Source organism: Trachurus japonicus, chromosome 18 (assembly GCF_045865225.1).
Source record: "Trachurus japonicus isolate A0001 chromosome 18, Traja_1.0".
Classification (NCBI taxonomy): Eukaryota; Metazoa; Chordata; class Actinopteri; order Carangiformes; family Carangidae; genus Trachurus; species Trachurus japonicus.
In genome coordinates, this window is record NC_140924.1 from 6787670 (window position 1) to 7037751 (window position 250082).

The 250082-nt window shown below is 40.9% G+C and overlaps 14 protein-coding genes, 1 long non-coding RNA gene and 1 pseudogene across 16 annotated transcripts in view; 8 read left to right on the forward strand and 8 right to left on the reverse strand.

Moving 5' to 3' along the window:
- The first annotated feature begins 3636 nt into the window (after positions 1-3636).
- Positions 3637-24978, forward strand: cysltr3 (cysteinyl leukotriene receptor 3). Its single transcript, XM_085759221.1, has 5 exons — positions 3637-3713; positions 19453-19645; positions 21867-22034; positions 23062-23229; positions 24474-24978. The coding sequence occupies exons 1-5, from the start codon at positions 3707-3709 to the stop codon at positions 24976-24978; spliced, it is 1041 nt and encodes a 346-aa protein (XP_085615347.1). The 5' UTR covers positions 3637-3706.
- Positions 24979-35265: 10287 nt separating this feature from the next.
- On the forward strand, positions 35266-38624 carry LOC146968552 (ladderlectin-like). Its single transcript, XM_085759478.1, has 6 exons — positions 35266-35398; positions 35507-35539; positions 36830-36939; positions 37032-37166; positions 37247-37352; positions 38299-38624. The coding sequence occupies exons 1-6, from the start codon at positions 35308-35310 to the stop codon at positions 38379-38381; spliced, it is 558 nt and encodes a 185-aa protein (XP_085615604.1). The 5' UTR covers positions 35266-35307; the 3' UTR covers positions 38382-38624.
- Positions 38625-39977: 1353 nt separating this feature from the next.
- Positions 39978-47926, reverse strand: LOC146968553 (butyrophilin subfamily 1 member A1-like). Its single transcript, XM_085759261.1, has 3 exons — positions 47918-47926; positions 40499-40889; positions 39978-40300 (listed from the first exon to the last, which is right to left on the reverse strand). The coding sequence occupies exons 1-3, from the start codon at positions 47924-47926 to the stop codon at positions 39978-39980; spliced, it is 723 nt and encodes a 240-aa protein (XP_085615387.1).
- A 5631-nt stretch (positions 47927-53557) lies between these two features.
- On the forward strand, positions 53558-55525 carry LOC146968554 (ladderlectin-like). The gene is made up of 6 exons (XM_085759479.1): positions 53558-53636; positions 53745-53777; positions 54476-54588; positions 54672-54806; positions 54887-54998; positions 55225-55525. Exons 1-6 carry the CDS (start codon positions 53576-53578, stop codon positions 55293-55295), a joined length of 525 nt encoding a protein of 174 aa, XP_085615605.1. The 5' UTR covers positions 53558-53575; the 3' UTR covers positions 55296-55525.
- Positions 55526-74875: 19350 nt separating this feature from the next.
- On the forward strand, positions 74876-77140 carry LOC146968555 (ladderlectin-like). The gene is made up of 6 exons (XM_085759476.1): positions 74876-75022; positions 75132-75167; positions 76047-76162; positions 76255-76389; positions 76464-76575; positions 76811-77140. Exons 1-6 carry the CDS (start codon positions 74932-74934, stop codon positions 76879-76881), a joined length of 561 nt encoding a protein of 186 aa, XP_085615602.1. The 5' UTR covers positions 74876-74931; the 3' UTR covers positions 76882-77140.
- A 2610-nt stretch (positions 77141-79750) lies between these two features.
- Positions 79751-85873, reverse strand: LOC146968556 (uncharacterized). The gene is made up of 3 exons (XR_015034233.1): positions 85832-85873; positions 85282-85401; positions 79751-80074 (listed from the first exon to the last, which is right to left on the reverse strand). It is a non-coding gene; the product is annotated as an uncharacterized LOC146968556 (long non-coding RNA).
- A 3021-nt stretch (positions 85874-88894) lies between these two features.
- LOC146968557 (cleavage and polyadenylation specificity factor subunit 3-like) lies at positions 88895-119030 on the reverse strand. The gene is made up of 15 exons (XM_085759262.1): positions 119017-119030; positions 118630-118807; positions 112753-112842; positions 112466-112616; positions 110622-110797; positions 108814-108972; positions 107661-107807; positions 106484-106636; positions 106269-106377; positions 104177-104275; positions 102799-102893; positions 102185-102272; positions 102016-102082; positions 101721-101817; positions 88895-88960 (listed from the first exon to the last, which is right to left on the reverse strand). Exons 1-15 carry the CDS (start codon positions 119028-119030, stop codon positions 88895-88897), a joined length of 1689 nt encoding a protein of 562 aa, XP_085615388.1.
- Positions 119031-119166: 136 nt separating this feature from the next.
- On the forward strand, positions 119167-125110 carry LOC146968558 (disintegrin and metalloproteinase domain-containing protein 17-like). The gene is made up of 5 exons (XM_085759263.1): positions 119167-119317; positions 119418-119548; positions 123138-123305; positions 123618-123674; positions 124637-125110. The coding sequence occupies exons 1-5, from the start codon at positions 119167-119169 to the stop codon at positions 125108-125110; spliced, it is 981 nt and encodes a 326-aa protein (XP_085615389.1).
- A 5180-nt stretch (positions 125111-130290) lies between these two features.
- On the reverse strand, positions 130291-154500 carry LOC146968559 (cleavage and polyadenylation specificity factor subunit 3-like). Its single transcript, XM_085759264.1, has 15 exons — positions 154487-154500; positions 154082-154259; positions 149029-149118; positions 148737-148887; positions 147027-147202; positions 145243-145401; positions 144079-144225; positions 142837-142989; positions 142613-142721; positions 133792-133890; positions 132545-132639; positions 131913-132000; positions 131720-131786; positions 131424-131520; positions 130291-130440 (listed from the first exon to the last, which is right to left on the reverse strand). The coding sequence occupies exons 1-15, from the start codon at positions 154498-154500 to the stop codon at positions 130291-130293; spliced, it is 1773 nt and encodes a 590-aa protein (XP_085615390.1).
- A 136-nt stretch (positions 154501-154636) lies between these two features.
- LOC146968560 (disintegrin and metalloproteinase domain-containing protein 17-like) lies at positions 154637-159854 on the forward strand. Its single transcript, XM_085759265.1, has 6 exons — positions 154637-154787; positions 154885-155015; positions 156312-156479; positions 156792-156848; positions 159379-159458; positions 159561-159854. The coding sequence occupies exons 1-6, from the start codon at positions 154637-154639 to the stop codon at positions 159841-159843; spliced, it is 870 nt and encodes a 289-aa protein (XP_085615391.1). The 3' UTR covers positions 159844-159854.
- A 3648-nt stretch (positions 159855-163502) lies between these two features.
- Positions 163503-183877, reverse strand: LOC146968561 (cleavage and polyadenylation specificity factor subunit 3-like). Its single transcript, XM_085759266.1, has 12 exons — positions 183667-183877; positions 179044-179219; positions 177273-177431; positions 176114-176260; positions 174874-175026; positions 174664-174772; positions 172894-172992; positions 171545-171639; positions 170908-170999; positions 170731-170784; positions 170435-170531; positions 163503-163710 (listed from the first exon to the last, which is right to left on the reverse strand). The coding sequence occupies exons 1-12, from the start codon at positions 183875-183877 to the stop codon at positions 163558-163560; spliced, it is 1545 nt and encodes a 514-aa protein (XP_085615392.1). The 3' UTR covers positions 163503-163557.
- Positions 183878-185444: 1567 nt separating this feature from the next.
- LOC146968562 (uncharacterized) lies at positions 185445-188847 on the reverse strand. Its single transcript, XM_085759599.1, has 9 exons — positions 188754-188847; positions 188428-188562; positions 188124-188299; positions 187740-187876; positions 187302-187395; positions 186761-187090; positions 186461-186635; positions 186091-186230; positions 185445-185768 (listed from the first exon to the last, which is right to left on the reverse strand). The coding sequence occupies exons 1-9, from the start codon at positions 188845-188847 to the stop codon at positions 185445-185447; spliced, it is 1605 nt and encodes a 534-aa protein (XP_085615725.1).
- Positions 188848-189966: 1119 nt separating this feature from the next.
- LOC146968563 (disintegrin and metalloproteinase domain-containing protein 17-like) lies at positions 189967-193947 on the forward strand. Its single transcript, XM_085759268.1, has 6 exons — positions 189967-190117; positions 190215-190345; positions 191077-191244; positions 191557-191613; positions 193467-193546; positions 193649-193947. The coding sequence occupies exons 1-6, from the start codon at positions 189967-189969 to the stop codon at positions 193929-193931; spliced, it is 870 nt and encodes a 289-aa protein (XP_085615394.1). The 3' UTR covers positions 193932-193947.
- A 3690-nt stretch (positions 193948-197637) lies between these two features.
- On the reverse strand, positions 197638-217049 carry LOC146968564 (cleavage and polyadenylation specificity factor subunit 3-like). Its single transcript, XM_085759269.1, has 13 exons — positions 216952-217049; positions 216666-216816; positions 214037-214212; positions 212874-213032; positions 209433-209579; positions 208243-208395; positions 208002-208110; positions 205835-205933; positions 201612-201706; positions 200984-201071; positions 200818-200884; positions 200524-200620; positions 197638-197845 (listed from the first exon to the last, which is right to left on the reverse strand). The coding sequence occupies exons 1-13, from the start codon at positions 216994-216996 to the stop codon at positions 197693-197695; spliced, it is 1539 nt and encodes a 512-aa protein (XP_085615395.1). The 5' UTR covers positions 216997-217049; the 3' UTR covers positions 197638-197692.
- Positions 217050-240159: 23110 nt separating this feature from the next.
- LOC146968565 (disintegrin and metalloproteinase domain-containing protein 17-like) lies at positions 240160-243255 on the forward strand (annotated as a pseudogene). The gene is made up of 6 exons (XR_015034221.1): positions 240160-240310; positions 240408-240538; positions 241291-241457; positions 241770-241826; positions 242791-242870; positions 242973-243255. The product of XR_015034221.1 is annotated as a disintegrin and metalloproteinase domain-containing protein 17-like (transcript).
- A 4661-nt stretch (positions 243256-247916) lies between these two features.
- Positions 247917-250082, reverse strand: part of LOC146968566 (cleavage and polyadenylation specificity factor subunit 3-like) — a 10374-nt gene continuing 8208 nt past the window's right edge. The window contains exon 5 of the mRNA XM_085759270.1: positions 247917-248069. Within this exon, the coding sequence (XP_085615396.1) occupies positions 247917-248069 (153 nt within the window). The remainder of the gene's footprint in view (positions 248070-250082) is intronic.

Below are 250082 nucleotides of genomic sequence, written 5' to 3' on the forward strand. Positions count from 1 at the left end.
AATGCGTGCATCCACCACGACACGGTTTGCGTGGCCATCTCACGGAATTTGGACTCATTGGCTTTCAGTGGAGACTGTTTCCGTGCTTCTTTCACGTAATTTAACACATTACGTGAAAGGAGCACGGAATCTGGTACTAGGTGTTCGTGGTCATTTCACGCATTTCTGTGAGATCAGGTTGCTCTGAGTGCAGCCAGATCAGAGCAGATGAGGCTCCTGTTGGTAACTTGCTGGAATATCCATAATACTTAGTTTAAAATCACCAAGAAATACTCACACCTCACACAGAAGTCCTCTCATCTCTCACTTAGAGGTTTGAGTTTGAAATATTTAATACATTTTGTAAATCTTGCGTTTTTTAAGCTGCACTCTCTCCACTCCCGAGACCTTCCAGCTGTTGTTACAGTGAGGCCACATGATGGCGCTCTTGAATACCAATTCAACCTCTTTATTTCTAAAAGCTAATTCCCTCTTTGTCTCCTCAAAATAGAATTTTCTTTCTTTCTTTATTATTGTAATTAAACAACAAAAGTGAACAGCTTTTTAAAAAATTTGTGGAAACTCTTCCCTGTTACTTTCAACTTTCAACAAATGATTGTTGGTGTATTTGCTGAAGCCATTTTTGTTTTCATGTTTGGATGTTTTATTTTGGTATAGTAAGGTGGCGTGTGGTGCATGGAAATTGTTACGAAGAGGAAGAGCAAAACACTTGGCATGTGTACTGCTGCTAACCAAGTGGAAACATACAGTTTTTGACCGTCGTCGCATTGTGGCCAACATTTGTTTGTTTTTTTGTTTTGTACATACAAGTTTTTGGTCGAGTATAAGTGTGTGGAGAGCTCGGCGAAGACAATATTCCAAATATTCCAATATTCAACCAAACCTGAAGATTGTAATAAATGTTTTGTAACTGCATGAACGTCTGCTGAGCCTCTATCTCTCATTCAATGGACCCACCACACAAAGGACAACAATACCAGTATAGCAGCCCCTCAGTGGTTTATACTTAACACTTGAGGACATGGAATTAACATAAAAACTAAAATGTATTTAATGCAGATTATTTCAATAAGTGTAATGAGCCAATGTTTTTCCAGAGAAGACATCAAACTTGACTTTGACTTCCTGCCTAAACGCTCTGGGCGACACGTCCTTAGATAAAGAACAGGGACTAGAAACTAGAAATGAAATTTTGACTAGAAATAAGACAAATAGTCTTGGTAAGATTTTGAGTTTTTGCGGTGAACTTGATGACGAAGGTCAATGGACAAAGGTCATATTGACCTTACAAGTACAAATGTCCCCTTGGACTTCGAGGACAAACTGGAGACTTCACACAATTTGACACTAATGTTTGATATTTCATCTGGTTCTGGATAAACAGGGGTGGACTCTGTCGTTGAGTCTGTCGTGGCGCTGGCAGTCGGTAATTTTAATTTTTCACTTGTGCATTATACTTGTATGAAATGTTATTTGGTTCAGTAAATACAGAGTAAAGGTGCTCACTCTCTCCTGTGTTTGTCTTTGCCTCTTTAATTGTCCAATAAATCTTGCAGATGATGCAAAAGCAAAAAAATATTACAAGGCCAAGGACGACAGTGTCTACGTTAAGTGATGGTGTTAAGCAGCAAACCAAACATCATGGTGGACGTCTGGATGAGAAGCAGAGAGATTCATCTCACCTTCGTGTTTTCCTGTGAAGGCTGTGAAGCTTTTACCACCGTTTGATTCTGTAGAGTCAATTGTTTCTTTCTCTGTTGTGAAAAATAAAAAGTTGGAGCAATGAAACAAGTTTCTCACTCTTTTACTTCCACACAAAAAATACTATCAGGTTTTTATCAATGTATAATCTGCATGACATTCAACTATTTGTGATCATAAAGCCAACCATGCAAGTTTGGAGAAACTGAGCCTTAAAACCAGCCGTCAGGACTTCCTGTCACGTTGTGACAACTTTGTCACAACAAAGCAGTCACACCAAGCTCCGCCCACCACTTGGTTCCCTCTAGATCACTGGAATAAGAGAGTAACGACACACATTGGTCCAATGGAAGCGCCTCCTGATGGCGGAATATGGGAATTGCAAAAGCGCCCAAGAACTGACATTTCTGCATTGTTGGTGAATGAGCAAGTGCGGTATTTTCAATAATTTAAGGACATTTCTAGATCACCCACGTTAATAGCATCATTGAGGATCCTTTACAGATAAACATTAACACATAGGCGAGTAAAAAAAACCTAAAAAACCCAAACAGTTTATAATAAACAAATTATAAATGTAATTTGATATGACCAAGACACCTAAAAACAAAAACACGGACGTTTTCATCAATTTACTAGCAAGTGGGCAACACACAAACATTGGAGTGAATGCGTTTTCTGGGCGCTTTTGCAATACCCATATCCTGCCACTCGGGGTGCAAAATGCTTACCACGGGAGTCAATGGTGGTGTCCTTACTGGAGCGGCCCTGCTCCATCCGGCGGTCCTGCTCCACCTGGCGGCCCTGCTCCATCCGGCGGTCCTGCTCCATCCGGCGGTCCTGCTCCATCCAGAGGTCCTGCTCCATCCAGAGGTCCTGCTCCATCCAGAGTTCCTGCTCCATCCGGCGGTCGCTCCATCCGGCGGTCGCTCCATCCGGCGGTCCTGCTCCATCCGGAGGTCCTGCTCCATGCGGCAGTCCTGCTCCATCCGGTGGCCCTGCTCCATCCGGTGGCCCTGCTCCATCCGGCGGTCCTGCTCCATCTTTCTTTCTTTTTTGTGTCATTGTCTTGTGAGCTACTGGACTAATTTGAATTTCTCTCCTAGGGATGAATAAAGTATTCTCTACTCTACTCTACTCTACTCTTTTCCAGTGCTCTAGTTCCCTCCATCCAACACTTGCAGGATTTGGTTTCTCTGAATTTTTATTCTGAAATCTATTGGTTTCTATTGCATGACCCCCCAAAAAATGCAAAGTTTTATCAGCAACTGTTGATCAGCTTTCTTCCAATCAGCTAATCAATAATCAGTTCAGTTCAAGTTTATTTATATAGCACGTTTAAAAGCAAGCATTGTTGACCAAAGTGCTGTACAAGTCATATAAGACACATAATATCAAACACATTCAGACTCCAGATCCATACGCATGCACAAATAAACAGTTCCACAGCGTACATAGCTGAGTTTCCCATAATAACCCACGTTGAAGGCCAGCGAGAAAAAGTAGGTCTTGAGCAAAGACTTGAATTGCACGACATTTTCAGCAGATTTTATGTGAAGACATGCAGCTCTCATGACCTTGTTTTGAGTGAGCCCCAATCATAAGTTTAGTTGTAGGTATTCTACATTTATGTGGTTTGCTCCTTAGGTTTCTCTTCTTTGTCTGACTTGTGAAGACACGACATGGTGTCATCATGTTACTATGAGGGTACTGCAGTGCAAATAAACTCAGTGTTAAGGGAAGGTGTGTGAGTCAGTTGTCTCATCAGATGGATCATGGAGTCGTTGAGTGTGTGTTGGCTCTCTGCCTGGTGAAGTGAGTGTGTGTTTGTGTGTGTGTGTCCTCGTCCTTCCGTGGAATTCATGCGGCGATCAAACACTCCCACTAACACTAACACTCGCACTAGCAGGACGATTTGAATACAGAGGAGAGACAAGAGCTGGACTGAACTAAAAGAGACAGAGGGATGAACAGACGTCTGCTGGAGAGATGAAGCTGTGACAGGATGAACGGTAAGAGACAACTTTCTAAACACACACAGACAGGACGATTTAAAGAGTCGACTCACATGAAGGTCCTGGTAAAGTCTTGAAATTCTGAGTTTTAGAAATGTTCTGGTGACTGAAAGAACCATGTAATACTGAGTGTTTACTAGTAACTTAACCAGTTGTATTAACTTTAGCTAAAGTAATTAACTTGGCAGCCCTCTTAGGTTGACGTACGGATAGGGTTAGTCTTGTATGAAACAATGTGAGAGACGATGATAAATGAAAAGATTTTTTTAATTTGAACAAATGAGAAAATGCTTTTAAAGCTTAAGATTAATTAAGCATAATAATATGGCAAAGACAAGGAAGATAACTGGAACTGGACAAACTATCAAGAAAACAACAAAAACCTACCAAATAAGGAAGAGAACAGCGAATAACAACAAAAGACTAAAACAATTAAGACAAGGGAAACAACCACAAAAACTTAATATTGACGAAAAAAAACAACTACTGTACAAGAAAACTCAAACTAACAAGAAAATGGCTCACACCCACAACAAATACGAAGAAAATAACTGACTAAGTACAAATGATCAAACAACCTCAAAATGAAAACAAGGTGAAAAATAACTGAAAGGAGATAAAACAGTTCGGAAGTTGAACCAGCTGCTTTTATTGACCCTAAGTGAGATTTATGACCTTTAATCTGTTATTTTTAGTGTCATTGTTGTTTACTGATGAAGCCGGCGTCCCTCTCTGTGCTGTTAGATGTGTCCAACTGAGGCCAAACGTTAGAGTAAACTGTCCTCCGAGATTAACAACAATATGGGCGAGAGCCAGTTGCCGAGGTCAAAGCTCACAGCCGTCAGAGTTTGTATACGTCAGGAGGAATTTATGTGGGAACTTCACCAAAACATTGTTCACAGTCAAATTCGAGAGGAGATGAAAACTTCTATCTGGTGTTAGCTCAGCGGCTGTTAGCTTAGCATGGAGACTGTAAATGACTGAGCAGCTGACTGGTTTATTGAATCCAACAAATCCATCAAAAACTGAACAAATCCAATGTAATCTTGTGTTTAAAGAATGTACTGCCTATTATATTGTATACTATGATCCCTCACTGGCTTCCCACCAAGAATGCGGATCATCATGGCAAGACGAACCCCTCGCCGGTTATCTAACCTTATTTAAGCTGCACCGGGCAGAACAAACTTTGTGTTTGCAGGAAGTTTGGTAAATGTTTGAATGTTTGGCTTGTTGGTTTTCTCCTAAATTGTCTTTTATTTGACAGCAAAGCCATACATGGAAGTGCAGCAGCTGTGTCCGTAGACAAGACATCGTGTTTACACTGAAAAGCTGCCTGAACCTAGGTGGTGTTGTCTAAAAAACCCTGACAACGGAGCAAAAAGCAGAAGTCAATGTAGCAGCAAGTTATGCTAAGTAGATTTTATCACCACAACAGCATCCAACAGCCTGGAGGGTACAGTCTTTGAACTTCTCAGATCTGTGACTCAAATCAAAATAAAGGCTGAAATCCTAGATGGATGTGGTCCAACCCATGACAACTCCACTCACAGATCGTGTCCCCAGGTAGTGTCTAGTTTCGGCTCGCTAATGTTATTATCAAGTTTGGTGGTTAAGTTTTGACTATATGAATGAATGAATGAATTTAAATTTATTTACGTGTTGTGCACCAATTAAGGCGCCCAGCCTATAAGGGCTTACAAGACACATTATCATCATATTTAGACACCAAACAAAATCATCAGAGCACAGACAAAACCAAACAAAACCAAAAACCACATGGAATACACATAAATAATTCACTTTTTCTTTTTGACCAGGCACCTTTTATGAAAGTAGCTATAGTAAAGACTTATTTTCTGAAGAACCATTCCAACTTTACCTCATCATCAACCCAAAACAACTCAGGTTTCACATTTTGCATTTTCTGAAACAAAAACTGCCTGGCTTCGTCATATAACGGACAATGAAACACAAAATACAGTTCATCCTCGATTACATTTAGATTACATAATGTGCATAGTATTTCATCCTCAGGTACTGAGTTAAACCTACCAACTTCTATTGCCAGAAGGAGAGTCCCAGCCCTCAAGTGGGCACATAAAGATCTCTTGGATCTATCCAATGGCAAAGTCACATAGGGTTCTGAACAATATACATTTTTCAATTGGCAATAGCAGGTTCTGAGCTTTGGTTTAAACCAGATATCATTAGCCCTTTTTTCTTTATACTCAAGAAATAACTTATGTTTCACAAAATTAACATTTCAACGCAAACCATTAGTGAAAATATGTTGTTGATCAGCCTCACTAAAAATAGCTTTCATGTCACGATACCAAGGATAGACTATATTTTGGTTGTTTTTTGTGATATTAATTGAATCTCTTCAGTTCTGGGTTGGGGACAGCCTCTTCCTGGTCCTTGTAGCTCCACATCTGGCTGTTGTCCTTGTTGATGTAGCATTTGAAGGTCATTTGAAGGTTTTATGCTGTTTTTTTTTTTACCTTGTTACTTGATGTTAACATGCTGATCAATAACCACATGACTTCATTTGCTCTCCATGCTAAATATGGATCATACATACATTACACACGACACTAAAGGGACCACAATGGAAATAAGCTGTCGGCTTTTTGTGTTTTTATCCCTTTGGCAGCAGTTGTGTCGATGTATGTTTTCATTTTTAAACATATTTGTCTGTTGTCAATAAATATCTCAATCAATCAATCATTAGCAAGCTATTTTTAGCTCATATGTCATACTTCAGTTGGATCGTAACTGATGGTTACTAGGTGTGACTATTTTGTAAAAACACCTGTCTACGTCAGAGTTGGTGTGTGTGTGGTGCAACTTGTTTTTATCCCTCCATCAAATTCAAAAGAGGAACTAAGCAGGATTTTTTCCCGTGGCTATGCTACATGTTTATCTTAATTTTACCTTAATTAAAAAGCTCCAGAGTAATTGTGAACCATGCAACATCAGTGTAGTAGCCTACTCTCTCCACGCACCGCGACACAAACGCACTCTTTAACCCACAATCTTTTGTTTATGATGGTTAAGACTACACAGATATACACGTTGTAACATTGTTTGTAACGTTATCCACCGCTCCATGGGTTGATTTCGTTAAAAAACAAATGCACACGGCCAGGCGGAGGGTTAGCAAAACAGAGGGAAAGCGACCGGACTTGCACAGTTCCTCTTTAAATATTAAAAAAGTTTATGTTAAAAACATTGGTACAAGAGAAACACCATGAAACATCTGTGTAAACCTCATTAATCATTTATTACTGAATAACAATCACCTGCAATTAGTAGACAAACAAAGAAACAAAGTGGAAGACACCCCTTTGAAGGATTCAGCTTGACATATGTGAATTATTTACAGACAATAGGAAACTGACAATATAAAACACAAATTTAACGCCTACGTACGTGTGTGTGTGGTTGGTTTTGCAAAAACAATAATGAATGAATGGTTGAGTATAATACACTATTTATAAGAGCAATGGCATGAGGAAAGAAAGTGCTGCTGCTGGTATGTAGGTGTTTGCAGGGAGTGCCAGAAAGTTGAAGGGTGAGTTCAGGTTACAGTGAATTTGCGATGCCTTTCACTGCCAACTTCCTGGTTTTCTTTTTTAAGGCTACAGGTGCAGTGAAGAAAGGTTGAGGGCGTCGTTATGTCCCACTGCTTCACATAAATGTGCAGTTTCATGATGTGATACTAAGAAAGCCCTTCTCTGTGCGCTCTCCAATGAACACACTCCCTTCTCTTTATCTGTCCATTGCATCAGCATTTCAAATAAACACACACAGGGCCTCTCATAATAATTTACATGTCTCTAGATAGATAGGAGGACTGTTGAACAGTTTATTCAAATTCGCAGCCCAGGAAACAAAAGGGCCGTTTCTAACCCGGCGACCCGATGAGGTTTATGTAACGAACCCAGTTTTTGTTTACAACAGGCCGACTGGTTTCGCCTGGTTTACATACCGGCCACAGTAGTACGTTTACATGCAGAGCTTGATCGAGCTATGCTCAAAATTCGATTTTGGCGTCTAATCTGATTTCTGTCCTTGTCCCAGTTTACATGCAACTGAGAAAACCGAATAACTGACGGGGTCCGCCCCCTCATGCGGCGTCACCCGTTGTTTCAGCGGGTTAATACGCCCCCCTGTCCTGTTGACTTTTCTGTCACCTCGTAAAAAACTGAATATAAACAACTTAGTGCATAATAATAAATTCTCAACTGCAGTTCCCGACCAGACGCGTCAGTCTGGGCCGAATTCACGCTGACAATAGGATACAGGCTTCCTTTTTCATCTCTCTCTCTTTTATTTATTTAAAATAAAACACTCTTGCTGGTCACTCTGTGTGAAATGCATTGAATCTGCGCTACTTTGCCGTGTGCAGGCGGCTTTTCTTCTCCACTTCTCTACTGTTGTGGAGCATGCGCACATGCATTGTCCAGTTATACTCCGACTAAGGTGTATATGTTACGCCCCTGTAAAGGGGAATAATAATGAATACACACAGACACGGTGTATCGTCAGTCACGTCCAGTGTAATAATGTATTTTCAATAGTTCACAACCTTCTTCACAGCATTGTACATTGTTAATAAACCAAAACTGTTTAAGCACCTGTTCTGTCAATATATAGTTCAGTAAAAGAAATAAAGCATTGCGTTGGAAATATAAAATATATCTCTACAGTGTATTAAATCAGAATTGACTAACTGTATTTTCAATACACAGCAACTCGTGTGATAATATTCACTCACTTTTACATCTGCTTCTGTACAAATATAAACGAAAGTATCTCACATTTTATCATGTGGAATATTCACAACCAAACCTACATTCTGCAAAATGGAAGTTACTATCATTCATTCACTCATAAACAGAAAAGAATAACGGTGCAACACGTTTATCATTAACATATTCACATTAAATGTCTGACGTTGTAAATAAACAACATAACTGTACCTCTGAACCAACGTCGTCTACACGGCACGACGTAGCTAGCAAGAAACTACGGTGGAATTAGCATTGACATAAACGAAACTAAATAGTTCTCAAAAGTGACTTCAAACTCCGTTTATATACTCTCTACTCATATTTCGTGACACATAAAACATTTAAACACATGTTACAGCTGCTTTTGTTTACGTTTCTTACCTGTAAAGGGGAATAATAATGAATACACACAGACACGGTGTATCGTCAGTCACGTCCAGTGTAATAATGGACGAGCGAAACACCGTCCTTCCCCCCTACCGTTTCAGCTCAGGCAAAAGCAATCGAACCCCGAACACCCGAGGTGCTTTTAGGATTAGCTTTCAGAAACACAACTTATAAGATGAAACACTTGAGAAACAACATAAATAATATTAAGAGAGCTTTTCTAAAATAAAATAGATAATTACTTGTGTTTTACACCCTTTTAACTTGTCACTCTAACTTGTCACTCTATGCTCGCCTGTCTCACAGACCAAAACAGTAGATAATGGATCACTCGATCAACATATCATCTGGAATTTAACCTTAATCCACTTTTCTTAAACCTTCATCATTACTGATTTAATCATGTACTTTAATGAATTAAATCATTATAATACCATTCTTCCCTTTTACTGTTTTTAGTAAAACCATGTGAGTTTTTGAACCCTTGTTTTAGTTTTAACAGCATATTTAAACCATTACACACTCCCCCTCAATAAAAATGTCGTCCTCGACATGAACGATTAAGGCAGGTGCATATACAATCAAAATATTCTCACAGTTCTTATGTAGGCACTTGACCGCCCAAAAGTCCTTGAGTGTGATGTGTGGCAGATCAAGCTGCTTCAACAGTCCATCATGTGTGTGTTGGTATATATTGTCACTCTGCTTTCACAAAAGTCCATGAGCGTATGAGATGTGTATATGTGTGGTGACACTCCGCTTTCACAAAAGTCCATGAGTGTATGAGGTGTGTGTGTATGTTGGCACTCAGCTTTCTCAAAAGTCCATGAGTGTATGTGATGTGTGCATGTAAGACAGTCCATAAAATGTCTGTAGTTACCCATGTAACGACACAGGCTGGTATGTGGGATACTGTACAGAATCTGGCCACATGGTCCTTGGTTGGTGGATTCTGTAGTGCTGCATGGGGTTAAACCCATATGTGGATCTGGCTGGAGGTCCCACACTGTAGCAAACTGGATTACCAAACTCATTATAGGTGAATAGCTTTGGTGGTCGCCTTTCTCTCCTTGGCCGCTCTTGTACTTGTTCACTCTCACTGTGATTGTCACGTGGTGGAGGCGACAGAGGTGGCGATGCAGGGTTGTCTCCAAGAATTTCCGGTTCCTCTGGAGCCTCATCTCTGTCCAGCAACTCAATCTCACCTGGATCCTCTTCCAGCTGTGTCAGTCTTTGTTGTTGTTCTCCTTGCTTGTGATGTGCTCTTGCCGGTTCAGAGTCTGCTGCCTGGCCAACATATTCCTCTTGATTACCTGCCTGTGGTCGTGCATCCTGGAGAGGCTGTTGAGGTAGGTAATAGAGCCAGTCATCCTCTGAATCCTCATCACTGTCATCCTCTTGCTGAGTCTGAATACTGATTTTTCCTTCATCTGTCTGTTTCAGGCTTTTCCTCCGTGATCTGGCAACTTTTAGGGGAACTTCCAAAGGCAGATGGTCACACGGAAGTAAGAGATTGCGATGTAATATCCTGCTATCTCGCCCCTTTCCTTGTTCCGGTACAACTTCATAAACTGGAGCATCTTTGTTTACTCGGCGAACGACCTTGTGAATGATTTCTTCCCAATGACTGCGTAGTTTGCCAGTCCCTCCTCTTGGGGTCAAGTTTCTAACAAGGACGCGGTCTCCTGGTTCCAGCTCTGAGCTCCTTACTTTGCGATCATGGTTTCTTTTTCCTCGTTCAGCTGATTTTCTTGCACTGTTCTTTGTTATTTCATAGGCTTCCTGCATCCCTTCACGCCACTTTCGCATGTACTCTCTGTGGTCAGGTGTACCTGTTTCTGGTGTCAGACGGAAGAGGATGTCGACAGGCAGTCTTGGAGTCCTCCCAAAAAGGAGATAAAAGGGAGAAAAGCCTGTGACTTCACACTTTGTACAGTTGTATGCAAAAATCAACTTGTTCAATGAGTCCTTCCAGTTCGATTTCTCTCTCTCTGTCAGTGTTCTGAGCATCTGTATGAGTGTTCGGTTGAAACGCTCTACTTGGCCGTTTCCTTCAGGGTGGTATGGCGTTGTTCGTGAGCCTAGCACTCCAGAAGTCTGCTTCAGTTGTGAGAGGAGCTGGTTTTGAAATTCACCTCCCTGATCATGATGGATGCGCTGAGGAAAGCCAAACTTTAATGCATAATCATTGAAAAGCTTGTCCGCTACTGTTTTTGCCGACTTAGAGGTGGTGGCATAAGCTTGGGCGAATCTTGAGAAATGATCAATGATAACCAATACATATTCATAACCACCTGAACACTTATCAAGATGCAAAAAGTCAATGGAGACTAATTCAAAGGGCTGGGTTGTGACAATGTTGGTTAGTGGTGCTCTAATCTCTCGGCTGGGTTTCTTTTGTTTCAAACACGAACAGCTTCGAGCCACATAATGTTCAATGTCCTGCTGCATATGAGGCCAAAAGAAGCGCTCTCTTACCAATGAAGTGGTGCGGTCGACTCCTTGGTGCCCCATGTCATCATGTAGTTCTTTCAAAACAGTTGTCTTGTACTTTTCTGGCAGAACAAGCTGTGTTCGTGTGGCTGTTTTTCGACGCAGGATGCCATCATCATCTAAGGTGAGTTTTTCCCATTCACGCATCAGTCTTTTACTTTGTGCACTGAATGATTTTAACTGTTTGTTATCAGGTCTTGTATTTAACTGACGACACTCAATCACTGGGCCGATATTTTTATCTTCCTTCTGAGCTTGACAAATCTCTGCAGGCAAGAGAGGCTGATGTTTTGACTTTGTGATGTCATTTGACTGAGCAGACAGAGCCATGGACCACACTGAACTTGGACTTGGGTCCTCAACTGACTGTACTACTGCTTGTACTGACCGAGATGACAATTCCTCAGTGCAGTCTTTCAACATGGTGTCGATGTCTACTGGCATCCTCGAAAGACTGTCGGCATCGACATTTTCCTTTCCTGGCCGGTATCGTATGGTGAGGTGGAAATCCGCTAATTCAGCAACCCATCTGCATCCAGTTGCGTTTAGCTTTGCTGTGGACAAAACATAAGTGAGCGGATTATTATCCGTATACACTGTGCATGATGAGCCGATCAAATAGTCCCTGAATTTTTCACACACGGCCCATTTTAGGGCCAGGAACTCCAGTTTTCCGGAATGTAGATGGTAATTCTTCTCGGATACTGTGAGAGTCCGGGATGCGTATGCAATTACTCGCATTTTTCCTTCCTGTTGCTGGTATAAGACGGCCCCCAGGCCCAGGTTGGACGCGTCTGTGTGTAAAACAAAGGGTTTACTGAAATCAGGAAAAGCAAGTATTGGCGGCTCCACGAGATGATCCAAAAGTTCCTCAAGCAAGTGTTGATGTTTTCCTGTCCATACAATGGGCTGGTTGGAGGACGCTCCACTGTGTCTCCTTTTCATCTGTCTCATTTTTGTTTTATGTTTGTCAGTCTTTTGTGCATCAGCAGGGGCTCTCAAGAGGTCGTACAGAGGGGCTGCTATTTGAGAAAAATTACGAATGTACTGACGATAATAACTGAGGAGACCCATGATGGCTCGTAATTCTCCCACTGTGGTTGGCTGCTTGTCTTTTAAAGCTCTGACAGCTATGGTGTCAGCAGGGTCAATTTTACTTCCCTCTGATGAAACAACACGCCCAAGATAGCGAACCTCTCGACGAAACATCTCACATTTGGCCGGCTTCAACTTTATGCCATATTCTCTTAATCTTCTCAGCACAGTTCTGACATTTTCAACATGACTTTCAAACGACTGACTGAACACAAGAATATCATCGAGGTATGGAATACAAATCTGATCTCGAATCCCTTCCAGACACTCTTCCATGCACCGCTGGAAGGCAGCCGGCGCATTCATCAAGCCGAAGGGGATTCGGATCCATTCGTACAAACCCCAGGGGGTCACGAAAGCAGTGAGGGGGCGGCTCTCTTCTGCCATGAAGCCCTGATGGTAGGCTTTCCCCTGATCTAAAAGCGAAAACCATGAGTGCCCCCCTAAGCCGTCCATAATGTCCTGCACGCGTGGAATGGGCTGACGGTCTGGTACAGTCTTGTGGTTTAACTCACGGTAATCTATACACAAGCGTAAGCTTCCATCCTTTTTACGAACGCACACAACGGGGGATGCATAAGGTGAGTTTGATTTGCGCACCCAACCTTGTGTGATGAGGTCATGTAAGTAGCTCTTCATCTCCTGGTAAAGTGGTTTTGGCACAGAGATGTAAGTTTTAGCCACAGGCTCAGTGTCTTTCAGTGAGATGGAAAGCCGCAAATTCTCAATACAGCCAATGTCATCATCAGAATTAGAGAAAGAACCTGACTCTTCTCTTAACATTTGTTTAACAATTTCTTTTTCAGATGAACTGAGATGGTTCACATCGACTGGGGGATCCCACTCACCACAACAGGTTTGTTCATTTCTTACTGTCACATTACTCACTGTTACTGGAGGAGAGGCGCAGGATCGCTCGAAGATGGTCGGTGGATAAACTGCTTGAACTTGCTGCACTGTCCCAATAACAGTTCTGCCGGTGAGCACGACGTCATGGTCTGTTGGGTTTTGCACATCCACAATTATGAATGGTTTTGCCCCTTTTTCCAGTGTCACAAGAGTATCGGTGAATTCAAGTCCCTCTGGCCACTGTGGGTCAACACTAGGCTCAAACATCAGTGTTGTCTCAACTTGTGAAGGTGCTGTCAAAACACGGCAGTCTACTTTTACAGATGTGTGTTTGGGGACATGTACTCGCTCTCTGGTCATCTTGACAACATATTCATGTGATCGCTGCTCAGCTGTAACTTGCTCCACAAAAACTTCAGCATGATCCATCTCAAAGCCAGGAAAAGCTGCTTGGACAGTTTTAATTAGCTGCTGTTTATCAGTGGCGTTACTCTGCTGTAGCTCAGTATCAACAATCAGTCCAATAACATTTGAGCCAATAATAGGTCGTGCAAGACCGTCACCTTTAATCACCAGGGTGGGAACGACGACCTCTGTTGTGGGGACTCCTTCTGCAGCTAATCTGAATGTCACCTCTATCCATCCGACGTATGGCATGTCTTCACCATTAGCAGCAACAAGATTTAAAGTGTCATTAGCATCAATGATCTCAGAAATGTCTCTCAGTGTTACATGTGATAAATGTTCTGTTTTCCAGCGTTCACTCACCACAGTCACTTGTGATCCAGAGTCCCACAAAGCTCTAACCTGCTGGTCTTGGATATGGCAGTCAATGAGGTATTTATTTCCAACTAGAGGAGCAACTTTAATGTGTTTTCTTTTTCGTGTTGTGGCTCTGACTGTTTTACATGAGGTTGTTGAACATTTATTTCTGTGGGCCATCCAGTGTTCATGTTGACATGCTTTGGAACAGTATAACACACCTTTACATGCTGAACATTGCCTCAGCCTCACGTTTCTTCCATGTGCACCACAGTGTACGCAAAGTTGGGGCGCTGTTGATGATGTGGTCACTCCCTGCCCCGCTGGGGTAACCCTGGCCCGTTTAAAGCACTCCCTCTGAAATTACCTGATCTGCCCATTCTGCAGCCGGCGGCGAAATGTTCATTACTGCCGCATCTGAAGCAGTGTCTGCAGTCTTCTTGATTCTCCTGCTCGCAAGCATAACATCTCCTTCTACGACGTGGTGGAGGTGTGGGGAGAGGGCGTTGGCTGGCGAACCTTTGGTTGAGCTGAGGATAACCATGTTGTGCTGCAGGGGCAGGAGCAGCCCAGTGTCTCTGTGGCAGGCCATGGTGGACTGGTGCGAGCTGATGAGGAGTGCAATCTGGTGGGAAAGCTGGATCCGGGTGCTGCCTCGGTGGATAAGACGGCTGCTGCATTGACTCTTTGATGGAAGCCACTTCAGCTTTAAGGTCCTTTAAGAGAGACATGCTAGCTTTCATTTCCTGCAGTTCTGAAAGAATATCAATTTGATTCTTACTGTGACTCGGCTGACTTGTTTTCTCCTTTTTTTCTGCAGGGCTGTGGTCAGACTGAGCAGAGTGAACGGCTACAGGTCGCTGTGGTGTTGTCATTTTCCTCTTGTCTTGCCTTTCACTTTCATAAGCACATGCTGTATTCAGTTTTTCAAACAGGAGTTCATCAGAAACAGTAGCTTGTTCAAGATATGGCTGTAGATCTCGTTTGATGTTATCATTCTGCAAGCCAGTCATCACTGAGTGAAGAAACATGTTCTGTACTAGCACTGGATCATATCTTAGTCCTGACTCTGACTCTTGTGAGGCGAACAGAATCTTCTGCCTTAGATCTAGAGCACGGATGAGAAAGTTTTGAGGTGTCTCTTTTGTGCCCTGAACTTCTGATGACAACTGTTTGTATAATTCTGTGGCGCTCTTTTCTTGGTAATGACAACGGAGAATCCTCCTAAGTGTTGGTAGTCTGAGGTCACTTTTCCCCTCTAAGTAACTGCGTAACTGCATTCCTGGAACAATGGCCCTTATGACGGCATCAACAATCTCAGTCTCAGGAAAGCCCTTTAGGAGGCCATGCTCAAACTGTCGTGCTAGGCTGGAAAATGTGAGGCGATCTTTTTGTCCTGGTTCTCCGATCTGTCCTGAAATTTTAAACTCTTTGTGCCAGGGGGGAGGAGCCTGACCTGGACCTGCACCTGAGACTGGCGCAGTGTGGATGACTGCGGTGACCTGAGACTTGTGTTCACTTCCGCTATAACTACTCCCTGTAAAAGGCAGTGGCTCTAACTGTGGAGGTCTGCTTTCTTGTGGTGTAGTGACCTGTGTCTTGTCTTGTCCATCTTTATTTTCATCTGTTTTTGCTTGAAGCTTAGCTAAGTGCTCAGTCAAAGCTACTTCAGCATGGAGCTCAGTTACCTTGTCTTTTGCGAAGAGAAGCTCTGATATTCCCATATCTTCGAGTTCTTGTAATTCTTCTCTTTGCAGGTGATTACTTATCAATGTGATTAATGATGCTCTGTTCTTTCCTGCTACATGCTCTGATTTTTCTCCAGCAATACCAAGGAAGTCACATACTTTCTTTAAATTGTCTGCTGGCAGTGTACACAAAAGTTCAAGTATTTCCAACTGCAATGTCTCTAGCTCAATTGACTCCATTTTCCTTGCGGCAGCAACTCGATGCTCTGTAGCAGTAGTAATTTGCGTGCTAAACATCAGCAATAGCGCTCCTGGTGCTTGAAGTTCACCTCAGATTGCTTGTGCTCTTGTTGTAGACGTTAAACCACCACCGTACAAGCCAATGGATGCTGCTGGCCTGGGTAAGTTGAAGGGGACTGAATGAGAGCTGGCGACGTCCGTGGCTGGCAGAAGTCGTACCTCGTCTCACCCAATCCCAGCGGTGCCTCCAGAAAATGTTACGCCCCTGTAAAGGGGAATAATAATGAATACACACAGACACGGTGTATCGTCAGTCACGTCCAGTGTAATAATGTATTTTCAATAGTTCACAACCTTCTTCACAGCATTGTACATTGTTAATAAACCAAAACTGTTTAAGCACCTGTTCTGTCAATATATAGTTCAGTAAAAGAAATAAAGCATTGCGTTGGAAATATAAAATATATCTCTACAGTGTATTAAATCAGAATTGACTAACTGTATTTTCAATACACAGCAACTCGTGTGATAATATTCACTCACTTTTACATCTGCTTCTGTACAAATATAAACGAAAGTATCTCACATTTTATCATGTGGAATATTCACAACCAAACCTACATTCTGCAAAATGGAAGTTACTATCATTCATTCACTCATAAACAGAAAAGAATAACGGTGCAACACGTTTATCATTAACATATTCACATTAAATGTCTGACGTTGTAAATAAACAACATAACTGTACCTCTGAACCAACGTCGTCTACACGGCACGACGTAGCTAGCAAGAAACTACGGTGGAATTAGCATTGACATAAACGAAACTAAATAGTTCTCAAAAGTGACTTCAAACTCCGTTTATATACTCTCTACTCATATTTCGTGACACATAAAACATTTAAACACATGTTACAGCTGCTTTTGTTTACGTTTCTTACCTGTAAAGGGGAATAATAATGAATACACACAGACACGGTGTATCGTCAGTCACGTCCAGTGTAATAATGGACGAGCGAAACACCGTCCTTCCCCCCTACCGTTTCAGCTCAGGCAAAAGCAATCGAACCCCGAACACCCGAGGTGCTTTTAGGATTAGCTTTCAGAAACACAACTTATAAGATGAAACACTTGAGAAACAACATAAATAATATTAAGAGAGCTTTTCTAAAATAAAATAGATAATTACTTGTGTTTTACACCCTTTTAACTTGTCACTCTAACTTGTCACTCTATGCTCGCCTGTCTCACAGACCAAAACAGTAGATAATGGATCACTCGATCAACATATCATCTGGAATTTAACCTTAATCCACTTTTCTTAAACCTTCATCATTACTGATTTAATCATGTACTTTAATGAATTAAATCATTATAATACCATTCTTCCCTTTTACTGTTTTTAGTAAAACCATGTGAGTTTTTGAACCCTTGTTTTAGTTTTAACAGCATATTTAAACCATTACATATACATGACGGAGAAAATCGAATTCCAATCGCATTATCTGGGTGTCTTAATCGGAGTTCTCCAACTCCGATTTCAGTCGGACTAAGGTGTTTACATGCACTTCAGTTGTCCAGTTATAGTCGGATTAAGGCAATAATTAGGTTTTTTCAAGTGTCACGTAAATGTACTGACTGTTGAATATTAAACTATTGTATTCCAGCCTCTCGTATGTTTAGGTTTCCTGTGTGTGTACATCCATGGGTACACACTGCAAAAACTCAATATCTTACCAAGAATATTTGTCTTATTTGTAGTCAAAATGTCATTTCTAGTCAAAACAAATCTCATTATACCTAAAATATGTATATTTATACAAATACATACATAGTTATACATTAAAAAGTAGCTTGTTTTTAGACACTTTTTACTTATTTCAAGTCTATTTTCATTTGAAATAAGTAGAAAAATCTGATAGTGGAGCAAGTTTTTCTTTCTTATTACAAGCACAAAAAACTTACTTTCACTGGCAGATTTTTCTACTTATTTCAAGTGAATATTTGTTTGAAACAAGTGAAAATTATCTAAAAACAAGTGGATTTTTAGGTGATGAGTCTTATTTTAAGTGGAAAGAGATTAGTTTTGACTAGAAATGAGACATTTTGACAAGAAATAAGGCAAATATTCTTGGAAAGATTTTGAGTTTTTGCAGTGTAGTCAGACTGAAGCTGGACAATGCATGTGCGCATGCTCCACAACAGTAGAGACGGCACAGAGTGGAGAAGAGAAGCCACCCAAACCCGGCAAAGTAAAGAAAAAAACCCAACGTCAGTGCCGATTCAATGCATTTCACACAGCGCGACCAGCAAGAGTGTTTTATTTTAAAAGAGAGACAGAGAGAGAGGAAAAAAGGAAGCCCGTATCCTATTCTCAGTGCGAATCCGGCCCAGACTGGCGCATCTGGTCGGGAACTGCAGTTGAGAATTTATTATTATTAAGCTTATAAGTTGTTTATATTCAGTTTTTTACGAGGTGACAGAAAAGTCAACAGGACGGGGCGGCGTATTAACCCGCTGAAACAACGGGTGACGCTGCATGAGGGGCGGACCCCGTCAGTTATTCGATTTTCTCAGTTGCATGTAAACTGGGACAAGGACAGAAGTCAGATTGGACGCCAAAATCGAATTTTGAGCATAGCTCGATTAAGCTCTGCATATAAACGTAGCCTACTGTGTGATTATGTGCTTATGGGTGAATAAAAAAGGGCAGCAGTGCATTGTTGTGTTTCTAAACAGGCCATGTCACTCATGTCAAACTGGAAAACCAGTCAACTACTTATTAAAATACTTTAAACGCCCCGCATTTGCTCTGGATTTGTTATGGGTTTATATCTTATATCATTAAAGCAGAAGTAAGTGATATATTTGTGTTAATCTAAGTCTTAAATAGTTATATCTTCCGACAGCAATCACTTACATAGAGTGTTTGGTCTGAAACACGGGTCTGTCAGTCCCTCTGCTCTGCTCTGAGCCGAGGAGAAAACATTTATCGTATCCTACAGTTTTTATCCAATGAGGAGAGAGAACGGCATGCAGGGCTGTGTGTGCAGCCAAGGGACGCCGTGAATGTGGTGACGTAGGGACGAGGACTGTTATGGTGCGTTCAAGGAAACTCGTATTTTTCCGACCGTGAAGTGGTGCCAGTTCGATCTGGTACGAGTTCACGGGTCAGAAGTTACGAGTGGCCGTTATAGTGACTTTCACCGGTAAAACAGGTCGGAAAAACACGAGTGGGTTGCCTGGAACGCTACTAAGTCGTAAGTTGTGACTTGAAGCTGTAATTTACGATTTCAAAAGCCTGCCTGGAACGCAGCATTAGCCAAAACGACCGGATCGCTTACTTCTGCTTTAACTTGTTTGTTGTGAATATACTGTGTATCCAGGGTTAATACTGTTTGTATTGTGTGTGTGTGTTTTGCAGAGCGCCTGCTAACCACTCCCAACGCCAGTAGCAACAACACCTCTGTGACAACTGAGCTGCTGGCGACGTGTTTCCACAACGACGATGCCTTCAAGTACCGCGCGTACACGTTCACCTACCTGCTGGTGTTCCCGGTGGCGTTCGTCTGCAACATCGGAGCGTTGGCCGTTTTCTTCCTGCAGAGCAGCCGCAGGTCAGAACAACCACCAACCAAACAGCCAGACAACATAGAAACATGTCTCTTCTGCCCAGTGTGTCATTAGTATAGGGAACTATTCATTAGTTAAAGGGATAGTTCAAAATTCTAATTTCCCTCATGTGGACTAAGGGCTGGGAGAAGTTTCAGAGTCCTCCGTGGTTTCTCTGAGTTACAGGGGGTCTCGGCGTAGCAGTGCATGTCCATATGATGGTTGCAAATGGATACCAACTGTCTTTGTAACAAAAAGACACACCAAATGTTTTTGTGTGAACTGCGGGACTGCAGATAGAAATTAGCCTTAGAGCTAAATCTGGTGTATTTACATATTGTATGTTCATGAATACGCAGAATACTACAAAGGAGTATTAGGGCCATCCAAAGAAAAAGAAAAAAAAAAAGGCAGGCAAAAAATAGAAAAATCCGGCACAAGAAAAAAAAAAAACAGACAAAAGAAACGGGTAAAAAAAAACCCAAAAAATAACGGGTTAAAAATAAAAAGCTGGGTAAAAAAAAAAGAAAGACGCCGGGTAAAGAAAAAAAAACCACAATCCCAGAATATTAAGACTGCAATGTGTAATACCACATACAAATCCATTACATATATTATTTCAATAGCAGCATGTCAATACAATACAACATCATATATGTCACATTACATTTTGTTAGAAGCTGTCTCTCCAGTTTTGACATCAACCCTATTGTTTTGCTTTGTATGTCTCTAGCCAGCCCACAACCCGACTTTTGATGCACTTGTTGTAGCATCAGTCAGTTCTGATGAAGTAGCTCTAACATTTATTATAACTTCTTCTATTGTAAATGCAAAAAAAGCAGCTGTAAATGCTGATGTTAACGAAACTAACAAGACAAACAACCCCTTGAAAAGCTAAACTTGGGCTGCTGCTTATTTTGCCATTGCTGGTTCATTTGCCTACCACACTGTAAACAAATCAAGCACACCGCTGACTTACCTTCTATGCAAACGTGGATAAACAACATGATCAACCCTCAGTGAAGACTGTGTGTGTCCTCAGCTCTATGTATCAGCAATGTGCAGTGCAGTTTTTAAAAGGATAGTTCAACATTTTGGCAATTTCTCCTATCACTATAACCCCTATAGTCAGGTTCATTACCTTTAATTATCGGTGCATGTTGTTTTGAGATCGGCAGGGCAGAGACGTGAGCTGCTCAGTGAACACAATGGAGGTTGTGCACGTTCACCACGCTATGAAATAATCATGTAACATTACGAGTGGAGTTAGTAGTGGTGCAAGTAGTTGTAGTAGTATTGTATTGTATTTGGTTTTTATTAAACATGGTGTCTTGCACCATACTGTAGGTGCCCAGCCCTCATGGGCTACAAGACACACCAAACACAAAACAAACACCGGCACACACAAGAGGAAAAGGAATACATGCTCGTTCGCATGCATGCTCACACGTCTACATATTTTCATACAGTGCATATCCACACATGCGCACACATACACACACACGCATTCATGCATGCATGCTCGCACGCATGCATGCATGAATGCCCACATCCACACATACTGTACATATGCAAACAGAGCAAAAACGGTTGTATTGTATTATAAGTAGTATTTGCTTCATATGTCGTAATGTTATTATTATTATTATTATAACCTTTATTTAACCAGGTTTGTCCCATTGAGATCCAAGATCTCTTTTGCAAGAGAGACCTGGCCAAGAATGACAGCAGAGTTTCAACACATTAATAAAAACATAAAACAAACAAACAAAACAAAAAAACAAAATTGAATTTTTAAAAAATTAGTTAAAATAATTTACAAGATTAGTCAAACATTTGCACTCAATTAAAACATTTGCACTCCTGAAGCCTAGATGTGACTGTTTATCTCATGGTGTAATAGTGTAGTGAATGTGCAGGCGACAACTTGTCCTCCAGAGCGTTTTGGAGTTGTTGGATTGTGTATTTGATGAGTTTGATGAGGGACAGGGGACCTGCACCGTTCACCTCCATTGTGTTCACTGAGCAGCTCACGTCTCTGCTCCGCCGATCTCAAATGACGAACCTACTGCTATGACTGCTATAGGGATTATGGCAAAATGTTGAACTATCCCTTTACTGTAACTGGCCTGTCAGACTGTCCTCGCTCAGTTTTTGCCCACAGCACCATCTGGTGGACGTGAGAGGGAGCTGCAGCTCTGACTCTGTCCTGGTTTCCCCTCTCAGGAACTCTCCGTCCTGCGTGGTCATGATGAACCTCGCCATCTCCGACGGCGGCTTCTCGCTCACGCTGCCGCTGCGACTGGCCTACTACTTCAGGGGCGGAGTGTGGGACTTCCCTGATTGGCTGTGCCGCCTGTGCGTCTTCGGCTTCTACGTCAACCTGTACACCAGGTAACACACACACACACACACACTGGTTTAAAGGGATAGTTCAACATTTTGGCAAATACGCCAATTGCCGTAATCCCTGTAGTTTTAGGAGTAGATTCATTATCTTTAATTGTCAGTGCTGTTTTTAGATCGGTAGGGCAGAGACGTGAGCTGCACGGTACTTTCGTATTTCCCTAATCAAACTCATCAAATACACAATCCAACAACTCCAAAACGCTCCGGTGGACAAGTTGTGACCTGCACATTCACCACGCTATGAGATAATAACGTATTATTATGTAACATTACAACACGAGAAGTAGAAGAAATGTAGTTCTGGCTGCATTTGCCTCTAAAACAACTCTGTCTCGTAATGTTACATGACAACTTCACTGCAAAAACTCAAAATCTTACCAAGAATATTTGTCTTAGTTCTAGTCAAAATGTAATTTCTAGTCAGAACAAATCTCATTATACTAAAAATAAGACTCCTCACATTAAAAAGTAGCTTGTTTCTAGACACTTTTTGCTTCTTTCAAGCATATTTTCACTTGAAATAAGTAGAAAAATCTGATAGTAGAGCAAGTTTTACTTTCTCATTACAAACACAAAAAACTTTCTTTCACTGGCAGATTTTTCTACTTATTTCAAGTGAAGATTTTTTTGAAATTATCTAAAAAGAAGTAAATATTAAGGTGATGAGTCTTATTTTAAGTGGAAAGAGATTCATTTAGACTAGAAAAGAGACATTTTGACAAGAAATAAGACAAATATTCTTGGAAAGATTTTGAGTTTTTGCAGTGTTGTCCACCAGAGCGTTGTGGAGTTGTTGGATTGTGTATTTGATGAGTTTGATGAGGGAAACCAAGAAATCTAAGTTCTAAAAATAGCTTGCACCGACAATTAAAGGTAACGAACCTACTGCTATGACTATAGGGATTATGGCAATGGGCCAATTTGACAAAATGTTGTACTATCAAAATGGCGTCATTGTCCCCACAATGTCTGTAATACAGGAACACACACTCTGCTGCTCTTCCTCCTGCAGCATCCTCTTCCTCACTCTACTGAGCGTGCTCCGTTGGTTCGCCGTGGTCAAGCCCCTCCGACACCGCTCTGTGGCCACGCCCACTCGGACCTTTCTGGTCTGCCTGGGAGTCTGGGTGTTTGTGGGCGTGTCCTCCGTTCCCTTCCTGTCCAACGGGGTGATAAACCGGTGAGACACCAAAGACGAAAAAATGAAAACTTAGTGTTTGTGTGTGAACTTTTTTACTTTTGAGCTGAACGTTGATCGTATAGGTTTAGTTTAGGAGAACAGCATTTGCACAGAAGGTTTTTTATAAATGTATGGTTGCTCAACATGGAATACACTACCGCTGATCATAAGGGAAAACTCATTCACATATGTAGCATTTAAAAAACAGCTGAAAACATGCATGGCTTACTGATAACCAGCTCTGTGAACACTAAGGGCAGTTCTCTTATTTTAGATTGCTAAAAATAGTATGCACTTTACTCCATGCACTTTAAAAACCAGCACTTTATTGCAGATGCACACAAAAAAAAAGCACTTTATAACAGATGCACTTTAATGAATCTTAACAGCGCTGTACGACACCTTTCTCAATTAAATGCACTTTAATTTTACTACTACTCCTTGCTCCTTCTGACTGAAGCTACTGTGTGATATATTGTATATATTGTGATATACGGTATTTGTACCATGTTGTGCTTTGTTCTTGTTCTCGTCCTTGTCTAATGTTGTTTTTGTGTGAACTGCGGGACTGCAGATGGAAATTAGCCTTAGAGCTAAATATGGTGTATTTACATATTGTATGTTCATGAATACGCAGAATACTACGAAGGATATTAGGGCCACCCAAAGAAAAAAAAAAAGTCAGTCAAAAAAATCAAAAATCAGGCACAAGAAAAAAAAAAAAAACAGACAAAAAAAAAGTTAGGAAAAAACAAAACAAAAGCCAGGCCAAAAAAAATAAAATATGCAAAAAAAAAAAAAGTCAGGCAAAAAAAAGAAAAATCCGGCACAAGAAAAAAAAACAGACAAAAAAAAGGTAGGATAAAAAAAAAACCCAGGCCAAAAAAAAAAAAAAAATGGGTAAAAAAAAAAAAAGTGGGTAAAGGTAAAAAAAACGGGTAAAAACAAACCAAAAAAAAGGGTAAAAAAAAAAAAAGGAAGGTAAGTAAAAAAAAAAAAGGTTGTTTTTTTTACCAGACTTTTTTTCCTCCCGGATTTTATTTTTTTGGCTGGCCCTAACACTCTTTTTTTTTTTTACCTTGCTTTTTTTCTTTACCCAGCTTTTTTTTTTTTACCCAGTTTTTTTTTTTTTTGCCTAATTTTTTTTTTTTTTTGGCCTGGCTTTTTTCTTTTGGATGGCCCTAATACTCCTTCATACATTACAAAAAAACCCAAATAAATACATTTCTCTCCCTCCCTCTCAGGGCGGGGTCTCCGCGGTGCTTCGAGCCGTCCGGCTTCTCCTCCTGGGGCCGGATCCTGATCCTGAACTACGTGGGCGTCTCGGTGGGCTTCCTGCTCCCCTTCCTCACCATCATCGCCTGCTACAGCAAGATCATCCAACACCTGACGACGCGCTCCAGCCTCCACTGCAGCGGCGGCCCGTCCGGCTGCGCGCGCCGCCGCAACCGGCAGCGGTCGGTGTACCTGGTCGCCATGGTGACGCTGACCTTCCTGCTCTGCTTCCTGCCCTACCACCTGATCCGCTCGCTGCACCTGCACGCCATCTGCGGCCGCTGGAGCTGCGCGGCCGTGGTGCGGCTGCAGCGGGCGGTGGTGGTGACGCTGTGTCTGGCGGCGTCGAACAGCGTGGTCAACCCGCTGCTGTACTACTACTCCACCCGGACGTTCAGAGACAAGATGCGGGACGCCCACTCCTCGCTGCTGTCCAGCCGGCCGGGCTCGCTCCGGAGGAGGAACACCACCTGAAGAGAAGAAGAACCAGCAGACTAGCTTCAACTCTCTATTTATTTATTTCAATTACGAATATTTATCTCATTCATCGGAATACAATAACGGTGTGGTCTCTCAAGCTGAATAATGAAAAAAAATATTGGGTAACACTTTACAATAAGGTTCCCTTCATTAACGTTAGTTAGTACATTATGTAAGGGATAATGCCCGACGAGGTGTCCATTATCAGAAATTAATGGACGACGCGGAGGCGTGAACCGTCCGACGCGAAGCGGAGGACGGTTGCTTCCGCGAAGTCCATTAATCTCTGATAATCGGACACCTCGAAGGGCATTATCCCGCTTATACCATGGTCACTTACGAGATAAATACATATTAAATAGGGCTGTCAAACGATTAATTTTTCTAATCGCGATTAATCGCATTTTTTCCATAGTTAACTCGCGATTAATCTCTATTAAAAATATTATATATGGCGCTTTGGACTTTCAACCCTCCAAAGTGTTATAATCTCTATACAAACAACTTTTAGACCAGACCTAGCAGGCCTAGTACCTAATCATAACACATGATGCATGAAACTCACACAGAATTGAAACGAATTGCATCCAGTGGAAATTGCCCTTTACTTTGCTACGCCTCTGCCTGGCCATGTGCATTTGTTGACAACAGAAGCCGTCAAAAAATCAATACATCGCCACGTGCATTTGTTGACAACCGACTCCGTCAAAAAAATCAATACATGGCCATGTGCATTTGTTGACAACAAAGCCGTCAAAAAATCAATGGATGGAGCTGTGGATATATGTTAGACTGTGTATATTTGTGTAGCAACCAACTTGAAGGTGCCTTACCGCCACCTACTGGACTGGAGGTCCCACACTCCAGTCCTCCAGTCCAGCAGTCAGAGGACAAAATGGGCCACGATTAACCGCGATTAAAAAATTTAATCGCGTTAATTTTTTTAATTAATCTAATCGCGATTAACGCGTTAACTCTGACAGCCCTAATATTAAATCAATTACTTGTAATTGAATGTTGTTTTTATGGTTAAAATGTTGTTTTTACCGTTAAAATCATACGTCTTTAAGCGGCTGAGCCGAGCGGACTATTTAATAAACTCGTCGGCGATAAAAGAGAAAAAAAGAGGGACCCGCTGTGACCGCAGCGTACAGCCAGTGACTCTGCCACAGCCTGGTAGTTGATCAGTGAAGGGAGGTGAGGTGACGGCTTAAATGTTACGTGACACAAAGTTTTTCAGAGGTCCAGTGCACTTCTTACCGCTGGTGTGTTTACAGACTCCAGTGCCGTGATGCGCTGAAAAAAAGTTGTTTTGGTCTGAGTGTCCGTTGCTGTGGTTACCAACAAGCGTTTGAGCCAGCGCAGTAATATTTAGAACGTAATCAGGCTATTTTACCGGAACATCTTTATGGGTGTCCATTATCACTTTTTAATGGACACCCAGCAGCCAATCAGAATCGAGGATTCACCCAGACCATGGTATAATGCTTAATAATGTACTAACTAATGTTAATTAAGGGACCCTTATTGTAAAGTGTTACCAAATATTGTACGCACATTGAGAATGGACAAGAGATCGTTAACGTTGGATCCAGGGTTGTTGAAAAGTGTCCAGGCTTCATTGAAGGGTCCAGTTTAAAGGAGAATTCCTGTCATTTTTGACCCCTAAATCGTTGTCCTGATGGTCGTCCAGTGTTGGTTGGAGCAAAAAACGCGACTAAAATTGATGCAGGCAAACCAGAGTTACACCATGGCTAGACGGCGCTAGCGCTAGCGACAACGCTAAACTATGGGGGCAATTCTTTCAATCACAACAAACACTCAAAAAACAATCAAATATCTATGGTACATGATTCGAATCCTTACTGTGCGTTCACACCAAAAGCTTCCAAATTGTCAAAAACGCCGGAAGTCAATTCATTTTCAATGAGAGCCCGGCGACACTGAGCGTCCAAAGCGTCAACAGGCGTCGCCGCGCTTCCAAAGCGTCACCAGATGAGAAGTTGAGCCAGGTTTAACTTTAGGGTAATTAGCTATGACGCGGTTAAGCGGCAACCGGCGGCAGCCTGTCAGAATAGAGATGTCCGTCGGCTGCCTTTTTTTCTCTTTTTTTTGTATTTCGGCTCCCCAATGACCAGCGCGATCGAACTTTGATGTCAGTCACGTGACGAGCGGCCAAAGCGGCTGAAAATATTTGCCGTTTTGGGAGCTGTCTTGTCTGACGCCCACCCTCGAGCGTTTTTGACGCTTTGGAAGCTTTTGGTGTGAACGCACAGTTATGACACACCACTGAACTCATAAACTGTACAGTATAAACAGTATAAACTTTGTGTTTTTGCATGTAGTCACTCACCTCAGATAGCCGAACTCTGAAACATCCTGGAAAGACATTACTAACCGATCGCAGAGCGCCTGCTCTCCCCGCCACAGAAACAAACACTTTGTCCTTGTTGTGATGACCATAGATATTTGATTGTTCTTTGAGTGTTTGTTGTGGTTGAAAAATTTGCCCTCATACTTTAGTGTTGTTGCTATCGCAGGCGCCGTCTAGCCATGGTGTAACTCCGGTTTGCCTGCTTCAATTTTAGTCGCGTTTTTTGCTCCAACGAACACTAGGTGACCATCAGGACGATTTAGGGGTCAAAAATGACCGGAATTCTCCTTTAAGGCTGGAACATGTGCTCTGTCTCAAATCAGATGCTTCAGTCAGTTAGTACGTTGGGTAACCACGATTTACAACAATTTCAAACCCAGCTCTTGTGACCTCACAGGAAATGACATTCGCAAAAGTGTAACCACGGTTGTTGACAACCTGTTGGCTGATTTGACGTCAAATCGAACGGGGACAGCGTTGTGGAGTTGTTGGATTGTGTATTTGATGAGTTTGATGAGGGAAACCAAGAAATCCCATGAGCCTCTGTAGCGTAGCTCTGAGAGCAGCCATTCTAAAAACAGCTTTCACCGACAATTAAAGGTAACGAACCTACTGCTGTGACTATAGGGATTATGGTCGAGTCTAAAAAGAGATTCTACTTTATTCTCAGTCAAACCAAACAGTTGCCATGTTCCTGACATGTTCCTTCAGCACCTTAAACACACACACTGTAGTTTTCAATGCTCAATACTCTACAGCAGGGGTATTCAATTAAAATTCATTGAGGTCCAGTTACTAAACTTTCATCCAAGTGAAAGGTCCGAACCTTATAAAGTCCAAATGGTGTCTATATATAAGCTATAGCCTACCCCTATGTCAAATAAATAAAATCAACGAAGTGCATTTTCATATCTATTGTCAATTTTCAACACAGGAAACATTTAACATGGTGCACTTGTATAGTAAACAACTAGCTTTAAATTATTTTATTTTTTTTACCATGAATAAAAGTAGCCCCCAGGCAAATTAATTTAAGGCCTGTTATTTCAATTAAAGAGAACAAAACAGAATAAATAAGGGGGTTTCCCTGTTTGTTTGTTTGTTTGTTTGTTTGTTTGTTTGTTTGTTTGTTTGGTGCTTTTTTTTTCTTTCTTTTTTTGAGGCCAAGGTGTCAAAAGCATCTTGATAGCTGCACTGTCATTGCATTGTCCCCTTCTATTAAATATGGAGGGAGGCTGAAAATCACAGGATATGTCTGTTCTGTTCTGGTCAGTAGTCCTGAAATAGGTGTTTCTCTTCTACAACACACATTCTACATGTCTGAAGCGACGTCTTCCCGCATACGGGCTTCCTTCTCCTTTCAAACGGGGCAGAGCTCCACGTGAAAAAGTTTACAGACCGAGGGAGAACCGGGGGTCTGACACAACACCGGCGGAGAAACAGGAAACAAGCACGTGCACCGAATACGCACCACTACGGCGTCGCTCTCGGTTGTGAGCGCACATGAAAGTAATGGGCTTGTGCGCGCAACAAGAGACCCATCTGAACGGCCCGCACGCGCGCGCACGCACACACACACGCCTAACCAAGGCGGCGACGGCGGCCACAAACGCCCGGTGGCTCGCCTTTGACTTCAGCATCAACTTTTTTAAAATTTTGGAGCAAGACAAGCTGTCATCAGTCCGTCTCCTTTCTCTTTCCCTCTCTGACGCGCTGGTCGCGCAGGGTAAACAAACGATCTGATTGGCTCAATTGAGTGAAGCTGCAGTATTGACTGGAGCCCGCTGTCCCGTCGGAAAAAAATGCTCCAGGAAAATGTTAACTTATTAGAGATTGGTCTCGGGTCCGGATCAAACCATCACTCGGTCCGGGTCCGGACCGAGGTCCGCCATTTGATGATGCCTGCTCTACAGGAAGTGGATTCATCTGAAAACAGTCCATTTGAAGGGTTAAGGTCACCCTCTTTTCACGAGAACTGTGCGCGTGTGCTTGTAAATTTTAGTTTTTCTGGTGAAGAAAGTTTGTTTACGTGTATCCGTCAACATGTTCTTAGAAGTTCAGTCATCGTGGAAACATTTGTGTATAAAGATCCCACAGGGAGCATCGTCTATTCCCTCCTCTCTCTCTCCCAATGCACAATTTTTTTGGGGTTTTCGTAATTTGCTCTGGTCGCTTTCCTCTGGTCCCTCACATGTCCTGGAGGATGAATACATGGGAAACCGCTGACCTTAGAGTTGGACAAATTCAAAGTAACTGAGCACATACATGAAGCGCAGCAAAAGTGTAACCACGGTTTTCGACAACCTGTTGGCTGATTTGACGTCAAATCGAACCTACTGGCAATGAAGCCGTCATCAGCACCGTTTAAAGACCAGTTGTTGGCTCCATCACCTTCAGCTACGAAGCCAAGATGGCGAACGCTGAAAATAGCCCTTTGTGTTCGGCCTTTATAGCGTGTTGCCATGTGAACGGACTGATGGAAGTACCTGAACTGAAACACAGCACCGAAGCAGCTTGTTTCAGTTTGCTATAGAGCAAGAATGGGCAACCGATTCCACGAAGGGCCGGTGTGGCTACGGAGGCTAATGGGATTTCTTGGTTTCCCTCATCAAACTCATCAAATACACAATCCAACAACTCCACAACGCTCTGGTGGACCTGTTGTTGTGACCTGCACATTCACCACGCTATGAGATAATAACACAACGTTACCAGACAGAGTTGTTTTAGAGGGAAATACAGAGACTGCTTGATGAAAAACTGTCCCTGAATGCAATGCACATCAGCGGTTTTGCATGAATTTCCCTCTAAAACAACTCTGTCTGGTAACGTTGTGTTATTATCTCATAGTGTGGTGAATGTGCAGGTCACAACTTGTCCACCAGAGCGTTGTGGAGTTGTTGGATTGTGTATTTGATGAGTTTGATGAGGGAAACCAAGAAATGAGCTCTGAGCAGCTCACAGCTCTGCTCCGCCGTTCTAAAAATAGCTTGCACCGACAATTAATGGTAACGAACCTACTGCTATGACTATAGGGATTATGGCAATGGGCCAATTTGCCAAAATGTTGAACTATCTCTTTAACGTAGGTGATTGGTCAAACTGTGTGCTCTTCGTTGGAACAGAAATCTGCAGCCACATGGCCCTGGTACTCTACTCTACAGGAAGTGGATTCATCTGAAAACAGTCCATTTGAAGGGTTAAGGTCACCCTCTTTTCACGAGAACTGTGCGCGTGTGCTTGTAAATTTTAGTTTTTCTGGTGAAGAAAGTTTGTTTACGTGTATCCGTCAACATGTTCTTAGAAGTTCAGTCATCGTGGAAACATTTGTGTATAAAGATCCCACAGGGAGCATCGTCTATTCCCTCCTCTCTCTCTCCCAATGCACAATTTCTTTTGGGTTTTCGTAATTTGCTCTGGTCGCTTTCCTCTGGTCCCTCACATGTCCTGGAGGATGAATACATGGGAAACTGTTGACCTTAGAGTTGGACAAATTCAAAGTAACTGAGCACATAGGCTACATGAAGCGCAGCTTTTAAATATACGGTATCTATTTTTTTATGTTCTCGCTTGTTCTCACATCTGAAAACATGTTTTATTTTTGTATGTTTTCCCTTTATCAGTGTGTTGTGAAGTGTGTAAAGTAAAACAAAACAATAAACAGTTATAGAAATTAAAAAATTATAATACAATTCTGTTCTGTCTGGATATAAATCACTTTGTCATTTTTTCGATAAGCAGAAGTCATAAGTTGAAGTTATGATTCAGCATCTTTTTCAACTTCTCTTTTGTTTAACTTGCTTGTCACTTGAACGTATTAGTTCTCATCTTTTTGTATTCATCCATTTGGAGAAAAACAATACAATCAAATTGACTTTTATACATTTAATCTCAATAGTCTCAATAGTATCTGGAGCTTTGTCAGCGTTTCTTAACAGCAATAATTTGGGGCAATTCAAATTGAGTAAAAAAAATAAAAATATAAACTAATCTACATTTCAAAGTATATCAGGGTTGGTGCATGCTGGGTAATTGTGAAACTTGGGCAACAGTGAGTAGGCTACAACTAGAAAAAGCTGGTGCAACATTTTCACACCTCTGAGTTTGGCATCAAACTGAACTCGTTCTTGTGAGAAACATTGAACGATTTCATCTGCAAGTCATGTTGGGGAAGAAAAAGCTTTTCTTGTTTTTCTTGAAATCTATTTTTTGTCCTAGTGTATTTTTCAATTACAGTTGTGCTCATAGGATTACATACCTGGGCAGATTTTGCTAAATGTGTGCCATTCTTTAAGGAAAACATGAGTGCTCGGGCAAAACACATTTCTCATATTTTTTTAATGAGATTCAAACTAAACTGAGAGACATCCCGAAATAACACAATCGTTTGAAAAAATTGATCATCAGAGAGTCTGAACGTGGGTTGGTAGCAACAGAAACCTAGAATATTCCACTATTTGAACACTGCTGATTGACTTTGTCATGGAAATTCTTAGCTGTTTGCTGTTGGTGAATAATGAAGTAGAGACCTTCTGCCGGCCGACATGTTTTTATTTCCTTGCAAAGAAAGGTCAATCTTCACCTGAGCGGTGATGGTAAAGAAAGACAAAGACAATAGAGTACAGAAGCGGAAGCAGGAAGTAACGGGCCCCATGGGACCTCAACTCCGAAAAAGTCTCCATGTAAGTGAACGGGAGTCAAAGTTGTATTTCGTGATCCATTTGAATTGTGCCATGAGAAAAAAATATGACCTCTACCTGTTTAAAACATCACGTTTCATGCAGAGAAATCAGCAGTTTGTCGTAAAACGGCAACGGAAGAATGTATTTTGTGTAAAGACCGCTCTAGGACTACGTATCTGGTGTCCCACAAAAAATACGTCACCAACTGACACAGGAAAGGGCGGCATTTGGTGTGTGACGTCATCTACGCGACTTGTAGTCTTTCTACGGATTCTTCGGAATTTTTTCAATAGTTTTACGACAAACTGCTGATTTCTCGGGATGAAACGTGATGTTTTAAACAGGTAGAGGTCATATTTTTTTCTAATGGCACAATTCAATCGGATCAAGAAATAAAACTTGGACTCTCGTTCATTTACATGGAGACTTTTTCGGAGTTGAGGTCCCATGGGGCCGTTACTTCCTGCTTCCGCTTCGGCACTCTATGGGGAGACCTAAACATTTATACCTGAGGAACGCCCCCTCAGGTATATTCCACACCCCTTTGTCTGCTGCAGGGGCCGGTCCTATACTCAGACAGTGTTTTCAACACTCTTTTGTCTGTTGCAGGTATTGGCACCGACCCCAGAGGGTGTATTTCACACCTGGGGCATCCTGCAGGGTGAAGGTCTAGACATTTAAAATACACAAATGGGTAACAAACAAAAGGAGTTCTGATACATTGGGGGGAAAGCAGGGTGGGGGACGTCTCAAGTGATTAAAACAAAGGAATATTCAAATTTACCATTACAACTTTCTCACATCTTTAGATATCTTTTTTTTAATATCCTTTTCCTGTTTTATAAAGTTGAACAACTTTCTCCCTCAGGTCTTTTGACAGTTCTTTTGCTCAAAATCCAGCCAAGTCAGAACAGAAATGGATGAAATATGCACATGTTTGTCAAGAACTTTGGATCTCACAGACTTTTTATACACAGACACCAAATTACAAGCAAACAAGTCACAGGTGTGGACAGTTACCCTTAGCCTGTATGATCAGGCCAAAACGTTGAGGGTGTGTAAACCTTTGATCAGGGCCATTTGGGTGGTTGCACTTATCATTATGATTTAAAAAGACAATTGTATGATGATAAATGGCTTCGTCCAACCACAAACTCTGTAAATATACAAACGTAAATACATTTGCTGACGATTAATTCAGAATTTCTTTGCTCATTTCCTCATAAGGTTTTGCAGAGTATTGTATACATCAGTGCAGCTAAACATTCGACGGTTTTGCAACTTCCTAACTGAGCACGATTAAAATAGCATCTGATGCAAAGCAGAAAAATGTGGTTTGAATGAAACATTTCCATTTATGGAAACTGGACTGGTTCTTGAGACTGTCCTTATATAAAACTCACACACCCAAATTGGAAAGATTCCAAGCTTTTGAAAGATGTGAACGTAAATCCATTGAAAAGGACAATCCAAAGCTGAGATAAGACTTGCCGAAATGTAATAATTAGTGTATTAGTGTATTATCTCTCATGATGAATTTCTGTTATCTGTGTCTAAGTTTATTATATTTCATATCTATTATTATTTTTTCACATATTTGTCTTTAAACGCTCAGAATTTTGGACTGTATTGTATATGGTATGAATGTGTACTCAGAGACCTTGGGATGGATATATATTTATTTACCATATGTCTACATTATGTAAAACTACATATTTATTTTTTCTTAGAATACAGTAGACATCTAAATCAAGATATAAAGTCGAATTTGTCCTATCTGAAATGTTTTTCATTGTGGCTTGTAACAAACAACACACCGTTTATTGTTGTATATTTTGACTTAACACACTGACTTTTTTCTTCAATTCTTTCAACATTTTTGTGTAATTTAAATCCATTAACCTGTTTTTACGATCTGTTTGTTTCCTTGTTGTAATAAGTGTGTTTTCATTTCCTTTGTTCTTTCTGTTAAGCACTGATAACAAAATGTGTGAAAATGATGAAGATGTAAAGATGAATAAATTACTATGTAGTAAGAGGAAGTAATGATTGTGAAATGTCAAGCTACATAATACATAGGCTACACACATGCTGTACATATAAACATTATAATTTATTAACTCTTTCGCGACCACACTAATTCCTCAGCACAACCGCTCGGGACCACAGGTTTTTGGCTATTTGTTTACCTTTTTCTCACGTCGAACCGAACTCTGTACATCACCTAGAAACAAATGGTATTCACGTGGTTGAAGAGTGACTTTCCAACGTGCTCCTCGAAAAAACGGCAAGTTTTTCCGCCGTTTCGTTCGTGAGCACGAAGGAGAAGAAGAGAGCTGGGTTTCTCCAAAAACGGAGCTCCCGCTCTAGTTTCAGAGAAAAATGCACTTTTGTGTCAAGTGGCAATCGGCTCATTTTACCGGTACTCTGCAGTGTGGCGTCTCCCAAATCATTTCTACGGCTCAATAAATATATTTGTAGGCAAATCTGGGGGTGTGGCAGCCTGGAGAGCAGCGGTGCAGCGGTGTGGGTCTCTGGCTGCAGCGGAGCAGCTCCGTGCCACTCCTGTGTGACTGGCCGGCGGTGAGTGCTTCGGGGCGGGGGCGGCCGGTCACAGCACCCGCTGCACCGTGAAAACAGCAGAGATAACGGGCTTTCAGATCTGAGTCTCCAAACCAGAAACGTTTGTAACAGCACCGGAAAAAGTCGGCAGATTTGTCGCCAGTCGCTATTGTAAAAAAAAAAAGTCGCCAAGAGGGTTTGGAAAGTCGCCAGATTTAGCGAGAAAGTCGCAACACTGTAGCCGACAGCCGCACAGCGCTGCACGCTGTCCCCAGAGCAGCATTCAAGGAGACCGATTACTCAAACAAAACCAAGATCACACAGTCTATAAAAAACATTATGTTTTGATTGTAGTTTAAAACAGTTTCACATATCAGAGGACTACCATATTCACACACAGGGTACCTGAGAGTGTCTATTATCGTAATCTGTAATAAAACGGTTTTGACGAGGTAACTCGTCGATGGTCGCGAACGTTCGGCAGGCTGTGACGAGTTTACTCATCAATGGTCGCGAAAGAGTTAAAAAAAAAAAAAAAAAAAGCTGTTTTGTTTGTTCTGTTTATAAGTTCCCAAATATTAGTGATGAGAACAAACCTAAAAGTTTGTGAGAAACTTCTTTGAGATTGTGACCATACTTTATCTCGCCTAGTGTCTGTCATTGGTTCCTCATTCTGTGAGATGATGAGATTAGTAAATAGTATTTATGAGCTACACCGTCTCTCGTTATCCAGACATGAAGATGCTGACTGTGTGTCTTCTTGTCTGTGCCATGATGGCACTGACTACAGCTGTGGGTAAGTCGTTCTGAGCATTGCATCAAAAAGACAAAGATGATGTTTCTGTATTTGTCTGTGATGAAACAAATGAAAAAATAAAATAACTTGTGTTTGAAATCTTCCCAGCTCTTCCACAGGAAATCGCCAAAAGCGATCAAGGTCAGTGGGCATTCTTTTAGATTTTGATGAAAATGTGATGTTACTGAAAAAGCAAAAACTGGCAAACTCTGTTAATCAAGTTGTCTTTTCTACATTTTGGTTTTAAAAAAAGGTTTCAATGTTATACTTGAATGATGATGAATCTTAATACAGTAATTACATTTTTGCGTATTGGTTTCTATAGTATGTATGGAAGAGGATTGAGTTATGACTTTAAACCCAGAATTCTGACTTTTTTTTTTTTAAGTCAGAATTCTGAGTTTAAAGTCATAACGCACTTTTTTTTTTTTTTTTTTACCTAATCCTCTTCAGTACTACAGGAAGTCTAGAAAAGCATCTTTCCACGTCTTTTATCCCTTGTGCCATTAGGTTTTTAAACCTGCACCATTTTATTCACCTTTCTGAATTATTTATTTATTTCTATCTATGATTTTGTGTTTTCTTGATGACTGCTCCCTTAAATTAACTTCTTGCTTATTTAATTATTTATCCATTTTTTGCATTATATGATCATGTATGCTGTTTCTGTACTGGGATTTGACTTTGAACTAATTAATGAATGTGTTGAACAAATGAATATTGTATATAGTAATGGTAGATGCAAAAGTTAATTACCCTCTGGGATAAATAAATATATGTATTGTATTGTATTCTACTCTAGTCCAAATAAGAATAAGAGAGTAACGACACGCATTGGTCCAATGGAAGCGCCTCCTGATGGCGGAATATGGGTATTGCAAAAGTGCCCAAGAACTGACAACTCTGCATTGTTGGTGAATGAGCAAGTGCGGTATTTTCAATAATTTAAGGACATTTATAGATCACCCACATTAATAGCATCATCGTGGACCCCTTACAGATAAACATGAACACATAGGTGAGTAAAAAAACAAAAAACAAACAAAAAAAGTTTTCTACATGAATGTTTCAATCTATATTTTATAATAAACAAATTATAAGTGTAATTTGATATGACCAAGACACTAAAAACAAAAACACGGCCGTTTTCATCAATTTACAAGCAAGTGGGCAACACATATTGGAGTGAATGAGTTTTCTGGGCGCTTTTGCAATACCCACATCCTGCCACTCAGGGCGCAAAACCCTTACCACGGGAGTCAATGGTGGTGTCGTTACTCTCTTATTCCAGTGCTCTAGTCCAAAATAACCTGCAGGGTTACTCATCTACATACGTTAACCCTTAATGATGTGTGTGTTTTTTTCAATCATTAAAGGGAAGAAAATCTTAAAATATAACTTGAAACTCAACTGTAATTGATTCGTCCTCAGTGGAGAGACACCTGGTCAAGAGGTCCATCTCTTGTTCTGGTGGTTGGTCTCTGTTCAATGGTCGCTGTTTCCGCTACATTCCAAAACGCTTGTCTTGGGCTAAAGCTGAGGTAATTGTGGTTATTCCGTTTGTTTCAATTTGACAGTTAGATTAACGAGTGTCTAGTTTTACACTCTCACTGTGTGACTTTCTACATTGTAGAGAAACTGTGAGTCCATGGGTGCAACCCTGGCGTCGGTGCACAGCGCCGAAGAATACCATCAGCTGCAGATGCTGATCATGAGCTCTTCTCATGAGCAAAAAGAAACATGGATCGGAGGCTCTGACGCACAAGAGGTATTTCATTCATTAATGTACAAAAATTAGTTGTTGAAAAACTTTGTCTAAAACACATAATCTCTTTAACTGCTGTCTAGGAGAAGGTTTGGTTGTGGAGTGATGGAAGTTCGTTCCACTATTCAAGCTGGTGCGAAGGAGAACCTAACAACCACAGACAGGATTGTTTGCAAATTAATTATTCAGGTAATTCAATACACTAATTCAGTTTTTATTGTGTATGAGTGGTCTAAATGACTAAAATGTGAACATTTTTTAGAAATGGATCTAATGTCAATTTGATATTGATACCAATTGACCCATGGCTAAGCCACGCCCCCAAACGCGATGAGCTAATCACAGTGCGCATAGCTAGCCCATACTCTCGGACATTCTCTGCTTCCACGTCCATTGAAATGCATTGAAGTTAGTCAGTTTTCATCCATTTTTATATGTTTTTTCTTAACATTTTAAATTTAAAATGGTCAAACGGTGTGCATGGGGTACATGCAACTCCGACACTAGGTATCCCGAGAGGCTGGGCGACGGGGTGGATTTTTTTAACCTTTTCCCAAGCCACATCTCAACCGAGAGAAGTGTCTGCTCTGGATAAAGTTATGCAGTAGACCACAACACCAACTAAACGTGGATAAAATTAACAAGGATGTCTACATCTGTTCTAAGTTAAGTCAACAACGTATTTGAGGCAACATATTGTCAGAGATGTTTAGATGTTAGCCAGTATCACAACTAAGCATAAAGCCCGCTAGCTTAATGCTAACGTATAATGTAAAACTCCTTAGACAGGCTAACAGAAGTTAGCCCGTCGCTATCGGCGTTTCGCGGCAACCGACAGCCATAGCAGTAAAGCTAAGTGAAGTTTTGGGGACTTCGAGATGATATTTAAACTTTCTGTCTCCAAAAATCATCAGTTGCCTCCTGTGAAATGTCTCCTACTGTGACGGCTGCCATAGCAACTGTCACCGAATGTTGACTGTTTGTCCGAGTGAGTGGAGGGGGCGGGGCTTAGCCAGAGGTCAATTGTCTCTGAACAGTGAGATACAGAACCAAACCCATTGTTTCTCGTCTTCTTCTAGTTTCCTGTGATGGTTTGTGCAGCACTGACTGACTCGTGTGTGTTTGTTGTTAACAGGTGAGAAGTGCTGGGATGATGTGCAGTGTAACAGACGTCTCCCGTTCATCTGCGTCAAGAAAACCAATGGATTCCTGTACTGAGTCCCCGTCATTATCCTCAATGACCTGAAGTCTCTATGATCTATTTCACATCTTTATTTCTGCTTTATCGCTGTAACGCTACTTAAGGAAGGAAGCGACAAGTGACATAAACAGGAGGTGGATGGGCTCTGCCCGTAATAAACCGAAGGTGTTATGGAAAGAAAAGCTTTAAGCACAACTTTACTCTGCACAGTGAACTATTCTTTCTTGTCTGAAAATTAAAAGTGTGAAGCATTGAAACAATCTGACTCTGACTGTTTGTTTGGGAAGTTTTTGGAGTTGTTGATATTTAACACCTCAATATATAATAATAGAAGGTACAAAACTTTGGTTAGCAATTCTCAAATCAATGTTAAGATTAAGATTAACTTTATTTGTCCTTGACAGGAAATTTGTCTTGGGTGCGGGTGCTAACACAGCTACCTCCTAAAAACACGTCATACTTCATACAAATACGCATATTCACATTCACATTCACATTATGCAATTTAGGGTGCACATAGTGTACACATACACATAAAAAAGTGCACATAGTATACACATACACATTGTGTTAATGACACAGACACTAAAAATGATACATTAAACTAAAAAGAAACTACTTGATCTTCCTCATCTTCCTCAATGTCAAAAACTCTTTGAGGATAATAAGTTTCTGCAAGACTATTTTTAGGTATGATGTAAGAGGCGGTTCAGTTTTGGTCACTGAACATTAAACAGGTCATTTTAATAATAAAGAGGAGCTGCTGTGACGTGTATTTTCAAAATATGTGCACTTGAAGTACAGCCATGTCACCAGTAGGTGGCAATAGACAGCAGTGAATATTATTATGTATTGTGTGTAATTGCAACTGGGAGGCCATATGTACTCTTATTCATTCATCTATGTATTACTTATTTATTTTCCTCATAATCATGTTAAATTTTTTTCTCTGTGCTTGTGACCGTGTTGTTGCTAAATGAATTGTCCTTTAGGGATAAACAAAGTTGTTTGGCTTGACCATCATCCAGCTTTAACAACTGGTGTTCTTGTGGCTGTGCACTATTCCTAACTCTAAATTTCATTTTATTGTTATTTCATGAATTATATTACACATAAAAAGTTTTACTTTATTTCTAAACTCATAATATTTAATAATAACTATTAACATCCTGTGAGATTATATTTACAATCAGATTGTTAATCAGATTGTAGTGGAAATAAAATGGATCAGACAATATACGGTAATAATGTTTTTACATTTATTTACACAATAAAATATACATTAATTTATTTACATAATAAAACAGAGAAGACGTAACTATTTGGTGATGAAATGACCAGATCAGATTCAGGGGCACATGACCCTGATGTTTTTCAAATCTCCATATTTAGTGGTTCATTTGTGAGGTCAGACATGTCTGTTGGATTTTCTTCATCATGTGTGCGTCTATGTCGACGGCAACATGAGATGATCACAATAGAAACAGCAGGGAGGAGCACCATCATAGACCCAAATATCGGATAAGGGATTTCAGGTTTGACCTCGGTGAGATCACCTGAAACGATGGAGCACAGAGCAGCTCAGTGTTTATATAGAAACGTGTCTCAGGACATTAACAGAACCAGTGGAGAAGGTTGTGAAGATTTCTACCTGTGATGTGAATCTGAGTGTCTCTGGTCTGGTTGATGAGCTTCTGTTGGACTCTACAGGTGAAGTTGTTGGTCTTGTGTCTCTTCTCCACAGTCACTCTGCTGCTGACAGTATAGAGGACATCAGGACCTCTGACTGTCTCTGTCGGTCCAGCAGAGAGCAGCTTTCCCTCAGCGTCCAGCCACAGCAGCTCAGGCTCTGGAAACCAGCCTTTAGACTCACACTGTAACAACAATGAGCCCCTGTTACTGGCAGCAACCTGTATGACAGGTGAGGAGACTGAACCTGAGGACAAGAGGAGAAAAGTCTCTTTTAAATATTGAGGTGTTAGTTAGATTAGATTAGATTAGATTAGATTATACTTTATAATCAGATCACTCTGAAATTTGTCTTGCGTCCCATGACGTCCAAAGTTTCACATAAATAATACAAAATACAAAAAACATAGTTCAACTCAGTAACTCAACACAGAGTCATACTCACCAACAATGAGATGGACAGAAGCTTCTCCCTGCATTGAGTCAATATAACATCTGTATTTTCCTTCATCAGACAGTTTCACATTGAAGATTTTCAACGAGACGTTTCCTCGTTCCAGTTCATCAACAAACACTCGAGTTCGATTTTTATAAGACTGATTTTGAATCCAATACTTCCATCCCTCTTTGTGAATATGGATGTATTTTGGGTCCAAACCAGGTTTGATCCACATCACTGTCTTGCCAGAGGCACTGATGGGAGGTTCAAGGCGACATGGTAGAATGACATCATCACCAGCCAAAGCTGTGATTGGTTGATGTGAACAAACCAACTTTGACTGAGCTGCAGGTGAAAGAAGAAACACAGTAACAAAAGTGTTAAGTGTAAAGTGCTTCTAGATAATATAATGTATATGATGATTTGGTGCTATACAAATAAAACAAAATTGAACAAATTCTCAAATTCATAAAACTACAGAGCAAAAAAAACCTGTATAATAGTGTTTTTAGTTTATACCTAAAAATGTTTTAGATTGATAGTGTCAGAGAATAAAATCCAATGATAGCTATAAAAGTCCGTGTGTCAGAGATGTATCATACCTCCAAATGACTGCAGAAAAAGAAGATGGACAACACGGAGAGGGAAAATGACGCAAGTAGAATCCATCATTGATGTACATGTCTGAATTCAGCTTCCTGTGTTTCTGGAAACATAAATAAAAAGTTGTAAAATGGAAGCAGAGACTCACTCAAGTTGTGGTTATAAAAATAAACACAGAAGCCTTTAGGTTTAGACTGACTAGATGTTTATTTTGAAATCAATGGTGGAACAACCAAACAACTGCGTGTGTCTCTTAAGAGAAATTACAACATCAACCTAAATGTCTGAGTTGGTGCTTAACTTTATTTTTCTTAAATAAGATGCTTCTCAAAGACCCGACCAGTTATTTTCTATTGTGTTAAAAAAAGGTTCACATGATGTGTTGCTACTGAAATTTAAGTAAAACCGAAATTAACCATTTAGTCAGTTGACAAATGAGACACATAATGTACAGAACTATTGCTTTGAAAACGATTGAAAATATGTTAGAAATCATTTCAATACATAACATAAAAGAATAGTGCTTAAAAATAAGATTGATAAAAACCTGATTGGACAGAGCAGCGTGCTGATCCTCACACTGACTGGGTGTGACTCAAATCTGTACTATACAGTACGTATATTTGAGGAAGTGAAATGAGGATGTGACTGTGCCATTTGTCTGGACAGTGAGAGAAAAAGTAAAAGAGAGACAAACTACAGTAACATGCATGTAGCAGCAGCATGTATTTATTAAATTATTTAAAAAAAAGAAAGAAAAATATAGATTTGCACTGGTAAATGCCCCCCAAAATTTAATGTGAATGGAGCTGTTAACGCTTTGATCTTTACAGATTTTCTTGTGTCCTAAAGAAACATTTACCAGTGTGTGAACTTTCTTTTCCTTTTCCCTTAGAATTGAAAACAAATTGGGTAACTACAGATTAAGAACTGAAACACACCCAGTCAGCTTCACCACAGTTAGGAATGATGTGATCAAGTTGGCACTTATTGGAAATAAGTTTGGGGGAAGGACGTCGCATGATGCCTGTGGTCAGACTTGATCTCTGAGATTCTGTATGAAATGTTTTTGTCCGTGTCTGCCAGTGTCTCTGTCATGAGGCCAAAACATGTGGATTATTTATACACCCAGATGTTATCAAGCAACATATCATGTATCTGGAGTGCTTGTTTCCACATGTGAGAGTGTCAGTGTGTGTGTTTTGTCTTGACCACTAAATGCTAATGTGGCAGATGTGCTGACTAAACATTAGTTGGAGTTCAGAAGAGCTCACACATGAGGTCTGAGGTCAGGATTCAGCTGATGAAGATAATAAAGATCATAAAAACACAAAACTCCCAGAGACCAATGATGAAACAACAGATACTGGTGTGAAGACAATCAGACACTAGAAAAACGACAATGTAAAAGAAGAACAACTTTATGTCTAAAAAAACAAAACTTCACAAGATGTAAAACATGGTATTCAAGAGGATTATACAGTAGAACAAAAAGGAGTGATTAAAAATGTTTTTATCAAAATGGAGGAAAGAGGAAAAGGAACCGCTGCTTTAAACAATGTTTAAAACACAAACAAACAAACTTAACAACTTAAGGACACAAAATAGCTCATGACATCATGTTCAAATCAGAATAACTAAAAAACAAATAAGTCTTATATCCAAACAAGGATTCTTCAGGAGTCATGAAATTACACAATGCACAGTCAGCACTACTTATAGGAGGAGTGATGAGTCAGCAGCTGTAAACAAAACGGCAGAATCAAAGATGGCGTCCAGGAGCAACTATATATAATGTGGGGCAGATGAACAAAGGGCCCAGTTACTATGGTTTCCATGGGGAGAAGAGAAGCTGCTTCACAGAGTCCAGTTGTTTCTGTCTGATAAACCTCAGTCATCCAGGTTCTGTGGCTTCAGTGCTGTTGTGGGGATCAACTTCTATTTTCTCCTTTAGTGATTTGATTTGATTTGATTTGATTTGATCAACTTTATTAATCCCAGAGGGCAATTCTGTTCGGCAGTCCACCAAGAACAATACAAGCTCATCCACAACAACACAACAACACAACAACACAAACTCAACAATACAGACTCATCCTCCACATTCATACCTACATACTGTACATACGCACAGGTGCCAGTTTGTGTTTACAATGTCAGTGGAAGCAAAAGATGTCCACCTTTGTCTCCCGTTTGGCCTTCCAGCGTGTAAAAAAAAAAAAAAAAATCAAAAATCAAAATAAATAATCAATAAATCAATAAATCAAAAAAAATAAAAAATATTATTAGAGCAGATTGATGTTAACCTCAGGTGTAGCTGGAGTTGGAGTTGAAGTTGGTTCTGTCCGGCCTTTTCTTAGACCTCGGCCTAAAGAAACAAAAACAAACAGTAGATCTGTCAGAACCACCTGTTTTTCTGCTCTTTGACCAGGTCAGATTCAGATTCAGATTCAGAGTCACATGAGGACACATCACCTTCACCACCTCAGTCTAACACTGTGCAGACATCCAACTCTAGCCACGTTTATGTGCATCTGATTATAATCATTCTGATCAGAAATTCCAACGTCAATGTTCACATAGACGCTAAATAACGTGAAAAGATTAAAACATGCGTGTACATGCATCAAACAGTCAGATGAATTGAAAAAAGTAGAAAAAGCAGCTTTTTTAAAAATCTAAATGGACCTGTATCGTGTGCTGCAAACATTCCTGTTGTTTCTGGTTTTCTCGGTAATGAAGCTGCAGCTACAGCAGTTTCTCCTTCTTCCTTCCACCGGCATTAACCACCATCTTGATTGGGAAGAAATTTCTTCCTAAATGTGCCCGCTCAGGTTTAAATGATGCAGTCTCCTCTTTTATTCTAATTATTTGTGTCAATGCCTACTGCCACCATGTGTTAAAAAAGGAAATTGCTATGACTCAGTCAGAGGAGGTGAAACTTTTGTCAGAACAAACATTCACTGTGACGAACTCAGAAAACACTTTGTAGCTGTCACTCAAGATTTCACACAGCAGTTATGACCAAATGTCACTCAAATGGTAATATATACATATATATATTTGATATAAGCCTCTAGTTAGCCTCTAGGGTGTACTGTAACTTAGTTTGAGTGGTGGAGGTATTGGAGGAGATTCTTGTTGAACTAAATATGGAAAAAAAAGAGAAAAAATGATTCTACAGCCATTGAACTTTTTTGTGAAGGTATGTTAGGCAAATAAAAGTAGCAGATATGGCTATTTAGAAAAAAACGTAGGTAAATGAAGACGAGAAAATTGTTACTTACTGGATCTTCTACAGTAAATTATGATGCCGGTGATGATGGCGATGACAATGACGCTGCCGATGCCAATGCCAATTATCTTGGGTGTTGTAAGCGTTTCCCCTGAAAGAAATTATATAAATTTTTCTTCAGCTTAGACTTCTAAGATAATACTCATCCATTTTCCACAACCACTTTTCCTGCTCAGTGGCTAAAATTCAAACTCACAGACAATTTGATGAATTCTTAATGTAATCCTTATTTTCAATGGAAACCAGCACAACAAATGGATCATTAACCATATTTCTCCTCAATCTACAATGATCAAAGTAAATAATAACTAGATAAAGTAGCATTTGATGGAAATACGTGTGAATGCTGAAAGCAGCTGAACGCTGTTGCAGAATTAGCAAATAGTGCAAGCAGTGATCACCATACAAATGTTTGACCGAGGTAGGAATCAAAGCCCTGCGAGCTAACCACTAGGCTACAGACAGAGACAGTATGTGAGGGGCAAAGAAAACCTTTAATAAGAGGATCACTGGCTTCTGCTTAAAGCAGAAGTAAGTGATATATTTGTGTTAATATAAGTCTTAAATAGTTATATCTTCCGACAGCAATCACTTACATAGAGTGTTTGGTCTGAAACACGGGTCTGTCAGTCCCTCTGCTCTGCTCTGAGCCGAAGAGAAAACATTTATCGTATCCTACAGTTTTTATCCAATGAGGAGAGAGAACGGCATGCAGGGCTGTGTGTGCAGCCAAGGGACGCCGTGAATGTGACGACGTAGGGACGAGGGCTGTTATGGTGCGTTCAAGGAAACTCGTATTTTTCCGACCGTGAAGTGGTACCAGTTCGATCTGGTACGAGTTCACCGGTCGGAAGTTACGAGTGGCCGTTATAGTGACTTTCACCGGTAAAACAGGTCGGAAAAACACGAGTGGGTTGCCTGAAACGCTACAAAGTCGTAAGTTGTGACTTGAAGCTGTAATTTACGATTTCAAAAGCCTGCCTGGAACGCAGCATTAGCGAAAACAACCGGACCACTTACTTCTGCTTTAAAAAAAAAGTAGGTGAATTAAAACAAATTAAAAAGCACTTAACAGCAAGTTATAAAGTTGAGCTCCTTCTCCTGCTACTGTGAAAAAAATGCATTGGGCTGAATGAGAGCAGAGAGCTCCCTGGCTGCATTTAAAAAATATTTTAAATTATTATCTAAGTCTCTTTGCATTTTTGACCAGAATTTTAGCCAGAAGACAAGTGTGGCTACAAAACTGGAGAAAATAATGTGTCTAGAGTTTAATTTGTGGCCGTGCTGACAGTTTAGCCAGAAAAACTCTAGAATGCTTTTTTGCCTCTCTCCACTCTGGCTGACGATGTCACCACTCTAGCTCTGCTCGTTAGACGCAACACACACCCATTATAAAGCTGAATTTTGTCAAAAAACGTAATGATTTTAAAACTGCCAAATATCAGAAACTGTTGAAGATATCAATAAGCTGAGTCATAGAGGAACACTTAAAAAGTTTGTCTACAGCTTAGAATTTGAATGGAGTCTCTAGCAGAAAGTATGGTGAAGCTTTAGTGGCTGAAAGAAGAAAGAAGATTTGAAGAGTTTGAAGACTGTTCCAATGCATTCTCTATGGGGGGGAAAAAAATCAGAAAAAGTTAAATATTTGAAAAAGTATAAAAAGTATGAAAAATTTGAATACATCCGATAAAGTCCAGAAAAAGCTGCACGTTTTGATATATGAATTGTTGAAATAGCACAAAGTATGAAGGACTAGAAGAAGACCGTAAAAAGGCGGAAGAAAATGGCCGAACAGAAGAACAATAGCTTTCAGCATTCACACTAATAAAAGACAAAAACAGGACTAACACACATCTCAACAAGCTGATGGAGCCTGACATTTGCTTTTATTTGCTGGTTTGGGTCAATTAACCTGAAGAACCGCAACAGACTTCAGGGCATAGTCAGAGTGTGCAGTAAAATTGTTGGTATTCCACTAAAAGACATTTCCTTGCTGTACAAAACTAGGGCCCTAAATAAAGCAAAACTTGTCCTGGCTGACCCTATAGCCATCCCTTGGCACCTGAATTTAAACTGCTCCCATCCAGACGCAGATTTCATGTGCCAAGATGCAGGACCAACAGATTAAAAAAACCCTGGGTTCCAGTGGCCATTGGCCTTCTTAACAATTGACAGCACTGTGGTCACTTTAACTCCTGTTTCATCCAGGATGGCATTGTTGCACTTTATTGGTTGTTTTATTTTATTAACGATTGCTAATTGTTGTCCTGTGTGTGTATTTTATTGTTATTTTTATTATTAGCTTATGTCATCGTCATCGTTGTGTCACTGTTGTGCTTTTTGTTTTTATTGTTGTTTTACTGTTGTTTTATGCTGCTGGCTGCACTACAAATTGCCCCCCGGGGACAATAAAGATCTCTTGACTTGACTTGACTTGAACACTGATCACATCAAAGTTAAATCTGCACGTAGATGACATTATGGTGTGTATGGGCTGGGGTGAGGTGGTTGGGGGGTATACATAAAAAAATGTTGCAATATGTTTTAAAACAATGACAAACATGAGAAATACCGGTGAAAATGAAGAGGTATTTACATGAAGATTTACTTACAAGGATCAGTTTGGTTGGAGTTATTCCCTCGATCTGTTGAAAAGTGTAAAATAATGAGCATTTTGTGCTTATGTACCTAATGATTTTTAACATTTTACAGTAATAATATTTTACAGTTCTCTCCTGTGTGAAAGGTTAAGATGTACTCACCAACAGAGAGGTAAACAGAGAGGTGAATACTGTCCTCTGTATACTGCTTAGACACAAAAACTTCACAAGTGTAGTTTCCTTGATCCTTTTCTGTCACATTGGTCAGCTTCAGTGAAACGTTTCCTTTGTCTAGTTCAGTGTCAGACATAAATGTTCTGTTTTTGTAGTTCTCATCTTGACCCTGCAGATTATGCCCTTCACCTTTATAAATATGCACTGTGGTTTTGTTGAATTTCCACTCCACTCTTGCTGGTTTCGTATTGTGTGGATGTTGAAGAGAGCAGGAGAAGATCACATCATCACCAACTGCTGCGTGAACCGGTCCTTCACATTTCAACACTGGTTTTTCTGAAGAAACAAACATTACATTTAATATGTTGTAACACCACTGAACACGTTACTGATTTAAAGTACAAGGTCTGGTCCTAACTGAGGGATTCATTTGAATTCGGACACAATCTTCAGTCAAATCTAATCCAAATGTGTGTGTGTGAGAGAGAGAAAGGCCCGAGGCCCCGAGATTAAAACCACTAAGTACTGGCTGAACCACTGTGACAACTGGTTAAACTCAAAAAGAACTTCTCAACAAACTAGTTGGGCAACGTGATTGTGTAGTGTTTAAAGAAGATGTTAGATAGAGGTAAACCATGACACTAATAAATGCCTTCAAACATAAAAAAGCAACAATACTTAAAAAGAGTATAATAGTTTGACTTTGTTTAAAAGGAGAAGCTGATGAAAGATCAGAAAAGGACATTGACCTACCTGAGGCATCAGGCACTGGCGCAGATATAAACACAACAACGATCGACAACAAAAAGAAGCTCCTCATTTCCACTGAATAGAGATTTAACAATCCACCACGGCTCAGAGAAACCAGATGAGACACAGTCGACTGGGGTTCTTTAACACGCTATTACAAGTAGCCTACAGTAGATAACAAGGGCAACTGGAAATGACTTTCTCTTTCTCCTCGCTCCACTCCACTCCTACTGTATCACCTGTGACGCTTTGATTATTGCAACATAATTAAAAACCCAGTTAGCACTGATACTGTATCACCCAGTGTAACAGACTTTAAAAGGACTTTTCCATTACCACTAAGGCGCCACTTCAGATTTCACTTCAGATTTCTTCCTGTTTACATTTATGACCATCTATCATCAGACTTTATCAGAGACATTTTATCTGGCTCAGTCACCTGGTTAAATGCTACAGTGTGAACTCTAATCTCAGATAGACAGATACAGACAGATACTTTGATCCCAAGATGGGAAATTACAATGCAGCAGCAGCATTACACACAGTGACAATAACAACACAATTAAATAAAATGAACAACCTATACATAATAAATAGCAATATAAAATGCAATATAAAAAATGTGTAGACAACAAATAAGCAGCATTGATTGTAGTGCAAAACAATCTGCATCTTACTTTTATCCTTCATTCACATTTAACCCAATTATAACACTGGATAATGCAGACAAAACATTCCACCTGCTTGTTTTTTTAAATTATTATTAGCCTATTATTTAGATTAAACTTTTCTTGAAATGTCTTCTTTTTAAAGGATACAGATTTAAAAATAGATGAAACCAAACAATCAAAAAATGACAAAGGGCTGATAAAATAAAAAATTAGGGCCGGGACTTTATCGCGTTAATTACGATTAATTAATTACACGAAAATTAACGCGTTAAAAAAAATTAACGCATTTTAATCGCACTTATTAATTTTTTCTTTTTTATTTTTTTTTCAATTTTTTTTTTCTTTTTTTTTTTCTCTCACGTGTGTCTACGTGCGGTGCGCCTGCACGCGAGAGAGGCGGCAGTTTGAGAGGCTGACTGGCAGAGATGAGAGCTGGTGAAACGCTAGCATGGTTATTTAAAACACCATCTCTGATCTCTGCCTGCACATAGATACACAGACACGGGCGCACGCTAAATGCGCTATATAGCGCTAATTGCTCAGCTGTAGTGCTATATCTATGACCTGTCACTGTCACAGGTGCAGCTCATCTCATTATGATAGGACTTCACCCTCAGAGCTCTGTCTTCAGACCGTCCTGACCTGTCCCTGAACATCACACAGAGACAACATGGAGCTGCTGTGTGATTGGTTACTGAGTTTTATTAATGTTTACATCAGGCTGTGTTCAACAAATCAGTTTATGCTACTGTGATTTAAAGCAGAAGTAAGTGATATATTTGTGTTAATATAAGTCTTAAATAGTTATATCTTCCGACAGCAATCACTTACATAGAGTGTTTGGTCTGAAACACGGGTCTGTCAGTCACTCTGCTCTGCTCTGAGCCGAAGAGAAAACATTTATTGTATCCTACAGTTTTTATCCAATGAGGAGAGAGAACGGCATGCAGGGCTGTGTGTGCAGCCAAGGAACGCCGTGAATGTGGCGACGTAGGGACGAGGACTGTTATGGTGCGTTCAAGGAAACTCGTATTTTTCCGACCTGTGAAGTGGTACCAGTTCGATCTGGTACGAGTTCACCGGTCGGAAGTTACGAGTGGCCGTTATAGTGACTTTCACCGGTAAAACAGGTCGGAAAAACACGAGTGGGTTGCCTGAAACGCTACAAAGTCGTAAGTTGTGACTTGAAGCTGTAATTTACGATTTCAAAAGCCTGCCTGGAACGCAGCATTAGCCAAAACGACCGGACCACTTACTTCTGCTTTAAGTAGCCTAGTTAAATACTACAGTAATCATCATAGTGTATTGGAAGGAAAGACCATTTAATCTGTATGTATCAAATATCGATTAATGAATTAATGGATAATTTGCATCCCTAGTCTGTTGGTCTTGGTTAAGTACCTTGAATGCTTAAGCTTATGTATTCAGTCATTCAATGATATACTAAAATCCATGTGAAAAAAAAATGCTTCTCACTGTTCTCAGGTCAAATATTTATATGCGATTAAAATGCGATTAATTGCGATTAATTAATTACAAAGCCTCTAATTAATTCGATTAATTTTTTTAATCGAGTCCCGGCCCTATAAAAAATGTATCCACTTTGATTCGCAGACACTTAAATTATGACTTCTTTTGTTGTTCTGTATTGTTTTTAACAAAGTAATGTTGTAAACTAAGGTTGCCTGTCACTGTTTGCTAACACATCCACCGTCTATACACGCCAAGGTGCGTTCACTGTTCATACCTGAATAAACAGTGATGAACAACTTCCAAACACATAATACCCCGTGTAACAGTGTTTACATATTTTAAAATTATTCTTAATAACCCCGAAAACTGAGGGTTACACAAAGCAAAACTGTATGGTGGCCTCAAACTTTAAGGTTCAACACACTGCTGCTAAGGAAACGCATAGAAACACTGCAAAAACTCAAAATCTTACCAAGAACATCTCATTTCTAGTCAAAACAAATCTCATTCTACTTAAAATAAGACTCATCACATAAAAAGTAGCTTGTTTTTAGACACTTTTTACTTCTTTCAAGCAGATTTTCACTAGAAATAATCTGATAATGGGGCAAGTTTTTCTTTCTTATTACAAGCACAAAAAACTTGCTTTCACTGGCAGATTTTTCTACTTATTTCAAGTGAAAATTTGTTTGAAACAAGTGAAAATTATCTAAAAACAAGTTAATTTTTAGGTGATGGGTCTAATTTTAAGTGAAAAGAGATGAGTTTTGACTAGAAATGAGACATTCTGACAAGAAATAAGACAACTATTTTTGGAAAGATTTTGGGTTTTTGCAGTGAAGACACAAATGCACAACCAATTATGAAAACTACTTAGTCATATTAAACCAAACAAAATCGCTTTATTCTCAAACCTCACTACTCACTCACGTAGATGTGAGTTTGTGTGTTGTGTTTATGAAGTTGTCTTCTGAATTTATAACTTATGTGTGGCCTTTGTGTGAGTCAGTTGTTGTGTGTTGAGCTTTATGGGCCATTGTAAAATCGTCATTATTTGTACTGGCCAATCATTTACAAGATTTTGATAATGCAGGGTGTAAGTACAACTTTAATCCACCAGGGGGCCCTGGAGGAACTGCAAATAATAAGTGCAGTGCATATTGAGTAAAACTGACTCCTCCTCGGGCTAATTGGTGTCATGTGGACGAGAACTGTGAGTGAGTGTGGTTGTAAATTTTAGTTTTTTAGTGCAGAGTGTTTCGTTTACATGTTTGTGTATCCATCAACATGTTCTTGGAAGTTCAGTCAAGTTCAGAAAACCATTGACCTCAGTGGAAATTCACAGTAACTGGGCACATAAAGCTCAACTTTTAAATATAAAAAAACAAAAAAACTTTCTATTTTGTTCTAACCTCTGAAAACACGTTTTATTTTTCAATGTTTTCCCTTCATCAGTGACTTTGCATAAAAAAAAAACAAGTGTGATGTGAAGTATGAGAAGAAAAACAAAACAATAAACAATTACAGAGATTAAAAAAAGATAATACAATTCTGTACTGTCTCAGTTCGAGCACTTGTATCTGTACAGGGTTTAGAGCGTCACAAGTTGTAGAAAATCCTTAATGATGATTCAGCAGGACGGATATGAAGATGAGTCTCACGCAACATCTTTTTTAACTCCTATTTGATTAACTTGCTTGTCACTTGACAGTATTAATTCTCATATTTATTTTCATCCATTTGGAGAAAAACTACGCTATCAAATTAATTTATCAACTTTTCGTCTAAATAGTGTAACTGGGTCTCTGTCAGCGTTTCTAAACACCGATCATTTTTAGCAATTTAAGTTGGGGGGAAAAATAAAAAATAAAAATAATCTACATTTCAGTGTGTATCAGAGTTAGTGGTTATGCAGGGTTATTGTGAAACGCAAGCAACTGAATACTGTACATACAGTAAAAGCTGGTGCAACATTTTCACTACTCTGAGTTTGGCCTCACACTGAACTGGTACTTTTGTGAACATGTTGTATCTGCAAGTCATGTCCGGGATGAAGAAAGCTTTCCTGTTTTTCTTGAACTGTTTTTTGTCCTTGTGTGTTTCTCAATAATTTTCAAAGCATCTTTACCGACACATGATGTCCAAACTAAAGTGACTACATTTTAAAGAAATATAGTATCTGCTGATGTAGTATTGGGCACATTGGTGCATCTAAACATTCAACAGTTTTACAACTTACTAACTGAGCATGATTAAAATGGCATCTGGTGCAAAGCACAAAAATGTGGTTTGAATGAAACATTTGCATTTATGGAAACTGACTGTCCTTAGGATAAAAACATACATACATAGAGGTCCAGCAAGACCCCAGCAACTAAATTTTTGACAAATTAGAGGCCTGGAACTGGTACTTTGTTTATGCAGGGGAAGAGGGTATAAATGTGGGCAAAAATGGATCCATGCAACTCAAGACTCCTAGAGATAATCACAGAGATAAAAAGGGTATCAATTTTCACTTAGTATGTTATAAATAACCCCCTTTTTATGTGCTATTCTCACCACTTTTTTTCAGGGACTCTATTTTCTATTGAAGGGGTTAAAAGTCTGAAATTAATTAAATCAAAGGTTTGGTTCAATAGAGGAGAAGTCGATAAGAAGATTCATGCAAAAAAAGAAAAAGAAAAACTGGGAAAAAATGTAAAATATGCCTTTTTTAAGGCATCAAACACATTGGACACTGTTGTCCAATGTGGTACTTGTTCCAGTTTGGTTCTCCGAGTCACGTGGACAAAACTACAAACCCCAGGAAATCAATGTTGCTACTTATCAACGATATATCCAAGACTGATCTAATCCCTCCAGACCAAATGCAATTTGCATTCAGTTTGTTGGAAATAAATAACCACCTTTTCATGTGCTTTATTCACCACTTTTCCAGGGACTCTATTTTCTGGCATTGAAGGGTTAAAAGTCTGAAATTTATTAAATCAATGGTTTGGATCAATAGAGGAGAAGTGGATTAGAAGATTCATGCAAAAAAAACAACAACAAAAAAACAACAACAACTGGAAATAAATTGTAAAAATATGCCTTTCTTATGGAATCAAACACATTGGACATTTTTGTGGTATATGTCCCCGAAAAAAAACCTTAAGGTGCAAAGATTAAGCACTGATAACAAAATGTGTAAAAATGAGATAGCTATGTACTAAGAGGAAGTACAGTAATGATTGTGAAATTCCAAGCTATACAAGCCACACACACACACACATACACAACAAACTTAATTTATTATACTTTTTTTTAGATAAATATATAAAGTGGTTTTGTTTCTTCTGTAGATAAGTTCCCAAACATTAGTGTAATTAACAAAACTAAAAGTTTGTCAGTAACTTCTTTGAGGTTGTGACTATACTTTATCTCGCCTTGTGTCTGTCGTTGGTTCCTCATTCTGTGAGATGATGAGATTATTAAATAGTATTTAAGACGCCGCTACACCGTCTCTCGTTATCCCAACATGAAGATGCTGACTGGGCGTCTTCTTGTCTGTGCCATGATGGCACTGACTACAGCTGTGGGTAAGTCGTTCTGAGCATTGCACCAAAAAGACAAAGATGATGTTTCTATATTGGTTTGTGATCAAACAAATGAAAAAATAAAATAACTTGTGTTTGAAATCTTCCCAGCTCTTCCACAGGAAATCGCCAAAAGCGATCAAGGTCAGTGGGTATTCTTTCAGATTTTAATGAAAATGTGATGTTACTGAAAAAGCAAAAACTGGCAAACTCTGTTAATCAAGTTGTCTTTTCTACATTTTGGTTTTTAAAAAAGGTTTCAATGTTATACTCTTATACTACAATGATGAATCTTAATATAGTAGGCTATTTAAATTTTTGTGTATTGGTTTCTACAGGAAGTCTAGCAGGACAAAACGCCTTTCCAAGTCTTTTATCCCTTGTGCCATTAGGTTTTTAAACCTACTGTAGACAGCAACCATTTTAATCACCTTTGTGAATGATTTATTTATTTTTTATCTATGATTTCGAGTTTGCTTGATGACTGCTCCCGTAAATTAACTTATTGCTTATTTAACTATTTATTATTATTTTTTGCATTATATGATCATTTATGCTGTTTCTGTACTGGGATTTGACTTTTGTCTTGACTTAATGAAATGTCTTGAACGAATGAATATTGTATGTAATAATGGTAGCTGCAAAAGTGAATTGCCGTCTGGGATAAATAAAGTTGTATTCTATTCTATTCTAGTCCCAAATAATCTGCAGGTTTATACAGGGATTAGACAGGATTTTCATCTACATATGTTAACCCTTGATCATGTGTTTTGTTCAATCATTAAAGGGAAGAGAAACTTGAAACATAACTTGAAACTCAACTGTAATTGATTCGTCCTCAGTGGAGAGCCACCTGGTCAAGAGATGGTCCAGCTCTTGTTCTGGTGGTTGGTTTTCGGTCAATGGTCGCTGTTTCCGCTACGTTCCAAAACCTTTGTCTTGGGCTCAAGCTGAGGTAATTGTGGTTATTCCGTTCAGTTTTACAGTCAGATTAACGAGTGTCTAGTTTTATACTCTGTGTGATTTTCTTCATTGTAGAGAAACTGTGAGTCCATGGGTGGAAACCTGGCGTCGGTGCACAGCGCCTGGGAATACCATCAGCTGCAGTTGCTGGTCTTTGCCGCTGCTCATGAGCACAAAGAAACATGGATCGGAGGCTCTGACGCACAAGAAGTATTTCATTCATTAATGTACAAAAATCAGTTGTTTCAATAATTTGTCTAAAACTCATAATCTCTTTAACTGCTGTCTAGGACAATGTTTGGTTGTGGAGTGATGGAAGTTCTTTCCACTATTCAAGCTGGTGCGAAGGAGAACCTAACAACCACAGGGAAAAGCAGGATTGTTTGCAAATTAATTTTTCAGGTAATTCAACACAATATTTCAGTTTTTATTGTGTATGAGTGGTTAAAATGACAGACTAAAATGTGAAAAAATATAGAAATTGATCTATTTAATATTGATACCAATTGTCTCGGGACAGTTGAAATGGTGTGATACAAAACAAACCCATTGTTTCTAGTCTCATTGGACAGTTTCCTGTGATGGTTTGTGCAGCACTGACTGACTCTTGTGTGTTTGTTGTTAATAGGTCGGAAGTGCTGGGATGATTTGCAATGTAACAGACGTCTCCCGTCCATCTGCGTCAAGAGAAACAAATGATTCCTGCACCGAGTCCCCGACAGAATCTATTTCACATCTTTATTTCTGCTTTATCGCTGTAACGCTATAGGAAGGAAGCGACAAGTGACATAAACAGGAGGTGGATGGGCTCTGCCTGTAATAAACCGAAGGTGTTACGGAAAGAAAAGCTTTAAGCACAACTTTACTCTGCACAGTGAACTATTCTTTCTTGTCTGATGAACAATTAAAAGTGTGAAGCATTGCAACAATCTGACTCAGACTGTATATTAATGCAAGGTACAAAACGTCTCAAGTCAATGTTAATGACAGACACTGAAAATAATACATTGAACTAATAATTAACTAATTAATTTTCTTAATTTCATCTTCGAGTTTTCCACTATCATAAACTCTTTTTGAGTTTCTGCAAAACCAGTTTTCAACTTCTAGGTATGAGGCAAGAGACGGTTCAGTTTTTGGTCACCAAACTACTTCGAAAGACAAATATATCTGGGAACAGGTCCTTTTAAAAAGAGGAGCTGCTGTGACGTGTATGGTGAGGTGTATTTTAAAAATATGTGTACTTGCAGTACAGCCATGTCACCACTAGGTGGGAATAGACAGTAGTAAATATATTATTGTAGTATGAAGGGACTCGGGGAAAAGCCAAAAGCATTTTCCATTTCTAACTCTGATAAAGTTACATGTCTCCAGTGGATCAGTGTTTAGTGATGATGTCATCTGTCATGTGAGTCAAGTTCTTCCTGTAGCTTTTCTTTCCCTTCACAGTGATTGGTTGGTTTACTAGGCTGAAAATACAAATAAAAAAACACAATAATTACTACTGGAAACTATAAAAAATAGTTTGACATGTGTAAAAACTAAGACTAAACTACTGGAAGGTCTCAGGAGTGGAGAGAGTGCAGCTTAAAAAACGCAAGATTTACAAAATGTATTAAATATTTCAAACTCAAAACTCTAAGTGAGAGAGGAGAGGACTTCTGTGTGAGGTGTGAGTATTTCTTTGTGATTTTAAACTAAGTATTATGGATATTCCAGCAAGTTACCAACAGGAGCCTCATCTGCTCTGATCTGGCTGCACTCAGAGACTCACAGTTCAAATACTGTAAGTCTCTCTGCTGTGTTGATCACATGACATGAGAGAGGAAAAGTTTATCTACATTTGTGGAGAAAATTGTATGTGCAGTGGTGGTATTTGCTATGGGGAATGTGGACAAGCACCACAAATAATAATAATAAAAAAACTGTATTATATTACTAGGCTATTCAGTGTATTGGACTTACATTTTAGTTGTATTTTAATGTAAATTCAGGGGCACTTATTGTAGTTCAAAATTTCCAAATTTGTCAGAAATGCTCATATGCTTTGTAAGGTTATGAATCAAAAACTATTGAAGATATGAATATGTTGAGTAAATGTTCAACAGTTAAATTTTTTGTGAACATTTAAGAAGTTGGATGAAGTCTGTAGCTGAAAGTATGTAGAAGTAGTTTAAGTTGAAAGCTGTTGAAGATTTTTAGAGTTTGCCTGCTCTCATTCATTTCCTATGAGAGAAACATTGCAGAAAAAGTTGAATAGTTTAAGTATAAAGAAACAACAAAAAACAGAAAAAACATAAACCGTAGCAATAATGTCCAGAAAAGAGCTGCACATTTTTGATACTCAATGACTTAGTTTCATGTTTCTTTGTCACAAAAAGAGTGAGAAACCAACAACTTGTTTCATTGCTTCAACATATTTATTTTTCACACAAGACAGAAAGAAACGATTGACTCTACAGAATCAAACGGTGCTAAAAGCTTCACAGCCATAGAGAGGAAACACAAAGGTGAGATGGATCACTCTGCTTCTCATCCAGACGTCCACCATGATGTCTGGTTTGCTGCTTAACACACTGCACACTTAGCGAGGGCACTGTCGTCCTTGGCCTTGTAATATTTCTCTGCTTTTGCATCATCAACATAATCTGCAGGACAATTAAAGACAAAAAGACAAACACAGGAGAGAGTGAGCACCTTTACTCTGCATTTACTGAACCAAATAACATTTCATACAAGTATACCGGTAATGCACAAGTGAAAATGTTAAATTACCGGCTGCCAGCGCCACGACAGGCTCAGCGACAGAGTCCACCCCTGTTTATCCAGAACCAGATGAAATATCAAACATTAGTGTCAAATTGTGTGAAGTCTCCAGTTTGTCCTCAAAGTCCAAGGGGACATTTGTACTTGTAAGTTCAATACGACCTTCGTCCATTGACCTTCGTCATCAAGTTCATCAATAAGTCTCTTACTGAACAACTGACCGACAGTATCTATATAACATGTAGCGGTACTCACACTTGTCGACCTTGGCAGCCTTCTCATCAGCAGCACCTGGACAGAGACAGAGAACAACAACCGCTGTGTTTGAATCTGAGCCGGACAGAAACACTTTGACAGCAAAAATATAAACGTAGAAAATTAAAATTACCGACTGCCAGAGCCACGACAGGCTCAGCGACAGAGTCCACCCCTGTTTATCCAGAACCAGATGAAATATCAAACATTAGTGTCAAATTGTGTGAAGTCTCTAGTTTGTCCTCGAAGTCCAAGGGGACATTTGTACCAAATGTGAAGAAGGACGAAACCGTGACTTGTCAATACGACCTTTGTCCATTGACCTTCGTCATCAAGTTCACTGCAAAAACTCAAAATCTTACCAAGACTATTTGTCTTATTTCTAACCAAAATTTCATTTCTAGTCAAAACAAATCTCATTCTACTTAAAATAAGACTCATCACATTAAAAAGTAGCTTGTTTTTAGACACTTTTTACGTCTTTCAAGCATATTTTCACTTGAAATAAGTAGAATCTGACAGTGGAGCAAATTTTTCATCCTTATTACGAGCACAAAAAACCTGCTTTCAATGGCAGATTATTCTACTTATTTCAAGTGAAAATGTGTTTGAAACACGTGAAAATGATCTAAAACAAGTTAATTTTTAGGTGATGAGTCTTATTTTAAGTGGAAAGAGATTAGTTTTGACTAGAAATGAGACATTTTGACAAGAAATAAGACAAATATTCTTGCAAAGATTTTGTGTTTTTGCAGTGTTCATCAATAAGTCTCTACTGAACAACTGACCGACAGAAAAGTGAAAACAGTATCTATATAACATGTAGCGGTACTCACACTTGTCGACCTTGGCAGCCTTCTCATCAGCAGCAGCTGGACAGAGACAGAGAACAACAACCGCTGTGTTTGAATCTGAGCCGGACAGAAACACAACAACCGTAGAAAACGTCAGAAATACTCACCAGCAGCAGATTGAGTCAGAGCCACCAGGGCCAAGACCAGCACAGACAGAGCCAGAGTCTTCATGTTGGAGGGTACAGATGTTCTACAGATGTTCACCACAGTAACTAAACAAAAACCTTGAGGACAGACAAAGAGACAGACGGGTCAGTCAGACGTCTACTGATGAACAGGTGAAAACGACTCGAGAACAAACCTGCTGCAGGATCAGCTTCAGTCGTTGGATGTGGATCTGCTGAACCAGGACCAGCTCTTAAATACTCTGAGTGACGCGGTGCACGGTGACAGAAAGTCAAACATTGTGTCTCCAAATATTAAAAATCTGCTTCATCATACGATTCGTTGAATAATGTCCCTGTTCTTTATCTAAGGACATGTCGCCCAGAGCGTTTAGGCAGGAAGTCAAAGTCATATTTGATGTCCTCTCTAGAAAAACATTGGCTCATTACACTTATTGAAATAAACTTTATCGGACACATTTCTGTTTTTATGTTAATTCCATGTCCTCAAGTGTGAAGTATAAACCACTGAGGGGCTGCTATACTGGTATTGTTGTCCTTTGAATGAGAGGTAGAGGCTCAGCAGACGTTCATGCAGTTACAAGACATCAGAGATGGACAGAGTACTCGATCCCAGTACTTGAGTAGGAGTACAATACTACTGGTCAAAATTTACTCCGTTACAAGTAAAAGTAGCTCAGTCGACATGCTACTCGAGTAAGAGTAAAAAAGTACATGCTTTTAAAGGTACTTTAAGTAAAAGTAAGAGTAAATTTCTTATTTTTCACATCAATGAATGACTCTAATTGTTTCTAAATGAATTTAAGGAGCTTTTAACTCTTGTTAGTGAGAATGAACTCTTTGAAAGCAGCTGCACTGATGTGCTGCTTTTAGGGGTTCGGGTTTCCTTCTCTGACAAACACAGCTTGTGTTCAAGTATTATTCAAGTAGTATTTTAGAAAAAAAAATAAAAATAAAGAGCAGACCTGAAAGTAACGAGTACTTTTCAGCCTTCCTAGAAATTACTCGAGTAAAAGTAAAAAATATTTGTCTTGGAAATGTATTCAAGTAAGAGTAATAAGTACCAAAGAAATCTAATACTCAAGTAAAGTACAAATCCTCTGGATATGTACTTAAGTACAGTACTCAAGTAAATTTACTCCGTTACTGTCCACCACTGCAAAACATTTATTACAATCTTCAGGTTTGGTTGAATATTGGAATATTTGGAATATTGTCTTCACCAATCTATAACCACACTTACACTCGACCAAAAACTTGTATGTACAAAACAAAAAAACAAACAAATGTTGGCCACAATGCGACGACGGTCAAAAACTGTGCACTTTAACCTGACAAGTCATTAGCTCTTCCTCTTTGTAACAGTTTCCATGCACTACACGCCACCTTACATTACCAAAATAAAACATCCATATAAACATGAAAACAAAAATGGCTTTAACAAATACACCAACAATCATTTGTTGAAAGTTGAAAGTAACCGGGAAAAGTTTCCACAAATTTCTAAAAGCTGTTCACTTTTGTTGTTTAATTACAATAAGAAAGAAAGAAAGAAAATTCTATTTTGAGGAGACAAAGAGGGAATCAGCTTTTAGAAATAAAGAGGTTGAATTGGTATTCAAGAGCGCCATCATGTGGCCTCACTGTAACAACAGCTGGAAGGTCTCGGGAGTGGAGAGAGCAAGATTTACAAAATGTATTAAATATTTCAAACTCAAAACTCTAAGTGAGAGAGGAGAGGACTTCTGTGTGAGGTGTGAGTATTTCTTTGTGATTTTAAACTAAGTATTATGGATATTCCAGCAAGTTACCAACAGGAGCCTCATCTGCTCTGATCTGGCTGCACTCAGAGACTCACAGTTCAAATACTGTAAGTCTCTCTGCTGTGTTGATCACATGACATGAGAGAGGAAAAGTTTATCTACATTTGTGGAGAAAATTGTGTGTGCAGTGGTGATATTTGCTATGGGGAATGTGGACAAGCACCACAAATAATAATAATAAAAAAACTGTATTATATTACTAGGCTATTCAGTGTATTGGACTTACATTTTAGTTGTATTTTAATGTAAATTCAGGGACACTTATTGTAAAGTTCCAAATTTGTCAGAAATGCTCATGTGCTTTGAAATGTTATGAATCAAAAACTGTTGAAGATATGAATATGTTGAGTAAATGTTCAACAGTTACATTTTTTGTGAACATTTAAGAAGTTGGATGAAGTCTGTAGCTGAAAGTATGTAGAAGTAGTTCAAGTTGAAAGCTGTTGAAGATTTTTAGAGTTTGCCTGCTCTCATTCATTTCCTATGAGAGAAAAATTGCAGAAAAAGTTGAATAGTTTAAGTATAAAGAGTATGAAAAACATAAACCGTAGCAATAAAGTCCAGAAAAAGCTGCACATTTTTTACATTGAAGGAGTTATCTTGAAATAATCAACAGTGTGGGAACAGCTCAATGACTGAGCTTGTTTCATGTTTCTTTGTCACAAAAAGAGTGAGAAACCAACAACTTGTTTCATTGCTTCAACGTATTTATTTTTCACACAAGACAGAAAGAAACGATTGACTCTACAGAATCAAACGGTGCTAAGAGCTTCACAGCCATAGAGAGGAAACACAAAGGTGAGATGGATCACTCTGCTTCTCATCCAGACGTCCACCATGATGTCTGGTTTGCTGGTTAACACCATCACTTAATGTAGGCACTGTCGTCCTTGGCCTTGTAATATTTATCTGCTTTTGCGTCATCAACATAATCTGCAGGACAATTAAAGACACAATGACAAACACAGGAGAGAGTGAGCACCTTTACTCTGTATTTACTGAACCAAATAACATTTCATACAAGTATAATGCACAAGTGAAAATGTTAAATTACCGGCTGCCAGCGCCACGACAGACTCAGCGACAGAGTCCACCCCTGTTTATCCAGAACCAGATGAAATATCAAACATTAGTGTCAAATTGTGTGAAGTCTCTAGTTTGTCCTCGAAGTCCAAGGGGACATTTGTACCAAATGTGAAGAAGGACGAAACCGTGACTTGTCAATACGACCTTTGTCCATTGACCTTCGTCATCAAGTTCACTGCAAAAACTCAAAATCTTACCAAGACTATTTGTCTTATTTCTAGCCAAAATTTCATTTCTAGTCAAAACAAATCTCATTCTACTTAAAATAAGACTCATCACATTAAAAAGTAGCTTGTTTTTAGACACTTTTTACTTCTTTCAAACAAATTTTCACTTGAAATAAGTAGAAAAATCTGACAGTGGAGCAAATTTTTCATCCTTATTACGAGCACAAAAAACCTGCTTTCAATGGCAGATTTTTCTACTTATTTCAAGTGAAAATTTGTTTGAAACACGTGAAAATGATCTAAAACAAGTTAATTTTTAGGTGATGAGTCTTATTTTAAGTGGAAAGAGATTAGTTTTGACTAGAAATGAGACATTTTGACAAGAAATAAGACAAATATTCTTGCAAAGATTTTGTGTTTTTGCAGTGTTCATCAATAAGTCTCTTACTGAACAACTGACCGACAGAAAAGTGAAAACAGTATCTATATAACATGTAGCGGTACTCACACTTGTCGACCTTGGCAGCCTTCTCATCAGCAGCAGCTGGACAGAGACAGAGAACAACAACCGCTGTGTTTGAATCTGAGCCGGACAGAAACACAACAACCGTAGAAAACGTCAGAAATACTCACCAGCAGCAGATTGAGTCAGAGCCACCAGGGCCAAGACCAGCACAGACAGAGCCAGAGTCTTCATGTTGGAGGGTACAGATGTTCTACAGATGTTCACCACAGTAACAAAACAAAAACCTTGAGGACAGACAAAGAGACAGACAGGTCAGTCAGACGTCTACCGATGAACAGGTGAAAACGACTCGAGAACAAACCTGCTGCAGGATCAGCTTCAGTCGTTGGATGTGGATCTGCTGAACCAGGACCAGCTCTTAAATACTCTGAGTGACGCGGTGCACGGTGACAGAAAGTCAAACATTGTGTCTCCAACTATTAAAAATCTGAAATAATAATGCCCCTGGTGTTTATCGAAGGACATGTCGCCCAGAGCGTTTAGGCAGGAAGTCAAAGTCAAGTTTGATGTCCTCTCTAGAAAAACATTGGCTCATTACACTTATTGAAATAAACGTTATCGGACACATTTCTGTTTTTATGTTAATTCCATGTCCTCAAGTGTGAAGTATAAACCACTGAGGGGCTGCTATACTGGTATTGTTGTCCATTGAATGAGAGATAGAGGCTCAGCAGACGTTCATGCAGTTACAAGACATCAGAGATGGACAGAGTACTCGATCCCAGTACTTGAGTAGGAGTACAATACTACTGGTCAAAATTTACTCCGTTACAAGTAAAGTAGCTCAGTCGACATGCTACTCGAGTAAGAGTAAAAAAGTACATGCTTTTAAAGGTACTTTAAGTAAAAGTAAGAGTACATTTCTTATTTTTCACATCAATGAATGACTCTAATTGTTTCTAAATGAATGTAAGGAGCTTTTAACTCTTGTTTCTGAGAATGAACTCTTTGAAAGCAGCTGCACTGATGTGCTGCTTTTAGGGGTTAGGGTTTCCTTCTCTGACAAACACAGCTTGTGTTCAAGTATTATTCAAGTAGTATTTTAGAAAAAAAAAAGAGCAGACCTGAAAGTAACAAGTACTTTTCAGCCTTCCTAGAAATTAACTCAAGTAAAAGTAAAAATATTTGTCTTGGAAATGTATTCAAGTAAGAGAAATAAGTACCAAAGAAATCTAATACTCAAGTAAAGTACAAATCCTCTGGATATGTACTTAAGTACAGTACTCAAGTAAATTTACTCCGTTACTGTCCACCACTGCAAAACATTTATTACAATCTTCAGGTTTGGTTGAATATTGGAATATTTGGAATATTGTCTTCACCAATCTATAACCACACTTACACTCGACCAAAAACTTGTATGTACAAAACAAAAAAACAAACAAATGTTGGCCACAATGCGACGACGGCCAAAAACTGTGCACTTTAACCTGACAAGTCATTAGCTCTTCCTCTTTGTAACAGTTTCCATGCACCACACGCCACCTTACATTACCAAAATAAAACATCCATATAAACATGAAAACAAAAATGGCTTTAACAAATACACCAACAATCATTTGTTGAAAGTTGAAAGTAACCGGGAAAAGTTTCCACAAATTTCTAAAAGCTGTTAACTTTTGTTGTTTAACTACAATAATAAAGAAAGAAAGAAAATTCTATTTTGAGGAGACAAAGAGGGAATTAGCTTTTAGAAATAAAGAGGTTGAATTGGTATTCAAGAGCGCCATCATGTGGCCTCACTGTAACAACAGCTGGAAGGTCTCGGGAGTGGAGAGAGTGCAGCTTAAAAAACGCAAGATTTACAAAATGTATTAAATATTTCAAACTCAAAACTCTAAGTGAGAGAGGAGAGGACTTCTGTGTGAGGTGTGAGTATTTCTTGGTGATTTTAAACTAAGTATTATGGATATTCTAGCAAGTTACCAACAGGAGCCTCATCTGCTCTGCTCTGGCTGCACTCAGAGACTCACAGTTCAAATACTGTAAGTCTCTCTGCTGTGTTGATCACATGACGCGAGAGAGCAAAAGTTTATCTACATTTGTGGAGAAAATCGTGTGTGCAGTGGTGGTATTTGCTATGGGGAATGTGGACAAGCACCACAAATAATAATTTAAAAAAAAAACACACAAAAAAGTGCATACGACGTGAATTGGTTTACGTCTTGACTCTGGTGACTCTGGTCTTAATGTAATGATGCTTCTTCTTGTGTTGTGCATTCTGAAAGTTTCATAAATTTTACACATAATGGATTGTTTATTTTTAATTAGATAACTGATGCATGTTCAGTCCAAATAAAATGCATTGTTATTATTATATTACTAGGCTATTCAGTGTATTGGACTTACATTTTAGTTGTATTTTAATGTAAATTCAGGGACACTTATTGTAAAGTTCCAAATTTCCAAATTTGTCAGAAATGCTCATGTGCTTTGAAAGGTTATGAATCAAAAACTGTTGAAGATATGAATATGTTGAGTAAATGTTCAACAGTTAAATTTTTTGTGAACATTTAAGAAGTTGGATGAAGTCTGTAGCTGAAAGTATGTAGAAGTAGTTTAAGTTGGAAGATTTTTAGAGTTTGCCTGCTCTCATTCATTTCCTATGAGAGAAACATTGCAGAAAAAGTTGAATAGTTTAAGTATAAAGAGTAAAACATGAACCGTAGCAATAAAGTCCAGAAAAAGCTGCACATTTTTGATATTGAAGGAGTTCTACTGAAATAATCAACAGTGTGGGAACAGCTCAATGACTGAGCTCGTTTCATGTTTCTTTGTCACAAAAAGAGTGAGAAACCAACAACTTGTTTCATTGCTTCAACGTATTTATTTTTCACACAAGACAGAAAGAAACGATTGACTCTACAGAATCAAACGGTGCTAAAAGCTTCACAGCCATAGAGAGGAAACACAAAGGTGAGATGGATCACTCTGCTTCTCATCCAGACGTCCACCATGATGTTTGGTTTGCTGGTTAACACACTGCACACTTAGCGATGGCACTGTCGTCCTTGGCCTTGTAATATTTCTCTGCTTTTGCATCATCAACATAATCTGCAGGACAATTAAAGACAAAAAGACAAACACAGGAGAGAGTGAGCACCTTTACTCTGTATTTACTGAACCAAATAACATTTCATACAAGTATACCGGTAATGCACAAGTGAAAATGTTAAATTACCGGCTGCCAGCGCCACGACAGGCTCAGCGACAGAGTCCACATCTGTTTATCCACAACCAGATGAAATATCAACCATTAGTGTCAAATTGTGTGAAGTCTCCAGTTTGTCCTAAAAGTCCAAGGGGACATTTGTACTTGTAAGGTCAATACGACCTTCGTCCATTGACCTTCGTCATCAAGTTCATCACTAAGTCGCTTACTGAACAACTGACCGACAGTATCTATATAACATGTAGTGGTACTCACACTTGTCGACCTTGGCAGCCTTCTCATCAGCAGCACCTGGACAGAGACAGAGAACAACAACCGCTGTGTTTGAATCTGAGCCGGACAGAAACACTTTGACAGCAAAAATATAAACGTAGAAAATTAAAATTACCGACTGCCAGCGCCACGACAGGCTCAGCGACAGAGTCCACCCCTGTTTATCCAGAACCAGATGAAATATCAAACATTAGTGTCAAATTGTGTGAAGTCTCTAGTTTGTCCTCGAAGTCCAAGGGGACATTTGTACCAAATGTGAAGAAGGACGAAACCGTGACTTGTCAATACGACCTTTGTCCATTGACCTTCGTCATCAAGTTCACTGCAAAAACTCAAAATCTTACCAAGACTATTTGTCTTATTTCTAGCCACAATTTCATTTCTAGTCAAAACAAATCTCATTATACTTAAAATAAGACTCATCACATTAAAAAGTAGCTTGTTTTTAGACAGCTTTTACGTCTTTCAAGCATATTTTCACTTGAAATAAGTAGAAAAATCTGACAGTGGAGCAAATTTTTCATCCTTATTACGAGCACAAAAAACCTGCTTTCACTGGCAGATTTTTCTACTTATTTCAAGTGAAAATTTGTTTGAAACACGTGAAAATGATCTAAAACAAGTAAATTTTTAGGTGATGAGTCTTATTTTAAGTGGAAAGAGATTTGTTTTGACTAGAAATGAGACATTTTGACAAGAAATAAGACAAATATTCTTGCAAAGATTTTGTGTTTTTGCAGTGTTCATCAATAAGTCTCTTACTGAACAACTGACCGACAGAAAAGTGAAAACAGTATCTATATAACATGTAGCGGTACTCACACTTGTCGACCTTGGCAGCCTTCTCATCAGCAGCACCTGGACAGAGACAGAGAACAACAACCGCTGTGTTTGAATCTGAGCCGGACAGAAACACAACAACCGTAGAAAACGTCAGAAATACTCACCAGCAGCAGATTGAGTCAGAGCCACCAGGGCCAAGACCAGCACAGACAGAGCCAGAGTCTTCATGTTGGAGGGTACAGATGTTCTACAGATGTTCACCACAGTAACTAAACAAAAACCTTGAGGACAGACAAAGAGACAGACGGGTCAGTCAGACGTCTACCGATGAACAGGTGAAAACGATTCGAGAACAAACCTGCTGCAGGATCAGCTTCAGTCGTTGGATGTGGATCTGCTGAACCAGGACCAGCTCTTAAATACTCTGAGTGACGCGGTGCACGGTGACAGAAAGTCAAACATCGTGTCTCCAACTATTAAAAATCTGAAATAATAATGCCCCTGGTGTTTATCGAAGGACGTGTCGCCCAGAGCGTTTAGGCAGGAAGTCAAAGTCATGTTTGATGTCCTCTCTAGGAAAACATTGGCTCATTACACTTATTGAAATAAACTTTATCGGACACATTTCTGTTTTTATGTTAATTCCATGTCCTCAAGTGTGAAGTATAAACCACTGAGGGGCTGCTATACTGGTATTGTTGTCCATTGAATGAGAGGTAGAGGCTCAGCAGACGTTCATGCAGTTACAAGACATCAGAGATGGACAGAGTACTCGATCCCAGTACTTGAGTAGGAGTACAATACTACTGGTCAAAATTTACTCCGTTACAAGTAAAAGTAGCTCAGTCGACATGCTACTCGAGTAAGAGTAAAAAAGTACATGCTTTTAAAGGTACTTTAAGTAAAAGTAAGAGTAAATTTCTTATTTTTCACATCAATGAATGACTCTAATTGTTTCTAAATGAATGTAAGGAGCTTTTAACTCTTGTTTCTGAGAATGAACTCTTTGAAAGCAGCTGCACTGATGTGCTGCTTTTAGGGGTTAGGGTTTCCTTCTCTGACAAACACAGCTTGTGTTCAAGTATTATTCAAGTAGTATTTTAGAAAAAAAAATAAAAATAAAGAGCAGACCTGAAAGTAACGAGTACTTTTCAGCCTTCCTAGAAATTACTCGAGTAAAAGTAAAAAATATTTGTCTTGGAAATGTATGTAAGAGTAATAAGTACCAAAGAAATCTAATACTCAAGTAAAGTACAAATCCTCTGGATATGTACTTAAGTACAGTACTCAAGCAAATTTACTCCGTTACTGTCCACCACTGCAAAACATTTATTACAATCTTCAGGTTTGGTTGAATATTGGAATATTTGGAATATTGTCTTCACCAATCTATAACCACACTTAGACTCGACCAAAAACTTGTATGTACAAAACAAAAAAACAAACAAATGTTGGCCACAATGCGACGACGGTCAAAAACTGTGCACTTTAACCTGACAAGATATTAGCTCTTCCTCTTTGTAACAGTTTCCATGCACCACACGCCACCTTACATTACCAAAATAAAACATCCATATAAACATGAAAACAAAAATGGCTTCAGCAAATACACCAACAATCATTTGTTGAAAGTTGAAAGTAACAGGGAAGAGTTTCCACAAATTTCTAAAAGCTGTTAACTTTTGTTGTTTAATTACAATAAGAAAGAAAGAAAGAAAATTATATTTTGAGGAGACAAAGAGGGAATTAGCTTTTAGAAATAAAGAGGTTGAATTGGTATTCAAGAGCGCCATCATGTGGCCTCACTGTAACAACAGCTGGAAGGTCTCGGGAGTGGAGAGAGTGCAGCTTAAAAAACGCAAGATTTACAAAATGTATTAAATATTTCAAACTCAAAACTCTAAGTGAGAGAGGAGAGGACTTCTGTGTGAGGTGTGAGTATTTCTTTGTGATTTTAAACTAAGTATTATGGATATTCTAGCAAGTTACCAACAGGAGCCTCATCTGCTCTGATCTGGCTGCACTCAGAGACTCACAGTTCAAATACTGTAAGTCTCTCTGCTGTGTTGATCACATGATATGAGAGAGGAAAAGTTTATCTACATTTGTGGAGAAAATCGTGTGTGCAGTGGTGATATTTGCTATAGGGAATGTGGACAAGCACCACAAATAATAATAATAATAAAAACAGTGTTATATTACTAGTCTATTCAGTGTATTGGACTTACATTTTAGTTGTATTTTAATGTAAATTCAGGGGCACTTATTGTAGTTCAAAATTTCCAAATTTGTCAGAAATGCTCATGTGCTTTGAAAGGTTATGAATCAAAAACGATTGAAGATATGAATATGTTGAAGAGAAGTCCAACAGTTAAATTTTTTGTGAACATTTAAGAAGTTGGATGAAGTCTGTAGCTGAAAGTATGTAGAAGTAGTTTAAGTTGAAAGCTGTTGAAGATTTTTAGAGTTTGCCTGCTCTCATTCATTTCCTATGAGAGAAAAATTGCAGAAAAAGTTGAATAGTTTAAGTATAAAGAGTATGAAAAACATGAACCGTAGAAATAATGTCCAGAAAAAGCTGCACATTTTTGATATTGAAGGAGTTCTACTGAAATAATCAACAGTGTGGGAACAGCTCAATGACTGAGCTCGTGTCATGTTTCTTTGTCACAAAAAGAGTGAGAAACCAACAACTTGTTTCATTGCTTCAACATATTTATTTTTCACACAAGACAGAAAGAAACGATTGACTCTACAGAATCAAACGGTGCTAAAAGCTTCACAGCCATAGAGAGGAAACACAAAGGTGAGATGGATCACTCTGCTTCTCATCCAGACGTCCACCATGATGTTTGGTTTGCTGCTTAACACCATCACTTAACGTAGGCACTGTCGTCCTTGGCCTTGTAATATTTATCTGCTTTTGCATCATCAACATAATCTGCAGGACAATTAAAGACACAATGACAAACACAGGAGAGAGTGAGCACCTTTACTCTGTATTTACTGAACCAAATAACATTTCATACAAGTATAATGCACAAGTGAAAATGTTAAATTACCGGCTGCCAGCGCCACGACAGACTCAGCGACAGAGTCCACCCCTGTTTATCCAGAACCAGATGAAATATCAAACATTAGTGTCAAATTGTGTGAAGTCTCCAGTTTGTCCTCAAGTCCAAGGGGACATTTGTACTTGTAAGGTCAATACGACCTTTGTCCATTCACCTTCGTCATCAAGTTCATCATTAAGTCTCTTACTGAACAACTGACCGACAGTATCTATATAACATGTAGCGGTACTCACACTTGTCGACCTTGGCAGCCTTCTCATCAGCAGCACCTGGACAGAGACAGAGAACAACAACCGCTGTGTTTGAATCTGAGCCGGACAGAAACACTTTGACAGCAAAAATATAAACGTAGAAAATTAAAATTACCGACTGCCAGCGCCACGACAGGCTCAGCGACAGAGTCCACCCCTGTTTATCCAGAACCAGATGAAATATCAAACATTAGTGTCAAATTGTGTGAAGTCTCCAGTTTGTCCTCGAAGTCCAAGGGGACATTTGTACCAAATGTGAAGAAGGACGAAACCGTGACTTGTCAATACGACCTTTGTCCATTGACCTTCGTCATCAAGTTCACTGCAAAAACTCAAAATCTTACCAAGACTATTTGTCTTATTTCTAGTCAAAATTTCATTTCTAGTCAAAACAAATCTCATTCTACTTAAAGGTGTACAGAAATGGCCGTTTGTCCCGTTTGTCGCGCCGAGTTGTCACGAGCTGCAACACGAGTTTACCCGAGTAAGGAAAATGAATTTGATTGGTCGTTATCGAGCGGGCGGGATATTCAAAGTTTGGGGCGAGCCCGAGCTCCGTGTGTGTGTGCGTGTCTCAGACGTTTGAATGACGGATGACGGATCCAATATCAGTGGCTAGTGAATCGTGTACAGGCTGACGTATAATCCGTGCGCCTGCAAAATACGGAAAAAAAAAACTACACTAAAATACACACTTTCATCACGGATTTACTCAAAAATAGAATTTTGCACAAAGTTTGGCCTACATCGTCTGATAGATGAGTTATTACACTAATTTTATGACCCAGAGTGGGCTCAAATTCAATTTTCTTTTCTGTACACCTTTAAAATAAGACTCATCACATTAAAAAGTAGCTTGTTTTTAGACAGTTTTTACTTCTTTCAAGCAGATTTTCACTTGAAATAAGTAGAAAAATCTGACAGTGGAGCAAATTTTTCATCCTTATTACGAGCACAAAAAACCTGCTTTTAATGGCAGATTTTTCTACTTATTTCAAGTGAAAATTTGTTTGAAACACGTGAAAATGATCTAAAACAAGTTAATTTTTAGGTGATGAGTCTTATTTTAAGTGGAAAGAGATTAGTTTTGACTAGAAATGAAACATTTTGACAAGAAATAAGACAAATATTCTTGCAAAGATTTTGTGTTTTTGCAGTGTTCATCAATAAGTCTCTGACTGAACAACTGACCGACAGAAAAGTGAAAACAGTATCTATATAACATGTAGCGGTACTCACACTTGTCGACCTTGGCAGCCTTCTCATCAGCAGCACCTGGACAGAGACAGAGAACAACAACCGCTGTGTTTGAATCTGAGCCGGACAGAAACACAACAACCGTAGAAAACGTCAGAAATACTCACCAGCAGCAGATTGAGTCAGAGCCACCAGGGCCAAGACCAGCACAGACAGAGCCAGAGTCTTCATGTTGGAGGGTACAGATGTTCTACAGATGTTCACCACAGTAACAAAAGAAAAACCTTGAGGACAGACAAAGAGACAGACGGGTCAGTCAGACGTCTACTGATGAACAGGTGAAAACGACTCGAGAACAAACCTGCTGCAGGATCAGCTTCAGTCGTTGGATGTGGATCTGCTGAACCAGGACCAGCTCTTAAATACTCTGAGTGACGCGGTGCACGGTGACAGAAAGTCAAACATTGTGTCTCCAACTATTAAAAATCAGCTTCATCATATCTACGATTCGTTGAATAATGTCCCTGTTCTTTATCTAAGGACGTGTCGCCCAGAGCGTTTAGGCAGGAAGTCAAAGTCATATTTGATGTCTTCTCTAGAAAAACATTGGCTCATTACACTTATTGAAATAAACTTTATCGGACACATTTCTGTTTTTATGTTAATTCCATGTCCTCAAGTGTGAAGTATAAACCACTGAGGGGCTGCTATACTGGTATTGTTGTCCTTTGTGTGGTGGCTCCATTGAATGAGAGATAGAGGCTCAGCAGACGTTCATGCAGTTACAAAACATTTATTACAATCTTCAGGTTTGGTTGAATATTGGAATATTTGGAATATTGTCTTCGCCGATCTATAACCACACTTACACTCGACCAAAAACTTGTATGTACAAAACAAAAAAACAAACAAATGTTGGCCACAATGCGACGACGGTCAAAAACTGTGCACTTCCACTTGGTTAGCAGCAGTACACCTGACAAGATATTAGCTCTTCCTCTTCTTAAACATTTCCAAGCACCACACGCCACCTTACATTACCAAAATAAAACATCCATATGAACATGAAAACAAAAATGGCTTCAACAAATACACCAACAATCATTGTTGAAAGTTGAAAGTAACAGGGAAGAGTTTCCACAAATTTCTAAAAGCTGTTAACTTTTGTTGTTTAATTACAATAAGAAAGAAAGAAAATTATATTTTGAGGAGACAAAGAGGGAATTAGCTTTTAGAAATAAAGAGGTTGAATTGGTATTCAAGAGCGCACGTTTGAGTCGCCATCTGACGCTGTTTGTGGAAAAAAATTGCGGCTTTGAGGGATGTAAACAGCCTAAACAGCGGAACTTACATCCACTCCCATTCATCGTTGCCGTGGCGATGCGGGGACAGACACAACTACCGCAAAACAGGAGCGATTAAACTGAAAATCTTCAGATTCCTTCTTTTAGATCTAAAATGATAGGAAAATACACCCCCGAGTTGATGCAGGATGCCCCAGGTGTGAAATACACCCTCTGGGGTCGGTGCCAATACCTGCAACAGAACGTTGAAAACACTGTCTGAGTGTAGGACCGGCCCCTGCAGCAGACAAAGGGGTGTGGCATACCTGAGGGGGCGTTCCTCAGGTATAAGTGTTTTGGTCTCCCCATTGTCTTTTTCTTTTCTTTACCATCACCGCTCGGGTTAGAACTGACCTTTCCTTGCAAGGAAATAAAAACTTGTCGGCCGGCAGTAGTCTCTATTTCATTATTCACCAACAGCAAACAGCTAAAAATGTCCAGAACATGTGCAAAGTAAAACAAAACAATAAACAGTTATATTGATTAAAAAAATATAATACAATTCTGTTCTGTCTGGATATACAATTCATTTTGTCATTTTTTCGATAAGCTCTTGTACCTTTATGGGGTTTAGAGCAGAAGTCATAAATTGAAGTTATGATTCAGCAGGACGGATGTCAAAATGATCCACATGCAACATCTTTTTCAACTTCATCTGCATCTATTTGTATTCATCCATTTGGAGAGAAACAATGTTATCAAATTGATTTTTATACATTTAATCTCAATAGTGTTTGAGGAACTGAGTATCTGGTGGTTTGTCAGCGTGTCTTAACAGCAATAATTTTGGGCATTTCAATGCGTATCAGGGTTAGTGGTTATGCTGAGTTATTGTTAAACGTGAGTAATAGTGAGTACAACCAAAAAAAAGCTGGTGCAACATTTTCACACCTCTGAGTTTAGCCTCAAACTGAACTCGAACTTGTGAGAAAAATCTAACGATTTTATCTGCAGGTCATGTTGGGGAAGAAAAAGCTTTTCTGTTTTTCTTGAATTATTATTTTTTGTCCTAGTGTATTTTTAATTACAGTTGTGCTCATACTGTAGGATTACATACCTGGGCAGATTTTGCAAAATGTGTGCCAAAACACATTTCTCATATTTTTAATGGGATTCAAACTAAACTGAGAGACATCCCGAAATAACACAATCATTTGAAAAAAAAAGATAATCAGAGAGTCTGAACGTGGGTTGGTATCAACAGAAACCCTTAATATCCACTTTCATTTATTTGAACACTGCGGATTGACTTTCCCACATCTTTAGACATCTTTTTATATCCTTTTCCTGTTTTATAAAGTTGAACAACCTTCTCCTTCAGGTCTTTTGACAGTTCTTTTGCTCAAAATCCTTTTTATACACAGACACCAAATTACAAGCAAAGAAGTCAGAGGTGTGGACAGTTTCTTTAAACCTGTTTGTCAATTTGTGTGTATATCATCAGGCCAAAACTTTCAGGGCCATTTGGGTGGTTGCACTTATCATTATTATTTAAAAAGACACAATTGTATGATGATAAATGGCTTCGTCCAACCAGTAATTCTGTAAATACAAATGTAAATACATTTGCTGACGTTTAATTCAGAATTTCTTTTCCTCATAAGGTTTTGCAGAGTGTTGTGTACATCAGTGCAGCTAAACATTCGACTCGCAACTTCCTAACTGAGTACGATTAAAATAGCATCTGATGCAAAGCAGAAAAATGTGGTTTGAATGAAACATTTCCATTTATGGAAACTGGACTGGTTCTTGAGACTGTCCTTAGACCCACACACCCAAATTTAAAAGAATTCAAGCTTTTGAAAGATAAGAATGTGAACATAAATCCATTGAAAAGGACAATCCAAAGCTGAGATAATGTAATAATTTGTGTATGTTATTATCTCGCATGATGAGATTCTATGTTATCTGTGTGTAAGTTTATTATATTTCATATCTATTATTCATTTTTCACATATTTGTTTTTAAACGCTCAGAATTTTGGACTGTATTGTATATGGTATGAATGTGTACTCAGAGACATTGGGAAGTTTATATGTTTAGTTAGCATATGTCTACAATATGTAAAACTACACATTTATTTTTTCTTAGAATATAGTAGACATGTGAATCAAGATATGAAGTCGAATTTGTCGTATATCAGAAATGTTTTTCATTGAGGATTGTAACAAACAACTAACACACATGTTTATTGTTGTACATTTTGACTTAACACACTGACTTTTTTCCTTCAATTCTTTCAACATCTTTGTGTAACTTAAATCCATTAACCTGTTTTTATGATCTGTTTGTTTCCTTGTTGTAATAATTGCTTTTTCATTCACTTTGTTCTTTCTGTTAAGCACTGATAACAAAATGTGTGAAAATGATATAAAGATGTCTAAATTACTATGTAGTAAAAGAAAGTAATGATTGTGAAATTTCAAGATACATAATACAAGCCACATACACACGTATGTACAAACATTACAATTTTTTTCTACATAAATATAGGAAGTGGTTTTGTTTGTTCTGTTTTTAAGTTCCCATACATACATTAGTGATGTGAACGAACCTAAAGGTTTGTAAGAAACTTCTTTGGCCTTGTGTCTGTAGTTGGTTCCTCATTCTGTGAGATGATGAGATAAGTAAATAGTATTTATGAGCTACACCGTCTCTCATTATCCAAACATGAAGATGCTGACTGGGCGTCTTCTTGTTTGTGCCATGATGGCACTGACTACAGCTGTGGGTAAGTAGTTCTGAGCATTGCATCAAAAAAATCAAAGATGATGTTTCTGTATTTATCTGTGATGAAACAAATTAAAAAATAAAATAACATTCATTTTGAAATGTTCCAGCTCTACCAGAGGAAATCGCTAAAAGCGATCAAGCAGGTCAGTGGATATTCTTTTAGATTTTAAAGAAAATGTGATGTTATTGAAAAAGCAAAAACTGGTAAGTTGTTTTTTCTAATTAGGTTTTAAAAAGGTTTTTAATGTTATACTCAAAGCTGAATCTTAATAATTACATTTAACCACCAGAATGTGCATATTGGTTTCTACAGGAAGTCTGGGCAGACCAAAACGCCTTTCCAAGTCTTTTATCCCCTGTGCCATTATAAATAAATATGTGTTGTATTCTATTCTACTCTAGTCCAAAATAACCTGCATGGTTACTCAGAGATCAGACTGGATTTTTGTCTACATGTTAACCCTTGATTATGTGTTTTTTTTTTCAATCATTAAAGGGGAAAAAAGCCTTAAAGCCCCAGTATGTAACTTATTTGGCTTTTTATTAGCAAAAATCAAATATTGCTTTCATAAATACGTATATTAAACTATAGTCGAATCACAGCCGCATACAAACGAAAGCTTTCTGGTACCTTAGAATGAGTTGTTACAAGTCGTTACAAATATACAAGGGGGGCGCACGGAACCTTGGCTGCCATGTTGAATCGCCACCGTCGGCAAACCAACCGGGTGTCATTTTACTCCACGAGAGTAAGACGGTAAAACAATACCAGACATCACCATGACAACATATTGTCATGCCTGTATTGTTTTGCCTCGTGCTGGCGGACCACTTGTTTACATAGAAGCTTGTTTATCCTGTTACATGCAGGGTCTGTTGTCTGTCTGACATCTGCCCGAGTTCACGTGAATGCGGCATCAAGAATACGTTCAGATATGCAACCGCACCGCTAAATGGGGGGAATTCCTACATACTGGGGCTTTAAAATATAACTTGAAACTCACCTGTAATTGATTCGTCCTCAGTGGAGAGCCACCTGGTCAAGAGATGGACCATGTCTTGTTCTGGTGGTTGGTCTCTGGTCAATGGTCGCTGTTTCCGCTACGTTCCAAGACCCTTGTCTTGGGCTAAAGCCGAGGTAATTGTGGTTATTCTGTTTGTGTTGACTTGACTGTCAGATTAACGCGTGTCCAGTTTTACACTCTCTCAGTGTGACTTTCTTCATTGTAGAGAAACTGTAGGTCCATGGGTGCAAACCTGGCGTCGGTGCACAGCGCCCAGGAATACCATAGGCTGCGGTGGCTGGTCATAAGGGCTGCTCGTTATTCAAGAGAAACATGGATCGGAGGCTCTGATGCACATCAGGTATTTTATTCATTAATGTACAAAAATGTGTTGGTGAAATAATTTGTCTAAAACTCATAATCTCTGCTGTGTAGGAAAAGGTTTGGTTGTGGAGTGATGGAAGTCCGTTCTACTATTCAAACTGGTGCCGAGGACAACCGAACAACTTCGGGGGAAGGCAGCATTGTTTGCAAATGAATTTTTCAGGTAAATCAATAGACTATTTCAGTTTCAGTTTTTATTGTGTATGAGTGGTTTAAATGACAGACGGAAATGTGAAAAAATTTAGAAATTGATCTAATGTCAATTTAATATTGATACTGTCTCGGGAGAGTTGAAATGGTGCGATACAAAACAAACCCATTGTTTCTAGTCTCACTGAACAGTTTCTTGTGATGCTTTGTGCAGCACTGACTGACTCCTGTGTGTTTGTTGTTAACAGTTAACAAGTGCTGGAATGATATGCAGTGTTACTCACGTCTCCCGTCCATCTGCGTCAAGAGAAACAAATGATTCCTGCACCGAGTCCCCGTCATTATGATCAATAACCCGAAGTCTCTATGATCTATTTCACATCTTTATTTCTGCTTTATCGCTGTAACGCTACTTAAGGAAGGAAGCGACAAGTGACATAAACAGGAGGTGGATGGGCTCTGCCTGTAATAAACCGAAGGTGTTACGGAAAGAAAAGCTTTAAGCACAACTTTACTCTGCACAGTGAACTATTCTTTCTTGTCTGATGAACAATTAAACGTGTGAAGCATTGCAACAATCTGACTCAGACTGTTTTTTTGGGTGTGAAGTTGCTGATCTTACTAACTCAGCCACAGCATAATTTCTCTGTACTGGATCAGGCCAAAGGACTTCATCCTGAACTAGCTTACAGTATATGTGCACTCACATCATTGGACACAAGTGTTATCAATTTTGAGTTGTTGTGTTCAACCGGTGAAACTTGTGCTTTACGTGTGTTTGACTTTTGCCACCTGTGCTCAGCATTATGCAACACAGGTGCATCACAATGAAAATGTGTTGGTAAGATGTGTCTAAACAGGTGAAAAGTGCTGATGGTTTTGCCAAAAGAGTGACTGATTCAATCAGTGGGTTCAGGCAAATGAGAATTTGGTTCAGACAACAGGGTTTAGTGTTTTAGCAATTGAGAAAAACTGTAAATACTGTGTACAGTATATTAAAGCAGATATCAGTGGAATGTTTTTGTTAATATAAGTCCTAAATAGTCCTATTTTCTGTCAGCAATCACTTACATGAAGTATTTCAGCCTAAACACGAGTCTCTCCGTCACTCTGCTCTGCTGTAACCCGAGGAGAAAATTTTCCTTGTGGGATACAAGTGTTATCCAATGAGGGGAGAGAACGGCATGAAGGGCTGTGTGTGCAGCCAAGGGATGCGCGTGAATGTGGTGACGTAGCACGAGGACCAATTGATGCCTGACAAGGGCGGGGGCTGCTAACTCATGGTGCGTTCAAGGAAACTCGTACTTTGTGTTTTTCCTTCCTGTGAAGTCATACCGGTTCGATCTGGTACGAGTTCACGGGTCGGAAGTTACGAGTGGCCGTTATAGGGAACTTTCACAGACAACAGGACGGTAAAAACACGAGCTACGGGTTACCTGGAACGCTACCAAGTCGTAGTTGTGACTTGAAGCTGTAACTTACGGTTTCAAAAGCCTGCCTTGAACACAGCATTGGCCGAAACGGCCGTGCCGATGATATCTGCTTTAATGCAAGGTACAAAACGTTTCAAGTCAATGTTAATGACAGACACTGAAAATAATACATTGAACTAATAATTAACTAATTCGTTTTCATAATTTCATCTTCGAGTTTTCCACTGTCATAAACTCTTTTTGAGTTTCTGCAAAACCATTTTTCAACTTCTAGGTAGAGACGGTTCAGTTTTTGGTCACCAAACTACTTCTAAAGACAAATATGTCTGGGAACAGGTCCTTTTAATAATAAAGAGGAGCTGCTGTGACGTGTATGGTGAGGTGCATTTTAAAAATATGTGTACTTGCAGTACAGCCATGTCACCACTAGGTGGCAATAAACAGTAGTAAATATATTATTGTAGTATGAAGGGACTCAGGGAAAAGCCAAAAGCAATTTCCATTTCTAACTTTGATAAAGTTACATGTCTCCAGTGGATCAGTGTTTAGTGATGATGTCATCTGTCATGTGAGTCAAGTTCTTCCTGTAGCTTTTCTTTCCCTTCACAGTGATTGGTTGGTTTACTAGGCTGAAAATACAAATAAACAAACACGAATTAAGAAACAAGGCAGCATTTCTTCCTGCAGCCCCTTGTGGATTAGGGTTAGTATTACAAAACATGAAAGTGAGGAATACAAGAAGAAAAAGTGTTGATTTTGCATTGAACTTCAGCTTTAACTTGTATTCTTGTGGCTGTACACTTAACGCCTAACTCTACATTTGACTTACTTATCTATTTTATTTGTATTTCACTGTTCTGTTTCCTATTTAAAGTTTTCAAATTATTAATTACTATGAACATATAATTTATCTGATTGTAAAGAAAAAGAAAATGGAACAGGCCATATAATGATGTGTTTACATTTATTCACACAATAAATGATGCATAATTTATTTACATGATCAAATCAAGAATACATTATTTGGTGATGAAATGTCCAGATCAGCTCATTGATGCTCTACTGTACAAATATTCATATTTGGTGGTTGATTCGTGAGTTAAGACATTTCCATTGTGTTTTCTTCATAAGTTGTCCTTCTCTTCCTTTTATGTTGACGCCAGCACCACAGCAATGTGCCAAACAAAATAAAAGCAGCAACCACGATGAGAGGCCCAATAAACATATCAGGACTTCCATGTGGGTCCTGGATGAGAGGAACTGAAATGAGAGAACAGCATAGTTTTCAGTTGTTTATTTATATACACATTTATATTAATTTGTCTCTAGACAGTAACAGAACCAGTGGAGAAGGTTGTGAAGATTTCTACCTGTGATGTGAATCTGAGTGTCTCTGGTCTGGTTGATGAGCTTCTGTTGGACTCTACAGGTGAAGTTGTTGGTCTTGTGTCTCTTCTCCACAGTCACTCTGCTGCTGACAGTGTAGAGGACATCAGGACCTCTGACTGTCTCTGTCGGTCCAGCAGAGAGCAGCTTTCCCTCAGCGTCCAGCCACAGCAGCTCAGGCTCTGGATACCAGCCTTTAGACTCACAATGTAACTCCCATGAGCCCCTGTTACTGGCAACAATCTGTATGACGGGTGAGGCGACTGAACCTGGGGACAAGAGGAGAAAAGTCTCTTTTAAATATTGAGGTGTTAGTAAGTTCAACTCAGTAACTCAACACAGAGTTGTACTCACCAACAATGAGATGGACAGAAGCTTCTCCCTGCACTGACTCAAGGTGACATATATATTTTCCTTCATCTGACACTTTAACTCTGTAAATTTTCAACGAGACGTTTCCTCGTTCAAGTTCTTCCACAAACACTCGAGTTCGATTTTTATAAGATGGATTTTGAATCCAAAACTTCAGTCCTTCTTTGTGAATATGGATCCACTTTGGGTCCAAACCAGGTTTGATCCACATCACTGTCCTGCCAGAGGCACTGATGGGAGGTTCAAGGCGACATGGTAGAACGACATCATCACCAACGAAGGCTATGATTGGTTGATGTGAACAAACCAGCTTTGACTGAGCTGCAGGTGAAAGAACAAACAAAGTAACATGGTTACATCAGTTTTTAAATTCGAAAGTGACATCCTCTCTACATTGAAGATCAGGCTTTAAATCGTCCTCCTTGATGAGCCTGATAATTAGGGCTCCATTAGATCAATCCCTTCGTTATGTTGCTTTAGTTCGCACGGTTGGTTTCTCAAAGTCCTGCAGCAAGTGGATACCTAAAGATTCATACATTTACAACTTAAAGAGGAACTATGCAAGTGTGGTCGCTTTTCCGCTGTTTTGCTAACCCTCCTCCTGGCCATGTGCATTTGTTTACAGCAAAAGTTGTGGTCAGCCGCTGCTCTTGGTGCGAGTATAGGGTCCAGGTTTCAGTGCCATATGGGAGTGTGCTGATGACACATGCTATGTACACTTGTACCTTTGTGTGGATGGTGAGCTATGGAGTTATTTTTGTCTCATAAATGCTTGTAAACGCACAGAGGGTGGTCTACAAATGTTCGTTGGTTTGCACACGTGTTTTGCTATCCACAAATACAAATGTCTAATTTGTAACTTGTATTTTGGTTTTTACAAATAAATGTGTATTTGTAAACATATTGGGTATTTGTAAATGTATAATTTTCCATTTGTAAAAACAAAAAAGCCATTTGTAAAACTGAAAATTCTGTTTGTGAAGTGTGTTGTAAAAGTTGTAAAACATTTATTTATTTATTGATGTAGCAGTGGTGACTGTACATAGCCCATCATAGACGAAATAGTTTTGTTTGTTGATATAGCCTACAGACTACACCACTGAATGAGACAACATTTATCTCCTAAAAATAATTAATCGGGCCGGCGGTAAACCTCTAAAAAACTGCCGGTAGATTCATGGGCTCTTTTTCTCCCCTGGGAGGACGACGCAGATTTGCCGACCGACCACCACAGCAGCCCGGCTGTTGCTTTTGTGATGATCCGCTCATCCAGAGGCAGCAACCGGGTTGGGGCTTGGTTTCTCCCCTGGAATGATGCCGTGGCTTAAAGGGATAGTTCACCCTAGAATGATATTTCGCTCATTATCTACTCACCCTCATGTTGACTAAGGGCTGGAAGAAGTTTCAGATTCCTCCGTGGCTTCTCTGAGTTACAGGGGGTCTCGGCATAGCAGTGCATGTCCATATAACGGTTGCAAAGGGACACCGGAGCTCTTCGTAAAAAAACACACACAAAAAAACATCCAAATACCTCCATGATGCTCGTATGTAATGTCCGTCTTGTGCTGAAGCCCCAAATTGCGTAATTGTCCCGAAAAAAATTAAATAAGTCTATATTTTAAGCTTGTTTGTAGCGGAAGCTTCTCGAAGCTCCTCTTCCTGGTCCGTCCAAATCTCGCGTGATTCGCAGTAACCGCACTGCGCATGCTGACGCCGGCGCAAATCACGCGAGATTTGGAGGAATCTGAAACTTCTTCCAGCCCTTAGTCAACATGAGGGTGAGTAGATAATGAGCGAAATATCATTCTAGGGTGAACTATCCCTTTAACCGGCCAACCACCACAGCAGCCCCGGCTGCTTCCTCTGTGGTGATCTGCTCATCCAGAGGCAACAACCGGTTTACTAAAGTGCTTGTTTTCTCCCCCGAGAAGACGCCGTGACTTCGCCGGCCGGCCGACCACCACAGCAGCCCGGCTGTAGCCTCTGTGATAGACCGCTCGTCCGGTGGTAGCCTACCGCGAACGGCGGAGCAAACTTCAGGCGCCGCATATTGGGGCTCTAAACAGTTTATCGCACGAAAAAATATGAAAACTTAATAAAGTGATGCATTAACAGTGGAAATTAAAATAATTTCTCGAGATAAGCCAGTAGCAGTCTTCTTCGTTTGTTTTAATTCAGCTACTCGCCAACACTGCCCCTACTGGTGAGGAGAGCGGCCCTTTGTGAATCAGCAGCTGTGTGTTTGTGGATCTGTGTGGATCTCGACAGGAATGTCTCAGAAATACGTCATTGAGGAAAGAGATGCGTGTGTGTGATTGGTGATCCACAAATGCAGAGTCACACTTCACAAACAGAATTTTCGGTTTTACAAATGGCTTTTTTGTTTTACAAATAGAAAATTATACATTTACAAATACACAATATATTTACAAATACACATTTATTTGTAAAAACCAAAATACAAGTTACAAATTAGACATTTGTATTTGTGGATAGCAAAACACATGTGCAAACCAAGGAACATTTGTAGATCACCCTCTGTGCATTTACAAGTACCGTATTGACCCGAATATAAGACGACCCCGAATATAAGACGACCCCCCTTTTTCAAGACCTGTCTTTGGAAAAATACCTTTTTCAGACAAAATCAAAGAAAAAATTAATCTTTTTAAAATCATGTTTTCAGTATCTGTGAAATAACGTTCTGGTAGATTGTAGCGCCCACTGATCTCTCTGAATGTGTGTAGGTGTGTGTCCATCTCTCTTGCGCTCTGTAAACACAAAAAGGCACACGCATCAATTGCGGTGTTTTATTTTGAAAATTGTTTTGATTTTGAAAGTTGAGCGGATTCTCTCGTGTTTCTTTGTTTGACCTGCCCGGCTTGATGCAATCGCTCGCAGCTCGCGCACAAAATAGACCAGACACCGAAACGATCACTGCAGGACGTCTGGTGTGTGAACGACACAATCGTTTAACATGAACCCCGAAAGGAAACTGGCTCAGCTTCTCGGCGCTTTGCAGCTATTCGGCGCTTCCGCGTCCGGTGTGTCCCTGTCCCCGGTGACAACGTGGCTGTAGCCGCTGTGATATGACGACCCCGCCCCCGGAGGAACTGCGAAGGAGTCAGCTGTGATTAAAAGGACCTAAACCGAGTCGAGTTGAGCTGTAACTGTGTGGCAGCGCTCTGCTGTGTGGCGAAGGGGCAACACACACACACACACTTGGCGCACACACGCGCAATCATCCTCTCAGATGCAGCTGCATCTCACTAGTGTGTGTGAGTGTGAGAGGAAGAAAAGCCCTGACTTGCTTGGACAGACGTTGTTTGGTGTCACCCGCTGATTTGCATATATAAATATCTAGACCCCGAATATAAGACGACCCGTCTTTTTCAGACTTTTTTTGACGGAAAAAATATTGTCTTATATTCGGGTCAATACGGTATTTATGAGACAAAAATAACTCCATAGTGAGCTTCCCATTGTCCCATACTTGCGCTGTGAGCTTTCCGAATGCAGAGGCAGCTTTTCCGATGTGGCTGCTGAGTTCAGCGTTGAGTGACAGGTCGTCAGTGACGGTGGATCCAAGATGGGTGAAAGAGTTTATCAGTCCCTCCAGGATTTCGCAGGTTTTTTTTTGTGATTGTTGCGGCCTAAAATGCCTGACTTTGCAGCCACATTTTGAAAAGAATTGTGGTGCATGTTGCAATGTTTTAAGCGCTTTTGTTGCAATTAAATTGCGGGAGACAGCTAAAGTTGCAAAAAGAAAAAAGGTGCTGTTTTGTTCTGAATCATTAAAAATCAAAGGAAAATTGAAAATTTTGAAATGTCACAAAATAATGTGAGGTTCTGTTATACCAGCAATTTTCCACTTGTTAAGAAAGGCACAGGAAAATTACATAGAGTTGAAAGTTGTATTACTTTTAATTAAAATGTCTGTTTAAAAATCGTGGTAAAAGAACTGTTTTAAAATGCCATTAAAACAGTCCAGTCTTTGAATAAAAAGGGGAGGGTGGCTACTCAAGTCCAGGGCCTTAGGATGGGGGAAGGGGCACCTGGCTGCCGGCTGCTCCGCTCCGGCCCTACAGTGGCGCACTCACTGGATTCCCCCTCGGCGAGTGCTGCGGTGTTGACACACAGGCTCGGGTGGTCAACCAGGACAACTCACACACTCAACACGTTCAACTCAGCTTGTGTTCCTTTACTTATCACTTTGTGCGCGTTGTATCAAGTTTCTTGCCGTCAGCCCAGCCACGCTGTTCCTCCGTGGACTCACTTTCAACCACCGCTCCGTCCAGACTCGCACTCTCTGCTGTGTAACTCACGGAAAGAACCGACAATTGGTCCAATTTGCGGAAAAGTTGCGGTGATTGTACAAAATTGCAAGATCGCAAAACATTCGCGGGGATTGGCTGAATTTGCGTTAATTGTTGCGATCGCAACATCGCGAATTCCTGGAGGGACTGGTTTATGGCTTCCAGTGTGAAACTGTTGATGGTGATGGAGAGGGAGGTTTCAGTGTCCTGCCCCATTGTCTTGGTTTTGCTTAGACTGATGGTCAAGCTGAAGTCCTTGCAGGCTTGGGTGAACTGGTCCATGAGGGTTTGCAGATGCTCCTGGTAGTGTGCTACCACTGCTGTGTCGTCAGCAAACAGCATGGCCTGGATGATGTGTGGCCTGACGTTTGTTTTGGCTTTCAGACGGGCGAGGTTGAATAGGTCAGTTCTTGTGTGCAGGTATACTCCCTCCGTTGATGTTCCTATCCATTCAACCAGCGGGAAGAGACCACTCCTGCTCACACGGTCAAAAGCTTTTGTCAGGTCTATGAATGGCATGTAGAGTGGTTTTCTCTGCTCTGTGCACTTCTCCTGCAGTTGTCTCATGTCAATGGTAGATCTCCCTGCTCTGAACTCTGCCTGTGATTCCGGGTAGATCCTCTCTACAAGAATCTGGAGTGTGTTCAATGTAACTCTGGTGCTTAGAAGAGAGATACCACGGTAGTTGTTACAGTCACTTCTGTCTCAATCAATAGAGCGGTGGATAACGTTATATATCATATACGATGTTACGATGTGTATATTTGTGTTGTTTAATCTGTCATCAACAAGAGATTACGGAATACGGGTGGCGGGCGCGCTTGTGTCGTGGTGCCGCAGAGACGAGAGTTGGGACATGGGGTCGGAGGCTCTGATCTTGCAAGGTTAGTTTTCAACCAAGAGACGCTAGGTAAAAGGCAGAGAGCCTCTATTCTCCCTCGTAACAAATTAAGACATTTATTAAACCATCACAATTACTCGAAAGCTGTTCAATGAAAGTAAAAATGTAGCATAGTTAAGCTACAAATCCTGCATAGTTCCTCTTTAATGCCAGAGAATATAAAAACAGAAGTTGTAAATTCCCTGTTTTAATGAAGCTCCAACCTAAAATCATTCACACTTCACTGAAGGCGTTAAATATGTTGCAGTTTTTTCTGAGTTTGGTTTAGAAGCTGTTTACTTAGTACTGTGCATGTAAAGGATGTAGATTACCTCCAAATAACTGTAGTAGAAGAACATGGACAAGATTGAGGGGGAGAATGATGCAAGTGGAGTCCATCACTGATCATTAAGAGCCCATCATTGATTGTCTGAATTCAGCTTCCTGTGTTTCTGAAAACAAAACAAAAAAAGTTGTAAAAGATTTTTTCGAGTTGAATATAAATACATATAAAGGGCCTTCATGTGTATAAACTGAGGTCAGTGGTGAAACAAGAAGACAAATCACAAAATGATGTAAATGATGAAAATAGTGTCTCCTGAGAGAAATTACAACATTTACCTGAGTCTCTGAGTTGGTTTAAGTTTTACTTTTTAACAAAATGCTTCTTAAACACCTGATTAGTTTATTTTTTATACTGTAAAAAAAAGTTCACAATAGATGTGTTGCCACTGAAATGTAATTCAAAACTGAATTAATCATTTAATCAGTAGATAGATTAGACATTATGTACAGAGCACTGAACTATAGCTTTTAAAATGATTCAACATATAAATGATTTTATAAGTTGCACCCCAAAAATGCGAATATGCCAATACGAACCTTATTGGACAGAGCGCCGAGTTCATCCTCACTCTGACTGAATAAAAAATCAGAACTACTACTTTTTATGCAGATTTAAGGAAGTGAACTGAGGAAGTTGGTTTGACCACTGCTCACCCCCAGAATCTTTTGCAGTATGATGGTAACCCCCCACTTCACCCCCCATCCCCCCTCGTCTCCATCTGAACAGGTGAGAATAAAGCTTACTTAATAAAGCTGACTCCACACAGGCAAATCTGCTGGGTTTAATGGTGTGAGCCCCAAAAAGAACTGAAAACAACTCTTATGGGCTAAATTCGCCATACCTGCCAAAATCTCTTACTTCAGCAACATACAACACACTTCCTTATTATGTGGAAAAGCTGGCAAATGTTAAACTGCGTGAACGATACATTCTGAATTTTAGGGAGGGACATCACATAGTGTCTAAGTTGAGATCGACCTCCTGACGTCTTTTGTCTCGCTGTCTGTCATGTGAGGCCAAAACAAGTGGCTTATTGTTATAGAGCAATGTATCTGGAGTGCTTGTTTTCACCTGTGAGAGTGTGTCTGTGTTTTGTCTTGACTACTCAAAGTTTATATAGCAGATCGATTGCTCACACATGAAGTCTGAGGTCCAAGGTTCAGCTGATCAAGATAATGAGGATCATAAAAACACCAGGGCTCTTAAGTCTCATGTACCGAGTGTGAGAAAGATGCATTTTAAAAGGTTCACACTCTTACAAATGACATTTCTCACACTGAAAAGTGATTAAACTCAGAGCACATAAATTGGTAATCTATGAATGGATAATGCAAAGGCTGACTGCTCTGCTCAGTCCATCCACACACTGTCTTGAATTAACGACCTGTCAGCCAATCGGAAAATAGTGTTCCTTGTTGCCGGGTAAAGTCTTACAAGAGATTTCCTCAGTGCTGCAGCACACATTCTACGAATGCGCACAAATGCGTGCACAGCTAGCAAATGGTGATGGACTGACCTTAAAAATTATCACACACACACACACACACACACACACACACACTTCAAAAATCCTTTCCCTTCCCTTTATCAAAAATCTTTATCAAAATTATTTTTGAACAATTTTTAAAATCTGTAAAAAAACAAACAAACAACAGAACTGAGGAAATGAATGATGCAAAAAATCTAATTGAAATCCAAATGATTAAAAAAATAAAGTGTTCTATCAAAACAAGTAATCTTCATGAGTCATGAAATTAAGAAGTGCACAGTCAGCACTAGTTATGATCATGTGTAGAGGAGGAGTCACGAGTCAGTAGTTGTACATGATCCAGAAGCGACCACATTTAATGTGGGGAAGGTGAACAAACTGGGCCCAGTTACTATGGTTTCCATGGGGAGAAGAGAAGCTGCTTTACAGAGTCCAGTTGTTTCTGTCCTGGTCTGATAAACCTCAGTGGTTCAGGTTCTGTGGCTTCAGTACTGTTGAGGGGATCATCTTCTATTTTCTCCTTGCACAGTGAGCTGGTTGATGTTAACGCTGCTTCTGGAGTTGGAGTCCGTTCTGTCCGGCCTTTTCTTAGACGAGGGGCCTAAAAAATAAACGAACAGTAAATCTGTCAGAACTACCCCAGGTAACTCCTGGGTATTTTTTGCCCTTCAACCAGATCAGATTCAGATTCAGGGCCACATGAGGACTGATCACCTCCACCACCTCAGTCTAGCACTGTGCAGACATCCAACAGTGACACCATGTGTTAGAAAGATGAATTTCCTTAAACTGTATCAGTACACCCTGAGGAAGACCTGTGTGAGGTCGAAACGTCGGTCCATTTTTAATAAATTATATATATTTTTTCTACATCAAGGCTATGAGTTGAGCGACTGCTTTTTTCTTCCTTCACTTAAACTGTATCTCATATTTTAAATCAAGGGTCTGGACTAGCCATTCAAGGGCCCGTTTCGTCTGCTGTGGGGGGGGGGTGGCATGTCCGTGCAGCGATGTGCAGCGGTGCGCCGCGGACACGCACGGGGGGGAAAAAAAAGAAAGAAAAAGAAACGAAACCGAATGCGCGCCGCCACGTCCACTCGGACCACGGCCACTCGGACGAACAGGTCCGCTCATGCCGAATGTCAACAGCGGCAGGAGACCCAGCGCAACTTGGCGTATCTGCCTCCAGCGAGTCACCATAGACTGTAAAAAGAAGCGAGTGACTGAGTCACGTCACCGGGCTCATACGCGCAGGCAGGCCAGGGTTGTCTTACTGCATACGACACATTTAGCTTTGCCTTTGAAGTATTTATGGCTGGAGAAGACGGAGGACACTGTGTGCAGCCAAATATTGTTGAATGATCACCTTCCTGGCATCTTTGCGAGCTAAACTGTTGGAGCATGTTGCCACTCGATCCGAGCTGCACCTTGCTATGCACGTCACGTGACCTGACAAGAACGAGGCTGATCAATGCGCGACACTTTTCGATACGAAATATTTATTGATCAGTTTTAAAATCAACCTTATAGACTGTTATTACTAAATGTTATCATTAAAAAAAAAAGAATTCCATGACTTTTCCAAAACTTTTGGGGTGAATTTATGTTTCCAAGACTTTTCCAGGCCTGGAAAATGACATTTTCAAATTCCATGACTTTTCCAGGTTTTTCAAAACGTATGAACCCTGTGAAAGGCTGTTTTCATATGGAACCATATTCCTCTAGCTGACTGCCTAACCTATGCCAACTGACTCACTCAACTCTAGTCTTCATGCAGGCCAGTGGTGGGATAAATTAAGCACATAGCCCAGTAACCTGGTTGACTCTTAGCCAGCCGAGCCAAAAGCCACCTAGACAGTTATAGAGTGCACTGGAAGGTTTGCAAAAGAAAAAAGAAAGAAAACAAAAACAAAAGGGTTAGTAAGACACAGCTAGTGCCCCTCCCTACATGTACTGAACAGGAGCATGGGTTCCAAATGTTGGCACAGCTTTCACCAACCAGAAAAACCAACCTCTCGTGCTAGCCATCTACAGAATCAGATAAACAAAGACCATAACCATTGTGAAACTCTCTTTTATACTTTGCCCGGTTTCCCAGCACCATCTCTCCCTAGAACACAAAGGGAAACATCCCGGACAGGCCCTCGCTTGTTTCTGCCTGGCTGAAGGCAAACAACTAGAAAGGGAGGAAACACACAACTCAGTCTTCAATGTAATTATTTATTTGACGCAAATAAACACTGGAGCACAACTCCGACACCTTTACTCCAAACAAGTAAATATAATGTTCATAGTCTGAAAAATCTATTGAATGTTAGAACGTTAGAGTGAGGATTAGTTAGGTTGGCATCTTCTTGTCAACAGGGCTGCTCTGCATGAACAACTGTTACAACGGGAACTGGTACGAACCTAAACCAGCCAGGTTTCTAATTCAGTACATGCCTCGTCCAAGCTTTGAGCAGAGTCTATCGGGAGCCTCTGCTTAGAAATGTTCATCTGTTAAAGAACTCCATCGTGACAAAAGAAACAGTGCACAGCAACAGTTTTAATAAACAATCTGCTGCTGGATCACAGTCTCATCTACTACAAAAGTGTTTCTATGTGCAAGATTCACATCATAAATATGGAAGCCCAACTTTGTAAGTAAAAAACAAAACACTTCACCAGCTGGTGCATTGTAGGATTTATACTTGGCCAATACCGCTCCGATGCAGTCTTATCGTAAGTGTGGGTTAAGTGCAAATCAAGCGCGCTGCACTTTTGGTTGTTGGAGAAATGGAACACACTAAGCCCATAAAAGCCCATGAACGCACCCCAAATGCCCAAGTGTGTAAGTGTGATCGAGTGTGCATATTGGGACAGGGCCTGAGACAAAGGAGGAAGAGGAGGAGCAGGAGGGGTCGTCAAAGAGAGGAGGAGAAACTGTTGTCAGAACAAACATTCACTCTGACTCAAGGTGAAGCTGTGTATGTTTACAAAGGTCACGATGAATTCAGAAAACACTTTGCGGCTCTCACTTAAGACGTCACACAGCAATTAAGACCAAATGTCACTCAAATGGTTCATGTATATAAACACATGTGGTTAACAGGCTGTAACCTGTAATTAGTTGAAGTGGCAGAGGAATACAGTCTTTACACTGACATTACAGAAGTGACAGTTATAATAATAATAATAATAATAATTTTTTTTATTTATAACACGCTTTTACAGGTGCTCAAAGACGCGTCAGTTCTCTTATCTGGTTCCAAAATCTATAATCTATACTAATTATAGGTTCTCATTACTCACCATTATCCATTAGCATGCACTGCATCTGCCACATGCTGTTCATCTCCCTCTGCAGAGAGGGGCTGCATCTCATGACCCCTCTCTTCTTGGGAACCGGCAGAATGACCTGATGAGGCTCGAGTCTGTGACTGCCGCCTACAGATCCCTCTAGTTAAGCTTTCTGTGAAGACATTAAGTAGCTGATTTTAGGTGAGCTCAGGTAGCCTACATGTGGGCTACACGTAGGACAGAAATTTAGAAACTTGTGACTTTAAATGAGGAAAAAGAGAAGAGAAAATTGTAACTTACCTCTGTATCTCACAATGAGGACAATGAGGACAATGATGCCAATGAAGCCAACAACACTACCAGCAATGACGCCACTGTTTGTCCCTGTAAAGGAAAAAGATTTTTTTTTCTCTACATTAGCTCCAAACAGACTCATCCATTTTCAACACCCACTTCTTCTGCTCAGTGTCTAAAATTCAAACTCACAGACAATTAGATGAATTCTGAATGCAATCCTCATTTTCACTGGAAACTAGTACAGCAAGCAACGACGGTTGTTGGGTAAATTAAAAATTACAAAATGTGATAAAATAATGACAAACAAGACAAACAAGAGAATTACTGGTGAAAATTAAAGGAGGTAGAAGTAAATTAATTAGTTAAAAATATTTACTTACAATCATCACTTCCTGTGCGGCTGGAGTTATCTGTTGAAAATGCGTGTAACATATTGATAGTGCATTTTGTGTTCATGTTCTTAATGACCTTTAACATATTACAATTACAATATTTAATAAAAGGTAGGTTTCTCCTGTCTGATGGATTAAGATGTACGGTACTCACCAACAGAGAGGCGAACATGGAGGCGAATACTGTCATTTGTATACAGCGTGGAGACAAAAACCTCACAAGTGTAATTTCCTTCATCCTCTTTTCTCACATTGGTCAACTTCAGTGAAATGTTTCCTTTGTCTAGTTCAGTCTCAAATATAAATGTTCTAGTTCTGTAGTTCTCATCTTGACCATCATAATTGTCCCTTCTACTTTTATAGCGGTGCACTAGGGCATCACCACGTTTCCACTCCACTTTTGCTGGTCTTCTATTGAATGGAGGTTCCAGGGAACACGGGAAAATGACATCATCACCGACTGCTGCTTGAACCGGTCCTTCACATTTCACCTCTGGTTCTTCTGAAGAAACAAACATTACATTTAATATGTTGTAACACCACTGAACACGTTATTGATTTAAACTATAAGGTCTGGTCCTAAATGAGGAAGTCATTTTAAAAGTATTTTACTAGGACACAAACAGTGCTATGGAATGTGTGTGTGAGAGACAGAAAGGCCCGAGGCCACAAGTTCAATACCACTCACTACTGGCTGAACCAGTCAACTGGTTTCATCTAGATGAACAACTTCTCATCAAACTAGCTGAGCAACATGATTGCAGAGCCTTTAAAGCAGAGCGTTATAGTTTGATAGTGCGTAAAACTTTATCAACAGTAATACTTTGACTATGAGGAAAACCAGCCGGAAAGATCTTTAACAGATAATTGACTTACCTGAAACATCAGCCACCACCACAGACAGAAACAGCAGAACGATCAACAGCAACAAGAAGAAGTTCATCTCCGCTGAATAAAGATTAACAATCCACCGACCGCAGCTCAGAGAAACTGGATGAGGCACCGCCGTCTGGTTTTCTTAACTCGTTCTCTCACTCTCTCTCACTCTCACCTCGACACTTTCTCTTTCGATTTGCCCCACCCCACCCATGTAAACCTATTGCAACATATTTCAAGAAAAAAAAAAATCTAAAAAACAGTAGGGGCAACAGTCCTGATTCAGCATTGATACTGTGACTAACAGACAGGACTTTTCCATTACTACATTCATTCATGACTGTCTATTACCGGACTTTATCAGAGACAACCTGGTTAAACATTAACTGGCTCAGAGTGAGTGAACTCTACTCTCAAAGCCCAACTTGATTTTTATCTAGTTTTAACTTTTCCTGGATAAAACCTTTCCACTTGCTTGTATTTTGTTTAAAATTTCCTCAAAATGTCTTCTTTTAAACGTTACACAATTAAAAAAAAAAAAAAAATGAAACTGAAAAATCAAAAATTGGCAGAAGGCTAGTAAATTATCCATGTTGATTAGCTGACCCATGAATTTGACTTCTCTATACTATTGTTCTCAACAAAATAATGTTGAGCAGTGTAAAATCTTTAATCTGTGTTCACTATGTTGAATTAAACAAAACAGTTTTTACAGAACATTGGGTTTTTTTCTTTCCCTATTTTCATGTCACACACATGAAGCACACACAGATATCATCATCTTATGTTCACAACCAGTTTAACATTAACTGGCCTACAAATAGTCATTTGTTATTTAGGCTACATTTCCAAAGGAGCCATGAAGAGATCTGTCATTACCATGGTAGCAACAGTAGTGCTAGCTTAACCGACGCCGCTAACCGCTAACATCTCGCTCGTAAAATTAACGTCAGGGTCACGCGTGTAAAAATGTCTCAACTCACCGAGTAGCGGAGAAACCCGACGTTTGCTCCGTCGAGCCGACACTGAAGATGCTTGTCTTTGTTTTCTAACACATCCACAGTCGGAGCACGTTTTCCCTCCATTTCACGACGTCTCCTTCTTCCGGTCTTGTGTGCACTTCACGGCCCGCTCCGGAAACAGCAACTTCTTACCATTACACTCCAAAAGGCTGTATCATATGACACCAGTGGTAAAATTATCCCTTTTAACCTGAATAAACAGTGATGAACAACGGAGTTAACACTTCAAAACACATTATATCCTGTGTATCACACGATTCTTAGTAACCCTGAATACTGAGAGGGTTACACAAAGCAAAACAGTATGGTGGCCCTATAAAGCAAGCCTGGGCAAACTAAGGCCCGTGGGCCAGATGTTGCCCAGTGGCTTTTTAATCTGGCCCGTCAAATACTGGTACAAAATCGTCCAAATAATAACAAAGACTGCAAACTTTGATGTACTGGCCCAAAAAGTTTTCTTTTACTTATATGTATAGGCCTAATGACTTTTACATGCCATTTCTATTAGTTCACACAAACACTTTCCATCCAGCTGATACTGGCCCGTCCATCAAACTTTAAAACTCATTGTGGCCTCTGGGCCAAACAATTCAACAAACAGTTTTCCCACCCCTGCCTAAAGGTTCCACACACACAACACCTTAAACATATAGCCTACAAAGACACAAATTAACTACAAATTTCAAACTACATGGGCATGAGCAAAAGTATTTGCAGGGACAATGAAAGTGATGAACCAAGCTAAAGACTAAAGCTGAGGGAACACTCAGTATTAATAAGTGAACCTTAAAGGCCCCATGGCATGAAAAATGTGATTTTGGTTATTTTTTCGTGCTTGGGGAGGTCTCTGGGCCACGTATCTACTGCCCCATGCATCAAACTGGTCATAAACGGAGAAACACACAGCGCCCATTTGTAGGAACATTCTCTTTACAGTTTTTTACGATTGAATAAACACTAAAATCTAAAGTTTTGCCCAATTATCAAAACCTTACACTCAAGGAGCAAAACTTGGCCCCAGATTTGCACCACTGTAAGCACAATGAGTCCGTTCACACTTTGTGCAAAACAATACACACCGTGATTTGAAACACTAACACACACGTCTATGCATTAGACACAGAAGTATATCAAGATGTCACTTCCTTGCAATTCTAAAGCACTGACTGTCAAATTACCACACCTATGAGCCAGTTGATTGAACACTGCCATCAGGTGTGCAAACACAAGATTGCTTAATTGTAGACACACCAATCAGGTTTAAGCACTATAAAAATGCAGCAGGTGAGTTCACCAAGCTTAACCAAAATGGAAGGAAGAGGAAGAGGAAGAGTGAGGATGAGAGGGGGAATCGGAGAAGGAGGAGAAGAAGGAGGCAGAGGCCGTGCCAGAGGCCGTGGCCGAGGAAGAGGAAGAGGAAGACCTCAAGCAGGAGTAGGTGAAGCTCAAAGGAGAAGCACATTGTGCAGACATTGTGTTTACAGTTGTGCAAATCCGAGCGATGTTTTGCAAATTCACTGTGTGCTTCACCCATACTACTCTATGCACTTAGAAGCAGAATTAGCCGAAAGTGTTTAAGGTTTTCAACAGCAGAGTGTAACTGGTGCAAACAGAGTTAAGTCATATGCAACGTGTGTGTTTCATATGGTAAAAAAATATGGTTTTGATAAGTTAGTGTATAGTTTTTACAAGAGTGGTTCATTTTGCAAAGGAGTTAAGGTGTTTTGCTAATTGGGTATGTGGTTGTGCTATTCGTGTGTTGGGTTTTGCTAAACAAAACAAAACAATCAAAATTGTGTTTATTCAATCGTAAAAAACTGTAAGACGAGCAGATAGCACTTCCTCCTTTCTGTGATGTCACACACAAGGTAACTCCGCCCACCGTGACCAGTTGTTTTTTTTCAATTTGTATGAATGCAGCTTAGGTTTCAGTTACTTGCCTGCGATTGGCCCGACCACATGCCACTCAAAAACAGTCAGCCAATCAGAGGAGAGGTTCTCATTCTCTCTTGTGATTGGCCAAATGACCTGTGCCTGCTAGAGCTCCAGAAAGAGGCAACAGAAAGGGGCAGTAGAAACGATATTAAGCAGATCACAGGTACTCAAAACCAATGATACATCTTGTTAGGGATATCAGCAGGTAAATAAACCCAGAGAAAAGTGCACAGCATGGGGCCTTTAAATTCTTAATGTAAATTTATGACTTGTGTTTATTTATGACTTGTGTTAATTTGTGTTCATGTGATATTAGGGAGCTAGAGATGTTTTCATTGTATGCACTGAAACTTGAAGGGAAAAAAAAGACGTAATGACAACGGCCACTGGAGGGTGCTCTTTACCTGCAGATATGCTTGATGAGTTTGTCCATGTGGAATCAATGTTTACTTCGGTGTAAATTTTTAAAGTTGTTTTAAAAAAGGCAAAACTTTGAACTCTTCTGTTTAAGTCAGTCTGGTACATGATCAAACCCTGCAATCATTGATCTTTAAAATCAATGGTGTAACAACACAGGCAGGTGTCTGTCTCCTAAGAGAAATCACAACATTGCGTCCTTACCTTTTTAACAAAATGCTTCTTAAAGAACTGATCAGTTCATTTTTATATTAGTTAAAAAAGATTCACATCATGTGTTGCCACTGAAATTTGACAGACATGTTACAGACACGTATCACACACATCAAAACCAGTAGAAATATTAACACATTTTTTCTTGAATTAATAGGATTTAATTTAAATTTAATTCACATCATGTCACCTCATGTCAACAAAGCAGCTGTAAACAAGATTGCTGAATCAAAGATGGCTTCCAGGAGCGACTACATAAAATGTGGGGCAGGTGCACGAAGGAGTGTCCTTTTGAAATGTTGGAGAGTCCTATGCTGAACTCAGTTGCGTTATGACAGGTAAGGTAGACTAGACACCGTTCTAACACCAGGTCCATGGGGAGAAGAGGGGAGATGTCTAATGAAAAGCTACTTTTGATTAGGCTCTGTGCTGGTTGATGTTTACTCTGCTTCTTGACTCCACTGCTGGTAAACCCAGATGGAGGACCTGCTGGTGCTTCATAGGTCCTTTGGTAGGTTCTTGTGTTGCTACCAAAGTTCAGTCCAGTGCAGGTATCCACCTCACAAATGCCTCATGGAGGTTGGAGAGCAGCAGATACTGTTGAGAAGCAAAGAGTTGGGAGAGGACTTCACGGGTCCTGGGGCATGTAGCTGGAGATTTGTCAGTGGACGGCTGATCTTCTGCTCTGTGCAGCCTTTTCTTAAACATGTGACCAAAAAAACAAAACAACAGTAAATCTGTCAGGCCCACACGACGTAGCTCCTGAATGTTTTCTGCTCTTTGAGCAGGTTGGATTCAGATTCAGGGCCACATGAGGACACATACAGTCTTCCTGCACTTCTGCCCACAATGAATTTCCCTCTGGGACAATAAAGTATATCTTATCTTATCTTACCTTACATCACCTCCACCTAGAGTTGCACGATACCCACGGTAGCCACGGTACCCCGCAGTGCCAAAACGTAACGGTTCCTACTATACTACAAATTCTACACGACGGTACTACCGTGGATTACTACTACCGGTGCCAGTTTCCGCTACATAGCGGCCGCCTCTCCTCTCCTCTCGGCTTCTCACTGCACGCACTCCCTTGTAAACAAAACCCACATGCACCCACTGCAACCCAACTACACAGCTGCTGAATGATTGGCTGTTTGCCTGTTACTGGTGATGTCCGGGGATATGATAGGCTGTTTCCGCACGCTGGGTCCGCCCATCTGTTATCTGATTGGCTGTTCGTGTGTTCATGCCGGCAAGAACGGACTCCATGAAGACAGCTGAGACAGCGCTTCGATAGAAACTCGCTTCAAAACAAACAACAAGCTAAAGTTCTGTCTCGCCCAGACGCGCGCACGGCTTCACAAACACGAGACAACACACTGACCACGGCAGAAGCACCGGGCGCGAGCGGCGAGTCTGCTGCGGCGTCGTCGTCAGTGGCACTTAATTCATTTAGCTCTGTTTATTTTCTCATTGGCTAATATCAGGCTATATGCTCCGTGTACAGGCTGAGGAATAAAGAGTTAAAGGATGCCCAAGTATAAATCACCTAGAAAATGCATAAAAATATAGTTTTCACAGGGAATCAGTTCCTGTTCGTTGTATTTTGTCCTGTCCTCTATGGTTTATTATGAAGAAGCATTATTGTCAAATAGATTTTTTTTAAAAGACAGTGGATTTGTTTTTATCGTAAGTTGATTATTTATATTTGTTAAACATAAATAATCAAGAGACTGAATGGTTATTTATTTTCCACCATATAAATTCTAACTTCATTTATTTGTTTTTTATTGCTTATTTAAAAATATTTGTGTCAGTCTAATTCCTACTTCACTAGTATTATGTTTATCATGCACCAAACAACATTATAAGTAATTAATAAGTATTTATAACTTGTACAAATACATTGCAGTTCATAAAAATAATAATAATAAAAAAAGGTTGCATTATCGTGATATTACCCGGAACCGTGATACTTTGTCTGGTATAGTACCGTGGTTACTCATTTTGGTATCGTGACAACTCTACCTCCACCACCTCAGTCTAACACTGTGCAGAAATCCTACACTGACACCCCGTGTTAGAAACACATAACTCTAAAGATGATTTTCCTAAAACTAACATAACATAAAAAAGAATATACACTCATCACCTCAATTAAAACAATTGCACATTTTCATTCAGGAAATTGTTGTGACTCAGTCAGATATGACGACCCCTCCCCACTTCTCCTCCTCTGCATCTGCTCTTCTGGAAAACTACAGACCAAAATGATCAGACAATTTCCCCTGACCTTACAAAAGCATCTGTGTTTTTTTTCTACTCGCTGCCACAATAATTGCTCTACGGAACACAAATAAAGCCAAACCTGAACCTGAACCTGAACCTGAACCTGAACCTGAACAGCTTCCACCAACCAGCAGCTGAGTAAACCAACCGCTCGTGGCGGCCATCCACAGAATCAGATAAACAAAGACCAAAACCGTTGTGAAACCCTCTTTTATACTTTGCCCGGTTTCCCAGCTCTATGTCTCCCTAGAACACAAAGGGAAATATCCCAGACAAGCCTCCACTTGTTGCTGCCTGGATGAAGGCAGACAACTAGAAAGGGAGGCAACACACAACTATAGTCTTCAACATAATTATTTATTTAACTGAAATTAACCAAAAATACTCCCAAACATGTGAAATGCATAAAAAAGAAGCAGTAGTGTCTTCAAAGTATGCGTGTGTGAACATGTTGTGGATGTTAGATAATAATCAGCAAAACAAACAAAAGGCATTGGCTGCGCTGGCAGATGCAGGCCTGGTTGAGAGAGTGAGCAGCCAGTCAGACAGGCAGGCCTCGTGTGCCTGCTGGAGGCCACGCACCGTTGGCAACGAGTAGCCAAGAGCAGAGTGAAACACCTGCCGAGGAGGAGGAGGAGGAGGAGGAGGAGGAGGAGGGGTCATCAAACAGAGGAGGAGACACTGTTGTCAGGCTGTAACCTGTAATTTGTTTGAATGGCGGAGGGATACAGTCTTTACACTGACATAAACAGAAGTGACAGTTCTCTTACCTGGTTCCAAAATCTATAATCTATACTAATTATATGTTATCATTACTCACCATTAGCCATTAGCATCTGCACCATGCTGTTCACCTCCTTCTGGAACAGGGAGGGGGGGCATCTCATACGCCCCCTGTTCTCTGGAATTGAACAGCCCACCAATCCATCCAATTAACCTGGAAGTTCCTGTGAAGACTGTGAAGTAGCTGATTTTAGGTGAGCTCAGGTGGCCTACATATGGGCTACATGTAGGACAGAAACTTAGAAACACATGCCTTTAAATTAAGAAAAAGAAGGTTCTGACTTACTGTTGCAAACTCCAAAGTGAATGATGACACAGATGAAGATAGTGGAGACAAAGATGCCACCAACAATGGCCCCTGAAAATGAAAAATACTTTTTTCTCTACATTGGGCTCCAAACAGACTTCTTTTTCAACACCCACCTCTCCCACTCAGTATCTAAAATTCAAACTCACAGATAATTAGATGAATTCTGAATGTAATCCTAATTTTCCTATCCACAATTATCAAAGTGACAACAAGAGAAATACTGGTTAAAATGAACAGAGGTAAAAGTAAATGAAGATGAAAATAATTACTTACAAGGATTAGTTTCCGTTTGGCTGGAGTTCTTCTTTGGAGGATCTGTTGAAAGTATACAGTTTGTGTATTGTCATTGTGTGTTTATGTTCCTAATGACTTTTAACATATTACAATAATAATATTTTATAAAAGGTAGGTTTCTCCTTTCTGATGGATTAAGATGTATGGTACTCACCAACAGAGAGGCGAACACGGAGGTGAATACTGTCATTTGAAAATTGCTTGGGCACCCAGCAGGTGTAATTTCCTTCATCCTCTTTTCTCACACTGGTCAGCTTCAGTGAAATGTTTCCTTTGTCTAGTTCAGCCCTAAACATAGATGTTCTAGTTCTGTAGTTCTCATCTTGATTATCATTATTGTCCGCTCCACTTCTATAGCCGTGCACTAGGGCATCACCACGTTTCCACTCCACCACAGGGTTCCTACACATTTGAAATCTCCAAATTCCATACTTTTTCCAGACCCTAATTTCCAGACTTCTCGGTAGGGCTGACCTCCAAAAGTCGACTATTCGACGATTCGATTCGGAGGGGTCTGATTCGACTATGAACCTCGTAGTCGAATCTAACCAAGACCATACCATTCTGACTATATGGGGGTGCCCACGGCTGCTGAGCATAAATTGTTAGCCTACATAGAATGTCTTTTTTCGTTATAAAAAGACTATTTTGATACAAAAGCTGCACACTTTCTGTTAATAAAGAGTTCAAAATGATGTGTGCGTTTAAACGGTAGTCTTAGCTTCTTACTACGTATTAATAAATCACCCACTGCAGTTGCACAATCAAATGAGCGGAGGTTTTTTTTTTTTTTTTTTTTCTCAAATGAGCGGAGGTGAGCAGTAGGACCGTCAAAGTCACGGTACTCAGAGGTCACTGCAGAACACTCACGGAGTGGCAAAAAGACGAAGAGGCAGAGCCGCCAAAGTTTAAAATCAAGGAAGTCTGACAGTCTAACTTTGTCAGCATTTATCATGCATGACCTGACAGAACAGCAAAACATTGTGAGGATACATCTGACTTTGACCGAGTTACATTCAAGAACCTGCTTTCAATCACGGAAAATAAATTAACTCCAGCGGTGATTTTTTTTTCGATGGATCAGCTGTGTTTACCGTTTCAAGTGTCAATAGTTCTGATGGTTAGACAGATGAATTAGTCCCTAACACATCCTAAAGTTTGACATGTCAGAGTTTTTCAGAAGAGGAACTTGTTTTTTTTCCGACTTCCGAGTTGTAATGAACGCACCATAGTTGTGCATTATATAAACAAATCATGCAATTAATCATTTGTTTTCATTATTCTGAATGTGTATGCCATTATGTTACCAAATTATTTCCAGGAGATTGTAGCTATAGGTAGCACATACAAAAATAATTAACCCAGATAACTTTTATAATAAGACCAAACCCAGATAAGTATTAAGTATTAAGCCAGATCATTTCCATACAATAATTTCCATTTTCCATACTTTTCCAGACCTGGAAATGTATAAAATCAAATTCCATACTTTCCCATACTTTCCATACTTGCGTAGGAACCCTGTAAATACCATTATGATGAACCAGACGTTAAAGGGATAGTTCAACATTTTGGCAAATTCTCCTATCACCATAATTCCCTTGGTCGACCAATAGTCGTCATTAGTCGACTCATCATGTCACGACTTCCTGTATCTGGCCCTTCAAATTAAAAGCCCTATAGCCTTTATATATAGTTCAGTTATATTGATTTTGACTTAATTTTGACAAGACAGGGCTCCAAATGTTTTTTTTTTTTTTCCTGCGACCAATCGACCATTGAAATTTTGGTTGGCTAATGATTTTTTTGGTCAACCATAGAGCACTGGAAAAGCGAGTAACGACACGCATTGGTCCAATGGAAGCGCCTCCTGATGGCGGAATATGGGTTTTGCAAAAGCGCCCAAGAACTGACAACTGCATTGTTGGTGAATGAGCAAGTGTGGTATTTTCAATAATTTAAGGACATTTATAGATCACCCACATTAATAGCATCATTGAGGATCCTTTACAGATAAATATTAACACATAGGCGAGTAAAAATAAAAAAAAATAGTTGTCTACATTAATGTTTCAATCTACATTTTGTAATAAAGGCAAGGCAAGGCAAGGCAAGGCAATTTTATTTGTATAGCCCGTTTTTACAAACAGTTTGTCTCAAAGGGCTTTACATGGCATCGTAACAACATCCTCTGTCCTTAGACCCTCACATCAACTGAGGAAAAACTCCATGGAAACCCTTTTAACAGGGAAAAATCGGAGAAACCTCAGGGTGAGCAACAGAGGAGGGATCCCTCACCCAGGACGGACAAATAAACAAATTACAAGTGTAATTTGATATGACCAAGACACCTAAAAACAAAAACACGGCCGTTTTCATCAATCTACAAGCAAGTGGGCAACACACATAGCTACATTGGAGTGAATGAGTTTTCTGGGCGCTTTTGCAATACCCATATCCTGCCACTCGGGGCGCAAAACCCTTACCACGGGAGTCAATGGTGGTGTCGTTAATCTCTTTTCCAGTGCTCTAGTCAACCAGTGCTTGGTCGACTATTTGGGGGCAGCCCTATTAAATTCTGTGCAAAAAGATGTTGAAATAGTTTTCAATAAAGTAGTGAATTTAAAAGTACATGGGTTCTGTTTTGTTTTTGTTTTTTTAATCGTGGTATCGAATTAGTATCGAGAATCGTGGAAATTCACAGATATTGATTATCGACTACTGAAATTCTGGTATCGTGACAACCCTATACTGTAGGCGAATTTGCCAAAATATTGAACTATCCCTTTAATGTTCGTGTATAGAATAGATGTCAGAAGCTGGACTCACTCTGGTCTCTGGGTCGATGCACGCCGTGACTCCGTCCACCGTCACACTCAGGCTTTTACTGTCTTTGAAATTCACGCAGTCGTCCCCGAACATGTCGCTGAAACAGAAAAAAAACATTTTACCAGGTGAAAACAGAAAATCTTTAATCTCTACCTTCATTTAAAAGTTTTATTCTCTTATATTTGGATCAATTAGGTTTAATTTTAACTTAAAAAGTGTCAGATTCTACAGTTTTGTCCGATATTTTAACCATTAAAACCATTTTCGAGGTGTAGCTACAGGTGTTCAGACTCACTGCAGCATCAGCTCCAGTCGCTCGACGAACAGCTCCATGTCGAACGTTTCCTTCCTGCCCTCGTGGACTGAAACAAACAAACAAACAAACAAACAAACAAACAAGCGTCAGTAAAGTTTCTGTTCATCAGTGAAATTAAAATAAATTCCCTCGTGATGCGTTCACTGACATTTCTGGGCGGTGGGGTTGGACTGGACCTCCAGGATCACCGTGGTGACGGCGTCTGCGTACATGTCGTTGAGCGGGTTGGCGACCCACTGAGACGAGAACATTTTCATTATTATCATTATTGATTTATATTGCTGCATCAATTAGTTCATAGAGTTTTTTTACTTCAATTGTCTGTTGTTTTTACATTTTTCTCTTTGAGTTTATTGGTGTTGAGATTTTTGAAGTGTTTGAAAAAGTGTGATAAAAATAAAAAATTGTCATAATTATTGTATATATCTGTGTAATGAATGTATTAACTGGCTAATAATGTATCTGTAACCAGGTCTGAGTGAGATCTGTGTCTAAAAACATAAATAAAATTATAAAATATACAAAATAGTTTGAAATAAACATGTAGAACAAATACTGAGCATTAATAAAACCTGACTGCAGCTACATAACCATGTCATAAACTGTATATTTAATGTTTATAAACTGGTTTAAATAAAAACGGACGTGTTCGTGTGCTCAGAGTTAATAAAGTTTTGATAAACAGGTGAGTTTTAGCCACTTCAGGCGACATGTGGTGGATGATGAGTGTAAAAAGTGTCGTGTTGCGTTCGAGTGTCCGACCTCCAGTACGACCATCCCGGCCTCGTGAACCAGCGTGATGCTCTTAAAGATCTTCACCGTGATTTTCTCCGTCCCCTCGACCTGCTCCACGTCGCCTGAAACACACACACACACACACACACACACACACACACACACACACACACACACACACACACACACACACACACACACACACAGAGGAAACAGGAAGTTACAGCTTCTACTGCAGCATAGATATATATATACTGACTAGATGCCGCGTTCCTAGGCAACTCTATTGAGTGGAATGCGTTAACGCGGCGGCCATCTTGGTCAGGGGGAAGCCGTGTCTACTTACTGCACTAGTCAACAGAGGCAGACGTCTATCAACCATTAAAATCGCCATAACTCACCAAATATTCAACCGATTTTCAAGCCGTTTGGTTTATTATAAATGTCAGACATATTTATGATACAACAACAACAAAAAATCTTTATAATTTTTTTTTAATGTATTAAACATACACTTACATACTCAGACACAGACCCACATGCATAAATACACTGAAATGTGTTCTACAAGGGTCTGACTGCTGGTCAGACGTATATTATGTCTATGGTCAGAGACCCCGGACCAAGATGGCGGCCGTGTTGACGTACGCTGAGAAGCAGAACGCGGCATCTAGTCAGTATATACTATGGCCCAATTCCAAGCCGACCCCTCACGGACTCACTGACTTAGAGGCGCGTTCACGGGAAGTCCGTGAGTGTGTGAGGGCTGTTCCACTGTCAGATCATCAAGTCAGTGAGTCAGTGAATGAGCCCTTACTGCCCCCTTACCCTAGGGGTAGGGGAATTACCCACAGTTCATAGCGTTGTGAAGTCAAACACATGAGATGCCGTCGGAACGCAAGTGTTAAAAAAAAAAAAGTAAATTACCACACGTAGTCAGAGAGAGCTCCGCCGCTCTCTTTATTGTTAATGGACAGGAGCAACAACCAAAAAAAAGAAAGAAAGAAAAAAGAAAAGAAGAAGTTTACTGTCAGTATTAACGTGCAGTTTGTGATTATTGATGATGATTTGATCAGATCTGATCCGGGAACATTTTGTTTTGAGTCCGTCCACCTCACACACCTTGTGCGCGTTGAAAGTACGTAAATTATCGGTCCAAGACCGGAGTCAACAACATGTTGTTGTCAAGGTAACGTGTGGTGAGAGTGGGTAAGTGCTGTTCCATTCATATTTACAGCATCTGGACCCTCACAGACTCTCACACTCTGTCACTTACAGCTGACGTCACTTTAGTCAGTGAGGGTTCAGGGCTTTAGGGGGCGGATTGGAATTGGGGGTATATCTATGCTACTGCAGGAGGAGGAGGAGGAGGAGTTAGAGGACGAAGGGGGCGGAGCCAACTCACCCGCGAGGCTGCGCAGCTGCGTGACGAGCAGAGAGATCGGTCCAGTGAACGGGATCGCCTGAGTCTGCTTCACCGTTCCCATGGCGAGGTCGGTGTAGTCTGAGGAGGAGGAGGAGGAGGAGGAGGAGGAGGAGAGGAAGAGGAGGAGGAAGAGGAGGAGGAGGAGGAGGAGGAGGAAGAGGAGGAGGAGGAGAGGAGGAGGAGAGGAGGAGGAGGAGGAGGAGGAGGAGGAAGGGGGAGGAAGGAGAGGAGGAGGAGGAGGAAGAGGAAAATGTGGAAGAAGAGGAGAAGGAGGAGTCTGTTAGTCACTCCATCATTTATGTCTCTACTTTCTTCACGTCTTCATGTTCATGTCTTTCTCTTTCTTTACTTTTTTGTCACTTCTCTCTCTTCTTTGCTTCTGTAGCCTTTTGTCTTTCTTTCTATTTCTTCTCTCTTTCTGTCCGTCTTTTTTCTTCCTACTATCTTTTTCTTGTTTTGCCTTTTTTGTTTGTTTGTTTCTCTTTATTTCTTTGTTTCTTTCCTTTTGATTATTTCTTCCTTGATCTTCCTTTCTTTCTACCTTCATTGTCTTTATTATTATTTTGATTATTTTTTTCTTCTTTTCATTGTCTTTCTTTCCTCCTCTTTCTCTCTTTTTCTTTATTTCCTTCCCTCTCTTTTTCTTAAGTATTTCTAAGTATTTCTTCTTTCCTTTTTCTTCCTACTATCTTTTTCTTTCTTTGCCCTTTTTGTTTCTTTTCTTTCTCTCTATTTTCTTTCCTTTTGATTATTTCTTTCTTGATCTTCCTTTTTTCCTGTTTCTTTTCTTTCTCTCTTTCTTTATCTTCCCTCTTTCTTTTTTCTTCGTTTCTTTCCTTCTGATTATTATTTTCTTGGTCTTCCTTTCTTGCATTTTCTTTCAATCTTTCATTAGTTGGGTTTCCATCCACCTTTTCTTATGCGCATTTTGTGAAAATGCGCATAAATACTTGAATGGAAACGCCAGAAATTCGAATAAAGGCAGTAAATGCGCATAAAAGTTTATACGCTTGGAGGGGGTGGATTTGTCAGCGTATCGAATAAAGGAAATGCGAGTTTTTGTGATGGAAACAGATTATGCGAATTGAGGCAGAGTTTGTGGGTGAAGCTGCTGGACTTCACCCAGCGACGCCCCGGTCTCCCAGCTCTCCTCTCTGCACCGCAACACAAACGCGCTCCGTAACCCATAATCTTTTGTTTATGACGGTTAAGACTACACAAACACGCCGTAACATCGTTATGTAACTTATTTATTTTTCACCGGCTTCGTATGTAAACAGATGCACATGGAGGAGAGGAGCATAACCAAAACAGCGGAAAAGCGAGCGGACTGTCACAGTTCCTACTGTCTTTCTGTGTAAATATCTCATGTTACAACATGAAAACCTGCAGCTTATATTCAAGTGCGGCCTATATATGTATTTTCTTTTAAAATGTAGCTGGTGCGGATTATACAGGTGCGTCTATAGTCCGGAAAGTACGTAAATTGTCCATGATGTTGAGTGTCATCTGAGTGTCAACTGTTGGATACATTCACGCTCTCTTATGACGTAATCTCACGGTGCACTCCTCCTAATCGCAAAACACTAATGAATGGAAACGGGCATAAATTCGCTTTGCTTTTTGCGCATTTTCACAAAATCCTCTTTTAAATTCGATACGACTTGGATGGAAACCCAGCTATTGTCTTTCTTTCCACCTCTTTCTCTCTTTTTCTTTCTTTCCTTCACTCTTTCTTTATTTCCTTCACTCTTTCTTTCTTTCCTTCCTTACTTCTTTCTTTCTTTCTTTCTTTCTTTCTTTCTTTCTTTCTTTCTTTCTTTCTTTCTTTCTTTCTATCAACCAACCAACCAACCAATCAGTCCAGATGTTGAGGTTTACTTTCTGTGACAGAAGCAGCTTGAAACATTTGTTGACAGATCAAAAACATTAAACATTCATCAATTATAGTAAGTGTTTGACCACACACACACACACACACACACACACACACACACACACAGTCTCACAGACACACACAGTCTCACAGACACACACAGACACACACACACACACACACACACAGACTGACTGGAGAGGTCGGACGGCGTCAGGATGTGGTAACTGAAGTTTCTCTTCACCAGGATCCCGGAGACTCTCTGACCCTGAGAGCACTTCTCATCCGCCAGCACGCCCATCACCTGCAGCACAGCACAGCGGAGCAGAGCAAAGCATGCTGGGAGTTAACAACACGGCCCACACCAATACAACAACACAACAACAACACACACACACACACACACACACCTTGGCCAGTTTCTCTCCTCTGAAGTTCAGCGTCACGGCTTCAGTGTTTCGCGGGTTGTGGACTTCGATGTGAACCTCGTCGTTGTCTTCGTACTCTCGGATCAGAGCCGCCTTCAGCCGGGCCATCTCGTTCTGCTCGCCGTGCACCAGGATCTGCACACGCACACACACACACACACACACACACACACACACACACACACACACACACACACACAGACACACACAAACTGCATTAAGGTGGGACACTACAGGTGAATAGGGTAGAAATTTAAACTAACAGACATCACCATGAAACTTCCCAAGTTTATCACTCACATTAAGACAAATATTTTTTGTATTACAAGTTTTGTCAAGTTTTATGTTTAAATATGTAAATGAGGCAATATCTAATGAAATATGCGCTAATTTGCATACATTTCCAGAACCGAAATCTGAACAATGGATAAAGAACCTTTCAAAATTCTTGTTTTATTCTGTTGACATATTAGAGTCAGAAGTTTTTACAGAGGAGGATTTTGGATATGTCTTTTTATCACTCTGTAAATGAGAAAATACTGTCACCAGCCCTAAAAACTCAAATTTCTCCATGTTTTTAGGAATAAAATGTTGTATAAATCAGGCTGTGGATGATATATTAACAATCCCCTCTGGAAAAACCTTCAGAATATAGACAGGAATAAAACTGGAAGGTTAGGTGTCTTTAAGTGCTGCTGAAGTGGAGATTTCGGGTCCAGAGTCTGAGGAAAAACTCATTTTGAGAAAACGGCCTTTAAAGATTTGTACTGTAAAATTCCATAGATCATTAATGTGAATCGCACTTTTACGATTGGTTGCGGATACGGAGGAAACGACAATTTTTGGATCCACATAATTGTTCAGGAGAGAGAGGGAGCTTTACAGTGATACCTGACATAACTTTTGGTGAATTTAGGAGAAATCTACTGATGAAAGAGACAAAATGAAGTAAAATAAAAAACCTTAATGTGGATTTTCTACCATTTCTTTCCACTTTTCTGAGAGAAAAATATCCCAAAATCTCAAAATTGATCAGTGCATGAAAAAACTGTGTTTTTGCCTGTTAGTGTGTCGCATTAAACCCAAAGGTTTGTGGATTTAATTAAATAGTGTGGATTTAAATAGTGTGTGTGTGTGTGTGTGTGTGTGATGTTTTTACCACGTGCGGCGGTTTGAGCGCCCGGATGAACTCGCTGGTCTGCTGGTAGTCGGTGTGAGCGGAGAAGGAGATGTAGTCGACCGACATCTTGAGAGGAAGCTTCTGTCCCGACATGGTGGCGATCTCATCAGGCTCCGTCATGATGTGCTGCAACACACACACACACACACACACACACACACACACACACACACACACACACAGTATATTAAATAACCTGTGTGAAAAGTTTCATCATTTAAAATAATATAAAAATATTATTAAAAGTTCATTAAATCCCAGCGGCACTTGAACGCAACACGACACACTCTTCTGATCGGTCCTATGTCGTTAACACAGGAGTCTGTCACAGATTCAGATTCTTGTTACGTAGCCACATTAAACTCAACATTATCAATAAAACTGACCGGACTGATCCAATACTGGGAATATCTATCGATGCCGATCAATAATATAATTTAAATAAGAGTCTTATTTTATTCAGATACACACACTGTAAAAGATCTTGTTTCAGCAATTACACTGTTCTCAGTCAGAGTTATTTGTGTTGTTGTTCTTGCCATCGCAGTTATTATCTCCAAACTGTAAGATACCGATTAAAGGAGAAGTTATGAATAAAGAAAGATGCATTTGGGGCAGACAAACTAATTTTACAGCTGTTATTGTCTATTTTTATTTATTGCTGTGATTGTTTATTTTATTTCACTCTCTCTGCTAACATTTCCATATTTCGCACATTCTGTGACAAACTGTAAACTGTTTTCTTGTCTGTAACAACATCTATTGCACGTCTGTCCGTCCTGGGTGAGGGATCCCTCCTCTGTTGCTCACCCTGAGGTTTCTCCGACTTTTCCCTGTTAAAAGGGTTTTCCATGGAGTTTTTCCTCAGTTGATGTGAGGGTCTAAGGACAGAGGATGTTGTTACGATGCCATGTAAAGCCCTTTGAGACAAACTGTTTGTAAAAACGGGCTATACAAATAAAATTGCCTTGCCTTGCCTTGCCTCTCACTCTCTGTTGTTCTTAACTTGTCTCCAAAAGTGAACACAGACCTGACATTTCTAAAAACCAGTGGAGGAAACGTTTCACTTCCTATGATAATAAACAAAAAAAACTGCAGAAGGGACCCGAGGTGTCGCAGGTTCGATTCCCACCTTGGCGAGCGTCCCCTCCACGCAGTAGCCGGCGATGATGACGCCGTTCCTCTTGTCCGTGCACCAGCTCTCAAACAGCTCCCGGGACAAACCGCTCTGCATCATGCCGGGCGACGCCATCACCACGCTGGGCCCGATGTCGTCGAAGTGGTCCATGCTCTGACACACACACACACACACACACACACACACACACACACACACACACACACACACACACACACACACACACACACACACGTCAGAAAACAAACGACAACGACAATGGAAACAGGCAATAGCATACATAGGCCCAATCCCATTTCACCCCTTGGCCCTACCACTTACCCCTACCCCTCCGTTTTGCGCGTTCACGTGTTGGGGTAGGGGTGTCCCAATCCCCGTTAGGACAGAGGGGTAGGGGGAAGTGGTAGGCTACATACCCCTCCAAACGGAGATTTTTCAGAGGCACACTCCAAACGGAGGGGTATGAAAATTTCCCATAATGCATCTTGCGGCAGCCGGCAGCGGTGGCTGTAAAACGAAAAGCTGTTTTATTTCTCACTGTAGCGCTGTTATTATGTCACTTTATTAAGTTTTAATATTTTTTCTTGCGAGAAAGTAACTGTTTAGGTCCCAAATGTGCAGTTAGTTTACCCAAATGACGGCGGGTTAGAAGTTTGCTCCGACGATTTTTCGGAGAAGTGAAGCTCCAGGAGGAGCGGCTCCTCACAGAGGCAGCAGCCGGTCTGCAGCGCTGCTCCGCCGGCCAAATTACGTCCTCGTCCCGGTCCCGCCGGGAGAGAAGGCGGTTGTTAATTAACTTATCCGCGGGTTTTTAGAGGTTTACCACCAGCATGTTAAATTCTTTTCAGCATTTAAATGTTGGTCTCATTGATGAAATCTGACAATTGTGGCAGTAGCACTAGTTTATTTGGATGAAAAGTTATGCTTCATGTATCAGACAGAGGAGCAGGCAGCTGCCTCTGGGCTCTGTGTAAATAAATGTTTTACAATGAACCGATCAGTCTGCATTAAGTTTTATCTTATTTTATTAAGTTATATGGAACACGCTATTTGATTTCTGGCAAAAGCTCGCCGCATCAGTTTACGTAAAAGCCAGTGAGACTACGTGATGACGTATGTGATTGTTGAAGGGGTGTCCCAATTCGGAGGGGTTGACTTTCTACCCCTACCCCTTGTAGCTCCGTTTCAAGGGGCGAGGGGCAAGGGGTAGGGGTAAAAAAGAGAAATGGGATTGGGCCATAGGGTTGCAAAATATCGGGTATCGGGTAATATCGGAAACTTTCTATGGGAATAAACAGGAATAAATCCGAAATTTACAAAATTGAAGGTTGGCCCTTAATAAGCAATTAGTAATATTTTACTCAATATTCATGTTTTTGTTGTTCAGTAAAATAGCTGATTGTTCATACAAGAATTAGAACTTGATAAAGTTCTACTCACAAATAAATCCGTTGAAATGTCATGTTTTTTAATTGTATTGTTATTTTGCATGGATGTCTGCTTATGACGAAACAAAATATTTACATTTATGTTTGGATATGATACAGTTTGTTTAAATTACCCCAGATTTCCAGTTAATCCCCATAAATTCCCATAATTTCCCATAATTCCCATGGATATTTTCCAATTTGGAATAAAAAACTGGAAATTTTCCGCCCCTTTGCAACCCTAAACATACACAATGTATACACTGACAATACACTGACCAAAACAGACAAAACGGAAAACAAAGGACAGAACAAACCTGACGACACAATAAAACAGGACAGAAAAGTAAAAACAAAAACAAAAACAAAACAAACCTTCAGGTTGCTGATGTGCTTGAAGACGAAGGGGTTGTTGATGTTGATGGCCTTGCGGATCTTGTCGTTCATGGCATTGATGTAGGTCTGGTACACGGCCATGCACTTCCTGGCCAGAGACGAAGCGTAGAAGATCGGGATGTCGTGGAGCTCCGGGTGGTTCTGCCAGTACTCGTCTGGTCCACACACACACACACACACAAATAAAGTTAAAGGGATAGTTCACCCTAGAATGATATTTCGCTCATTATCTACTCACCCTCATGTTGACTAAGGGCTGGAAGAATTTTCAGAGTCCACCGTCCCTTCTCTGAGTTACAGGGGGTCTTGGCGTAGCAGTGCATTTCAATGCCACGGTAGCAAAGGGACACCAGAGCTCTTCGTAAAAAAACACACACAAAAAAACATCCAAATACCTCCATGATGCTCGTATGTAATGTCCGTCTTGTGCTGAAGCCCCAAATTGCGTAATTGTCCCGAAAAAAATTAAATAAGTCTATATTTTAAGCTTGTTTGTAGCGGAAGCTTCTCGAAGCTCCTCTTCCTGGTCCGTCCAAATCTCGCGTGATTCGCAGTAACCGCACTGACGCCGGCGCAAATCACGCGAGATTTGGACGGACCAGGAAGAGGAGCTTCGAGAAGCTTCCGCTACAAACAAGCTTAAAATATAGACTTATTTAATTTTTTTCGGGACAATTACGCAATTTGGGGCTTCAGCACAAGACGGACATTACATACGAGCATCATGGAGGTATTTGGATGTTTTTTTGTGTGTGTTTTTTTACGAAGAGCTCTGGTGTCCCTTTGCAACCGTTGCATTGAAATGCACTGCTACGCCGAGACCCCCTGTAACTCAGAGAAGGGACGGTGGACTCTGAAAATTCTTCCAGCCCTTAGTCCACATGAGGGTGAGTAGATAATGAGCGAAATATCATTCTAGGGTGAACTATCCCTTTAACGAACCTACTGCTATGACTATAGGGATTATGGCAATGGACCAATTTGCCAAAATGTTGAACTATCCCTTTAAGGTAAAAATCTTGCATAGTTCCTCTTTAAAGGTATAGTATGTAGGAATTCCCCCCATCTAGCGGTGCGGTTGCATATCTGAACGTATTCTTGATGTTGCATTCACCTGAAATCGGGCAGACGTCAGACAGACAACAGACGCTGCATGTATCAGGATAAACAAGCGTCTATGTAAACAAGTGGTCCGCCAGCACGAGGCAAAACAATACAGCCGTGACAATATGTTGTCATGGTGATGTCGTATTGTTTACCCGACCCACGTTTTACCGGCTTTCTCTCGTCGAGTAAAATGACATCCGGTTGGTTTGCCGACGGCCGTCTGCCTGACTGCACCTGAATGCAACACCAGTGCCTCCATCCTTCCTCACACTACACAGTGGTGACAGTTTTAACAGGCCGAGCCCACAGCTCCGCTGAGTTTCCGTGGTTACCTACGGTCACGATGCAACATGGCCGCCTCGGTTCGGTGCGTCGCCCACTCATGTATTTGTAACGACTTGTAACAACTCATTCTAAGGTACGAGAAAGCTTTCATTTGTATGCGGGTGTGATTCGACTTCAGTGAAATACGTATTTATGAAAGACATATTTGATTTTTGCTACTAAAAAGCCAAATAAGTTACACACTGGGGCTTTAACGAGTGTGTATGGTGAATGAAAATGTTTCTGTGTGATCCATAGACAGAAACACGTCCCTTAGTTTAATCTTGTAAATAAAACTTGAAGCCTGAATTCATTTTTCCCTCAGCTGAAGGGAAAGCGCCACTCTTAGGTCGCCGTGTGTCGTCATGGCGCCGTTGTTGCCGTGGTCTCACCGAGGATGAGCAGCAGCTCCTGCGCTCGGCCCAGAGCGAACACGGGGATCAGACATCGACCTTCTCTGTTGACGATGTCGTGGACCGTGTTGCAGAACCGAGCCTCTCGCTCCTCCCGCTTCTCGTGGATGTGAGTCCCGTAGGTCGACTCCTGACACACACACACACACACACAACAAACACACACACACACACACACACACACAACAAACACACACAGGTTCAATGTTAAGTGTCTGTGCTCTGTGTTTAAATAAAGTTTGAACGGTTTGAATGCTTCCACTCACGGTGATGAGGATGTCTGGTTTGACGCTGGGGATCTCCGCCGCCATCAAGTGTCTGTCCTCCTGACGGGAGAAGTCTCCTGTGTACAACAACTACACACACACACACACACACACACACACACACACATATACAGGGATGCAAACGGGTCAGGACCAAAAAAGAGAGGTATTGTCTGGCGGGGGGGGGGGGGGGGGGCTCACCATTAACAATATCACAGAAAAGTCAATTTCCAGTAGTTCAACCCCAACCAAGTATTGAGTGCATATAGATGGACAGTTTTCAGAAGGCCAACATTTCTATATTAAAAATGCTTTAAAAAAATAAAAACCATTGCAATATTTCAATTTTGGAGATACTGATTTTTAGGTCTTCACTGAATGTTAGTCATAATTATTACTATTAAAATAAACTGAAGAAATAAAGACATGGGATTTAACATCCCATTCAGTGTGTAATGGACATATAGGCCTATATAATGTGTTAGTTTCACTTTAATTGAACACATTCTACATGGCGGAGGCGACGTCTTTCCACTCAGGGCTTCCTGCACCTCTGAAACGGGGCAGAGCTCCATGGAAACACCTGCCTGACACAGCAACGTAGGGAACCGTGCACGTCCGTGGAGCTGTGCGCCGCGGACGTGCACGGGGGGAAAAAAACGGCGTCACCGCTTTGGGTAACGTGGGTGCATGTCGCGCGTCTACATTGGAGGTCGGCTGTTATCAGTATAATCAGAGACCATGAATGAGTTCGCCTCACGTGATTGTCACTGTCAGCCTGTTAGAAAAACATTTTACTGACCCCAGCTGAGACGCTGAGACCCCCCCCCCCTCAAAACAAAAAACTCTTCGGATCTGAACGATTCACACAAGTCACCTAATTGACCCTTCGCGTAAGCCCCGCCCCCTTGGTTACTGTTGCTACGCCGGGCAAGCTTTCACTCCCAGCCATGCTCCTGGCAGTATTTGGTATCGATTTCAAAGGAAATATCAGCAAATTTCTGGATAAACTGTTCTGAGATAATAGAGAGAAGAAGTCACAAAGATCATTCATAGTTTTCAGTGACGTGACTCGCGCAGGAGGATAAAACATCTGTTCAACGACACGACTGGACAATGTACAGAGCAGCAGTAAGGACCGGTAATTTTACCGTCTATCAACCCACCAAGACTTAGGTCATCTCACTGGTCATGAAACGTTGTCAAACTCTAAGTTTTTGGGCGATTGTGAACCACATACAGTTTTCGCTGCTGTTTTGTTTTCTCCCACCGCTGTATCAGTCAGTGAAAGCAGTCCCTGCCTGGAGGATCCCTCGCCTAAAAGCCCAGGTAAAAGCCCTAAAAGCCCAGGTAAAAGCCCTAAAAGCCCAGGTAAAAGCCCTAAAAGCCCAGGTAAAAGCCCTAAAAGTACAGCTGTCATTTCGGAGGTGAACATATGGTTTTCCCCATATCTACACTTGCTCAAGTCGAAAAAAAAAGTCCGCTCATATCTGAACATCTCTATATTGCTTCTGCCGCCGCCGCCGCCGCCGTAGTAGCAGCAGCAGCAACAACATCCTTCTCTACAAACAAATGTTTTTCGTCCTAGTCTCAAAATGTGTCCACAAAAGCAAACGTAATGACTCACTGCGGAAAGCTTGCCAGGCCTATAGTTACGGTTGCTAACGTAGGATTGGACAATAGCCGTTTGTGGGAGGAGTTGGCGAAGGGTCAATTGGTCATGAAAAAAGCGAGTTTCGCTTTTCGGCGCGCTGTTTGCATCCCTGTGTGATGTTCAGGGACAGTCAGGACAGTCTGAGGACTGACAGCTCTGAGGTTGAAGTTTATATTAATGCACCATGACACTGTGGCAGGTCTCTGTACTAGGGATGTGAATCTTTGGGTGGCTCACGATTCGATTCCGACTTTTAGGGTCACGATTCGATTCAAAATCGATTTTCGATTCAACCGATTCTTGATTTTCTTTTTGCGATTTTTAGTTTGCTTTATTAACACCAGACCATGTGAAAACGTTGAATGATGATGATGTCTACAGACTATTATATCAGAAGCCATATTTCCCCCAAAAAAATGCACATCACATGTTTCATATTTACTCAGCAGCAATATATTCGAACCATTTTAAAGTTAACTGCTACATGAAGCTGATTTTATAGGCTACTCTCTTTTCAAAAGCCTGGACTGAAGGATGTGAATATTTGGGTGTCTCTTCGATTCAAAATCAGTTCTCATGCACATGCACATGGACATGTAGCCTATCTGTAACAAAGGCTGCTAAAAAAAAAAAAAAAAAAAGAGACGGCACTCTGCTCTCAGGCCAGCTCACCTGCAGCCTGTCTGCAGCGCCACAGAGGAGCTGTCAGAGCTGCTGCTGCTGCTGCTGGTCCTCTCTCTTCAGCCTGCTGTTTGGCTGCACTTTGTATGAGTTTAAAAAAGTGAAGATCTAACGTCACCTGAGCACCGATCAGCTGATCCAGAGCGCAGTGGATGTGGCTGCTCACACCGTGTCCTAACTGGATGCGACGCGAACGAGCGTCCGACAATCGCGTCACATCTGACGCTCTCTGTCCACACTGAATCCGTGCGTCTGTTGTCATGGAAGCACATCAGCTGTGCGCTCGCCCGCTCGACAGACTGGAGACGTAACTACCCGGTTAAAAGATGGGTGAATTGTGCCTTTTAAACAGAAAACAAGTTTCTTGAAATATAGAGCCAACAGCAAGTTGTCTCTATAGTGTAGGAACACGAGTTGTAAAAAACATAATGCAGGGTTTTCTGTAACATTATAAGACGGCGCACCGCCCCCGCCCAAGATGAATGAAGAGGCTATTAAAAAAAAAAAAAAGTCCGCTAGTCTCCTTGAAGCGGCTGTTATGTGTCTCTCTCTGGCGGTGTCAGCTGATGTGCACATCTGCAGCAACCCAAACAAATGCACATGTTACTGTTGACTGGCTCTATTCCAGCCACATGATTGGTTCGACGCGGTGGAAATCTCATTATCATTGGTTATTTGTATTGTCTGCCAAAACATGGATGAATGAAACCTATCGACCACGTCTCATATTTCTATTGAGGAAAAGTTATTTCACAATTTATAGACACAACACCGACAAGCACTGAGAGCCGCATGTTGCAGTGACGTTATATAGGCTATAAAAAAAAAAATCCGCAAATAATAAGCCGACGAAAAGGTGCAACTTGCCACTTAACTTCTTGTCGATGTATTATTTGCGGGGGCTTTCGGGGGATCTGCTGACGGTGGAGGATCTGGGACTGATTCACTGTGGACCACCACCAGTCTGATCAGGTCCATCACAGCACAGCAGCTGCAGCACTGCCCCGCTGTCACATTACTCTCGCGTATCAGCTCAATCTGTTTACATTAAACCGACATCAGGAGAATAATGAGAATTATGATTAAAAATATATTTGTTTCGAATTTTGGCCCCTGGATCATGATTTTTCGCATTCTTGGTTAAAAAAAAAAAATCCTCTAAAAAAAAAGACAGTTGGGATGCATAATGTGTCTCATAACAGTATACTGTGCGTCACGCTAGGGGTCGGTGGTGTTTTATTCTAGGGGTCGGTGGCGGCTGTGAGACAGCAGCGGCTCCACGGTGAGGGGGGGGGGGGGGCAGCTTCTGCTCACCTGACTCTGTGCAGCTTCTTCATTAAATCCAAACAGTCCGACACAGCGACGCACTGCTCCTTTGACTCTAAAGTCTCTGTAGCTCATCAGCCCGGAACTCGCCGACATGGATCAGAAGCGACGGCGGCGTTTGGCCTCAGTGTCTCGGACTTCCAGAGCAGCTACAGAGCAGCGTTGTGACCTCAACCATGGTCGATGAGAGCAGAAATGTTGTTGTAGGCCTGTGCATATTCTCATTTGTCCAGGTCATAGTATTTCAAAGGAGGTTAAATCGAAAGCAACTGGACTTCTACTGAGTCTCCAGACCAGTTAGTTGGACCAGTCCCAGCCTGGTCAGATGCTACATGAACTGATGAAGCCTCTTGGATGAGAGGTGAAACGTCTTCCTAGACAAATAACTAAGTCCAGTTGAACCTGCTTTGAAAAAAAAAAAAAAGTTGTTGGCGGGCTCGTGAATTTTTTTTTGACACGAGTCAAAAAGAGCGTCAAACCGCGTATCTCGCGTTTGGTCGCGCGTCACAACTCGAGCGAAAAAAAAGCGTTCCTCGTGTTTGGTGGGAAGCCCCTTGTGGGTCTTCCCACCAAACACGATGAAATAGACGAAGACGCGAAGGTCCCGTCGCCCAAAACAAATCGGGTGTATTGCGTCGCAAAAAAAAAAAGTCGCGTCTACCGCGTCGCGCGCCTAATCGCGTCTCGCGCCTAATCGCGTCTTTGCGTCACGGCCTTTTACACCGCGGACGTAACGAATAAACGGTGACGGTGTGAACGAACAACATAGAACAGGACCAGACGTGGCGTTGTTTCCTCTTTTCACCGACAGCTCCACTCTCCCTTACTTACACTAACTACTGTTATTGTTGAGGCCAGAGAATTGTGGGATTTGTAGTTTTTGACCAATCGCAGGTTGTGCTCTTTCTTTTTGTGATTTTCCTGGTTCACACATGTATTTTTTTTTAGGGGCAAATGCGAGTGAAATGCTCGTCCATGGTGGGCATAAGAAAATTTAAGACCTGTCTAAAATTATTTAAGACTTGAACACAATAATTCAACAAATTTAAGACATTTTAAGGCCTAAAATTTAGATTTTCAAATTTTAGACTTTTTAAGACCCCGTGGATACCCTGTTATTTCATATAAAAGTTTAAGTGCATGCATATTTTATGATGCTGTGTATTTCAGGTGTAGGTTAATATACACACACCTCAGGAGGCCTGTTGACTGGTTAAAACAAGGTAATCAGTAGATGGGAATTAACTTCAGATTTAGTCACGGATCACCTTCAAACTCTCCTTGTCATGATATTTGAATTAATTATACATCAACACCAGCATATATAGGATTAACACAACATACAAATGAATAAAATGATCTAAAAGTATACATTTGTTTATTATTAATTGGATTATTCAACAAAATGTTAAAATTATAAAACCATCCTTCAACTTAAAGCCCGAGGCGACGTCTTTAAACAGTTTATTTTGCTCATCAAATGAAGAGAAATTGACTCTGGAGCCTGAAGTCTGTGATTATTGATTAGGATTTTCAATCAATCACTTTTTAATCAAAACACAGCTGCGTTTTAATCTTCACTGTTTCTGCTCCAACTAAGATAAATAAATCATAATAACATCTGTTCTTTGTCGCAGCAGAGAGAGTGAATCACTGCGATTCATATGTTTATAATTTACATAATGTGATATTATGTGATAATGAAGTTTAGGTGAAGAGGTGCATTCTGGGAAATATTTTTTGTGAGTTGATGAAATTACTTATCAATATGCGCTTCCATTTAGACATGATGACGATAAAATGCAGGACAACACGGTGTTAAAAACAGTTTCTTTTTTTAAAAGGATTTGTATTTCCATGCTTTTATTTTGAAGGGATGCTGCATGTTTTAGAAGCCTTACTTCTGATTTCCTGTTTGTCAGACTCAGTTTATTGATCTGGTCACATCGATTATTGATTGAAATGTTTAATTTTTCTAATTTATTTACTTTACTGTACATACTTTCTTTTCTTTGTCTTGTTTATTTGATGTTTGTTTATTTTATTTCATGCTCTTATATCTTATGTTTTGTATTTATTTATATTTACAAGTTTACTATTTGCCTTATTGGTTTGTACATCGATTTATTTGCAAAATAAAGTAAAAAAGCAAAAAACAAAACACCAACAGAGGGTTGAACAGCTGAGTCATGTGAGTGGCGGTGAGCGTCCGTTACCTTGACGCCGGCGATCTCGATCATGAACATGGCGGCGCCCAGCACGTGTCCGGCGTGGTAACACCAGAACTTGATGCCGGCCACTTCCTTCACCTCGTGGAAGTTGATGGTCTCGATCTTCTCCATGCTGTCCTCCAGGTCCGTCTCCGTGTAGAGCATGTCGTCTGCCGAGATGTTACTGTCACACACACACACACACACACACACACACACACACACACGCACACACACAGCATCAACACACAGCTCCGTCACAGCTCCACCTGAGCGACAGGCAGCATCACTCCCTCTCTCTTTGTCAGCTGTAAAGTGACTGAGTGTGAGAGTCTGTGAGGGTCCAGATACTATAAACATGAATGGAACAGCACCTACCCCCTTTCATGTTACCTTGACAACAACATGTTGACTGATAATTTACAGTTTACTTTCAGAAGCACAAGGTGTGTGAGGGACAGACTCACAACAACAAATGCTCTTGGATCAGATCTGATCAAATCATCTAACAATAACCAAAAAACTACACGTGTGTGTGTTGTTATGTGTGTTGTGACAGGAAACAGCAGCGAGTGTCCTCCTCCTGAAAACGCTCCCGATAAGACGGCGTGTCTGGACAGCGGCGAGTGTCTGGACGGGGAGTGCGTTCCTTTCTGTCAGGCCGTCCTGAAGCTGCAGCCCTGCGCCTGCAACGGTAACGACCACACCGGCGTGAGACCAAGGTGGTGGTGGTGATGATGATGATGATGATGCATCCGTCTCAGTCTTGTATCTGTTCCCTCTCGTCTCTATAGAAACCAACGCGTCGTGCAGAGTCTGCTGCCGGAGCACCAGCGGCATCTGCGCCCCCCACCAGGACAAGACGGGCAACTTCCTGTTCCTGCGTAAAGGGAAACCCTGCACCGTGGGCTTCTGTGACGGAGCGGTGAGTGGAAACACACACACACACACACACACACACACACACACACACACACACACACACACACGGCAGCTTTAAAACACATTGAAGACAAACTTCTAGCTCAACTACTATGAGTGTGAAAACTATTTATTAGGGCCCGAGCGGCGACTGCAAGTCGCCCAGCGAAAGCCCTATTGTAATTGCTCTGTTTATTATTATTCTTTCTTTCATTCTTTTTCTCTCAAAAGGATCGCATTTTTGGAGCCTTCAACATGCCCCAAAACGCGTAAATTTTGGCATGCACATCAGGACTGGCGAAAAATTTGATATTTTAAAGTCGTTGGAAATGGGCGTGGCCAAATGGCTAAATAGCGCCCCCTAGAAAATTTCAAAACATCAGCCCCGCCTTTGTGTGTCACCTAGACGCATGAAATTTGGTGGGCTTATAGAACATGGCAAGACGCACAAAAAAGCCTCTTATGTCATGGTGAAATCACAACAGGAAGTCGGCCATTTTGATTTGAATTTTTGACCTGTTTGATCTATCTCCTCCTAGGGATTTTGTCCGATTGACTTCAAATTGGCTGGAGACCACCGAGATGCCACTCTGATCAAAAGTTGTGCTCCGCAGGTCTCTAGGTCAAAGGGCGTGGCTTCTGGGGCCTTGAGGATTTTGGCGACTTTTCGTTTGCTCGCCATTTCACCTTCAAACAGCTCTAACGCCCACATACTTTATCCGATCATCTTCAAACTTGCTGGACATGATGACGGCTCCGCCCTGAACGTCCCGATATATTAATTTCCTACGTCACTCATAGCGCCCCCCGGTGGTAACAGGAAGTGGCCAGGTTTTACCTTAACGTGTACTGATGCCACATAGTTGACCCCATCAACTTCATTCCACTTCTACAACATGCAGACTAAGGTGGTGAAGCTCCATCATGAACGCTGTGAAGCTACGAGTAATGGCGTCCGTGTGGCGACGCGGCCACCATTCCTCGCCATGAAAATACGTTTGGCTTTATGATGGCTTTAATGAACTCGTATCAACATGAAAATTGGTACACAGGTCCAGGGTCACGACCTCAACGTCTACATATGCTCATAGGCGATCTCACTCATGTTGCCCCCTAGTGGAAACAGGAAGTGGCATATTTTACATCAACATTGTCTGATTTCCACGAAACTTCACTTGTGTGATGAGGGACTGACCCTGAACACACCTGTACGCATCCCATTACTGCCCCCTAGTGGACGAACCTTTAACTGCTCATAACTCCCTCATGCTTTGTCCGATTTACACGAAACTTCACAAGTGTGATGAGGGACTGACCCTGAACACACCTGCACGCATCCCATTACTGCCCCCTAGTGGATGAACCATCAACTGCTCATAACTCCTTCATGCTTTTTCCGATTTGCTCGAAACTTCACGTGTGTGAGGAAGGTCCGCCCCTGAGCTCATCTGCCTACATCTGGTTACCGCCCCCTGGTGGATGAACGAAATATTGCGTTTTTTTGCTCCTGCCAGGGTTTTTCTCCCTTCTCACCACAGCCCCCGCGTGCCTAAGGCCCCGCGGTGGCGTGGAGTCGCGAGGGCCCGATCATCGCCGCTTGCGGCTTTAATTATTATTCTTTCTTTCATTCTTTTTCTCTCAAAAGGATTGCATTTTTGGAGCCTTCAACATGCCCCAAAACGCGTAAATTTTGGCATGCACATCAGGACTGGCGAAAAATTTGATATTTTAAAGTCGTTGGAAATGGGCGTGGCCAAATGGCTAAATAGCGCCCCCTAGAAAATTTCAAAACATCAGCCCCGCCTTTGTGTGTCACCTAGACGCATGAAATTTGGTGGGCTTATAGAACATGGCAAGACGCACAAAAAAGCCTCTTATGTCATGGTGAAATCACAACAGGAAGTCGGCCATTTTGATTTGAATTTTTGACCTGTTTGATCTATCTCCTCCTAGGGATTTTGTCCGATTGACTTCAAATTGGCTAGAGACCACCGAGATGCCACTCTGATCAAAAGTTGTGCTCCGCAGGTCTCTAGGTCAAAGGGCGTGGCTTCTGTGGCCTTGAGGATTTTGGCGACTTTTCGTTTGCTCGCCATTTCACCTTCAAACAGCTCTAACGCCCACATACTTTATCTGATCAACTTCTAACTTGCTGGACATGATGACGGCTCCGCCCTGAACGTCCCCATATATTAATTTCCTACGTCACTCATAGCGCCCCCCCGGTGGTAACAGGAAGTGGCCAGGTTTTACCTTAACGTGTACTGATGCCACATAGTTGACCCCATCAACTTCATTCCACTTCTAAAACATGCAGACTAAGGTGGTGAAGCTACATCATGAACGCTGTGAAGCTACGAGTAATGGCGTCCGTGTGGCGACGCGGCCACCATTCCTCGCCATGAAAATACGTTTGGCTTTATGATGGCTTTAATGAACTCGTATCAACATGAAAATTGGTACACAGGTCAAGGGTCACGACCTCAACGTCTCCATATGCTCATAGGTGATCTCACTCATGTTGCCCCCTAGTGGAAACAGGAAGTGGCATATTTTACATCAACATTTTCCGATTTCCACGAAACTTCACTTGTGTGATGAGGGACTGACCCTGAACACACCTGCACGCATCCCATTACTGCCCCCTAGTGGATGAACCATTAACTGCTCATAACTCCCTCATGCTTTGTCTGATTCACTCCAAACTTCACATGTGTGATGAGGGACTGACCCTGAACACACCTGCACGCATCCCATTACTGCCCCCTAGTGGATGAACCATCAACTGCTCATAACTCCTTCATGCTTTTTCCGATTTGCTCGAAACTTCACGTGTGTGATGAAGGTCCGCCCCTGAGCTCATCTGCCTACATCTGGTTACCGCCCCCTGGTGGATGAACGAAATATTGCGTTTTTTTGCTCCTGCCAGGGTTTTTCTCCCTTCTCACCACAGCCCCCGCGTGCCTAAGGCCCCGCGGTGGCATGGAGTCGCGAGGGCCCGATCATCGCCGCTTGCGGCTTTAATTATTACTATACTATTAAAGAAATGGCTTAAACCATCTGTTGATGAATGGTATGACATCACACTCATTCCAAATTTGAAGACATCTGAAAGCATTGGAAAGGTATATTTCCCTGAAAAGCCCCTCTTTTGTTTAAGTTTTTGGTTAATTATTTATTTCCTTGTGTTATTATAATAGAAAACACCCCAAAAAAAAAAAAAAACACATTAAAGACAAGCGGGATGTGAGTGTGTGTAGGTGGGTTTACATGGAGACTTTTTCCTCTTTCTGATTGAATCCTTTCTGAATGAGTCTTTCAGGTCAACTGTTTACATGATTTTATTTTATTGTTTTATACTTTTGATCGATTTAAGAAAAGGTTTATTCTGCCTCTGTGAAACCGAATGAAACTTGATTTGGTTTGGGCTTGTTTGTTGTGATTGAGCTGTTTATATGGAGCATTTTCATTCAGTTTGGACTCTAAACCGAATCTAATCTGAATATTTGGCTCCATGTAAACAAAGCTTGTGTGTGTATGTGTGTAAACACAGCTTGTGTGTGTGTGTGTGTGTGTGTGTGTGTCTCCTGCAGGGGAAGTGCATGAAGCAGGTGCAGGACGTGGTGGAGCGTCTGTGGGACTTCATCGACAAACTGGACATCAACACGTTTGGGAAGTTTCTGGCCGACAACATCGTGGGGTCGGTGGTGGCGTTCTCTCTGCTCTTCTGGGTTCCTATCAGCATCCTGGTCCACTGTGTGGTGAGTCGCTCCGTTCTGTCTCTGTCAGGAACTAAACTACACACTGTCAGTCACACTGTCTGACTGACGCGTTACAGAGACGTATTACCACTGTATTTTCATGAGTATTAAGGGATTAAGGTGCTACAGACAGAATCTGAAGATGATAAAGTCTTTCCTGTCTTTAGTCTGTATAGATCAGGTGGACAGTCATTTAAATATATATTTTATAAGATGTGCAGAGATTAGTTTAGTTTACTCTTGTCTTTTGTCTTTTCTTCTGTGAACAACCTCCTTCAGGATTAATAAAGTTTCTTTATCTTCTTCTCTCAGGACAAGAAGCTGGATAAACAATACGAGCAAACCACAAAGTCTCTGTTCTTCCCCAGTGTGAGTATCTGATTGTGTGTATTTTAGGGATGTCACAATTACTTGTTTTTCACAATTAATGTAATGAAATTGCAGCAAAAGGAGGAAATATGTCTGATACGAATCATTACCTGGGAGAATGGAGGCTCTCTGCCTTCCACCTATAGCGTCTCTTGGCTGAAAACCAACCTTGTAAGATCAGAGCCTCCGACCCGGTGTCCCAGCTCTCGTCTCTGCGGCACCGCCACACAAACGTAACCCGTAATCTCTTGTTTATGACAGATAAGACTACACAGATATACACATGGTAACATGGTAGATGATAAATAACGTTATCCACCGCTCCATGGATTGATTTCTCACCGGCTTCGTTGTTGAAAACAAACGCACATGGAGAGGAGGTTAGAGACACAGAGAGTTCATCTTTAACCATCAAACTAGGGATGTCACGATTACTTATTGTCACAATTAATCGTGGTATTAAACGCCACAATTAATCAATCGTAAAGATTTCTAAATACTGTCACTCTCCAAAAAAGATTGTCGGAACCGTATCGGCAGATGTAGCGCCAAAGTAAAGCTAAATGCACAGATACTATTGGTCCATTTACCTCACGTAACATTAAATTGGTAGGAATTTAAATGTCGGTGTGCCATTTGTAATAATAAAATGTAAAAAATTATTAAAATAAACTCAAACATTTGGTATAGATGACAATTAATGACTTCAATATTTCAAATACTTCCTCTGGGGGAGTAATAATTGGTCCTATATTAATAGATACTTAAAATATTTTGTGTATATTATCAATAATGTAGTTATATTTTGACTATATTTGATTTTACACATTCATATATAGTGTTGTGAAATTAATTAATGCATAATAATCGTGGTAATCGTACTACCGTGATTATTTATCCAAGAAAATTTATAATCGTGACATCCCTACATCAAACTCAACTGACTCTGTTCATTTTCCCAGAATGCCGAGCTCCTGAGCAGCCTGGAGTCCGCGTCCGTCCGGATCTTCAAGCCTCCGACCTTCCCGACCACCAACCTGCGCTTCCAGCCGTCCGGTCCGCAGCAGACCAGCACGCCGCCGGTCTCCGGCTTCGGCTTCGGCCCCGGTCCAGACTCCTGCTGTCATCCTCCTCTTCCTCCTCACCATCCTCCTCCTCCTCCTGCGGTGGCGGCCCCTCCCCCTCCCCCTCCCCCTCCTCCTCCTCCTCTGGACTCCCCCCGCATGGCCACCATCCAGGAGGACCCGAGCTTCGACTCCCACCTGGACGAGGAGGCGCTGCAGGAGGCGTTCGGCCGCCCGGCGCAGCGCTCGGAGCAGCGGCGGCGCTCCTTCGAGGACCTGACGGAGACGAGCGCGGTGAGTCGCAGCGAGAAGGCGCTGATGTTCCGGCTGCAGAGGCAACACCAGATCGACACCAAGGAGACGCAGTGCTGAGGGACGGGACGGGACGGGACGGACGGGACGGACGGTGCCCGGTTTGTCCCGCTCACGTCCTCCTCCTGTGCTGGTTTCACAAACTTTTACGACTTTTTTTATTTTTTATTTTCTTAAAGCGGCTCCGTCCTGAAGCCGCCGCACTGACGCTTTGTTGCTGCAGCAGATCTCAGTCTGGTCACATCGAGACACATTCAATCAGAAAAACGTTTTTATTGAATTTAAAGGACAATTCCAGGCGAATTCAACTCGGGGGTGTATTTTCATATCATTTTAGGTCTAAAAGAATGAATCTGAAGATTTTCAGTTTAATCGCTCCTGTTTTGCGGTAGTTGCGTCTGTCCGTGCATCGCCACGGCGCCAATGAATGGGAGTGGATGTAAGTTCCGCTGTTTAGGCTGTTTACATCCCTCAAAGCCGCAGTTTTTTTCCACAGACAGCGTCAGATGGCGACTCAAACATGCACCGAGAAGTTTATTTACTTCAAGCAAGCCGACATGTTTGTAAAACTAGATCCAATTCAAAGTCTCCCGGAGTCTCGCGCGAGACCCAGTTGCTGTGTGCGGTGTGTTCAGGTGCAGTGGGAAAAGCTACCGTTTGTGTCATAAACACAGGAATATCAACTCTTTACTTGCTTCAAGTAAAAAAAACTTCTGGGCGCATGTTTGAGTAGCCACCTGACGCTGTCTGTGGAAAAAAATGTACACTTCAAGCAAGACAAGAGTTGATATTCCTGTGTTTATGACACAAGCGGTAGCTCTTACTGCGCCTGAATACACCAGCACTGCAACTTGGGTCTCGCGCGAGACTCCGGGAGACTTTGAATTAGATCGACTTTTACAAACATGTCGGCTTGCTTGAAGTAAATAAACTTCTCGGTGCATGTTTGAGTAGCCATCTGACGCTGTCTGTGGAAAAAAAAATGCGGCTTTGAGGGATGTAAACAGCCTAAACAGCAGAACTTACATCCACTCCCATTCATTGCTGCCGTGGCGATGCGGGGACAGACGCAACTACCGCAAAACAGGAGCAATTAAACTGAAAATCTTCAGATTCATTCTTTTAGACCTAAAATGATATGAAAATACACCCCTGAGTTGAATTCGCCTGGAATTGTCCTTTAATTACAATCAGAGTTCAACCGATTATCGACCGATATTTCCCTTTTTTTTTCACCGATAACCAATAAAATAAATGTATTTTTAAACGCATAAACGCACTCCTTTGGCTCTAACGAAGCCGTCTCTCTTGGCTGTTTAACAATGTCCCAAAGGTTTTCACAGTGAACAAAACAGAAACAAACTGTTGACTGTATTCAGTCTGATCCCTGGTGTGTTATTTTTAAATTCTGACACCAAAGTTTTCATTTTTACTGCAAATGAATATCGGTTAAATATCGGTTTCCTTGATTACTAATAATCGGTATCAGTATCGACCCTGATAAAACCATATCAGTTGATCCCTAATTATAATAAGAAAAAGAAAAAGAAACAAAACGTCTCCTTCCAGTCGTCGTCCTGTGTGGTCAGACCGTGGTTTCAAATCGCTGCTCCGTCCGTCCTCTCCGCGTCTCTTTAACGTCCTTTAGTGACTCGAACTAACATATTGTCCTGTTGAAGCTGTGGCAGCGAGGGGCCGCTGCTGGGTATCGAACCTTCTCCAGGTATCAAACCGTCGTTGGTGCTGATTGAACGGTGCTCAGATCAGATGTTGCTTCCACAATCAAACTGTGTTTAACTGTGGTGATCGATCATCTGTTCAATACTTTTATTCGTCCAATAAAATGTCGCTAAAGCTCCGATTGGTCCCCGCCAGCCACCGTACAAACTCAGACCAACTCGTCTTCTGATGACACACTACACGATACGACCAGCAACTGTACGCTCCTACGTCCGTTTTTAGTTCTTGAACGTCCCACCAAAGATTTTTTTTTGCTCCTGAATGTTACACGTTTATTTCTGTTACATAAAGTCGTCGTTCACTTTTATAGCTGAAGCCCGGCTCTCGTTTTTAGTTCCCTAAAGGCCAAATGTAACGCTTGTTGTAGCTCAGTCATCAGTCAAACTGTTGCTGAGTTGAACTTAATGTTTTAAAAAGGTTCAACTTCAATGTGACAATCGTTTATGTGCACGAGTTTCTGTCTAATGAGAGAAAAACATTTATTTCTAACTGACGCTATTGAGACAAAGTGTTTGTCACCAGCATTTTATAGAAACAGCATCAACACAACATGTTGTAATAATGGATAATGTTGTTAAAAGCTTTAGAAATATTATATATTTTATCACAACAGCACAAAAAATGCCAAAGATTTGACGTTGTCAACTTCTAATTTGTGGTTATTTGATGTGTTTTTTTTGTCTTTACATCAGAATCAATTGTTTTTTTTTTTACTGTGTGATAGACTAATTGATTAATTAATAGTCAAAATGATTATTAGTTGCAGCTTCAAAAGGTCAAAGTGCACTGAGAGTCAATGACACGTGCAGCTGCCAAATAAAAAAACAGTAAAAGTCAAAAACACAGAGGTCAAAGTTTTATTTTTAAGGCTCAAAATGTTTTTATATTCTATAAATGATATTAATAAAGTACAAATAGGGTTAAAATAGGTTTGGAGAGTTTAAAGGGTTAAAAAGTGTTTCTGTTTTAAGACTCAGTGGGAATCGAACCCTTGAACGTGACAGTGTTAAGTGCCTTCAACTCGACCCACTGAGCTACATGACACTGTATTTTATATCACATAAATGTTCATCATCTCCTTAAAACCACTAAAACCTGTCAATCAATTTTATTTTCTGTGTATCACATCTGCAACAATAAGCTGATTAATTGGTTGAATGTTGATCAGCAATGAAACAAATAATTTAAGTCGTTTTTCAGTCAGTAATTGCTTTAAAAAAAAATTGTGATTGATAAATGGATAGCTCAACTGTTTTTTTTTTATAATAAATTGAATATTTGATTGAAGGGACTTTTGATACATTTTAAGTTACATTGGGCATTTTTTTTTTTTACTATTTTGTAAATTTTTATAGACAAAATGTTAAATCACTTAATAAAAATAAAGGAAAAACTTAAAACTTCAGTATAAAATTGTCCTAACCTAAACAGTTTTAAAACACCTCCCTGTTATTGTATTTTATCCTGGTTTGAGGTCAGTTATCTGAACATTTCACCTGTTTGTTTCTTACTGTACGAGGGCAGATTATTATTATTACTGTGTGTATATATATATCTTTGTATAAAATATCGTTGTGTTGTTGCTTTTGTTGCTTTTATTTTTGTGACTGTGTCTGTTTTTTTGGGGGGGCGGGGGGTAAAGACACAGATGTTAAACTTCAGAGTGTTTTCAGCTGTTTGGTTTGTGTCACTCGAGCTGTTTGGTACCAGAGTTTATTCTCATCACATGTTTTTACTGTGTCAGATTTATTTTGTGGTAAGTTTTGTGTTTTTTTTGTTTTTTTGTCGATTGATTGAAGCCATATTATCGTTTTAAATGTTTATTTTTGACATGTCAGAGCTCAACGTGCCTTCTCTTCTCCTGTGGTATTCAAATGCACTTGTCAGTATTTTTAATATTGTGTCTATCTGATACTGTGTGTGTGTGTGTGTTGAGTCCTGTACACTGTGATGTGTGTGTCTGTGTGTTATGTACATGCTGACGATCGTCTGTATTGATCCAATTAAAGGTCGGTTGCGAGTCATGTTGTTAACGTCACTGTGTCGTCGTCGGACTGAGGCGTCCGCTCAGTCTGCCCTTTCACAATAAAACGTTCTACTGTCTGATTTAAAGTGCTGATCGATAAAGAGTTTTTATTGATATTCTGATATTTTATCAACTCACGTTTCTTCCTGAGCTTTCAGCAAGATCTCATGGTTCTCATTAATGGATCATTATTTTGTTTTTTTTTTAAATATTCTGCTTTAATGTAATTTATTGACTATTTTAATCTCTGGTGATTTTATTTTTATATTTTAAAGCAGAAGTAAGTGGTCCGGTCGTTTTCGCTAATGCTGCGTTCCAGGCAGGCTTTTGAAATCGTAAATTACAGCTTCAAGTCACAACTTACGACTTTGTAGCGTTCCAGGCAACCCACTCGTGTTTTTCCGACCTGTTTTACCGGTGAAAGTCACTATAACGGCCACTCGTAACTTCCGACCCGTGAACTCGTACCAGATCGAACTGGTACCACTTCACGGTCGGAAAAATACGAGTTTCCTTGAACGCACCATAACAGTCCTCGTCCCTACGTCACCACATTCACGGCGTCCCTTGGCTGCACACACAGCCCTGCATGCCGTTCTCTCTCCTCATTGGATAAAAACTGTAGGATACGATAAATGTTTTCTTCTCGGCTCAGAGCAGAGCAGAGGGACTGAGAGACCCGTGTTTCAGTCCAAACACTCTATGTAAGTGATTGCTGTCGGAAGATATAACTATTTAAGACTTATATTAACACAAATATATCACTTACTTCTGCTTTAATCTAAAAATATCAATATTCAGACCAAGATGAGATCGACTTGCATCATAAAAACATAAAACCTGTAGCCAAAAAAATATTAAAGTTAGTGTAAAAAAGAAAATACTCTAAATTATTTATCAATAATTAAAATATTTTGCAGATAAATTCTTGTAGAAAATCTAAATTAATGAAAGAAAAAAAAAAAATTCTGCCTCCAGTTTCTAAAATGCAACAATTTTCTGCTTTTATTTAATAATACGAACATTTTTGATGATTTTAACCTTAATTTTGTTTCATAGAAAACAAGATGATTGATAAATTATCTGCAGTATTGATGATGTCGTTGTTTCACTCACATTAAATCTAACTCACTTTTTTATCTTCGAGGACAGAAACTCAGTGACCCTCTCTCTCTCTCTCTCTCTCTGGACAAATGTTTATTTTCCTTGTGAAGAACTCAAACTTTTGTTTTATAGACAAATCAAGTACAAAAACAATCAATCAATAAAGGTATTGGTGGTCCGTCTCCTGAAGCCGATTCCTTTGGAACCAAGTTTCCAACGAAGAAGCTGGAAAAACTCAAAAGTCCTCGAGTCAAAGAAATTAACGAACGAACATCTGCATCGGTCCGTTATCGACCGATTATTGGCCATCGATCGATACTACGAGGACTGAAGAGAGTGTGACAGAGAAACGTCAGTTCATCGTCCACCGCTACATCACCGACGGCAACGCGCTGCTGCTGCTGCTGATGACATCACAGAGGGGGCGTGGCGTGAAGGCGGGGCTCAGGGCGTCGTAGAGACGGTGGACGGCCACTTCCACCATCTCCCTCAGAGAGTCGTCGTCCGCGCAGGTCACGGCCTGAGGGTCAGAGGTCAGAGGTCATCATGGTGTTATCAGCTGATTATTGAGTATTGATTTAAAATACCATTATGATGAACCAGACGTTAAAGGGATAGTTCAACATTTTGGCAAATTCTCCTATCACCATAATTCCCTTGGTCGTCATTAGTCAACTAATCATGTCACGACTTCCTGTATCTGGCCCTTCAAATTAAAAGCCCTATAGCCTTTCATATACAGTTCAGTCATATTGATTTTGACTATTTTAACAAGACACGGCTCCAAATGTTTGTTTTTTTTCCTGCGAACAATCGACCATTGAAATTTTGGTTGGCTAATGATTTTTTTTGGTCAACCATAGAGCACTGGAAAAGTGAGTAACGACACGCATTGGTCCAATGGAAGCGCCTCCTGATGGCGGAATATGGGTTTTGCAAAAGCGCCCAAGAACTGACATCTCTGCATTGTTGGTGAATGAGCAAGTGTGGTATTTTCAATAATTTAAGGACATTTATAGATCACCCACGTTAATAGCATCATTGAGGACCCTTTACAGATAAATATTAACACATAGGCAACACACATACATTGGAGTGAATGAGTTTTCTGGGCGCTTTTGAAAGACCCATATCCTGCCACTCGGGGCGCAAAACCCTTACCACGGGAGTCAATGGTGGTGTCGTTACTCTCTTTTCCAGTGCTCTAGTCAACCAGTGCTTGGTCGACTATTTGGGGGCAGCCCTATTAAATTCTGTGCAAAAAGATGTTGAAACAGTTTTCAATAAAGTAGTGAATTTAAAAGTACATGGGTTCTGTTTTGTTTTTGTTTTTTTAATCGTGGTATCGAATTAGTATCGAGAATCGTGGAAATTCACAGGTATTGGTATCGACTACTGAAATTCTGGTATCGTGACAACCCTATGCTGTAGGCGAATTTGCCAAAATATTGAACTATCCCTTTAATGTTCGTGTATAGAATAGATGTCAGACGCTGGACTCACTCTGGTCTCTGGGTCGATGCACGCCGTGACTCCGTCCACCGTCACACTCAGGCTTTTACTGTCTTTGAAATTCACGCAGTCGTCCCCGAACATGTCGCTGAAACAGAAAAAAAAACATTTTACCAGGTGAAAACAGAAAATCTTTAATCTTTACCTTCATTTAAAAGTTTTATTCTCTTATATTTGGATCAATTAGGTTTAATTTTAACTTAAAAAGTGTCAGATTCTACAGTTTTGTCAGATATTTTAACCATTAAAACCATTTTCGAGGTGTAGCTACAGGTGTTCAGACTCACTGCAGCATCAGCTCCAGTCGCTCGACGAACAGCTCCATGTCGAACGTTTCCTTCCTGCCCTCGTGGACTGAAACAAACAAACAAACAAACAAACAAACAAACAAACAAACAAACAAACAAACAAACAAGCGTCAGTAAAGTTTCTGTTCATCAGTGAAATTAAAATAAATTCCCTCGTGATGCGTTCACTGACATTTCTGGGCGGTGGGGTTGGACTGGACCTCCAGGATCACCGTGGTGACGGCGTCTGCGTACATGTCGTTGAGCGGGTTGGCGACCCACTGAGACGAGAACATTTTCATTATTAATAATTTTATTTCAGTTATTTATTGATTTATAAATTTTATTGCTGCATCAATTAGTTTATCGAGTTTTTTACTTCAATTGTCTGTTGTTTTTACATTCTTCTCTGTTTTATTTGTGTTGAGATTTTTGTAGTGTTTGAAAAAGTGTGATAAAATAAAAAATTGTCATAATTATTGTATATATCTGTATAATGAATGTATTAACTGGCTAATAATGTATCTGTAACCAGGTCTGAGTGAGATCTGTGTCTAAAAACATAAATAAAATTATAAAATATACAAAATAGTTTGAAATAAACATGTAGAACAAATACTGAGCTTTAATAAAACCTGACTGCAGCTACATAACCATGTCATAAACTGTATATTTAATGTTTCTAAACTGGTTTAAATAAAAACGGACGTGTTCGTGTGCTCAGAGTTAATAAAGTTTTGATAAACAGGTGAGTTTTAGCCACTTCAGGCGACATGTGGTGGATGATGAGTGTAAAAAGTGTCGTGTTGCGTTCGAGTGTCCGACCTCCAGTACGACCATCCCGGCCTCGTGAACCAGCGTGATGCTCTTAAAGATCTTCACCGTGATTTTCTCCGTCCCCTCGACCTGCTCCACGTCGCCTGAAACACACACACACACACACACACACACACACACACACACACACAGAGGAAACAGGAAGTTACAGCTTCTACTGCAGCATAGATATATATATATGTACTGACTAGATGCCGCGTTCCTAGGCAACTCTATTGAGTGGAATGCGTCAACGCGGCGGCCATCTTGGTCAGGGGGAAGCCGTGTCTACTTACTGCACTAGTCAACAGAGGCAGACGTCTATCAACCATTAAAATCGCCATAACTCACTGAATATTCAACCGATTTTCAAGCCGTTTGGTTTATTATAAATGTCAGACATATGTTTATGATACAACAACAACAAAAAATCTTTGAAAAATTTTTATAATTTTTTTTTAATGTATTAAACATACACTTACATACTCAGACACACACCCACATGCATAAACACACTGAAATTAGTTCTACAAGGGTCCGACCCATAGACTGTAAAAAGAATGGACGTAGCGTCCGTGACGTCACCCATTGGTTTTGGGGAGTCGTTTTTGTGACTCAAATATGGCGGCCTGAACAGCGCCATGTTGGATTGGCCGGCCGAGAACCCGCCCACTGGCCTCGAAGCAGCTGTCCACGGAGCCGCTCGGACCTGTCACTCAACGTTTCCGCGCCCTAATTGGTCAGAGTTTTAATCTAATAACAGTAAAACGGTAGAGTTAAAAAAAAATTCACCCCCCTCAGAGTGTGTGCTGGGATAGAAACTATCGATTGAGACCAAAAAACGTCCTGACACCAGGCTTTTAACATGTTTATTGAGGATGTAAAGTCGGCGATTTTAACATGGGGGTCTATGGGGAATGCTCCCTTCTGACACCAGCCCCCAGAGGAAGAAGAGGGGATTGCAGTTTTTTGAACGCGGAAGTGAGCTTCACTTCTCAGACCCACAACTGCCCCCTTGGTCCGACCGGGTCTGACTGCTGGTCAGACGTTTATTATGTCTATGGTCAGAACCCCCGGACCAAGATGGCGGCCGTGTTGACGTACGCTGAGAAGCAGAACGCGGCATCTAGTCAGTATATATACTGTATATCTATGCTACTGCAGGAGGAGGAGGAGTTAGAGGAGGAGGAGGAGGAAGGAGGAAGAGGAAGAGGAGGAAGAGGAGTTAGAGGACGAAGGGGGCGGAGCCAACTCACCTGCGAGGCTGCGCAGCTGCGTGACGAGCAGCGAGATCGGTCCAGTGAACGGGATCGCCTGAGTCTGCTTCACCGTTCCCATGGCGAGGTCGGTGTAGTCTGAGGAGGGAGGAGGAGGAGGAAGAGGAGGAGGAAGAGGAGGAGGAGGAGGAAGAAGAGAGGAGGAGGAGGAGGAGGGAGGAAGAGGAGGGGGAGGAGGAGGAAGAGGAGGGGGAGGAGGAGGAGGAAGAGGAGGAGGAGGAGGGGGAGGAGGAGAGGAGGAGGAGGAGGAGGAGAGGAAGAGGAGGAGGGGGAGGAGGAGAGGAGGAGGAGGAGAGGAAGAGGGGGAGGAGGAGGAGAGGAGTCAACTCTGTTAGTCACTCCATCGTTCATGTCTCTACTTCTCTTTCTGTCTTCATCCTTTTCTTCACTCTGTCTTTCTTTTTCTTTACTTTTTTGTCACTTCTCTCTCTTCTGTATTTCTAAGTATTTCTTCTCTCTTTCTGCTCGTCTTTTTTCTTCCTCCTATCTTTTTCTTTCTTTGCCCTTTTTGTTTCTTTTCTTTCTCTCTTTTTTCTTTGTTTCTTTCCTTCTGATTATTTCTTTCTTGTGTTTTCTTTCAATCTTTCATTGTCTTTCTTTCCTCCTCTTTCTATCTTTTTCTTCATTTCCTTCCCTCTTTTTTTCTTAAGTATTTCTAAGTATTTCTTCTTTCTTTTTTCTTCCTACTATCTTTTTCTTTCTTTGCCCCTTTTTGTTTCTTTTCTTTCTCTCTATTTTCTTTCCTTTTGATTATTTCTTTCTTGATCTTCCTTTTTTCCTGTTTCTTTTCTTTCTCTCTTTCTTTATCTTCCCTCTTTCTTTTTTCTTCGTTTCTTTCCTTCTGATTATTATTTTCTTGGTCTTCCTTTCTTGCATTTTCTTTCAATCTTTCATTAGTTGGGTTTTCCTTTTTGTGAAAATGCGCATAAATACTTGAATGGAAACGCCAGAAATTCGAATAAAGGCAGTAAATGCGCATAAAAGTTTATACGCTTGGAGGGGGTGGATTTGTCAGCGTATCGAATAAAGGAAATGCGAGTTTTTGTGATGGAAACAGATTATGCGAATTGAGCATAACCAAAACAGCGGAAAAGCGAGCGGACTGTCACAGTTCCTACTGTCTTTCTGTGTAAATATCTCATGTTACAACATGAAAACCTGCAGCTTATATTAAAGTGCGGCCTATATAATATGTACAGTATTTTCTTTTAAAATGTAGCTGGTGCGGATTATACAGGTGCGTCTATAGTCCGGAAAGTACGTAAATTGTCCATGATGTTGAGTGTCAGATGAGTGTCAGCTGTCAGATGAGTGTCAACTGTTGGATACATTCACGCTCTCTTATGACGTAATCTCACGGCGCACTCCTCCTAATCGCAAAACACTAATGAATGGAAACGGGCATAAATTCGCTTTGCTTTTTGCGCATTTTCACAAAATCCGCTTTTAAATTCGATACGACTTGGATGGAAACCCAGCTATTGTCTTTCTTTCCACCTCTTTCTCTCTTTTTCTTTATTTCCTTCACTCTTTCTTTCTTTCTTTCTTTCCGGTCCGTGTACGAAGTATAATTCAATTGCGTTGTTCACTTCGAACCATGAGAAATGTCATTTTTAGGGGTATTTCCTATTTCATTGACGTAAGACGTACAACGCAATTCAGCGCAACGAAGTGCCCGCTTGTTCCTTTCTCCAACTTGTACAATGAAAATTGAAAAAGGAAGTCGAGAGCCGGAACCAGCCTTCAAAATAAAAGCTCCGCGTTTTGAAGCATGTTGGCTACAATTTAATGGCCGGACAATTTAAAAGAAAAAAAAAACCCGAAACGAATTAAATACAAACTCACAACAAATCGCCTAAACGATTATCATTTCATAAATGATATAAAGTGATATTTCGGCTACTTTCCCCACAACTGTCAGGATCCCTGGGGATTTTCACAATAAGGGCACTGGATCGCACTGAGATGCTGTCAACGACGTGAGGTGAGTGAGTCAAACTTTGTTGTGGTTGATGACTTCATCACTGCTGCACTCATGAAGTAGGTCACACGTTATGTTGTTTTTCATTTTTTCGACCTAACTTCTCCAACCAGTGTTTAAATTGTTGACCTGCTAACGGTTAGCTCCAGAAGATAATCACCGCTAGCAATGCTAATTGTTTACAGGTAAACTAGCTAGCGGTTGTAGCTAAGTAACAGCTGTTGGATGCTAACGCCACCTCATTTGAATATTTTCTTCTCTAAGTCTGTGAGAAATGTCCTCATTTATGGTAGAAGTGAATAAATACGCGTTTTTGATTTATTAAATGCTAGTTGTGTTCACAACTGTGTAACATACATTATTACCAGCATCATGTTTGTCCACGCAGACTACTAAGCAGTCTAAACTAAGTCTAAATGAAATATGAAATGTCATGTGTGTCTCTATTTGGCAGATGTGGGTCCACCGTGAGCTGATGCATGAACTCATCCTATGACAGCACCAGGATCAGCTTGAAAACAGCTGGTAAGTTGAGAGTAACCAGTGAGTAGAGTCCATCATTTAGACACATTTTTAGGGCATTTTGATCATCACATTTCCACGGACACGACTCCCTGTCATCATTTCATCAATTTATAATGTTTAAAGTTTGAATTCCGTGGGGAAGCTTTTAGTCTTCTTCTTTGATGTGGTGCATTTGTGTGGCAGCGTTATAGCGCCACGCCAGCTCCACACAGGCCTGCCACAATACTACAGTATTTTGAGTCTTGTATACACAGTCTGAAAGACCTCATCGTTCCTTACTGTCCAACCAGAGTACTCTGCTCCCAGAATGCAGGTCTGTTAGTGACTTCCAGTATCTCTAAAACAGACTGGGAGGTAGAGCCTTCAGTGACCGGGCTCCTTTACTGTGGAACCAGCTCTCTCCATGGGTCAAAGAGGCAGACACTCTAGCTACATTTAAGTCTAGGCTTAAGACCCTCCTCTATGACAGAGCTTGCAGTTAGAGCTGGTTCAGGTAGCTCTGAACCATTTTATAGCTACACAGCTACAGTATAGGCTTAGACTGCTGGGGGACACATCACGTTACAGGAAGCCCTCTCCTCTCCTCTCTTTTTGTGTTGTCATTATCTGTTGTACTTTGGCCTTGGTCTTACACCCTCTCTGTGTTTTCCACAGATTTCTCTAGAGCTCCACCTGCAGCGCCTCCTTTCCTCTGCCCCTACACCAACCAGCCTGCCCATCAGTACTCCTGCTCTCCTGTGGATGGAGTGTCACTCACCTCAGATGCTTTTGAAGGAGCTTCAACATGTCTGCTTTCTGAGTCCCAAACTGTACCTACTAAGAATGGCTTTCACAGCGAAACACAGCCTGCTTTCTAGTGCAAAGGATAGTACTAAGACACAGACATGCTGGGTGCTAGGATTTTACAAATGTTGAACAATTAATACATTAATTTGGAATTTATATTACCTCCAGAACTTCCATTGGCTCACAATTCCTTATCACATTCAGTTCAAAGTCCTTCTCCTCACCTTCAAAGCCCTCCAGAACCAGGCCCCATCCTACCTCACTGACCTTGTTGGACCATCACACCCCTCCTGGCTGTCAGAAGCGATGCAAGTCATCAGGGGAACTTTCTGTATCTTTCTTTTTTTTTTCTTCTTCTTGTTGTTTTTGGAAATTTGTTACTTTCTATTGTTTTGATGCATTGTGTTCATGAATTAAATGTTGTAAGTTGGAACTCAGAACCTGACTCTGATGTGTTTGTTAACTGCATTGTACTGACATTTTATTTTTTACAACTACAGTATGAAGCATGAAACTTTGCTCAGTCTTAACCTCACTGACCTGCACTGGAGAGGCTGTATAACAGACTTATTATTCAGATTTCTTAGCATCTTGTCACTTATTGTAATACATTTATACATCAATTTACTGTAAATGTATTTCATTTAATTACCACCCATGATTCATAACAGTATGTACCCATCCTACAACACACCATTTCTTTAGGTTAGTGGATATTTTATAGCACCCTCCAATTATTGGAGACAAGGATTTTGAGTGTGGCAAGAAAGGGGACAATTGCACAAGTAAAATGATCTCATCTTCAAGAACTGTTGCATTGCTTTACTGACAGAATTAGGCCATGTTGTGTACACCATCAAACAACAAAAATACCACAATGATTTATGATGACTTTGATTTTTGTGACCCGTATGAGCTACTGTGCATGTTTCATCTGGGCACTGGACAAAGAATAACCATCTCTTCTCATCATCCAGTAAATTAAAAGGCAGTGTTTACATATGAAAATGAATCAATGTACCCCACTACAACTATAACTTCTATTGCTGTACACTCAAAGCTGAGCTGAAACTCATGCACACCGGCACAGACGGACAGGTGCGTCGGAGAAGACCTGTGTGGTTGAGAAACATGAACAAAGGCTCCCGCACACTGTCTTCACTTGCATAGGTTTATTAAACAACATTTGGTCCTGAGACCGTCCTTGTGAACCTGACAAAGGTCTCGGGACCGAAACGTTGTTTAATAAACCTATGCAAGTAAAGACAGTGTGCGGGAGCCTTTGTTCATATTGCTGTACACTCAAAATGCATTGGATTTCTTACTTCTTTTTTTACAATTGTTCACACATATCAGATATCTTGTCATGCTTTAAACTGTGTGGTGCCTGTCTCGAACTCTTTTGCTACAGAATAATTAAGTTATGATGTGTTATGGTTAAAGTGAAGGTTATCTTTATTGTCATCAGACACTTTACATACTGTGACTTGAGTCTTACAGTACTGCGTCTCCAACTGCAATATCTCTGATCAGATGGAAGGAGTTGGGAGAGGCTGTTCAAAAGGTGAGAGGAGTCTCTAACGATGCTTCTGCACTTGACAAACAGCATTGTTGTGCCAACTCTGAAGTAGATGGGTAGTGTGACCCTATGATTGTTTCTGCTGACCTCATGAGCCTCTTGTCTGAAGCACTGTGTCAATCACTGATTAATAAAAATAATAAAAACATTCTATTTATTTATTTACTCAAAGTCACCTTTACATAGTAAAACAAACAAGATAAAAGAATACATGAAATAAATACAACAAAGAAGATGATCAATACATGAACAATGAAACACAGAAGCTTATTACACTTAAAAATAAAAAGCAAGTTTGAAAAGGTGGGTTTTGAGCAAATATTTGAGAGCATTTCAGCCCGTACAGTCACAGATGTGTTGAGGAGAGAGTTCAAAAGGGAGGGGGCAGTGATGGAGAAGGCTTTGTAACCCCAGGTTTTGTGCTTGGTACTGGGAGGAGGAGCGGAGGCAGTGGGAGGGGTGTGATGGTCCAACAAGGTCAGTGAGGTAGGATGGGGCCTGGTTCTGGAGGGCTTTGAAGGTGAGGAGAAGGACTTTGAACTGAATGTGATAAGGAATTGTGAGCCAATGGAAGTTCTGGAGGTAATATACATTCAAAATTAATTTATTAATTGTTCAACATTTGTAAAATCCTAGCACCCAGCATGTCTGTGTCTTAGTACTATCCTTTGCACTAGAAAGCAGGCTGTGTTTCGCTGTGAAAGCCATTCTTAGTAGGTACAGTTTGGGACTCAGAAAGCAGACATGTTGAAGCTCCTTCAAAAGCATCTGAGGTGAGTGACACTCCATCCACAGGAGAGCAGGAGTACTGATGGGCAGGCTGGTTGGTGTAGGGGCAGAGGAAAGCAGGCGCTGCAGGTGGAGCTCTAGAGAAATCTGTGGAAAACACAGAGAGCAGGGGTGCCCAAATTCTTCTCAGTGAAGGGCCAAAAACGAATCGGGGTGGAGGGTCGCGGGCCAAAATTAAACATTCAAATTAAATATGCCTATAATGTTAATTGTGCAAAATAAACACTCATACAATTTTTTTTTAAATAACACTATTGATTATTGTGTTTCACTGTTAAACAGGGCTCCAGACTGCCCCTAAATGGGGGCATTTTGCCCCAAAAATTTGGGACAGTGCAAGTAAATTTTTCATCTACTTGTGCACATGTGCAACCAGTGAATTTGCCTGTCTTTTGTTTTGTAACGCTGGTGAAACATGAAAGGGGAGACTCAAAAAATCTGATGTTTGTAATTACAGGTGGCAGGTCAATGTGTGTGAGTATTGTGAATACTTGCCCTGCAAATCAATTTACAAGTGTGTTCCCCTAAATTTCCTGCTTGCTCTCCTAAAATTTTAGTAGTGAAAAATGTTAGTCTGGAGCCCTGCTGTTAAAACAAAGCAAAGTTACTGGTACTCTGGTAGAGAATTTTCTGCTACTTGTGTCGTCCCCAGAAAAGCAGAGTAGCATCATGTGAATTTGTTGCCGTTGCCCTGTCAGCCCAGTCTCCTGCTCCTCTCACCCACACACAGCGCCCTGTGTTGGGGGCTGCACAGCCGGCAAGCCCCCAATACCCCCCCCCTCTCCTCCCCTCCTCTCCACAGCTCGCCGGAGCTCTGGAGAAAGTTCTAAAGCTCCCGGCGACGGCACCGGCACGGTACCAACGGCGGCGACGGTAACGTTACCGGCAATGATGACCACGACGGCAACAGCCCCGTCGGCACCGTTGCCGCTACCGGTGCCGGTGCCGTCCCGTCACCTTTCCCAGTGCTAAAGCTCTTGGAGCTCAGAGCTCTAGTGGGGAGGCTGCTGGACACTTGTGTGTTTACTTCCTGTCTCTTCTTCTATGGACACTCCCAGCACGTTAACCACAACACTGGTGACAGACTCCACCTAGTGGTCGGAGTCGTACATGCAACGTACATCACAGTGGGAAAAAAAATAGAAATTTCAAATTAAAAATTCGAGCATTGGCAGCGGGCCAAAAATAATCGGCCGCGGGCCAACTTTGGCCCGCGGGCCCCAAATTGGGCAGCCCTGACAGAGAGGGTTTAAGACCAAGGCCAAAGTACAACATATAATGACAACACAAAAAGAGAGGAGAGGAGAGGGCTTCCTGTAACATGATGTGTCCCCCAGCAGTCTAAGCCTATACTGTAGCTGTGTAGCTATAAAATGGTTCAGAGCTACCTGAACCAGCCCTAACTACAAGCTCTGTCATAGAGGAGGGTCTTAAGTCTAGACTTAAATGTAGCTAGAGTGTCTGCCTCTTTGACCCATGGAGAGAGCTGGTTCCACAGTAAAGGAGCCCGGTAACTGAAGGCTCTACCTCCCAGTCTGTTTTAGAGATACTGGAAGTCACTAACAGACCTGCATTCTGGGAGCAGAGTACTCTGGTTGGACAGTAAGGAACGATGAGGTCTTTCAGACTGTGTATACAAGACTCAAAATACTGTAGTATTGTGGCAGGCCTGTGTGGAGCTGGCGTGGCGCTATAACGCTGCCACACAAATGCACCACATCAAAGAAGAAGACTAAAAGCTTCCCCACGGAATTCAAACTTTAAACATTATAAATTGATGAAATGATGACAGGGAGTCGTGCCCGTGGAAATGTGATGATCAAAATGCCCTAAAAATGTGTCTAAATGATGGACTCTACTCACTGGTTACTCTCAACTTACCAGCTGTTTTCAAGCTGATCCTGGTGCTGTCATAGGATGAGTTCATGCATCAGCTCACGGTGGACCCACATCTGCCAAATAGAGACACACATGACATTTCATATTTCATTTAGACGTAGTTTAGACTGCTTTGTAGTCTGCGTGGACAAACATGATGCTGGTAATAATGTATGTTACACAGTTGTGAACACAACTAGCATTTAATAAATCAAAAACGCGTATTTATTCACTTCTACCATAAATGAGGACATTTCTCACAGACTTAGAGAAGAAAATATTCAAATGAGGTGGCGTTAGCATCCAACAGCTGTTACTTAGCTACAACCGCTAGCTAGTTTACCTGTAAACAATTAGCATTGCTAGCGTTGATTATCTTCTGGAGCTAACCGTTAGCAGGTCAACAATTTAAACACTGGTTGGAGAAGTTAGGTCGAAAAAATGAAAAACAACATAACGTGTGACCTACTTAATGAGTGAAGCAGTGATGAAGTCATCAACCACAACAAAGTTTGACTCACTCACCTCACGTCGTTGACAGCATCTCAGTGCGATCCAGTGCCCTTATTGTGAAAATCCCCAGGGATCCTGACAGTTGTGGGGAAAGTAGCCGAAATATCACTTTATATCATTTATGAAATGATAATCGTTTAGGCGATTTGTTGTGAGTTTGTATTTAATTCGTTTCGGGTTTTTTTTTTTTCTTTTAAAATGTCCGGCGCTGTAGCCAACATGCTTCAAAACGCGGAGCTTTTATTTTGAAGGCTGGTTCCGGCTCTCGACTTCCTTTTTCAATTTTCATTGTACAAGTTGGAGAAAGGAACAAGCGGGCACTTCGTTGCGCTGAATTGCGTTGTACGTCTTACGTCAATGAAATAGGAAATACCCCTAAAAATGACATTTCTCATGGTTCGAAGTGAACAACGCAATTGAATTATACTTCGTACACGGACCCTTTCCTTCCTTACTTCTTTCTTTCTTTCTTTCTTTCTTTCTTTCTATCAACCAACCAACCAACCAATCAGTCCAGATGTTGAGGTTTACTTTCTGTGACAGAAGCAGCTTGAAACATTTGATGACGGATCAAAAACATTAAACATTCATCAATTATAATAAGTGTTTGACAATACACACACACACACACACACACACAGTCTCACAGACACACACACACACACACACACACACACACACACACACACACACACACACACACACACACACACACACACACACACACACACACACACACACAGACTGACTGGAGAGGTCGGACGGCGTCAGGATGTGGTAACTGAAGTTTCTCTTCACCAGGATCCCGGAGACTCTCTGACCCTGAGAGCACTTCTCATCCGCCAGCACGCCCATCACCTGCAGCACAGCACAGCGGAGCAAAGCATGCTGGGAGTTAACAACACGGCCCACACCAATACAACAACACAACAACAACACACACACAGACACACACACACACATACACACACACCTTGGCCAGTTTCTCTCCTCTGAAGTTCAGCGTCACGGCTTCAGTGTTTCGCGGGTTGTGGACTTCGATGTGAACCTCGTCGTTGTCTTCGTACTCTCGGATCAGAGCCGCCTTCAGCCGGGCCATCTCGTTCTGCTCGCCGTGCACCAGGATCTGCACACGCACACACACACGGACACACACACACACACGGACACACACATACGGACACACGCACACACACACACATACACACACACACGCACACACACACACACACACACACACATACACACACACAAACTGCATTAAGGTGGGACACTACAGGTGAATAGGGTAGAAATTTAAACTAACAGATATCACCATGAAACTTCCCAAGTTTATCACTCACATTAAGACAAATATTTTTTGTATTACAAGTTTTGTCAAGTTTTATGTTTAAATATGTAAATGAGGCAATATCTGATGAAATATGCGCTAATTTGCATACATTTCCAAAACAGAAATCTGAACAATGGATAAAGAACCTTTCAAAATTTCTTGTTTTATTCTGTTGACATATTAGAGTCAGAAGTTTTTACAGAGGAGGATTTTGGATATGTCTTTTTATCACTCTGTAAATGAGAAAATACTGTCACCAGCCCTAAAAACTCAAATTTCTCCATGTTTTTAGGAATAAAATGTTGTATAAATCAGGCTGTGAATGATATATCAACAATCCCCTCTGTAAAAACCTTCAGAATATAGACAGGAATAAAACTGGAAGGTTTGGTGTCTGTAAGTGCTGCTGAAGTGGAGATTTCGGGTCCAGAGTCTGAGGAAAAACTCATTTTGAGAAAACGGCCTTTAAAGATTTGTACTGTAAAATTCCATAGATCATTAATGTGAATCGCACTTTTACGATTGGTCGCGGATACGGAGGAAACGACAATTTTTGGATCCACATAATTGTTCAGGAGAGAGAGGGAGCTTTACAGTGATACCTGACATAACTTTTGGTGAATTTAGGAGAAATCTACTGATGAAAGAGACAAAATGAAGTAAAATAAAAAACCTTAATGTGGATTTTCTACCATTTCTTTCCACTTTTCTGAGAGAAAAATATCCCAAAATCTCAAAATTGATCAGTGCATGAAAAAACAGTGTTTTTGCCTGTTAGTGTGTCGCATTAAACCCAAAGGTTTGTGGATTTAATTAAATAGTGTGGATTTAAATAGTGTGTGTCTGTGTGTGTGTGTGTGTGTCTGTGTGTGATGTTTTTACCACGTGCGGCGGTTTGAGCGCCCGGATGAACTCGCTGGTCTGCTGGTAGTCGGTGTGAGCGGAGAAGGAGATGTAGTCGACCGACATCTTGAGAGGAAGCTTCTGTCCCGACATGGTGGCGATCTCATCAGGCTCCGTCATGATGTGCTGCAACACACACACACACACACACACACACACACACACACACACACACACACACACACACACACACAGTATATTAAATAACCTGTGTGAAAAGTTTCATCATTTAAAATAATATAAAAATATTATTAAAAGTTCATTAAATCCCAGCGGCACTTGAACGCAACACGACACACTCTTCTGATCGGTCCTATGTCGTTAACACAGGAGTCTGTCACAGATTCAGATTCTTGTTACGTAGCCACATTAAACTCAACATTATCAATAAAACTGACCGGACTGATCCAATACTGGGAATATCTATTGATGCCGATCAATAATATAATTTAAATAAGAGTCTTATTTTATTCAGATACACACACTGTAAAAGATCTTGTTTCAGCAATTACACTGTTCTCAGTCAGAGTTATTTGTGTTGTTGTTCTTGCCATCGCAGTTATTATCACCAAACTATAAGATACCGATTAAAGGAGAAGTTATGAATAAAGAAAGATGCATTTGGGGCAGACAAACTAATTTTACAGCTGTTATTGTCTATTTTTATTTATTGCTGTGATTGTTTATTTTATTTCACTCTCTCTGCTAACATTTCCATATTTCGCACATTCTGTGACAAACTGTAAACTGTTTTCTTGTCTGTAACAACATCTATTGCACGTCTGTCCGTCCTGGGTGAGGGATCCCTCCTCTGTTGCTCACCCTGAGGTTTCTCCGACTTTTCCCTGTTAAAAGGGTTTCCATGGAGTTTTTCCTCAGTTGATGTGAGGGTCTAAGGACAGAGGATGTTGTTACGATGCCATGTAAAGCCCTTTGAGACAAACTGTTTGTAAAAACGGGCTATACAAATAAAATTGCCTTGCCTTGCCTTGCCTCTCACTCTCTGTTGTTCTTAACTTGTCTCCAAAAGTGAACACAGACCTGACATTTCTAAAAACCAGTGGAGGAAACGTTTCACTTCCTATGATAATAAACAAAAAAAACTGCAGAAGGGACCAGAGGTGTCGCAGGTTCGATTCCCACCTTGGCGAGCGTCCCCTCCACGCAGTAGCCGGCGATGATGACGCCGTTCCTCTTCTCCGTGCACCAGCTCTCAAACAGCTCCCGGGACAAACCGCTCTGCATCATGCCGGGCGACGCCATCACCACGCTGGGCCCGATGTCGTCGAAGTGGTCCATGCTCTGACACACACACACACACACACACACACACACACACACACACACACACACACACACGTCAGAAAACAAACGACAACGACAATGGAAACAGGCAATAGCATACATAGGCCCAATCCCATTTCACCCCTTGGCCCTACCACTTACCCCTACCCCTCCGTTTTGCGCGTTCACGTGTTGGGGTAGGGGTGTCCCAATCCCCGTTAGGACAGAGGGGTAGGGGGAAGTGGTAGGCTACATACCCCTCCAAACGGAGATTTTTCAGAGGCACACTCCAAACGGAGGGGTATGAAAATTTCCCATAATGCATCTTGCGGCAGCCGGCAGCGGTGGCTGTAAAACGAAAAGCTGTTTTATTTCTCACTGTAGCGCTGTTATTATGTCACTTTATTAAGTTTTATTATTTTTTCTTGCGAGAAAGTAACTGTTTAGGTCCCAAATGTGCAGTTAGTTTACCCAAATGACGGCGGGTTAGAAGTTTGCTCCGACGATTTTTCGGAGAAGTGAAGCTCCAGGAGGAGCGGCTCCTCACAGAGGCAGCAGCCGGTCTGCAGCGCTGCTCCGCCGGCCAAATTACGTCCTCGTCCCGGTCCCGCCGGGAGAGAAGGCGGTCGTTAATTAACTTATCCGCGGGTTTTTAGAGGTTTACCACCAGCATGTTAAATTCTTTTCAGCATTTAAATGTTGGTCTCATTGATGAAATCTGACAATTGTGGCAGTAGCACTAGTTTATTTGGATGAAAAGTTATGCTTCATGTATCAGACAGAGGAGCAGGCAGCTGCCTCTGGGCTCTGTGTAAATAAATGTTTTACAATGAACCGATCAGTCTGCATTAAGTTTTATCTTATTTTATTAAGTTATATGGAACACGCTATTTGATTTCTGGCAAAAGCTCGCCACATCAGTTTACGTAAAAGCCAGTGAGACTACGTGATGACGTATGTGATTGTTGAAGGGGTGTCCCAATTCGGAGGGGTTGACTTTCTACCCCTACCCCTTGTAGCTCCGTTTCAAGGGGCGAGGGGCAAGGGGTAGGGGTAAAAAAGAGAAATGGGATTGGGCCATAGGGTTGCAAAATATCGGGTATCGGGTAATATCGGAAACTTTCTATGGGAATAAACAGGAATAAATCCGAAATTTACAAAATTGAAGGTTGGCCCTTAATAAGCAATTAGTAATATTTTACTCAACATTCATGTTTTTGTTGTTCAGTAAAATAGCTGATTGTTCATACAAGAATTAGAACTTGATAAAGTTCTACTCACAAATAAATCTGTTGAAATGTCATGTTTTTTAATTGTATTGTTATTTTGCATGGATGTCTGCTTATGACGAAACAAAATATTTACATTTATGTTTGGATATGATACAGTTTGTTTAAATTACCCCAGATTTCCAGTTAATCCCCATAAATTCCCATAATTTCCCATAATTCCCATGGATATTTTCCAATTTGGAATAAAAAACTGGAAATTTTCCGCCCCTTTGCAACCCTAAACATACACAATGTATACACTGACAATACACTGACCAAAACAGACAAAACGGAAAACAAAGGACAGAACAAACCTGACGACACAATAAAACAGGACAGAAAAGTAAAAACAAAAACAAAAACAAAACAAACCTTCAGGTTGCTGATGTGCTTGAAGACGAAGGGGTTGTTGATGTTGATGGCCTTGCGGATCTTGTCGTTCATGGCGTTGATGTAGGTCTGGTACACGGCCATGCACTTCCTGGCCAGAGACGAAGCGTAGAAGATCGGGATGTCGTGGAGCTCCGGGTGGTTCTGCCAGTACTCGTCTGGTCCACACACACACACACAAATAAAGTTAAAGGGATAGTTCACCCTAGAATGATATTTCGCTCATTATCTACTCACCCTCATGTTGACTAAGGGCTGGAAGAATTTTCAGAGTCCTCTGTCCCTTCTCTGAGTTACAGGGGGTCTTGGCGTAGCAGTGCATTTCAATGCCACGGTAGCAAAGGGACACCAGAGCTCTTCGTAAAAAAACACACACAAAAAAACATCCAAATACCTCCATGATGCTCGTATGTAATGTCCGTCTTGTGCTGAAGCCCCAAATTGTCCAAATCTCGCGTGATTCGCAGTAACCGCACTGACGCCGGCGCAAATCACGCGAGATTTGGACGGACCAGGAAGAGGAGCTTCGAGAAGCTTCCGCTACAAACAAGCTTAAAATATAGACTTATTTAATTTTTTTCGGGACAATTACGCAATTTGGGGCTTCAGCACAAGACGGACATTACATACGAGCATCATGGAGGTATTTGGATGTTTTTTTGTGTGTGTTTTTTTACGAAGAGCTCTGGTGTCCCTTTGCAACCGTTGCATTGAAATGCACTGCTACGCCGAGACCCCCTGTAACTCAGAGAAGGGACGGTGGACTAATGAGCGAAATATCATTCTAGGGTGAACTATCCCTTTAACGAACCTACTGCTATGACTATAGGGATTATGGCAATGGACCAATTTGCCAAAATGTTGAACTATCCCTTTAAGGTAAAAATCTTGCATAGTTCCTCTTTAAAGGTATAATATGTAGGAATTCCCCCCATCTAGCGGTGCGGTTGCATATCTGAACGTATTCTTGATGTTGCATTCACCTGAAATCGGGCAGAGGTCAGAAAGACAACAGACGCTGCATGTATCAGGATAAACAAGCGTCTATGTAAACAAGTGGTCCGCCAGCACGAGGCAAAACAATACAGCCGTGACAATATGTTGTCATGGTGATGTCGTATTGTTTACCCGACCCACGTTTTACCGGCTTTCTCTCGTCGAGTAAAATGACATCCGGTTGGTTTGCCGACGGCCGTCTGCCTGACTGCACCTGAATGCAACACCAGTGCCTCCATCCTTCCTCACACTACACAGTGGTGACAGTTTTAACAGGCCGAGCCCACAGCTCCGCTGAGTTTCCGTGGTTACCTACGGTCACGATGCAACATGGCCGCCTCGGTTCGGTGCGTCACCCACTCATGTATTTGTAACGACTTGTAACAACTCATTCTAAGGTACCAGAAAGCTTTCATTTGTATGCGGGTGTGATTCGACTTCAGTGAAATACGTATTTATGAAAGACATATTTGATTTTTGCTACTAAAAAGCCAAATAAGTTACACACTGGGGCTTTAACGAGTGTGTATGGTGAATGAAAATGTTTCTGTGTGATCCATAGACAGAAACACGTCCCTTAGTTTAATCTTGTAAATAAAACTTGAAGCCTGAATTCATTTTTCCCTCAGCTGAAGGGAAAGCGCCACTCTTAGGTCGCCGTGCGTCGTCATGGCGTCGTTGTTGCCGTGGTCTCACCGAGGATGAGCAGCAGCTCCTGCGCTCGGCCCAGAGCGAACACGGGGATCAGACATCGACCTTCTCTGTTGACGATGTCGTGGACCGTGTTGCAGAACCGAGCCTCTCGCTCCTCCCGCTTCTCGTGGATGTGAGTCCCGTAGGTCGACTCCTGACACACACACACACACACAACAAACACACACACACACACACACACACACACACACACACAAACACACACAGGTTCAATGTTAAGTGTCTGTGCTCTGTGTTTAAATAAAGATTGAACGGTTTGAATGCTTCCACTCACGGTGATGAGGATGTCTGGTTTGACGCTGGGGATCTCCGCCGCCATCAAGTGTCTGTCCTCCTGACGGGAGAAGTCTCCTGTGTACAACAACTACACACACACACACACACACACACACACACACACACACACACACACACACACACACACATATATACAGGGATGCAAACGGGTCAGGACCAAAAAAGAGTATTGTCTGGCGGGGGGGGGGGGGGCTCACCATTAACAATATCACAGAAAAGTCAATTTCCAGTAGTTCAACCCCAACCAAGTATTGAGTGCATATAGATGGACAGTTTTCAGAAGGCCAACATTTCTATATTAAAAATGCTTTAAAAAAATAAAAACCATTGCAATATTTCAATTTTGGAGATACTGATTTTTAGGTCTTCACTGAATGTTAGTCATAATTATTACTATTAAAATAAACTGAATAAATAAAGACATGGGATGTTTCATTCAGTGTGTAATGGACATATAGGCCTATATAATGTGTTAGTTTCACTTTAATTGAACACATTCTACATGGCGGAGGCGACGTCTTTCCACTCAGGGCTTCCTTCACCTCTGAAACGGGGCAGAGCTCCATGGAAACACCTGCCTGACACAGCAACGTAGGGAACCGTGCACGTCCGTGGAGCTGTGCGCCGCGGACGTGCACGGGGGGAAAAACGGCGTCGCCGCTTTGGGTAACGTGCGTGCATGTCGCGCGTCTACATTGGAGGACGGCTGTTATCAGTATAATCAGAGACCATGAATGAGTTCGCCTCACGTGATTGTCACTGTCAGCCTGTTAGAAAAACATTTTACTGACCCCAGCTGAGACGCTGAGACCCCCCCCCCCCAAAACAAAAACTCTTCGGATCTGAACGATTCACACAAGTCACCTAATTGGTCATGAAAAAAGCGAGTTTCGCTTTTCGGCGCGCTGTTTGCATCCCTGTGTGATGTTCAGGGACAGTCAGGACAGTCTGAGGACTGACAGCTCTGAGGTTGAAGTTTATATTAATGCACCATGACACTGTGGCAGGTCTCTGTACTAGGGATGTGAATCTTTGGGTGGCTCACGATTCGATTCCGACTTTTAGGGTCACGATTCGATTCAAAATCGATTTTCGATTCAACCGATTCTTGATTTTCTTTTTGCGATTTTTAGTTTGCTTTATTAACACCAGACCATGTGAAAACGTTGAATGATGATGATGTCTACAGACTATTATATCAGAAGCCATATTTCCCCCAAAAAAATGCACATCACATGTTTCAGATTTACTCAGCAGCAATATATTCGAACCATTTTAAAGTAAACTGCTACATGAAGCTGATTTTATAGGCTACTCTCTTTTCAAAAGCCTGGACTGAAGGATGTGAATATTTGGGTGTCTCTTCGATTCAAAATCAGTTCTCATGCACATGCACATGGACATGTAGCCTATCTGTAACAAAGGCTGCTAAAAAAAAAAAAAAAAAAAGAGACGGCACTCTGCTCTCAGGCCAGCTCACCTGCAGCCTGTCTGCAGCGCCACAGAGGAGCTGTCAGAGCTGCTGCTGCTGCTGCTGGTCCTCTCTCTTCAGCCTGCTGTTTGGCTGCACTTTGTATGAGTTTAAAAAAGTGAAGATCTAACGTCACCTGAGCACCGATCAGCTGATCCAGAGCGCAGTGGATGTGGCTGCTCACACCGTGTCCTAACTGGATGCGACGCGAACGAGCGTCCGACAATCGCGTCACATCTGACGCTCTCTGTCCACACTGAATCCGTGCGTCTGTTGTCATGGAAGCACATCAGCTGTGCGCTCGCCCGCTCGACAGACTGGAGACGTAACTACCCGGTTAAAAGATGGGTGAATTGTGCCTTTTAAACAGAAAACAAGTTTCTTGAAATATAGAGCCAACAGCAAGTTGTCTCTATAGTGTAGGAACACGAGTTGTAAAAAACATAATGCAGGGTTTTCTGTAACATTATAAGACGGCGCACCGCCCCCCGCCCAAGATGAATGAAGAGGCTATTAAAAAAAAAAAAAAGTCCGCTAGTCTCCTTGAAGCGGCTGTTATGTGTCTCTCTCTGGCGGTGTCAGCTGATGTGCACATCTGCAGCAACCCAAACAAATGCACATGTTACTGTTGACTGGCTCTATTCCAGCCACATGATTGGTTCGACGCGGTGGAAATCTCATTATCATTGGTTATTTGTATTGTCTGCCAAAACATGGATGAATGAAACCTATCGACCACGTCTCATATTTCTATTGAGGAAAAGTTATTTCACAATTTATAGACACAACACCGACAAGCACTGAGAGCCGCATGTTGCAGTGACGTTATATAGGCTATAAAAAAAAAAATCCGCAAATAATAAGCCGACGAAAAGGTGCAACTTGCCACTTAACTTCTTGTCGATGTATTATTTGCGGGGGCTTTCGGGGGATCTGCTGACGGTGGAGGATCTGGGACTGATTCACTGTGGACCACCACCAGTCTGATCAGGTCCATCACAGCACAGCAGCTGCAGCACTGCCCCGCTGTCACATTACTCTCGCGTATCAGCTCAATCTGTTTACATTAAACCGACATCAGGAGAATAATGAGAATTATGATTAAAAATATATTTGTTTCGAATTTTGGCCCCTGGATCATGATTTTTCGCATTCTTGGTTAAAAAAAAAAATCCTCTAAAAAAAAAGACAGTTGGGATGCATAATGTGTCTCATAACAGTATACTGTGCGTCACGCTAGGGGTCGGTGGTGTTTTATTCTAGGGGTCGGTGGCGGCTGTGAGACAGCAGCGGCTCCACGGTGAGGGGGGGGGGGGCAGCTTCTGCTCACCTGACTCTGTGCAGCTTCTTCATTAAATCCAAACAGTCCGACACAGCGACGCACTGCTCCTTTGACTCTAAAGTCTCTGTAGCTCATCAGCCCGGAACTCGCCGACATGGATCAGAAGCGACGGCGGCGTTTGGCCTCAGTGTCTCGGACTTCCAGAGCAGCTACAGAGCAGCGTTGTGACCTCAACCATGGTCGATGAGAGCAGAAATGTTGTTGTAGGCCTGTGCATATTCTCATTTGTCCAGGTCATAGTATTTCAAAGGAGGTTAAATCGAAAGCAACTGGACTTCTACTGAGTCTCCAGACCAGTTAGTTGGACCAGTCCCAGCCTGGTCAGATGCTACATGAACTGATGAAGCCTCTTGGATGAGAGGTGAAACGTCTTCCTAGACAAATAACTAAGTCCAGTTGAACCTGCTTTGAAAAAAAAAAAAAGTTGTTGGCGGGCTCGTGAATTTTTTTTTGACACGAGTCAAAAAGAGCGTCAAACCGCGTATCTCGCGTTTGGTCGCGCGTCACAACTCGAGCGAAAAAAAAAGCGTTCCTCGTGTTTGGTGGGAAGCCCCTTGTGGGTCTTCCCACCAAACACGATGAAATAGACGAAGACGCGAAGGTCCCGTCGCACAAAACAAATCGGGTGTATTGCGTCGCAAAAAAAAAAAGTCGCGTCTACCGCGTCGCGCGCCTAATCGCGTCTCGCGCCTAATCGCGTCTTTGCGTCACGGCCTTTTACACCGCGGACGTAACGAATAAACGGTGACGGTGTGAACGAACAACATAGAACAGGACCAGACGTGGCGTTGTTTCCTCTTTTCACCGACAGCTCCACTCTCCCTTACTTACACTAACTACTGTTATTGTTGAGGCCAGAGAATTGTGGGATTTGTAGTTTTTGACCAATCGCAGGTTGTGCTCTTTCTTTTTGTGATTTTCCTGGTTCACACATGTATTTTTTTTTAGGGGCAAATGCGAGTGAAATGCTCGTCCATGGTGGGCATAAGAAAATTTAAGACCTGTCTAAAATTATTTAAGACTTGAACACAATAATTCAACAAATTTAAGACATTTTAAGGCCTAAAATTTAGATTTTCAAATTTTAGACTTTTTAAGACCCCGTGGATACCCTGTTATTTCATATAAAAGTTTAAGTGCATGCATATTTTATGATGCTGTGTATTTCAGGTGTAGGTTAATATACACACACCTCAGGAGGCCTGTTGACTGGTTAAAACAAGGTAATCAGTAGATGGGAATTAACTTCAGATTTAGTCACGGATCACCTTCAAACTCTCCTTGTCATGATATTTGAATAAATTATACATCAACACCAGCATATATAGGATTAACACAACATACAAATGAATAAAATGATCTAAAAGTATACATTTGTTTATTATTAATTGGATTATTCAACAAAATGTTAAAATTATAAAACCATCCTTCAACTTAAAGCCAGAGGCGACGTCTTTAAACAGTTTATTTTGCTCATCAAATGAAGAGAAATTGACTCTGGAGCCTGAAGTCTGTGATTATTGATTAGGATTTTCAATCAATCACTTTTTAATCAAAACACAGCTGCGTTTTAATCTTCACTGTTTCTGCTCCAACTAAGATAAATAAATCATAATAACATCTGTTCTTTGTCGCAGCAGAGAGAGTGAATCACTGCGATTCATATGTTTATAATTTACATAATGTGATATTATGTGATAATGAAGTTTAGGTGAAGAGGTGCATTCTGGGAAATATTTTTTGTGAGTTGATGAAATTACTTATCAATATGCGCTTCCATTTAGACATGATGACGATAAAGTGCAGGACAACACGGTGTTAAAAACAGTTTCTTTTTTTAAAAGGATTTGTATTTCCATGCTTTTATTTTGAAGGGATGCTGCATGTTTTAGAAGCCTTACTTCTGATTTCCTGTTTGTCAGACTCAGTTTATTGATCTGGTCACATCGATTATTGATTGAAATGTTTAATTTTTCTAATTTATTTACTTTACGTGTACATACTTTCTTTTCTTTGTCTTGTTTATTTGATGTTTGTTTATTTTATTTCATGCTCTTATATCTTATGTTTTGTATTTATTTATATTTACAAGTTTACTATTTGCCTTATTGGTTTGTACATCGATTTATTTGCAAAATAAAGTAAAAAAGCAAAAAACAAAACACCAACAGAGGGTTGAACAGCTGAGTCATGTGAGTGGCGGTGAGCGTCCGTTACCTTGACGCCGGCGATCTCGATCATGAACATGGCGGCGCCCAGCACGTGTCCGGCGTGGTAACACCAGAACTTGATGCCGGCCACTTCCTTCACCTCGTGGAAGTTGATGGTCTCGATCTTCTCCATGCTGTCCTCCAGGTCCGTCTCCGTGTAGAGCATGTCGTCTGCCGAGATGTTACTGTCACACACACACACACACACACACACACACACACACACACACACACACACACACACACACACACACACAGCATCAACACACAGCTCCGTCACAGCTCCACCTGAGCGACAGGCAGCATCACTCCCTCTCTCTTTGTCAGCTGTAAAGTGACTGAGTGTGAGAGTCTGTGAGGGTCCAGATACTATAAACATGAATGGAACAGCACCTGCCCCCTTTCATGTTACCTTGACAACAACATGTTGACTGATAATTTACAGTTTACTTTCAGAAGCACAAGGTGTGTGAGGGACAGACTCACAACAACAAATGCTCTTGGATCAGATCTGATCAAATCATCTAACAATAACCAAAAAACTACACGTGTGTGTGTTGTTATGTGTGTTGTGACAGGAAACAGCAGCGAGTGTCCTCCTCCTGAAAACGCTCCCGATAAGACGGCGTGTCTGGACAGCGGCGAGTGTCTGGACGGGGAGTGCGTTCCTTTCTGTCAGGCCGTCCTGAAGCTGCAGCCCTGCGCCTGCAACGGTAACGACCACACCGGCGTGAGACCAAGGTGGTGGTGGTGATGATGATGATGATGCATCCGTCTCAGTCTTGTATCTGTTCCCTCTCGTCTCTATAGAAACCAACGCGTCGTGCAGAGTCTGCTGCCGGAGCACCAGCGGCATCTGCGCCCCCCACCAGGACAAGACGGGCAACTTCCTGTTCCTGCGTAAAGGGAAACCCTGCACCGTGGGCTTCTGTGACGGAGCGGTGAGTGGAAACACACACACACACACACACACACACACACGGCAGCTTTAAAACACATTGAAGACAAACTTCTAGCTCAACTACTATGAGTGTGAAAACTATTTATTTGGAACTGAGTTTAGGTGTAATCACAAAGAAATGGCTTAAACCATCTGTTGATGAATGGTATGACATCACACTCATTCCAAATTTGAAGACATCTGAAAGCATTGGAAAGGTATATTTCCCTGAAAAGCCCCTCTTTTGTTTAAAGCAGATATCAGTGGAATGTTTTTGTTAATATAAGTCCTAAATAGTCCTATTTTCCGTCAGCAATCACTTACATGAAGTATTTCAGCCTAAACACGAGTCTCTCCGTCACTCTGCTCTGCTGTAACCCGAGGAGAAAATTTTCCTTGTGGGATACAAGTGTTATCCAATGAGGGGAGAGAACGGCATGAAGGGCTGTGTGTGCAGCCAAGGGATGCGCGTGAATGTGGTGACGTAGCACGAGGACCAATTGATGCCTGACAAGGGCGGGGGCTGCTAACTCGTGGTGCGTTCAAGGAAACTCGTACTTTGTGTTTTTCCTTCCTGTGAAGTCATACCAGTTCGATCTGGTACGAGTTCACGGGTCGGAAGTTACGAGTGGCCGTTATAGGGAACTTTCACAGACAACAGGACGGTAAAAACACGAGCTACGGGTTACCTGGAACGCTACCAAGTCGTAGTTGTGACTTGAAGCTGTAACTTACGGTTTCAAAAGCCTGCCTTGAACACAGCATTAGCCGAAACGGCCGTGCCGCTGTTATCTGCTTTAAGTTTTTGGTTAATTATTTATTTCCTTGTGTTATTATAATAGAAAACACCCCATGTTCACGTGTTATTATATAAAATGCTTTGTAAAAGGGGGAAACCCCCCCCCCCAAAAAAAAAAAAAACACATTAAAGACAAGCGGGATGTGAGTGTGTGTAGGTGGGTTTACATGGAGACTTTTTCCTCTTTCTGATTGAATCCTTTCTGAATGAGTCTTTCAGGTCAACTGTTTACATGATTTTATTTTATTGTTTTATACTTTTGATCGATTTAAGAAAAGGTTTATTCTGCCTCTGTGAAACCGAATGAAACTTGATTTGGTTTGGGCTTGTTTGTTGTGATTGAGCTGTTTATATGGAGCATTTTCATTCAGTTTGGACTCTAAACCGAATCTAATCTGAATATTTGGCTCCATGTAAACAAAGCTTGTGTGTGTATGTGTGTAAACACAGCTTGTGTGTGTGTGTGTGTGTGTGTGTGTGTGTGTGTGTCTCCTGCAGGGGAAGTGCATGAAGCAGGTGCAGGACGTGGTGGAGCGTCTGTGGGACTTCATCGACAAACTGGACATCAACACGTTTGGGAAGTTTCTGGCCGACAACATCGTGGGGTCGGTGGTGGCGTTCTCTCTGCTCTTCTGGGTTCCTATCAGCATCCTGGTCCACTGTGTGGTGAGTCGCTCCGTTCTGTCTCTGTCAGGAACTAAACTACACACTGTCAGTCACACTGTCTGACTGACGCGTTACAGAGACGTATTACCACTGTATTTTCATGAGTATTAAGGGATTAAGGTGCTACAGACAGAATCTGAAGATGATAAAGTCTTTCCTGTCTTTAGTCTGTATAGGTCAGGTGGACAGTCATTTAAATATATATTTTATAAGATGTGCAGAGATTAGTTTAGTTTACTCTTGTCTTTTGTCTTTTCTTCTGTGAACAACCTCCTTCAGGATTAATAAAGTTTCTTTATCTTCTTCTCTCAGGACAAGAAGCTGGATAAACAATACGAGCAAACCACAAAGTCTCTGTTCTTCCCCAGTGTGAGTATCTGATTGTGTGTATTTTAGGGATGTCACAATTACTTGTTATTCACAATTAATGCAATGAAATTGCAGCGAAAGGAGGAAATACTGTATGTCTGATATGAATCATCACCTGCAGGATACCCACCTGGCTTTGTAGCCAAAGTAAAAGAAATTACACAGTAAATGGGTTAAATTACGTTAATGACTAACAATAATGACTAATAACACTGAATTGGTAGGAATTGAAATGTCATTCGTAAGAAAAATTATTTTTAAAAACTTCAAACATTTCCTCTGAAGGATTTAAAGGGATAGTTCAACATTTTGGCAAATTGGCCCATTGCCATAATCGCTATAGTCATAGCAGTAGGTTCGTTACCTTTAATTGTAGGTGTAAGCTGTTTTCAGTACGGCGGAGCGCAGCAGCTGGCTGCTCAGAGCTACGCTATGGAGGCTAACGGAATTTCTTGGTTTCCCTCATTAAACTCATCAAATTCAACATCCCAAAACTCCACAGCGCTTTTGTAGACAAGTTGTGACCTGCACAACCACCACGCTATGAGATAATGACGGAACGATACGAAACGGAGCCGTTTTCGAGGTAAATACAGGGTAAATACGGAGACTGCTTGCTGAAAAACTGTCCCTGAACGCAACGCGCATCAGCGGTTTTGTATGTATTTACCTCGAAAACAGCTCCGTTTCGTATCGTTCCGTCATTATCTCATAGCGTGGTGGTTGTGCAGGTCACAACTTGTCTACAAAAGCGCTGTGGAGTTTTGGGATTTTGTATTTGATGAGTTTAATGAGGGAAACCAAGAAATTCCATTAGCCTCCATAGCGTAGCTCTGAGCAGCCAGCTGCTGCGCTCCGCCGTACTGAAAATAGCTTACACCTACAATTAAAGGTAATGAACCTACTGCTATGACTATAGCAATTATGGCAATGGGCCAATTTGCCAAAATGTTGAACTATCCCTTTAATATTTTGTTTATATAATTAGAATGCAATTATATTTTCACTGTATTTGGTTCCTGAACATTCAGACTCATTAAGATGGTGAGACCTGATGTGGATGAAGAGGGAACAAAGGAGCGGTGGCTTTTGTAAAGTGAATATTTTGTTTTGTTTTTTTGTTTTCTTTTTTTTAAGTATATTTTTTGGGCTTTTATTGCCTTTAATTGATAGTGCAGTCGAGAGAGAGACAGGAAATGGGGAGGCAGAGAGGGGGGGAATGACACGCAGGAAAGGGCCGTCCGACGCCGGACTCGAACTGGGGCTGCCTGATCCGAGGACTGAGCCTCAACATGGGGCGGCAGCTCTACCCAGTGAGCTAAACGCCGCCCCGTATTTTGGGGGTTTTCTCTTCATCACAGTTCCCTCTGAGATCTGACTGAGAGAGGAGGTCAACATGTTGACGTCAGTTGAACATTAAAAAATCTAAAAGTCGGGGTGGTGTTTAGCTGAGTTGGCAGAGCACCCGCCCCGTGTGTAGAGGCTATAGTCCTCGGTGCAGGCGGCCCCGGTTCGAGTCCTGCATCGGACGGCCCTATCCTGCGTGTCATTCCCCCCCTCTCTGCCTCCCATTTCCTGTCACACTCTCAACTGTCCTATCTAATAAAGGCATGAAAAGCCAAAAAATATACTTAAAAAAATAAAAAATCTAAAAGTCTTCTCCTTTACAGAGGAACTATGCAGCATTTGTCCCTTAATTAACCAGCTCCAGAGTCCTAGTGCTGGTTAAATCAATGACTTGTAACTAGTTCCAGGGAGGCGTGTTGCTGCGTCCTTGTTTATGACAGATAAGACTACACAAATACACACATGGTAACATGGTAGATGATAAATAACCTTATCCACCGCTCCATGGATTGATTTCTCACCAGCTTTGTTGTTGAAAACAAACGCACATGGAGGAGAGGAGGGTTAGAGACAAAGAGAGTTCATCTTTAAAGTCCCCCTCCCCCTTTTTGGTCATTTTAAAACCAGCAGCTCATTAGCAATGCGCCTCTGGAGGGTGGGCGGAGACTGCGCTGCTCTGCACCCGCCCAGCCACCTCCTCGCACCCCACCCCCCCGCTCGCTGACAGCTGGACATTGTACAATTACAGATTCAGTGCATTTAGCGTAAAACTCTACACTGGGATTCGATCCCAGACTGGAGCATAGTCCTTGCTCACGGTGCAAGCTGCTCTACCAGGTGAGCTATACCTGTTATACCTTGACAGCTCCACCGAGCTGCCAAGTCTTTCACCTCTGGGCCAGATGCAGAGCGGGGCGGGAGCTTGTAGCACTAGTGCCCTCCCCTGGAGCTGTGACACGTCAGCTCCAGTCTCCCTGAAACTGCCAGTTTGCGTCTGCCGTTGGTTCACAGCAGTTTGAAGGCAGAAAAACTCTGAAATGCAATTTTGCACTTCCTTTTCTGCTGATATGTCCTCTAACACAAGAAAAATGCCACAGGAACATGTGAAAAGCACGAAAAACACGATTTTCATGGGAGGGGGTCTTTAACCATCAAACTCAACTGACTCTGTTCATTTTCCCAGAATGCCGAGCTCCTGAGCAGCCTGGAGTCCGCGTCCGTCCGGATCTTCAAGCCTCCGACCTTCCCGACCACCAACCTGCGCTTCCAGCCGTCCGGTCCGCAGCAGACCAGCACGCCGCCGGTCTCCGGCTTCGGCTTCGGCCCCGGTCCAGACTCCTGCTGTCATCTTCCTCACCATCCTCCTCCTCCTCCTGCGGTGGCGGCCCCTCCTCCCCCTCCTCCCCCTCCTCCTCCTCCTCTGGACTCCCCCCGCATGGCCACCATCCAGGAGGACCCGAGCTTCGACTCCCACCTGGACGAGGAGGCGCTGCAGGAGGCGTTCGGCCGCCCGGCGCAGCGCTCGGAGCAGCGGCGGCGCTCCTTCGAGGACCTGACGGAGACGAGCGCGGTGAGTCGCAGCGAGAAGGCGCTGATGTTCCGGCTGCAGAGGCAACACCAGATCGACACCAAGGAGACGCAGTGCTGAGGGACGGGACGGGACGGGACGGACGGGACGGACGGTGCCCGGTTTGTCCCGCTCACGTCCTCCTCCTGTGCTGGTTTCACAAACTTTTACGACTTTTTTTATTTTTTATTTTCTTAAAGCGGCTCCGTCCTGAAGCCGCCGCACTGACGCTTTGTTGCTGCAGCAGATCTCAGTCTGGTCACATCGAGACACATTCAATCAGAAAAACGTTCTTAATGAATTTAATTACAATCAGAGTTCAACCGATTATCGACCGATATTTCCCTTTTTTTTTTTGATAATCGATATCGGCCGTTTTTTTTTCACCGATAACCAATAAAATAAATGTATTTTTAAACGCATAAACGCACTCCTTTGGCTCTAACGAAGCCGTCTCTCTTGGCTGTTTAACAATGTCCCAAAGGTTTTCACAGTGAACAAAACAGAAACAAACTGTTGACTGTATTCAGTCTGATCCCTGGTGTGTTATTTTTAAATTCTGACACCAAAGTTTTCATTTTTACTGCAAATGAATATCGGTTAAATATCGGTTTCCTTGATTACTAATAATCGGTATCAGTATCGACCCTGATAAAACCATATCAGTTGATCCCTAATTATAATAAGAAAAAGAAAAAGAAACAAAACGTCTCCTTCCAGTCGTCGTCCTGTGTGGTCAGACCGTGGTTTCAAATCGCTGCTCCGTCCGTCCTCTCCGCGTCTCTTTAACGTCCTTTAGTGACTCGAACTAACATATTGTTCCTGTTGAAGCTGTGGCAGCGAGGGGCCGCTGCTGGGTATCGAACCTTCTCCAGGTATCAAACCGTCATTGGTGCTGATTGAACGGTGCTCAGATCAGATGTTGCTTCCACAATCAAACTGTGTTTAACTGTGGTGATCGATCATCTGTTCAATACTTTTATTCGTCCAATAAAATGTCGCTAAAGCTCCGATTGGTCCCCGCCAGCCACCGTACAAACTCAGACCAACTCGTCTTCTGATGACACACTACACGATACGACCAGCAACTGTACGCTCCTACGTCCGTTTTTAGTTCTTGAACGTCCCACCAAAGATTTTTTTTTGCTCCTGAATGTTACACGTTTATTTCTGTTACATAAAGTCGTCGTTCACTTTTATAGCTGAAGCCCGGCTCTCGTTTTAGTTCCCTAAAGGCCAAATGTAACGCTTGTTGTAGCTCAGTCATCAGTCAAACTGTTGCTGAGTTGAACTTAATGTTTTAAAAAGGTTCAACTTCAATGTGACAATCGTTTATGTGCACGAGTTTCTGTCTAATGAGAGAAAAACATTTATTTCTAACTGACGCTATTGAGACAAAGTGTTTGTCACCAGCATTTTATAGAAACAGCATCAACACAACATGTTGTAATAATGGATAATGTTGTTAAAAGCTTTAGAAATATTATATATTTTATCACAACAGCACAAAAAATGCCAAAGATTTGACGTTGTCAACTTCTAATTTGTGGTTATTTGATGTTTTTTTTTTGTCTTTACATCAGAATCAATTGTTTTTTTTTTACTGTGTGATAGACTAATTGATTAATTAATAGTCAAAATGATTATTAGTTGCAGCTTCAAAAGGTCAAAGTGCACTGAGAGTCAATGACACGTGCAGCTGCCAGATAAAAAAACAGTAAAAGTCAAAAACACAGAGGTCAAAGTTTTATTTTTAAGGCTCAAAATGTTTTTATATTCTATAAATGATATTAATAAAGTACAAATAGGGTTAAAATAGGTTTGGAGAGTTTAAAGGGTTAAAAAGTGTTTCTGTTTTAAGACTCAGTGGGAATCGAACCCTTGAACGTGACAGTGTTAAGTGCCTTCAACTCGACCCACTGAGCTACATGACACTGTATTTTATATCACATAAATGTTCATCATCTCCTTAAAACCACTAAAACCTGTCAATCAATTTTATTTACTGTGTATCACATCTGCAACAATAAGCTGATTAATTGATTGAATGTTGATCAGCAATGAAACAAATAATTTAAGTCGTTTTTCAGTCAATAATTGCTTTTAAAAAAAATTGTGATTGATAAATGGATGGCTCAACTGTTTTTTTTTTTATAATAAATTGAATATTTGATTGAAGGGACTTTTGATACATTTTAAGTTACATTGGGCATTTTTTTTTTTTACTATTTTGTAAATTTTTATAGACAAAATGTTAAATCACTTAATAAAAATAAAGGAAAAACTTAAAACTTCAGTATAAAATTGTCCTAAACAGTTTTAAAACACCTCCCTGTTATTTTATTTTATCCTGGTTTGAGGTCAGTTATCTGAACATTTCACCTGTTTGTTTCTTACTGTACGAGGGCAGGTTATTATTATTACTGTGTGTATATATATATCTTTGTATAAAATATCGTTGTGTTGTTGCTTTTGTTGCTTTTATTTTTGTGACTGTCTGTTTTTTTTGTGGGGGGGGGGGATAAAGACACAGATGTTAAACTTCAGAGTGTTTTCAGCTGTTTGGTTTGTGTCACTCGAGCTGTTTGGTACCAGAGTTTATTCTCATCACATGTTTTTACTGTGTCAGATTTATTTTGTGGTAAGTTTTGTGTTTTTTTTGTTTTTTTGTCGATTGATTGAAGCCATATTATCGTTTTAAATGTTTATTTTTGACATGTCAGAGCTCAACGTGCCTTCTCTTCTCCTGTGGTATTCAAATGCACTTGTCAGTATTTTTAATATTGTGTCTATCTGATACTGTGTGTGTGTGTGTTGAGTCCTGTACACTGTGATGTGTGTGTCTGTGTGTTATGTACATGCTGACGATTGTCTGTATTGATCCAATTAAAGGTCGGTTGAGAGTCATGTTGTTAACGTCACTGTGTCGTTGTTCTACTGTCTGATTTAAAGTGCTGATCGATAAAGAGTTTTTATTGATATTCTGATATTTTATCAACTCACGTTTCTTCCTGAGTGTAGGAGAACATTTTTAAATATTCTGCTTTAATGTAATTTATTGACTATTTTAATCTCTGGTGATTTTATTTTTATATTTTAATCTAAAAATATCAATATTCAGACCAAGATGAGATCGACTTGCATCATAAAAACATAAAACCTGTAGCCAAAAAATATTAACGTTAGTGTAAAAAAGAAAATACTCTAAATTATTTATCAATAATTAAAATATTTTGCAGATAAATTCTTGTAGAAAATCTAAATTAATGAAAAAAATAAAATAAAATTCTGTTTTCCAGTTTCTAAAATGCAACAATTTTCTGCTTTTATTTAACAATACGAACATTTTTGATGATTTTAACCTTAATTTTGTTTCATAGAAAACAAGATGATTGATAAATTATCTGCAGTATTGATGATGTTGTTGTTTCACTCACATTAAATCTAACTCACTTTTTTATCTTCGAGGACAGAAACTCAGTGACCCTCTCTCTCTCTCTCTCTCTCTGGACAAATGTTTATTTTCCTTGTGAAGAACTCAAACTTTTGTTTTATAGACAAATCAAGTACAAAAACAATCAATCAATAAAGGTATTGGTGGTCCGTCTCCTGAAGCCGATTCCTTTGGAACCAAGTTTCCAACGAAGAAGCTGGAAAAACTCAAAAGTCCTCGAGTCAAAGAAATTAACGAACGAACATCTGCATCGGTCCGTTATCGACCGATTATTGCCGATCGATCGATACTACGAGGACTGAAGAGAGTGTGACAGAGAAACGTCAGTTCATCGTCCACCGCTACATCACCGACGGCAACGCGCTGCTGCTGCTGCTGCTGATGACATCACAGAGGGGGCGTGGCGTGAAGGCGGGGCTCAGGGCGTCGTAGAGACGGTGGACGGCCACTTCCACCATCTCCCTCAGAGAGTCGTCGTCCGCGCAGGTCACGGCCTGAGGGTCAGAGGTCAGAGGTCATCATGGTGTTATCAGCTGATTATTGAGTATTGATTTATACCCAGGGTTCCTACACATTTGAATCTCCAAATTCCATACTTTTTCCAGACCCTAATTTCCAGACTTCTCGGTAGGGCTGACCTCCAAAAGTCGACTATTCGACGATTCGATTCGGAGGGGTCTGATTCGACTATGAACCTCGTAGTCGAATCTAACCAAGACCGTACCATTCTGACTATATGGGGGTACCCACGGCTGCTGAGCATAAATTGTTAGCCTACATAGAATGTCTTTTTTCGTTATAAAAAGACTATTTTGATACAAAAGCTGCACACTTTCTGTTAATAAAGAGTTCAAAATGATGTGTGCGTTTAAACGGTAGTCTTAGCTTCTTACTACGTATTAATAAATCACCCACTGCAGTTGCACAATCAAATGAGCGGAGGTTTTTTTTGTTTTTTTTTTCAAATGAGCGGAGGTGAGCAGTAGGACCGTCAAAGTCACGGTACTCAGAGGTCACTGCAGAACACTCACTGAGTGGCAAAAAGACGAAGAGGCAGAGCCGCCAAAGTTTAAAATCAAGGAAGTCTGACAGTCTAACTTTGTCAGCATTTATCATGCATGACCTGACAGAACAGCAAAACATTGTGAGGATACATCTGACTTTGACCGAGTTACATTCAAGAACCTGCTTTCAATCACGGAAAATAAATTAACTCCAGCGGTGATTTTTTTTTCGATGGATCAGCTGTGTTTACCGTTTCAAGTGTCAATAGTTCTGATGGTTAGACAGATGAATTAGTCCCTAACACATCCTAAAGTTTGACATGTCAGAGTTTTTCAGAAGAGGAACTTGTTTTTTTTCCGACTTCCGAGTTGTAATGAACGCACCATAGTTGTGCATTATATAAACAAATCATGCAATTAATCATTTGTTTTCATTATTCTGAATGTGTATGCCATTATGTTACCAAATTATTTCCAGGAGATTGTAGCTATAGGTAGCACATACAAAAATAATTAACCCAGATAACTTTTATAATAAGACCAAACCCAGATAAGTATTAAGTATTAAGCCAGATCATTTCCATACAATAATTTCCAAATTCCATACTTTTTCCAGACCCTAATTTCCAGACTTCTCAGTAAAAAATGTTCAATAATTTGTGATATTTGAGTAAATAGTTGTGCATTATATAAACAAATCATGCAATTAATCATTTGTTTTCATTATTCTGAATGTGTAGGGGAGAGCGGGGTAAGTAGTGCCAATTTTTACTTAAATTGCCTTTAAAGCAAGGGGATTATAATAATGCCCCCAACTAATATTTAAGCAATATATCACTCCAGGCCGTGGTATATGCTCATTATACCACGGCTAAGGGGCGTTGTTCGGCCCGACGCGAAGCGGAGGGACGACAACCCCCTTAGAGTAGAGCATATACCTACCACGGCCTGGAGTGATATATTGCTTTTATAAAACGGTTACAAATAAAGGCAATATAAAAGAGGGATACGCAATCAATTTCATGTAGTTTTATTCAACCAGAAATATATTATCCAATAAAATAGCCTCACTGTGAAAAAAATAGTCCCACCTCTCCAGACGTTAGCTCCAAGTTAGCTCTGCATCTCGTCTTTTCCTCCGCTTTTTTTCAGGTTAATGTCACTGCTCAGTCCACTCTACCGTTGTTAACCGTCCCCGCAGGTGAAAGTTCACCTCAAACATGTGAATTCAACTACTTTAGTCCGTTTTTTAACATCGTAAAAACATCAGCTGTGTTTGGCTACGGACTGCAACAGTCCGTTGTCATGGATACATGACAACAACTTCCATTCATACCAGTCATACGTGCCTGACGCGGAGTGATAGCCTACGCTGTGATAAGGTTTTAGAATAGTAGCCGTGGTATATGCTCAATATACCACGGTTAACAACCAATCAGATTGCGGGATTTCACCTTTCCGTTTTATAAATGTACATATAGTTTAGGATGTTGTGCATCCCTGGGAACAATCACTTTGAATCTTAAATCAACTGTTTCAGAAATATAGCTTTAGAAAAAAAAAAAAAAATCTGGCACAACTTGCCCCCGGTGCGGGGTAAGTTGTGCCATTGGAGAGAATTCACTGGGGTAAATTGTGCCATTGATAATTGAAGTAAAACAGATAATTTTAATCTCACAAATGTTAATGCTATATAAAAGCAAGACATTCAATACAAAATTAAAGCCAGAAGCGGCGATGATCGGGCCCTCGCTTGTCCCCATGTAGTCGTGGAGGCCTGAGGCAGGCTGGGGGCTGTGGCACAAAGAAACGCAATGTTTTGTTCATCCACCAGACTACGAGCACAACCAGACTGGGCAGGTGTGTTCAGGGGCGGTCCCTCATCACACATGTTAAGTTTCAAGCGAATCCGTGCCCACTGCCATGTTTCTCCTATACACAGACAGCACTGCCACTGGCACAACTTAACCCAGGCCCCATGGCACAAATTACCCCACTCTCCTCTATGCCATTATGTTACCAAATTATTTCCAGGAGATTGTAGCTATAGGTAGCACATACAAAAATAATTAACCCAGATAACTTCAGATCAGACCAAACCCAGATAAGTATTAAGTATTAAGCCAGATCATTTCCATACAATAATTTCCATTTTCCATACTTTTCCAGACCTGGAAATGTATAAAATCAAATTCCATACTTTCCCATACTTTCCATACTTGCGTAGGAACCCTGTAAATACCATTATGATGAACCAGACGTTAAAGGGATAGTTCAACATTTTGGCAAATTCTCCTATCACCATAATTCCCTTGGTCGACCAATAGTCGTCATTAGTCGACTAATCATGTCACGACTTCCTGTATCTGGCCCTTCAAATTAAAAGCCCTATAGCCTTTCATATACAGTTCAGTCATATTGATTTTGATTATTTTAACAAGACACGGCTCCAAATGTTTGTTTTTTTTTCCTGCGAACAATCGACCATTGAAATTTTGGTTGGCTAATGATTTTTTTGGTCAACCATAGAGCACTGGAAAAGCGAGTAACGACACGCATTGGTCCAATGGAAGCGCCTCCTGATGGCGGAATATGGGTGTTGCAAAAGCGCCCAAGAACTGACATCTCTGCATTGTTGGTGAATGAGCAAGTGTGGTATTTTCAATAATTTAAGGACATTTATAGATCACCCACGTTAATAGCATCATTGAGGACCCTTTACAGATAAATATTAACACATAGGCAACACACATACATTGGAGTGAATGAGTTTTCTGGGCGCTTTTGCAAGACCCATATCCTGCCACTCGGGGCGCAAAACCCTTACCACGGGAGTCAATGGTGGTGTCGTTAATCTCTTTTCCAGTGCTCTAGTCAACCAGTGCTTGGTCGACTATTTCGGGGCAGCCCTATTAAATTCTGTGCAAAAAGATGTTGAAACAGTTTTCAATAAAGTAGTGAATTTAAAAGTACATGGGTTCTGTTTTGTTTTTGTTTTTTCGAAACTCACCAGTGTCTCCTGTTATCTCCACAAGGTTAGCTCTACTTAATATCAGATCACTAGCCAACAAATCCTTGTTAGTAAATGACATCATTATGACCTAAAATCTAGACTTCTTACTTCTTAGTGAAACATGGCTGACTGAATGTGGCTGTGCTACCATTCTCAATGAGGCTGCACCAACAAATTTCAGTTTTATGAATAAGTGTCGAAGTGGTAAGAAAGGCGGGGGAGTTGCTGCCATTTTTAAATCTGTATTTCAGTGCAAGGAAACTATATTTGGTGATTTTAGCTCTTTTGAATATCTATGTTTTTTAGTAAAGGGTGATCCAAAAGTTCTCTTCCTAATTATTTACAGACCACCAAGATACCCAGGAAAATTCTTTGATGAGTTTGCCGAACTGCTGTCAGTTATCTGCACTGACTACAACTTTTTTATCATAACAGGGGATTTTAACATTCACATAGACAATAACATGGACACAAATGCCAAAGAACTATGCTCTCTTCTTGACACTTTTGGCCTCTCCCAACATGTGAAAGGGCCCACACACACCCGAGGCCACACTCTGGATCTGGTTATCTGTAGAGGTGTTGACATTACATCTGTTGATATCAAGGACTTGGCTCTTTCTGATCATTTCTGTGTGTTCTTTGACTTACAGATAACTCCGGACATGCAGTTACCCTCTGTATCTGTTAGGAAAAGGTTCATAAATGAGAATACCAGTGTTAAGTTTATGGAGGCTATAGTCATGTCACCAACTGTGAGTGCAGAGACAGTTGATGAACTCCTGGATAATTTCAACTGCAAAATTTCAAATGTCATTGATACCATTGCACCTATTAAAACTAAGATGACCTTGGCCAGACAGAGAACACCATGGAGAAACACTTTGATGGTAAAGGCTCTGAAAACAGAATGCAGGAAAGCTGAGCGTAAATGGAGAAAAACTAAACTTCTAATCCACCATGACCTCTACAAACAAAGTCTTTGTAATTTTAACCATGGGCTATTCAAGGCTAGACAGCAACACTTTACTGAAATGATTAATAAGAATATCAACAACACTCGTGCTCTGTTTGCTATGGTTAATAAGCTTACAACCCCCCCAAAAGAGATAGTTTCAGAACTCTTTTCCACAGAAAAATGCAATGAATTTGCTTACTTCTTCAATGAAAAAATCAAATCCATAAGGCTAAATATCAACACAAATCAGCAAAATAATACAATGATGCAATCCCTAAAATCACCTAGGAATAAATCAACTGTAATGTCAGAGTTTAATACAGTTGACCAAAAAACCTTAGAAGAAACAGTTCAGCATCTTAAAACATCGACATGTTGTCTTGACACAATACCATCTGACTTTTTTAAAACTATTATAAGCTCTGTCCAAACAGATCTGCAGCAAATAATAAATTGCTCACTTCAATCAGGCACGTTTCCTAAACCCCTGAAAGTAGCTGCCATCAAGCCGCTCTTAAAAAAGAGAACATTGGATACTACCATTTTAACCAATTACAGACCCATCTCAAATCTTCCCTTTATAGCCAAGATCGTTGAGAAAGTGGTTTTTAATCAACTCAGCAACTTCTTAAACTCCAGTGGACTCTTTGACAAATTTCAATCAGGCTTCCGACCTCACCACAGTACAGAAACAGCTCTTATTAGAGTGTTAAATGACATAAGGTTGAACACTGACTCAGGCAAGGTGTCAGTTCTGGTCATGTTGGATCTCAGTGCTGCGTTTGACACTGTGGATCACAGTATACTGCTGGACAGGTTGGAAACCTGGGCAGGACTCAGCGGGACAGTCCTAAAATGGTTCAGGTCCTACTTAGAGGAACGGAGTTATTTTGTGACCATTGGTAGTTATCAATCCGATCGAGTGGCTATGACGTGTGGAGTTCCTCAGGGGTCAGTCCTTGGACCCCTTCTGTTTAACATGTATATGCTGCCTTTGGGTCAAATTCTACAGAACTCTAATGTCAACTATCATAGTTATGCAGATGACACACAGATATATCTTGCACTGTCTCCAGATGACTGCAGTCCAATAGAGTCATTATGTCACTGTTTAGAGCAAGTCAAAAATTGGATGAGCCAAAATTTCCTTCAGTTAAATCAAGAAAAAACTGAGGTCATTGTTTTTGGAAATAAAGAGAAGAGGGTTGCTGTCAGTAAACACCTTGAGTCACTGTCTTTAGAAACTAAAGACCAAGTCCGAAACCTTGGCGTGCTGATAGACTCAGATCTGACCTTCAACAGCCATATCAAATCAGTTACCAAATCAGCCTTTTATCAACTGAAGAACATATCCAGAATTAAGGGTTTTATGTCCCAAACTGATCAGGAGAAGCTGATTCATGCTTTTATCTCCAGTAGACTTGACTACTGTAACGGTCCTCTGACTGGTCTCCCCCAAAAAAGTATCAAACAGCTGCAGCTCATTCAGAACGCTGCAGCTCGAGTTTTAACCAGAACAAAGAGATCAGATCACATCACCCCGGTTCTTAAGACCTTACACTGGCTCCCAGTCAGCTACAGAATAGATTTTAAAGTTCTGCTCCTGGTTTACAAATCACTGAATGGTTTAGGTCCAGAATACATGAAAGACATGTTAGTAGAGTATAAACCCAGTAGAGCTCTGAGATCTACTGACTCAGGTCAGATAGTGGAGCTCAGAGTTCAGACCAGACATGGTGAAGCAGCATTTAGCTGTTATGCTGCTCACAAGTGGAACAAACTACCAGCAGAACTGAGATCAGCCCCAACTGTCAGCACTTTTAAATCCAGGTTAAAAACATTTCTCTTTTCACATGCTTATAGCTGAGAACTTTAAACTTATCTTTTTTTTTTTTTCTTTTACTTTTATTTGCTCTTGCTTTTAACTCTGTTTTTAGTGTTTTGTTTGTTTTTATTCTGTCTTATGCTTCTTTTTTTTTAATGTTTTGTCTTTATGTAAAGCACATTGAGTTGCCTTGGTATGAAATGCGCTATATAAATAAAGATGCCTTGCCTTGCCTTGCCTTGCCTTTTAATCGTGGTATCGAATTAGTATCGAGAATCGTGGAAATTCACAGGTATTGGTATCGACTACTGAAATTCTGGTATCGTGACAACCCTATGCTGTAGGCGAATTTGCCAAAATATTGAACTATCCCTTTAATGTTCGTGTATAGAATAGATGTCAGGGACGCTGGACTCACTCTGGTCTCTGGGTCGATGCACGCCGTGACTCCGTCCACCGTCACACTCAGGCTTTTACTGTCTTTGAAATTCACGCAGTCGTCCCCGAACATGTCGCTGAAACAGAAAAAAAAACATTTTACCAGGTGAAAACAGAAAATATTTAATCTTTATCTTCATTTAAAAGTTTTATTCTCTTATATTTGGATCAATTAGGTTTAATTTTAACTTAAAAAGTGTCAGATTCTACAGTTTTGTCCGATATTTTAACCATTAAAACCATTTTCGAGGTGTAGCTACAGGTGTTCAGACTCACTGCAGCATCAGCTCCAGTCGCTCGACGAACAGCTCCATGTCGAAGGTTTCCTTCCTGCCCTCGTGGACTGAAACAAACAAACAAACAAACAAACAAACAAACAAACAAACAAACAAGCGTCAGTAAAGTTTCTGTTCATCAGTGAAATTAAAATAAATTCCCTCGTGATGCGTTCACTGACATTTCTGGGCGGTGGGGTTGGACTGGACCTCCAGGATCACCGTGGTGACGGCGTCAGCGTACATGTCGTTGAGCGGGTTGGCGACCCACTGAGACGAGAACATTTTCATTATTAATAATTTTATTTCAGTTATTTATTGATTTATAAATTTTATTGCTGCATCAATTAGTTTATCGAGTTTTTTACTTCAATTGTCTGTTGTTTTTACATTCTTCTCTGTTTTATTTGTGTTGAGATTTTTGTAGTGTTTGAAAAAGTGTGATAAAAATAAAAAATTGTCATAATTATTGTATATATCTGTGTAATGAATGTATTAACTGGCTAATAATGTATCTGTAACCAGGTCTGAGTGAGATCTGTGTCTAAAAACATAAATAAAATTATAAAATATACAAAATAGTTTGAAATAAACATGTAGAGCAAATACTGAGCATTAATAAAACCTGACTGCAGCTACATAACCATGTCATAAACTGTATATTTAATGTTTATAAACTGGTTTAAATAAAAACAGACGTGTTCGTGTGCTCAGAGTTAATAAAGTTTTGATAAACAGGTGAGTTTTAGCCACTTCAGGCGACATGTGGTGGATGATGAGTGTAAAAAGTGTCGTGTTGCGTTCGAGTGTCCGACCTCCAGTACGACCATCCCGGCCTCGTGAACCAGCGTGATGCTCTTAAAGATCTTCACCGTGATTTTCTCCGTCCCCTCGACCTGCTCCACGTCGCCTGAAACACACACACACACACACACACACACACACACACACACACACACACACAGAGGAAACAGGAAGTTACAGCTTCTACTGCAGCATAGATATATATATACTGACTAGATGCCGCGTTCCTAGGCAACTCTATTGAGTGGAATGCGTTAACGCGGCGGCCATCTTGGTCAGGGGGAAGCCGTGTCTACTTACTGCACTAGTCAACAGAGGCAGACGTCTATTAACCATTAAAATCGCCATAACTCACCAAATATTCAACCGATTTTCAAGCCGTTTGGTTTATTATAAATGTCAGACATATGTTTATGATACAACAACAACAAAAAATCTTTATAATTTTTTTTTAATGTATTAAACATACACTTACATACTCAGACACACACCCACATGCATAAACACACTGAAATGTGTTCTACAAGGGTCTGACTGCTGGTCAGATGTATATTATGTCTATGGTCAGAACCCCGGACCAAGATGGCGGCCGTGTTGACGTACGCTGAGAAGCAGAACGCGGCATCTAGTCAGTATATACTAGGGCCCAATTCCAAGCCGACCCCTCACGGACTCACTGACTTAGAGGCGCGTTCACGGGAAGTCCGTGAGTGTGTGAGGGCTGTTCCACTGTCAGATCATCAAGTCAGTGAGTCAGTGAATGAGCCCTTACTGCCCCCTTACCCTAGGGGTAGGGGAATTACCCACAGTTCATAGCGTTGTGAAGTCAAACACATGAGATGCCGTCGGAACGCAAGTGTTAAAAAAAAAAAAGTAAATTACCACACGTAGTCAGAGAGAGCTCCGCCGCTCTCTTTATTGTTAATGGACAGGAGCAACAACCAAAAAAAAGAAAGAAAGAAAAAAGAAAAGAAGAAGTTTCCTGTCAGTATTAACGTGCAGTTTGTGATTATTGATGATGATTTGATCAGATCTGATCCGGGAACATTTTGTTTTGAGTCCGTCCACCTCACACACCTTGTGCGCGTTGAAAGTACGTAAATTATCGGTCCAAGACCGGAGTCAACAACATGTTGTTGTCAAGGTAACGTGTGGTGAGAGTGGGTAAGTGCTGTTCCATTCATATTTACAGCATCTGGACCCTCACAGACTCTCACACTCTGTCACTTACAGCTGACGTCACTTTAGTCAGTGAGGGTTCAGGGCTTTAGGGGGCGGATTGGAATTGGGGGTATATCTATGCTACTGCAGGAGGAGGAGGAGGAGGAGTTAGAGGACGAAGGGGGCGGAGCCAACTCACCCGCGAGGCTGCGCAGCTGCGTGACGAGCAGCGAGATCGGTCCAGTGAACGGGATCGCCTGAGTCTGCTTCACCGTTCCCATGGCGAGGTCGGTGTAGTCTGAGGAGGAGGAAGAGGAGGAGGAAGAGGAGGAGGAGGAGGAAGAAGAGAGGAGGAGGAGGAGGAGGGAGGAAGAGGAGGGGGAGGAGGAGGAAGAGGAGGGGGAGGAGGAGGAGGAAGAGGAGGAGGAGGAGGGGGAGGAGGAGAGGAGGAGGAGGAGGAGGAGAGGAAGAGGAGGAGGGGGAGGAGGAGAGGAGGAGGAGGAGAGGAAGAGGGGGAGGAGGAGGAGGAGGAGGAGAGGAGTCAACTCTGTTAGTCACTCCATCGTTCATGTCTCTACTTCTCTTTCTGTCTTCATCCTTTTCTTCACTCTGTCTTTCTTTTTCTTTACTTTTTGTCACTTCTCTCTCTTCTGTATTTCTAAGTATTTCTTCTCTCTTTCTGCTCGTCTTTTTTCTTCCTCCTATCTTTTTCTTTCTTTGCCCTTTTTGTTTCTTTTCTTTCTCTCTTTTTTCTTTGTTTCTTTCCTTCTGATTATTTCTTTCTTGTGTTTTCTTTCAATCTTTCATTGTCTTTCTTTCCTCCTCTTTCTCTCTTTTTCTTCATTTCCTTCCCTCTTTTTTTCTTAAGTATTTCTAAGTATTTCTTCTTTCTTTTTTCTTCCTACTATCTTTTTCTTTCTTTGCCCCTTTTTGTTTCTTTTCTTTCTCTCTATTTTCTTTCCTTTTGATTATTTCTTTCTTGATCTTCCTTTTTTCCTGTTTCTTTTCTTTCTCTCTTTCTTTATCTTCCCTCTTTCTTTTTTCTTCGTTTCTTTCCTTCTGATTATTATTTTCTTGGTCTTCCTTTCTTGCATTTTCTTTCAATCTTTCATTAATTGGGTTTTCCATTTTGTGAAAATGCGCATAAATACTTGAATGGAAACGCCAGAAATTCGAATAAAGGCAGTAAATGCGCATAAAAGTTTATATGCTTGGAGGGGGTGGATTTGTCAGCGTATCGAATAAAGGAAATGCGAGTTTTTGTGATGGAAACAGATTATGCGAATTGAGCATAACCAAAACAGCGGAAAAGCGAGCGGACTGTCACAGTTCCTACTGTCTTTCTGTGTAAATATCTCATGTTACAACATGAAAACCTAAAGTGCGGCCTATATATGTATTTTCTTTTAAAATGTAGCTGGTGCGGATTATACAGGTGCGTCTATAGTCCGGAAAGTACGTAAATTGTCCATGATGTTGAGTGTCAGATGAGTGTCAGCTGTCAGATGAGTGTCAACTGTTGGATACATTCACGCTCTCTTATGACGTAATCTCACGGTGCACTCCTCCTAATCGCAAAACACTAATGAATGGAAACGGGCATAAATTCGCTTTGCTTTTTGCGCATTTTCACAAAATCCTCTTTTAAATTCGATACGACTTGGATGGAAACCCAGCTATTGTCTTTCTTTCCACCTCTTTCTCTCTTTTTCTTTATTTCCTTCACTCTTTCTTTCTTTCTTTCTTTCCTTCCTTACTTCTTTCTTTCTTTCTTTCTTTCTATCAACCAACCAACCAATCAGTCCAGATGTTGAGGTTTACTTTCTGTGACAGAAGCAGCTTGAAACATTTGATGACGGATCAATAACATTAAACATTCATCAATTATAATAAGTGTTTGACAATACACACACACACACACACACACACAGTCTCACAGACACACACACACACACACACGCAGACTGACTGGAGAGGTCGGACGGCGTCAGGATGTGGTAACTGAAGTTTCTCTTCACCAGGATCCCGGAGACTCTCTGACCCTGAGAGCACTTCTCATCCGCCAGCACGCCCATCACCTGCAGCACAGCACAGCGGAGCAAAGCATGCTGGGAGTTAACAACACGGCCCACACCAATACAACAACACAACAACAACACACACACAGACACACACACACCTTGGCCAGTTTCTCTCCTCTGAAGTTCAGCGTCACAGCTTCAGTGTTTCGCGGGTTGTGGACTTCGATGTGAACCTCGTCGTTGTCTTCGTACTCTCGGATCAGAGCCGCCTTCAGCCGGGCCATCTCGTTCTGCTCGCCGTGCACCAGGATCTGCACACACACACACACACACACACACACACACACACGGACACACACATACGGACACACGCACACACACACACACACACACACACACACACACACACACACACACACACACATACGGACACAAACACACACACAAACCAACTGCATTAAGGTGGGACACTACAGGTGAATAGGGTAGAAATTTAAACTAACAGATATCACCATGAAACTTCCCAAGTTTATCACTCACATTAAGACAAATATTTTTTGTATTACAAGTTTTGTCAAGTTTTATGTTTAAATATGTAAATGAGGCAATATCTGATGAAATATGCGCTAATTTGCATACATTTCCAAAACAGAAATCTGAACAATGGATAAAGAACCTTTCAAAATTCTTGTTTTATTTTGTTGACATATCAGAGTCAGAAGTTTTTACAGGGGAGGATTTTGGATATGTCTTTGTATCACTCTGTAAATGAGAAAATACTGTCACCAGCCCTAAAAATTCAAATATCGCCATGTTTTTAGGAGTAAAATGTTGTATAAATCAGGCTGTGAATGATATATCAACAATCCCCTCTGGAAAAACCTTCAGAATATAGACAGGAATCAAACTGGAAGGTTTGGTGTCTGTAAGTGCTGCTGAAGTGGAGATTTCTAGCTCAAGAGTCTGAGGAAAAACTCATTTTGAGAAAACGGCCTTTAAAGATTTGTACTGTAAAATTCCATAGATCATTAATGTGAATCGCACTTTTACGATTGACTGCGGATACGGAGGAAACGACAATTTTTGGATCCACATAATTGTTCAGGAGAGAGAGGGAGCTTTACAGTGATACCTGACATAACTTTTGGTGAATTTAGGAGAAATCTACTGATGAAAGAGACAAAATGAAGTAAAATAAAAAACCTTAATGTGGATTTTCTACCATTTCTTTCCACTTTTCTGAGAGAAAAATATCCCAAAATCTCAAAATTGATCAGTGCATGAAAAAACTGTGTTTTTGCCTGTTAGTGTGTCGCATTAAACCCAAAGGTTTGTGGATTTAATTAAATAGTGTGGATTTAAATAGTGTGTGTGTGTGTGTGTGTGTGATGTTTTTACCACGTGCGGCGGTTTGAGCGCCCGGATGAACTTGCTGGTCTGCTGGTAGTCGGTGTGAGCGGAGAAGGAGATGTAGTCGACCGACATCTTGAGAGGAAGCTTCTGTCCCGACATGGTGGCGATCTCATCAGGCTCCGTCATGATGTGCTGCAACACACACACACACACACACACACACACACACACACACACACACACACACACACACAGTACATTAAATAACCTGTGTGAAAAGTTTCATCATTTAAAATAATATAAAAATATTATTAAAAGTTCATTAAATCCCAGCGGCACTTGAACGCAACACGACACACTCTTCTGATCGGTCCTATGTCGTTAACACAGGCGTCTGTCACAGATTCAGATTCTTGTTACGTAGCCACATTAAACTCAACATTATCAATAAAACTGACCGGACTGATCCAATACTGGGAATATCTATCGATGCCGATCAATAATATAATTTAAATAAGAGTCTTATTTTATTCAGATACACACACTGTAAAAGATTTTGTTTCAGCAATTACACTGTTCTCAGTCAGAGTTATTTGTGTTGTTGTTCTTGCCATCGCAGTTATTATCACCAAACTATAAGATACCGATTAAAGGAGAAGTTATGAATAAAGAAAGATGCATTTGGGGCAGACAAACTAATTTTACAGCTGTTATTGTCTATTTTTATTTATTGCTGTGATTGTTTATTTTATTTCACTCTCTCTGCTAACATTTCCATATTTCGCACATTCTGTGACAAACTGTAAACTGTTTTCTTGTCTGTAACAACATCTATTGCACGTCTGTCCGTCCTGGGTGAGGGATCCCTCCTCTGTTGCTCACCCTGAGGTTTCTCCGACTTTTCCCTGTTAAAAGGGTTTTCCATGGAGTTTTTCCTCAGTTGATGTGAGGGTCTAAGGACAGAGGATGTTGTTACGATGCCATGTAAAGCCCTTTGAGACAAACTGTTTGTAAAAACGGGCTATACAAATAAAATTGCCTTGCCTTGCCTTGCCTCTCACTCTCTGTTGTTCTTAACTTGTCTCCAAAAGTGAACACAGACCTGACATTTCTAAAAACCAGTGGAGGAAACGTTTCACTTCCTATGATAATAAACAAAAAAAACTGCAGAAGGGACCAGAGGTGTCGCAGGTTCGATTCCCACCTTGGCGAGCGTCCCCTCCACGCAGTAGCCGGCGATGATGACGCCGTTCCTCTTGTCCGTGCACCAGCTCTCAAACAGCTCCCGGGACAAACCGCTCTGCATCATGCCGGGCGACGCCATCACCACGCTGGGCCCGATGTCGTCGAAGTGGTCCATGCTCTGACACACACACACACACACACACACACACACACACACACACGTCAGAAAACAAACGACAACGACAATGGAAACAGGCAATAGCATACATAGGCCCAATCCCATTTCACCCCTTGGCCCTACCACTTACCCCTACCCCTCCGTTTTGCGCGTTCACGTGTAGGGGTAGGGGTGTCCCAATCCCCGTTAGGACAGAGGGGTAGGGGGAAGTGGTAGGCTACATACCCCTCCAAACGGAGATTTTTCAGAGGCACACTCCAAACGGAGGGGTATGAAAATTTCCCATAATGCATCTTGCGGCAGCCGGCAGCGGTGGCTGTAAAACGAAAAGCTGTTTTATTTCTCACTGTAGCGCTGTTATTATGTCACTTTATTAAGTTTTAATATTTTTTCTTGCGAGAAAGTAACTGTTTAGGTCCCAAATGTGCAGTTAGTTTACCCAAATGACGGCGGGTTAGAAGTTTGCTCCGACGATTTTTCGGAGAAGTGAAGCTCCAGGAGGAAGCGGCTCCTCACAGAGGCAGCAGCCGGTCTGCAGCGCTGCTCCGCCGGCCAAATTACGTCCTCGTCCCGGTCCCGCCGGGAGAGAAGGCGGTCGTTAATTAACTTATCCGCAGGTTTTTAGAGGTTTACCACCAGCATGTTAAATTCTTTTCAGCATTTAAATGTTGGTCTCATTGATGAAATCTGACAATTGTGGCAGTAGCACTAGTTTATTTGGATGAAAAGTTATGCTTCATGTATCAGACAGAGGAGCAGGCAGCTGCCTCTGGGCTCTGTGTAAATAAATGTTTTACAATGAACCGATCAGTCTGCATTAAGTTTTATCTTATTTTATTAAGTTATATGGAACACGCTATTTGATTTCTGGCAAAAGCTCGCCGCATCAGTTTACGTAAAAGCCAGTGAGACTACGTGATGACGTATGTGATTGTTGAAGGGGTGTCCCAATTCGGAGGGGTTGACTTTCTACCCCTACCCCTTGTAGCTCCGTTTCAAGGGGCGAGGGGCAAGGGGTAGGGGTAAAAAAGAGAAATGGGATTGGGCCATAGGGTTGCAAAATATCGGGTATCGGGTAATATCGGAAACTTTCTATGGGAATAAACAGGAATAAATCCGAAATTTACAAAATTGAAGGTTGGCCCTTAATAAGCAATTAGTAATATTTTACTCAATATTCATGTTTTTGTTGTTCAGTAAAATAGCTGATTGTTCATACAAGAATTAGAACTTGATAAAGTTCTACTCACAAATAAATCTGTTGAAATGTCATGTTTTTTAATTGTATTGTTATTTTGCATGGATGTCTGCTTATGACGAAACAAAATATTTACATTTATGTTTGGATATGATACAGTTTGTTTAAATTACCCCAGATTTCCAGTTAATCCCCATAAATTCCCATAATTTCCCATAATTCCCATGGATATTTTCCAATTTGGAATAAAAAACTGGAAATTTTCCGCCCCTTTGCAACCCTAAACATACACAATGTATACACTGACAATACACTGACCAAAACAGACAAAACGGAAAACAAAGGACAGAACAAACCTGACGACACAATAAAACAGGACAGAAAAGTAAAAACAAAAACAAAAACAAAACAAACCTTCAGGTTGCTGATGTGCTTGAAGACGAAGGGGTTGTTGATGTTGATGGCCTTGCGGATCTTGTCGTTCATGGCGTTGATGTAGGTCTGGTACACGGCCATGCACTTCCTGGCCAGAGACGAAGCGTAGAAGATCGGGATGTCGTGGAGCTCCGGGTGGTTCTGCCAGTACTCGTCTGGTCCACACACACACACACAAATAAAGTTAAAGGGATAGTTCACCCTAGAATGATATTTCGCTCATTATCTACTCACCCTCATGTTGACTAAGGGCTGGAAGAATTTTCAGAGTCCACCGTCCCTTCTCTGAGTTACAGGGGGTCTTGGCGTAGCAGTGCATTTCAATGCCACGGTAGCAAAGGGACACCAGAGCTCTTCGTAAAAAAACACACACAAAAAAACATCCAAATACCTCCATGATGCTCGTATGTAATGTCCGTCTTGTGCTGAAGCCCCAAATTGCGTAATTGTCCCGAAAAAAATTAAATAAGTCTATATTTTAAGCTTGTTTGTAGCGGAAGCTTCTCGAAGCTCCTCTTCCTGGTCCGTCCAAATCTCGCGTGATTCGCAGTAACCGCACTGACGCCGGCGCAAATCACGCGAGATTTGGACGGACCAGGAAGAGGAGCTTCGAGAAGCTTCCGAATTTATGGGGATTAACTGGAAATCTGGGGTAATTTAAACAAACTGTATCATATCCAAACATAAATGTAAATATTTTAGGGTCACGATTCGATTCAACCGATTCTTGATTTCTTTTTGCGATTTTTAGTTTGCTTTATTAACACCAGACCATGTGAAAACGTTGAATGATGATGATGTCTACAGACTATTATATCAGAAGCCATATTTCCCCCCAAAAAATGCACATCACATGTTTCAGATTTACTCAGCAGCAATATATTCGAACCATTTTAAAGTAAACTGCTACATGAAGCTGATTTTATAGGCTACTCTCTTTTCAAAAGCCTGGACTGAAGGATGTGAATATTTGGGTGTCTCTTCGATTCAAAATCAGTTCTCATGCACATGCACATGGACATGTAGCCTATCTGTAACAAAGGCTGCTAAAAAAAAAAAAAAAAAAAGAGACGGCACTCTGCTCTCAGGCCAGCTCACCTGCAGCCTGTCTGCAGCGCCACAGAGGAGCTGTCAGAGCTGCTGCTGCTGCTGCTGGTCCTCTCTCTTCAGCCTGCTGTTTGGCTGCACTTTGTATGAGTTTAAAAAAGTGAAGATCTAACGTCACCTGAGCACCGATCAGCTGATCCAGAGCGCAGTGGATGTGGCTGCTCACACCGTGTCCTAACTGGATGCGACGCGAACGAGCGTCCGACAATCGCGTCACATCTGACGCTCTCTGTCCACACTGAATCCGTGCGTCTGTTGTCATGGAAGCACATCAGCTGTGCGCTCGCCCGCTCGACAGACTGGAGACGTAACTACCCGGTTAAAAGATGGGTGAATTGTGCCTTTTAAACAGAAAACAAGTTTCTTGAAATATAGAGCCAACAGCAAGTTGTCTCTATAGTGTAGGAACACGAGTTGTAAAAAACATAATGCAGGGTTTTCTGTAACATTATAAGACGGCGCACCGCCCCCCGCCCAAGATGAATGAAGAGGCTATTAAAAAAAAAAAAAAGTCCGCTAGTCTCCTTGAAGCGGCTGTTATGTGTCTCTCTCTGGCGGTGTCAGCTGATGTGCACATCTGCAGCAACCCAAACAAATGCACATGTTACTGTTGACTGGCTCTATTCCAGCCACATGATTGGTTCGACGCGGTGGAAATCTCATTATCATTGGTTATTTGTATTGTCTGCCAAAACATGGATGAATGAAACCTATCGACCACGTCTCATATTTCTATTGAGGAAAAGTTATTTCACAATTTATAGACACAACACCGACAAGCACTGAGAGCCGCATGTTGCAGTGACGTTATATAGGCTATAAAAAAAAAAATCCGCAAATAATAAGCCGACGAAAAGGTGCAACTTGCCACTTAACTTCTTGTCGATGTATTATTTGCGGGGGCTTTCGGGGGATCTGCTGACGGTGGAGGATCTGGGACTGATTGACTGTGGACCACCACCAGTCTGATCAGGTCCATCACAGCACAGCAGCTGCAGCACTGCCCCGCTGTCACATTACTCTCGCGTATCAGCTCAATCTGTTTACATTAAACCGACATCAGGAGAATAATGAGAATTATGATTAAAAATATATTTGTTTCGAATTTTGGCCCCTGGATCATGATTTTTCGCATTCTTGGTTAAAAAAAAAATCCTCTAAAAAAAAGACAGTTGGGATGCATAATGTGTCTCATAACAGTATACTGTGCGTCACGCTAGGGGTCGGTGGTGTTTTATTCTAGGGGTCGGTGGCGGCTGTGAGACAGCAGCGGCTCCACGGTGAGGGGGGGGGGGGGGGGGCAGCTTCTGCTCACCTGACTCTGTGCAGCTTCTTCATTAAATCCAAACAGTCCGACACAGCGACGCACTGCTCCTTTGACTCTAAAGTCTCTGTAGCTCATCAGCCCGGAACTCGCCGACATGGATCAGAAGCGACGGCGGCGTTTGGCCTCAGTGTCTCGGACTTCCAGAGCAGCTACAGAGCAGCGTTGTGACCTCAACCATGGTCGATGAGAGCAGAAATGTTGTTGTAGGCCTGTGCATATTCTCATTTGTCCAGGTCATAGTATTTCAAAGGAGGTTAAATCGAAAGCAACTGGACTTCTACTGAGTCTCCAGACCAGTTAGTTGGACCAGTCCCAGCCTGGTCAGATGCTACATGAACTGATGAAGCCTCTTGGATGAGAGGTGAAACGTCTTCCTAGACAAATAACTAAGTCCAGTTGAACCTGCTTTGAAAAAAAAAAAAAAGTTGTTGGCGGGCTCGTGAATTTTTTTTTGACACGAGTCAAAAAGAGCGTCAAACCGCGTATCTCGCGTTTGGTCGCGCGTCACAACTCGAGCGAAAAAAAAGCGTTCCTCGTGTTTGGTGGGAAGCCCCTTGTGGGTCTTCCCACCAAACACGATGAAATAGACGAAGACGCGAAGGTCCCGTCGCACAAAACAAATCGGGTGTATTGCGTCGCAAAAAAAAAAAGTCGCGTCTACCGCGTCGCGCGCCTAATCGCGTCTCGCGCCTAATCGCGTCTTTGCGTCACGGCCTTTTACACCGCGGACGTAACGAATAAACGGTGACGGTGTGAACGAACAACATAGAACAGGACCAGACGTGGCGTTGTTTCCTCTTTTCACCGACAGCTCCACTCTCCCTTACTTACACTAACTACTGTTATTGTTGAGGCCAGAGAATTGTGGGATTTGTAGTTTTTGACCAATCGCAGGTTGTGCTCTTTCTTTTTGTGATTTTCCCGGTTCACACATGTATTTTTTTTTAGGGGCAAATGCGAGTGAAATGCTCGTCCATGGTGGGCATAAGAAAATTTAAGACCTGTCTAAAATTATTTAAGACTTGAACACAATAATTCAACAAATTTAAGACATTTTAAGGCCTAAAATTTAGATTTTCAAATTTTAGACTTTTTAAGACCCCGTGGATACCCTGTTATTTCATATAAAAGTTTAAGTGCATGCATATTTTATGATGCTGTGTATTTCAGGTGTAGGTTAATATACACACACCTCAGGAGGCCTGTTGACTGGTTAAAACAAGGTAATCAGTAGATGGGAATTAACTTCAGATTTAGTCACGGATCACCTTCAAACTCTCCTTGTCATGATATTTGAATTAATTATACATCAACACCAGCATATATAGGATTAACACAACATACAAATGAATAAAATGATCTAAAAGTATACATTTGTTTATTATTAATTGGATTATTCAACAAAATGTTAAAATTATAAAACCATCCTTCAACTTAAAGCCCGAGGCGACGTCTTTAAACAGTTTATTTTGCTCATCAAATGAAGAGAAATTGACTCTGGAGCCTGAAGTCTGTGATTATTGATTAGGATTTTCAATCAATCACTTTTTAATCAAAACACAGCTGCGTTTTAATCTTCACTGTTTCTGCTCCAACTAAGATAAATAAATCATAATAACATCTGTTCTTTGTCGCAGCAGAGAGAGTGAATCACTGCGATTCATATGTTTATAATTTACATAATGTGATATTATGTGATAATGAAGTTTAGGTGAAGAGGTGCATTCTGGGAAATATTTTTTGTGAGTTGATGAAATTACTTATCAATATGCGCTTCCATTTAGACATGATGACGATAAAGTGCAGGACAACACGGTGTTAAAAACAGTTTCTTTTTTTAAAAGGATTTGTATTTCCATGCTTTTATTTTGAAGGGATGCTGCATGTTTTAGAAGCCTTACTTCTGATTTCCTGTTTGTCAGACTCAGTTTATTGATCTGGTCACATCGATTATTGATTGAAATGTTTAATTTTTCTAATTTATTTACTTTACTGTACATAGCTACTTTCTTTTCTTTGTCTTGTTTATTTGATGTTTGTTTATTTTATTTCATGCTCTTATATCTTATGTTTTGTATTTATTTATATTTACAAGTTTACTATTTGCCTTATTGGTTTGTACATCGATTTATTTGCAAAATAAAGTAAAAAAGCAAAAAACAAAACACCAACAGAGGGTTGAACAGCTGAGTCATGTGAGTGGCGGTGAGCGTCCGTTACCTTGACGCCGGCGATCTCGATCATGAACATGGCGGCGCCCAGCACGTGTCCGGCGTGGTAACACCAGAACTTGATGCCGGCCACTTCCTTCACCTCGTGGAAGTTGATGGTCTCGATCTTCTCCATGCTGTCCTCCAGGTCCGTCTCCGTGTAGAGCATGTCGTCTGCCGAGATGTTACTGTCACACACACACACACACACACACACACACACACACACACACACACACACACACACACACACACACACACACACACACACACACACACACACACACACACACACACACACACACACACACACACACACACACACACGCACAGCATCAACACACAGCTCCGTCACAGCTCCACCTGAGCGACAGGCAGCATCACTCCCTCTCTCTTTGTCAGCTGTAAAGTGACTGAGTGTGAGAGTCTGTGAGGGTCCACACAGCAAAAATGCCAGTGTTAAATCAACTCTGAGAGTGTTAAATTTAACACCGAGAAAGTGTGTATATGCGTCCACTCTTTTCAGTGTTAATTTAACACTAACACTAGTGTTAATATTTTTACACTCAGCTATAGTTATTTCAACACCGTAGGGAGTTGAAAATTAACACTGGCCAACACTTGTTAAGTGTCAATAGTACTCTACACTAGTGTCAGTGTAGATTTTTACACTTAAGTCTAGTAATTTTTACACTGTAGCGAGTTCAAATTTAACACTGACTAACATATGTATAGTGTCAGTGTTAGTGTTTTTACACTCAGTTATAGTTATTTTAACACTGTAGGGAGTTCAAAGTTAACACTGGCTAACACATGTATAGTGTCAGTGTTAATGTTTTTACACTCAGCTATAGTTATTTCAACACTGAAAGGGGTTAAAAATGAACACTGGCTAATATGTGTAGTGTCAATAGTACTCTACACTAGTGTCATTTTAATAAAATGTTACACTGACTGTGGTTGAAAATGCTACACTGACTACCAATGCATTCAGACCAATGGGTGAAAAATTTGACTACCAATAAACCCACCCACCCTTAACCACCGCAACCACCCGCCAAACCACAAAAAATACACAAGGCAAACACTTCTTTAGAAAAATAATCTTATTAAATATTAAATGGCCACCACACTACATTATCAATTAACAGTCTGCATGGATTCACATAATTACAGTATGGAACGAGGTACACTTGGTCATCGGTGTCATATCAAAATTGCCTATCACAAGGTCTGTAATATACCAGGTCATTTACACAGATCACTGTGAAAACCTAACAACAGCTTCCTTTACATGAGCGTGGATGCCATTAACCAGTTCCTCCATTGAGCCAACTAGACACTGCATAGTACTCTCTGGAACACCGGAGGCTTGCACCTGAGCAATAACAGAGCTGCACATGTCCTGTATATTCTTCTTTTCAACTGGAACGTGTGGTGACCCTCACAGGAGGATCCACATTCACTGGTGTGGAAGGTCCAGCTACAGGCTCAAATTCAAAACTGCTGACGGGATCTGGATCAAGACAGTCTTTATGTTCTCGAGATAGGTAACGTTGGTAACCAGAATATGTACGAAAAACAATTGGGCAACCAGGTTCTCCACAGTCCAAGCACAGAGACCTTCCGGGATACAATCCTTGCTCAAACTTCAAATGTCTAAATAACACTAAACAACTGGTGTGGTGTACCTTGCAAATGTAACGTGTACATTGTTGGTCAAAGTGTATCGGTCTTCAAACTTCACAGTGAAGAAGCCTCGCTCTGATTTCTTTTACCCGAGGACTCTCTTTCACTTTGCCGACGTCGATGCCATACACGGTGGTTTGGATGAAGATGAAGAAGCTGGACAGCGCATCATCATACGACACGGCAAAAGCATAATGCGCCTTGAAGAGCTCATCAAAGGCAGCAACTGGGGTCTGCATCCTGCAGGGAATGGCCTTCTGGTCCAGGATGATGTAGAAGTCCTGGATGCTGTTGCTTCTTTCTCCGACACCGAGAAGAAAGGGCTGTTTGGGGCCAGTTTCTTTAAGGAAGGTCTCCATGCTTGACCCCACCTGAGAGAGAGAGAGAGAGTGAGTTAAGGTTTTTACTCAAGTCATTTTAATTCATGTGCGACTGACTGTATGAATGAATGTGCGCAATACACAACTTGATGAATTAATATTTGATAGATGTACACAAGTAATTAATTCAGGGATGGATCTATGAATGTATACAACAGTAATTAATTTTTGTGTGATGAATGGATGGATGACTTTTTTTTTTTAAACAATTGAACTGCACCCCCCCAATTACCCTGCCATATTGGCTCCTGAAAGAATTACATCAGCTGACATGAAAACCTTGCATCAGTGATGTACTGTCCTAAGAAAATACCTTCATGAACTTGATCAGGCGTCTAGCAGCCTCCGATGCGCTCATCTTGTTGGACTTCTTGCCTTTAACTGTTGGAGGCAAGAGGTGAAGCAGCAGAAGGATGGCGGCCATCTCAGAGTCCCACTCTTCAGAATGCCACACTGCAGAATTAGAAGTAACACTATAAAATGTATTTTATTTCCTTATAAGCATTACAGCATCACTTATAGTAAAGTTTTCTTAAATTACACCATGGATTGAATATGTTTAGCAGTAAGGTGCAGTATGTGATTTGTAGTCAAGGGGCCAAAAACATGAAAGAACACAACAATGTCCTCTTTTGTTGTGTACACTAAAGGCATGTGCAATCTGTGTCCACTATTCAATTAACACTTACCATCATCAGACTCCTGTTGTGCAGACAGAAGTAGCTCATCCACATGTGGGCCTGGGGTTAGATTCTTGCAGCAATCTGCGATGACTCTCGGTTTGAAAAATGTTGGCCACTTGGACAGGAATTTACCAGACACCTCCTCACCAAAGATCATTGTGAAGTCTTGGTCGATCTTAAACAGAAAACATTTGTGTGTGTGTGAATGAGAACACCATTGTAATGGTGCTATGGGTGTCAATAAACAGTCAAGCAAAATAAGGCAACCACAAAGTCGTCAGCAATTCATTTTATGCTTACCAAGCCAGGTGTATCCAAGAATCTGGGAAAGAGATCCAGGACAGTAGAGGCAGTATCCGGGTCTTGAACCACCTTTTGCCTGTGCTGGAATGTTGCCTTCATCTTATTTTTGACAAGGGTCGTATCACTTGAGTGTTTCATCACCGATATGGCTTCTCTGCATTCATCACTGGTCAACTGCTTCTCATCTGAACGGATACTGCGTGGCGTCTTGGGGCCCTCTTGGAAAGTGGTCCTGGATTTCTTGTTGTCTTGAACAGAGTTCCGCTGAACAGTTTTCAGCCTCCACGCTAGGTAGCCGGAACCACTCTGGTGATCATAGAAATGTTCCTGTTGATAAAGAAAAACACATCGACTCACATCAACTGAGAAAAAACTCCAGGAAAACCCTTTAACAGGGAAAAAATTGTAGAAACCTCAGGGTGAGCAACAGAGGAGGGATCCCTGACCCAGGACTGGCAGACTTGCAATAGATGTTATATACAGACAAAAACAGTTTACAACACAGAATGTATGGGGATGCATTACTGTTTATACTCACATAGCCATTCCTGGAATCCGGGTCCTTCAATCTAGGGAACAGTGTTGTAATCCCAAGTGCATAGAGGATCCGCACATTCACCGGAGGAACCCTCCTGAAAAGAGATAGATGTGTCATTCCTCCAAATGCATCCATGATGGATGCAACTAAAAGGGAAAAAGTTAATCTTCAGAGGTCTCACAGAGGCTTTCTCTTAAAGTCTGAAAAAACAAAACTAAGACTAAGACCAAATAAAAAGTAGTCAATTCCTCAAACTAAAAACTACACTAAAACTGATTCATCACTTGTTGAATAGCTAAATAAAAATAAAAACTAATAAAAAATTGAAAACTATAATAACCTTGATGTGCACATGGTTGTGGGTGAAGACCTAATCGGCAGCGACTTTTGGAGATAAAAAAACAACCACAACCTGTTATTGCAAGTGCATTCACTTACCCATGGCTCTCCACCATATCTGCCACAAGAATGTCTACCATCTTTCTTCTTGTAACATCACTGATGGTGCTTGTTTTCTCATACTCTTTGAATATTTCGTTTCCACCAGGCTTTGAATACAGAGCAACTCTAACATTCTGAAACGACAATTGCACAACATTCACACTGCAGGTACAGTAGGTATTTCAACCTGTGCCCTGGGCTGATGTAACAGTTGGTTAGGGGGTGCATGATAAATGAGAATTAGCTAACATAACAAAGCTCTGGGTCTTCAGTCTGACACCTACTGAAGCTGCAGTACTAATATACTTATTGTGAAATTTTAATGTAAGGTTTGACATTGGTCTAATTGACGTCAGGGTTAATATCAGGTGGTTAACTTACATCTCTTGCAACGTTACTATCCAGGGGTCCTTCAACCAGCTGTCTTTTCCGAGCTTTGGTTGATTCCAGTATCAGCGGTGAGTCAGAACCTGATGATGACCCTTGGGATGCACGTGATGGTGATCGTGACCAGTCTGAAGATGAGCCCTCTGAGAACTCCTCCTCAGCATTGCTACCTAAGAAAACACACAGCCTTGCATTGTAAATGACGCAACTGACCATGAGAGGGAACAAGTTACAGCTCTTTTGTAGAAAACAGACTCAAATCTTTAAAAATTAAAAATATAAACCTGCAATCCCTTACCATCACATTCTTCGGCCTTGAAAGACACCCCAGATGACTTCAAGAGTTCATCAAATATGTCTGAATCCACTTCCACGTTTGAGGAATCCTTCAGGCTCAAGGAAGCAGAACCTGGCAAATTGAATTTTGCCAGCACTAAAACAGAAGATACTGTAGTCGATAAGCAAGATTTGGGAAGGACAAACATGCATTAATGAACAGAGCTGATGAACTATAAACACAGCAGAGTTAGCAGGAGCTAATTTTCATCTGTAGTCTCGAGGAAAAACATTGGAAACCCCTAAATGCACAAATAAACATGACAGTCAAATTAGCCTAACAGTTACCTGCTTGCAAAAACTGGGAGTAATTGTACTCGTCCTCCGCCTGTGGTACCCTGACCCATTTGCTGACTCCTTTATACTCTACAGGAACCAGCATGTCGCTTCAAAGACAAGAATGGCATAAATTATTATTCCTAATTTCTTACATTTACACCCAGTGTTTCCCATGGGGTGGGTAATTTGAACACTGTACAATTACCGCGACTACCACGCACATGACACTGATAGTGATGAAGGAAGGTGAAAAGCTGTTAAAAAAACAAAACAAACACTATATACTGTATATACGTATATAATATACAGTATATATATATATATATATATATATATATATATATATATATATTTCTCGTTAATTAACGTTCAGGGAAACACTGTCATACATTTAACCTAACACTACCAAACACAATGTAGGCTTATTTACAATGTGCCTTGCACATGTGTAATGTTGTCATACTATACTCGTATAGTGTACAACCTTTTCAATACATTCCTATTACTCAAAAAGCCTTTCCTTTATAGACACTTTTAATAATTTGAAGAACTAATGTTAGCTAAACCCTGGTCCAGCGCAGTGTTGGCCAGGGCTAGTGAGCTAAGCTAACGTTAGCTAGCTAGCCAACTTTGCTAGCTATTTAGCAGCCAAAGTCAACCACAAAAAACAAAACAAAACGCTAATATCAATCCAAAAGAGACAATTTTATCGACCAAAACTTAACTTACCGTAGAAAGAAGGGATTTGGACGGGAAGTAGGACTGCAGTCTGAGTGCTGACTCTGTGTGTGCCACCAGTGTGCCAGTCACTGCCAGGGCGAGCGATTCAATCGGTGGGTGTGGCCAATTTAACGAGCCAGAGTGTAAATTCAGAGTGATTCTCATAACGACGGAAATCAACACTGACACTATCAGGAACTGACTCTAGGGGGAGTTAATTTTGATCAATTCTGAGTAAAATTAGTAGTAACCCCTGTTAATTAACACCAACACCAAAAAAATAACACTGGCACATTTGCTGTGCAGATACTATAAACATGAATGGAACAGCACCTACCCCCTTTCATGTTACCTTGACAACAACATGTTGACTGATAATTTACAGTTTACTTTCAGAAGCACAAGGTGTGTGAGGGACAGACTCACAACAACAAATGCTCTTGGATCAGATCTGATCAAATCATCTAACAATAACCAAAAAACTACACGTGTGTGTGTTGTTATGTGTGTTGTGACAGGAAACAGCAGCGAGTGTCCTCCTCCTGAAAACGCTCCCGATAAGACGGCGTGTCTGGACAGCGGCGAGTGTCTGGACGGGGAGTGCGTTCCTTTCTGTCAGGCCGTCCTGAAGCTGCAGCCCTGCGCCTGCAACGGTAACGACCACACCGGCGTGAGACCAAGGTGGTGGTGGTGATGATGATGATGATGCATCCGTCTCAGTCTTGTATCTGTTCCCTCTCGTCTCTATAGAAACCAACGCGTCGTGCAGAGTCTGCTGCCGGAGCACCAGCGGCATCTGCGCCCCCCACCAGGACAAGACGGGCAACTTCCTGTTCCTGCGTAAAGGGAAACCCTGCACCGTGGGCTTCTGTGACGGAGCGGTGAGTGGAAACACACACACACACACACACACACACACACACACACACACACGGCAGCTTTAAAACACATTGAAGACAAACTTCTAGCTCAACTACTATGAGTGTGAAAACTATTTATTTGGAACTGAGTTTAGGTGTAATCACAAAGAAATGGCTTAAACCATCTGTTGATGAATGGTATGACATCACACTCATTCCAAATTTGAAGACATCTGAAAGCATTGGAAAGGTATATTTCCCTGAAAAGCCCCTCTTTTGTTTAAGTTTTTGGTTAATTATTTATTTCCTTGTGTTATTATAATAGAAAACACCCCATGGACCCCCCCCCCCCCCCCCAAAAAAAAAAAAACACATTAAAGACAAGCGGGATGTGAGTGTGTGTAGGTGGGTTTACATGGAGACTTTTTCCTCTTTCTGATTGAATCCTTTCTGAATGAGTCTTTCAGGTCAACTGTTTACATGATTTTATTTTATTGTTTTATACTTTTGATCGATTTAAGAAAAGGTTTATTCTGCCTCTGTGAAACCGAATGAAACTTGATTTGGTTTGGGCTTGTTTGTTGTGATTGAGCTGTTTATATGGAGCATTTTCATTCAGTTTGGACTCTAAACCGAATCTAATCTGAATATTTGGCTCCATGTAAACAAAGCTTGTGTGTGTATGTGTGTAAACACAGCTTGTGTGTGTGTGTGTGTGTGTGTGTGTGTGTGTGTGTGTGTGTCTCCTGCAGGGGAAGTGCATGAAGCAGGTGCAGGACGTGGTGGAGCGTCTGTGGGACTTCATCGACAAACTGGACATCAACACGTTTGGGAAGTTTCTGGCCGACAACATCGTGGGGTCGGTGGTGGCGTTCTCTCTGCTCTTCTGGGTTCCTATCAGCATCCTGGTCCACTGTGTGGTGAGTCGCTCCGTTCTGTCTCTGTCAGGAACTAAACTACACACTGTCAGTCACACTGTCTGACTGACGCGTTACAGAGACGTATTACCACTGTATTTTCATGAGTATTAAGGGATTAAGGTGCTACAGACAGAATCTGAAGATGATAAAGTCTTTCCTGTCTTTATTCTGTATAGATCAGGTGGACAGTCATTTAAATATATATTTTATAAGATGTGCAGAGATTAGTTTAGTTTACTCTTGTCTTTTGTCTTTTCTTCTGTGAACAACCTCCTTCAGGATTAATAAAGTTTCTTTATCTTCTTCTCTCAGGACAAGAAGCTGGATAAACAATACGAGCAAACCACAAAGTCTCTGTTCTTCCCCAGTGTGAGTATCTGATTGTGTGTATTTTAGGGATGTCACAATTACTTGTTATTCACAATTAATGCAATGAAATTGCAGCGAAAGGAGGAAATACTGTATGTCTGATATGAATCATCACCTGCAGGATACCCACCTGGCTTTGTAGCCAAAGTAAAAGAAATTACACAGTAAATGGGTTAAATTACGTTAATGACTAACAATAATGACTAATAACACTGAATTGGTAGGAATTGAAATGTCATTCGTAAGAAAAATTATTTTTAAAAACTTCAAACATTTCCTCTGAAGGATTTAATATTTTGTTTATATAATTAGAATGCAATTATATTTTCACTGTATTTGGTTCCTGAACATTCAGACTCATTAAGATGTTGAGACCTGATGTGGATGAAGAGGGAACAAAGGAGCGGTGGCTTTTGTAAAGTGAATATTTTGTTTTGTTTTTTTGTTTTCTTTTTTTTAAGTATATTTTTTGGGCTTTTATTGCCTTTAATTGATAGTGCAGTCGAGAGAGAGACAGGAAATGGGGAGGCAGAGAGGGGGGGAATGACACGCAGGAAAGGGCCGTCCGACGCCGGACTCGAACTGGGGCTGCCTGATCCGAGGACTGAGCCTCAACATGGGGCGGCAGCTCTACCCAGTGAGCTAAACGCCGCCCCGTATTTTGGGGGTTTTCTCTTCATCACAGTTCCCTCTGAGATCTGACTGAGAGAGGAGGTCAACATGTTGACGTCAGTTGAACATTAAAAAATCTAAAAGTCGGGGTGGTGTTTAGCTGAGTTGGCAGAGCACCCGCCCCGTGTGTAGAGGCTATAGTCCTCGGTGCAGGCGGCCCCGGTTCGAGTCCTGCATCGGACGGCCCTATCCTGCGTGTCATTCCCCCCCTCTCTGCCTCCCATTTCCTGTCACACTCTCAACTGTCCTATCTAATAAAGGCATGAAAAGCCAAAAAATATACTTAAAAAAATAAAAAATCTAAAAGTCTTCTCCTTTACAGAGGAACTATGCAGCATTTGTCCCTTAATTAACCAGCTCCAGAGTCCTAGTGCTGGTTAAATCAATGACTTGTAACTAGTTCCAGGGAGGCGTGTTGCTGCGTCCTTGTTTATGACAGATAAGACTACACAAATACACACATGGTAACATGGTAGATGATAAATAACCTTATCCACCGCTCCATGGATTGATTTCTCACCAGCTTTGTTGTTGAAAACAAACGCACATGGAGGAGAGGAGGTTAGAGACACAGAGAGTTCATCTTTAAAGTCCCCCTCCCCCTTTTTGGTCATTTTAAAACCAGCAGCTCATTAGCAATGCGCCTCTGGAGGGTGGGCGGAGACTGCGCTGCTCTGCACCCGCCCAGCCACCTCCTCGCACCCCACCCCCCCGCTCGCTGACAGCTGGACATTGTACAATTACAGATTCAGTGCATTTAGCGTAAAACTCCACACTGGGATTCGATCCCAGACTGGAGCATAGTCCTTGCTCACGGTGCAAGCTGCTCTACCAGGTGAGCTATACCTGTTACACCTTGACAGCTCCACCGAGCTGCCAAGTCTTTCACCTCTGGGCCAGATGCAGAGCGGGGCGGGAGCTTGTAGCACTAGTGCCCTCCCCTGGAGTTGTGACACGTCAGCTCCAGTCTCCCTGAAACTGCCAGTTTGCGTCTGCCGTTGGTTCACAGCAGTTTGAAGGCAGAAAAACTCTGAAATGCAATTTTGCACTTCCTTTTCTGCTGCTATGTGCTCTAACACAAGAAAAATGCCACAGGAACATGTGAAAAGCACGAAAAACACGATTTTCATGGGAGGGGGTCTTTAACCATCAAACTCAACTGACTCTGTTCATTTTCCCAGAATGCCGAGCTCCTGAGCAGCCTGGAGTCCGCGTCCGTCCGGATCTTCAAGCCTCCGACCTTCCCGACCACCAACCTGCGCTTCCAGCCGTCCGGTCCGCAGCAGACCAGCACGCCGCCGGTCTCCGGCTTCGGCTTCGGCCCCGGTCCAGACTCCTGCTGTCATCTTCCTCACCATCCTCCTCCTCCTCCTGCGGTGGCGGCCCCTCCTCCCCCTCCTCCCCCTCCTCCTCCTCCTCTGGACTCCCCCCGCATGGCCACCATCCAGGAGGACCCGAGCTTCGACTCCCACCTGGACGAGGAGGCGCTGCAGGAGGCGTTCGGCCGCCCGGCGCAGCGCTCGGAGCAGCGGCGGCGCTCCTTCGAGGACCTGACGGAGACGAGCGCGGTGAGTCGCAGCGAGAAGGCGCTGATGTTCCGGCTGCAGAGGCAACACCAGATCGACACCAAGGAGACGCAGTGCTGAGGGACGGGACGGGACGGGACGGACGGGACGGACGGTGCCCGGTTTGTCCCGCTCACGTCCTCCTCCTGTGCTGGTTTCACAAACTTTTACGACTTTTTTTATTTTTTATTTTCTTAAAGCGGCTCCGTCCTGAAGCCGCCGCACTGACGCTTTGTTGCTGCAGCAGATCTCAGTCTGGTCACATCGAGACACATTCAATCAGAAAAACGTTTTTATTGAATTTAATTACAATCAGAGTTCAACCGATTATCGACCGATATTTCCCTTTTTTTTTTTGATAATCGATATCGGCCGTTTTTTTCACCGATAACCAATAAAATAAATGTATTTTTAAACGCATAAACGCACTCCTTTGGCTCTAACGAAGCCGTCTCTCTTGGCTGTTTAACAATGTCCCAAAGGTTTTCACAGTGAACAAAACAGAAACAAACTGTTGACTGTATTCAGTCTGATCCCTGGTGTGTTATTTTTAAATTCTGACACCAAAGTTTTCATTTTTACTGCAAATGAATATCGGTTAAATATCGGTTTCCTTGATTACTAATAATCGGTATCAGTATCGACCCTGATAAAACCATATGAGTTGATCCCTAATTATAATAAGAGAAAGAAAAAGAAACAAAACGTCTCCTTCCAGTCGTCGTCCTGTGTGGTCAGACCGTGGTTTCAAATCGCTGCTCCGTCCGTCCTCTCCGCGTCTCTTTAACGTCCTTTAGTGACTCGAACTAACATATTGTCCTGTTGAAGCTGTGGCAGCGAGGGGCCGCTGCTGGGTATCGAACCTTCTCCAGGTATCAAACCGTCGTTGGTGCTGATTGAACGGTGCTCAGATCAGATGTTGCTTCCACAATCAAACTGTGTTTAACTGTGGTGATCGATCATCTGTTCAATACTTTTATTCGTCCAATAAAATGTCGCTAAAGCTCCGATTGGTCCCCGCCAGCCACCGTACAAACTCAGACCAACTCGTCTTCTGATGACACACTACACGATACGACCAGCAACTGTACGCTCCTACGTCCGTTTTTAGTTCTTGAACGTCCCACCAAAGATTTTTTTTGCTCCTGAATGTTACACGTTTATTTCTGTTACATAAAGTCGTCGTTCACTTTTATAGCTGAAGCCCGGCTCTCGTTTTAGTTCCCTAAAGGCCAAATGTAACGCTTGTTGTAGCTCAGTCATCAGTCAAACTGTTGCTGAGTTGAACTTAAAGTTTTAAAAAGGTTCAACTTCAATGTGACAATCATTTATGTGCACGAGTTTCTGTCTAATGAGAGAAAAACATTTATTTCTAACTGACGCTATTGAGACAAAGTGTTTGTCACCAGCATTTTATAGAAACAGCATCAACACAACATGTTGTAATAATGGATAATGTTGTTAAAAGCTTTAGAAATATTATATATTTTATCACAACAGCACAAAAAATGCCAAAGATTTGACGTTGTCAACTTCTAATTTGTGGTTATTTGATGTTTTTTTTTTGTCTTTACATCAGAATCAATTGGTTTTTTTTTACTGTGTGATAGACTAATTGATTAATTAATAGTCAAAATGATTATTAGTTGCAGCTTCAAAAGGTCAAAGTGCACTGAGAGTCAATGACACGTGCAGCTGCCAAATAAAAAAACAGTAAAAGTCAAAAACACAGAGGTCAAAGTTTTATTTTTAAGGCTCAAAATGTTTTTATATTCTATAAATGATATTAATAAAGTACAAATAGGGTTAAAATAGGTTTGGAGAGTTTAAAGGGTTAAAAAGTGTTTCTGTTTTAAGACTCAGTGGGAATCGAACCCTTGAACGTGACAGTGTTAAGTGCCTTCAACTCGACCCACTGAGCTACATGACACTGTATTTTATATCACATAAATGTTCATCATCTCCTTAAAACCACTAAAACCTGTCAATCAATTTTATTTTCTGTGTATCACATCTGCAACAATAAGCTGATTAATTGGTTGAATGTTGATCAGCAATGAAACAAATAATTTAAGTCGTTTTTCAGTCAATAATTGCTTTAAAAAAAAATTGTGATTGATAAATGGATAGCTCAACTGTTTTTTTTTTTATAATAAATTGAATATTTGATTGAAGGGACTTTTGATACATTTTAAGTTACATTGGGCATTTTTTTTTTTTTACTATTTTGTAAATTTTTATAGACAAAATGTTAAATCACTTAATAAAAATAAAGGAAAAACTTAAAACTTCAGTATAAAATTGTCCTAACCTAAACAGTTTTAAAACACCTCCCTGTTATTGTATTTTATCCTGGTTTGAGGTCAGTTATCTGAACATTTCACCTGTTTGTTTCTTACTGTACGAGGGCAGGTTATTATTATTACTGTGTGTATATATATATATCTTTGTATAAAATATCGTTGTGTTGTTGCTTTTGTTGCTTTTATTTTTGTGACTGTGTCTGTTTTTTTTTTGGGGGGGGGGATAAAGACACAGATGTTAAACTTCAGAGTGTTTTCAGCTGTTTGGTTTGTGTCACTCGAGCTGTTTGGTACCAGAGTTTATTCTCATCACATGTTTTTACTGTGTCAGATTTATTTTGTGGTAAGTTTTGTGTTTTTTTTTGTTTTTTTTGTCGATTGATTGAAGCCATATTATCGTTTTAAATGTTTATTTTTGACATGTCAGAGCTCAAAGTGCCTTCTCTTCTCCTGTGGTATTCAAATGCACTTGTCAGTATTTTTTAATATTGTTTGTATCTGTGTGTGTGTGTGTGTTGAGTCCTGTACACTGTGATGTGTGTGTCTGTGTGTTATGTACATGCTGACGATCATCTGTATTGATCCAATTAAAGGTCGGTTGAGAGTCATGTTGTTAACGTCACTGTGTCGTCGTCGGACTGAGGCGTCCGCTCAGTCTGCCCTTTCACAATAAAACGTTCTACTGTCTGATTTAAAGTGCTGATCGATAAAGAGTTTTTATTGATATTCTGATATTTTATCAACTCACGTTTCTTCCTGAGTGTAGGAGAACATTTTTAAATATTCTGCTTTAATGTAATTTATTGACTATTTTAATCTCTGGTGGTTTTATTTTTATATTTTAATCTAAAAATATCAATATTCAGACCAAGATGAGATCGACTTGCATCATAAAAACATAAAACCTGTAGCCAAAAAATATTAAAGTTAGTGTAAAAAAGAAAATACTCTAAATTATTTATCAATAATTAAAATATTTTGCAGATAAATTCTTGTAGAAAATCTAAATTAATGAAAGAAAAAAAAAAAATTCTGCCTCCAGTTTCTAAAATGCAACAATTTTCTGCTTTTATTTAACAATACGAACATTTTTGATGATTTTAACCTTAATTTTGTTTCATAGAAAACAAGATGATTGATAAATTATCTGCAGTATTGATGATGTCATTGTTGTTTCACTCACATTAAATCTAACTCACTTTTTTATCTTCGAGGACAGAAACTCAGTGACCCTCTCTCTCTCTCTCTCTCTGGACAAATGTTTATTTTCCTTGTGAAGAACTCAAACTTTTGTTTTATAGACAAATCAAGTACAAAAACAATCAATCAATAAAGGTATTGGTGGTCCGTCTCCTGAAGCCGATTCCTTTGGAACCAAGTTTCCAACGAAGAAGCTGGAAAAACTCAAAAGTCCTCGAGTCAAAGAAATGAACGAACGAACATCTGCATCGGTCCGTTATCGACCGATTATTGCCGATCGATCGATACTACGAGGACTGAAGAGAGTGTGACAGAGAAACGTCAGTTCATCTTCCACCGCTACATCACCGACGGCAACGCGCTGCTGCTGCTGCTGCTGATGACATCACAGAGGGGGCGTGGCGTGAAGGCGGGGCTTAGGGCGTCGTAGAGACGGTGGACGGCCACTTCGACCATCTCCCTCAGAGAGTCGTCGTCCGCGCAGGTCACGGCCTGAGGGTCAGAGGTCAGAGGTCAGAGGTCATCATGGTGTTATCAGCTGATTATTGAGTATTGATTTATACCCAGGGTTCCTACACATTTGAAATTTCCAAATTCCATACTTTTTCCAGACCCTAATTTCCAGACTTCTCGGTAAAAAAATTCAAATAATTTGTGATATTTGAGTAAATAGTTGTGCATTATATAAACAAATCATGCAATTAATCATTTGTTTTCATTATTCTGAATGTGTAGGGGAGAGCGGGGTAAGTAGTGCCAATTTTTACTTAAATTGCCTTTAAAGCAAGGGGATTATAATAATGCCCCCAACTAATATTTAAGCAATATATCACTCCAGGCCGTGGTATATGCTCATTATACCACGGCTAAGGGGCGTTGTTCGGCCCGACGCGAAGCGGAGGGACGACAACCCCCTTAGAGTAGAGCATATACCTACCACGGCCTGGAGTGATATATTGCTTTTATAAAACGGTTACAAATAAAGGCAATATAAAAGAGGGATACGCAATCAATTTCATGTAGTTTTATTCAACCAGAAATATATTATCCAATAAAATAGCCTCACTGTGAAAAAAATAGTCCCACCTCTCCAGACGTTAGCTCCAAATTAGCTCTGCATCTCGTCTTTTCCTCCGCTTTTTTTCAGGTTAATGTCACTGCTCAGTCCACTCTACCGTTGTTAACCGTCCCCGCAGGTGAAAGTTCACCTCAAACATGTGAATTCAACTACTTTAGTCCGTTTTTTAACATCGTAAAAACATCAGCTGTGTTTGGCTACGGACTGCAACAGTCCGTTGTCATGGATACATGACAACAACTTCCATTCATACCAGTCATACGTGCCTGACGCGGAGTGATAGCCTACGCTGTGATAAGGTTTTAGAATAGTAGCCGTGGTATATGCTCAATATACCACGGTTAACAACCAATCAGATTGCGGGATTTCACCTTTCCGTTTTATAAATGTACATATAGTTTAGGATGTTGTGCATCCCTGGGAACAATCACTTTGAATCTTAAATCAACTGTTTCAGAAATATAGCTTTAGAAAAAAAAAAAAAAATCTGGCACAACTTGCCCCCGGTGCGGGGTAAGTTGTGCCATTGGAGAGAATTCACTGGGGTAAATTGTGCCATTGATAATTGAAGTAAAACAGATAATTTTAATCTCACAAATGTTAATGCTATATAAAAGCAAGACATTCAATACAAAATTAAAGCCAGAAGCGGCGATGATCGGGCCCTCGCTTGTCCCCATGTAGTCGTGGAGGCCTGAGGCAGGCTGGGGGCTGTGGCACAAAGAAACGCCATGTTTTGTTCATCCACCAGACTACGAGCACAACCAGACTGGGCAGGTGTGTTCAGGGGCGGTCCCTCATCACACATGTTAAGTTTCAAGCGAATCCGTGCCCACTGCCATGTTTCTCCTATACACAGACAGCACTGCCACTGGCACAACTTAACCCAGGCCCCATGGCACAAATTACCCCACTCTCCCCTATGCCATTATGTTACCAAATTATTTCCAGGAGATTGTAGCTATAGGTAGCACATACAAAAATAATTAACCCAGATAACTTCAGATATAATAAGACCAAACCCAGATAAGTATTAAGTATTAAGCCAGATCATTTCCATACAATAATTTCCATTTTCCATACTTTTCCAGACCTGGAAATGTATAAAATCAAATTCCATACTTTCCCATACTTTCCATACTTGCGTAGGAACCCTGTAAATACCATTATGATGAACCAGACGTTAAAGGGATAGTTCAACATTTTGGCAAATTCTCCTATCACCATAATTCCCTTGGTCGACCAATAGTCGTCATTAGTCGACTAATCATGTCACGACTTCCTGTATCTGGCCCTTCAAATTAAAAGCCCTATAGCCTTTCATATACAGTTCAGTCATATTGATTTTGATTATTTTAACAAGACACGGCTCCAAATGTTTGTTTTTTTTCCTGCGAACAATCGACCATTGAAATTTTGGTTGGCTAATGATTTTTTTGGTCAACCATAGAGCACTGGAAAAGTGAGTAACGACACGCATTGGTCCAATGGAAGCGCCTCCTGATGGCGGAATATGGGTGTTGCAAAAGCGCCCAAGAACTGACATCTCTGCATTGTTGGTGAATGAGCAAGTGTGGTATTTTCAATAATTTAAGGACATTTATAGATCACCCACGTTAATAGCATCATTGAGGACCCTTTACAGATAAATATTAACACATAGGCAACACACATACATTGGAGTGAATGAGTTTTCTGGGTGCTTTTGCAATACCCATATCCTGCCACTCGGGGCGCAAAACCCTTACCACGGGAGTCAATGGTGGTGTCGTTACTCTCTTTTCCAGTGCTCTAGTCAACCAGTGCTTGGTCGACTATTTGGGAGCAGCCCTATTAAATTCTGTGCAAAAAGATGTTGAAACAGTTTTCAATAAAGTAGTGAATTTAAAAGTACATGGGTTCTGTTTTGTTTTTGTTTTTTTAATCGTGGTATCGAATTAGTATCGAGAATCGTGGAAATTCACAGGTATTGAGGTATCGACTACTGAAATTCTGGTATCGTGACAACCCTATACTGTAGGCGAATTTGCCAAAATATTGAACTATCCCTTTAATGTTCGTGTATAGAATAGATGTCAGACGCTGGACTCACTCTGGTCTCTGGGTCGATGCACGCCGTGACTCCGTCCACCGTCACACTCAGGCTTTTACTGTCTTTGAAATTCACGCAGTCGTCCCCGAACATGTCGCTGAAACAGAAAAAAAACATTTTACCAGGTGAAAACAGAAAATCTTTAATCTTTATCTTCATTTAAAAGTTTTATTCTCTTATATTTGGATCAATTAGGTTTAATTTTAACTTAAAAAGTGTCAGATTCTACAGTTTTGTCCGATATTTTAACCATTAAAACATTTTCGAGGTGTAGCTACAGGTGTTCAGACTCACTGCAGCATCAGCTCCAGTCGCTCGACGAACAGCTCCATGTCGAACGTTTCCTTCCTGCCCTCGTGGACTGAAACAAACAAACAAAAAAAACAAACAAACAAACGTCTGTAAAGTTTCTGTTCATCAGTGAAATTAAAATAAATTCCCTCGTGATGCGTTCACTGACATTTCTGGGCGGTGGGGTTGGACTGGACCTCCAGGATCACCGTGGTGACGGCGTCTGCGTACATGTCGTTGAGCGGGTTGGCGACCCACTGAGACGAGAACATTTTCATTATTATCATTATTGATTTATATTGCTGCATCAATTAGTTCATAGAGTTTTTTTACTTCAATTGTCTGTTGTTTTTACATTTTTCTCTTTGAGTTTATTGGTGTTGAGATTTTTGAAGTGTTTGAAAAAGTGTGATAAAAATAAAAAATTGTCATAATTATTGTATATAGTATCTGTATAATGAATGTATTAACATGTAATAACTGGTTAATAATGTATCTGTAACCAGGTCTGAGTGAGATCTGTGTCTAAAAACATAAATAAAATTATAAAATATACAAAATAGTTTGAAATAAACATGTAGAACAAATACTGAGCTTTAATAAAAACCTGACTGCAGCTACATAATCATGTCATAAACTGTATATTTAATGTTTATAAACTGGTTTAAATAAAAACGGACGTGTTCGTGTGCTCAGAGTTAATAAAGTTTTGACAAACAGGTGAGTTTTAGCCACTTCAGGCGACATGTGGTGGATGATGAGTGTAAAAAGTGTCGTGTTGCGTTCGAGTGTCCGACCTCCAGTACGACCATCCCGGCCTCGTGAACCAGCGTGATGCTCTTAAAGATCTTCACCGTGATTTTCTCCGTCCCCTCGACCTGCTCCACGTCGCCTGAAACACACACACACACACACACACACAAACACACACACACAAACACACAGAGGAAACAGGAAGTTACAGCTTCTACTGCAGCATAGATATATATATCAGTGGCGGCTGGTGACTGAAAAAATTGGGGAGGACAGGAGGAAAACCAGTCCACGGTGTCATGTTATTTTAGTCAACTACCTATCTCTACTTTCTTATATTCGATTTAATTTGAGTAATAAAACAATGACGTACAAGACTTCTTTAAAAAAACATTTTATTAAATGATAAAAGTCTGTTGACATCAGGACCATGAGTGGAGGTGAGTGACTTTGACATCAGGACCATGAGAGGAGCAGAGATCCTGTTGACAACATCAGAGGTGCAGAGTGAGCAGAAATCAAACTTTGTCAGTTTCATAGTAATTGGAAAAAACACTGAGGAAAAAAATTATTGAACTATTAAGTACTCACCTTTTCTTTAGAATTTGTAAAGCCACAAGGCAGAGTGACTTTGACATCAGGACCATGAGAGGAGCAGTGACTTTGACATCAGGACCATGACACGGAGCAGAGAGCCAGGTCCGACAGTGCCAGGCTATCCCTCTCTGAAGCAGAGGAGAGGTCGGCTTCACTCCCGTCTGTCTTCACAGAGTCCACAAAGGGTTTCTGATCACAGGGTTTCCAGCGCTGCCGCCTAAAAAAGTAGCGATATTCGCCGCCGCCGCCCCCCTTGGGACGATCGCCTTCATTCATCTCCGCATCCTCACACACACATAGGCTACACACCACAGAGAAACGCGCATGCATAACAGCAGCGCGCGCTATAGGTGCCGGCCTTTCGTGTAAACAAAGCCTGGTCATTATATGACACCCGGCTATTAATTAAATGTTTGAAAAATAAATGAGACTTATAAACCGGTGCGACTTATATATGTTCTTTTCCTCTTCATGACGTATTTTTAGGCAGATGCGACTAATACTCAGGTGCGACATATAGTCCGGAAAATACGGTAATTAGTGGGGCTCGGACCGTCGGACAGTCACCGGCATGCCAGCCATCTGCTCTACCCACTACGCTACCGCAGCAGTTTACAAAGACTGCAGGACAGCACAGCACATCACACAACACTCATTAGTAGCCTACACTCGCCCAAGACAAAGTGCGTTGCTGTTCCGTATTATGTCCCGCTGTTGTGCCGCTAAATATCTTCTCCTTCCGCGCCTCGACCCCAGGTTACCGTTGTGACAGTCAACGCGAATGCAGCTGTCAGAGTAACTACACGACAGCAGCATATCACAACAAAACAACTTCGTTGCTGCTCCGTATTGTGTCCCGGTCGTGCCGCTAACATTATGTCCTCCAACCGATTCCAATATCGCTGAAAACTCCATATTTCTTGTCCGAGCATAGCTGGTAGTGAAAGCTGTAAAATACATAGCGGTATTTCCTGTTTACAGCTGTATAAATGTGAGAATGAAATTTGGGAACTGTTATTGGACCAACCTGCTGTCAATCTTGTGTTCTGATTGCTGATTGGTACAGAAGAGCCTCCTCCGTCATGACGTCATTTTACGTGTCTTAGCCAATCACAGGTCAGGATGAAGACATCCTAAATGCATTGAGTCAATGGAAGAAGATCCCGCCCCGAGGCCAGTTAGGGAAGTAAAAATCTTGCCACCTCCGTAGAGCCCCCACCTTCCTGCTCCCTGCTCCTCACACAGCCTGCTCTGTCTCCTGAGCCTGCTGGCGGCGCAGTTGAGCCGTTTTAAGTGGATTTTCTTCCAAAAAACAAACTTTTTTTATGATAAAATACATATATAATATTTTATAAATTATACTGAGATTTGGTAATGATTTATTTCAACCAGTTACTCTTTCTTAAATAAAAAATAAATTTTCCTTTTGCCTCTCAAAAATAGAGGAGGACCAACCTCCTCTGCCTCAATGGACCAGCCTCCTCTGATATATATATACTGACTAGATGCCGCGTTCCTAGGCAACTCTATTGAGTGGAATGCGTCAACGCGGCGGCCATCTTGGTCCGGGGGAAGCCGTGTCTAATGCTGCGTTCGATTGCACTCGGAACTCGGAAAGATCCCGGTCGGAAAGTCCGACTTCCGAGGTAAATGCGTTTCATTGCGCAACCTCGGAAAACATGGCCGGCCACAGTAAGCTCATATATCTTTCGAGCATCAAAAAGTACTGCTGGGGAAGAACATTAGCTGCTTGGGGGAGAGAGAGAAATAGAAACGCCACTTCTGCAACACACAGTCTTGAACGCAGCAGCGAGGGGAATCCTGCATGTGTCACAGCGAGCCGTGCAGATTCAACTCTTGCTGCAGTACGCATGGAACTAGGCTATATTCCCTTTTCCACAACTTCTCCCTTCTAGGTTGGAAAATAAATAGCCTAAATAAATAAATACCTCTCGCGGTGTGCGACGCCATATTGCTGTGACGTAATTCCGACCGACTCGGGCTGCTTGGATCCCATCCGAGTTCCCGAGTCGGAGTTCCGACTTCAAGGGCCGTTCTATTGCATTTTTCCGAGTTGGAGGTCGGATCTTTCCGAGTTCCGAGTGCAATCGAACGCAGCATACTTACTGCACTAGTCAACAGAGGCAGACGTCTATCAACCATTAAAATCGCCATAACTCACCAAATATTCAACCGATTTTCAAGCCGTTTGGTTTATTATAAATGTCAGACATATATTTATGATACAACAACAACAAAAAATCTTTGAAAAAATGTTATAATTTTTGTTTTTATGTATTAAACATACACTTACATACTCAGACACACACCCACATGCATAAACCAGGGATTCCCGCAGCGCTTTCCTGTTAAGGCGGCCGCCTTAACAACAAAGAGCTGCCGCCTAAACTAACGTCTTAAAAAAAAAAATGTAGCGATTTCTAGACCTTAAACGCACCGCTTCCATGTGACGTAATGTACGTATCTGCTGATGCCCATCTGCTGCAGCGGGGCAGCACGCAGCAGGTGACAGAGGAGGAGGGATAGTTAAGTTCGTGAATCAGAGCCGTAGCTGGACAACTTTATCGCTGCACAGCGACCGCGCGCACCGTTGCACGTCGCTCCAAGAGCCCGGTGCGTCCTGTCTGCAGCGGAGACACGGCCACTGAGAGGCTGAGTGAGGGGACCGGTCCTGTAGGAACGCGCCTTTTAATGAATCAAACCAAACACCCTGAACAGTACGAGAGGGAGAGACGACTGCAGCAGTTAAAACGGAAGCTCCTTGTCCCAGCATGTCGCCCACTCCGTCCGTGGCCGACAGCTTTTAAAACAGTGTTTCCCAACCTTGGGGTCGGGACCCCACGTGGGGTCGCCTGAGATTCAAATGAGGTCGCCTGAAATGTCTAGTAGCCTAATTGATGAATTTAAAAAAAATCTGACCAAGAAAGTTTAGGAACCACTGTTTGAAAAGACACTCGGGTTTTTTTGGAATGTACTTGCATAGATCTTTCAGCACTCACAATGGGCCGATATAAATGAAAAACTTTATTTAACTTCTAAAAAAAATAGCTTTGATGTAGCTAAGCTACTTTTGTCATTTTATTGTAGCGTAGCTTGCTACATTTCTCTGGTGGGTAGCTTCAGTGTAGTGAAGCTTCATTTCATGTAGAGTAACTTGTAGCTTAGCTCACTACATTTTCCAAGTAGCTTGCCCAACACTGTCTCACACACATACACACCACAGAGAAGCGCGCATACATAACAGCAGCGCGCGTTGAAAGCGATCGATCCGCTCGCGCCCCCCCCCCCCCGTCAACAGATCCGCGCCGCCGCCGCCCCCCCCCCGTCGACAGGTCAGACACCACCTTAACTAACAATTTTTCTGGGGGAAACACTGATAAACACACTGAAATTTGTTTTACAAGGGTCTGACCGGTCTGACTGCTGGTCAGACGTTTATTATGTCTATGGTCAGAGACCCCGGACCAAGATGGCGGCCGTGTTGACGTACGCTGAGAAGCAGAACACGGCATCTAGTCAGTATATACTATATCTATGCTACTGCAGGAGGAGGAGGAGGAGGAAGAAGAGGAGGAGGAAGAAGAGGAGGAGAAGGAAGAGGAGGAGAAGGGGGAGGAGTTAGAGGACGAAGGGGGCGGAGCCAACTCACCTGCGAGGCTGCGCAGCTGCGTGACGAGCAGAGAGATCGGTCCAGTGAACGGGATCGCCTGAGTCTGCTTCACCGTTCCCATGGCGAGGTCGGTGTAGTCTGAGGAGGAAGAGGAAGAGGAGGAGGAGGAGAGGAGGAGGAGGAGGAGGAGGAGGAGAGGAAGAGGGGGAGGAGGAGGAGGAGGAGGAAGGAGAGGAGTCAACTCTGTTAGTCACTCCATCGTTCATGTCTCTACTTCTCTTTCTGTCCTCTCTTCTGTATTTCTAAGTATTTCTTCTCTCTTTCTGCTCGTCTTTTTTCTTCCTACTATCTTTTTCTTTCTTTGCCTTTTTTGTTTCTTTTCTTTCTCTCTTTTTTCTTTGTTTCTTTCCTTCTGATTATTTCTTTCTTGTGTTTTCTTTCAATCTTTCATTGTCTTTCTTTCCTCCTCTTTCTCTCTTTTTCTTCATTTCCTTCCCTCTTTTTTCCTTTAGTATTTCTAAGTATTTCTTCTTTCTTTTTTCTTCCTACTATCTTTTTCTTTCTTTGCCCCTTTTGTTTCTTTTCTTTCTCTCTATTTTCTTTCCTTTTGATTATTTCTTTCTTTTTTTTTTTTTTTAAAGTATATTTTTTGGCTTTTCATGCCTTTATTTGATAGGACAGTTGAGAGTGTGACAGGAAATGGGAGGCAGAGATGGGGGGAATGACATGCAGGATAGGGCCGTCCGACGCGGGACTCGAACCGGGGCCGCCTGCAGCGAGGACTACAGCCTCAACACATGGGGCGGGTGCTCTACCAACTGAGCTAAACACCGCCCCTTGATTATTTCTTTCTTGATCTTCCTTTTTTCCTGTTTCTTTTCTTTCTCTCTTTCTTTATCTTCCCTCTTTCTTTTTTCTTCGTTTCTTTCCTTCTGATTATTATTTTCTTGGTCTTCCTTTCTTGAATTTCAATCTTTCATTGTCTTTCTTTCCACCTCTTCCTCTCTTTTTCTTTCTTTCCTTCACTCTTTCTTTCTTTCCTTCCTTACTTCTTTCTTTCTTTCTTTCTTTCTATCAACCAACCAACCAACCAATCAGTCCAGATGTTGAGGTTTACTTTCTGTGACAGAAGCAGCTTGAAACATTTGATGACAGATCAAAAACATTAAACATTCATCAATTATAATAAGTGTTTGACAATACACACACACACTAGGGATGCAACGGTTCTCGGTAAAATACCGAACCGTTCGGTACGGCCTGCACGGTGCAATACGCTCTTGGACCGCGGTATTTCAGATTCAGCTTCCATCAGCTCTTACTGCTTTACAGGCAGCTGTGCCGTGTATGTGTGTGCCTGGCCGTTTAAGGCGAAAGCCCGCCCCCGCCAGTCGATGTCCAATCACTGTTGAGCCTCCAGACACTCACAGTGACTCCCCCCCTGCAACTGAAAGTGCAGCTCACACACAGAAGAGGGGGAAAAAAAAAAAAAAAGAAAACAAACAGGCGGCAGCATGAGCGGTCGCTAATCGCGGGGAAAATTAATTAGTTATTAGCGCGATTTAGCACATTTAGCTTTTATTAGAGTTCCAGCAGGACTCTGTCCATGCACACTGCACGTGTGTGGTCGCGTGTCCGCGCGCGATAGAGAGACCGAGGTCGAGCAGGAGTTGACTGACAGGGATGAGAGGTGGTGAAAGGCTGTTTAAAAAAAACACAATAGACTAACTCCTTCTTTCCCAGTGAGAGACTGTGGCTGCAGCATAGTGACGTCTTCCATGACGGCAATATAGCGCCATCTCTGTTTGAAAGCTGCTTCAGATTGTTCACCTACTGAAAGACTAAAGGAGTGTGCAGAGGGAGGAGCTAGGGGCTGTTCACTGACAGTTCAGGTGTGTGTGTGTGTGTGTGTGTGTGTGTGTGTGTGTGTGTGTGTGTGTGTGTGTGAGTGTGAGTGAGAGAGATAGAGGAGAGCTGTATTAGAAATATTAAAAATAACAAACATTATTTTGGGAGAAAAAAAAAGTTCTCTGCACAAAACACATACCGAAACCGTACCGAGAACCGTGGCCAAAAACCGAGGTACATATCGTACCGTGGGCTACCTGTACCGTTGCACCCCTAACACACACACACACACACACACACACACACACACACACACACAGTCTCACAGACACACACACACACACACACGCAGACTGACTGGAGAGGTCGGACGGCGTCAGGATGTGGTAACTGAAGTTTCTCTTCACCAGGATCCCAGAGACTCTCTGACCCTGAGAGCACTTCTCATCCGCCAGCACGCCCATCACCTGCAGCACAGCACAGCGGAGCAGAGCAAAGCATGCTGGGAGTTAACAACACGGCCCACACCAATACAACAACACAACAACAACACACACACACAACACACAACACACACACACACACACACACACACACACCTTGGCCAGTTTCTCTCCTCTGAAGTTCAGCGTCACGGCTTCAGTGTTTCGCGGGTTGTGGACTTCGATGTGAACCTCGTCGTTGTCTTCGTACTCTCGGATCAGAGCCGCCTTCAGCCGGGCCATCTCGTTCTGCTCGCCGTGCACCAGGATCTGCACACACACACACACACACACACACACACACACACACACACACACACACACACAGACACACACAAACTGCATTAAGGTGGGACACTACAGGTGAATAGGGTAGAAATTTAAACTAACAGATATCACCATGAAACTTCCCAAGTTTATCACTCACATTAAGACAAATATTTTTTGTATTACAAGTTTTGTCAAGTTTTATGTTTAAATATGTAAATGAGGCAATATCTGATGAAATATGCGCTAATTTGCATACATTTCCAGAACCGAAATCTGAACAATGGATAAAGAACCTTTCAAAATTCTTGTTTTATTTTGTTGACATATCAGAGTCAGAAGTTTTTACAGGGGGGATTTTGGATATGTCTTTGTATCACTCTGTAAATGAGAAAATACTGTCACCAGCCCTAAAAATTCAAATATCGCCATGTTTTTAGGAGTAAAATGTTGTATAAATCAGGCTGTGGATGATGTATCAACAATCCCCTCTGGAAAAACCTTCAGAATATAGACAGGAATCGAACTGGAAGGTTTGGTGTCTGTAAGTGCTGCTGAAGTGGAGATTTCTAGCTCAAGAGTCTGAGGAAAAACTCATTTTGAGAAAACGGCCTTTAAAGATTTGTACTGTAAAATTCCATAGATCATTAATGTGAATCGCACTTTTACGATTGGTTGCGGATACGGAGGAAACGACAGTTTTTGGATCCACATAATTGTTCAGGAGAGAGAGAGCTTTACAGTGATACCTGACATAACTTTTGGTGAATTTAGGAGAAATCTACTGATGAGAGAGACAAAATGAAGTAAAATAAAAAACCTTAATGTGGATTTTCTACCATTTCTTTCCACTTTTCTGAGAGAAAAATATCCCAAAATCTCAAAATTGATCAGTGCATGAAAAAACAGTGTTTTTGCCTGTTAGTGTGTCGCAATAAACCCAAAGGATCCAGGAACATCGCTTTGTGGATTTAATTAAATAGTGTGGATTTAAATAGTGTGTGTGTCTGTGTGTGTGTGTCTGTGTGTGTTGTTTTTACCACGTGCGGCGGTTTGAGCGCCCGGATGAACTCGCTGGTCTGCTGGTAGTCGGTGTGAGCGGAGAAGGAGATGTAGTCGACCGACATCTTGAGAGGAAGCTTCTGTCCCGACATGGTGGCGATCTCATCAGGCTCCGTCATGATGTGCTGCAACACACACACACACACATATTACACACATACACTAATGTATGTAATGACACTAATGTATATTGTTCAGGGGAGGATTTGAAGGAAGTGCTGAGGACAGTAGAAGTAGAGTTGTTTCAGCTAAAAAAATGGTTTGATATTAATAAGTTATCATTAAATGAAAAGAAACAAAATGTATGGTGTTTAGCGGTGCTAGGACCAATTGTGAAGTAAAATTAAAATTAAATCAAGTGGAAATCGATAGAGTATATGAAACTAAGTTTTTGGGAGTAATTATTGATCATAAACTGTGTTGGAAGCCTCATATAGAATATATCAAGGGAAAAATATCCAAATCCATTGCCATTCTTTATAAAACAAGGGACATGTTGAATAAGAAATGTCTGCATATTTTATATTATTCTCTTATATTTCCATATTTGACATACTGCGTTGAAGTTTGGGGAAATGTTTATAAAACAAACATAGACCCTATAATCAAGCTTCAAAAAAGAGTTATTAGAATAATAAACAAAGAGTGCTATTGTGAACCTACCAACCCACTATTTTTAAGATCTAATGCATTAAAATTTTCAGATATTGTGTTCCTAAAGACAATGGAAATCATTTTTCGAGTAAAGAACAACAGCCTTCCAGCTTGTATCCTTCAGTTATTTAAATTAAGAAAAGGAAACTATAATTTAAGAGGATTATTGATTTTTGAAATGTGTAAAGTGAGAACTAATATAAAATACAAATGCGTTTCAGTCTTAGGAGTTAAAATGTGGAATAAGCTCAGTGATGAGTTGAAGACATGTAGTTCTTTGTTGAGTTTTAAGAAAGCCTTGAAATGTGAAATAATGAAAAATTATAAAATACAGTAATGATTATTTTCATCTTATTATTGTGGACTGCTGACATTCTAGGTAATTTAATTTCATAGAGTGTAAAGGATAGGCAAATATAAGCCTTGGGCTTCAGCCTATTCCCTTTTCGGTCACTGTATGATATTTTCTTTTTTTTTGTGTGTGTGTGTGTGGTTGCAATTGTGTATAATATGTTTTGGCTAAACTGTTCACACAAAATGGTCGATTTTGATGTTGGTGTTGTATGACCGAAATAAACAAATTTCAATTCAATTCAATTCAACATACACACACACACACACAGTACATTAAATAACCTGTGTGAAAAGTTTAATCATTTAAAATAATATAAATATATTATTAAAAGTTAAATCCCAGCAGCACTTGAACGCAACACGACACACTCTTCTGATCGGTCCTATGTCGTTAACACAGGAGTCTGTCACAGATTCAGATTCTTGTTACGTAGCCACATTAAACTCAACATTATCAATAAAACTGACCGGACTGATCCAATACTGGGAATATCTATCGATGCCGATCAATAATATAATTTAAATAAGAGTCTTATTTTATTCACAGGGTATATACAGGGATCTTGAAGTTAATTTTAAAACCTTTTTAAGACTTTTTCAAGACCTTCTCAATATTTTTCAACACCTCACCGCCGCTTCAAGCTGTAGCCATTTACACTAGTGACACTTTTAACTGAACAGTTTTAGTTTGTGATAAAAACTATAGACCACTATGATACAACAGAATTCAAAATAGGCTGGGATAATAAATCAAAGGCAAAAAAACAAAACGACACATGGCATAAAATGAATAAATTCACACACTTTTACAATGTTTTTTAGGACTCAAACTCTTAGACAGCTAATTTAGACAAAATACTTTCAAAATTTAAGACTTTATAAAGTCGTGAAAAGACTTTTTAATACTTTTTAAGGGTCTTAATTTTCCCAAAATTGATTTATCACCTTTTAATACTTTTCAAGACCCCGCGGATACCCTGATTCAGATACACACACTGTAAAAGATCTTGTTTCAGCAATTACACTGTTCTCAGTCAGAGTTATTTGTGTTGTTGTTCTTGCCATCGCAGTTATTATCACCAAACTGTAAGATACCGATTAAAGGAGAAGTTATGAATAAAGAAAGATGCATTTGGGGCAGACAAACTAATTTTACAGCTGTTATTGTCTATTTTTATTTATTGCTGTGATTGTTTGTTTTATTTCACTCTCTCACTCTCTGTTGTTCTTAACTTGTCTCCAAAAGTGAACACAGACCTGACACAGGGTATCTGCAGGTTTCAGCAAGTCAAATTTAAGACTTTTTAAGACCTTTTTAATGCCACCTTGAATGAAATTTAAGACCAAAAAAAAAAAAAAAATCCTATAAATATAGGCTAAGCAATGGTTGGGGATCCCACTGTACTACAACCTCAATGACAATCAGTCAAGTTTACTTATTGTCTGTTATTAATAAACAAACTGATAATCAATACAAAACTAGAAAAAGCACCAAGGAAGAAAGGAAGGAGTCTGCACGCGACTGACACTGAAATCACTCACACAACTTTTACTCAAGGACAATGGAAAAATTAGCAGAGTATTGAAATGAGTACCAGACCAACAATGACCAAACCACTGTAGGAGGGCATACAGGTGCATCTCAATGAATTAGAATAAATGTAGACAAAATGTATAGAAAAAAGTTTAAAAAAGCATTTTTAATATGGAAATGTTTGCTTTCTGATAAGTTGTCCATGCAGCGGTGCGCCGCGGACATTCACGAAAAAACAAACAAACAACGAAACCGAATGCGCGCCGCCAAGTCCGCTCGGACCGCGGCCACTCGGACCAACAGGTCCGCTCGGTCCAACGTCAACGACGGCAGGAGACCCAACGCGATTTGGCGTATCACTGCCTCCAGAAAGACTGTCACGTTACCGGGCTCATACCAGAGCCAGTCTATTGACAATATTAGAAGTTCTCTGCTCATACGCGCAGGCAGGCCAGGGTTGCCAGATAGAATGAAAAATATCCCCCACAATATTACTTTTTTTTCCTTCACTAATTAGCGGGAGAAATTACCGAGAGCAGCATTAGTAAACCACAACAAAAACACGTGTAGCCTTTTTCCCCCCCTCATTTTTCCCATTGACGGAAATCCGCCGTGGCGACGGAGAACTTTAATCCATGAATTTAAGACCCTTGACTACTGTATTTAAGACCATCTTAGAAATTTCTGATAAATTTAATACTTTTTAAGGCCTTATTTTTAGATACATGAATTTAAGACTTTTTAAGACTTTTTAAGGATCCGCGGATACCCTGTGACATTTCTAAAAACCAGTGGAGGAAACGTTTCACTTCCTGTGATAATAATTTTTTTTAAAAACTGCAGAAGGGACCAGAGGTGTCGCAGGTTCGATTCCCACCTTGGCGAGCGTCCCCTCCACGCAGTAGCCGGCGATGATGACGCCGTTCCTCTTGTCCGTGCACCAGCTCTCAAACAGCTCCCGGGACAAACCGCTCTGCATCATGCCGGGCGACGCCATCACCACGCTGGGCCCGATGTCGTCGAAGTGGTCCATGCTCTGACACACACACACACACACACACACACACACACACGTCAGAAAACAAACGACAACGACAATGGAAACAGGCAATAGCATACATAGGGTTGCAAAATATCGGGTATCGGGTAATATCGGAAACTTTCTATGGGAATAAACGGGAATAAATCCGAAATTTACAAAATTGAAGGTTGGCCCTTAATAAGCAATTAGTAATATTTTACTCAACATTCATGTTTTTGTTGTTCAGTAAAATAGCTGATTGTTCATACAAGAATTAGAACTTGATAAAGTTCTACTCACAAATAAATCCGTTGAAATGTCATGTGTTTTAATTGTATTGTTATTTTGCATGGATGTCTGCTTATGACGAAACAAAATATTTACATTTATGTTTGGATATGATACAGTTTGTTTAAATTACCCCAGATTTCCAGTTAATCCCCATAAATTCCCATAATTTCCCATAATTCCCATGGATATTTTCCAATTTGGAATAAAAAACTGGAAATTTTCCGCCCCTTTGCAACCCTAAACATACACAATGTACAGGTAATACTCAGAAAATTAGAATATCGTGAAAAAGTTCATTCATTTAAGTAATTCAACTTAAAAATATATTATTTAGACTCATAACAGGCATTGCAAGATATTTCAAGCTTTTATTTGTTAGAATTTTGATTATTATGGCTTACAGCTTATGAAAACCCCAAAATCAGAGTCTCAAAAAATTTGAATATCACATGAAATAAACAGAAAAATTAGTTTAAATAAATGAAATGTCAGCCATCAGAAAAGTATAATCATTTTGTGTACTCAGTACTTGGTTGGGCCCCCATTTGCCTGAATTACTGCTTCAATGAATGAACTTTTTCACGATATTCTAATTTTCTGAGTATTACCTGTATACACTGACAATACACTGACCAAAACAGACAAAACAGAAAACAAAGGACAGAACAAACCTGACGACACAATAAAACAGGACAGAAAAGTAAAAACAAAAACAAAACAAAACAAACCTTCAGGTTGCTGATGTGCTTGAAGACGAAGGGGTTGTTGATGTTGATGGCCTTGCGGATCTTGTCGTTCATGGCGTTGATGTAGGTCTGGTACACGGCCATGCACTTCCTGGCCAGAGACGAAGCGTAGAAGATCGGGATGTCGTGGAGCTCCGGGTGGTTCTGCCAGTACTCGTCTGGTCCACACACACACAAATAAAGTTAACGAACCTACTGCTATGACTATAGGGATTATGGCAATGGACCAATTTGCCAAAATGTTGAACTATCCCTTTAAGGTAAAAATCTTGCATAGTTCCTCTTTAAAGGTATAGTATGTAGGAATTCCCCCCATCTAGCAGTGCGGTTGCATATCTGAACGTATTCTTGATGTTGCATTCACGTGAAATCGGGCAGACGTCAGACAGACAACAGACGCTGCATGTAACAGGATAAACAAGCGTCTATGTAAACAAGTGGTCCGCCAGCACGAGGCAAAACAATACAGGCGTGACAATATGTTGTCATGGTGATGTCGTATTGTTTACCTGACCCACGTTTTACCGTCTTTCTCTCGTCGAGTAAAATGACATCCGGTTGGTTTGCCGACGGCCGTCTGCCTGACTGCACCTGAATGCAACACCAGTGCCTCCGTCCTTCCTCACACTACACAGTGGCAGGGCCGTTGTATAGGGGAGAAAGGTGATGATAATTCTAGGGGCCCAGCGCCCAGTGGGGCCCATAAAAAACCCCAGTAGTCTAATCTTTGTATGACTGATTTATTCTGTGTAAGACCCTGACTAATACTCATAGTACACTGTAAAAACTCAACATCCTTCCAAGAATATTTGTCTTATTTCTTGTCCAAATGTCTCATTTCTAGTCAAAACTAATCTCTTTCCACTTAAAATAAGACTCATAACCTAAAAATTAACTTGTTTTTAGATAATTTTCACTTGTTTCAAACTAATTTTCACTTGAAATAAGTAGAAAAATCTGCCAGTGAAAGCAAGTTTTTTGTGCTTGTAATAAGGAAGAAAAACTTGTTCCACTATCAGATTTTTTCTACTTATTCCAAGTGAAAATATGCTTGAAAGAAGTAAAAAGTGTCTAAAAACAGTCTTATTTTAGGTATAATGATATTTGTTTTGACTAGAAATTACATTTTGACTAGAAATAAGACAAATATTCTTGGTAAGATACTTGGGTTTTTGCAGTGTAATGTTGCATTAGCATCAAAACAAGGTAGGCTACTAGGCTAAATAAAAAATGATAATACATACGTAGTCTAAGGCTGTGTTCGAAATCACCCCCTATCACGGATGTAGTGCACTATATAGTGTGTTCGCCATTTTGTAGTGTTGTTCGAATTCTCCGCGATTAATTTCATCCACTATGTAGTGGATGACAAAACACCCACAATGCACCGCGAAATTGAGTGAACAAGCGATGTACACTACTTTCTACTCCCGTATCCCACAATGCAATGCGGTCGTGTTTTGCCAGAGAAGAAGAGGAAGCTAATTAGCATGTTAGCTACGATTTATTTAGGCAATTTACCAAAAAAACTCCTCAGACATATTTGCCTTCGCTCCGTTTGCCTCGTCTGAGGAGCAGGAGTTGGGCAGCAGCATCCGAACATTAACAGGCAGCATTAAATCAATCTAATTAAGAAACTGTAGTAGAATATGCATTAAATACGATCTGACGAGCTAAGCTAATAGCCACAGAGCCGCTAACGGCTCACGGTCGGGACACACAACAGCAGTTTACCAAACCAAACTTCCGATATTTCAACAGTTTATTGTCCGAGTAACACAACCACACATAATCACGTCCTAAAATGTTCCCGCAAGTGTCCGTTTTTTCTTATTTTATTTTTTATGTGTCCGGTTTGTTTCATACATCCATGGTTTGTTTACATGATTCTCGGCGCGTCTGCTTCCGTCACAGCAACACCTGGCGCATCAGCTGACGCAACCACGTCCAGAAAATTACCGTCTAGTGTCCGAATTCTCCTCCCGTCGTTCCCTACATCGTGTACATGATGTAGTGCACTATATCATATACATGATGTAGTGGATAGGGAGTGAGTGAGTGAGTGGATGATTTCGAACACAGCCTAAGAAAAAAAACTGGAAAAGTTAGGGGGAGGGGCCCACTTTAGTATTCTTTAAGGGGGCCCAGAATTCCTAGCAACGGCCCTGCACAGTGGTGACAGTTTTAACAGGCCGAGCCGACAGCTCCGCTGAGTTTCCGTGGTTACCTACGGTCACGATGCAACATGGCCGCCTCGGTTCGGTGCGTCGCCCACTCATGTATTTGTAACGACTTGTAACAACTCATTCTAAGGTACCAGAAAGCTTTCATTTGTATGCGGGTGTGATTCGACTTCAGTGAAATACGTATTTATGAAAGCAATATTAGATTTTTGCTACTAAAAAGCCAAATAAGTTACACACTGGGGCTTTAACGAGTGTGTATGGTGAATGAAAATGTTTCTGTGTGATCCATAGACAGAAACACGTCCCTTAGTTTAATCTTGTAAATAAAACTTGAAGCCTGAATTTATTTTTCCCTCAGCTGAAGGGAAAGCGCCACTCTTAGGTCGCCGTGCGTCGTCATGGCGTCGTTGTTGCCGTGGTCTCACCGAGGATGAGCAGCAGCTCCTGCGCTCGGCCCAGAGCGAACACGGGGATCAGACATCGACCTTCTCTGTTGACGATGTCGTGGACCGTGTTGCAGAACCGAGCCTCTCGCTCCTCCCGCTTCTCGTGGATGTGAGTCCCGTAGGTCGACTCCTGACACACACACACACACACAACAAACACACACACACACACACACACACACACACAAACACACACAGGTTCAATGTTAAGTGTCTGTGCTCTGTGTTTAAATAAAGTTTGAACGGTTTGAATGCTTCCACTCACGGTGATGAGGATGTCTGGTTTGACGCTGGGGATCTCCGCCGCCATCAAGTGTCTGTCCTCCTGACGGGAGAAGTCTCCTGTGTACAACAACTACACACACACACACACACACACACACACACACACACACACACACACACACACACACACACACACACACACACATATATACAGGGATGCAAACGGGTCAGGACCAAAAAAGAGAGGTATTGTCTGGCGGGGGGGGGGGGGGGCTCACCATTAACAATATCACAGAAAAGTCAATTTCCAGTAGTTCAACCCCAACCAAGTATTGAGTGCATATAGATGGACAGTTTTCAGAAGGCCAACATTTCTATATTAAAAATGCTTTAAAAAAATAAAATCCTTTGCAATATTTCAATTTTGGAGATACTGATTTTTAGGTCTTCACTGAATGTTAGTCATAATTATTACTATTAAAATAAACTGAAGAAATAAAGACATGGGATTTAACATCCCATTCGGTGTGTAATGGACATATAGGCCTATATAATGTGTTAGTTTCACTTTAATTGAACACATTCTACATGGCGGAGGCGACGTCTTTCCACTCAGGGCTTCCTGCACCTCTGAAACGGGGCAGAGCTCCATGGAAACACCTGCCTGACACAGCAACGTAGGGAACCGTGCACGTCCGTGGAGCTGTGCGCCGCGGACGTGCACGGGGGGAAAAAACGGCGTCACCGCTTTGGGTAACGTGGCTGCATGTCGCGCGTCTACATTGGAGGACGGCTGTTATCAGTATAATCAGAGACCATGAATGAGTTCGCCTCACGTGATTGTCACTGTCAGCCTGTTAGAAAAACATTTTACTGACCCCAGCTGAGACGCTGAGACCCCCCCCCCCTCAAAACAAAAACTCTTCGGATCTGAACGATTCACACAAGTCACCTAATTGGTCATGAAAAAAGCTAGTTTCGCTTTTCGGCGCGCTGTTTGCATCCCTGTGTGATGTTCAGGGACAGTCAGGACAGTCTGAGGACTGACAGCTCTGAGGTTGAAGTTTATATTAATGCACCATGACACTGTGGCAGGTCTCTGTACTAGGGATGTGAATCTTTGGGTGGCTCACGATTCGATTCCGACTTTTAGGGTCACGATTCGATTCAAAATCGATTTTCGATTCAACCGATTCTTGATTTCTTTTTGCGATTTTTAGTTTGCTTTATTAACACCAGACCATGTGAAAACGTTGAATGATGATGATGTCTACAGACTATTATATCAGAAGCCATATTTCCCCAAAAAAATGCACATCACATGTTTCAGATTTATTCAGCAGCAATATATTCGAACCATTTTAAAGTAAACTGCTACATGAAGCTGATTTTATAGGCTACTCTCTTTTCAAAAGCCTGGACTGAAGGATGTGAATATTTGGGTGTCTCTTCGATTCAAAATCAGTTCTCATGCACATGCACATGGACATGTAGCCTATCTGTAACAAAGGCTGCTAAAAAAAAAAAAAAAAAAGAGACGGCACTCTGCTCTCAGGCCAGCTCACCTGCAGCCTGTCTGCAGCGCCACAGAGGAGCTGTCAGAGCTGCTGCTGCTGCTGCTGGTCCTCTCTCTTCAGCCTGCTGTTTGGCTGCACTTTGTATGAGTTTAAAAAAGTGAAGATCTAACGTCACCTGAGCACCGATCAGCTGATCCAGAGCGCAGTGGATGTGGCTGCTCACACCGTGTCCTAACTGGATGCGACGCGAACGAGCGTCCGACAATCGCGTCACATCTGACGCTCTCTGTCCACACTGAATCCGTGCGTCTGTTGTCATGGAAGCACATCAGCTGTGCGCTCGCCCGCTCGACAGACTGGAGACGTAACTACCCGGTTAAAAGATGGGTGAATTGTGCCTTTTAAACAGAAAACAAGTTTCTTGAAATATAGAGCCAACAGCAAGTTGTCTCTATAGTGTAGGAACACGAGTTGTAAAAAACATAATGCAGGGTTTTCTGTAACATTATAAGACGGCGCACCGCCCCCCGCCCAAGATGAATGAAGAGGCTATTAAAAAAAAAAAAAAGTCCGCTAGTCTCCTTGAAGCGGCTGTTATGTGTCTCTCTCTGGCGGTGTCAGCTGATGTGCACATCTGCAGCAACCCAAACAAATGCACATGTTACTGTTGACTGGCTCTATTCCAGCCACATGATTGGTTCGACGCGGTGGAAATCTCATTATCATTGGTTATTTGTATTGTCTGCCAAAACATGGATGAATGAAACCTATCGACCACGTCTCATATTTCTATTGAGGAAAAGTTATTTCACAATTTATAGACACAACACCGACAAGCACTGAGAGCCGCATGTTGCAGTGACGTTATATAGGCTATAAAAAAAAAAAACCGCAAATAATAAGCCGACGAAAAGGTGCAACTTGCCACTTAACTTCTTGTCGATGTATTATTTGCGGGGGCTTTCGGGGGATCTGCTGACGGTGGAGGATCTGGGACTGATTGACTGTGGACCACCACCAGTCTGATCAGGTCCATCACAGCACAGCAGCTGCAGCACTGCCCCGCTGTCACATTACTCTCGCGTATCAGCTCAATCTGTTTACATTAAACCGACATCAGGAGAATAATGAGAATTATGATTAAAAATATATTTGTTTCGAATTTTGGCCCGTGGATCATGATTTTTCGCATTCTTGGTTAAAAAAAAAAAATCCTCTAAAAAAAAAGACAGTTGGGATGCATAATGTGTCTCATAACAGTATACTGTGCGTCACGCTAGGGGTCGGTGGTGTTTTATTCTAGGGGTCGGTGGCGGCTGTGAGACAGCAGCGGCTCCACGGTGAGGGGGGGGGGGGGGGGGGGGGGGGGCAGCTTCTGCTCACCTGACTCTGTGCAGCTTCTTCATTAAATCCAAACAGTCCGACACAGCGACGCACTGCTCCTTTGACTCTAAAGTCTCTGTAGCTCATCAGCCCGGAACTCGCCGACATGGATCAGAAGCGACGGCGGCGTTTGGCCTCAGTGTCTCGGACTTCCAGAGCAGCTACAGAGCACCCAGCAAACATTTCCTCGACCTGGGTCGAGATGGAGACGTCCAATCTACGTCGCGTCACGTCGTGACCTTAATTCGACAGTTTTTCAACATGATAAAATAACATCTGAGTAAATATGACATACATAATGAGTCATTTTAGATCGGATTAATTGGTTAAATACTGCCAGCAAACATTTTCTCAATCCGCGTCCAGATGACGACATCCATCAGACGTTGCGTCACGACGTGACTTTATTTAGACTTTTTTTCGACATGATAACATTAGGGGGGATACGATCTCACATAACACATATTTAACAAAAAAAACACTGCCAAGAATGATTTCCTCTATCTACTGCTGTCTAGTGCTGTGTGGAGATGAAGACATCCAGTCAACGTCCAGTCATGTCAGGACGTAGATTCCACCTCTGATTAACGTTGGGAAGGCGGGTTGATATGACGTCTATCTGAGGGGTGAGATGACCGGCGGATGACGACGTCATTTCAACGGCGTTTAGACGGCATCGGTTTACGTTGTTAAAAACTATTCAAAATGATGGAAATATGTTTGTGAATGGGAGAAAACAATGTAGTACCATCAAGTGTATTGGCGGGGTGGGCTTAAATGTTTGTTATTCTAGCATCCATCAAGGAACTATTTTCCTCGCGTAGTGAACGCACCTGGTTTCAGCTGCGGTGCGGCGGCGGAAGAAGTTTTGAGTCGGCGAGGAGGAGGAGAAGACAGACGCGTGTGAAAGGTGAGCTTCGAAAAATAGTGTAATTTAAAATGAAAATGTGCTTGGTAAGACATTATACGTTCATGAGTTACATGTTAAAGTTCTGATTTTGTTGCTGCATCGTGTAATGTTACAGATATCTGCTGCATGTTATTCGTAACCGAGCGGCGGCTAACAGTAAGCTAGCAGGCGAAACAGCAAGGCCTAACTTACCCTGATACATCGAGTGTAGCATCGATGTTACACCGAGTATATGTTCACAAATTGTACATTTTAAATTCAAATTCATATCAAGGAAACAGAGTAACCTCTTAGAAAAAGAAAAGTTTGCTGCTGTGAAAACTGTATCACTGCATTATTTTTTTATCATAAGCAACATGCATGGCTATGACCTAACAGTATGACAAACATTTTAAGGTCATGACACACTAACGTTACTGAACTTGATGATGTCATATTTAGCTATCTCTACCTGAAACAGGACTATATTTTTGTGTCTCTGTCTCTCCTATAGGCCTGTATTGATAACTATCTTTTCAATATCTCACTTTACAGGTGTATTGCTGTGATAAAGAGACGCATACCAGGTAAGATACACACACTAAGGGTGATGGGGGCTTGAATGATTGTGAAGATTTTACCATCATTGCTCTTGTTATACACAGGGCCTACAGTAGGCCTATCCATATCCCCACAGCAGCACAGAAACTTAAAATGGGGGTGGGCGGCTCTTAGAGTATTTAGGGATAGTTCACCCAAAATTCAAATTTCACTCATTATCTACGTGCTCGTCTGTAATGTCTCTCTTGTATTGAAGCCCCGACATGAGAAATTTTTCCGCATGTCAGTACAAATCACGTGAGAATTCCATTGACAGAGGAAGAGCAGTGTACCAAGACACTGGGAGCTTCTGCTTAAAATATAGACTTATTTCACTTTTTAAGGAACAATTTCTCATGTTGGGGCTTCAATACAAGAGGGACATTACAGACCAGCAGTATGGAGGTATTTGGATGTTTTTTGGTGTGTCTTTTTGGACCAAGAAACCTGGTCCCCATTGACAACATTATATGGACAAGTTATATAAGTTATTTAATATGGCATTTTTCAGACATCAAATGATGCAACTAATGTTTTAATTTTGGAAAAGTTCAGATTAATATCGATAAAATTACCCAGAAGTTCCTTCAGTGGAAATGCACCTTATGTTGTAAATCTCAGGGCAGGGCTATGGGCTGGCGTTGCTAACAGGAGCAGTGCATTGAGTCTTCTACTGCAATTAAAGTACTTAGGGGCTATTTGGAGATCATACAACCCCACTTAAAAAATGCTGCTATCCCTTTTAATGAAATACCTTTTAATGTTCTTTTTTGCTCTGGATGTAAACTTCCAGGCAACCACGCAAACGGGGAAAATATGACTTGTGGTGCTTCAGTGTGTTGTGTTCAAAGGGGATAATTACTCATCATTCGCACTGTTTTAGAATTATGGTACAAACTCTTTCTCTGTATCTGGATGCAATTCCTGTCATTTATTGCAGTTTGAATAATATACCTATTAATAATTTAAAAAAGAAAGACGTGCCAGATCTATGAATCGAACAGGAATAGGAATCTCCGTGCTTCATGTGCCTTAAATTACATTGATTGTTCTCACAGTATTGTAACCATATTGTTGCTGCTTTAAACAGCCCGATGGCTTCTAACTACTTGCGTGAGTGGAGAAGACGAAGGTCGAGAGCAGATGCTGAAGCTGAAGACAGTGACGCTGAAGATGCTTCTGCACAGGAGCATGAGTCTGATGAAATACAGGAAGCAACCACCTCACAGCAGGGAGAGCAGTCCTTGGTAGAACAAGTGTTGATGGATGATACCTCAGAACTGCATGGTACTTATTCAGATGAGCAAATGGACACAAGCAGTCATGTCGATTCTGACGAAGAGCTAACCCTAGATTTTGAGCATGACATTGTTGATTCAACTTCATCTGATGAACACGTGGCCGAGGCAGACACTTCTGACAATGAGACAGGAACTCTAGCTGGAGATTTGGCTCAATGGGCAACGACAAGCAATCAAACTCTAAGTGCTGTTAATGGTTTGTTGAGTGTTCTTAGAAGACACGGCCATCGTCTTCCAAAAGATGCACGAACTCTTCTCCAAACTCCAAAAGACATTCAGTGCCAGCTGAAGTGCAATGGTCAATATGCCTATTATGGTCTGGAGTCGGGCATTCTTGACTTTCTAACAAAAAATCTAGCCTTCACAGGAGATGTTGAATTGTCATTCAACATTGATGGTGTTCCAGTTTTTAAGTCAACCAAGAAGCATTTTTGGCCCATCTTAGCCACATGTGCTAATGGTGATCCATTCATTGTGGCGCTGTATTATGGAACAGGCAAACCTGAGCCATTATCAGAATTCATTGAAGATTTTATTACGGATTTAGCTGGTTTGCTGGAAAGAGGAGTTGAGTATCAGGGCAAAGTTTACAAAGTGAGCATCAGGGCATTTATCTGTGATGCACCCGCAAGAGCTTTTCTTAAGTGCACCAAAGGCCACAATGCCAGCCAAGGCTGTGAGCGATGTGAGGCAACATCACTACGCATTAACGGTAGGATGGTTTACACAGCCACAGATGTCGCTCCCAGCAGAACTGATGAAATGTTCAGCCAGTTCAAGTATATTAATCATCAGAAGATGCCATCTCCTCTCCTTAATTTGGGGATTAGGTGCATTGAGCAGTTTCCTCTAGATTACATGCACCTGGTGTGCCTTGGTGTTGTCAAACGCATCCTGGTGTTTCTCATTCGTGGACCGTCTAACTGCAAATTACACCGGAGACGGCAGGAGGAGTTGTCAGAAAGGCTGGTTAGCCTGAAGGGAGCGATGCCAGGTGAATTTGTAAGGCAACCCCGGTCTCTGGATGAGATTGGTCGTTGAAAGGCCACAGAATTCCGTCAGTTTCTCTTGTACACAGGGCCAGTAGTCTTGAGCAGTGTCTTACCACAACCACTGTATAGTCATTTCTTAACATTAACAGTCAGTATGTCCATTCTGTTGGAAAAAGATACAGAGAAGAGAAATGCATATCTGGATTATGCAAAGGATCTCATGGATCATTTCGTTGATACAAGCACTGCCTTGTATGGAGAGATCTTCCCCACGTACAACGTACATTCATTAAAGCACCTTCATGAGGATGTCAAATTCTCCAAATGCTCTTTAGATCAGCTGTCATGCTTCCCATTTGAGAATTATCTGCAAGTCATTAAAAAAATGGTTAGAAGCAGCCGCAATCCTGTAGTTCAAGTCACCAAACGGCTTGCTGAGAAGGCCCAGACACTGAAATTACGAAAGCAGCGCCTGCAAACATCCACTGTCATCTCTTCAAAACCACAAGACAGATGCTTTCTGCTACAAAACGAGGACTTTGCCTTTGTGCAAGAAAAAAGAGGTGATGGAACACTCGTTGTTGACATTGTGAGCCAAGATGACACCACCGATCTATTCAAGGATCCTTGCAGTTCCAAACTATTAAACATTGCGTATGTGGACAATTTTGAAAGATCCAAACGCCAACTGTTGAAAATAGAGAATCTGCAAAGGAAAGCGGTTTGCCTACCCCATCAAAATGGGTTTGCTATCTTCCCTGTTCTTCATGATGTGGAGAAATAGCCTTGGATTGTGTGGTATGTTAAATCGTGCAGCATATTTCATTAATTTGATGTGCATTCCTTACCCTTGCATGTATTTTTGTGTTTAAATTAGTGCTGTCAAAAATATAAATACATTTTAACAGTGTCAATTTTTTTTAATGGCCGGTTTTAATGTTCTTTGAACTACAGAAATAAAAAATACAAGATCCGGCTGTAACCCAGAAACAAAGCAATAAGCCTGATTAAAACCTTGATAAACCTTAATAAATAAATAATATTATAAATAAGCCTTGGTTTCACTCTCTGAGGTTCAAATTTTTTTGAATCGACTGACAGCACTGGTTTAAAATCTTAGTCTATCATGTAACTAACTCACTTTTTCCTCCTACTAATCCTAATCCTAATCCTAATCCTAACTAATTCTTCCGGACCACTATGTAGCTCCTTGGCTATCTGGGGTTGGTACATAATTAATGTAATGCATCTGTAGGTGAATTGTTTTGGTCTGTCAGTAGGTGGTTCGACCACGGGTGTTGGGCACTGATAATTAATCACTGTCACTGCATTTTCTCGTTGATGGTGGTGTACTTACGGCTTGCTGCTGTTAACAGATTACTTGATAGACCTATCAAGTAATTTGTTTGTCGTATGTTGTCTGTGCTCACTGTCTTTCTACGCTATTTTTTGTTTTTTTGTCAGGCTGAATTATGGAGTCGGACAGACAAGCATTTAGCGAAGATCTGTTCGATTCGCCAGTTGAGAGGCCCAAAAGAATTCGGCGGAGAAGAATTTTCGAAGACTTCGTAGAAGGTGAGAAATAACATTTTAGTGTTTGTAGTATTGGCAGTCACTTATTAGGGCTTAATGTAATTTTTTACACTGTGATATATGCAGGTGTGACTTCAACAGAAGAGTCTCCACCTCTTTCTCGTAAGTCTTAAGTGGAAACACCCATTCCCCTATGACACATAATAAAATGCAAAAATTACATACTTTCAAATTATTATAATGACTGAGAAAGATAACTTTTTCCACACAGAAAAACAAATTTGTAACCCATTACCGGTACCACCCAAAAAGTTCAAGCAGCAGGTGGAACCCAGCAAAGGTAAATATTTTTTCTGGGTGGACATGTACCGTATTTTCCGCACTATAAGGCGCACTTAAAAGCCTTACATTTTCTCAAATAAACGGCAGTGCGCCTTATAATCTGGAGCGCCTTGTATATGGATCAGTGTTTTTCATGGCCCTCCCGGCGGAACTTTGGAATTAAAAACATCTATATATCCACAGGTTCCCAGGCCCTCCAGATGCCTCCATCCAAAAAAGGCAAGTGCAAGTGTATTCATCCTAATGAATGATATGAACGGCAAATTCAAAGCTTAATGAAACAACTCATATTTTTATATGGGTAGTTGTTGATGAATGAAAACTGTACTTTTGAATGAAATAATCAATTTCTGTGAGTATATAACAGGAGAACATACACAGTGTACCTTTTTTAACAAATTAAAAACATTTCATCTATATATCCACAGGTTCCCAGGCCCTCCAGATGCCTCCATCCAAAAAAGGCAAGTGCAAATGTATTCATCGTATTGAATAATATGAACGGCAAATTCAGAGCTTACTGGAACACCTCATTTTTTAGAAAAGTGTAATTATAGATGAATGAAAACAGTAATTTTGAATGAAATTTATTTTTGTGAGTGTATATAATAGGAGAACATACATAGTGTACCTTTTTAACAAATTAAAAACATTTTATCTATATATCAACAGCTTCCCAGGCCCTCCAGATGCCTCCATCCAAAAAAGGCAAGTGCAAGTGTATTCATTGTAAAGAATGATATGAACGGCAAATTCAGAGCTTAAAGGACAATTCCAGGCAAATTCAACCCGGGGGTGTATGTTACTATCATTTTAGGTCTAAAAGTCTTGTGCGAGACCCTGCTGCCGTGCTCGGTGCATTCAGGTGCAGTTGGAGCAACCGTTTGTGTCATAAACACAGGAATATCGACTCTTTACTTGCTTCAAGTGTACATTTTTTTCAACAGAAAGCGTCGGGTGGCGACTCAAACGACAAGTTTTCTTTACTTGAAGCAAGTCAAGAGTCGATATTTCTGTGTTTATGACAAAAACAGCAGAACTCTAACTGCCCCTGAATGCACCGAGCACGGCAACGCGAGACTCGGGGAGACTTTGAATTAGATCTAGTTTTACAAACATGTCGGCTTGCTTCAAGTAAATAAACTTCTCGGTACATGTTTGAGTCACCATCTGACGCTGTCTGTGGAAAAAAATTGCGGCTTTGAGGGATGTAAACAGGCTAACCAGCGGAACTCGCATCCACTCCATTCATTGCTGCCGTGGCGATGCGGGGACGCGACTACCGCAAAACAGGAGCGATTAAACTGAAAATCTTCACATTCCTTCTTTTAGACCTAAAATGATAGTAACATACACCCCCAAGTTGAATTTGCCTGGAATTGTCCTTTAATGAAACAACTCATATTTTTGTATGGGTAGTTGTTGATGAAGGAAAATTTACTTTTGAATGAAATAATCAATTTTTGTGAGTATATAACAGGAGAACATACACAGTGTACCTTTTTAACGAATTAAAAACATTTTATCTATATATCCACAGGTTCCCAGGCCCTCCAGATGCCTCCATCCAAAAAAGGCAAGTGCAAATGTATTCATCCTAATGAATGATATGAACGGCAAACTCAGCGCTTACTGGAACACCTCATTTGTATTGATATGGATAATTAGTGATGAATAGAAATTGTAATTTTGAATGAAATGGTCGATTTCCATGCATATATAACAGGAGAACGTACACATTTAACAAATTAAAAACATTTATCTATATAAACACAGCTTCCCAGGCCCTCCAGATGCCTCCACCCAAAAAAGGCAAGTGTAAATGTATTCATCCTAATGAATGATATGAATGTCAAATTCAGAGCTTACTGGAACACCTCATTTTTTAGAAGAGTGTAATGGTGCGTTCCAGGCAGGCTTTTTAACCCGTAAGTCACGACTTCAAGTCACCAGTTACGAGTTTGTAGCGTTCCAGGCAAGTTACGAGTTACGAACTGGGAACTGGGAGTAGATCGATCTAGTACGAGTTCACAGGTGGGAAGTTACGAGTTTGACTGTACGTTCTAACGGGTAACCATAGGAACAGGTCGGAAAAATACGAGTTACGGGTTGCCTGGAACGCACCATAATTATAGATGAATTAAAACTGTAATTTTGAATGAAATTGATTTTTGTGAGTATATAACATACACAGTGTACCTTTTTAATGAATTAAAAACATTTGTATATCAACAGCTTCCCAGGCCCTCCAGATGCCTCCATCCAAAAAAGGCAAGTGTAGTCATTGTAATGAATGATATGAACGGCAAATTCAGAGCTTACTGGAACACCTATTTTTTTTATATGGGTAGTTGTCGATGAATGAAAGCTGTACTTTTGAATGAAATCAAAATGTGGAGAACCTTTGTACCTTTAAGAAATTACAAACATTTATCTATATAAACACAGCTTTCCAGGCCCTCCAGATGCCTCCACCCAAAAAAGGCAAGTGCCAATGTAATCATTGTAATGCTCTGTTTGTGACACACATCAAGACTTGAACAGTCTCCATTTAAGGACAATGTTATTTACAAATGTAAATACACAGGTCACCAAGGACTGAAGAGGCATTCATCTCATAGAGGCCGTAAGTAAATAACTAAGTAAATTCAAAGTATCATTTTTAACAGAGTGTCATTACACTTAATTCTGCAGGAATCATGTTAGATTTGGAGTTTGAAAAACTGTACTTACTTTAAATTGTATTTGGATTTTTATGCAGATAAGACTCTGATGCCATCCGCAAATTCCAGCACAATTGCTTCTGGGAGACAAACTTCATCACCACCTATTCGTGGGGGAGTCGATTTAAGAAGTAATTGTAATTTTGGTGCTTTTTCCAAACTGTCCACATAGTTTAATTATTTTTTATCTCATTAAGACACATAACACTACTCACAAAAAATGAGAGCTATTTGACTTCAAGGTGAAATTTCTGGGTGAAGCTAAAATGCATTCTAACCTTTACAAGTGAACTTACTGACCTTCTATAAACTTTTGAATGCACATGTCCAACTGATAATTTTTTCAATCGTTTTTGCACTATTTTCTGTTCTCAGACAAGGAGCATAACGGCAAAATTCACAACAGGAGTTTGATCCATGAATCAACCAGTAAATTTGTTTCTGTTAAAACTTCACACATGTAAAGTTACTGAGAATTGTGCTTGTGGTGTACCCACCACTGTTTGCTTTTTTTTTCTATAAATAATTTGAGATGAGAAAATAACCAGTGCATGCTTCTACTGACATGCTCTACTTTCATGATATATCACTGTAGTGTTAGCCTGTGGATATTCTCATTTGTCCAGGTCATAGTATTTCAAAAGGAGTTTAAATCGAACGCAACTGGACAAAACCAAGTCCAGTTGCGTTCGATTTAAACTCCTTTTGAAACACTGTAGTGTTAACTTTCACTTTTCACCCAGAAGCCAAAGATCCCTAACTTTTTATGAGTAGTGTATTTCTATAACTGCAGTTATGTATGTATGTATATGTATGTTTTGTCAGGATCACCAAGATTTTTGACTAGGGATTCGCCCATGACAGGATCACCATGCCTGAGCCCTGTACAGGTGGACGACCCAAAGGGTAAAAATATATATATATATATATATATATATATATATAGTTATTTTTTTCCATGTGTTTTCAGAGATGTTTTGAATGATTAATCTGATCTTTTTCATAGGTCGGGTGAGACGAACTTCGACACCAATTGACAACAATCTGAGAGGTTATTATTTTTATAATGAAGCTTGAAGTTGTAATGTTGTAATTATGGCTGGAGTCATCTTTCACAATCTGTAATTTAGGGAGTCCGGAAACGACAAATGAGGAACTGCAGTCCAGCCAATTCAGTGCCACACCCACCTGTGAGTTCTTATCAAGGCAAACTAGAAATGTATTACCATGTCAAGTGAATAGGTGTTAAAAGTTATTGACTATTATCACACCTTCTACATTTGGTCTTCCACAGAGGATGCCATGTAATGCTTGAATTACAAATGGTCAAAATTGATAAATGTGTGGGTGTTTACCTCCGGTCGAAGCTCGGTCCCTCCCACCTCCCTATTCCCTGTCTTGACTGTGCTTTCAGTTAAAAGAGTTAGCCCCCCAAATATGTACTTACTGGCGGCTATTAGAGCACAGGCTCGTATTTGTACGCAGACCACTATTTGCTCATCTACAGTTTTTCACCAGCCACCACCAGAAAATTCAGTCATTTAATTGATATCAAGCTGAAGCATTTATGAAATCCTGAAAACACTGCTTGAGTATCACAGGCTGACAGCTTCTCGCATAATTGCACTTTAGAGTTTTCTCTGTTTAGTGGATAAATAATTGAAGCTCTGCCCCCATCGTACATATTTCTCATCGGCTTGACAGCGAGTAGATGACTGAATTTTCATTTCACATATATAAATTGCTATATTGATATTGCAGCGATCTAACGTTTGCAGTCAGATGGTTTCAAAATGTGTCTTTCAGCCGGGTAACTTTTTGCTTCTTTTTCTCAAAGTATCAATCATGACCTCACCCAATGTGGCAATGGATGAAACTGCTGCATCACTCCAGGAAATGACACCGAGACGTAAGTGCTAAGCTTGTTCCTTCAATTCTATAATTTTAATTTTTTTGGAATTACATGTCAACTACATTGTAAAAGGAATAAAGTCTGAATATTATGACAATTTTCATCAGTTACTTGTGCCTTATCAAAATTAAATTTAGCACCTATATGGATATGAAACACCAGAGGTCTTTTCATTAAAATGGACACATAAAGTGTAGACACACAGCAACACAAGTCAATTGACTTTTATCACTCTGTAATTGATATACTGTGATTTTCCCGAGGACCTCATTATAGTCAAGTAGCAAGGTATTTCAGCCTTGAATAATGTCGAGGTTCAAACATGACCCATTTTTTCATTGTAGAACAATGAAACACCTTCAACATTTTATGTTTGAGTTAAAGTTGACTTATATCAGAAATTGAAATACAGGGGTGCAAACTTGTCACCTTTCGGCGAAATTCGCCGTTTTGGATCCCAAATTGGTCATTTGTGTGATTCGTGTAAATCCGCAATAAAAAAAAAATTGAGAGGGGGCGGGGGGTCCGGCGAGGCGAGGCGAAGCAATGCACCTGTCTCTTTAAGGCGCATGCACCTTATCTGGATGACAACGAGTGGTGGCAACACTCCTCTTCTGTCCAGCAATACACACCTGAAGCTTCACTTTTAATACAGACTAACTAACACGACTTTTTGAGCATGGCGAGTGAAGAGTCGGAGCTAGAAGATGCGCCAGCAGCGTTGTATAGGTGCTTGTATGGGACCGCGTGTGTGTGATGATCGCGATCGCGGCCAATTAGCGATTAGCGCGTTTAGCATTATTAGCTCCAGTGTCTCCCTCTTCTCTGGAGGAGGGTCTGGCGAGCGAGACTAGCTCCAGTGCGACCTGTGCAGCAGCAGCAGGAGGAGGAGGAGGAGGAGGAGGAGGAGGTTGACTGACTGTGGCAGGACACCTCTGCCTCTGTTTCACTTTATGTTGCTGGTAAATAATGTGGTTGTAAAAGTAGTAGGCTAAAGTTAAATTATTTTGTATGCACTAATTAAAGGGGCAGAGCTTTAAGAGACATTTTAGCTTTTATATTTTATAAGATATATTTTTTGTAAGAACCACAATTAATAAATATAGGTTATATATTTCAGTGAATATCTAATTGTTCTTAGCATTTGTTAGATAACTTTCTTTGCCCAATAAATTAAAACATGATGGAACTATCATGTCTCCTCTCTTGCAGCCAGAATCTCATCTACTTTTAACCTCAGACTGTCACAATGATGTATCAGATGTCAGACTGCCTCATTCTTTCAGTTTTAACCTGAATATACAAGACATGATTGATTTTCCCAACGATCAAAGTATACGAAACCGAACCGAAAACCATGACCACAAAACCGTGAACTGAACCGTTTGCTTGAACATCTTTTAAATACATATTGCCGCTTAATATGTTTTATGTAACCTATGGCATTTTTAAGCTTCATGTGTGTTATTGGACAGAAAGAGCAGCGCTGCCTCGGAGCATAGCCTACGTACAGAAAACACATTTACATCAATAAATAAATGTTTCACAATGAACCAATCAGTCTGTATTAAATTTTATTTAGTTTGAAGGCAAGGTTTGCAAGGTTCATCTGATGGACATCAAGGGACAGATTCTCCAAGTTTTGCACAGCTTTTGCTCATGCTAAACCTGCATAGGCTGAAGACCCCCTTCACATATTTCAAAACCAAACACAGAGAGACAGATTGTACAGGTTTAACAGGAGCAAAAGCTGTGCAAACCTGAGTAAATCTGGACCCTAGTCTCATGCTAAAATTGACTGTAAATTCACCTTTAAAGTTGGTTTTTAAAAAAAATTCCTCGGGGGAGCATACCCCCGGACCCCCCTAGGGGGTCGGTATCTTGTCACCTTTTTTACCCCTGATGAGTTTGCACCCCTGGAAATATTTAAAGGGATAGTTCACCCTAGAATGATATTTCGCTCATTATCTACTCACCCTCATGTGGACTAAGGGCTGGAAGAAGTTTCAGAGTCCTCCGTCCCTTCTCTGAGTTACAGGGGGTCTCAGCATAGCAGTGCATGTCCATATAACGGTTGTAAAGGGACACCAGAGCTCTTCGTAAAAAAACACACACAAAAAAACATCCAAATACCTCCATGATGCTCGTATGTAATGTCCGTCTTGTGCTGAAGCCCCAAATTGCGTAATTGTCCCGAAAAAAATTAAATAAGTCTATATTTTAAGCTTGTTTGTAGCGGAAGCTTCTCAAAGCTCCTCTTCCTGGTCCGTCCAAATCTCGCGTGATTCGCAGTAACCGCACTGACGCCGGCGGCGCAAATCACGCGAGATTTGGACGGACCAGGAAGAGGAGCTTCGAGAAGCTTCTGCTACAAACAAGCTTAAAATATAGACTTATTTAATTTTTTTTGGGACAATTACGCAATTTGGGGCTTCAGCACAAGACGGACATTACATACGAGCATCATGGAGGTATTTGGATGTTTTTTTGTGTGTGTTTTTTTACGAAGAGCTCTGGTGTCCCTTTACAACCGTTATATGGACATGCATTGCTACGCTGAGACCCCCTGTAACTCAGAGAAGGGACGGAGGACTCTGAGAATTCTTCCAGCCCTTAGTCCACATGAGGGTGAGTAGATAATGAGCGAAATATCATTCTAGGGTGAACTATCCCTTTAAACTTTTTTAAACGCATCAACTTCCTATTTCTAGGGATTTCATGACCAACACAATATTTGGGGAATTGGTCTCCTGTCACCAGTGACTAAACTATTATGATGACATTAACTCTGATATCTACTATATCTTATTACTTTATAAAAATACCACAATCACAGCTTTGTACAGTCTGAACACAGAGTTTATATAAAGTTTATATTAATGGATGTTGATTCACTGTAAGAATGTGATTAAGTTATAATTTCAAACTCTTCAGGCAGTGATCAGTCTGCAGGTTTTTGACTCATTATTCACTGGTCATCTGCATTTTAATTTTACGGGCCAGCAGTGTTTCCAAAAGGATTTAAGGAGACTGTAGTGCGACCGACCGGGATGTTGAAGCAGCATTTAGTTGTCTTGCCCTGTTAAATCAGCAATCTGTCCTTTTGTATTGCAGGTAATCAAGTGAGGCGTTCACCACGCAAAATTCACTCCTGTGAAACCACATCCCCCAGGGTTTCTGCAAAAAGTCAAAAGAAAAGTAGTTTAAACTTAACTTTTTTCATCAAGACTTCTGCCAGCATTTAATTGTACTCTGTTTTTTAATGAATATTTATAATTTATAATTATAAATGCATCTTTAAGAAATCAAATTTTTGCTAATTATGCTTTGCCTGTGTCTCACAGCAAAACAAAAAAACCCATACCCAATGTCGCAAGAACGTAAGTCAAACTTGTTAATCACACTGTTGCCGTGTCATTACCAATATTGGAATAATCTCAAAAGCTTTTCTTTGGCTCAGTAGTTGTTGTGTTTTGTATTTATTTTATCAATTCAGGATTCCAAAGGAAGGTGGTTGGGATGTTCTTGGACATCAAAGACCAACTCCAGAGGATTGAGGCCTCTGTGGGCACTATCCAAGATCACGAAATAACCATAAAGAAAATTCAAAATGAAAATGATGTGGCCGACTTTGAAAATCAGCTCAAACAAAAAAAAACAATGGAAACAATGGTTATTACAATTTTGGATTTTCATATTTTTTTCAGGATTAGAGAAGTATTGTTTAAGGTAAAGCATTTGTGTTCTGTCATTACAGATAACCTTGTTGTCAAGAGTTGGGGGGAGGAACGTCAAAGACTGCACCACAAAGTGCATGAACAGGTATGTGTCTGAACAAAGACCGTTTTAACTGTAGACATATTACAGAGGAAATAAACATGATTTTTCCATGGCTATGCTACATTTTTACCTTACTTAAAGGGACAACGAGGAGTTTTGGAAAAGCGAAGGGTTTTCACACTACCTCCGTGCGCACCATAGCATTCTTCCACCTCGCGCAAGACGGACTCATGTTTTCATTCATTAATAATTAAAGTCAGAGGTTCAAAGAGGTTCAGTTACCGTCGTAGTTCCGACCATAACGCCGCTATAATCGCCGTTATTCTCATTCGCGTCTGTGAAACCAAAAGTAAGGAAACGCTGGTCGGCTCGACCAGCATCTCCACCACCACTAATAATAACAAAATAACGATAGAGAGAAAACGATATATTGATCGAAAATGGAACGATTAACAAGTGTGGGTAGCGTAGATTCATCCACATTAACATGAGACAGTTTTATAACCGAATAGAAACTCCCCGTTGGCCCTTTAATACCTCCAGAGTAATTGTGTAAATAACACTCTTTGAAACTCTTTTGGTACTGTTTTTATTTTCTTTTGTTATATGTACAAAATACTAACAGGAATTTTGTCATACAGGCTCATGACAAATGCTGTAATGGCCAAATACAACATGCACGGAGGGGGACAACGTGACAAAATGGCCTTCAAGGTCACACGGATGTATCACCTCATCAAGTGTAAGAAACTAAGATTGACATAACTGAAATTACTGAATGGGTTTCATTTACATGTGGCTATCCTGGACTCAGCTGGGCTTCCATGGCACAGACTTTTAATCAGTGTTCCTATGCAAGTATGGAAAAATATGGAATTTGTTATTATTAATTTCCTTGTTGGTTCCTAGACTTTTAACAAAGTTCTATTTCCTAAAACACACAATTTATAATATCTAAAAAAGCAGTGGATCGATCTTGATATTCAAGGTGCTTGGCAGTGCAGTTAAACAGTTTGTATGAGAGCTGCAGTACACATCCCAGAAAACATACATCCTCTTTGGGCAGATTGACATGTGGACTGCCCAGTTTGTTTGTGTTTCTTCTATAAAAGGCTCTTTTCAGGTTTTGCTTGTAATCACGTAAAATCCGGAGTATGTGCAGTGTCTTTTCTCTTTCTCTCTTGATAACTCACAGTCCACATATAAAATGAAAGTTATGAAAACATAAACTATTGAGAGATGCCTGAAAACCACGAAATGGACCTGATCCGAGAGTAGTCTATATTGTTAACTATCTGAGCCTGTTAGTTTGAAAAAAAATGCCCGTTTATACGGCGAACTTTGATGGGAGCCACTTGCCCAATGGAAGAGCGTTAGCTGCAGGCTGCCTGCCCAGCTCAATACTGCAGCGACCTCATTAAAAGTATTATCCATCACTCACATATACAGAAAAAAAATATGAAAACAGGGCCCAGGTTGAAATAAACTGAAGTTGCCCTTCAACTTTCAAGTGAGGCCCTGTCTTGGTCATTGGTGTTACAGCGATTAATGCAAACAAACCCATTTTTGTTTATTTTATTTAATTCGAGATTGATCCTGCAAAGCAAATTCAGTTCCCAAAGACAGTACAGCAGTTTGAAAAGGTCTATGAACTTTTAATGTGCAGCTCTAAATAAAAACTTATCTGGGTTTGGTCTTGACTCTCCTGTCGGCCTTCTGGGTCAAATTGAACCAATCTGTCCACTTCCTCCATCCTTCCTTCTTTCCACAATCTTTTTCCCTTCCTTCCTTCCTTCCCTATTTCCTTCCTTCTTCTTCCTCCTCTATTGATCCAATTGACCCTCCATTTTTCTTCCCTTCCTTCCTTCCCTTCTTTCCTCCCATCTTTCCCTTTATCTTTAATCCTTCTTTCCCTTCGTCATTCCTTCTTTCCTGTAGATGCTTCCGCATGTATGTGTGTGAGTTCAATGACCATACATCATCTCCAAAGAGTGTATTTTTATTGTAGCTCCGAGAGCATGGAGTGGCAGACTTACTTTTAGCCTAGCAGGCATAAACAACTGAACCCAAACATCCACAAATACACACAGGCGGCGCGACCCCTACTGGGCACAACAGGGATCATCATGAATGATCTACATTTTCCCTTTGTACTTCCTTCCTTGACCCAGGTGGACAACAGGATGGTTAAAGAGGAACTCTTAAGGATTCCATCCTCAAACCTGCTCCATGTGTCCCTTAGCTCCAGAGTCCTAATGCTGGTTAAATCAATGACTTGTAACTAATGCCTATAGGCTTTATAAGGAACCATCAGAAGATTCAGGCTACTGTGTGGGTCTAAGAAGTGGTTATGTCATTACTCTTTCAAATCCCAGGACAAAGTCTTACTGTAATTTATAAAGTGCATTTTACATCTGAATAGGTGCTCTATAATTTTTTTTTTCTTGTGTCCTCTCTCCAGCTGCTGTGAAAAGATGGAGTATTCAGGCCACAGATGTGGAAATAGAGAGCGCAACAATGAATCATTTGAAGCATGCGCCAGCCAGAAGCGGGGGGAAGGAGTAGCCTCCTTGGCTATGACTTGACAAAAAAAATTTTCTCTAATAAATATATTTGTTTTACTTGTTTATATGTGTTCAATATAACCAGTTGAATAGATCTTGTCCTGAATGCTTTCCTTTTATTATTCTACCTATTAGTCCATGCACCACTTGTATTTTACAGTATAGCCTAGGTGAACATCACAAGGATATTTTAAACCTTCAGGTTTATTTGCTATCAAAGTTTCCGTCAGGTTCACTTTTCCAAAAATGCTGATGTGATTTGATGTCTTTGACTTTTTGAAGTCAATGCAGCTTGAGATTTTTTTTTTTTTGCTAAAATTGAGAAGTTTGTTCAAGTATGTGTAGATTAGAGCATTGAGAATTACACATAGGATATGCAGCACAAGATCTGTGCTTTTCATAGAATTTCTAGATATGATAATGCCAGTTATAGACACCTTTTGAAATGCAATACATTACATGTGTAGACAAAAAGGTTGAAATGTAAGCTATATTGCAATTCGAAACGACAAAAGTCGAAATGTTGATGTAAAAATTATGCCGTCTAATAGCCGTCGAAAAGACGTCGGTCATGGCACAGACGTCTGAAAAACTTAAATTTCAGCACCTCATATCGACGTGGACTCGACCTCCAAGATCGACGTGAAGTAGACAAGACGTCACGTAGAGACGTTGAAAAGTCGTCTATATGGCGTAATATTGATATGGGTTGTAATAGCCTGCTTTGTAAACCGTAGATATGTCGTCTAAACGACGTTGAAACAGCGTGAACTTATGCCGTCTATGAGCCGTCGAAATGACGTCGGTCATGGCACCGACGTCAGGAAAACTTTCATTTAAGCACCTCAAATAGACGTAGAATCAACCTGTTAGATCGACGTTAATTAGACGTGAGATAGACGTCATGAAGTAGCCTGCTCTGTGAGACGTTGATAAGTCGTCTAAACGACGTTGAAACAACGTAAAATGATGCCGTCTATTAGCCGTCGAAATGACGTCGGTCATAACACCGACGTCAGAAAAACTTTCATTTGAGCACCTCAGATCGACGTCGAATCAACCTGCCTGACCGACGTTAATTAGACGTGAAATAGACGTCAAAATGTTTGCTGGGCAGCGTTGTGACCTCAACCATGGTCGATGAGAGCAGAAATGTTGTTGTAGGCCTGTGCATATTCTCATTTGTCCAGGTCATAGTATTTCAAAGGAGGTTAAATCGAAAGCAACTGGACTTCTACTGAGTCTCCAGACCAGTTAGTTGGACCAGTCCCAGCCTGGTCAGATGCTACATGAACTGATGAAGCCTCTTGGATGAGAGGTGAAACGTCTTCCTAGACAAATAACTAAGTCCAGTTGAACCTGCTTTGAAAAAAAAAAAAAGTTGTTGGCGGGCTCGTGAATTTTTTTTTGACACGAGTCAAAAAGAGCGTCAAACCGCGTATCTCGCGTTTGGTCGCGCGTCACAACTCGAGCGAAAAAAAAAGCGTTCCTCGTGTTTGGTGGGAAGCCCCTTGTGGGTCTTCCCACCAAACACGATGAAATAGACGAAGACGCGAAGGTCCCGTCGCACAAAACAAATCGGGTGTATTGCGTCGCAAAAAAAAAAAAGTCGCGTCTACCGCGTCGCGCGCCTAATCGCGTCTCGCGCCTAATCGCGTCTTTGCGTCACGGCCTTTTACACCGCGGACGTAACGAATAAACGGTGACGGTGTGAACGAACAACATAGAACAGGACCAGACGTGGCGTTGTTTCCTCTTTTCACCGACAGCTCCACTCTCCCTTACTTACACTAACTACTGTTATTGTTGAGGCCAGAGAATTGTGGGATTTGTAGTTTTTGACCAATCGCAGGTTGTGCTCTTTCTTTTTGTGATTTTCCTGGTTCACACATGTATTTTTTTTTAGGGGCAAATGCGAGTGAAATGCTCGTCCATGGTGGGCATAAGAAAATTTAAGACCTGTCTAAAATTATTTAAGACTTGAACACAATAATTCAACAAATTTAAGACATTTTAAGGCCTAAAATTTAGATTTTCAAATTTTAGACTTTTTAAGACCCCGTGGATACCCTGTTATTTCATATAAAAGTTTAAGTGCATGCATATTTTATGATGCTGTGTATTTCAGGTGTAGGTTAATATACACACACCTCAGGAGGCCTGTTGACTGGTTAAAACAAGGTAATCAGTAGATGGGAATTAACTTCAGATTTAGTCACGGATCACCTTCAAACTCTCCTTGTCATGATATTTGAATTAATTATACATCAACACCAGCATATATAGGATTAACACAACATACAAATGAATAAAATGATCTAAAAGTATACATTTGTTTATTATTAATTGGATTATTCAACAAAATGTTAAAATTATAAAACCATCCTTCAACTTAAAGCCCGAGGCGACGTCTTTAAACAGTTTATTTTGCTCATCAAATGAAGAGAAATTGACTCTGGAGCCTGAAGTCTGTGATTATTGATTAGGATTTTCAATCAATCACTTTTTAATCAAAACACAGCTGCGTTTTAATCTTCACTGTTTCTGCTCCAACTAAGATAAATAAATCATAATAACATCTGTTCTTTGTCGCAGCAGAGAGAGTGAATCACTGCGATTCATATGTTTATAATTTGCATAATGTGATATTATGTGATAATGAAGTTTAGGTGAAGAGGTGCATTCTGGGAAATATTTTTTGTGAGTTGATGAAATTACTTATCAATATGCGCTTCCATTTAGACATGATGACGATAAAGTGCAGGACAACACGGTGTTAAAAACAGTTTCTTTTTTTAAAAGGATTTGTATTTCCATGCTTTTATTTTGAAGGGATGCTGCATGTTTTAGAAGCCTTACTTCTGATTTCCTGTTTGTCAGACTCAGTTTATTGATCTGGTCACATCGATTATTGATTGAAAATGTTTAATTTTTCTAATTTATTTACTTTACGTGTACATACTTTCTTTTCTTTGTCTTGTTTATTTGATGTTTGTTTATTTTATTTCATGCTCTTATATCTTATGTTTTGTATTTATTTATATTTACAAGTTTACTATTTGCCTTATTGGTTGTACATCGATTTATTTGCAAAATAAAGTAAAAAAGCAATAAACAAAACACCAACAGAGGGTTGAACAGCTGAGTCATGTGAGTGGCGGTGAGCGTCCGTTACCTTGACGCCGGCGATCTCGATCATGAACATGGCGGCGCCCAGCACGTGTCCGGCGTGGTAACACCAGAACTTGATGCCGGCCACTTCCTTCACCTCGTGGAAGTTGATGGTCTCGATCTTCTCCATGCTGTCCTCCAGGTCCGTCTCCGTGTAGAGCATGTCGTCTGCCGAGATGTTACTGTCACACACACACACACACACACACACACACACACACACACGCACACACACAGCATCAACACACAGCTCCGTCACAGCTCCACCTGAGCGACAGGCAGCATCACTCCCTCTCTCTTTGTCAGCTGTAAAGTGACTGAGTGTGAGAGTCTGTGAGGGTCCAGATACTATAAACATGAATGGAACAGCACCTACCCCCTTTCATGTTACCTTGACAACAACATGTTGACTGATAATTTACAGTTTACTTTCAGAAGCACAAGGTGTGTGAGGGACAGACTCACAACAACAAATGCTCTTGGATCAGATCTGATCAAATCATCTAACAATAACCAAAAAACTACACGTGTGTGTGTTGTTATGTGTGTTGTGACAGGAAACAGCAGCGAGTGTCCTCCTCCTGAAAACGCTCCCGATAAGACGGCGTGTCTGGACAGCGGCGAGTGTCTGGACGGGGAGTGCGTTCCTTTCTGTCAGGCCGTCCTGAAGCTGCAGCCCTGCGCCTGCAACGGTAACGACCACACCGGCGTGAGACCAAGGTGGTGGTGGTGATGATGATGATGATGCATCCGTCTCAGTCTTGTATCTGTTCCCTCTCGTCTCTATAGAAACCAACGCGTCGTGCAGAGTCTGCTGCCGGAGCACCAGCGGCATCTGCGCCCCCTACCAGGACAAGACGGGCAACTTCCTGTTCCTGCGTAAAGGGAAACCCTGCACCGTGGGCTTCTGTGACGGAGCGGTGAGTGGAAACACACACACACACACACACACACACACACAGCAGCTTTAAAACACATTGAAGACAAACTTCTAGCTCAACTACTATGAGTGTGAAAACTATTTATTTGGAACTGAGTTTAGGTGTAATCACAAAGAAATGGCTTAAACCATCTGTTGATGAATGGTATGACATCACACTCATTCCAAATTTGAAGACATCTGAAAGCATTGGAAAGGTATATTTCCCTGAAAAGCCCCTCTTTTGTTTAAGTTTTTGGTTAATTATTTATTTCCTTGTGTTATTATAATAGAAAACACCCCATGTTCACGTGTTATTATATAAAATGCTTTGTAAAAGGGGGAAACCCCCCCCCCCCCAAAAAAAAAAAAACACATTAAAGACAAGCGGGATGTGAGTGTGTGTAGGTGGGTTTACATGGAGACTTTTTCCTCTTTCTGATTGAATCCTTTCTGAATGAGTCTTTCAGGTCAACTGTTTACATGATTTTATTTTATTGTTTTATACTTTTGATCGATTTAAGAAAAGGTTTATTCTGCCTCTGTGAAACCGAATGAAACTTGATTTGGTTTGGGCTTGTTTGTTGTGATTGAGCTGTTTATATGGAGCATTTTCATTCAGTTTGGACTCTAAACCGAATCTAATCTGAATATTTGGCTCCATGTAAACAAAGCTTGTGTGTGTATGTGTGTAAACACAGCTTGTGTGTGTGTGTGTGTGTGTGTGTGTGTGTGTGTGTGTGTCTCCTGCAGGGGAAGTGCATGAAGCAGGTGCAGGACGTGGTGGAGCGTCTGTGGGACTTCATCGACAAACTGGACATCAACACGTTTGGGAAGTTTCTGGCCGACAACATCGTGGGTCGGTGGTGGCGTTCTCTCTGCTCTTCTGGGTTCCTATCAGCATCCTGGTCCACTGTGTGGTGAGTCGCTCCGTTCTGTCTCTGTCAGGAACTAAACTACACACTGTCAGTCACACTGTCTGACTGACGCGTTACAGAGACGTATTACCACTGTATTTTCATGAGTATTAAGGGATTAAGGTGCTACAGACAGAATCTGAAGATGATAAAGTCTTTCCTGTCTTTAGTCTGTATAGGTCAGGTGGACAGTCATTTAAATATATATTTTATAAGATGTGCAGAGATTAGTTTAGTTTACTCTTGTCTTTTGTCTTTTCTTCTGTGAACAACCTCCTTCAGGATTAATAAAGTTTCTTTATCTTCTTCTCTCAGGACAAGAAGCTGGATAAACAATACGAGCAAACCACAAAGTCTCTGTTCTTCCCCAGTGTGAGTATCTGATTGTGTGTATTTTAGGGATGTCACAATTACTTGTTTTTCACAATTAATGTAATGAAATTGCAGCAAAAGGAGGAAATATGTCTGATACGAATCATTACCTGGGAGAATGGAGGCTCTCTGCCTTCCACCTATAGCGTCTCTTGGCTGAAAACCAACCTTGTAAGATCAGAGCCTCCGACCCGGTGTCCCAGCTCTCGTCTCTGCGGCACCGCCACACAAACGTAACCCGTAATCTCTTGTTTATGACAGATAAGACTACACAGATATACACATGGTAACATGGTAGATGATAAATAACGTTATCCACCGCTCCATGGATTGATTTCTCACCGGCTTCGTTGTTGAAAACAAACGCACATGGAGGAGAGGAGGTTAGAGACACAGAGAGTTCATCTTTAACCATCAAACTAGGGATGTCACGATTACTTATTGTCACAATTAATCGTGGTATTAAACGCCACAATTAATCAATCGTAAAGATTTCTAAATACTGTCACTCTCCAAAAAAGATTGTCGGAACCGTATCGGCAGATGTAGCGCCAAAGTAAAGGTAAATGCACAGAAACTGGTCCATTTACCTCACGTAACATTAAATTGGTAGGAATTTAAATGTCGGTGTGCCATTTGTAATAATAAAATGTAAAAAATTATTAAAATAAACTCAAACATTTGGTATAGATGACAATTAATGACTTCAATATTTCAAATACTTCCTCTGGGGGAGTAATAATTGGTCCTATATTAATAGATACTTAAAATATTTTGTGTATATTATCAATAATGTAGTTATATTTTGACTATATATTTGATTTTACACATTCATATATAGTGTTGTGAAATTAATTAATGCATAATAATCGTGGTAATCGTACTACCGTGATTATTTATCCAAGAAAATTTATAATCGTGACATCCCTACATCAAACTCAACTGACTCTGTTCATTTTCCCAGAATGCCGAGCTCCTGAGCAGCCTGGAGTCCGCGTCCGTCCGGATCTTCAAGCCTCCGACCTTCCCGACCACCAACCTGCGCTTCCAGCCGTCCGGTCCGCAGCAGACCAGCACGCCGCCGGTCTCCGGCTTCGGCTTCGGCCCCGGTCCAGACTCCTGCTGTCATCTTCCTCACCATCCTCCTCCTCCTCCTGCGGTGGCGGCCCCTCCTCCCCCTCCTCCCCCTCCTCCTCCTCCTCTGGACTCCCCCCGCATGGCCACCATCCAGGAGGACCCGAGCTTCGACTCCCACCTGGACGAGGAGGCGCTGCAGGAGGCGTTCGGCCGCCCGGCGCAGCGCTCGGAGCAGCGGCGGCGCTCCTTCGAGGACCTGACGGAGACGAGCGCGGTGAGTCGCAGCGAGAAGGCGCTGATGTTCCGGCTGCAGAGGCAACACCAGATCGACACCAAGGAGACGCAGTGCTGAGGACGGGACGGGACGGGACGGACGGGACGGACGGTGCCCGGTTTGTCCCGCTCACGTCCTCCTCCTGTGCTGGTTTCACAAACTTTTACGACTTTTTTTATTTTTTATTTTCTTAAAGCGGCTCCGTCCTGAAGCCGCCGCACTGACGCTTTGTTGCTGCAGCAGATCTCAGTCTGGTCACATCGAGACACATTCAATCAGAAAAACGTTTTTATTGAATTTAAAGGACAATTCCAGGCGAATTCAACTCGGGGGTGTATTTTCATATCATTTTAGGTCTAAAAGAATGAATCTGAAGATTTTCAGTTTAATTGCTCCTGTTTTGCGGTAGCTGCGTCTGTCCGTGCATCGCCACGGCAGCAATGAATGGGAGTGGATGTAAGTTCCACTGTTTAGGCTGTTTACATCCCTCAAAGCCGCAGTTTTTTTCCACAGACAGCATCAGATGGAGACTCAAACATGCACCGAGAAGTTTATTTACTTCAAGCAAGCCGACATGTTTGTAAAACTAGATCCAATTCAAAGTCTCCCGGAGTCTCGCGCGAGACCCAGTTGCTGTGTGCGGTGTGTTCAGGTGCAGTGGGAAAAGCTACCGTTTGTGTCATAAACACAGGAATATCAACTCTTTACTTGCTTCAAGTAAAAAAAACTTCTCTGCGCATGTTTGAGTAGCCATCTGACGCTGTCTGGGGAAAAAAATGTACACTTCAAGCAAGTAAAGAGTTGATATTCCTGTGTTTATGACACAAGCGGTAGCTCCTACTGCGCCTGAATACACCAGCACTGCAACTTGGGTCTCGCGCGAGACTCCGGGAGACTTTGAATTAGATCGACTTTTACAAACATGTCGGCTTGCTTGAAGTAAATAAACTTCTCGGTGCATGTTTGAGTCTCCATCTGACGCTGTCTGTGGAAAAAAAATGCGGCTTTGAGGGATGTAAACAGCCTAAACAGCAGAACTTACATCCACTCCCATTCATTGCTGCCGTGGCGATGCGGGGACAGACACAACTACCGCAAAACAGGAGCAATTAAACTGAAAATCTTCAGATTCATTCTTTTAGACCTAAAATGATATGAAAATACACCCCCGAGTTGAATTCGCCTGGAATTGTCCTTTAATTACAATCAGAGTTCAACCGATTATCGACCGATATTTCCCTTTTTTTTTTTGATAATCGATATCGGCCGTTTTTTTTTCACCGATAACCAATAAAATAAATGTATTTTTAAACGCATAAACGCACTCCTTTGGCTCTAACGAAGCCGTCTCTCTTGGCTGTTTAACAATGTCCCAAAGGTTTTCACAGTGAACAAAACAGAAACAAACTGTTGACTGTATTCAGTCTGATCCCTGGTGTGTTATTTTAAATTCTGACACCAAAGTTTTCATTTTTACTGCAAATGAATATCGGTTAAATATCGGTTTCCTTGATTACTAATAATCGGTATCAGTATCGACCCTGATAAAACCATATCAGTTGATCCCTAATTATAATAAGAAAAAGAAAAAGAAACAAAACGTCTCCTCCAGTCGTCGTCCTGTGTGGTCAGACGTGGTTTCAAATCGCTGCTCCGTCCGTCCTCTCCGCGTCTCTTTAACGTCCTTTAGTGACTCGAACTAACATATTGTCCTGTTGAAGCTGTGGCAGCGAGGGGCCGCTGCTGGGTATCGAACCTTCTCCAGGTATCAAACCGTCGTTGGTGCTGATTGAACGGTGCTCAGATCAGATGTTGCTTCCACAATCAAACTGTGTTTAACTGTGGTGATCGATCATCTGTTCAATACTTTTAGTCGTCCAATAAAAATGTTTGCTAAAGCTCCGATTGGTCCCCGCCAGCCACCGTAACAAACTCAGACCAACTCGTCTTCTGATGACACACTACACGATACGACCAGCAACTGTACGCTCCTACGTCGTTTTTAGTTTCTTGAACGTCCCACCAAAGATTTTTTTTTGCTCCTGAATGTTACACGTTTATTTCTGTTACATAAAGTCGTCGTTCACTTTTATAGCTGAAGCCCGGCTCTCGTTTTTAGTTCCCTAAAGGCCAAATGTAACGCTTGTTGTAAGCTCAGTCATCAGTCAAACTGTTGCTGAGTTGAACTTAATGTTTTAAAAAGGTTCAACTTCAATGTGACAACATTTATGTGCACGAGTTTCTGTCTAATGAGAGAAAAACATTTATTTCTAACTGACGCTATTGAGACAAAGTGTTTGTCACCAGCATTTTATAGAAACAGCATCAACACAACATGTTGTAAATAATGGATAATGTTGTTAAAAGCTTTAGAAAATATTATATATTTTATCACAACAAGCACAAAAAATGCCAAAGATTTGACGTTGTCAACTTCTAATTTGTGGTTATTTGATGTTTTTTTTTTGTCTTTACATCAGAATCAATTGGTTTTTTTTTACTGTGTGATAGACTAATTGATTAATTAATAGTCAAAATGATTATTAGTTGCAGCTTCAAAAGGTCAAAGTGCACTGAGAGTCAATGACACGTGCAGCTGCCAAATAAAAAAACAGTAAAAGTCAAAAACACAGAGGTCAAAGTTTTATTTTTAAGGCTCAAAATGTTTTTATATTCTATAAATGATATTAATAAAGTACAAATAGGGTTAAAATAGGTTTGGAGAGTTTAAAGGGTTAAAAAGTGTTTCTGTTTTAAGACTCAGTGGGAATCGAACCCTTGAACGTGACAGTGTTAAGTGCCTTCAAATCGACCCACTGAGCTACATGAGACTGTATTTTATATCACATAAATGTTCATCATCTCCTTAAAACCACTAAAACCTGTCAATCAATTTTATTTACTGTGTATCACATCTGCAACAATAAGCTGATTAATTGATTGAATGTTGATCAGCAATGAAACAAATAATTTAAGTCGTTTTTCAGTCAATAATTGTGATTGATAAATGGATAGCTCAACTGTTTTTTTTTTTTTTTTATAATAAATTGAATATTTGATTGAAGGGACTTTTGATACATTTTAAGTTACATTGGGCATTTTTTTTTTTTACTATTTTGTAAATTTTTATAGACAAAATGTTAAATCACTTAATAAAAATAAAGGAAAAACTTAAAACTTCAGTATAAAATTGTCCTAACCTAAACAGTTTTAAAACACCTCCCTGTTATTTTATTTTATCCTGGTTTGAGGTCAGTTATCTGAACATTTCACCTGTTTGTTTCTTACTGTACGAGGGCAGGTTATTATTATTACTGTGTGTATATATATATCTTTGTATAAAATATCGTTGTGTTGTTGCTTTTGTTGCTTTTATTTTTGTGACTGTCTGTTTTATTTGTGGGGGGGGGGGGGATAAAGACACAGAATGTTAAAACTTCAGAGTGTTTTCAGCTGTTTGGTTTGTGTCACTCGAGCTGTTTGGTACCAGAGTTTATTCTCATCACATGTTTTTACTGTGTCAGATTTATTTTGTGGTAAGTTTTGTGTTTTTTTTGTTTTTTTGTCGATTGATTGAAGCCATATTATCGTTTTAAATGTTTATTTTTTGACATGTCAGAGCTCAAAGTGCCTTCTCTTCTCCTGTGGTATTCAAATGCACTTGTCAGTATTTTTAATATTGTGTCTATCTGATACTGTGTGTGTGTGTGTGTTGAGTCCTGTACACTGTGATGTGTGTGTCTGTGTGTTATGTACATGCTGACGATCGTCTGTATTGATCCAATTAAAGGTCGGTTGCGAGTCATGTTGTTAACGTCACTGTGTCGTCGTCGGACTGAGGCGTCCGCTCAGTCTGCCCTTTCACAATAAAACGTTCTACTGTCTGATTTAAAGTGCTGATCGATAAAGAGTTTTTATTGATATTCTGATATTTTATCAACTCACGTTTCTTCCTGAGTGTAGGAGAACATTTTTAAATATTCTGCTTTAATGTAATTTATTGACTATTTTAATCTCTGGTGATTTTATTTTTATATTTTAATCTAAAAATATCAATATTCAGACCAAGATGAGATCGACTTGCATCATAAAAACATAAAACCTGTAGCCAAAAAATATTAACGTTAGTGTAAAAAAGAAAATACTCTAAATTATTTATCAATAATTAAAATATTTTGCAGATAAATTCTTGTAGAAAATCTAAATTAATGAAAAAAATAAAATAAAATTCTGTTTTCCAGTTTCTAAAATGCAACAATTTTCTGCTTTTATTTAACAATACGAACATTTTTGATGATTTTAACCTTAATTTTGTTTCATAGAAAACAAGATGATTGATAAATTATCTTCAGTATTGATGATGTCATTGTTGTTTCACTCACATTAAATCTAACTCACTTTTTATCTTCGAGGACAGAAACTCAGTGACCCTCTCTCTCTCTCTCTCTCTCTGGACAAATGTTTATTTTCCTTGTGAAGAACTCAAACTTTTGTTTTATAGACAAATCAAGTACAAAAACAATCAATCAATAAAGGTATTGGTGGTCCGTCTCCTGAAGCCGATTCCTTTGGAACCAAGTTTCCAACGAAGAAGCTGGAAAAACTCAAAAGTCCTCGAGTCAAAGAAATGAACGAACGAACATCTGCATCGGTCCGTTATCGACCGATTATTGGCCATCGATCGATACTACGAGGACTGAAGAGAGTGTGACAGAGAAACGTCAGTTCATCGTCCACCGCTACATCACCGACGGCAACGCGCTGCTGCTGCTGCTGCTGATGACATCACAGAGGGGGCGTGGCGTGAAGGCGGGGCTCAGGGCGTCGTAGAGACGGTGGACGGCCACTTCGACCATCTCCCTCAGAGAGTCGTCGTCCGCGCAGGTCACGGCCTGAGGGTCAGAGGTCAGAGGTCATCATGGTGTTATCAGCTGATTATTGAGTATTGATTTATACCCAGGGTTCCTACACATTTGAAATTTCCAAATTCCATACTTTTTCCAGACCCTAATTTCCAGACTTCTCAGTAAAAAATGTTCAATAATTTGTGATATTTGAGTAAATAGTTGTGCATTATATAAACAAATCATGCAATTAATCATTTGTTTTCATTATTCTGAATGTGTATGCCATTATGTAACCAAATAATTTCCAGGAGATTGTAGATATAGGTAGCACATACAAAAATAATTAACCCAGATAACTTCAGATAAGACCAAACCCAGATAAGTATTAAAGGTTGACTACGTAGAATTACAAGAAAAACAACAGGAAAAGAATTCCAGCAGTCGATTGCCAGACCGTTGCTAGGTAAAACTGGCCGTTGCTAGGGACTCCGCTCTGATCAGAGGACACAGAGGAGGAGGACTAAGCAGGATATTTACCTTATGTTTCATTTTTACCGTCATTAACAGCATAATAAATGACTTGTAGCTTGTTACAGGGAGAGTGGAGGCTCTCTGCCTTCACACCGCTGCTGCTCAGAGCCTCAGAGCCTCCGCTGTCACTGCTCTCGTCAAGTTGAAAAAAAAAAAAAAAAAGGAGCTCCGTGGCACCGAAAGTCCGCGACGATAAACGTGTTTATGACAGATAAGACTACACAAATACACCCATCCTAACAAGTATATGATGATCCATTGATCCACCGATTGATTATTAAAAAGGCTTGGTTGGAAACAAACGCATAGGACCGGGAGGAGGCAGGAAAACAGCGGAGAACTGAGCCACGTGTCGGCTACAGGCAGGTACGAATGTAAACAGAACGTTGACAGAAAGTCATTGTCGAGCCCGTCAAAAAAATTAAAAATAATAATTCAGACTAAAAAAAATTTTTTTATGGAAAAGCAATACTTTCATTCTGTACCCCTCTAAAGGCCCCATGGATGTATTATTTTTGAAAAAAATATAGCTTTTAATAAATATTATTCAACCTTTAAGTATTAAGCCAGATCATTTCCATACAATAATTTCCATTTTCCATACTTTTCCAGACCTGGAAATGTATAAAATCAAATTCCATACTTTCCCATACTTTCCATACTTGCGTAGGAACCCTTTAAATACCATTATGATGAACCAGACGTTAAAGGGATAGTTCAACATTTTGGCAAATTCTCCTATCACCATAATTCCCTTGGTCGACCAATAGTCGTCATTAGTCGACTCATCATGTCACGACTTCCTGTATCTGGCCCTTCAAATTAAAAGCCCTATAGCCTTTATATATAGTTCAGTTATATTGATTTTGACTTAATTTTGACAAGACAGGGCTCCAAATGTTTTTTTTTTTTTTTCCTGCGACCAATCGACCATTGAAATTTTGGTTGGCTAATGATTTTTTTTGGTCAACCATAGAGCACTGGAAAAGCGAGTAACGACACGCATTGGTCCAATGGAAGCGCCTCCTGATGGCGGAATATGGTTTTGCAAAGCGCCCAAGAACTGACATCTCTGCATTGTTGGTGAATGAGCAAGTGTGGTATTTTCAATAATTTAAGGACATTTATAGATCACCCACATTAATAGCATCATTGAGGATCCTTTACAGATAAACATTAACACATAGGAGAGTAAAAAACAACAAAAAATAGTTGTTTACATGAATGTTTCAATCTACATTTTGTAATAAAGGCAAGGCAAGGCAAGGCAAGCAAGCAAGGCAAGGCAAGGCAAGGCAAGGCCAAGGCAAGGCAAGGCAAGGCAAGGCAAGGCAAGGCAATTTTATTTGTATAGCCCGTTTTTACAAACAGTTTGTCTCAAAGGGCATTACATGGCATCGTAACAACATCCTCTGTCCTTAGACCCTCACATCAACTGAGGAAAAACTCCATGGAAAACCCTTTTAACAGGGAAAAATCGGAGAAACCTCAGGGTGAGCAACAGAGGAGGGATCCCTCACCCAGGAC

Excerpts from the sequence above, each read along its gene's own strand:
- cysltr3 (XM_085759221.1), top strand. Across the intron at positions 19,646-21,866 it reads TTCCTGCAGAGCAGCCGCAG|GAACTCTCCGTCCTGCGTGG; the intron begins GTCAGAACAACC and ends TTCCCCTCTCAG. Across the intron at positions 23,230-24,473 it reads TCCAACGGGGTGATAAACCG|GGCGGGGTCTCCGCGGTGCT; the intron begins GTGAGACACCAA and ends CCTCCCTCTCAG.
- LOC146968552 (XM_085759478.1), top strand. The coding sequence starts at position 35,308 with ATGAGCTACACCGTCTCTCGTTATCCAGACATGAAGATGCTGACTGTG. Across the intron at positions 35,540-36,829 it reads AATCGCCAAAAGCGATCAAG|TGGAGAGACACCTGGTCAAG; the intron begins GTCAGTGGGCAT and ends ATTCGTCCTCAG. Across the intron at positions 37,353-38,298 it reads TTTGCAAATTAATTATTCAG|GTGAGAAGTGCTGGGATGAT; the intron begins GTAATTCAATAC and ends TGTTGTTAACAG.
- LOC146968553 (XM_085759261.1), bottom strand. Across the intron at positions 40,301-40,498 it reads TTCTGTCCATCTCATTGTTG|GTTCAGTCTCCTCACCTGTC; the intron begins GTGAGTATGACT and ends TCTTGTCCTCAG.
- LOC146968554 (XM_085759479.1), top strand. The coding sequence starts at position 53,576 with ATGAAGATGCTGACTGGGCGTCTTCTTGTCTGTGCCATGATGGCACTG. Across the intron at positions 53,778-54,475 it reads AATCGCCAAAAGCGATCAAG|TGGAGAGCCACCTGGTCAAG; the intron begins GTCAGTGGGTAT and ends ATTCGTCCTCAG. Across the intron at positions 54,807-54,886 it reads GAGGCTCTGACGCACAAGAA|GACAATGTTTGGTTGTGGAG; the intron begins GTATTTCATTCA and ends ACTGCTGTCTAG.
- LOC146968555 (XM_085759476.1), top strand. The coding sequence starts at position 74,932 with ATGAGCTACACCGTCTCTCATTATCCAAACATGAAGATGCTGACTGGG. Across the intron at positions 75,023-75,131 it reads GGCACTGACTACAGCTGTGG|CTCTACCAGAGGAAATCGCT; the intron begins GTAAGTAGTTCT and ends GAAATGTTCCAG. Across the intron at positions 75,168-76,046 it reads CGCTAAAAGCGATCAAGCAG|CAGTGGAGAGCCACCTGGTC; the intron begins GTCAGTGGATAT and ends TTGATTCGTCCT.
- LOC146968557 (XM_085759262.1), bottom strand. Across the intron at positions 108,973-110,621 it reads AGCACATCAGCAACCTGAAG|AGCATGGACCACTTCGACGA; the intron begins GTTTGTTTTGTT and ends TGTGTGTGTCAG. Across the intron at positions 107,808-108,813 it reads TGGAGGGGACGCTCGCCAAG|CACATCATGACGGAGCCTGA; the intron begins GTGGGAATCGAA and ends TGTGTGTTGCAG.
- LOC146968558 (XM_085759263.1), top strand. The coding sequence starts at position 119,167 with ATGTGTGTTGTGACAGGAAACAGCAGCGAGTGTCCTCCTCCTGAAAAC. Across the intron at positions 119,318-119,417 it reads GCAGCCCTGCGCCTGCAACG|AAACCAACGCGTCGTGCAGA; the intron begins GTAACGACCACA and ends TCGTCTCTATAG. Across the intron at positions 119,549-123,137 it reads TGGGCTTCTGTGACGGAGCG|GGGAAGTGCATGAAGCAGGT; the intron begins GTGAGTGGAAAC and ends TGTCTCCTGCAG.
- LOC146968559 (XM_085759264.1), bottom strand. Across the intron at positions 149,119-154,081 it reads TCGAGATCGCCGGCGTCAAG|TTGTTGTACACAGGAGACTT; the intron begins GTAACGGACGCT and ends GTGTGTGTGTAG. Across the intron at positions 142,722-142,836 it reads GAGGAGAGAAACTGGCCAAG|GTGATGGGCGTGCTGGCGGA; the intron begins GTGTGTGTGTAT and ends GCTGTGCTGCAG.
- LOC146968560 (XM_085759265.1), top strand. The coding sequence starts at position 154,637 with ATGTGTGTTGTGACAGGAAACAGCAGCGAGTGTCCTCCTCCTGAAAAC. Across the intron at positions 154,788-154,884 it reads GCAGCCCTGCGCCTGCAACG|AAACCAACGCGTCGTGCAGA; the intron begins GTAACGACCACA and ends TCGTCTCTATAG. Across the intron at positions 156,480-156,791 it reads GCATCCTGGTCCACTGTGTG|GACAAGAAGCTGGATAAACA; the intron begins GTGAGTCGCTCC and ends TTCTTCTCTCAG.
- LOC146968561 (XM_085759266.1), bottom strand. The coding sequence starts at position 183,877 with ATGCTCTACACGGAGACGGACCTGGAGGACAGCATGGAGAAGATCGAG. Across the intron at positions 177,432-179,043 it reads AGCACATCAGCAACCTGAAG|AGCATGGACCACTTCGACGA; the intron begins GTTTGTTTTGTT and ends TGTGTGTGTCAG. Across the intron at positions 171,000-171,544 it reads CCGGGATGGTCGTACTGGAG|TGGGTCGCCAACCCGCTCAA; the intron begins GTCGGACACTCG and ends TTCTCGTCTCAG.
- LOC146968562 (XM_085759599.1), bottom strand. The coding sequence starts at position 188,847 with ATGCTGGTTCCTGTAGAGTATAAAGGAGTCAGCAAATGGGTCAGGGTA. Across the intron at positions 186,231-186,460 it reads GGAGTCTGATGATGGTAAGT|TGTGGCATTCTGAAGAGTGG; the intron begins GTTAATTGAATA and ends CTAATTCTGCAG. Across the intron at positions 185,769-186,090 it reads GCCTGATCAAGTTCATGAAG|GTGGGGTCAAGCATGGAGAC; the intron begins GTATTTTCTTAG and ends TCTCTCTCTCAG.
- LOC146968563 (XM_085759268.1), top strand. The coding sequence starts at position 189,967 with ATGTGTGTTGTGACAGGAAACAGCAGCGAGTGTCCTCCTCCTGAAAAC. Across the intron at positions 190,346-191,076 it reads TGGGCTTCTGTGACGGAGCG|GGGAAGTGCATGAAGCAGGT; the intron begins GTGAGTGGAAAC and ends TGTCTCCTGCAG. Across the intron at positions 191,245-191,556 it reads GCATCCTGGTCCACTGTGTG|GACAAGAAGCTGGATAAACA; the intron begins GTGAGTCGCTCC and ends TTCTTCTCTCAG.
- LOC146968564 (XM_085759269.1), bottom strand. The coding sequence starts at position 216,996 with ATGGCGGCGGAGATCCCCAGCGTCAAACCAGACATCCTCATCACC. Across the intron at positions 214,213-216,665 it reads GGAGCTGCTGCTCATCCTCG|ACGAGTACTGGCAGAACCAC; the intron begins GTGAGACCACGG and ends TGTGTGGACCAG. Across the intron at positions 213,033-214,036 it reads AGCACATCAGCAACCTGAAG|AGCATGGACCACTTCGACGA; the intron begins GTTTGTTTTGTT and ends TGTGTGTGTCAG.